Source organism: Alligator mississippiensis, chromosome 2, assembly GCF_030867095.1.
Source record: "Alligator mississippiensis isolate rAllMis1 chromosome 2, rAllMis1, whole genome shotgun sequence".
NCBI classification, from domain to species: domain Eukaryota; kingdom Metazoa; phylum Chordata; order Crocodylia; family Alligatoridae; genus Alligator; species Alligator mississippiensis.
The window spans coordinates 633,289-903,001 of NC_081825.1; the positions used below are offsets into that span (position 1 = coordinate 633,289).

The 269,713-nt window shown below is 59.1% G+C and overlaps 14 protein-coding genes, 3 long non-coding RNA genes and 3 other non-coding genes across 58 annotated transcripts; 10 read left to right on the forward strand and 10 right to left on the reverse strand.

Moving 5' to 3' along the window:
- Positions 1 to 1,213: 1,213 nt before the first annotated feature.
- On the forward strand, positions 1,214 to 6,962 carry LOC102577314 (rho-related BTB domain-containing protein 2). The gene is made up of 10 exons (XM_059721236.1): positions 1,214 to 1,306; positions 1,661 to 1,861; positions 1,940 to 2,043; positions 3,003 to 3,188; positions 3,355 to 4,235; positions 4,331 to 4,449; positions 4,806 to 4,956; positions 5,309 to 5,397; positions 5,538 to 5,643; positions 6,008 to 6,962. The coding sequence occupies exons 2-10, from the start codon at positions 1,670 to 1,672 to the stop codon at positions 6,175 to 6,177; spliced, it is 1,998 nt and encodes a 665-aa protein (XP_059577219.1). The 5' UTR covers positions 1,214 to 1,306; positions 1,661 to 1,669; the 3' UTR covers positions 6,178 to 6,962.
- A 377-nt stretch (positions 6,963 to 7,339) lies between these two features.
- WDR54 (WD repeat domain 54) lies at positions 7,340 to 12,078 on the reverse strand. 3 transcript variants are annotated; one of them, XM_059721272.1, is made up of 10 exons: positions 12,021 to 12,078; positions 11,759 to 11,891; positions 11,524 to 11,586; positions 11,376 to 11,442; positions 11,216 to 11,272; positions 10,930 to 11,057; positions 10,515 to 10,615; positions 10,252 to 10,414; positions 10,005 to 10,079; positions 7,340 to 9,485 (listed from the first exon to the last, which is right to left on the reverse strand). In XM_059721272.1, exons 1-10 carry the CDS (start codon positions 12,038 to 12,040, stop codon positions 9,354 to 9,356), a joined length of 939 nt encoding a protein of 312 aa, XP_059577255.1. In that variant the 5' UTR covers positions 12,041 to 12,078; the 3' UTR covers positions 7,340 to 9,353. The 3 variants fall into 3 exon arrangements, with proteins under 3 accessions (XP_059577255.1, XP_059577253.1, XP_059577254.1); XM_059721270.1 differs by having other exon boundaries at positions 11,666 to 11,891; XM_059721271.1 differs by lacking the exon at positions 11,524 to 11,586 and having other exon boundaries at positions 11,666 to 11,891.
- Positions 12,079 to 12,130: 52 nt separating this feature from the next.
- C2H2orf81 (chromosome 2 C2orf81 homolog) lies at positions 12,131 to 18,015 on the forward strand. Its single transcript, XM_059721263.1, has 3 exons — positions 12,131 to 12,607; positions 16,338 to 16,550; positions 16,905 to 18,015. The coding sequence occupies exons 1-3, from the start codon at positions 12,383 to 12,385 to the stop codon at positions 17,847 to 17,849; spliced, it is 1,383 nt and encodes a 460-aa protein (XP_059577246.1). The 5' UTR covers positions 12,131 to 12,382; the 3' UTR covers positions 17,850 to 18,015.
- A 15,195-nt stretch (positions 18,016 to 33,210) lies between these two features.
- LOC132248259 (uncharacterized) lies at positions 33,211 to 37,131 on the forward strand. The gene is made up of 3 exons (XR_009459450.1): positions 33,211 to 34,329; positions 34,575 to 34,803; positions 37,016 to 37,131. It is a non-coding gene; the product is annotated as an uncharacterized LOC132248259 (long non-coding RNA).
- A 272-nt stretch (positions 37,132 to 37,403) lies between these two features.
- Positions 37,404 to 43,797, forward strand: LOC102571905 (retinol dehydrogenase 11). Of its 2 annotated transcripts, XM_014609489.3 has the most exons (6): positions 37,407 to 37,704; positions 40,520 to 40,759; positions 41,056 to 41,145; positions 41,306 to 41,491; positions 42,774 to 42,880; positions 43,070 to 43,797. In XM_014609489.3, the coding sequence occupies exons 1-6, from the start codon at positions 37,548 to 37,550 to the stop codon at positions 43,343 to 43,345; spliced, it is 1,056 nt and encodes a 351-aa protein (XP_014464975.1). In that variant the 5' UTR covers positions 37,407 to 37,547; the 3' UTR covers positions 43,346 to 43,797. The 2 variants fall into 2 exon arrangements, with proteins under 2 accessions (XP_019339143.1, XP_014464975.1); XM_019483598.2 differs by lacking the exon at positions 41,056 to 41,145 and having other exon boundaries at positions 37,404 to 37,704.
- LOC102571682 (uncharacterized) lies at positions 43,757 to 49,949 on the reverse strand. 7 transcript variants are annotated; one of them, XM_014609487.3, is made up of 5 exons: positions 49,871 to 49,949; positions 49,499 to 49,579; positions 46,787 to 46,944; positions 46,010 to 46,176; positions 43,757 to 45,182 (listed from the first exon to the last, which is right to left on the reverse strand). In XM_014609487.3, exons 1-5 carry the CDS (start codon positions 49,912 to 49,914, stop codon positions 43,869 to 43,871), a joined length of 1,764 nt encoding a protein of 587 aa, XP_014464973.2. In that variant the 5' UTR covers positions 49,915 to 49,949; the 3' UTR covers positions 43,757 to 43,868. The 7 variants fall into 7 exon arrangements, with proteins under 7 accessions (XP_014464973.2, XP_019339137.1, XP_019339135.1 ...); XM_019483592.2 differs by lacking the exon at positions 49,871 to 49,949 and adding an exon at positions 47,078 to 47,267 and having other exon boundaries at positions 49,499 to 49,845; XM_019483590.2 differs by lacking the exon at positions 49,871 to 49,949 and adding an exon at positions 47,078 to 47,271 and having other exon boundaries at positions 49,499 to 49,845.
- A 1-nt stretch (position 49,950) lies between these two features.
- DCTN1 (dynactin subunit 1) lies at positions 49,951 to 151,579 on the forward strand. 12 transcript variants are annotated; one of them, XM_059721166.1, is made up of 31 exons: positions 49,951 to 50,021; positions 78,529 to 78,777; positions 84,779 to 84,857; positions 88,030 to 88,061; positions 94,613 to 94,633; positions 108,486 to 108,503; positions 113,698 to 113,718; positions 118,123 to 118,314; positions 121,703 to 121,900; positions 125,730 to 125,934; positions 127,424 to 127,502; positions 129,232 to 129,391; positions 130,529 to 130,633; positions 130,944 to 131,135; positions 132,547 to 132,663; positions 134,437 to 134,589; positions 134,691 to 134,851; positions 135,315 to 135,483; positions 136,941 to 137,009; positions 137,561 to 137,623; positions 137,777 to 137,926; positions 141,115 to 141,276; positions 141,608 to 141,739; positions 142,248 to 142,376; positions 142,775 to 142,917; positions 144,012 to 144,178; positions 146,649 to 146,782; positions 147,758 to 147,947; positions 148,940 to 149,019; positions 149,418 to 149,507; positions 150,763 to 151,579. In XM_059721166.1, exons 2-31 carry the CDS (start codon positions 78,550 to 78,552, stop codon positions 150,898 to 150,900), a joined length of 3,777 nt encoding a protein of 1,258 aa, XP_059577149.1. In that variant the 5' UTR covers positions 49,951 to 50,021; positions 78,529 to 78,549; the 3' UTR covers positions 150,901 to 151,579. The 12 variants fall into 12 exon arrangements, with proteins under 12 accessions (XP_059577149.1, XP_059577144.1, XP_059577145.1 ...); XM_059721161.1 differs by having other exon boundaries at positions 49,977 to 50,077; XM_059721162.1 differs by lacking the exon at positions 49,951 to 50,021 and adding an exon at positions 50,046 to 50,127.
- Positions 51,275 to 55,135, reverse strand: LOC109282264 (uncharacterized). The gene is made up of 2 exons (XR_002089202.2): positions 54,912 to 55,135; positions 51,275 to 51,469 (listed from the first exon to the last, which is right to left on the reverse strand). It is a non-coding gene; the product is annotated as an uncharacterized LOC109282264 (long non-coding RNA).
- Positions 151,580 to 154,413: 2,834 nt separating the features above from the next.
- Positions 154,414 to 160,484, forward strand: NOP56 (NOP56 ribonucleoprotein). The gene is made up of 12 exons (XM_014609478.3): positions 154,414 to 154,503; positions 154,617 to 154,706; positions 154,791 to 154,905; positions 155,782 to 155,943; positions 156,038 to 156,236; positions 156,522 to 156,709; positions 157,313 to 157,464; positions 157,658 to 157,758; positions 158,468 to 158,616; positions 158,811 to 158,932; positions 159,128 to 159,289; positions 159,895 to 160,484. The coding sequence occupies exons 1-12, from the start codon at positions 154,501 to 154,503 to the stop codon at positions 160,078 to 160,080; spliced, it is 1,629 nt and encodes a 542-aa protein (XP_014464964.3). The 5' UTR covers positions 154,414 to 154,500; the 3' UTR covers positions 160,081 to 160,484.
- LOC132248942 (small nucleolar RNA SNORA51) lies at positions 156,310 to 156,444 on the forward strand. The gene has a single exon (XR_009460413.1). It is a non-coding gene; the product is annotated as a small nucleolar RNA SNORA51 (small nucleolar RNA).
- LOC132248932 (small nucleolar RNA SNORD56) lies at positions 158,662 to 158,732 on the forward strand. Its single transcript, XR_009460403.1, has one exon. It is a non-coding gene; the product is annotated as a small nucleolar RNA SNORD56 (small nucleolar RNA).
- On the forward strand, positions 158,978 to 159,045 carry LOC132248931 (small nucleolar RNA SNORD57). Its single transcript, XR_009460402.1, has one exon. It is a non-coding gene; the product is annotated as a small nucleolar RNA SNORD57 (small nucleolar RNA).
- A 406-nt stretch (positions 160,485 to 160,890) lies between the features above and the next one.
- Positions 160,891 to 167,669, reverse strand: IDH3B (isocitrate dehydrogenase (NAD(+)) 3 non-catalytic subunit beta). 2 transcript variants are annotated; one of them, XM_059721268.1, is made up of 12 exons: positions 167,599 to 167,669; positions 167,449 to 167,508; positions 167,235 to 167,333; positions 167,013 to 167,133; positions 166,872 to 166,932; positions 166,628 to 166,760; positions 165,961 to 166,094; positions 165,606 to 165,708; positions 164,893 to 165,039; positions 164,261 to 164,355; positions 164,069 to 164,129; positions 160,891 to 161,083 (listed from the first exon to the last, which is right to left on the reverse strand). In XM_059721268.1, exons 1-12 carry the CDS (start codon positions 167,632 to 167,634, stop codon positions 161,006 to 161,008), a joined length of 1,128 nt encoding a protein of 375 aa, XP_059577251.1. In that variant the 5' UTR covers positions 167,635 to 167,669; the 3' UTR covers positions 160,891 to 161,005. The 2 variants fall into 2 exon arrangements, with proteins under 2 accessions (XP_059577251.1, XP_059577250.1); XM_059721267.1 differs by lacking the exon at positions 160,891 to 161,083 and adding an exon at positions 162,512 to 163,572.
- Positions 167,670 to 169,144: 1,475 nt separating this feature from the next.
- On the reverse strand, positions 169,145 to 186,314 carry VPS16 (VPS16 core subunit of CORVET and HOPS complexes). Of its 2 annotated transcripts, XM_006272261.4 has the most exons (24): positions 186,204 to 186,314; positions 185,587 to 185,675; positions 185,369 to 185,466; positions 184,480 to 184,608; positions 182,827 to 182,971; positions 181,978 to 182,093; positions 180,664 to 180,786; positions 180,369 to 180,424; positions 180,143 to 180,232; positions 179,615 to 179,709; positions 178,910 to 178,986; positions 176,320 to 176,451; positions 176,112 to 176,239; positions 175,952 to 175,987; positions 175,388 to 175,496; positions 175,161 to 175,295; positions 172,818 to 172,926; positions 172,335 to 172,432; positions 172,089 to 172,196; positions 171,511 to 171,588; positions 171,046 to 171,215; positions 170,657 to 170,753; positions 170,131 to 170,234; positions 169,145 to 169,871 (listed from the first exon to the last, which is right to left on the reverse strand). In XM_006272261.4, the coding sequence occupies exons 1-24, from the start codon at positions 186,251 to 186,253 to the stop codon at positions 169,727 to 169,729; spliced, it is 2,517 nt and encodes an 838-aa protein (XP_006272323.1). In that variant the 5' UTR covers positions 186,254 to 186,314; the 3' UTR covers positions 169,145 to 169,726. The 2 variants fall into 2 exon arrangements, with proteins under 2 accessions (XP_006272323.1, XP_014452463.1); XM_014596977.3 differs by lacking the exons at positions 182,827 to 182,971; positions 184,480 to 184,608; positions 185,369 to 185,466; positions 185,587 to 185,675; positions 186,204 to 186,314 and adding an exon at positions 182,429 to 182,804.
- A 16,761-nt stretch (positions 186,315 to 203,075) lies between these two features.
- PCED1A (PC-esterase domain containing 1A) lies at positions 203,076 to 221,559 on the forward strand. 14 transcript variants are annotated; one of them, XM_059721221.1, is made up of 11 exons: positions 203,076 to 203,155; positions 210,858 to 210,960; positions 211,165 to 211,244; positions 213,013 to 213,245; positions 213,582 to 213,732; positions 213,891 to 214,137; positions 215,249 to 215,332; positions 215,624 to 215,830; positions 219,881 to 219,964; positions 220,227 to 220,418; positions 221,046 to 221,559. In XM_059721221.1, the coding sequence occupies exons 2-11, from the start codon at positions 210,882 to 210,884 to the stop codon at positions 221,198 to 221,200; spliced, it is 1,512 nt and encodes a 503-aa protein (XP_059577204.1). In that variant the 5' UTR covers positions 203,076 to 203,155; positions 210,858 to 210,881; the 3' UTR covers positions 221,201 to 221,559. The 14 variants fall into 14 exon arrangements, with proteins under 14 accessions (XP_059577204.1, XP_059577203.1, XP_059577206.1 ...); XM_059721220.1 differs by having other exon boundaries at positions 203,109 to 203,155; positions 210,645 to 210,960; XM_059721223.1 differs by lacking the exon at positions 203,076 to 203,155 and adding an exon at positions 204,330 to 204,348.
- A 2,137-nt stretch (positions 221,560 to 223,696) lies between these two features.
- On the reverse strand, positions 223,697 to 228,981 carry LOC132243290 (putative N-acetyltransferase 8B). 3 transcript variants are annotated; one of them, XM_014596975.3, is made up of 2 exons: positions 228,891 to 228,981; positions 223,697 to 225,313 (listed from the first exon to the last, which is right to left on the reverse strand). In XM_014596975.3, exon 2 carries the CDS (start codon positions 225,288 to 225,290, stop codon positions 224,619 to 224,621), a length of 672 nt encoding a protein of 223 aa, XP_014452461.2. In that variant the 5' UTR covers positions 225,291 to 225,313; positions 228,891 to 228,981; the 3' UTR covers positions 223,697 to 224,618. The 3 variants fall into 3 exon arrangements, with proteins under 3 accessions (XP_014452461.2, XP_019340261.2, XP_006264266.3); XM_019484716.2 differs by having other exon boundaries at positions 228,854 to 228,944; XM_006264204.4 differs by lacking the exon at positions 228,891 to 228,981 and adding an exon at positions 225,729 to 228,823.
- LOC102572312 (N-acetyltransferase 8) lies at positions 228,894 to 234,879 on the reverse strand. The gene is made up of 3 exons (XM_006264208.4): positions 233,860 to 234,879; positions 231,647 to 231,861; positions 228,894 to 229,654 (listed from the first exon to the last, which is right to left on the reverse strand). Exon 3 carries the CDS (start codon positions 229,629 to 229,631, stop codon positions 228,894 to 228,896), a length of 738 nt encoding a protein of 245 aa, XP_006264270.3. The 5' UTR covers positions 229,632 to 229,654; positions 231,647 to 231,861; positions 233,860 to 234,879.
- A 100-nt stretch (positions 234,880 to 234,979) lies between these two features.
- Positions 234,980 to 237,490, reverse strand: LOC102570938 (probable N-acetyltransferase camello). Its single transcript, XM_059721277.1, has 2 exons — positions 237,391 to 237,490; positions 234,980 to 236,317 (listed from the first exon to the last, which is right to left on the reverse strand). The coding sequence occupies exons 1-2, from the start codon at positions 237,460 to 237,462 to the stop codon at positions 235,646 to 235,648; spliced, it is 744 nt and encodes a 247-aa protein (XP_059577260.1). The 5' UTR covers positions 237,463 to 237,490; the 3' UTR covers positions 234,980 to 235,645.
- Positions 237,491 to 240,322: 2,832 nt separating this feature from the next.
- Positions 240,323 to 249,564, reverse strand: CPXM1 (carboxypeptidase X, M14 family member 1). Of its 2 annotated transcripts, none has more exons than XM_059721206.1 (14): positions 249,192 to 249,564; positions 248,765 to 248,872; positions 247,009 to 247,118; positions 246,741 to 246,880; positions 246,517 to 246,601; positions 244,703 to 244,853; positions 244,397 to 244,482; positions 244,140 to 244,263; positions 243,579 to 243,775; positions 243,156 to 243,335; positions 242,690 to 242,987; positions 241,944 to 242,083; positions 241,226 to 241,328; positions 240,323 to 240,918 (listed from the first exon to the last, which is right to left on the reverse strand). In XM_059721206.1, the coding sequence occupies exons 1-14, from the start codon at positions 249,547 to 249,549 to the stop codon at positions 240,650 to 240,652; spliced, it is 2,349 nt and encodes a 782-aa protein (XP_059577189.1). In that variant the 5' UTR covers positions 249,550 to 249,564; the 3' UTR covers positions 240,323 to 240,649. The 2 variants fall into 2 exon arrangements, with proteins under 2 accessions (XP_059577189.1, XP_019348778.2); XM_019493233.2 differs by having other exon boundaries at positions 248,765 to 248,875.
- A 7,170-nt stretch (positions 249,565 to 256,734) lies between these two features.
- On the reverse strand, positions 256,735 to 257,275 carry LOC132248261 (uncharacterized). The gene is made up of 2 exons (XR_009459452.1): positions 257,086 to 257,275; positions 256,735 to 256,889 (listed from the first exon to the last, which is right to left on the reverse strand). It is a non-coding gene; the product is annotated as an uncharacterized LOC132248261 (long non-coding RNA).
- Between the last annotated feature and the right edge of the window lie 12,438 nt (positions 257,276 to 269,713).

Genomic DNA, 269,713 nt, shown 5'->3' on the forward strand with positions numbered 1-269,713 from the left:
AGCCACAGCTCGTTAGCTGGGAGCTGGGTCCCTGCAGCCTTGGGACCCGTCCTAGGGCCCTGTGGGGACGCGGGGGCCTAGTGCAGGATTGGGACCATCCCAGCGCCTGCAGGGAGGGGGGAGGTCCCGGGAAAGGGCCCCCGGGACGGCTTTGAACCAGGATGAAAGAGGCCCGCTGACGTCAGCTCTGCAGAGCTTCAAAGGGCCGGATGCTGCCGAGACCCCGCGGGGTGGCGGGGCGTTGGGCCCCAGGGAGGCCTGGTCCGTCCCGCTGGAGCCCACCTGTCCGTGCGCATGGGGCCGGTGGGGGCAGCGGGGCACAGAGGGTGCACACGGCTGCGCGGTCACATCCAGCCCTGGGGCAGGATCAGCCTGTGCAAACCCCCGGCACAACCCGCGTGTCCAGTCGCCCCGGCACGGCCCGCCCTGGGCATCGCCCCCACCCCTACCGCCGGGAAAGCAGGGGGCTGCGGCCGCCAACGTCCTGCTGCGGCCGGGGGCGGCGGGTGCTGCAGCCAGCCCAGGCCCAGGCCCAGGCCCAGGCCCAGGCCGTGCCCCCTGCAGAGGGAGGGGAACCCCCCCAGTGCGACCAGTCTGAGCAGGGGGCAATCCCTCCCTGCCCCAGTGCAGCGGGGCTGAGCCCGAGCGCGGGGGCCAGACCCTGCGGCCGGGACCCCGCGGTGGGGCAGCAGGAGCGCTGGCCGGCCCGGCCCGGGCTGCGGCAGCACCGGCGCCTCGGGCCAGGGCGAGCCCCTCCACGCAGGAGTGGGGCAGGGCCCCGGTCCCTCCTGCCCCGCGGAGCCTCGCCCGGGGGGGCGCCTTGTCCCGGCTCGCCCGCACGACGGGCCGCCAGGCGGGGCCGTGCGTCCCGGGCTGCCCCGGGGGGAGGCTGCGGGCGACCCCGGCCGGGCACGGCCCGTAACCCGAGCCGGCCGCCCGCGCGGCACGGGCTGTTCCCGGCTCCGCTTACAGCGCGGGGCCGGGCCGGGCCGGGCCGGGTCCCCGGCAGACCCTCACCCCCCCCCCCCGGCCACGTGCGGCGCCGCCCCCCCCCCCGTGCTCGGCGCTGCCCCCAGGCCGGGGGGCGTGGCGCGGTGACGTGGCGCGGGGCGTGGCCGGCCCATTGTTAGGCGCCGCGGGGCGGGGCCGGGGGCGGGGCCCGGCGGCGGCCGCCGCGGATTGGCGGAGGCCGGGGGGGCCTCGCGGGCCCGGGGGGCGGCGGCCGCAGTGTCCGCGCGGGGCGGGATGGGCCGGGGGCGGCGGCGACCGCCCGGCTGGGCCGCGACCCCCCCCGCGCCGCCCGTAGGTGAGTGCCCGCGCACCCCCACCCCCACCCGCGCGGGGGGCTCCACGGACCCCCCCCGGCTGCACCCCTGTGCCGGGGCACTCCTATGGGGGGGTTGCACGGGCCCCCCCACGCCCCTCCCCGCTGCGGGGCGACCCCCTGCGGGACGGTGGCACGGCCCCCCCGCCCCCCCCGTGCAGGGCGACCCCCTGCGGGAAGGTGGCACCGTCCCCCGCCCCTCCCCCCCGTGCGGGGCGACCCCCTGCGGGACGGTGGCACGGGCCCCAGGCAGCGCCCCCTGGTGGATGCCCCCCCCCCCCCCGTGCCGGTCCCGCGGCGGGTGCGGTAACGGCCCCCCCCGCCCTGCTCCCCCAGCCCGGCCCCATGGATATTGACCTGGACTACGAGCGCCCCAACGTCGAGACCATCAAGTGCGTGGTGGTCGGGGACAACGCCGTGGGCAAGACCCGCCTCATCTGCGCCCGCGCCTGCAACGCCACCCTCACGCAGTACCAGCTGCTGGCCACCCACGTGCCCACCGTCTGGGCCATCGACCAGTACCGCGTGTGCCAGGAGGTGGGCCGGGCCGGGCCGGGCTGGGGGGCGCGGGGCCGGGGGGCGCGGGGCGCAGGGCTGACCGCGCGCTGCCCGCAGGTGCTGGAGCGCTCCCGCGATGTGGTGGACGAGGTCAGCGTCTCCCTGCGCCTCTGGGACACCTTCGGGGACCACCACAAGGACCGGCGCTTCGCCTACGGCCGGTGAGGCCCCGGACGCCCGGCTCCCCCGTGCTGCTCGGCCCGCGCGGCCCTGCCTCCCTGTCCCGGCGCTCGGCTCCCCACTCCCTCCCTGCCTCCCGCGCCCTGTCCTGCTCCTGCAGCCGTCTGGCGCTGGCGCTGCGCCCCCGGAGGTGGGGGCAGGCCGTGCACCCCGGCTGTGCCCAATGCAGCCCCGGGGTGGCCCTGCCGCCCCCTCCCTGCACCTCCCTGCGCAGGCCCAGCTCCCGTCTTGGCCCCAGGCCCGAGGCGGGCAGGCGTCTATCTTGGTCCGGACGGCGTGGGCCGCACTCCAAACACGCCTGCAGCCACGTCTCTGCTGCGCGGCTGAAAACAAGCAGGCCCGGGGGGAGTGGGGGGGTCCGTGCCCAGCTGCAGCCCCCTGCGGGCTCCCCCAGCGCGGCCGGGGGCTGCGGCCGGGGTGGGGGCTGCAGGCGCCGGTAGGCGGGGGGGTTTCCTGTGGCGGACCCGCCTGCGTGGTACTGGGCTCGGCCGGAAGAGCAGCCTCTGGAGGCTGCCTCGGCAGGGGGGAAGCCAGAGAGGGGCTGGCTGATGCCTTGTGCAGCCGCCTGGGGGTCCCACGTGCCCACCCCTCTGGGGTGTGGGGGAGCGCCTCCAGCATCCTGGGGTCCCCCCAGCCTCTGCACCCCGGTGCCTGCCTGCCCCAGCCCTGCCGGCCCAGCGATGGGCGCGAGTGCGAGTCCAGTTCTGCTGTGCCAGGGTCTCGCCCAGCCCAGGAGGGGAAGGGGGAGAGGGCATCCAGGCACTCCCGGTCTAGCCGCACGGGCCAGCAGCACAAGGCCGGAGCCCCGCGGAGCAGCTGCTCTCAGCCTCGGGCAGCTGTGGCCCGGGTCCCCTGCCGAACCGCGGGGCCGAGCCCCGCTGCTGCGGGGGGGCTGGGATGGTCCCACCAGCCTGCCCCCCACTGCCGGCTGTGCCTGCAGGTCGGATGTGGTGGTTCTGTGCTTCTCGCTGGCCAACCCCAACTCCCTGCGGCACGTGAAGACCATGTGGTTCCCCGAGATCAAGCACTTCTGCCCGCGCACGCCCATCGTGCTGGTGGGCTGTCAGCTTGACCTGCGCTACGCCGACCTGGACGCTGTCAACCGTGCCCGGCGCCCGCTGGCCAAGTACGGCCCCGTGGCCACCCCAACCCCTCCCTGCTTTCCCAGGGGTGACGCCTGGGGCGGTGTCCCTGAGGTCACATATGGGGTTTGTCTGGGGGGTCTGGGCAGAGCTCTGCTGCCCAGTGGCACTGTCCCCCGGCCACCCCATGACCGCGCTGCGCCCCTCCAGGCCCATCAAGCCGTCGGACATCCTGCCGCCGGAGCGGGGCCACGAGGTGGCGAAGGAGCTGGGCGTGCCGTACTACGAGACGAGCGTGGTGGCGCAGTTTGGGGTGAAGGATGTATTCGACAACGCCATCCGCGCTGCCCTCATCTCCCGCCGACACCTGCAATTCTGGAAGTCGCACCTGAAGCGCATGCAGCGGCCCCTGCTCCAGGCACCCTTCCTGCCCCCCAAGCCACCGCCGCCCATCATCCGCGTGCCCGAGCCGCCGGCCGACCGCGTCTGGGGCCCTGCTGCCCTTTTCCGCGACCCGCTAGGCGCTGATGTGCTCTTCCAGCTTCCCGGCGGGCACCGCGTCTTCGCTCACCGCGTCTACCTGGCCACCGCCTGCTCCAAGTTCTACGACCTCTTTGCCCTGGAGGTGGGCGCCAAGGAACCGGCTAGCCGCACCAAGAGCCTGGACGGCGCCACGGCCACAGGGACGCCAGCACCTCTCCGTGCCTCCCGGAGCGACAACCCGCTGCGGCCCGACACCCGCGACCTGTCGAGTTGGGGCCGCGGCTTCGTGAGCCTGAGTGTGGAGCCAGTGCGGGACCCGGCCACGGGGCGGGAGAGGCGCATGGCGGTGGTGCGGCTGGACGAGCGGGTGGCTCCGGGGCCGTTCAGTGCTGTGCTCGAGTACCTGTACACGGGGCAGCTGGACCAGGCCCGGCCTGACCTGGGGCAGGTGGGTGCCATTGCGGAGCTGTTGGAGGTCTTCGACCTGCGCATGATGGTGGCCAACGTGCTCAACAAGGAGAGCTTCATGAACCAGGAGATCACCAAGGCCTTCCACGTGCGCCGCGCCAACCGCGTCCATGAGTGCCTGGCCACGGGCGCCCTTGCCGGTACGGCCTGGGGCTAGGAGCCAGGGGCAGCGTTGTGGGGCTGGGCTGGGCTGGGCTGCTCTGACCTCTTTCCTCTGCCACGGCTCTGCCCCCAGACGTGGTCTTCTGCGTGGACGACGGGGAGGTGCCGGCGCACAAGCCCCTGCTCATCGCCGGCTGCGACTGGATGCTGGCCATGTTCCGCGGCGCCTTCCGGGAGAGCGACGCCTCCGAGGTGAGCGCCCGGCGCGGGGGGAGAAGGGAAGGGGTGGAAGGACCCTGGGGAATAGGAGGGGGCAGCCCCCATCCCCGGACACCCGTAGCTCTGGGGCTTCAGGCAGATGCAGTCCCTGGTGTGCCTGTTGTGCTGTTGGCTCCATCGTGCCCTGAAGCCCGTGGGCCTGGCAGACTGCAGGGAGCCTGGGCTGGGTGGGCAGGGGCTGTGGGTTGGGAGTGAGGGATACAGGAGGTAGGGGGCTGCAGCTCGGACGTGGCGGGCTGTGGCAGGGCTGGGGGGGGTCAGAAGGGGCTAGGAGCTGCTGCCCCGGGAGCGACAGGGTCTGGTCCCTGCAGGTCCCCTGTCGCCCCCAGGTCTCCCTGCCCGGCACCAACTGCGCCTGCCTGCGGGCCGTCCTGGAGTTCCTTTACACGGGTGTCTTCACCCCCACGCCCGACCTGGACGCCATGGACCTGCTGGTCCTCACCAACCGCCTGTGCCTGCCCCGGCTCCAGGCGCTGACAGGTAGGGGCCAGGGCCCCCCCTCCCCGCGCGGGTCCCGGCCAGGCCTCCCTTGCTGTCCCCTCAGGGGCTGGGGCCTGACGTCAGTGCCTGATAAGATAGTGGCGGAGGCCGCGTGTCCGGACGCTGCGTCCTGTCCCGTGCCCCGGGCAGGGATCGAAGTGTCCCTGCAGCCTGCGCCAGTTATGTAAGGGGTGGGGGGGGCAGCTTAACCCTTCGTGCTGCCTTCCCCTGGCTGGGAACAGGAATCACCACAGGTCTGGGCTGCACAGGCCCCCCTTCCGCCCTGGGGCAGGGGCCTGGTGCCAGCTGCCCGCCCCCGCGGGAAGCTCACCACCCCTCTCTGCCCCCCCAGAGCAGTATGCGGTGGATGAATTGCTCCGCGCCTACGTGCAGCAGGTGGAGATTGACGAGCAGGTGCTCATTTACCTGGAGATGACTCAGGTACTGTGCATGGGGGAGACCCTCCCTGGGCTCCTGCACGGTGGGACCCGTCACCCTGCCCCAGGGGGCCGGGCAGGGTGGGCCGAGGCCTCGGAGGTCCCTGTGTCCCCAGGCCCTGGCTCAGCGGGTCCCTTCCGCAGTTCCACAATGCGCAGCAGCTGGCGGCCTGGTGCCTGCACTACATCTGCACCAACTACAACAGCGTCTGCCGGCGCTTCCCGCGCGAGATGAAACGCATGTCGCCAGGTACCGGGCACGAGGGGCACAGCCCTGCTCCAAGCTCCATCCCAGGGACCCCCCTCCCAGCCCCAGGGAGCTGCGTGGGACCCCAGGCTGCCTGCTGGGAGCCAGCCCTCCCCCTGGGCTGCCTTGGGTTGGGTGGGTAGGTGGCTCGCAGCCCTGTCTGTGCCTATTTACTTGGTGCTGGGCTGCGACCCGTGGGTCCAGCCAGGGGTTAGGAGGGGGCTCCCAATCATTCCCATGCCCCTGCTCGCCGCTAGGCCATGCCCTGCACCTCCAGCCAGGGGTGGGGAAGGCGCTCCCCGCCCTGCCCATGCCCTGGCTTGGCTCCGGGCAGGGGCTGCGCTGATGCAGCGCCGGTTGCCCACAGAGAACCAGGCACACTTCGAGAGGCACCGCTGGCCGCCGGTCTGGTACCTGAAGGAGGAGGACTTGTACCTCCGCTCCAAGAAGGAGCGGGAGCACGAGGAGCGACTGCAGCGCAAGCAGCACCCACGCCGCAAGTGGTGCTTCTGGCGCCCCTCGCCCCACGTCTCCTGAGCGCCCAGCCCCCCGCCCCACTCCCCTCCCCTCCCCTCCCCTCCCCAGGGCCCGGGGGCCTGAGCCCACCAGCACCCTGTTCCTATCGCCTTCCCTGCCCGGCCCTGCTCCCCCACCTTGGGGGCAGGGGCTGTGCGTTTACACCCGCCACGTTTACAGGCGCTTCCTGCCACCGCTGCGTCCCCGGCCATGCGGTGCCTTCTCCCCCCTCTGCGGGGGGCTGGGGCAGGGTGCTGAGCTAGGAAGAGACCCCCAGCTCAGCCCAGCTTATGGTGCTACCTCTGACCTACCAGTATTGGGGGCTGGGCTGCGAGGGGGTCCCCTGGGCCCTGCTTCCTCGCTGGCTTCGCACTGGGGGCTCTGGGCTGGTGCCGCCTCCTATGAGAAGCAGGGGCCTAGGGGGCGCGGGGGGTGGGGGTCTCAGCGTGCGTGCTGGTTGCCCTTGCAGCTTTCCCCTGTGGGCGTGATGCGGCAGGGGGCAGCCCGGGGCCGCTGCGCCCCTCTCCGTGCCTTCCACACCACCAGCCTCTTTCCCCGCCGGGCGCAGTGTCTCCCCGGGGATCCCTCCAGTTCTGCCTGTGCCTGGGGGCAGCCAGCAGGCCCCCCCAGCCCCTGGTGCAGACGCCAGGAGCGGGGCCTGTACCCGCTCCTGCTAAGGGCTTTTCTTTCCCCCTCGGTCCTGACCACTGTGAGCGGGCGGCCCTGCGCCCTTGGCCCCCGCCCGGTTTCTTACACCCATCAGTATTTGACTGTTTTAACCTTTATTAAAGATCTTTTGTAATGTGCCTGGAGGTCCCCATGTGCTTGTGGGGGCAAGGCCATGCGGGGGGAGTGTAGGAGCTGGGTGTGCCAGTGGGGCAGACCCTGGAGTGTGCAGTTGGGGGGGGACCCCATGAAGGGACTGGTGGTGTAAGGGGCTTGCCCTTGGCCCCATGCAAAGTGTTGGGGTGCAGCAGGTGGGGAAGGGGTCAGAGGTCAGCTCCAGGCCGTCCTGGACCCTCCTGTGCAGACCAGCACTGGACAAAGGGTGGGGGGGGCAGCAAGTGGAGAGAGGAGGGCAAGATGGACCATCCTCCACTTTGGAGCAGACTCCCAGGCAGCCCCAGCAAGGGGATCCCCCCGCCCAGCCCAGCCCAGCCCAGACAAGCTCAGCAGGAGACCGTGGGGTTCAAGCTGATTTATTGGCAGTGTCTCAAGGGCCCTGGCAGAGCAACTACACCGCCTCCCCCCTCCCCCCCCCGGGGAGCCATGCTCTGGCCCCAGGCTGGGCTGCATGTTGGAGAGGGGCTTGGCGCAATGCGGGAGACTTTGGGGACCTCCAGGCAGGAGATGCAGAAAGGCCATGGCCTCCCACTCCCTCAAGACACCCATCCCCACCCTGTTATTCTGCCACTACGGCAGCGCGGCCACCTCTGGGGTGGGCTCTCCAGCTGCCCAGGAAGGCTTCAGGCCTCTGCTAGAGGCTTCTGCAGGGAGCAGTGGCAGGTGATCCTTGCTACAGAGAAAGCTAACGGCATCCTGGGCTGCATGGGCAGGAGCATTGCCAGCAGACGGAGGGAAGTGATGCTTCCCCTCTATTCAGCACTGGGGAGGCCACATGTGGAGTCCTGTGTCCAGCTGTGGCCCCCACTACAGAAAGGATGTGGACACATTGGAGAGTCCAGCGGAGGGCAATGAAAATGATTGTGGGGATGGGGGACAGGACTGGTGAGGAGGAGCTTAGAGAACTGGGCTGATATGGTCTGGAAAAGAAGACCGAGGGGATTGAATAGCAGCCTCCAACTCCCTGCAGGGGGGCTGCAAAGAGGATGGAGCTGGGCTGGTCTCAGTGGGGGCAGATGACAGAAGGAGCAATGGGCTCAAGCTGCAGCAAGCAAAGTTGAGATTGGATATTAGGAAAAACTCTCACTAGGAAGCACTGGAACAAGCTCCCCAGAGAGGTGGTGCAGTCTCTATCGTTGGAGGAATTTAAGACCCAGCTTGACAAAGCCTTGGCTGGGATGATGCAGTTGGGGCTGGTCCTGCTTTGAGCAGGGGGTTGGACTAGATGTGACCTCCTGAGCTCCCTTCAACCCTCATTGTCTAGGATTCGGACCCAGGCAGGGCTCATGCCAGCGTAAGGAGATGCAGCGGTGCTGCAGCAGGTCCCTGAGCCAGGGAGAAGCCCGGCGGCAGGGTCCCCAGGGAGGCTGTGCAGCCAGTCTAAGCATCCTGGGCCAGTGGAAGGGCCTGGACCCTCACGCTTAGCCTCGGCCCCAATCGGCTGCCCGGAGGGAGAAGCCTGAGTGCAGACTGGGCTGGGGCAGGGGGAGCAGGTGCAGAGCCCCCGTTCCCACCACCCTGCCTGGCTGGGGCAGCAATGCTCACCACAGCCAGCCTGGAGAGCTGCGGAGCTGTTGCCCAGGCGGGACTGGCCCGGAGGCAGCCCCATCCGTGCTGCTGGGCCCAGCGGCGCCGAGCAGGCCACAGGTGAGGCTGGCGCAGGGAGCAGGGCTGAGCTGCAGCCAGCTGCCAGGCTCCCCCCCCAACCGCCCCCCCGGCATGCTGCCATGACCTAGAAAGAACAGCAGCGGTTCCTCCCTGGCTTCGCCCAGCTTGGCCACAGGCTTCCCAGCTTCAGTGGAGAGCTTGCGGCCCCTGGGGTCTGGAGGCATCCAGGCAGGGGCTGACCTCACCACCCCCTGCCCCTGACACAGGGTCCTGGAAGGGACGGCTGTGCGTGAGAGGCTGGGGGGCTGTTGGAGCCCTGCTGGGCCCCGGAGCATTGCAGTGGGGCCACAGCCCCCCCAGGCTCTGATCTCTGGGCAAGGCCAGAGCCCCACGGGCGGGGGCTGGAAGCTGCAGCAGCTGTGCCACTCCAGTCACCTGCCCTGGGCAAGAAGGGTGCTGGCTGGGGGGCCGAAACAGGATGAGGCCGAGTCTCATTCAGCCTCGAGCCGCAGGCTGCTGAGCAGAGGGAGCTCCCTCCCCGGAGGGCCCAGCTCCCACGCCAGCGAGTGCCTTCCCCCCGGGGAGGGCACAGCTGCAGCCCCTGCCCCACACAGCTGGCCTGGCCTCCTGCTGCAGGAGCCCGGCGGGGGGCTCCTTCCCCATGAGGGACACACTGCAGCAGCAGAGCTGGGCACTGGGATCAGGCATGGCCGTGGCCCCTGGTCGGACCAAGGCCCCCCGGGCAGCTAGACCTGGGCGTAACGGATGATCTCGCTGAGGTCGTAGCCGGTGACGGCGAAAGAGCTGCCCTCGGGGTCGCAGAAGCGGGCGCCGCAGATCTGGGTGTCGGTCACGCACTCCGAGTGGCAGTGCTCGATCTGCGGGGGGGAAGGAAGATGCTGACTGTCCAGCCAGGGCCGGCCCAGCCCCGCCGGACCCCTCCCACAGGGCCCCCGAGTCCCCTGCGGCAGCATGGCCCCAAGCCCAAGGGCTGGCAAAGGTGGACTGCAGGTGGTCAGGGTGCAGGGTGGTGCTGTGGGGGAGCCTGCCTCCTACCCCCTCATAGTGCCCAGCCCCCGGCCTCGGCTCCTGCACCAGGCTGGGGCACTGCCCAGTGGGAACAAGGGGGACCCCAGAGCCAGGCAGCGGCGGCCAGGCTGGGGCCCTGCTGGGACTGACCCAGACAGAAGGCAGGATGAGAGAAGTGCGGGCTGGGCCAGGCAGCCCCAAGACGCAGGCAAGTCCCCGAGCCTCCAGCGCAGCCTCATGGTGCCATGTGGAGACTTCATGGGGAAACTGAGGCACCGAGGCGGTGCAGAGCCCGAGTGGGACATGTGCGCTCCACACCAGCCCCAGGCTCAGACTGTGGGGCTCGGCTGCCTCCCCCCCTCACTCACCTCCACGTCGCCCGTGTCCGGGTCCAGGCCAAGCTGCCAGACATGGACAAAGGAGTCCTCGGCACCAGAGAGCAGCTGCGGGCAAAGCAGAGAGGGGGCTGGGGGAGATGGGCCCTGCCAGCGCCGAGCCTCAGTGCTCGAGCTAGTGCACAGAGACCTGGGGGCTGGGGGCACAAGCCCTAGCTGGGGCAGGGACAGGAGCGCCCTCAGTGGCCATGCCAGGGGCCACAGCCCGGGGGGGACTCACCTTCCCCGACAGCGGCGCTAGGTCCAGGGCATAGATCCAGCGGGCGTGGGCGTGCACCTGGGCTCGCAGCACCCCTGTGGCCGCCTCGTAGAGCCGGATCTGCCCGTTGCCGTAGCCGGCTGCGATCACCCCCTTCCACAGCTTCACGGAGGAGCAGGTGCAGCTGGGAGAGGGGAGGGTGGGGGGGGCGTTAGCCCCGTCTGCCCACCCCCAGGGCTGCCCCTGCACCATGTCACTGCCCCGTGCCCCCACCCCAGCCTCACCCGAAGGCCGGGATCCTGGTGAGCAGAGCGAACGCCTCCCCGGCCCTCCAGACGCACAGCGTCCCCACGTCGTCCGCGGTCACCAGGTCGGCAGCGCCAGCCTGCAGGGGCACCGCAGCCGTGAGCCCGGCCGCGGTGCCCACCGTGGGGCGGGGGCAGGACAGCAGCCGTTGGCAGGGGCCTGGCTGCGTCCTCTCCCCCGTACTGCTACCTGCCACGGGGGATTCTCCTGCGGCACGGCCTGCTCCGCCGGCCCGGCAGGGTCCCCGTCTGCTCCGGGCTCTGCCGGCCGGAGCTCAGGGCCGCCCCCGTCACCGACCCCAGGCCTCCCCAGACCAGTGCCCGCTCCCGCCTGGGAAGGGGGAGGCCGCCCCCAGCAGCCCCTCCCGGCCCGGGCAGCGCGGGGGCCGCGTACCGGGCTGTCGCTGAGCTCGGCGGCGATGTCGGTGATGGCCTCACAGTGCTCCTCCAGGACCTCGCTCAGCGTGATGTTGGTGCCCTTGCCGGGGACGTCGAACACCAGCACCAGGCCCGACGACGTCCCTGCGACAGCCCACGCCCCGCCCGTGCATGGGGTCGGCCTGCCCCCCCCCCAGCGCGGCCAGGGGCCAGCCGGCTTCACCCCCACCCGGGCCCGCGCTCAGCGCCGGTGCAAGGGGCTGCACCCCCCGCGCAGCGCCGCCGCCCCCTGCCCCACTCACCCACGCACACGAAGCGCCCGCCGGCGGCAGCGATGCCTCGCGCAAACACGGCCTGCGCTGCACGGGGACGGGAGCCGTCACGCCCGGGCCACGCGGACCCGGGGCCGCGCCGGGGCGGGGGGCGCGGCGCGGCACGGCACCGCACGGCACGGCTGCTCACCCGGGGGGGGGTCCACGGCGTCCAGCGCGTGCCAGTAAACCATGATGGAGCCGTCCGACTCGTACATCTGCGGGGCAAGCGCCGGCGGGTGACGTCCCGCGCGGCCCCCGAGCCCCCGCTGCGCCCGCCTCCGCCTCGCCGCCCCTACCTGGATGCCCTTCTGCGAGGTCAGCACGAGCAGGGCGCGGGCCGGCAGCACGCACCAGGCGGCCTGGAGGGGAGAGCGGGGTAGCGAGAGCGGGCGGGCGGGCGGCCCCGGGGGGCGGGCGGGGGCCGGGGGCGGCGCGGACCTGGGTGAGGACGGAGGCGCTGCCGGGCAGGCCGCCCTCCTTGGCCTGCAGCTGGCGGTGCGAGGCGCTGAGGCCGTCGGCGGCGGCGCTCACCAGGTGCACCGTGCCGCCGCGCACCGCCGCGAAGTAGGCGAGCGCCTGGGGGCGGCGCGGCAGCACGCTGAGGTTGTTGTACAGCGCCGAGCAGCTCCCGCGCAGCGCCACCGCCTTCTCCCGACGGTACATCCTGCGGGCGGCGCGGCGCGGCGCGGGTCACGGCGCCATCCCCGTCCTGCCCGCCACGGGGCCCGAAACGGCCCCCGCCCCCCGGCCCCGGCCCCGGCCCCGCGCCCCGCACTCGGCCCCGCTCACGCACCCGCCGTCGGCCGCAGCCATGGAGACGCGCGGGCGGTGACGCGGGGGGGCGGGGCAGCACCGGGCGTGACGTGGGGGGGAGGGGCGAGCGGTTGCCCGGGCGACGGGGACGCGGCCGGGGAGGTGGCAGTGAGCGGGGCGGCGCCCCACGTGGGGGGCGCGTGGGCGGGGCCACGCGGGGTGTCCCGCGGGGATCGCGCGTGGGGGGCCCGTGCGGGGGTGCGTGGGCGTGCTGTGGGTGCGCGTGGGGACCCGTGTAGGTGTCACGTGGGGTGTCCCGTGGGGGACACGCGTGGGGGCCCTCGGGCCGCGCCCGCTCCGTGAGCACCCCCGGCAGCGGGCGCGGGCGCGGGGCGCGGGACCATGGCGTCGCGGGACCGGGTGCCGCCGTCCAAGTCGCGCGCGGAGCGGTCGCGGCCGCCCACGGTGCCGGTGCCGCCGGCCGACGTGGTGCCGGGCCGGCTGGCCGAGGCGGAGTGGCTGGCGCTGGTGGGCGCCGAGGAGGGCGAGGACGCGGCGGGCGATGCGCTGGCGGCGCTGCTGGACCGCGCGCTGGACGCCTGCGACCGCGTCCACCTGGTGCGGCAGGTGAGCCCGGGCGGGGCGGGGCGGGGCGTGTGTGTCTGTGTGTGTGCGCGCAGCATCCAGGTGCAGGCCCCGCGCTCCCTGCCCAGAGCCCGACCCCCGTTGCCGAGCCGGGCGGGATCCCTCCCAGCTCTTGGCTGCCCCGTGTCTGGGGGCCACGATCCCCCCGCGTGGCCCGCTGGGGACAGAGCCTGCAGGGAAATGCCGTGTTGGACCTGGTGCTGGCCGCGGGCGAGGACCTGGCGAGGGGCTGCGGGCGCTCGGCCGCCTGGGCGACAGCGATCGTCCGTCCAGCGCGGGGCGTCCAAGCCCTGCAGCAAGGCAGCAGCCCTGGACTTCAGGAGGGCCGACTTTAAGGAGTTGAGGAGATTGGTACGAGAGGCATCGCGGTCCGGGCGGGGACGGGAGTTGGGAGTCCAAGACAAGCGGTCGTTCCTTAGGGAGACGATCCTCCGAGCACAAGGGGCAACAGGCCCGACGCGAATCAAAAGGGACAAGAGTGCTCAAAAGCCCCCTGGATCACCAAAGGCATTCAGGAACGTCTCAAAGCTAAAAAGGAGGCTGTAGGAGGCCTGTTAGGAAGGCCAAGGTGGAGGCAGAACTGGGACTAGTGACCAGGATCAAAGATAACAAGACGTCCTTTTTTAAATGCATGGGGAGTAAAAAGAAAGCACCGGGTAACGTGGGGCCCTGCAGGACACGCTTGGCAATCTGGTGGTTGCACCAGGTGATAAAGCTGACCTCTTTAATAGATTCTTTGCCTCCGTATTTCTGGGCACGGACCGGGACATCCCCCCACCGGGATCCTGGACGAACTAAGGAGGGGCACAGCCAGGCCCAGGGTCAGTGAGGACCTAGTCAGGGATCTCCTGGAGGGACTGGACGTGTTTAAATCAGCAGGTCCAGACGATCTCCACCCCCGAGTGCTGAGGGAATTGGCAGAGGTCATTGCGGGACCCCTGGCACGGCTTTACAAGCACTCGTGGTGCTCTGGCGAGGTGCCGGAGGACTGGAAAAGGGCCAACGTGGTCCCCATTTTCAAAAAAGGGAGGAAGGGGGACCCAGGAAACTACAGGCCCGTTAGTCTTACCTCGGTCCTGGGGAAGCTCTTTGAGAAAATTATCGAGGAGCACATCTGCGAGGGGCCGGCAGGGGAGATCATGCTTAGGGACAACCAGCACGGCTTCATTAGAGGCCGGTCCTCTCAGACCAACCTGGGGCCTTCTACGACCAGGTCACAAAAGCCTTGGACGCAGGTGTCGCGGTGGACGTAGTCTACTTGGACTTTAGGAAGGCCTTCGACACTGTCTCTCACCCCATCCTCATTAAAAATCTAGGGGACTGTGTAGGCATTGATGCCTACACGGTCAGATGGGTCGCTAACTGGCTGGAGGGCTGCACCCAGAGAGGTGGGGTGGTCTTATTCGACCTGGAGTGATGTGGGCAGTGGGGTCCCCCAGGGCTCGGTCCTCTGGCCCGCACTGTTCAACTTCTTCATCAGCAACTTGGGCGAGGGGGTGAAAAGCACCTTGTTCAAATTCGCGGATGACACTAAGATGTGGGGGGAAGTGGGCATGCTGGAAGGGAGGAATAGGCTGCAATTAGACCTAGACAGGTTACAGGGGTGGGCAGATGAGAACAGGATGGGTTTCAACACTGACAAGTGCAAGGTGCTGCACCTGGAGACGACACCAGCAGCAGACCTACAGGCTGGGGAACTCCCTTCTCATCAGTGCAGAGGCAGGAAAGGATCTTGGAGTCATTATTGATGCCAAAATGAACCTGGGCTGACTGTGGGGACACGGTCAGGAAGGCCAACCGTACCTTGTCATGCATCCACAGATGCATCTCAAGCAGGGCCAAGGAGGTGATCCTCCCCCTCTACGTGGCACTGGTCAGGCCGCAGCTGGAGTACTGCGTCCAGTTCTGGGTGGTGCACTTCAAGAGGGGTGTGGACAGCATGGAGAGGGTCCAGAGGAGGCCACCCGCATGGTCAGGATCAGGGCAGGCCCTATAAGGAGAGGCGACGGGACCTGAACCTGTTCAGCCTCCACAAGAGAAGGCTGGGGGGGGACCTGGGGGCTGCCTATAAACTTACTGGGGGGAACCAGGGGTGAATGGGAGAGGCCTTGTTCCCCTGAGCACCTCCCGGAGTAACAAGGAACAACGGCCATAAGTTGTTAGAGAGCAGGTTCAGACTAGACATCAGGAGGCGCTGCTTCACTGTCAGGGCGGCTAGGATCTGGAACCAACTTCCAAGGGAAGTGGTGCGCCCTCCTACCCTGGGGGTCTTTAAAAGGAGGCTGGATAACTACCTAGCTGGGGTCATATGAACTTAACTTAGTGGGGGTCATATGAGTCCAGTATTCATTCCTGCCCAGGGCAGGAGGTTGGACTCGATGATCTGCTCCGGTCCCTCCGACCCTACATCTACATCTATGACACCCCCCCACCCCGTGTTAGGTGTACACCGCCAGCCTGCCCGGCGCTGTGTACGAGTAGGTGCAAAAGTATCCCTTGAAAGCCCATTTGTGGAGGCCCAGGCGCTCCAGCTTGCAGGCAATGCACAAAGCCTAGGCCCAGGCCGTGCCCCCGCTGCAGAGGAAGGCAAAGCCCCCCAGTCTGGACCAGTCTAAGCAGGGGGGAAATCCCTCCCTGCCCCAATTCAGCGCAGGGCTGAGCCTGAGCGCAGGGGCAAGACCCTCCAGTCAGGACCCTGCGGGGTCGGTGCAGCAGGAGCATTGGCCCAGCCCAGCACCATGCCCAGCCCGGACTGTAGCAGCACCAGCGCTGCTGGGGGAGGCTTAAACCCCCTGACACGTGGAGCAGCAAGTCAGTATTTTCAGATGTGCCCCCACTTCCATGTGCTCAGGGAGGGCTGGGTCTGACAGGAAGGGGCTGCAGGGGGAAGAAGTGGGGGGCAGAGGGCGAGGGTCCACCCAGACCCCAGATTTATTGCCCTGCTGCAGCAGGGACCATTTTAAAGCAAACCTCCAATAAGTCGATTCTGTGCCCGGAGAACGATAACAAACTGATAGGTGTCCTGTATAGACCGGAGCTGTGGGGGGGGTTGTCTTTTATTTGGGGCATCTTATACTCAAGCAAGTACAGTCATTTCATGTAATTTCACCCAGCTCCAAGCAGGATGGGACCCGACGGCCTCCACTGCAGGCCTCTGCCCCTGCCTCAACCCCTGCCCCGAGGGGCGAGGGAAGCAAGCCGCATGTGGCCCAGCGATGCTGCGGCAGATGGGGCAGCCTGGCGCAGCCCCGAGGGCCCGGGCCATCTGGCTGCGAGCACGTGGCCGCGGCGGGGAGCCCAGCAGAGCTGCGCGGGGCTGCGGAGACGCCCGGCCCGTTGCAAGACAGCGCAGCAGGGCAGGGGTCACCTCCGCCTGCTCCCGGCTGGGTGGGCAGGTGCCTCGGGGCTCCTTCCGGGTGCTGCCCCCACCTTGGCCCTTGCCCGCTGACACGTGGGGCATGAGCGGAGCTGCCGGGTCCTGAACCCGATGCCGTGGGGAGCGGCACAGAGCGAGAGCCAAAGTGGGCTGTAACAGCTCCTGCCCTAGCCCTCCGGCGCCTATAGCATAACACCCATGTCTATATGGGCTCCCACACTCGCAGGATCCCCTTCACCCCCTCCTCGCCAGCGCCCTTCTAGCCAATGCTGTCCACCAGCCCCAGTGCCGCCGTGGCCGGGGCTTCAGGCTGAGCGCGCCCACGTGCTCCCGCAGTGCGTCCCATTCACCGTCAGCCAGGCGCGCGAGGCCATGCTGCAGATCGCCGAGTGGCGCTTCCTGGTGCGGGACGAGGGCGAGGCTGGCCTGGCCGAGGACGCCACGTGGCAGGAGGATGAGGAGCCGGCGGCCTGCGTCACCGACTCCTGGGCCCAGGGCTCCGTCCCCATCGTGCGCCGCAGCCTGACCCCACTCCCGGAGCAGAGAAAGGTATGGGGGGTCCTGGCAAGGGAAAGCAGCTTCCCGGTCTCCCCTGCCCCAGGCCGGGCACTGCTTGGGGTCCATCGCAGCAGGGCTGGGCCTGTGGGTGCCTCCTTCCCCGGGCGGGCGGGCGGGAATCCCTGGGACACTTCTGCCCTTCCTGTGCCACCAGCAGTGACCGAGCCCTTGCTCCGTGGCTGCCCAGGCTCGGGGCAGGGGCAGGGGCCTGGGAGCAGCCCCCAGGCGTGAGCCTGGCATGCTCCCAGCCGCTCGCTGTCTGCCAGAGCTGTGCAGCCCCTTGGTGCACTCCCCTCCACCGGCCCCGCTCGCTCGGCGCTGTTCACAGCTTCACGTGCCCCACAGGAGGCTTCAGAAATGCCCCCAGAGGAGACGCTCTTCCCCCCAGCGACGCCATCGCCCGTCGGCTCCCCTGAGCCGTCCCAGTGCCCCCCCTCGCATCAGAGCCCCGAGGAGCGCGAGGCAGAGGTCCTGGCTGCCAAGCCTTCGGAAGAACGGTCTCCCCCGAAGCCCCCGCCACCGCCGCCCAGGGCCAGCCGGGTCCGCAAGCCCCGCCGCGGCCGCCAGCGCTCTGCCGGGCTGCAGGGCATTGAGCGCCCGCTGCAGGAGACGGAGAAGGGGCTGGTGCGCCGGGAGGGGCCCAGCCAGCTCCTGCCCCCGTCCTGCAGCAACCTGCTCAAGATCCAGATGGGGAGGCCGCCGCAAGTGCGGGACCTGCTGTACGACGCGTCGGGGGCCGTGGTGGCCACCCCCAAGGTGGACCTCGCCCGGCTGCCCAAGCGCTGGGTCCGGCCCCAGGTGGAGGTGCTGGACCCGCTGCTGGAGGCCAAGCAGCTGGAGGTGGCCCGCAGCCTCTCCCGCCAGCCGGAGGAGCTCAGCAGCTTGTGGCCCCCCCAGGCCTCCAGGGCTCTGCTGGACAGGGTCGTGCCCAAGGCCCGGGCTCCAGAGAAGCTGGCGCCGCACATGGCAGGTGCGGAGAGGATCCTGGAGCCCGGCAGCCTGGTGCAGTGTGAGCCCAGCATCCTCCTGGACGCCATCAAACTGGCGCCCGGCGTGACCATCCGGGACAGCCGCAGCGTGAAACGTGGGCACCTGCAGAGCCCGTCGCAGGGGCAGGACCTCACCGCTGCCCCTGCCCCCAGAGCGGCCCTGAGGGCGCTGAGGCCCATCTGGCCTGCGATGCCCTTCCCCCCCGTGGCCGTGAAGCAGCTGCTCCCGGACCGCGTGCCCCAGATCCAGCCCTCGATTCTACCGCCATCCATCATGCTGACGGAGTCAGAGGGCTTGTGAGTGGGGCAGGGCCAAGCCCCCCCTCCATTGCATGGCCCAAGCTCTGGCTGCTGGACTGCACGTTGCACGTGGTGTCCTCCTTCGCAAGCCCGTGGAGTCGGGACCCCAGCATGGGGCTCCCTGCCAGACCGAGCCGCAGCAATAAACCTCCTGTGTGCCCATGTGACTTGGCTGCCTGCTTTCCTCGGCCGGTGCCCTGCCCAGCTCCACTCCTAGCAGCGAAAATGGCTGGGGGACTGGAGGGTAGGACTGGTGGGGACAGGCTGAGGGAACTGGGCTGATTTAGTGTGGAGAAGAGACGACCAAGGGGGTTTGAATAGCAGCCTTCACCTCCCTGCAGGGGGGCTGCAAAGAGGACGGAGCTGGGCTGGTTTCAGTGGGGGCAGATGACAGGACAAGGAGCAATGGGCTCAGGCTGCAGCAAGGGAAGTTGAGGTTGGATATCAGCCAGGTCCGACCGCTCACGTAGGGTCCTAGCCGGGATACAGGACCTCCACCTAACCCAGGAGGTGCACAGTCCCACCAGGGGAAATGCCTTGCTGGACTTGGTCCTGGTGCGGGGTCTGCAGGTGCTCGACCACCTGGGCGCTAGCGATCATCACCTGTTGCAATTCACCATCCAGCGCAGGGCGGTGAAAGCAAGCAGCAAGACATTGGTCCTCGACTTCAGGAGGGCCGACTTCCGTGAGCTAAGGAGGTTAGCAGGAGAGGCATTGGGGTCCCGGAGCTTCAGTGAGATGGGAGTCCAAGACGGGTGGCTGTTTCTCAAGGAGATGATCCTCCGAGCTCAGAGGGAGTCTACCATCCCTGCATGTTTCATCCAAATCGGCCAAAAGACAACAAAGTTATAGGTATTTCATTGATTCCCCATTATACTCTATGGCTGAATCTCTGAATCAGCTCCAAATCTTCTGAAGCGATTCGGCCGAATCAAATCTCTGGCATCCGAATCGGCCGAATCCAAATCGAATAGTTCCCTATTTGTACAGGTCTAATGCCTACACAGTCAGATGATGGGTGGCAAATTGGCTCAATGGTCGCACCCAGAGAGCGGTGGTAAATGGGTCCTATTTGACCTGGAGGGACGTGGGCAGTGGGGTCCCCCGGGGCTCGGTCCTGGGGCCTGTACTGTTCAACATCTTTATCAGCGATCTGGATGTGGGTGTGGAAAGCACGCTATCCAAATTCACTGACGGCACCAAGTTGTGGGGCGAGGTGGGGACACTGGAGGGGAGGGACAGGATCCAGCTAGATTTAGGAAGATTACAGAGGTAGGCGTACGAGTCTAGGCCTGTTTTAATTAAAATAGCAATGGGGCGGATGAGAGTGGGATGGAGTTCAGCGCAGACAAGTGCAAGGTGCTGCATCTAGGGAGAAGGAACCAGCATCACACCGACGGGCTGGGAACACCCTTCTTGTCAACACGGCAGCAGAAAGGGAGCTTGGAGTTGTTGTTGACTCCAGGATGGACATGAGCCGCCAATGCGAGGACGCGGTCAGGAAGGCTAACTGCACCTTGACCTCTGCCAGCCTGCAAGGGAAAAGCTGCGGTTTCCCACATTTGTCTTCTTTAAAGGAGAAAGTGTTTTTAAAGTTTGCTGGACAGGAGCTGGGACGTGTACGCAGCTCAGTAGCAGTGAAAACGGTGTGATGGTGAGACGCCCATCTCCCTGAGACCGGTCAGGTCGTGAACAAAGGAGGGACAAGCGTGAGTCTACAACTGGGGCGAAGGCTCAGTCTGAGAGGCAGCAGCAGGGCGGCTGGGTGGATCTGGGCATTGAGACCCGCGGGATGCTTCCAGGCACACGTTCCAGTGCTGCCGGGCGGCTGCCGGCCTGGGTGTGCAGGAGCCTTGGGCCAGCCGCTAGGGGTAAGGAGAGGACTGACAAGCAAGGGGAACCGGACAGGAGCTGCAGGGGGGAGGTCAGCTGGCAGGCCAGGGCCCTGGGACCAAAGCTGCGGGCAGAGCTGAGCTGAACCAACCTTGCCAGGAGCGCTAGGGTCCAGAGCGACCTGGGGAGGCAGGAGAAAGGTTTCTCAACCAAGCAGATGAGATCTAGTGAGGATCAGTGCAAAGTCATGTCCTGGGGGTGGGATAATCCCATGCACCAGCACAGCCTGGGTGCACCCGGCCCGGCTGCAGCGCTGCAGAGGGACCTGGGGGTGCACTGAGTAGCCCACACACTGCACAGGAGCCGGCCGTGAGCTCTGGATGCAAACACCGCCAGCCACCTCCTGGGCTGTACGAACAGGAGAGTCACTGGGCAAGCAAGGGCAGTGGTTCTCCTGCTCTACCCAGCGCTGGAGACTGCGTCCAGGTCTGGGCCCGGCACTACCAGAAGGACATGGGCAGGTTGGAAACAGCCCAGCGCAGAGCAACCCAAACGATCGGGGCCTGGGAGGCAAGAGATGAGCACAGGGTGGAGGGGCTGCGGGGACTGAGTCTGGAGAAGAGAAGACTGAGCGGGGTTTGATCACAGGCTGCAAATCCCTGCAGGGCGATGGCCGAGGCTGGAGACGGGCTCCTCTCTGCCGCCACGGGGGGCAAGACTCGGAGCAACGGCCTCAAGCTGCAGCAGGGGAAACTGAGGCTGGGGGTGAGGGAAAACTTTGTGACTCTGGGGGGCAGGTGTTGGAACAGGCCCTTAGAGACGTGGTGGAGTCTGCAACCCTGGGAGTTTCCAAGAGCAGGTTGCACGGCCCTGGGCCAAGGTCATTGAGTCGGGGCGGGGGGGGGGGGGGGCAGCAACCAGCACAGCCCCGAAGCCTGGGACACCCCACAGCAGAGCACAGGCATCGCTGCACCTAGAGCATCCCCCACCAGTGCCCGTCCAGCCTCTCCTTGAACCTCCAGCGATGGAGTCCCCCCATCATAGAGGGGTGGTGGACAGGTCGTTTTCGACCTGGCGGGAGGTGAGCAGTAGGGTCCTGCAGGGGTTGGTCCTTGGGCCGGTGTTATTTAATGTCTTCATCAGCGATTTGGACGAGGGCATGGAGAGCACCCTGTCCAAGTTCACAGATGACACCAAGTTCTGGGGCAAAGTTAAGACACTGGAGGGCAGGGAGAGGATACAGGCAGACCTGGACAGGTTGGAGCAATGGGCAGAACGAAACAGGATGCAGTTCAACAGGGGGCCAGAAGCAAAGGTCCAAGGCAGCAGACGTAGGCTGAGAGGTGCAGGCAGAGAAAAGGGGCCAAAGCCAGGAAGACCGAAGCCCCAGTGAGGTGTGAGGCTGGAGGAGTGGGGCAGGAGTTGTGCGGTCACCATGGGAGGTCACAGCTGCTCTCAGAGCCAGACACACCATAGTGCCCTGTCCGGCTAGCACCTGCTAGTGCGCCGGGGTTCACAACCGGGCAGGGCTAGCGGCTAAGGGTGGAAGGAGGCAGCCAGGAACATCCGTCTGTAGACTCATAGCCACGGCTGCGGCAGCAAAGCAACGCCAAGCAGGTGCCCGTACCCTTCTTGTGCCACAGCTGGGTGGTGGCTCCCACCCCAGGACCCTCCCGGACCATCCTGGCCTCCCCCCGCCCTCAGGGAGCTGGCCCTGGCAATCTCCAGAAATCCTGCAGATTGGCAGGGCGCCGTTGCCCCAGGATTCCTTTTACCAGAGACCCCCGAGGATTGACACAGCCCCTCGTCCGATTTGCTATCAAGTGAACTTTATTAGTAACCCCTAAGCTCATTACAGGTATTCTTCCTTGCAATATGACCTGGCAAGCGGCTCCTTCAGGCGTTACAGCAGTGACCTTCGGTGGTACCGGTCTCAGGTCCTGTGCTGGGCGCGCGGGATGTTGGTGTCTGGATTCCTCGTTGTTCGAACAAGAATCCCAAGGTTGCTCCTGTCTCACCAGTGTGGCAACACAAACACACACTGTCTCTTTGTCTGTCCACTACTCGTCTAACTTTCGCACCTCAAACTGTCCAGTCCTCAAGTTTCTCACCTCATCGTTTTAGACAAGGTACTCCAATCCTATTCTGGTTTTGGTTTTCTTTCCTTCTAGGGAAACTACTGTACCTGGTTAGCCCACCGTACAATCACAGCACTCACTTTTCCCAGTGTGTTATAAGGCATGTTGTGCAATTTAATTGCTTAGATCCGGGAAGGCCTCAAGTTATGCTAAGAGCCTGAGCATAATCAGCTTGCCCGTTACAGGCGCGTCTCCGGAAGCAGGTAATGTCACCCGTTGTCCTGTGAGACCAGCGAGCAACGTGCGTTTTGCCAGTGGAGCGGGTCAGCGGTGCCAGGAAACACCCGGGGACACGTCCAGCCCAGGTGACCGGCTTTGTTTGGCGACGAGGGAAAATTTCCCAGTAGGTTTTCAACCGTTGTATCACCTGTAACATCTGTGGTTTCACATCAGGATTTTGCTTGTCACCTTCCCAGGTTTTGAACCATCCTTATTATTTGTAATGTCCCAAGCGAGGCAACCAAAAAGACCAGGTGCCTGGGCAGCTGCCAGACCAGGAGAGACTGAAAAGGCCAGGACTCTTCAGCTGGGGAAGGAGAGAGCAAGGCGGAGGGGGGATACGATGGAGGCAGCCGGCCCGGCCCAGCCCGGGGGCTGCAGCCGTGGGGAGGCTGAGGAGGGAATTAAATCCCCGGCAGGCAGAAGCAGAGGGAGAGGAGGAGGAGACGCACCAGAGATGGGAGATTGCTGGGCTACAAGGAGGGCAGGCTTGGCGGGGAAGGCTGAAGCCACGGCAGACCTCTCCCCATGTCCAGGACAATAAGGGTTTTGTTTGCTTGGTTTATTCGGTTTGAAGATGGTACATTTGGCCTGCAGAAGAGAACCACGGCAGGGGATTGAATAGCAGCCTTCAGCTAGCCAAAGGGGGGCTGCAAAGAGGATGGGGCCGGGCTGTTCTCAGTGGGGGCAGATGGCAGGACAAGGAGCAATGGGCTCAAGCTGCAGCAAGGGAAGTTGAGGTTGGATAGTAGGAAAAACTTTCTCCTGAGGAGGGTGGTGAAGCGCTGGAAGAGGCTCCCCAGAGAGGTGGTGGCGTCTCCGTCCTTGGAGGTGTTGAAGACCCGGGTAGACAAAGCCTTGTCTGGGATGACACAGTTGGGGCTGGTCCTGCTTGGAGCAGGAGGTTGGACTAGACGTGACCTCCTGAGGTCCCTTCCTGCCCTCGTTGTCTGTGAGTCTGTGCTGTGACTGGGGCAGACTGAGACACGCTTCAGGCAGCAAACGGCAGCAGGTTTAAAGATCGTGTATTCCTGCGGCCGGCCGTGAGATTTGTGGATTCATAGATTGTCGAGTCGGAAGGGACCCCGAAGGGTCGTCGTGTCCGACCCCCTGCCCCTGGCAGGGAAAGGACCGAGGTCAGATGACCCCAGCCTGGTGTCTATTTAGCCTCCTCTTGAAGACCTCCGAGTTAGGTGACAGCCCCACGCCTCCTGACAGCCCGTTCCACACCCTGGCCACCCTTACTTACTGTGAAACATTTCTTCCTAATGTCTAACCCAAATCTACTCTCTACGAGTTTGCACCCATTGTTCCTGGTTACTCCTAGGAGTGCCCTGGTAAGTAGCGCGTCTCCAACTCTCTGTTGTCCTCCCTCAATAAACTTATAGGTGGCTACAAGGTCTCCCCTCAGCTGTCTCTTGTGAAGGCTGAAGAGATCCAGATCTCTCAACCTTCCCTTGTAGGGTCTTGCACAGAGACCACTACTCATGCGAGTCGCGCTTCTCTGGACCCTTCTCCAGACCCTCCACGTCCCTCCTGAAGTGCGGCGCCCAGACCTGGACACGGTACTCCAACTGCGGCCTGACCAGTGCCGCATAGAGGGGGAGCATCACCTCCCTCGGTCTGTTGGTCGTGCATCTGCTAATGCACGACAAGGTGCGATTGGCTTTGTTGATGGCCTCGTTACACTGCCGGCTCATGTTCCTCTTGGAGTCAGCTATGACACCAAGATCCCTCTCTGCCTCCGAGCTGCTGAGGAGGTCGTCCCACAACGTGTAGGTGTGCTGGGATTCCTCCTCCCCAGGTGGAGTGCCTTGCATTTATCTTTGTTGAATGGCATCCTGTTTCGTTCCGCCCATTGCTCCAACCTGTCCAGGTCAGCCTGTATCCTCTCCCTGCCCTCCACTGTACTAACTTTGTCCCAGAACTTGGTGTCTTCTGTGAACGTGGACAGGGTGCTCTCCACACCCTCATCCAAATCGCTGGTGAAGACATTATAGATTTCATAGATGTCATAGACATTAGGGCTGGAAGGGACCTCGGAAGATCATGGAGTCCAGCCCCCCGCCCAAAGGGCAGGACGTCAGCTGGGGTCATAGGATCCCAGCAAGATAAGCATCCAGTTTCATCTTGAAGGTGTTCAATGAAGGCGCTTGAACCACCTCCGGTGGCAGGCTGTTCCAGACCTTGGGGGCTCGGACAGTAAAGAAATTCTTCCTTATGTCCAGCCTGAAACGATCTTGTAGTAGTTTATGACCATTCGACCTCATCGTCATCCCTTGGGGCGCTCTGGTGAACAAACGTTCCCCCACATACTGGTGGTCACCCCTGATAAACTTGTAGGTGGCCATCAGATCACCCCTGAGCCTGCGCTTTTCCAGGCTAAAAAGCCCCAGGGCTCTCAGCCTGTCATCGTAGGGTCTGCTTCCCTGACCCCTGATCATGCGCGTGGCTCTTCTCTGGACTCTCTCAAGCTTCTCCACATCCTTTTTGAATTGTGGAGCCCAAAACTGGACGCAGTACTCCAGCTGCGGCCTCACTAAGGCCGAGTACAAGGGGAGAATGACGTCCCGGGATTTGCTTGAGAAGCATCTATGGATGCAAGCCAGCGTTTTGGTCGCTTTACTAGCCGCAGCATCGCACTGCAGGCTCATGTTCATCTTGTGGTCAATGATGACCCCCAAGTCTCTTTCTTCCGTAGTGCTAGCCAACGTAGCACTGCCGAGCCTATAAGGATGCTGCAGGTTTTTCCTCCCAAGGTGGAGAACCTTGCATTTATCGGCGTTGAACACCATCAGGTTCTTGTCCTTTGATTTGCTGAGCCTGTCCAGGTCAGCCTGAATCGCCCGCCTGTCCTCAGGTGTGGATGCTTTTCCCCAAAGTTTGGTGTCATCGGCGAACTTGGCCAGTCCGCTTCTGACTCCAGTGTCCACATCATTAATGAAGATGTTGAACAGTATGGGTCCAAGGACAGAGCCCTGGGGGACCCCACTGGTCACAGGACACCACGATGAGTGACTTCCATCGACCACCACCCTCTGGGTCCGACCACGGAGCCAATTTTCCAGCCAGTGGATCGTGGAGGACCCAAGGCGACAATTGGCCAGTTTCTCCAAGAGGCGATCATGGGACACCAGATCGAAGGCTTTTTGGAAGTCAAGATATATGACATCAATCTCTTCTCCCTTGTCCAGGTGATAGGTCACCTGGTCGTAGAAGGAAATGAGAGTGGTCAAGCAAGACCTACCCGCAACAAACCCGTGCTGGCTATCCCTTAAGATGTTGGCGTCAGCCAGTCCATTAAGGATGGCCTCCTTAATAAACTTTTCTAAGATCTTCCCCGGGATAGAAGTCAGGGTGATGGGCCTATAGTTAGCCGGATCCATTTTCCTCCCTTTCTTGAAGATAGGCACCACATTGGCCTTCTTCCAGTCTTCGGGCACGACACCAGAGCGCCAAGAGTTTTCAAAGATCCGCGCTAGAGGCTGGGCTATGATGCTCGCCAGCTCCTCGAGTACCCTGGGGTGAAGATTGTCAGGGCTGGCTGACTTGAAGGTATCCAGCTTCTCAAGATGTTCCTTCACGAAGTCAGCATGAATGAAGGGCAGGGGATCACCCTCACCCGGACTTCCCTGTCCTGCAGTGGCCATGGGCGTCCCATGGGGCTGATGAAAGACCGACGCAAAGTACCTATTTAATAGGTTGGCTTTTTCCTGGGCGTCAGTTGTCAGTTGCCCCATCTGGTTCAGCAGGGGTCCAACGTTGCCCCTGCTTTTCCTCCGGCTCCCCACATATCTGAGAAAGGACTTTTTATTGTCCTTGATGCTCAAAGCTAGCTGGAGTTCAGTTGCAGCCTTGGCTTTCCTGGTCTGCTCCCTACAGGACCGGACCAGTGCAGAATAATCCTCCTTGGAGGTGACTCCCATCCTCCATCCTTTGTAGGCCTTTCTTTTTAGCCTCAGGAGGTCTGCTAGGTCCCTGGAGAGCCAGGGGGGCTGCTGTGCCCTCTTGCTGCCTTTCCTCCGAGATGGAATAGACTTAGTTTGTGCATTGAGGATCACTCCCTTGAGGAGCAACCACTCTTCTTGAACTCCCCTCTCCCCGTGGTCACAGTCCCTTAGGGCCTCACTGACAAGCCTCCTGAGCTTGCCAAAGTCGGCTTTCCTGAAGTCAAGGACTTGCGTGTTGCTGACTGACTTGCCAGCTTTACGGTGGATGGTGAAGGTGATCATCTCGTGGTCACTGTCACCCAGCTTCCCATCGATCACTAGGTCGCCGACTAGGTCATCCCCAGTAGCCAGTACCAGGTCGAGCAGTGCTTTGCCTCTCGTTGGCCCATAGACTTCTTGAGTCAGGTAGAGGTCATCCACGCATGAGAGGAAGCTCTGCGACCGCTCAGATGTTGCTGAGCGATCCTCCCACGAGATGTCTGGGTAATTGAAGTCACCCATGACAACCATGGTCCTGGAGCAAGCTGCCTCAGCCAGTTCCTGGGCAAACTCCTGGTCTAGCTCAGGACTTTGGGTGGGAGGTCTGTAGTAGACTCCCACCATTGTGTCCCCTGTGCCGTGTTCCCCACGGATTTTAACCCAGAGGGTCTCCAGCCGTCCACCCTGGTCACCAATATCGGCTTGCAGGGACGCGTAGCTTTCCTTAACATAGAGAGCTACACCCCCGCCCCGTGTCTCTACACGATCCCTCCTGTACAGGGTATAGCCATCTATCCCCATGGTCCAGTCATGGGTGGAGTCCCACCAGGTCTCCGTGATCCCTATGACATCGTAATTGTTTGCACTGAGCAGGAGGATGAGCTCCTCCTGCTTATTCCCCAAGCTCCTGGCATTAGTGTACAGGCAGGCAAGTGCCCCCCGGGGGGCTCCTTCCTTGCCCACAGGTTTTACCAGGGCTGGGGCTGGGGCGGGCTCCCTTGAGTGCCATGATCCGCTGGCTTTGCAAGGGTTGCTCAGCGGGCCAGCAGTGGTGGTGGTCCCCCCGTCCCCCAACGGGCTTAGTTTAAAGCCCAGTGGAGCAGGTCAGCCAGTGTGGCTGAGAAGAGCCTCCTCCCTAGGGGAGAGAGGTGGAGACCATCTCTTCCCAGCAGCTCGCTGCCTCTCTCGCCAAAGAGCGGGCTGTGGTCATGAAAGCCAAAGCCTTCCCGATGACACCAGCGCCGCAGTCTTTGGTTGCCCATGTGGATCCTCCTCTCCCTCCTTGGCCCATAGCCTGAGACCGGGAGGATCGACGAGAACACCACCTGTGCCCCCAGACCCTTAAGCCCCGCTCCCAAATCCCTGTAGCGCCTCATGCCCCGGCTGGAGCGCTCCGAGCCGTGTCACTGGTGCCCACGTGAATTAGGAGCATGGGATAGTAGTCTGTGGGTTGGAGGAGCGCTGGGATCCTCTCTGCAATGTCCCAGATGCGGGCCCCCGGGAAGCAGCAGACTTGCCGGGCTAAGGGGTCGGGGTGGCAGATTGGCCCCTCCGTCCCCCTCAGGAGGGAGTCTCCCACAACAAATAAATACAATTAAATAACACTGGCCCAAGGACCGACCTCTTGGGGATCTCACTGCCCACCTCCCTCCAGGCTGAGACCGACCCGTCCACCCCCACTCTCTGGTGCGGTCCCTGAGCCAGTTGCCACCCACCGACTGTGCAGGCGTCCACTCCACAGTCCACTAGCTTCCCAATGAGAAGGATGCAGAACTGTGTCAAAGGCCTTCCTAAAGTCCAGGTAGATGACATCGGCCTCCACTCCTGTGTCCAGGCAGTGAGTCACCTGGTCGTAAAAGGCTACAAGGTTTGTCAGGCAGGATCTACCTGCAACGAACCCGTGCTGGTTTCCCCTCAGCATCGTTTCCCCTGCTGGGCCTGCACAAATGCACTCTTTGATGATTTTTTCCCGTGTTTTCCCAGAGATAGAGGTCAACTGACTGGCCTAAAGTTACCTGGCTCCTCCCTTCTTAAAAATGGGCACCACGCTGGCCCTTTTCCAGTCCTCGGGGGCCTGGCCAGAGCACGAGTGCTCAAACAGCCGTGCCAGGAGCTCAGCTACGACCCTGGCCAACTCCTTCAGCACCCGTGGATGGAGGTCGTCCGGGCCGGCTGACTTGTGCCCATCCAGCCCCTCCAAGCGCTCCTGAACCAAGTCAGCACCAGCCATTTGCGGTCTGGTGCCTCCGAGACATCTATCCATGTTCAAATTGGGGGAATTGTCTTGGCCAGTACTGGGGATGCTCGGGTGCTCCGGGAAGGGGCAGGAGCCTGGCTGAAAAGGCCCCAAGCAGCAAGCTGCTGCGCCGCGGGCGGGCTCAGCTCCCAGCCAGACAAATGAACCCGAGGCAGCATTCGACCGTATGGAGGGCTCTGCTGTGGCTTCAGCCTGGCAGCCCGGGCTGGCCCTGCTCGTAGCCCAGAAGTGTCCTCTCTCCTTTGTGTGGGATGCCCACGAGCCGTGCCCTCGTTCGCCTTCCCCAGCAGCAGCCCCTGAACCGGGCGGGAACAGGCCACCCCTTTACAATCTGTGCTGTTGTTGTCCCCTGGATCCTTGCCCTGGACCTTGCACATCACGCTGTGCCCCCTTAGCCCTGGCCCAGCTCTCCCCAGATCCCACGGTGCTGGCTCCGGCTCCGGCTCTGACTCCCACCCTCCGGCGCATTCACACTCCTTCCCTGCGGCTGTGCTTGCAGGGCTTCCGTCACCCTCTCCCCCCAGCCTGGTTTCAAGCATGAGAAGCTGGGCAGGGCTGTGCGGGGCCAGCCCCGTGCTCTGCCTCCTGCAGTGCAAGCGGGAGACGAGTCGGGGCAGAGGTGTGGGGTGTGGGGTATAGCCCCCGGGCTGGACAGGGCTTCTGCGGCTCTGGCATCTGGCCGCACAGCTCGCCATGGGCAGCACAAACAGCAGCAGCATTAATTGCTGCAGCTCCTGGTGTCGGAGGAGCAGGGGCTGTCGGCCTTGCCCCAGTGGGGAGGGGAGGGGGAGCGGGATCCCCTTTGCCAGCCAGGGACTGGAGGCAGCACGCCCAGGACTTCTCCCTCCTGCTCCCAAGCAGGTCTGAAGCCCATAACAGGGAGCTGACACTTTCCTTGGGAAGCAGAGTCCCAGAGCCGCGGGGCTGGCAGGGACCTGCGGGATCACATCCAGTCCCAGCCCCACCTGAGGCAGGATCAGCCCCGTCCAAACCAGCCCAGACAAACACTGTGTTTGACCTTGGAGCCATACAACACAATCACCCTGACACAGCCCCAGGCATCGCCCCCGCCCCTGCCCTCGGGGTACAGGGGGGGCCACAGCCACCAACGTCCTGCTGCTGCTGGTGGGGTCATGGTCTAGGGCCGCAATGATGGCTGTGTCCTACTGTGGGGATGTCCCAGGTGTTATGTCCTAGGTGTTACCCCCTTCTCCCCTTTCTGTGCCATGCTTCAGGGAGTTTTAAGCCTCCCCCAGCGGCACTGGTGCTGCCGCAGCCCAGGCTGGGGATGGGGCTGAGCTGTGCCAGTGCTCCTGCTGCACCGACCCTGCAGGGTCCTGGCTGGTGATGGATAAAATTTCAAATGTTTAGAATTTTAGTGCATATTCAGTGCTTATTGATTATCATTCAATACATTCAATTTAAGTGTGGCTAACGAACATGCTAGAAAGTAACATCAGGCTCTTATGGCCAAGCAGGGGAGCAGCTTGGTAACCACAGTTCTCACATTCCAGAGATAGAGATTTTTTTTGGTGGGGGAGTAGAGAGCGTGAAAGGAGCTTTGAACAGAGAAGCGACCCCATCTCCCACGCATGCCAAAGACCAGAATGCAGCTGTAGGAATTAACCTGCCCTGGTACTTAAAAGTCCCAATTAGGGATGGAAAAATTCCAGCTGTACAACCATATCTTACCAGATGCCTGGTGCATGAAGCATGCGTGGATAGAAACCCCCCGTCAGCAGGACAAGGTACATGGGACTGGACCATCAGTGAATGAGCACCAGCTGGGGACACCATGGATGGACTAAAGGTTTAACACTGGAGAGGAGCAGAAAGAGTCAGCAACTTCCACTGCAGACTGAAGCCAGAGCCCCGCAGATGACGATCATGGGCTGCTCAGACATCCATCTTCCTGTGTGCATCCCTGGGCGCAGCGTATGGTGAGAGCCTTTGCTGGGTGGCTCATTGTCACATGCTGCCCCTGGGCATCAATAAAGGTCCCTGAGTGATCGACGGGATGTGTTGAGATAGGTCATTTTAGGGATGTTGCACAAGGGACGAGCACTCGGCCAAATCCAATCGATCGCAAAGCTTCCTCACATGGTTGGACAAGCTCTACCTGTCTCAAGAAGGTTATGGGTCGACAAGAGGCAAGGCGCTGCTGGACCTGCTGCTGGCCACAGGGGTTGATCTAATCAGTGACCAAAGAATCGAAGGGAAGCTGAGAGACAGTGACCACGAGCTGATCGCCTTCCCTATCCATTGCAAAGATGGCAAGTCAGCCAGCAATGCAGTCGTCCTTGACTTTAGGAAAGCCGACTGTCATAAGCTCAGGAGGCCTGTTCTTGAGGCCCTGAGAGGCCATGATTTCACAGGGAGGGGAGTTAATGAAGAGTGATTGCTCCTTAAGGAAGCGATCCTAGAAGCACAAGGGGAGTCCATCCCAACCTGTAGGAAAGGTGTTAAAAGGGCTGAACACCCCCTTGGCTCCTCAGGCAACTCATGGCACCCGCTTCGCATCGCCAGTGCTGCAAGTCCATTTTAGGCTGGACATAAGGAAAAACTTCTTTGCTGTCCGAGCTCCCAAGGCCTAGAACAGACTCCCCCAGAGGTGGTGCAAGCAGCTATTCTGGATGCTTTGAAGAAGCATTTGGATGCTTATCTTGCTGGGGTCCTTTGACCCTAGCTGACCTACTGCCCCTTGGGCATGTGGTGGGAGAAAACTCCCTGGAGTTCGTTGTCTAGCTGCATAGGAACCAGACAACACGGGTAAAGTTTTACCGCAGTATATTTGCTCGAGCAATGACCATTAAGCCAGCAAAGAGGCAAAATGGCCCCCCCTAAAGGGTGGGGCGATCTTTTATGCTTCTTACAACAAGGCAAGACTACAGGGTTAATAAAAAGCAATACTTGGGCGGTGCTTCACAGATCTTCAGAACAGCATATTTCTATTAAGCTGAACTAGCACTTTCTAAAAGCTAAAAGTTAAGTAACAGTAAAATTATGATATGTTAGCAAAAACTTGCAGTAGTAGATACTTCTTAAGGACACGATCACTGTACCTAGAACAATGGCTTCTTTGTCTTATCTTGTTCCTTGCTGTAGCTGATTTTTACAGCACACAGACACAGATTCACTTGCTACATTTTGCTCAGAAAATGCTTAACACAGTTAAAATGATTACTTGCTAAGTAAGGCTTAGCTATCATTCTGCCTTGTGGTCAGCGGCATTGCTAGGCCACAGGTCATGCCTTGTATTCAGCTGCAAAGCTCATACTTCTTAATAATCCAAATTATTGTTAACCTAACTTTTATTTCAGGGTAATAACAAACATGCTCACCACAGGCAGGGGGCTGGACCCAGTGATCTTGCAAGGTCCCTTCCAGCCCTAATGTCTATGAAATCTATGATTATCAGCTGCTGATTCTTAAAATCGGGCCAGCAGCTGGCGGGTCTTGCCCCACGCTCAGGCTTAGCCCGACACTGCACTGGGGCAGGCAGGGATTTCGCCCCGCTCAGACTGGTCCTCACTGGGGCGGTTTGCCTTCCTCTGCAGCGGGGGTACGGCCTGGGCCGGGGGTCTCTGCAGCATCCATGACCCCCCTGGCAGCAGCAGGATGTTGGTGGTTGTAGCCCCCCTGTTTCCCAGGGCCAGGGGTGGGAGAGATGCCGGGGTGTGTTGGGGCGACTGCGTCGTGTTGCTCAGAGCTTGGACACGGGGCTTGTCTGGGCTGGTTTGGACAGGGCTGATCCTGCCTCAGGCGGGGCTGGACTGGATGTGACGCTGCAGCTCCCTGCCAGCCTGCGGCTCTGGGACTCTGTTGCAAAGCACTCAGCAAGCTGGCAGCAGCAGGCCAGGATGTTTCTAACGCTCTGGATCCCTCTGGGCAATCTCTGGGTTGACCCGTGAGTCACGTGTGCACCCTGAACACGGCTAACATGGCCTGCCATGCACCGGCAGCCTTGCCAGGATCTCCTGGCACCCCAGGGCCATGGCGCCAGGCTGAGAACCGCCACGCTGGCGCTGCGGCCCAGCCTCTACCTCTCACCTGCCCACAGCGCCCAGCAAGGGACAGGGCAGATGCTGCAGCCCCGGTCTCCTTGTGTCCGACCCCCCTCAACCGAAGCCTTGCTAATGGAGCATCATTCCCACCGGATCAAAGAGCAGCTCCTTATCCACCGGTAAGGCCAGGAGCTGCTCTTTGATCCGGCACTCCCCACGAGCTGTTATCAGCTCCAGCGCGCGGCCTTGACCGACGAGCAGGGGAGGGTTTCTGCAGCTGCAAACAGTGCTGCTCTCCCAGGACCTCTTATGATGGGTGGCCTACACGGGTATGGAGACACCCCCAGCCAGCCACTGCCCCAGGCCCCGTGACCCGCTGCCATGAGAGGGGGGACCCCACGAGTCTTCAGGCTTCTTCTGTACCCAGCTCCCACCTGTTCTTGTACATCTGCCCCATGCCCCCTGCCCCATCACCTGTTCACCTGGATAGATATATAGGTGCCCACATGCGCCTTAGCCCCTTCTTCCCCCCAGAGCTGGGATTCCTCCAGGGCAGTTCTGGTCCCCACAGCTCAAAACGGACATCGCAGAATTAGGAAAAAGACAGAGAAGGGCGACCAAAAAGACCATGGGAGACTGAAGGTCAGTTCCCTTACAACTGTCAGCCTGGGTGCAAAAAGGCCTGGAGCCTGCTGGGGGACAGGGAGTGGGCATGGCACTGCAGTGGGTGCTCACAGCCCTGCAGGCAGCAGCTCAAGGACGCCCCAGCCCCAGCCCCAGCCCCAACCCCAGCCCCAGCCCCAGCCACCCTGCTCTTTTCAGCCAGGCTTCCCTGAGAGCTGCTGTTCCCAAGAGGTGTTCAGGGCAGCCCGCCAGGGTCAGGTGGGGCCGCTGGCCCCTGGCAGTCAGGCCAAGTCAGATAACAGGCCACTGGGGGCACTTTAGGTGTCTGCTGGGCTCTGGGATGGCTCGTGGAGTTCAGTTTATGGAACAACAAAGCTTGGTTATTTGGAGAGCAGTCCCCTGCCTGCAGGTCTGCTGTTTCCTCCAGCAACCCTGGGCAAATGGTACAACTTCTACAGAACACTCTTGAAAGTATCCAAGTTCTGCGGGTAGATGTGATCTGTTTTATTAGACCAACAAAATAGTTGGGAAAATTGTTCTTTGCAAGCTTTTGGGTACAAACACCCTTCTTCAGGCATAGGGAGAGTCTGCTGCTGTTTGTGTGCTCTCCAGGGTATAATAGAAACCAATACAAAATGCAAGTCTGTGAAAATGCAAATGTGTGACAGTGAGGATCAAAGGGAGTAGGAAGTGGTAGGTGTGGGCCAGGATGAAAACAGGTTCCCCAGAGTTATCAGATGGCAGGCAGGTTATAATGTGCCATAAATCCAGCATCTATATTTAATCCATGATTTTTTGTATCCAGTAGATTTATGAATTGAAGGTCGTAGGTTTGTCTACAACAAGTGTTTTGTAAATTCCTTCAGAAATGTAATGCATCTCATTGTGTCAGGGTGGCTGAAACACCCTGCCACAGGAAAGCGGAGAAGAATACAAGGAAAAGAAACCCAGAGATGCTGAAGAAAGCGCGTGGAGCCGAAGTGGAAAAGACGTCATGCCCCAACTAATTAAAAAAACAGCTGGGGCCACGGCAGTCCAAAGGCTGCTGCGGCAAGCCCAGCTGCTGGAGGTTGTGCTCGGGACAGGGATAGTGGTGCGGCAGAAGAAGAAGAAAAAAGCCACGCTGAAAAAGAAAAAGAAGAACAGCTGAGTCAAGATGGCAGGGAATCAGATGGGCACAGCTGGGAAGAAAAGTTAATTTAAAGGGATGCTGAGGGAGCATCGGGGGTCAGTTCGGACAGAAGGGGAGCAGGATGATGATAGAAAGGATGTCAAGAGACAACGGGAAAAGGAACCGACCCCGGGGCTTGGAGGAAAGCCCTGGTCCCCAGATTAACCTGGAGAGAGCCAGCGAGGAGATGGAGGAGAGTTCAGGCCCGAGGGGTGGCGAGAACCGCTTCAGGATCCTGAAGGAGGAGAAGGGAGACAAGGATGAGATTACACCTCAAGGAGGGGTAAATCCGTCCCGACGCTGAAGGTAAGGGCAGGACTAGAACTAAGAGGTGGCTGTCTTGGGACCCGCGCGGGGAAGAACGGGCCAACAGCTAACTTAGAAGAGGGCCTTTCGACAAAGGAGCCCGTAAGACTAGGACCAGACCCTCAGTCCAGTAGGCAAGCAACAGCAGGCCCTGGACATCTGCTGTGGTTAGGGCAGGGGGTGGGGATGCTGGAGCCCTGCGAAGATAAGCTGAGCCTTTCACCAATCCTTCTGTCTCCCAAAAGTGTTTGGTCCCTCTCTCGCACTGACATCGAGGCACGGCCGGGGAGTTCTGAAAGACACAACACTACGCTTCCAGCGGAGAGGCAGCCCGGTTCCAGGAGGCACGTCACCGGCCGCTTACACTCATCCGGTGCGCTGAATGGAAGATATGTAGGAGAAACCAAACAACAACTGCGTCCCAGGATGAACGAGCACCGAACAACTATCAAAGACAAAAATACCCACTGCCCGGTGAGTGCCCGCTTCTCACGAGGCAACCACTCGCTCTCCCGGCTCTCAGTTCTAATCCTCAAAGGGAATTCACAACACGCTTTACAGACTTCACTTCATAAATCTACACAAAACCATGGACTAAATACGGGGTCTTCATAAAGTCCTTGTGCACTTTTAAACTTTCATAACTTAGGCTGTGCACAAGGACTTTATGAAGACCCGGTATAGACTTTGGGTTTATGGCACATTATAACCTGCCCTTCTGATAACCCCAAGGAAGCTGTCTGCATGTTCCCAGCTGCACTCCACCACCAGTTCTACATCCCCCCTTTCCGCCTCACACCTATCGTGTCCCATCCCCTCTGAGTCTCGCTGCCACACACGTGCACTTTTACAGACCTGCATTTTGCGTATTGGCTTACATTTCTATTCACCCAGGAGAGCACACAAACATCAGCAGACTCTCCCCCTGCCTGAAGAAGGGCCTTTGTGCCTGAAAGCTTGCAAAAAAACATTTTTTCCAACTATTTAGTTGCTCTAATAAAAGAGATCGCATCTACCCAAAGAACCGTGTCTGCCTGTGTCTTTAGATCAACACGGCTACAACTACCTTAAAGGGATCCACACATCTTCCCCCTTTACATGTAACATATCCCCATGTAATACTAACATTGGCAGTTTAGTTCAACCCATAGTTGAAGCACATTTTAACAGGTTGTTATTAGTCTTTGTGTTGGCTTTTTCCCTCAAAGTGGTCTTCTCAGTGTCTCTGCATTCTTAATCCTTGTTGGATCAGTTCTTGTTTGGTTTCCTTGTTCAGAGTCTCTACTTTTGTGTCCTTTCCCATCTCCTCTGCTGTTTCTTGTTGCTTTGTTGTTATCTCTGTTCCCCTTGGTGAATTTTGTGATGCTGTTTCTTTTCTCCTCTTTACAAGCTACAAGTGTCACCTGTTCCTTCTCAACACCTGTCCTCCCAGTGTGACCGCTTGTTAGGAGCTGGGAGCTACTTGATGGGAAGCTAGTGCTTTTAGTTTCCCCGTTCGTCCGTCTGAAATAAGCACCATGTCTTTGTTGTGCAGTTGTGGTAACTCCCTGAAAACCCTGTCATGGTACCATTTTTGTTTGAGGTTTTCAAATTTTTCAAATGTTTTCATGCTTTGTGTTTCATTCTGATGAGTATCATCCACAAGACTTGGTAACCTGGTGTCACGTTTCCCATTAAATAGCATTTCTGCTGGAGAAAATCCATACTGCATGGGTATTGACCTGTAATGTAAGAATGACCAGTACAAATCAGTGTGTGAATCTGTAGCTTTTTTTGACAAACTTTTCTATTGTCTGGGTTTGGGTTGTAGCTGTGTTGGTCTAAGGACATAGGCAGACAAGGTTCCTTGGGTGAATTTGGTATCTTTTATTAGACCAACCCAAATGGTTGGAGAATAGTTATTAAGCAAGCTTTCAGGTTCAAAAACCCTTCGTCAGGCTAAGGAAGCTTCAGCAGTCGGTGTGCGCTCTTCCTGGATGGGATGAGAAGTGAAGAAGCCGGGGCTGGGCTGGGCTGGGCGGGGGAGTCCGTTGCCAGGCAGATTGTACTGTGTCACAAATCCAATGTCTATGTTCAGTCCATGGTCTCTAGTATCCAGCAGGTTGATGAAATGGAGCTCATAGGCTCGTCTCTGGGAAGCATTGTGTAGGTTTCCCTTGAGGATCAGGACTGAGAGATGGACCAAACATAGACATAGGATTTATGACAAGTTATAACCTGCTGACATCTGACTCCCCCGCCCAGCCCAGCCCCTGGCTTGTTTACTTCTCATCCCATGCAGGAAGAGCACACACCGACTGCTGCAGCTTCCTTAGCCTGATGAAGGGGTTTTGAACCCGAAAGCTTGCTTAATAACTATTCTCCAACCATTTGGGTTGGTCTAATAAAAGATATCAAATTCACCCAAGGAACCTTGTCTTCTCTATTGTCTCACATTCTTTCTGCTGTTTCCTGTGGAAATTGTGCCATTCGAACATTTCGTTTTGTTTGGGTATGCAATATTCCTCAAACTTTTTTATTATTGTCATAGCTTTTCTGTTCTGCTTCTGACAGTTGTAGGCTATTATAAAAAAAAAATAATATTAAAAATTATTAAAAAAAAATAGCAGCCTTGAATGAATCTTCCTTCTCTGTAGCTCCACTGGCTATCCTATATATGCTGAAACTCTGCTTAAATTTCTTCCAGGTTTCTGCTGCATTGCTGGCCAGCTTGGACTCCTCTGCAGTTCTGAAATGCCCCATGTTTTTTGTAAAGATTTTTTGGAAAAAAACTTGTTGGTTGAGTAAAAGATATCATCTCTACTATGAGTCCTGATTGACATTTTTGTGTGTCTTTCTTTGCACCGCGCTCCTGGTACCACGTGTTGTTCTCCAGAGACCAAGGAGTTAAGCTATAGAATGATAAGCTTGTTTATTTGGAGAGCAGACCCTTGCCTGCAAGTCTGCTGTTCCCACCAGTAATCCTGGGGCAAATGTAAAAACTTCTGTCTAACAGTCTTAAAAGCATACACCCAGGACTGTCTAAGCATGGGATGGTGGTGCTGCACGCCCAGCCCTTGGCTCCTCCCCACGTGAGTGTAAACACCCTCCCCTGCATGCTGGGAGCCAGGAGCCAGGCTGCCAGGGGTGCCCCAGCTGTGTAGGGCAGTACAGCTGGGGCTGGAGCCTGGCCTGGGACGGTGCCTGCTGTGACCCCTGTGCCCCAGGCCCCCCCTGCCATGGAGCTGGCCAGCATCTGCAGCCACCCGGGCTGGTGTGTGACCACGCTGGGGCTGGCCCTGCTCCTCTGGGTCAAGAGGAGATGGTCCTGGCAGCCCAGGCACTGCCCCACTGACCTGACTGGCAAGACGGCTATTGTCACTGGGGCCAACACCGGTGAGTCTGGGGGTGGCCGGGGCCACGCTTGCCTGGCGTGGGGTGGGGTGGAGCGTGGTGGGGAGCTCCTGTCCTCTTGCCCTCACTCCCAGGACAGCGTCTGGGAGCTGCTGGCAGGGAGAAGGGCAGAGGGAAAGCCCCGCTCGCTCGCTGCTCCTGCATGCACCGCTGTGCCCTCTGCCCTCTGCCCCTGCAGGCCTGGCAGCCCCCTGCCCCCCGCAGCAGGGGTGACCCCCAGCCTCACGGGCTGGGCCCTGTAAGGGGGTCTCCCCCAGCTGCAGCTGCAATTCCTCAGCTCCTGCCTCTCCTGCTTTCTGCCTGCCTGCTTGAGCTGCCTTCTGCCAGCAAGGGATTTTCTCCTGTCCTGTTCCTGTAGGTGTTGGGGTTTATTTTTCTACTTTCTTAGAGGTGCTGGTGCTGCTGCAGCCGTGGCTGGAGATGGGACTGGGCTGTGCCAATGCTCAGCCTGGGGTCTCTGGAGCACATCAACCCCCCCTGGCAGTGGCAGGACACTGGCATCTTCATCCCCCTGGATGTCCAGGGCTGGGGGCTCTGGGGGTCTTTGTTCTGTGCTGTCCTGCTAGGAATGCAGTTTAATAAAGATCAATGTCATGTGTTACACCTGGGGAGGAACAGTCATCAACACACCTGTAGCCCGGGAGGCACCGCTCTAAGCAGCCCGACTGCAGAAAGGATCTTGGAGTCGTAGTTGACTCCAAAATGAACATGATTCACCAGTGCGATGTGGTAATAAGTAAAGCCAACCGCACCCTCCCTTGCACAAGTAGGTGCAGGGAGGCGATGCTTCCCCTTTCTGCAGCACCGGTCAGGCCACAGCTGGAGTACTGAGTCCAGTTCTGGGCACCGCACTTTGGGAGAGATGTGGATGGCTTGGAGAGGGTCCAGAGGAGGGCCACTTGTCCGGTTAAAGGCCTACAGAAAAAACCCGATGTGGACTGATTGGGAGACCTGAACCTCTTCAGCCTCCACAAGGGCGCCTGTCAGGGTCACTAGAAATAATGGCCACAAAGTGGAAGTGAGCAAATTCAGACTGGACATCAGGATAAAATTCTTTACAGTGATGGTTGCCAAAATGTGGAATAAGCTTCCAAGGGAGGTGGTGCTGCCCGCTTCCTTGGAGGCATTTAAAAGGAGATTGGACAGACACCTGGCTGGGTCATCTGACCCCAGCACTCATTCCTGCCCAGGGCAGGGGGTCGGACTCGATGATCTAATAGGTCCCTTCCGATCCTAACATCTATGAAACTGTGAGTAGGTCAGACCAGGGCTTGCTTGGGATGGTGTGGACCAGGGGCGGGCAATTATTTTGGGCAGAGGGCTGCTTACTGAGTTTTGGCAAGCCGTTGAGGGCCGCATGACAAGCAGCCCAGGACAGATAAATATTAATTTTCTAAATTTTTTAGGGGCCCCACAGGCCAGATAGAACGGCCTGGCGGGCTGCATCCGGCCCCCGGCCGCATTTTGCCCACCGCTGGTGTGGACAGGCAGGGCGAATCCTGCCTCAAGTTGGGGCTGGGCTGGATGTGACTTCCCCAGGGTCCTGCACGCCCACCCCTGCCTGCCGGGACCTTGATCCCAAGCTGCCGCCCGGGCTCACGTCACCCCGGCTCTGCAGCACCTGCTCCCGCTGCCAACAGATGCAGAGCAGCCCCAGGGCTGTACTATGCACCGCTGGGTCCTGTGCCTCTCGGGGAAGAGCCGGCGGGGTGGGGGCAGCAGAGCAGGGCAGCTGCTCCCAAGCCCCGTGCACTCCTCACACTGGGGTGGGGGTGATGGGGACAGGGGCAGGGGCTGGGAAGTGGCGAAGGGGTCAGAGACCTAGGGGTGCCCCAGCCTGCGGCAGCCAGGCCCAGGGGACAAACACCACCGTTGCTCCCCATCCCATCCCATCTGCCCTTTGCCCCACGTTGGTTAATGAGTCACTGACCAAGGCCGTCTCCCCTGCAGACGGATCTGGTCATGCCCATTCCTGGCTCTGCCTGCCAGCGGTTTGCAAGCTGGTGCCAGTGCCGCGGAGAGCATCTGGGCCAGCCCCGACGCAGCCCGGCAATCCCACGGCTGAAACGCTGCCCACGTGCTCACACCACGTGGCAGGGATCTGGCCTCTAGCCTCGCAGCACTGAGCCTCCCGGACTCCTGTGCCACGCTTGGGGTCCTGCATGAGCTCTGGACAGGCCTCTGCCCTGATTCCTCCCCTCTCCATGGTGCCAGCCTGCATCCAGCCCCCCGCCCAGAAGCAGGATCCCCAGACCATGCCCCTCTGCTGGGCTGCTCGGCGCTCATGCTTCCCCTGGGAATGGCAAGCATCCGAGGAAAAGACCACAGCCTTCTGGCCCTGGAAAACACTTGGCAGCTTTTCTGCAATCCTTCCACCACTGGAAAGATAATGGCTCTGGGGATGAGCATATCCCTTGGAGCCAAGGGTGGAGGATGCAGCAGGGCTGGGGGTGGCAGGTGCTGCCCCTGGACACAGAGCTTGTGAGTCCCAGTCCAGATGGTCCTCCCTGTGGCAGGGCTGCCCAAGCCGGGCACTGACCCGACGCCCTTGGCCCAGCTGGCTCGTTGTGCTCTGCCTTGTCTCCGGCTCAGCCCCGCACCCTGCTTCTTCAAGTTCGGGGCTGCACAAGTCTTTCTGGAAACCCCGTCTTCTGCAGCGCCTGCAAGAGTGCACCGGGCTGAGCCCCCTGCTCTGCTACAGGCTGCTGTCCTGGCCCCGGGGACCCCGGGTGGGGGCGGCACAGGGGCAGGGGGCTGGCCAGGTGGGCATGGGGGTGACGCAGCCCCGTGTTTGCAGGCATCGGGAAGTGCGTGGCCCTGGACCTGGCACGCAGAAACGCCCGGACCATCCTGGCCTGCCGCAGCCAGGAGCGAGGGCAGGCAGCTGTGGCGGAGATCCGGAGGGCCACCGGCAACCCGCACGTGCTGCTGCGGCTGGTGGACACCAGCTCCATGGCCTCCGTGCGGCACTTCGCCCAACAGGTCTTGCAGGAGGAGGAGCGGCTGGACATCCTGGTCAACAACGCGGGCTTGACCGGTAGGGGCAAGGAGCTGCTTGGCCTGGAAGAGGCGGCTGGGACCCTGGCACCTGCCAGCCAGAGCAGGTCAAAGCCGAGCCGCTAGGGCAAATGGGCACCTGAGTCCAGGTCCAGGGGCTGCTTGGGATGTCCCCGTGCTGGGCCAGGTCCCATCCCAGGCCCCCAGGCTGCGGGGAACCAGCTTCCCAGCCCCTGGGCACCTGCTCCCAGCACCACGATGGCCCAGAGGGTCCCTTCCCTGTGCCCCCCGTCCCGCTGTTGCCAGCCTAGTCCCATCTGTGCTCTTCTCCTCCAGGCTTGCCCTTCTCCACCACGGCCGAGGGGCTGGAGGTGACCTTTGCTACCAACCACCTGGGCCCCTTCCTGCTCACCAACCTGCTGCTGGGTAAGACTCGGCCAGGGCTGCCCCACTCCGTGCTAGGCTGCTGCATGTACCGTGGCCCCCGGGCCTTGTTTGCAGGGCTCCCCCAGCCGAGACTCCTGCCCCTGGCCCCCGCTGCCAACGCCTGGCTGTGATGTGAGCTCCCTGTGCCCCTGCTGCGCAGATCTGCTGAGGCGGTCGGCTCCTGCCCGCATCGTGAATGTCTCCTCGTTCAAACACAAGACGGGCAAGATTGACCTGCAGGAGCTGACAGGCAAGAAGCCCTCGAATGTCTACCATGTCTACAGCAGCACCAAGCTTATGAACATCCTCTTCACCAACGAGCTGGCCAGGCGGCTGCAAGGCACAGGTCTGTGGGGTCCCAGAGCCCCCTGCCCCTTCTCCCCCTATGTCCTGCAGGCACAGGGCATGATGCCTGCTGCCCCAACCCCCGTAAGGTAGGGGCTGTTCTGGGGGGATGAGGTCCCCAGAGCAGGGGTTCGTTCTGCTCTGCCCAGGGTATCCCCATGCCCCCTTTGACTGGATGGTGGGTGGACTGAGCCCGGAGAAGGAGCTGGGCAAGCAGGTGCGTGGGGCCAACTCAGACTTGTCATTGGCACTCAACAAGGAGAAATGCAAAGTGCTGCACCTAGGGAGGAAAAATGTCCAGCACACCTACAGCCTAGGGAATGACCTGCTGGGTGGCACAGAGGTGGAAAGGGGTCTTGGAGTCCTAGCGGACTCTAAGATGAACATGAGCCGGCAGTGTGACGAAGCCATCAGAAAAGCCAATGGCACTTTATCGTGCATCAGCAGATGCATGACGAATAGGTCCAAGGAGGTGATACTTCCCCTCTATCGGGCGCTGGTCAGACCGCAGTTGGAGTACTGCGTGCAATTCTGGGCGCCACACTTCAAAAAGGATGCGGATAACCTGGAGAGGGTCCAGAGAAGGGCCACTTGTATGGTTAAGGGCCTGCAGACCAAGCCCTACGAGGAGAGACTAGAGAAACTGGACCTTTTCAGCCTCCGCAAGAGAAGGAGGAGAGGCGACCTTGTGGCCGTCTATAAGTTCATCATGGGGGCACAGAAGGGAATTGGTGAGTATTTATTCACCAAGGCGCCCCCGGGGGTTACAAGAAATAATGGCCACAAGCTAGCAGAGAGCAGATTTAGACTGGACATTAGGAAGAACTTCTTCACAGTTCGAGTGGCCAAGGTCTGGAACGGGCTCCCAAGGGAGGTGGTGCTCTCCCCTACCCTGGGGGTCTTCAAGAGGAGGTTAGATGTGCATCTAGCTGGGGTCATCTAGACCCAGCACTCTTTCCTGCCTATGCAGGGGGTCGGACTCGATGATCTACTGAGGTCCCTTCCGACCCTAGCATCTATGAATCTATGAACTGGAGCACGGTGCTAGCTCCTAATCAGCTGGGGGGTCTCCATCCTGGGCAGAGACATCGGCTGCTCAATGCTTCCCTGCGCCTGGGACTAGGGAACTACCCTGCACGGGCCCTAGCCTGGCCCCTGAGCCAGGAACATCAGGACAGTGCCTGCCCAATGCCTGGGACCCCCAGGCCAGGGCGGTGGCTGCAGCCTGTCCCTACCACGGGAACAGACCAACTTTGGTGCCATGCTGTGCTCTGCCTCTGCAGGGGTGACCGTTAATGCCTTGAACCCTGGTGTGGTGCGGACAGAGATCATGCGCCACTTCAGCTGGCCAGTCCGTGCCCTCTTCTCCCTGGCTGGACTCCTCATAAAGGTGAGGGTGGGGGCTGGGGGTGTCTGCCGGACTGTCTGGGGGGCAGTGGCTGTGAGTGCATGTGCAGAGAGGGCGCTGGGCTGCACCCGTGTCTGGGGATGGGTGAGGTTTCGGGTCCTTGAGCCGCCCCCACTGTGGGTAGGACGGCAGGGGCTGCCCAGGCTGCGCTGACCCCAGTGTCCCCCCCAGACCCCGGAGGAGGGCGCCACCAGCACCATCTACTGTGCCGTCTCAGAGGAGGTCTCGGGCGTGACGGGCAAGTACTTCGACAGTGACTGTGCCTTGGTGCTGCCTGTGGCACCTGCCCGTGACCCAGTCCTTGCCCGCAAGCTGTGGGAGGTATCCGAGCAGCTGACTGGCCTTGGAGAGGGCCTGAGCAAAGCCCCCACAGCTCTGGGCCACAGGAGGCGGACCGGGGACGAGCTGGGGCTGGGGGAGGCTGGGGTCCCTGAAGAAGGGAGGTGAGCCCCTGCGCCAGCCCCCCTGGCTCCCGCGGCTGTCCGCCTCCAAAATCCCGCAGCTCGGAGCAGCCCCAAGCCCCTGGCAGGGCAGGCGGTGCCCACACCCCCTCGCTGCTTCCTGTAATGCTTGCAACATGGCAATGGGCTTCTGCACGCTGGCCTGACCCTCTGCACACTGCAGCCCTGTGCCTACACACCCAGCAACTCTGCCAACCTGGGCCCTGGCTCCTTGCTGTCCTTTGGGATGCAGCATCCCTGGCCCCCATCCCAGCCCCAGCCCCTCCGTGCCTGGGAGCAGACAGTGGCTAGGTCTCCTTTCCGGTCCTGGGTGTCTCTGCCCCCACCCCCCAATCATCGCTCAGCTGAACACAGATACTTGGCAGAGATGCTGTCAGGGCCATTGTACAGAAGGGACTCCATTCTCTCTGCTTTATTAAATGTGGCTACCTCACTGGCCCCCATGTCCAGGATGTGATCTGGGGCAGCAGGTGGAGGGGAGCAGTTGCGGTGCTGTCTGGAGTCCCCCATCACTGCCAGGTGATGTCCAGCTGCAGCTGCTGCTCCTGTACCGTGCGGATGAACTGGTCGTAGTCCCGGCGGTGGATGTCCCGGCAGCCGACCAGGTTCAGGGTGCGGAGGGGCCCGTCCGAGGTCAGCAGCAGGCGCACGGTGCTGCTGGACACCTGGCTCTCGGCCAGCGAGAGCTCCTGCAGGTGGCACAGGACTGGGCCGGGCGCCTGCAACACTGCCTGGAACAGGCCGTCCAGGGAAAAGGGCAGGCAGAGGAGCTGTAGGGTCTCCAGGCACTGGGTGCAGCTCAGCACGGCAGCGAGGATGGCCCGCAGGACTGCCATGTGCTGGCCGGGCAGGGGCCCCTGGGTGCTGGACAGAGCCAGGCTGAAGTGCTGCAGCTGGGGGAAGCTGTGGTGGACGAGGTTGGGGGCCCAGTCGTGCAGCTCGGCATCTCCATCTGGCGTCCAGGGAGGCTCAGCAGGGGTGCACAGGTGGGTGCTGAAGGTGTGGAGGCTGGGGCAGCTGTCCAGCAGGGCACTCAGGGACAGCTCATCGTCGTAGGTGAAGCCGTGCAGGGTCAGGGAGCGCAGCCTCGGCCCCAGGCTCCGCACCAGGGGCACCGTCTCAGCCAGCCCCCGCCCTCGGGGCCCCGTGCAATGCAGCACCAGGCAGGAAAGGCGCCCCCATGCCAGGCTGTCCCAGCACGCGCTGGGGCCGTCATTCAGAGCCACGGTCACCTCCTCTGCTTCCGGGCACACGGCACAGAGGGTCGTGAGGAAGGGCTCCTCCACCTCGTCCACCCGCTTGAGGGGCAGCGTGAGCCACGCGTCCCTGCCGCCCGTCTGGCCGCCCTGCCGGTGCTGCGCCAGCTCCTTCAGCGAGGGGAACCCTGGTGGGGCCGTGGCCCTGGGATCCTGGAAGCACTGGGTGTGGATGAGGCACAAGGCCTCCATGACACAGCTGCTGGCCAGCACCTCCAGGCTGGGCAGCGCCAGCAGCAGGAAGGCCAAGGCCCCCACCAAGTCTGGGGCTCGCCCCTGCGGTTCAATGCCACTGGCAAGCAGCACCCGCAAAGCCGGGCAGCACGGGACGTGTGCCGTTGGGTCATAGGCCAGGTGCAGCAGGGCTTCTGGTGTCACCCTGCGGCAGCCCGAGATGTCCAGCTGCCGCAGGCGCCGGCAGCAGGAGCCCACGGCTGACAGCACCCGGATGTCGGCCTGCGTCTCGGCCAGGTCCAGCCCCGTCAGCAGCGGCAGCCCCTCCAGCAGGTCCGTAAGCGCGGCTGCTGAGACCCGGCTGCAGCCGTGCAGGTCCAAAGAGCACAGGTTCTGCACCAGCGACCAGAGGGACAGCGTCAGGTTGGTGGGGCACAGCCAACTCCCTGCCCAGCCCCACTTCTCCCCCAGCTCAGGGCTGGCCTGACCCCTTTGGACCAGACCTGGGGATGGAGGGTGGGACTGGATGGTGCCAGGGGCCTTGGGGCTCAGCCCAGTGCTCTCATGTTGCTACCCAGCCCCTGTCCCGGCAGCTGCCTGCTGGGAGCCTGGGCGCTCTGTGAGCAACCCTGAACCATGACCGGCTCCAGCACGGTGCCCCAACCCTTGCAGCCAGGTCCACACCCACCCTATTGCCTGGAGTGTGGCAAGAGACAGAGGGGAGGGAACTGTCCAGGGTCACAAAGCTGCTTGCTGGCTGAGCTGGGCCTCGAGCCTCGCGCCCTTGCCAGAGCTGGGGGAGAACCCAGGTCCCCAGGCTCCCAATGCCCTCTGCTCTAGCCCCCAGACCCCACTGCCTTCCCAGAACTGGGGGAGAACCCAGGTGTCCAGGCTCCCAATGCCCTCTGCTCTAGCCCCCAGACCCCACTGCCTTCCCAGAACCGGGGGAGAACCCAGGTGTCCAGGCTGCTCACAGCCCTTGCTCTAGCCCCTCAGACCCCACTGCCACCCAGAGCTGGGGGAGAACCCAGGAGTCCGGGTTCCCAGCCTCCACCAACCATGCTGTCCCATGCTCTGGGAAGGAAGTAGCCTTGGCCCCTACTCCCTTCCCAGAGCATGGGACAGAGCCCAGGGGTTGGTTCTGTCCCCCAGAACTGCAAACATCCGGAGCTGCTGTCTCCCCTCCCCCCAGGGCCTGCGCCTGGCAGGGTTGCACCTACATTGCAGCGCGTAGCGACCAGCTGGGCAATGGCATTGCTGACCAGGCTGGGGCAGGCACGCAGGCTGAGCTCCCGCAGGTGCGGCACCAGCAGCAAGTGCAGCGCGGCCCGTGTCAGGCGCCGGCTCTCCCCCAGTTGCTTCAGCAGGTCCTGGACCAGGCAGCCAGCTGCAGGGATGGAGGGAATGGGGGAGTGAGGCAGAGGGCATGGGGTTGCCTGTGGGCAGGCAGAGACCCTGAGCTGCAGCACGTCTCCATCCTTCCACCTGCAGCGCTCCCCCACCCCTATGCTGGGCACATCAGGACTGCCATGTACAGGGCCCGACTCCAGGTCTGTCTTGCTCCTATCACACAGGAGGCTGGAAGGGAGAGCGACCAGGGCTGAGTAGGGTTTTCCCCATTCCTCTCTCCCCTGCAGCTTCCAGCACTGAGGTCCGGGCAGGTCTGATGCAGAGGCCGTGCCCCTCACCTCCTCTTCCACAGCCACTGATGTCCCTTTCCTCCCAGCATGTGTCCAAGCCCTGGTGAATCTGTGCAAGCTCTCAGCTTCCCCCACGTCTGAGCTCTCCCCTGCCATAAGTCCCATCCTTTCACTCCACGCCGGGGGAACCAGAACTTCCTGGTGCTCATTATAAACTGCCAGCCTGCTCCTTGCATGCTCTGATGCCCAGTTCTTGTCTGGCGAGGGACAAGATAATAATAAATCCCGACTCCTTTTGTATGTTGTAAACCCACATCAGGCTGAGAAGGACAGAGCCCAGCGCTGCCTGCCGCTCACCCAGCTCGTTGAAGGGCCCCATGATGTAGCGGAAATGGTACTCGTCCAGATAGTTCTCACTGTAGTCCTTCACCCACACACCCTGCATGTGCTGGGCCACGCTCCCCAGGCACAGGCTGCTCAGCGAGGCGACACCTTTCCTCTTGGGCATTTGGCTCCTGCAATGGAGGCAGAGGAGTGTTACGCAGGCACGGGGAACTTCCCTTCCACTCGCCCACAGCTTTAGACATGAGAACAAATGCTTCTCCCCAGGGGAGCTGGCTGCCGTGATGGCGCAGCGGCAATACTCACCAATGCCAGCTGGGAGACCGAAGGAGGGGGGCACGTCTGCTGGAAACTGCCGAGGGCTCCCAATTTCCCCCCAGCCTCTGTCCCACCCCGACAGACGTTCCCTGACTGAATTCACTCAAATCCGAAGCTCTGGGGACTGGGCAAAGCCCAATCGCTCGCGGGCTGGGAAGGTATCAGTACCTCAGGATTTCTATCTTTGAGAAAGCAAAAGGGAGGTTCTTCTCACCCTTCCTTCCCTGTTGTGAAATGTTGCCAACCCACATCTGTTTCTGCGTCATGCACCCTTGTGCGGCGCTGCTGGGCTCCAGAGGCAGCCCCAGCTGACAGGAAAGCTGCTGGCAGGAGGACGTAGGGTGCAAAATGGGGCAGCCTGGGCACGGCCCTTCCAGGAAGAGCCTGGTGCCGTCTCCTGCTGCCGTTCCCTAAGCCAACGCCCCGGAAGAGGCAAGTCCAGGCTCTGCCCAGCACATGGCCCCAGCGGGATAGGCACTTCCAGGAGATGCCTCGTCACCGCGTCATGCACGCGCTGCATCAGGAGCAGTAGGACATCCCTGCCCCAGCCCAGCCCCGTCTTTGTCTCCCACTGCCTCTTGACCCGTCCACCCCTCTGGCTGGCCGAAACAGCCCAGAGGAGCCAGGGGGCTGGGAGTGGAGAAGCCTGGGGTTGGACTACCCTAGAGAAGCGTCCTGGGCTCATCTGCCTGGGGGCAGTGGCTGGGGAGAACCACGGCTCAGCCAACCTGCGGGGTAGCAATGAGACCTGCCCCCTTCCCTCCCCATCTCTGCCCAGTCCGGTGCCCGTCTCCTATCCTCCTGTGGGGCCAGGGGCTGGGCTGGGCTGGGCTGGGCTGCCTCCCCAGAGTCATCCGTCCTGCTTCTCCCCACAACCTGCTCCAAGCTGTGCTAGTCCTCTGGGGCACGTGGGGGGAGAGAAGGGGGGAATATCTGGGCAATTCCTGCCTCCTCTCTGCAGGGCTGGGCAGGCCAGGACCTGGGGCAGGGACCAGGCTGGAGGGCAGCAGCTGCCACCAGCTGTGCCCGGGCTCCCTGGACTGATGGCACCTGGCAGGCCAGGATTTTGCGTGGGAACAAAAATGGCAATGCACTGGGCAGGACCTCAGGTCTGTCTTGCTCATGGTCCCGCAGTAAGGGAGGCGTATAGGTTTCATGATGGGCAAGAGCCCATGAGCTTTTTTTGGCACATCAAATATGTTTGTGTCCCACGGGCAGAGCTGGAGGGAGAGTGCCTGGGTCTGAGCAGGGTTTTCCCCGTTCCTCTCCCCTGCAGCCTCCAGCACTGAGGTCCAGGCAGAGGCCGTGCCCCTCACTCCCTGCCCCAGAGCCACCGATGCCCCTTTCCTCCACACGTGTCCGAGCCCCGGTGAATCCAGCTGAGCTCTCAGCCCCCACACAGATTCACAGATGTTAGGGTGGGAAGGCAGGCACTTCAGCAGGTCATCAAGTCCGACCCCCTGCCCTGGGCAGGAAGGAGCCCCGAGGCCAGACGACCCCCGCCAGGTGCATGTCTAGTTTCCTCTTGAAGGCCCGCAGAGTAGGGTAGAGACCACCTCCCTCGGAGCCCGCTCCAGATTCTGGCAACCCCGACGGTGAAGAAATTCTCCCCGACGTCCAACTTAAATCTGCTCTCCGTCAGTTTGTGGCCGTCGTTCCTAGTTACTCCGGGGGATGCCCTGGTAAATAGAGCATCCCCTACCCCCTGCCGCCTTCCCCTGATGAACGTGTAGCAGCCACAAGACCCCTCTGCCTTCTCTTGCGGAGGCTGAAGAGATCCAGGTCCCTCAGTCTCTCCTCCTAGGGTCTTGCTCGCAGGCCTCTGACCACACGAGTGGCCTCCTCTGGGCCCTCTCGGGAGTCTCCGCGTCCCTCCCAAAGCGCGGCGCCCAGACCTGGACGCAGCACTCCAGCCGCGGCCTGACCAGCGCCGCGTCGAGGGGGAGCATCGCCTCCCTGGACCTGCTCGTCACGCGCCCGCTAGGAGCTTAGCCTCGTTGATCGTTTCATCACGCTGACGGCTCACGTTCACCTTGGTGTCAGCGACGGCTCCCAGATCCCTTTCCGCTGCCGTGCCGCTGAGGTCAGCCCCAGCCTGGAAGCGTGCGGGTGCGTCTTTTTGCCCAGGTGCAGCGCTTTGTACTCGTCTTCGTTGAACTGCAGCCCACCTCATCCTGCCCATTTTTCCAGCGTGTCCAGATCCGCTCCCTGCCCTCTGCTGTGGTAGCTCGGCCCCTCGTTTGGTCTCGCCTGTGCAAGCGGACGGGGCTCCGCGCCCTCGGCCAAGCCGCTGATGAAGACACCGAACAGCCCCGGGCAAGGAGCGAGCCCCGCGGGACCCCACCGCCCCCTCTGGGCGCGACCCCGACCCCGAGCGCGCGCACCCGCCGCGCCGCGCCGCTGACTTACGAGAGCAGAGCAGAGCAGAGCGGACGCCGCGTCCAAGCGGATGACAGCCACCTCGACCCCTGCGGCCAGGCACTGAGTGACCTGGGCGTAAAGCAGCGAGGTTGGTCCTCCGGCCACGATGCCCTCGCCCGCCCGCCGGGGACCAGCTCCCCAGGGCCGGCGTTGAACCGCGGCGGCGGCTCGCGGGGTGGGGCAGGAAGTCATGAATCCCGGGACTTTCTCTTCCCTGTCCGGCCTGTCTAACCCGGCCCCGCGCTGCCGCAACCCCCTCTGCTGCCCGGCCCCCCGGGGCGGCGCGCACCGGACCCCCAGCTCACACATGCCACCTGGCACCAGCTCAACCCCCTATCTTTTTTGGCCCCCTCAGCTCACCGTCCGGCTGGCTCGCTCTTGGCTTCAGCGGTGCCGCTGCGCATGCGCGGGCCGGTCGCAGGCTCCCGCAGGGCTGCCCCGGGCGGTGCCTGAGTGGAAAGGTCGCCGGCGAGGAGCGGGCGGCGCGCGGGCAGCCGGGGTCCTCCGAGGGGTGAGGCGGTTGGGTGGCGCCGGGCGCTGCAGCCGGGCGGGCGGCGGAGGCGACAGGTAGCGCCGGGCCGGGGGGCAGGGCCCAGCTGGGTCTGCGGTGCGGTGCGGTGCGGTGAGGTGAGGGGATGGGGGGCAGGGCCCAGCCATGTCTAACGGGTTTGGGAGCATGGGGCAGGGCCCAGCCAGCTCTGAGGTGAGGTGAGGTGAGGTGAGGGAGGGGATGGGGGGCAGGGCCCTGCCATGTGTGCGGTGAAGGAGGGAGGTGAGGTGAGGGGATGGGGGGCAGGGCCCAGCCGTGTGTAAGGGGAAGGGGGTGCGTGGCCTGGTCCTTGAGGAGGGGGTCTGGGCCGTTCGTGGGGGGGCAGCGGGGTGGGAGCTGTGCAGGCAGGGTGAGGCGGGGGCTGCAGCAGGCGTGGGGGTGAGGCCCTGTACACCCCCCCAAGCAAGGCTCCTGCTGCCTGAGGTCTCCGGGGACAAGAGCGAGGCCGAGCGGCGGCTGCCGTTGCAGTGCCGCGCTTGTGTCGGGGGCGAGGGACGAGCGCGGGAGCCGGGGCGCTCTGCACCTCGCTGTAGCCGCGTGGTCGGAAGCATCCCTGGGGGCGCGCCCGGGAGCTGCCAGCTGTGAGAGAGGCGCGGCGTGGCGCGGCGCGTGGGTCCCTCTTCGCAAACGGGGAGCCCGAGTGCCGAGGGATGAAGTGCTTCGCCCAGCGGTGCAGAGTACATATTTGCTCTAGGTGGAGTCGCTGGCTCCCCATTCCCCGCACAGATCTTGGCTGCTCCGTGGTTAGGAGCAGTTCTGCTCTCGCGTTTGTCCTGCGCGCTGTCTGTTGTGAATGCAGCCATAATTGCATTAGCAACAGGATCTTTCTTTGCCTTCTTTCTGTCCTGCCTGTCATCCCCGTCCTGCTTGCGATGGTGCCGGTAGCGACTGATTTGCAGAGACCTTTTCCCTCTTTGGAAGGCATCTTGAGAGCGTTCAAGTGCAAGCAGCAGCGGCAGGATTGAAATGTGAACTTAGGGAGTGGAGCGCTAGCCCAAGTGCTACACGGAGAATAATAGCAGTTACTTAATGTAGGAGCAGTTGTCACCCAGCAGAGGAGCTCCTTATACCCAAGAACAATCTTTTCCCCCTGCGTGTTCCCACTGGGAAACTGAGGTGAGAGGGGAGCCCGAAGGCCAGGATCCTGCGAACGCGTCGCTGCAGCAGAATCATTCCTGTGCAGCGAAACTGCCGTAAAACGTTGTGGAAAAACGTAGCGTCTCCTTTTACTTTATTCCTGACATTGCTTATGGAGCTAGAACTTGTGCTGCTTATTGCAGCCTGATTCACCTCTTTCCTCTGGGAGATGGTCGCACTCTTCAGCCCATCTAGGGCACGGCAGCTGGGCTCATTACACTGGCTGTAGTTAAATAGTCTTTTGAGAAACTTGCATGTGGTGATGAAGGAGTCTGCACAGAATGAAAATGACAAAAAACCAAAATCATTACGGCTTGTCCATGGATACCCAGATCGTGCTACAGCAATTTTTGCGGGTCACAGCTCTCTTCATGCTAATAACCCCTAGCATTTGTCTTCATGGTGCTTTAAACAGCAAATAGGGAAAGGTTAAAACATTTGTGCAAAGTGTAAAATGTTCTTCCAAATAGGGATTAGATTAAAAACCCACGTGCGAATATTAGTTGTTTTGGTTCATAGTTTGCAGTTAGGAGTTCAAGCTTGTCTGCCTGACACTTAATGTTTAGTCTTTTGGCACGTGCATAATACATAACACACATCCTCAGCTTCACATCTTTGCCTGGAAAAGTGATTTTTCAGGTGTCGGATGGACTTCAAGCTCATGGAGCATGCTGCACAGGGGCAGGCTTTCCTGAAAAGCATGCAAGTTACAGGGCACGTGTTTAGGTGCTCATTGCCAGGGGTCCTGGTTTTCTCTTTAAAAAATCCCCAATTTTCAGTTTAAAAAAAGTAACCCCCAATCCACATTTTTTCATCGTTAAAACAAAACACCGCTGATATAAATATATGTTAGTGGTGTTTTGCTTTAATCATGGAAAAATGTGGATTGGAGGTTACCTTTTTTTTTAAATGAAAAGTTGGGGATTTTTTTAAATCGGAGAAAACCAGGATCCCTGATCATTACTTTGTGAATGAAAGTATCATCTCTCTGCTGAGAATTCAATGTCGGTTGCATGTCCCAGGCATGCAGCAGCTGGAGCCCTAATTAGGTAGGACTGGCCAATACTCTTGGCTGCCTTCCTGAATTTAGCAGTTCTTTGTGTTGGCTACAAGCATAAAATAGAAGAGTTGGTGCCTAAAAGCTGTGTCTGTAATTTAGGGTTGATATGCAGTCGTTGGATAGATGAGCAATTTGCGGGTGTGCATGTACTGTCTCCTTGTTCCTGTCCTGTTTCCTGCTATATTTAAAGAAAGCAGATTATTTTAAAAAACAAAATATATGTGAACTCTATCTGAGGCACGTTAATAGAATCTGTCATTGTGATGCACCTTTTGTGCTTGTCTCTGTTGCTGTTGCAGTGATGTTGAGCAGCTGCTCTGTGCTTGGTGATACTTTGCATTTTCTTGGATGTTTGGGTCGGAAGGGACCTTAGTAGATTTTCGAGTGCGATCCCCTGCTATGGGCAGGAAAGGGCACTGGGGTCAGATAACCCCAGCCAGGTACACGTCCAACCTTCTTTTAACGACCCGCGTGGTAGGGGAGAGCACCACCTCCCTTGGAGTCCATTCCAGATTTTTGTGTCCTCGTAGTGAGAGAGAGCATGTCGCTGTTGTGTCCCTTTGCTTGCTAGTCCACAGGACGGGGCTTTGGTTTAATGTTTATCTGTGGTGACACCTGTAGTCATGCAGCTGTGGGCTAGCCCTGTTCTGAGCTGCATCCGGGGTGCAGGATGGAGGCAGAGGGACAGCAGGCCAAGTGTCCAACTAGTGCAGTGTAAGGGAGGCTGTGAAACTGAAAGAGAAGCAAGCCTGGTTCTTTGGTAGGACCTTGGAGCTATCCAGAGAGCTGTGCAGTGGGGTCCACCACCAGATTCTGCAATTACAGATCTGGGAGGGAGCCTGCTAGTTTTTTTTTTTCCTGTGTTCAGCTGTGAAGGGCACTGTGCAGGGCTTGGATACTGGCTGGGCCCTTCAGGCCCTGCAAACATTAAATACCACAGAAGGGGATGAAGGCAGCGGTAACTACTACAGAGTGAGTGGCTGCTGCTTCTTCACCTTCAAGGCCTCTGCTGCAATAGAGGGATGCCTCTACTGATTCTAATGCTTTGGGTGGCGGTCCTGACAGCCTTGGGCTCCCTCCTTGCTCCTAGTTTCTACTCCTCACAAGTCCTTTTGAATGCCTTCCCCTCTCTTGAACCAGCCTCCCCTCACAACCTCATCCCAAACCTTTCTACAAGAGAAGCTGAAGAGGAGGGAACATCTCTTAATGTGTTAAATGCTCCATCTGACAGTAAGAAACAGTGAGTCAATCGGCGTGTGATATCAGGGAGAAACCAGCTAGTAGTTGCCCTCCCCAGTTCATCTGCATAACTGTGGTCACGTGGGGGGAGTGGCTCTACAGACTTTAAATCTTGCTATTACAAACTGAATCTTTCTTCCAGCTGCTTTTGGTAGCAAGGCACGTTTTCAGTGGTGCGTGCTGCAGGCTGTGTTGCATCGTTTTGTGGTTGCACTGAGCCACTTGAGGGTGCACGAATGCAGCCTTTACCAGTCTGGCTGCATGGGCATATTCCAGAATGTCGCACAGGCTAGTCGAAGCTGTCCATGGAGGGCGTTCCTTGTTTTGGACAAGCCAGACCTTGGTACGCTTTCCTAGTTCCACCTGATGGATCTGGTGACATCCCTGGGAGAGAGGGATGATCTTGAAAATAGGTCCTGGTTGAGCTGGTTTTTTTGGCTGTGCTGTGAGCTTGCAGTATGGTCTGAGGCAATCACTTCCTCTGTCTGTGCCTGAGCTTCCCCCAACATAAAACAGGAGCAGGAACGCACATCGACTTCACAGGGGCTTTGGGAAGATTTGCTGCTAAATGAACTGCAAAGCACTTAAGATCCTCTGCAGAGAAGGACTGGAGGAAGGCAGGAAGGACGATTTGTTAGCAGCAGAAAGGCCCTTGTTCTCTCGATTTTTGAGGTTTGAGGCAATGGCAGGGGCTTGTGCTTATGCAGCAAGACTCGAAACCCGGTAGGGCCCATGGGGCTGTATTACAGGGGGTTCTGCATGCCCTGCAGGCCAGGAGTTTCTGATCAAGCAGGCTTTTAAGAATCTGTGACAAAATTACTAAGAATGTAAATAAGCTGTAAAATACATCTGGATTGTTATGTAACTGGTATAACATTAACCTCTGGCCACATCTCCCCTGTTCTCCTCTGCCATCTATTTGGGCTGTGGGCTGATTCAGCCGGACAGCGAATGGTAACACACTCTGGGTGATTTCTTGTAGAATTGCGCGTTTTGGTAGAGGCCCCTTTGCAGTGAAGCCGTATGCAGCATTTTGAAGGTAAAGAATACTGCATGTCAGAGACCCAGCGGTGCGCCGAAGGAGATGAGCCGGGGGCGCTGAACAATTCACACATGCACACTTAGACAAAGTAGATAGACAGGGGGTATGAATGGTACATAACAAAGCAAAATCTGTGTTGTGTTAACAATATCATACTAAGGAACATGGAAAAGCTTTGCATCTTCAAGTAACGAAAGAGCAGAACCGGCATAGGTTTCAAGCTGCTCAATCTCAGTATATTTAAAAGCAGTGAAGGTTAAAGGCTATTTACAGGCTAACAGTAGAATTGCCAGTGCCTATGGGAAGGTGTTCAGCTGTGAAGTAATGGCTGGATTGTTTTGATGGAAATGATCTGGAGCTAAAATGGACTAACCTCCTCCTGGTAGCAGACAGATGTAGCTTGGATGCAGCATCCTGTGCTCCTCTGTGTTGCTATGGTTACCTTCCCAATGACAAGCTTCTGATATATTGATTGCAATCTTGATGGCTTGAATCTTAGCTGAAAAGAAAATCATTAAATTGATGGCATAAGAAATAGAAAATAAACAGAAACCAGAATAACCTCCTTCTCGTCCTTGAAGGGTTGCAGTCTGGCTTTGTTGCCACCGCCGCTGTAGCTATTGCTGAAGTTAGGAAATGGTGCAGTTCACAGAGCGCAGACTCGAAGCACTTGCCATCTACGGGGTCCTAGTGCCAATTGGATCCGTTTTTATTTTTAAATGAAGTTGGAAGATCCTGCAGGGAACAGGGTACCAGACCTGGTGGTCCAAAACTCTAGCTGACGGCTGGACCCTGTCCTTTAGTGCTCTGACAGATGACAGAGCAAGGAGCAATGGGTTCACGTTGCAGCAGGGGACATTTAGGTTGGATATTAGGAAAAACTCTCTCTTTCGGAAGGTGGTGAAGCACTGGAATGGGTTCCCCAGAGAGGTGGTAGAGTCTCCATCTTTAGAGGTTTTTAAGGCCTGGCTCAACAAAGCCTTGGCTAAGATGATGTAGTTGGGGCTGGTCCTACATTGAGCTGGGGGTTGGACTAGATGTGACCTCCTGAGATCCCTTCCAGCCCTCCTTGTCTGTGATTCTGTGATATGGAATTAGATAGTTGGAATTAGCTTGTGCTTTAGGTATAGCAGTAAACACACATTTCTGTTACCTTGTTGTGTTAACAATATCATACTAATGAACTAAGTTTATTAACTCTGTAGTCTGCTGACAGTGGCCTCTCAGCACAGCTTTGTGAATAGGTTACTGTGAGGTAAGGTAAGTTGTGGGGGATGGGGGGGGGGGATATACAATGCATTAGCTGCTGTGCAGCAACTGCCCAATGCACTTGTTCCCTAGCTTACCTGGTGGTAACTTGTTCCTACCCAAAGTCCTCTGAGCCTTTCAGCAGCTGTTCTTATCTAGCAGCTGCTCTGCAGGACAAGAAGAAGTAAGATTTGGTTGTTGTTTCAGAGGCTGAGGCTAATTCATTCCTATTTAAAGCTTATGTTGTGGAAGGGGCTGTAGAGGCATAATAAATGACCACTGCTGTGGCTTTTCTGTCCAGGGTAGCCATAAAAATAACAGGTACATCAGCATGGAATGGACTAAGTATGGACTAGGACAACACTGAGCTAGGTGCTGTACAAATGCAGAGGGAAAGACAATCCCAAAGGCTTTTGATCTCAAGATAAATAGAGGGAACAAGGAAGCAGTGGGCTGTTACTGGCCAGCATGGTCATCTCAGCATCAGCATCTGAATTGCTGTCAGGTTTTTGTTTTGTTTTTTATTAGCATCACAGCAAAGGAGCATTTTCAGGAGCTATGTTTCTGGCTTAGTGGATCCTCTTTGTGTGCTGGTCACACATGCTCATGCTGGAAGACAGAAGTAAGGTGCATATTCCTTTCAGTGTGCCAGGAGCCAACACAGCAACATGAGAAGGAGCTGAGAATTATTCTGGCCATTGTATCAGTAACAGGGCTAAGTCTCAGTTGTAAAGTGCCATGTTGCCTTTACTTACCTCTGATTGTTTAAATCAAGGTTTTTTGCTTTTGGACTCAAGTCATTATTAAAAGCTGCCAGTCCCAGCTCTCCACAGCAGGGACTCTGGATGCCAGCAGTTCCCCCACTGCTCTTCTTCCTCCATTTTTTCTTTGTTCCCACTTGCTCATCCCCTCCTGCCATCCCAAGGGCCTTGTCCATATGTTGTCCTTTCCCATTATAACTAGACAAAATCACATGATCACATGGATTGGGAATTCCTCGGTTCAAGGGCTATCTCCGTAAGGGCTTGTGCAGTGCATGGGATGGGTCTGGAGCATATGGGGCTGGTCTGTGAGCCCGATTCAGCCCGTGGACTGGCCCTGCAGCATTCTTCCAGCCTGTGGGACCTGAGGAGTTTGCTCCTGTTTTGTAGCTGGGTTGAAGGAGGTGAGGTGCCCTTCTGAGTCTTACAGATCTGGTTCCCACATGGACCCAGCTTGTGACTAGTGAAAATGTTGGATTCTGCTCCTGTTGTCCATGGATCTGGTTGAGAGCTGCTCTCAGACAGCTCCTGTCTTGCTGCAGGGCTCCTTTTTTTCTTCTTTCTGAGAGGCGATGCAGTGCAGGGCTCAGTGACAGTACTGCTTGGGCCTTGCTCATGTGGCTTCCTGCTTCTCCAGCGTTTTCAGAAGCCATTGCTTGCTGCTCTCTTTCCTCCGAGGGAACAAATGCTGATTCATGTCCTCCCTGCTTAGCAGCCAGGACCTCGTGCTCTTGCGACTGCCTGGTTATGTGTATCAGGAGGTGTTAATGGTTTTGGGAATATTTCAAGCCTGGTCTCTCAAGACACGTGCCTATAAGTGACAAATCCTTTCCAGAAGCACCAGGCACAGATGGCCATGTTCTCCTTCTTGACCTATTTCCAGAGCTGAGGAATTTTTTCTGTGGCAAGCTTTCAGGGGAGGGAAGGAGTCACTTGGCAGTCCTTGCTGCTGCTCACGTTTCTAGCCTTCTTGTGATCGCGTTATCTGAAGAGGCTCTGTTACCAGGGGGTGAACTATATATGGCAGGCTACAGCCTTGGGAAGCATGAAGAGGAGTAGTGCCAGCTCTCCCAGGGCCCAGTGAGTCTGTCTCGCTGGGAGGCATTACAGAATCGTCCCCTACCACTTGGTTTCCTTTTGAGCATCCAGACTGAGCCTGCTGGCCTTCTCTTTGCAGGACGGCATTTTTCAGGTTTTGTATTTGGTTTCTGGTTGCTACATGCGGCTGGGAAGATGTTTTCCTTCTCATGGTGCTACAGGTGTCAGGGTTTTTTTTTGCCTTTCTAAGAAGCTTTTGGTACTGGCTGCAGCCAATGCTGGTGGCTTTGCGTAGGGTTTGCTGGTTCCCCTGCTGCAACTGAAACCAGAGGGCTGCTGGTTAGAGGGTATTGCTCCACAACCCAGGGCCAGCCCAATAACCACATCTGGAGTCGGAAAAGAATTTTACCCCAAGGCCAGATTACCGGGCGGGGTTTTGCCTCCCTTTGTAGCGTGGGGCATAGTCCTTTTCCTTGGATCTCTTGAGCGTATGTAGCGGCCTTGCAGTGGCAGGACACTGACAGTGCCCCTGTCCCCCTGCTTTACCTGTGTCAGGTTACGGTGTTCTTGGTGTCTTGGGACTATGTGCCCTGTAGTTGTGCAGCAGGGTTGTTTGTGGAGTGATAGGAAATGGTTCTACAAGCTCTTGCAGGGGTTGGTTTGGACAGGGATGATCCTGCCTTGAGCAGGGGCTGGTCTAGATGTGACCTTCTTCCAGCCCCACTTCTCTACAACATTATTATTCTCTGTGGGCAGGTGAAGGGGTAAGCTGTAGGGCCTGTGGGTTGAATGTTTAGGCAGAAGCCCCTAAACCCGTGGTTGACAGAGGCAAATGTGCAAGTCTCACCTAGCTTCTTCTCCCCTGTGCTGTCTGATGTTCTGACATGGCTCTCCAGCCACTAACAAGCCAGTTGACCTGACATTAATTCAGTTGTTACTTTTGTCACTAGGACCCTATCATTTGTGGACTGTCTTCTCATACCGCATTTTCTCCTTACATTTATGCCTATTACATATTTGAACATTATGAGCAGTTGCTCTGCCCTTGTTTAGCCGAAGGGCTGCGTCCACATTAGGTTCCTTTAATCATTCCTCATCTTCCCCTGCCAGCTATTTTTGGTGCTTTTCTCTGAACTGGGCCCAAAGGGGTCAAGTGACTTATCTGGACCCCACAGAAAACTCTGTACAGATCCAGGCTTTAGACTCGTGGTCTCCTGGCTTAGTCTTGTGCCTAAAGCTCAAGGCGCTCCTTACTCTAATGCTAAATGAGCTGCTTTGTTAGATCAGCCTGTTGCCTGAGACTTTCCAGCCAGATCGGTGATCTGCTCCAATCAGTCCCTAGATCTTATGCCAGTGCCTGTGTTCCAGGCAGTGCATTACGCTGTGTGGGATCACTAGGGCATTACTAAACTTGCTTCGCAATTGGGGTGGGGGTGCAGGGGGTCCCCCCTTCAAAAATAATGCTGCTGTCTTCTCCAGGTGGGAGACTTCCCGGCCTTTGCTATTTTGGCTGAGCAGGGATCTCTTGCTATCTGTCAGCTGGTGGGACCTGCAGGCCAGAGCATTTCCTATGCATGGAGATCAGAGAAAAGGGCTAGACTTGGGAGGCTGCAGGCTGGGGGATCCCTGCAGGGAAGGCAGTCCTCGAAGGGGAAGCCAGGGAAGAGGAAATGCTTTAAATTTGGGAGTTTCCACCTGTGACCTCAGCTAGGGGGTGTTTCATTTCCCTTGCTGGGAAGCCCCCGTCTCAGTGCCAAGCACTGCAGCAGTGATGCTTTGCCCTTCAGTACCTTCAGGCACAGTGTCCAGGTGCTTGTCGGAGGGCTGGTGGAGAGGAGCTTAGTCCTGAAACAGGTGCAGTGGCAGGACCTGGGACCGGCAGCCAGCCTGGGGACGTGGCAGCCAGGTATCCGCCTCCTCTGCCTTTCTCACAAGATAGTGCATTCTTATAAATCTTCTTTTTGCCTCTCTCTGCTCATATTTCAAACGGAGCTAGCTAATACGTCACTGAGTACCCTAGCAAGTGCCTTGAGGCACCCCTCCCTGGTCAAGGGCCTGGGGGTACGTCAATGTGAAAACTAAGTAATCTCAGGCCTGGTAGAGACCAGGATCTGCTGGTTGCAATGCGTTGTACCTCTGGCCTGTCCTCAAGGAACCTGTTCACTGCCACCTAGTGGCTATGATCAGAGCCTGGTTGTAATAATACCAAGGTTGCAGGTTCAATCCCCGGGTGGGCTTTGTTAGCTCTTAAGGTCCTTTTCAGCCTTATTTTTGTGATATGTAATAGGGCCTGCTGTGTCCCCCTATGCCAGGATAGCTGGGATCGATTAAATCCTTCCTCCCTTCCTTCCTCTCTCTCTATCTCCCCCCCCCCCTTTTACTTACCTATTGCCCATCTGCCTCTGATCCTGGTGTAACTTCCCTCGCTGTACAAAATCAGCGTAAACGACAGACATACATGTGTGTCCAGCCGATGTCTACCATGCTTTTTGGATTCCCTAACTTCCCTGCATCCGGCTGGCAGCGTTGTTTTTTTTTAAAGCAAAGGGAAGCGGGGAGAATCCAAGCTGTAGCATTATGCAGTTGCGCAGGCTTTTAGAAACCCAAGTCTCTCCTAGGAATTGGGTATTATGCTTACTCAACAGTGCATTTTAATCACTTGCGCATTTTCTCCGACTGGTACCTTTGCCATTCAGCCACCTGCAAAATGGAGCTCTGAGCTGTTCTTCAGTCGGTCACCTGCAAAGATGGGGATGCCTTTTAAAATAGAACTGTCCTGTTTTCTCTGCACTAATCTAACTCAGATGTTTATACAGCCATCAAGAAAATGTAACTCATTGGATTTGGGACTCAGCAAGGAAGCTTTTAGCCCACATTGAACTCTTTTGATGAAAAGCTCTCGATACACAAGGAAAGGGGTTAAAATGGGAGCTGATTTGCACACTTACATAGACACATGAGTGCTATAAAGCGGTGGTAGCCAATCAGTCTAGACCTTCTGTGGGCTCTCCTAGAGCCATGGTGCTCAACCTTTTCGGCCTCCAGGCACGCCTCTGTGACTCAGTTCTGAATGTCACAGCACTCCAGTGGAGACACCCTAGCTTAGAGTGGACTTGTCACCTCTTTCCCTTTTTGTCTGGCAGAATGTAGCAGGGATGAAACCAAGAGTGTTTTAAAATAATAAGATATATACATAAATGAGAACAATGCCTTTGATATTCTTATGTCACTTACGAGATGCCCCTATTATAGAATTCTTCTGGGTAGTTTAAAAATCACTTAAAAGGCTAGTTCCCATTACTTTAGGTGGGATTTTTCTATCCTAATCATGACAAATTTAACCTGGTTTGCCCTGTATCATACCCTGTGCTATTTGCATTGGTTCCCATTTGCTTCCTTGGAAGTGCTTTCAGAGTGGTGTTGGACATGCTTCTGTGGTGCCCATGGCCAGCATGAAGATGTATCTGGTTCTGCAGAAGTAGGGCCACCCTCAATTTGATTGGATTGTTACAAGAGCACCCCCTTCTTGCAAAATGAGAAACAAGCCAAGGTGTTTACTTATCCAGTGAAGTCATTGGCCATCGCACTGCTACCTTTGCTTTCTCAGAGCTCGTGAGATCTTTCCCTGTACTCGCTGCACACAGCATTGCAGCTGCACTTGGCTGTGGATGATTTTCCAGTCCAGTTCTGCACCCACCTCCTGGAAACAGAGGCTGCAGGGCAGTTCCACCTGGCCGCAGCAGCAGCACAGCAGCCGAGGGATAAATCCATAGAGCAGTGATTCTCAAGCGACTTCTCTCCAGGCTGCTGCTGGCAAGTGGAACTGTCCTGCACGATTCTGTTTCCAGGAGGTAGATGCAGGCCTGGACCAGGAAAGCATCCCCCAGCACCAGATTTACCCACTGCTGTTGCAGCTGCTTCCCAATCCAGCTGTGCACACATCTCCTGGAAAGAGGGGCGAGAGCACTTTCACTTGGCTCCACTATCCCTGTTTGTTCCCATTTGCTTTGTTGGAAGTCCTTTAAAAGTGGTGTTTCAGTGCAGCTGTTTAGGGCAGCAGGGTTGCCTGTGTCAGCACGTTCTGTTGAACTAGTGCGGTCGGACTGAGAAGAGCCTGCTGGCCCACCTAGTCTGTGTCTGGGCCACGGAGGATGGCCTCTTATGCAGCAGTAGTGTCTGAGCTTGCACACTTCTACCTCCTTTGCACTCCTGTCACCTCTAGGAGCTGAGGGGTGAGAACTAGGCTTGTGCAAGTTGGTTACCTGACTGCATATTTTTGACCAGTCAAAGATTATAGAAATGTTATGGGGAGTACATTTTTTTTTGGAGTTTTCTTGACAGAAATAGGATCTTTATTGTTTCTGATGCATTTAATGGAAACTTTGTGCTTTTTCTGTGTGTTATTTGACTGTATTGTTAATTTACAATTTTTTGACCGATTATTTGACTGGTCAGTTGACCAAATGTTATTTGTCCAGTCAAATACTCAACCCTGGTGAAAACTTAATACCCCCAGCCTCCAGAGCTTGACTAGTAGGAACGTTTAAACAGAGCTGAGCGTCTGAGTGGGTAAAGCAGAGCTTGACTTCATTGTGTTGCAAGTGACAAGTCGGTGGTGGGCAGCAGGAACCTCAGGCTTGGAGACCTTTGGTCAAAGGCTGCAGCATACCTTGGGGGAGTACAGGGGAAGGGCTGAAAGGTGGGGAGCTAATGAAGGAAATGTGCCACACACTGGGGTTCCTCTTTTGCCAAACCCTCCTGTAGGGCAAGCCCCTTCCCCTAGCCCTCACTGCCTGGTCCACAGGCAGCAATTAGTGCTGCCAGCAGCCCTGGGAAGAGAGGCTGCTGATTTTAATTAGGCTTCTATTCAGATCAACCATAGGAAGAACAATTATTGATTGAAAAAATGCCCCGTGATTAACTGTTTGGTCACCTTATCTTCACTTCTTTCCCATGTAGTTTGCAGCATCCCACCATCTGAAGAATTTCATCCTGATGGGTCTGGTTGGGGGGCTGGGGACAATGGATCTAGCATTGTGCTCTGTAAATAGGTAGCTTTGCCAGTAGTACGGTCTCTGCCACTTCATTTTCTTCTCTAAACTCCATTGGGTTGTTCCTGGTTTAAGGGGGAAAACAGACTGGTTGAGGGATGGAGCATGTACCACAAACCTGGGCCGTAATGGCAGCCAGGCCTCTGCCTCTTGGGAAGGAGGAGACAGAAAAAAATCAGCTTAAATCCTATTTTGGAGTAAACTAAGCTGCACTCTGAAGTTTGTCGCAACATTGGGCAGTCCTCGGGTGTGCAAGGAGAAGTCCCGGCAGATCCTGTCCAGCGCCTGGCTCTGCTTTGGGACCAGGCTGCCTTCCACGCCGGGGCTTCTGGCACCGGAGGGGCTCGCTGCTGATGGCTTTCAGCCGTTGCTGGCAGCGCCAGAGTCAGGCAGCTCGCCTTTCCCATTGCAGGCTTCGGTCTGAACTTGTCTAGCATTAGGACCCAGTGAGTTGGCAGAATCGGTGACAAGTCTGGAGCAGCACTAGCGCAGAGTGAGTCTCCATCAGCTGGGCTGGATTTCTGTATATCCTTGTATTAACGAAGCCTCTCTCCGAAAAGGCTTTTCTCCCTTTCTGCGTGACCTGACGGATCGTGGCGTGGGGTGCGTGGGCATGGTGGAATCTACTGGGACGTAACCGCCACGTTCTCCCTGAATTACTGCTAGCCATGAACTGAGACCATCGTTAAAAAAAAAAAAAAAAAAAAATTAAAATAAAGAGGAAAAACAGCAGCAGCATGGCCCAGAGCAAGAGACACACGTACAGCCGGGTAAGTTGGGGGGAGGGAAACTTATTTGCAAACTCCACGGATCCATTATGCTATGCATCACCCCTGCAGTATATCTCGATGCTATCTGTTGCGGTGAAGAATAGATGTATTTTTAATGTGAAATCTAGATGGTGTTTCCTCTGCTGCTCCTCTTTTCGGTATTGTGGCTCTTGGCTCATAACAATATCTTCATGAAAATGTACGGGAGGGGTAGGTAATGTATCTGAATTATATTGTTAGCTGCGCCTTTTCTATTTAAACAAGTCTCTCTCTCTCGGTAATTATCACTGGTAATATAATGAGGTGTCAGCTGAGCCTCCAAAGATGACAGAATCTTTCTAGGGCTTTTCAGCACAAGGATTCCAGGCTGCTTTCCCCCCCTTGCTTTGTGTCTCCCGTCCGATTGTTCTGAGAGATGCTGGAATGGTTTCTCATACTTGGGAGCCCAGGCTTTTACCATATTGCAGTTCTCCGTGGGCTGGGAAGTCGGAAGCAGAACTCAGACTGAGTAATGGCCTTACAAGAGGCCTTTCTCTGGAGTTTCTTTCTTTGTCATTCGGTTGGTTTCCTGGAGCACAGTGACGTTCTGTCCGAGTCGCTTGGCCTTGCAGAAAGGGGGTTGTGCATTTTCAGGCTTCTCTGTTACTTGGTGCTTGCCAAGTTGGCAAAACGCTGGCTAACTCCAGGTTGATGGCAGGCACCGAAGGGCCGCTGTTCCGTCTTCCTTCGGCTTTGCAGACCCTGAGGGGAGAGGCAGTGTTGATGACGCTTTGCCCTACGTTGAGCTCATTTCAAGCCCCCTCTAGCATAAATGAGCGGAAGAAGGTAGTATGCAAGTGCACTAGCTTCCCAGGAAGGGCATCGTTATGGGCACTGCCCACACAGAGGAATGGTTGGCTCATTTCTGGCATGTTATTCAGTGTCTCTGCTCCAAGTGACTTGGTTGCTTTTGTGTTTCATTGCTGCCACCCAGGCCTGGTCAGGTGGCAGAGGTAGCAGGGGTCACTGCGCGTTGCATCTGCCATTCAGGATAGAGCCAACGACTGGGTCAGGGCACGCAGCCGGGAAGTAGTTTGAACAGCTTTGTAAATGGCCAAGGCGTGCGAGTCTGTGCTGGTGCTGCAGAATGCTCCTCCTTGCCTGGGTCCCTGTTACAGCCCACAGCTCTTGGAAACAAAGCCTCTGAGCATGTGAATGTGCATGGTCCTGCTTCCGGGAGACCTGTCTGTCCTTCGGGCAGGGTCACTGCATGTCTAGCCTGTTGTTTGGGGTCAGCTTCAGCGGCGCCTGAAGCAGGGAGGCCTGTGTGCATCCAATGCGAACTAGGTTTTGCTCAGGGTGCATTTTCAGATTAGTGTCAACAAAGCTGAACCTGAGCACCCTTCCGGACAGGCTTGGTTGCGGCCCTCTTCGTGGTTTCTTAGTTCTGTCAGTCAATGCCCCTCGCATGCTAACAAGGTCATTCTCGTGAGTGATCTGTACAAAGTGTTATTGGCAAATTAGAGGCGGTCGAGCTGTTTGCATGAAGCACTGTATTAGCCAACATTTCCTATTAGATTTCAGTTTTTTCCCTCTTTTTAATTTGGGTTTAGCAGTTACAGCTTTAGCATTTGTTCAGCTTGCCAGGTTTGGCGAGCGTTTCTGCCCCTTGTCCTCCTGTCTTCACCCCCTCCCAAATCCCTCAGAGCATATTTCACTGTTTGCTTTTGTGTGTTCTAGCAAAACCGCGTCGGTGCAGCAGTGGTGTGTGCACAGCAGGGCTTCAGCCCAACAACACCTTGCCGCTTCATCTACAAGTCTAACAGCAACAGATCCACGCTGCTGAAGATCCTGTCAGATGAGACAGCAGCCACCCCCATTGTGTCACCGAATGATGAGTCTGTTATTAATCCTTGAGTAATCTCCTCCTTTGAATGAGGATGGCATAGCAGTCTCACATATCCCATATTCAGTAATAATGAGGCTTCATGCAAACAAGGACTAGCATTATTTCCAGGGCTTTCCTTCCTCCACTTGTGTATGGCCACATCTTACATCTGAGGCTAACAGGTTTTTAACATGCAGTCATGAATCTCATCATGGGTGACTCTCAGGGATGTGTAGCTGTGTTCAAGGCTTACCTCCAACTTTTGATCTTGGTCATGAGTGACAGGTTCAAGGTGCAATTAGTCAGATCTGCAGGTAGGAAGCTGGTGTCATGCACTTGCCTAATGATGTGATTGTGGCTTCAGAAGAACACAGTAAATATTCAGAGGGGTGGTGGGCTCTGCTGACACAGCACTGAAGTCATCAGGGCTGGGTGAAACAGAGCAACTCACATGGACAGTTAAGTCAGAAGTTTCTTGAAAACAAACACATTTCCAGTAGCTTTAACTCTGCATGCTTCATGCACTCCCACAACTCTTCCCTCCAGGTTTAAAAGGTGTATAAATCCAGCCTGTGAAAGGCACCAGGTAGGCATTTCTGAAGAGTGAAATCTTCTATGAAGAGAGCAGGTAGGCGGTGAAAGTTATTGCCCCCACTGCCTTGCCCATATGTCTTGTCCCTCACCAAAGTATGCTCTCCAGGCCTCTTCAGCCATTGTTTTTTCTTATGAGGTTGCGTGCATGTCAGTGCACAGCTGAGGGGCGACTCCTAGGGTGGAAGAGCTTTGCTGGCCTGCTGTAAATCATGAGAAGGCTCTCGGGTAACTTGAGGGCTCTGAAACATGGTCAGAAGGGATGCTGGCTTCTCTGAGTAGCAGAGCTTTCCACAGCATAACCCTTTAACAGCCTAATCTCCACGCTCGGCCAGCCACTGCCCCTTAGCAGCAGTTGTGGTCGAGCTGTCTGTAGTGAGGCCTCGGTATGTGTGCGCGCACAAAAGGGAATTCATTCATAAGAAGGCATGGGGTTCTCCAGAACTTAGTGAGGGGATCAGCTCCTCAGTGCAACTGCAGAGCTGGGAGTCTTGTGCAGCTGTGCACAGGGGGTTGGCAGGTGCCCAGGTGTCGCCCCTCCACCACCCTCCCCAAGCAGCCAGCTGGGTAGTGTGGGGAGGGGCAGCAGCCTCCCCGTGGGAGGAAGGGCCTCACTTCTGTCAAGGCCCCCCACACACGTCTCTCTTAAAAGGCCAAGTGCATTTCCAGCCTGGACAGGGAAGAGGGGCTGCCTTGCTCTCCAGGCTTGTCTTAGGAAGCTGGGCCCAGGAAGACATTGCCTCAGCACCCTTCTTTGGATGCCCTAAAATGGGGGCTTTTAGTCCTTGAGATCAGATGCTCAAGCGGATTGCTTCCCAGCTCTCTCAGTGGCCCAGTGGGGAGCACAGAATAGGGCTTAGAGGCAAGGTCAGTAGTTGCCATTAGTTATGGGAGATGCTGCCCTGACTGAGCTGGTTTCCTCTGGAGTTAGACCCCAGGTTGGTACCAGGTTGGTTGGTGCTTTCGTTCTGGGGAGTGAGAAACCACCTGCAGCTTTGGTCAGTGTTAGTCAGCAGGCATGACCTTGGGAGGGGACCCTGTAGCACTGGACAAGAATCAGAAGCGGCTTTAGCCTGTTCCCAATCCAAAGAAACCCCTGGAAATGCCAGCACAGAAGATGGTGTTTGTTGGATTGGCACAGTACAGCTTATTCCACCAACTTCTGGTCAGGAGAGCACAGAGCAGGGCTTTGTCTGAAGCATCTGACTAGGGTCCTGATGGAGACGTATCTCCATGCTTCCATTTTTGTCATCCCACAGAGTTCTGCCATATTGCTTGTAGGTGACAGCTTGCTTCTTCTGCCTTCTGGTCATTGCATTTGATCTGACGAGTCCTCCCAAGTATCTTCCAGGACTGATATTGGCCTTACAGAAAAGGGATGTTTCCTTCTGTCTCCTTTTGGACAACTTTTCTGCTTGAGGCTCTGCACAGAGACCCAAAGCACATGGAGCTGTAGTTTCTGGGATCTCCTGCATTCAGGATAGACACAGAAGTCCCTCTAGCCTGGCTTGATCAGATAGAGGGTCTGGTCTCAGAAGAGAATTAGCAGGAGCTGAAGATGACCACACAGGAAAATGCGGAGAGCTACAAACAACAAATTCAGCTCTTACTGAGAATGCTAGTGAGACCTACCCAGTAATAGTGAAACTGGGTCTTGCATCTCCTGGTCCTCCTCCTGTTCCATGTGTTACCCAGTGGGACCCTAATCTGTGCATCCTTTAGTCCCTCAACTGAGTGCAGCCAGATTCTCTCTTTCTGGAGGGATCCATGAACTAGAGAGCTAAGCAAAGCAACCCTTGAATCAGATGGCACTTTGGGTTCATGGAGGGGATCACCCATTCCTTCTAAAACTAGGCCCTGTGGGCAAGCATGGCATCTGCTAGTTGGGGCACAACAGTTGGCTGTGGGTTGGAGCGCTGCTGTCTCCATGGACAGTGGGTTCCTTCTGCAAGGAAGGACCAGTTCAAACAGATGTTTTAACAGTTCAGACAGGGTGCCCTGTTGCCAAGAAGGCTAACGGCATCCTGAGCTGCATAAGTAGGAATGTTACCAGCAGATCAAGGAAAGTGATTCTTCCCCTCTATTTGACACTGGGGAGGCCACATTGAGTCCTGTGTCCAGCTGTGGGCCCCGCACTACAGAAAGGATGTGGACACACTGGAGGGAGTCCAGTGGAGGGCAGTGAAAATGGTTTGGGGGCTGGGGGGATGGGACTGGTAAGGAGAGACTGAGGGAACTCGGTTGATTTAGTCTGGAGAAGTGAAGATTGAGGGGGATTGAATAGCAGCCTTCACCTCCCTGCAGGGGGGCTGCAAAGAGGATGGAGGTGGGCTGTTCTCAGTGGGGGGCAAGTGACAGAACATGGAGCAGTGGGCTCAAGGTGCAGCAAGGGAAGTTGAGGTTGGATATTAGGAAAAACTTTTTCCCCAGGAGGGTGACGAAGCACTGGAGTGGGTTACCCAGAGCGGTGATGGAGTCTCCATCCTTGGAGGTGTTTAAGATCCGGGCAGACAAAGCCTTGGCTGGGATGATGTAGTTGGGGCTGGTCCTGCTTGGAGCAGTGGGTTGGACTAGAAGTGACTTCCTGAGGTCTCTTCCAACCTTTATTGTGATTTTATGATGCTTTCATAGACCTTAGAAAGTCAAACAGAGCTCATTCTCCTAGGAGACATGGCTAGACAAAGCCTTGGCTGGGATGATATAGCTGGGGATGGTCTAGATGCTCTCCTGAGGTCCCTTCCAACCCTCATTTTCTATATCTTGGTGAAGGAATCCTTGATTGTTGACTTCCATTCCACTCCACAAGCCATTAAGCATGACCTTGAAGACTTGCTCTGCTCTCACAGTGCTACCCCGACCAAACCCAGCAAAGTGTCCTATTTCCTACGTGAAAAAGTAGATCTGATCAAACTTGCCTGATTAAGGAGAGTGGTTGCTATTGGAAGACTTCTCAGATGAAACCAAGAATTATCCTTGCAATGTTGGGAAGTGCCCCTTAAAACCATTGTAGCATTCACATGTAAAGTGAATTCAGGAAGTATTCTTCAGGTCAGAATCCAAGTTAGGTGTGTTACCAATTTCAGGACAGAACAATTAGATTTGTGCTGAGAAGTGGCTTTGGGGCCAATACATAAATTGATCCAAACGTTTCAGAATGATCTTTCATTCTTTATCCACTGGCAGTTTTGGGCAGAAATCTTCTCCATCTCTTCGTGCTGGGGCTGATGGAGATGCAGAGGAGAAATGCATTATGTCTTGGTGTAGGAGGCACAGTCCTATGAAAATCCTATTGTCATGGATCTGCAGACCTTGGCAGAATGCAAAATAAGAGCATCTGTCTTTGCTTCCTGGCAAATGTGTTTCTGGGTTTAAAAAAAAAAAAGAGGTTCACTGGTCCAGTCCAACCCTGGGCACAGACGGATCATTCAAAATCTGAGTCTTTGGCTGTACAGGGAAATCCTCCCTTGCTTTGCAGGAGAATTGTGATTTTCTCCAGATATGTTTGGTGTTGTCTGTAATTAAATGACATGGAATTGAACGAGCCGGGCTGTGGGGGCGCTTTCAGCTGGAGAGAACTTCTCCCTGTTGGCCAGCGAAGCGCTTTCCTACCAGCAATGACTGACAGGTCTGTTCCTGCCCCCAAGCTGCTTGACATGCAGCTGTAATAGCTCTGTCAGCTTCGGGACTCAAAGCCGTGGCATTTTCCGATCAGCGCAGGTGCATTTCTGCTGTGACAGAGGCAGACTTGATGGTCAAGCTTTGCGTGCCGAGACCTGACCAGCAGTTCCAGTTTTTTGTTTCCTGTTGTTTAAACAGCTTTTGGTGGCAGTTCCTTGCCTGTCACTGGGCACACCAGATTTGGGCTATTTCTTGTGAGCCCTCTGAAAGCCTGAGCTGTATATCTCCTGTTTCTTGCATCTGTTTTCTTATCCTCCAAGGGGCTTTAGTTGAGGCTCAGTCTTCTGTGGCAGAAAGCAGACTGGGATGCAGGCATCAGACTGGCCTTGAACTTTACTTTCCCCAGCATCTTTCTTGCCTCGTTTTAGCGATAGGACTGGAGTCTGTAAGTCCCCTCAGAAGCTCTAGTCTGACTTGTAGAGAATTCTGTTTTTCACGAGACTGCTCGGTGGAAACCAAGAAAGATGTTAAGTGACCCTCTGCAAGTGGGTTTCTCAGATGCTTGCAAGTAGGGAAGCTCCTTCTGGGGTATGGATGCAGTGGGTGGGCTTGCAGATTCTGCTTTGTAAAAATGCAGCCACTGCCGTCATATAGGTTTTGCACCGTGTAGTGGTTGTCTCACAGGAGTCCAGAAGCTACAGTCTGACAATAATAGTAGATGAAGTCCCCGTTTCAGTGTCAGGATTAGCATGGGGAGGGGAGCATCTGCATTTGAGTGCAACTCTTCTTCTTCAGCATTGGTAAACTGTGCCAAGACCTGTTCAAAAAAAGGAGCCCTTTGGAACATGCAGAGAGCAGCAGACCCGTTTTGGCCAGGGTCCCATCCCGAACACTTCCATTTCTTGCTGTTACCCAGCTGTATTTGAAAACAGTTAATATTAAAAAAAACTATTTTAAAGCAGCAACTTGCAGTTCCTGTGACATGTGGCTCTCTGGGAGTGCCATCAATTTTTAAACCAGTCTCCAGTCTGCCGCTTTCCTAATTCAAAAGAAATGTTTCTCTGTGAATCGATGTTAAGAAATAATAGTATCTGGAGACGTGACGTTATGCAGACTGGTGCACTGTTTTTGCCTCTGCCCAGTTCGGCTCCCATGTGCCAACTGAAAATGGAGATGCACAGGGAGTTTCACCCTGCTGGTGCTGTGGCCCTCCTGGCCGGTTCTTGCAACACCCCAGTTGAGAACCTCTGCTCTAAAATCTAAACAGGTGGGCAGAGAGAGAGCGTGCCCACCTTATAGCTGGAGGTGTGGCTGCAGCATGCTTGGGAGCGCCCAGGGCAACTTGCATCTCCTTGTGGCAGGGGCAGGCTGCCTGTGGAAGCATCCAAGGTCTCAGCTTATGCAGTCTGTGCTGACACCTGCACCATGGTGTCTTTGCTCATATTCATCCTCGAGCTAGTTAGATGTAGCCTGAGTGCACTGCAGTCGCACCCCTGATTTGCAACAGGGATGTATTTGAATGGTTTGGGGGAGGTGAGTGGGATATAACACTTCTACAGGGAGAGCAACATGGTCCGTCAACCTTGGGCCGGTTCCCTGGTTTTTCCAGTAAGGCTTCTGCTGGGAAGGCATTGGGTAGGCAAGGAAGTGGCACTGAAAGAAAGGAGATGGGACAGGGCTAGAAACAAATTTGCCTTCTAACTGATCAAGTGCGGCCATCGTGGAGTCTGGCATTGAAGACTTCTTAGCAGTGTTACAGTTCTGCACGCATTGTAATTAAGCCTCGCAACCTCCCTGTGAATTATGCAAACGTTGCCCCTTTTTTACTGGAGAGGTGGAAGATCAGCCTCTGCCCTCAGTTGTACTAGCCAGGCCCACTGGGCTACATGCTCTTGAGGATTAATTGACTTTTGGAGGCCCCACAATGTCAGCATTCACGTTTCAGGAGCTGTAGTGGAATGAGTAGGTAGGTAGTTGGACTTGTCTGAAGTCAGGGGGGGTGCGGGGTTTCCTGGTTACAGAATACCTAGGCTTGTTCAGCAAAGCCAGTAAAGTTTACTGTCGTAGCAGTTACAGGTTTGAAGCTTTTGTGAGCTGATCGCTTTGCCCGAGAAGGGAGAGATGGCAGGGAAAAGCTATTACCTCATCCAGTTCTCCTCTCTTAAATCATCTAGTCCATCTTAATTTGCAGGTCTGCAGAAACCATGTAGCATGCAGGTGCTGCACATACCATCATATACCAGCAACCTACTTGGAAAGATAGGGTCTCATGGAAGTGTTCCCAAAATAAAAGGGCAGGGGGAATCTGTCCAGAGTCTGGATCTAGTGCACAGAAAAGGGAGCATCTTCCCTCAGACCTCTTGATGGAGTTGTATTTTAAGACTCCCAAGAAGCTGTTCTTAATAAGGTAGTGCCACATTAAGAGCAGTCTGCAGGTACTTTGCATAGATGAAGACATAGGTAGGGGAGAAATGCTGGAAGAGGAGTTTTAACAGTGCCCATTCTGGAAGCTGGAATGCCCTGGCTCATCTCTCTGCTTCCAGCCTGCCTGTGACGAGCCTGGCCGGGTGTCAGGTACAAGTGATGGGTTACTGCCTCGTCTGTGGTAAGAGCACAGAGAAGGGCTCCGGCTGCCAGTCTGTTTGTTTTCCTTAGCATGGTCAGGAAACTTCCCGAGGCTTTTAATTCTGATCCGGAGACTTGGTTTTCCCAGCTGTTTGGATGTGATGCAGACACACGGGGCCAGAATACAAAGCTATTCACCTATGCAAAGTCTTACAAGTTCCTCGTCGGCATGGTCTGTGATTAATGTCTCGACACACTATTAGCTGATTGGGTAGCTGCAGTCATAGGAGTAATTATTCAGCTTGGGAACAGGCCTTTTCTTTCCTCTGGATGAGCTGCCCTCTCCTCTACTGAAAGGGCTGGAAGGGAGTGTGGCACAAAGGGATGTCTAAGCCTGTTTCAAGTGAAACTGTGCAGTTTCCAGGAAACCTGAGGGTGAGGGTCTAGCCTCTGTGAGTGAGGCACAGAGGTTGCTGCTGGTTTCTAGATGCATTGCAGAGAGCACGCAGCCTACTTTTTTACTCAACCCTCCTTGCATTTGTAAATTGGGCTTGAAAGGATTTTATGTGGCTTAAAGAAAGGAAAAACTATATTCTTGTTCCCAGCAGAGGTTCAGGTGATTAGCCAGCTACTGCAATGTGATCCCACAGGCGACTGGGATTGGGCTTTTAATCAGATTGCCAAACAGACTGGGCTTTCTTGTTTTCATTAATGCCTGCTTTGCTCCAGTGCCCAGTCCTTTGGAGAGCAAAGACCCACTGTTCCCACTACAGTGAGGATGTGAGAGCTCATAGCAACTCCCAGGGATGTTGCAGAATCGCCCCAGTAAAACCCAGCTCAACATCACTGAAATGGTGAAGTAGGAAAAGGTTTTGATTTCTGAGAGGAACTTTCTGGCGCCTCCTTCAACATCATGGCGAATTTGTAGCAGAGGAAACTCCACATCCAGGGCAGGCAGCCTTTTGACACATCTCTCCCAGCACCAGCCTTCACAGCTCACCATTTGCCCTGTTCTGATGCAGCAAACCCACTGCTCCCATAATCTGCCTTGCCCTTACTTCAGTCCTATTTGTCCTCTATTCAGATTGTTTCCCTGGGTTTCAGCTGCTGAGCTCTTCTTGCTCTTGGTTTTTCTTGCCACACCATTCACCCATGTCAGGATTTGGGTGTTGTGTTGGAAAGTGTTGCATCTGAGGGGACCATGAGTTCGAATCCCCCTTTGAGCATCACAGTGAAGGAGTGAAGCGAGAACCTTGCTTTGCCCCTTTTCCCTGGTACAAGTGGAGCCAGGATGCGTGCTCCAGGATTCATAACGTTCCTTTATTTCACTTTTACCTTCCAGGCTCTGCTCTTCTGGCAGGATTGCCAGCCTGCCACTGTATTTAGTGGAACCAGCTGACCTGCATAGCTAACGTCCAGCGACATGAATATAGGTTAGGAGGAGATGTCCTGGCCAGCACGGTGGCCGAAAGGGACCTCGGGGTTATAGTTGATCACAGTGCAATGCTGTAGTCAACAGAGCTCATAGCATACTGGGATGCCTTAGCCGATGCATTGTGAGCAGGGCTAAGGGAGTGATAGTTCCTCTCTACTCGGCGCTGGTGAGAGCCCAGCTGCAGGACTGTCCAGTTCTGGGCGCTGCACTTCAAACAAATCTTGCAAGGGTCTAGAGAAGGGCCACAAGAATGCTGAAGGGCCTGGAGGACAAACCTTATGTGGAAAGACTAAGGGATCTGGGACTGTTCAGCCTGGAGAAGAGAAGACTGAGAGGGACTTGGTGACTGTCCCTGAGTATGTAAGGGGTGAATACTGGGAGCTGGGAGAAAAACTCTTCGCTAGAGCATCCCAGGGGAGGACAAGGAGCAATGGCCATGAACTGTTAGAGGATGGTTTCAGGCTCCTTAATTCCTGTGATTTCTATGTCTGCACTCCTGTTGTTTTTTGTGGATCCTCACATGGGTCGGGGGGAGAGGAGCTTACCACAAACTCCTCAGCTGAACCTCTTGTCAGTGCGCTGCGCTGTCCTTCCAGAAGGATGGTTGTTTTAACTGCAGCTTCCAGTTTGGAAGAACCAGTAGCTTTGCATCATTTCTGCTGCAGATTTCAGCTAAGAAAATCAAAGGCTGCTGAGGGTGCCAGAGGCGTTGCTAACTGGGCCCTCAGGCAGCGTGACTGGCTGAAGTGGGGCTTTGCTTGGGCTGTGAAATCTGCTGTCGTGATCCTGTCGGGATTCAGGGCCATGTTATGATACGTTACATGCCTTGTTAGTGTCCTAGCTGGGGTGGGTCGTGCTGAGCAGTTTTGTGGCTGGAGAAGCCTCCTCCAGCAGGTGCAGGCATAGACCTAAACTGGGATGTGCGGTTTCTGTTGGCGAATGCAGGCTGAAAGGCTAAGTGCTGTGCAGAGTGGACCAGGAGCCCTCGGGTCAGCTGCAAGCCTGCTTCAGGTACAAGCCTTTTGCCCTGCTAGAGGGAAGGTTACGTGGACTCTGCAATATCAAATATGTCTGCAACACCTTGCAGGTTATGGAACTGTTGGGGACGGAGGCATTTCCCATTGTAATCCGTTCCATTGCTTGCCATGGCCATTTCTTATTTAATAAAGAATATTTTTGTGAATAACCCATGTGGGCTAAGGATTAGCTGAAGCAGTGTGTAAGCCATTGCATTATGAATTCTCTGATCAAATTGCTTCTAGATGCCTAAGACTCTGCTCTGTCCTAGACACCGCGTGGAAGCCGGTAAACATGATGGCAGCATTATCAACCAGGCAGGGGGTTTAATAGAGCTGGAATTCTGCTTTCAGTAAGTGACATCTTGCAGAACTGGTGGTCGTAGCTAGAAGGGGGTGGCCACGGCCGCTGGAAGAGGAACTGAACCAGTAGACAAGCAGACAGATGTAAATCGCAGTGGCATTTAAATCCCCAAGCAGGAAACCTTGACTGAAATCATTGGCTTGAATCTTGCTTTTGTCTTGGTGTTATAAGGGTTCATTCTCACTCACTGGCAGAACAAAGGCCATAGTTAGAGATCCGTCGAATCCTGGCAGGGCCTTAGGCTAGCGTGGTGTAGGCATACTGGTTTCTGTCCAGCTGCCTCTGGATTCCCAGCTCAGATGTCCAGGTATCAGTTTGGGGCTGGGTTAACTGGGAGTGAATTAAAGTATGAATCCACAGCAAGGCTCAAAGTCACGTCTCTGGATCTGTAGCAAGATGCCTTCACTCTACCAGCAGGCCCTCATTATAAACCTGTATGGGGCAGTGATTGTACAAGCCAAATGTAACCTTGATGTCAAGGGTGCGTAGCAGAAAGCAGTGCTGGGATGTACTGGTACTGTTGGCTTAAGCAATTACATCACTTTAATGCACTTTTTAATGAAGATTTTTAATTGGTACCATTTTATTAGAAACTGATGAATGATTATTTGCTAAACAATATTTTGCTAGGGATTTATCAGGTATATTTGGATGAATGCTGCAATGTATAAAAGCACTTAAAAATAATTTAGTATTTTAACTGCCTTAAAGATAATGGGTATCAGAGTGTCTCCATTTATTCTGCCTGTGAAATGGAATTCTTTCTTATACTTAGGAAGCATTAGAGGTCATTGGTAAATTGATGGACTGTGATAATTGGGAGCTAAAGATGCAGATTATGCATACGGAGGATGCACTTCTGAAAACCTGCTTGGTATGTGAGCAGGTCAGGTACTAAATTCCCATGGAAGCTTTTGAAAATCCCATTTGGCGCTTATCTGCAACGTTGGGTACCAATGTGCCTTGGGAAACCGGGCTCGGTGTCCTGTTTGGAATGCGTAGATCTTGTCCTTTTCCCGCCTGGCTTTTATTCACAGATTGGAAGGAGAAAGCAGGCTTTTTTGCTTTTACCCCTTGCCCCCCCAGCCCCCAGTCAGCTTCTGTGGCATCTTGGCAGGAGGTGGCCAGTGGTTTCCCTCAGGGTTCAGTTCTTGGCCCCATGCTGTTCAGCATCTTTATCTATGATTTAGGTGAGGATGTGGAAAGCGTGCTGGTCAAGTTTGCAGACAATACCAAGCTATGGGGAAAAGCAGTCACGCTAGGGGATAGGATGTGGATCCAAGTGGACCTGCACGAGCTGGAAAGGTAGGCAGAGCAGAACCAAATGCAGTTCAATAAGGTTAAATGCAGAGTGCTTCATCTGGGGAGAAGTAACCAGTGACATGAATATAGGTTAGGAGGAGATGTCCTGGCCAGCATGATGGCCGAAAGGGACCTCAGGGTTATGGTTGATCACAGGATGAACACGAGCTGCCAGTGCAATGCTGTAGTCAACAGAGCTCATAGCATACTGGGATGCCTTAGCTGATGCATTGCAAGCAGGGCTAAGAAAGTGATAGTTCCTCTTTACTTGGCGCTGGTGAGAGCCCAGCTGTAGCACTGTGTCCAGTTCTGGGTGCTGCACTTAAAAAAAATATGTGGAGAATATTGCAAGGGTCAGAGAAGGGCCACAAGGATGATGAAGAGCCTGGAGGACAAACCTTCTGAGGAAAGATTAAGGGATCGGGGACTGTTCAACCTGAGACTGGGGTGGGACTTGGTGGCCATCTGTAAGTATGTAAGGGGTGAATATTGGGAGCTGGGAGAAAAACTGTTTGCTAGGGTACCCCAGGGGAGGACAAGGAGCAATGGCCCTAAACTGTTAGAGGATGGTTTCAGGCTGGATGTAAGGAAGGACTTCTTTACGGTACGGGTGACCGAGATCTGGAATAGACTTCCCACAGAGGTGGTGCAGTCCCTAACCTTGGAAGTCTTCAAGAGGAGACTGGACAGACACCTTGCTGGGATCATTTGATCTCAGCAGTATTCCTGCCCAGAACAGGGGGTTGGACTTGATCTTTCGAGGTCCCTTCCAGCTCTTCATTTCTATGATTCTGTGATTCTCAGTTTTGAATGTAGAAAATATATTCTAAGACAAGATTCTTTGGGTAAATGTTGCATCTTTTATAAGACCAACTAAATATTTGGAAAAATGTTTTTTGCAAGCTTTTGGGTACAAACACCCTTCTTCAGGCACAGGGAGCATCTGCTTGAAGAAGGGTGTTTGTACCTTGGAACTTGCAGAGAACAATTTTTCCAACTATTTAGTTGGTCTAATAAAAGATATCACATTTACCCAAAGAATCTTGTCTGCATATGTCCTTAGACCAACATGGCTACATCCAACAACCCTAAAGCATGGAAAACAGTCTCTGTGCCTGTTATTTAAACTGAGAGCTAAAAGTAATTTAAGCATGATCTTATCTGCATACAGAAACTGGAAGCACTGACATTTAGACAGTGTAAATACCAGCGCGTGCTCCATTTTAAAGACTGAAAATACAGGCAGTGCTCTACATGACATTGTGACCTTTATCAAGCTGGAGTTGGCCTCAAAAGTTAATGACAGCTCCCTCCTGCTTCTCTAGTTAATTAAAAACAAAAGCATTACTTTGAGGAAGACTCATTTGATGCGGCATTTTTAGGTAAACGATTGTAATAGGTTTTAGTAGCTTTAGGTCCTGGTATATGTTGTCAGAGATTTAAAGTGATTTTGGGAATGCTTGCTTGCTTTTAAATAAAAATGGAGGAATGGCGGTTTTTATACTTCCTCTTTTCAAATGGAGGCATCTGCTAGAAAGGTGCCTTTTTCCCTCCTCTACACCAGAAGTGAATCTCTCACTGTGGTTAATTGTACCTAAATACACAGACCACTTGAAAAGGCAAGTTCAAAAGCTGCAGTGCATTTAGGAGAGTGTTATCTCGAAAGCAGGAGTTCAATGTGGCCTGTATTTGCTGATTGTTCTGTATCCTGATGTAGAGTTCAGGTGAAATGCAATTGGATGGTCTGGCCTACTGATTGCTTCTGGAGTGCATTAATAAATCAGTGGAGATAGATAGGTGCTCTCACTCTCAGCCTAGAGAGATCATTTTTTTCCCCTTAGAAAAGGTGTAGGAAAGCAAAGTGCTGTTGGAGAGGGGTCTTTAGGAGCTCAGCAGCCCTTATGGCAGGAGTCCCTTTTGCTGTTGTCCAGGAATGCTGCAGTTAAAGCCTCTAAAACAGTCACCTTGTACTTGCAGAGATGATAGAAGCTGAACAGTGCCAGGTGTTTGGGGTGACACCCCTAATGCCTGTGGCTTCCTGTCAGTCTCTTCCAAAGCCTCAGTGGACCTTCCAAATATGATATAGTGGGTGTGGGCTGTGTGTGTGAATTTTGCTCCTGAAAGTAGCGAACAATAAGAATAACACTTCTGGGGACTGGCCTGTTCACCTGAGCAACTTCCTACTTCCCACTTGCTTTGGCAGCAAGCCCTCAAATGGAAGATGCTAAAATTGCATCAAGCCCTGTTGTTCCATGCAGTCGCATGGAGAATGGGAGCTCAGCCCCCTAAACCATTTCTCTTGCCATTTTACAGTAGCTTTGTATGTCAACTTGCTGATCCTATTGTCTCCTTCTGTCTCTGTAGGCATCAAGCACTGGAACCAGGATGAGTGTGGAAGCAAGTGGCAAGCCCCTGAAAGTGGGCTCCAGAGTCGAAGTCATTGGAAAGGGGTACCGTGGAACAGTGGCTTATGTTGGGGCCACTTTGTTTGCCACTGGAAAGTGGGTTGGAGTCATCTTGGATGAAGCTAAAGGCAAGAATGATGGCAGCGTGCAGGGCAGGAAGTACTTCACCTGCGAGGAGAATCATGGCATCTTTGTGCGCCAGTCGCAGGTAGGCTGCCTGTGGGCCACGTGGTCTGGTGGGATGTTTGATTGCTAAACTGTCATTTATAGCTGTACACGATGCCCTTGTTAGGAAAGAACCTAAGTTATATGTGGGCAAATGAGTTGCTCCCCTTCTACTTGCAGAAGCCAGCAGGATGTTCCTAGAGAGTGTAGCCATGCCAGGTCTTCTGTCCCCCAGGCCTGTTGAGAGTAGAGGGGTATAGCATTTCAGCACTAAATCAAGGCCCAGGTTAGGTCTGCCCTTTGAGTTGGTCTCTGCTGTGTACATACCTTGGGGTATGGCCACTAGGTCAGTATTCAGCATCGTGCAGAGCTGCCATATTTCTCAGGAGCTGCACTGAGTTCAGTGTGGACCTGGGAATGGCTTTACAGCAGAGCCCCAGTGTGGAGCTGCATTTCTTACCATCGCTTTAGTGTTACTGACCCCAGAACCGCACAAGAAGTCTGGGTGGGACTTGGCAACAACAAAGAGAGGTGATTTTAAGTCGAGTAATGGTTTACGCTTCACATGTGTCGTTAGTGCCTCTAAAGCTGAGTTAGTAGATTCATTCTCTGTGCAGCCGCTGTTCTGACCCAGGGCTCTGTTGTGCTGCACAGAACCAGTCACGTTTAGCTGTTCTTGTGATGAATTCTCCAGATGGGACAGCCACAGCTAGGCCATGCATTGCCATCCTAGCTTCCTGGTGAGGCATGCCCCAGGCAGACCGGCTGGGTTAGAGACAGGATCCATCTGGCTCCTTGCCTCTGAGCATTCCCCAGTGCTACACGAGCTGGAAGTGTACATTCCTTTTAAATCTGCAGCCCTCTGGGGACTAAGAGGCCAAATGGTGAATGAGAACTCACTGTGGTTGTCCTACCCCTTCCTGGTTTGACCCTGGTTTGACGGTAGCTGGAGTAGGTGGGAGACCAGATTCCTGTTGCAGTAGAGCCATTAGCTGGATTCTGCCGAGGGGTGCTGGGACCAGATGCTGTCAGAATGTGACGCGTTTTATGCCATTAAGCCAGGAAGCCCTCACTCAGCTGTCCTGCTAATGCGTGGATAGACACCTGGCTTCTCAGCCTTGTCCCTTGGTCTGCTCAGCTCACTGGGAAAGAAGCTTGTGCTCCTAGGTTACACTTGGAGATTGACTACAGGACCAAGAGGATGGTTCTGCAAAACAGATGGTTGTGGATCTGGTCAGGAAATGGACAGTGTCCCCGTCTTTCTACGTCATGCAGTAGTGCAAAGGCCTTATGTTTGCTGGTATGAGGAGTGCATGTGAGCTCAGACACCCATGCCCCAGCCTGACAAGAACAGGATGGACTTGTGCTCTGCTGAACAAAGGCATGAGGGCAGGATGCAAGTCAGCCTGGGCTGGTGTGGGCAGCCAGCCTTGGTATGTGCATCTTAGTGCTGGTGTGGGGGTTTCTGTATCTTCCACTGGCCTTGCCAGCCCTGTTGATGAGATGGTCCCCATGTGGAATCCCACCCTGCAGCTGTTCATTTCCTGGGCCGGATTACAGAGCCCCTTAATGTCCAGGCCTGGCTTCTGAGAGACTGACTGCTTCTGCTGCAGTTCAGCTAACAGTCTGCCCAGGGATGGCAGAGGCTTCTGGTAGGCCAGTCACCACATCTCAGTGCTTATGTCTCTCTCCTTCCTTGTGGCCTATTTGTTGTGCCTTATTTGTTTGCTTTCTCCTCGCCTTCAATTGAGGTGCCCCAGACTTTTAAAAATGAGTTGCTCTTCAGCCACTGCAGTGCAGCTATTTTGCCTCTGCCTCCCCACCCCCATGGATGTGAGAAAGGTGCAGGTGTGCCTATGCAGTGACTGTATCACCGTGCTACTTGGCTGGAGAGGAACTTGTGTCCCCCCAGATGTGAACCAGTGCTTTCATTTGTGATGCAGATTGCCCTGGTGCCAGCACAAACCTCAGAGTGACTGATCGGTTCTTGAGGAGCAAACCCAGGTTGGCCGTTGAGCCAGTGGAGTGGGACTCTCATGCCTGGAGCCTTCTAAAGCTGCCTGCTCTCTGCACTAAATTCTCCCAGGCTCTTCTACAACACTTGCCTGGGATCAAGCGTTCCCTTCTTTCTAAAAGGTACCATCTGTGAAGTACAGCTCCTGTAACGAGGCATTCCAGTGTGAACTGGGAAGGGAGACAGCAAAGGAGAAGACTGCCTAGAACAAAGCTAGGACATGGAGATGGCACTGGGAGAGCTGGCAGCTGGCAGTTGGGTGGTTAAGATCGTGCAGCCTGAGTATTGGCCTTGCTCCTTCTCTGGATCTTGGCACGAGCTGGAGCTCCTGGAGTCTGGGGGCTGAACTTCCACTCCCCCCCCGTTTTCTCCACCGCATTTTTCCTGATGCTTCTAGGGAGCCCGGTGCTGTTGCCATAGCAATGTTGTCAGCCGGGATGGGAGCTGCCTGCAGGTTAGCGCTCTTCCTTGTCCTTAGAAGAGGAGACGTGGCACATTGTGGTACAGGGAGCATCGTCATGCTGCGTTCGCTGCTCCTCTGCTGCTTCTGCGCACCAGTTAGAGAGAGAGAGAGTGGTCTGGACTGTTTACAGATGCAGGAGAATGGGACCATGGGTTCCAGTTTTCAAACCTGAACCTGCCCCTAACACTTGGACACTGAGTTTTCAAGAAGTAGTTGGAAAAACACTGAAAAGATAAGAAGTAGAAAATGGTGAGCTTCCTCCAAGGGGACTCTGAGCCAAATTGACTTCCCTCTTGGGCTCCAGGCTGGAGGTTGGACTTGTTTCCTCCCTGCACTTCTCATCTAAATCACCCATGGAAAAGCCACTTGCCGTTCTGCTGTGTTTATAAACAGCATGGTGCCCTGGGATGCAAAGGATGCCTCAGGCTGTCTAGTAAAGATTTCCAGGCTGTGTTTTAGGATCACAGAAAGCTGTGCTGGCAGGGACCTCCAGAGGGCATCTAGTGCGAGCTGGGATCCTGGGGTCTCAGCAGTTTTGGTCTAATCCATCTCACCTGCTCTTACAAATTTCCAGGGATGGAGATTCCACAGCCTCCCTGGGCAGTGCTGATGAAAGAGATAGACACCTGCATCCTTTTGAGCAAAATAGCTCTGAGAAAACCAGAAAAAGTGTTTCCTCAGGTCTAAATAACTTCCCTACTCTTCTGTGCCAACCAGTCAGTGCAAATGAGTGCAAACAGTAGTTGCACCCGGAAGACTCAGCTGTAGTCTCTTAATTGCTTCAGGGACTTTTAGCTGGAAGGACAGTTCAGAAGAAGTCTCGATATCATCGCACGTGTATCTTATCTGATCCTTAAGAAAATTTACAGTGCATACTAGGGGCATGGTTGTGTGCTAGCCACTTAGAGATGGGACAAGCCTTCAGGGAGCCTTTGCCCCAGGCTGCTCTGCTGGTTCTCAGCACCTGGACACCGAGACAGCCTCACATTTTATGCATTCTGAGGGAAGTGGAGGTATAAAAATACTGCTGGGGACTTCTGCAGCAATTACTACCCTGTGACTGGGCAGCACGCCGCAGGTCCTGCCTAGAGAGCAGGGGCCCATGTCTGCAAGTGTGTGTTCTTGGGCCCAGTGTGCAGGAAGTCAAGGGTAGCAGGTAGTGTATGTCTTGATGAGTTCTTGGCACAAAGAGTCAAGGGAAGAACTAGTTGCGTTGCTTAGTACCCTGGAGATCAACACCATACAACCAGAGACAATGAGGGTTGGAAGGGACCTCAGGATGCCACATCTAGTCCAACCCCCTGCTCCAAGCAGGACCAGCCCCAACTACATCATCCCAGCCAGGACTTTGTCTAGTTGGGTCTTAAACACCTCCCAGGATGAAGACTCCACCACCTCTCTGGGGAGCCTGTTCCAGTGCTTCACCACCCTCCTCCGAAGAGTTTTTCCTCATCTCTAACCTCAATTTCCCTGGCTGCAGCTCGAGCCCATTGTTCTTTGTTCTGTCATCTGCCTCCACTGAGAACAGTCCAGCTCCATCCTCTTTGCAGCCCCCTGCAGGGAGGTGAAGGCTGCTATTCAATCCCCCTCAGTCTTGTCTTCTCCAAACTAAATCAGCCCAGTTTCCTCAGTCTCTCCTCACCAATCGTGTGCCCCAGCCCCACAACCATTTTCATGCTGCCCCTTTGAACAGTAGCTTACTGGAGGAGAGGGGAAAAGCTGACTGGCACGATGCAAATGAGCACGTAGCCCCTGAAAATCAGCCTTCTTGGGTTTGCCAGGAGCCCAGCCATGAAAAGGGTGCACAGAGGACCGGCGTGGTGTTCCTTTGTTTCTAATCACACCTTCCCTATTCGCTGCTGCTTGCCAGAGCCAGGAATGTCCCTGCAAGCAGGGGTGTGAGCACTGCCTGGTGTCTCCAGTGGTGTATTGGTGGCTCTGCAGCTCTTCCCACCTGAGACTGCTGCTGGCTGGGGCAGTGACTGAGCTGAACACTCTCACCTGGAGCCTGGGGTTTATTATACTGATGACTTCCTGCTCTCCGTTCTGAGCCACAGGCTTAGAAATCCCATCGCTGTCTCTGCAGCTCCTTGTACTTCTCCAAGCTTTAAAAAAAAAATCAGAATAAAGCCCTGTTCTAATTTCTGCCTTTCAGCATTATCAGTTGCCCCAGGCAGTTGGATCCCAAGTGCCCATGCAGCTGTGGGGGTTGCTTCACCCTCCTCTGGGACATAAATGCAGCAGAAGTTCTGTTATAGAATGAGAGTAAGCAGTTTTGGAGGTCGGGTGGAAGGAGAAGTGAAGATGAATGTATTCAGCTAGGAGGAATTCAGGAGGGTGAGCTAGATAGTGATGGTGGAGTTCAGACCCTGTAGTAGTAAGTACCCAGGGACCTTCCAGTGGTCAGTGCCTGGTTGCCTGATCCTGGACTCAGGGGGACCAGTTGCAGCTCTGAGAGCACACCCGGATCCTGATGTCAGCGCTTGCGGTCCTGTGCCCAGATACCTGAGGCCCTCAGCTGAGCTGTACTAGATGGAAGAGCCAAAACAGCGTAATTTTTTTCAGTTTGTTATTGAGGAGCTCAGGTGTGTGATGGGCTGGGAGGTCCCCTGTAGTAAGGCTCTGTTGTGTCCTGTGTTGCTGGGTTCTCAGTGCTGGGTGCTGAGATGCCTATGGTGAATCAGCTCAAAAGCCTCCACACTGCTGACCTTGCCCCAGCGGTCATCAGCAGACAGCAGCATGTTGGAGATGTGCTGTCAGCAGGTTCCAGGGGACGTCTCTCCTCTCCCTGCTGGGAAACTCAGGGCTGAATGTTCCCACTTCTGCCGCAGCGTTGTCATGGTTTCAATGGCTGTAGAGTTTCATTCAGGCTGCCTCTTCCTTCTCATTTAGAAACATGCGTCTGGTACCCAGGCACCTTCCAGAAATAGCAGTCGCTGCTTGCTGCTTGGCAGATGACAGCTGAGCTGCAGTTTCCTTGCAGAGCCCCCTTTCCTGCATCATGTCAGCCAAATCCAGGCCACAGAAGGAATTAAAGATACCAATCCAACCCCTTCTATCCGAGATTTTCCAAGTTCACTGCAATGCCCCAAGCCAGCCCTGGAGTCTCCAGGAGCCTGGTTCCCTGTCGGAGGTGTGACTGTTTGGACATGGCACCTTTGCAGATTATCCAGAAGTAGCTCATCTGGCTGAGAGGAGTAAGGGAGTCTCTTTCATATTCACTTTTGATCAGATCAAATGTGCTTTAAAAAACCCTCTAGCTTCTCCAGTGGCAGATAGTGAAAATGATTCGTGCCCTGGGGTCCTGTGCCTTGAGGTCACCAGCTTGGCTTGCAATACCTAACCAGCTATAAACTGCTTTGGATTTCCTGGGTGGCTGTCCTCACATCCCCTGCAGCTTTCTGTTCAGTTTAAAGCTCTTCCAGGAAGCTGGAGAGGGAGGCATGCCAAGCTCCTGACCTGAGGAAATGAGCTCAAAGCTTGTGCAAAGACCTAAAGCCAGTCGGCTAAAGCCCTGAGCAGCTGCAGGGGATCACTGATAACACAACTTTGTTAAATGTTATTCAGATCCAGGTGTTTGAAGATGGAGCAGACACGACCTCCCCAGAAACACCAGAGTCGTCTTCCCTGAAAGTCCCCAAAAGAGGTATGTCACACGTCAGCCCTGTGAATTCTTGTCACCCAGGCCAATGGGGAACCACATGTCAGACCCCAGCCTCACTTAGGGGTGGGGGAGGCCCTCTGGTCCCAGAGCTCCTTGCTCAGGCAAGTTGGGGGTGGTGCATACAGGCATGTGGGATTCCTGCCTGTTTAACTGTGCACTTCCTACTGTTGGCTGGGCAGGGTCAGGGCCTGTTCCCATCACTCTGTGCCCATGACTGGCTGCCCACACTTCACCCCTCCCCTGGGACCAGTCCTGACTTCTGTTGTGGGCAGCAGTAGGCCAAAGCGTTGCAGGGGCACAGACCTCTGGAGGAAGCTGTGGAACTGCAGTGATCTGTGTCTGCTGAAGGCTGCAGACACGCCCCCATACACACATCTGCCTTAGAGCAGTGGTTCTCAACCCTTTTTGTACCAGGACCCATTTGTAAACATCAGTGGCCAGGCCCAACCCAGGAATCCTGACAGCCTGCAAGAGAAAAGCCAGTTTCTCACATGTTTCTCCTTTAAAGAAGGATCCATTTTTAAAGTTTGCTTATGACCCTTTCATATATTTTTGTGACCCACTTTTGGGTCGCAACCCACAGGTTGAGAACACTGGCTTAGAGAATATCCTCTCTATGAGTGTGGTGTTACCTCCCATGCTGCTCTTGTTGCCCCTCTGGAAGACACCGGTTTCCCCAGCGCCTCCCTTTGTGCTCTGTTGACGGAAGATGACATTGGTGTTAATTGGTGTTGGGTACTTCAGCAAAACTGTGACTGCCCTGAAGAGCTTGGCCTAAATGTGCAGAGCTCGGAGAACAGTGTGTGTGTGGTATTTGCTGGGCACGTGCTGTTCCTGCTGAACTGACCCAGGATCGTGCTTGCTTGTGACCAGTAGCACCTTGGAGGAGTTAAACCCCAACTCCAGATGCTGCAAATACTGCTACAGAGGCAGCATGCCTGGAGGGCCTGGGCTGCAGTGGGCTGTTTCCTTTTGTCTACCCTGTCAGTGGAGGGGAGCTTCGACTTGGTATTCGTGTCGCATGGCGCTCTGCCCTACCCTTGTCACTCAGACTGTTCCCAGCTCCGAGAACTTGCTGTCACTGCAAAAGGTTTTGGTCTGGCGTAACCCCAACACATCTCCTATTCCCAGCTGCCTGTCTAGCAGCTGTCCCTTTTTAAAGCAGTCCCTTTGTCACTTAATCTCTTCTACAAACTAATAAAAACCTTTTTTTGCTTAGTCCATATAACTTGAATTTTTCCAGGCTTCTCTCCCTGCTGAGGCCCAGCTATCCACGCGCAGAGCTTCTCCCTTTCCTGCTGTGTTTCTGATGCAAATGTTCTTAAGCATCTCCAAGGTTTTAGTCTCACGTTTTCCCAGCTTAGTGCAGGCCCCTGGAGCCTCCTCTGTTCCTGACGCTCTCTTTTGAGGCAAGGTGACCAGACCTGAAGAATGGAGCGTCTGGAAGAGAGCATCCAGCTGCTTTGCCCCGCCAGCGCTGCTGTGCTGTCAGGATTTGCTGCTGTATAGAGGCATTTGCTGGACTTCCTGTAGCGCTGCCTGGTGCTGCTGGGTTCTCAGTCCAGTGCCAACAAAATATAGCAGCAGTTCAGGAGGCTCCTTCCAACCTAAATTAGCTGGCGCTGGTTGGCTTGAGTTTCCTCTGCTGCTTGCTGCCCCATTGCCTAGTTGAGAGAGAGCCCATTTGAGTTCTGCTGAGAGAAACTGGTTCTCCTTGACTACAGGAGGAGCTCAGAGGGTGTGTTTGGCCAACCTCCCATGCTGCAAGAGGGTAAAATGAGCTACAGATACTGATGCAGCAAGGAAAGTATAGCATGGAGGGGGCGGGGTGTTATTCCTGCCAGGGTCGGAGGGAAAGAACAGGGGTATGAGTTCAAGAGTGTGTGTCCTGAGCGAGGGAAGAAAGGTGGGACGGGTCAGGGAAACACTGAACCCATGCCGTGCTCTTTGGAGTAATGAAATACGGATGCAGGAAGCATGGCTTGGTGCCAGTGAGTTGCTATAGAAACCTCAGTGCCTGCTGCAGTCTTTGACTCTGTAGTACGTGCTGCAGAGATTTTGGTCTCTAGCAGTTGAGTATGTTCCCCCTTCCCCCCACCTCCCCCCACCAAAATGAATCCAGGTGTACAGTTCACCAGGGAGGCAGCTTGGAGCTTTGATTTATGAGCTGTCTCCAGAGCATCCTTTATCTGGGCAGCTGATGCTGCAATTCAAATGATAAAACCCAAATAGCAGGCTCATCACAATAGGCTGCAAGCCATAGTGTTGTCCCCATTAGATGCCCAGGAGCAGCACAGGGGGTGGAATTTAGCCAAACAGATCATCCCCTGGGTTTGAGGCATGCATCCCACTTGAATCATGGCTCTGCATTTTGATATCACCTTCCTGCAACCACGAGCTACGTGTCTCGGCCTTGAACTGCCATTACCTTTCTGGGGATGTGGAGCAGCTGTTCAGTGGTGCACAGTAACACAACCCAGAGCTCAGGAAAAGTGTGGAAAGCCCCAGTCCAAGGGCAACTGCATAGGTCCTTTAGGTAGAAGTGAATGCGAGTTCTGGCCCTGGCACCTCCCACCTACACTTGAATGCCAACTCCGTGAGCTGCTCTTCTGCGACTCCTTTATAAGAGAGTTGCAGCCTCTTGTAGCAAGCAACACCCTGCAAATCTGGTGATCTGGGTGGGATGGCAGCTTTCTGTGGTGTACTGGGCTACTGTAGACATTGAGCTGGCCTGACCCCAGGCAGATCTGTCCTAGGGGCATTAACCTCTCCCACCCTGCTTGGCCCACTTTTTCATGGTTAAAATAGTCAATGTGCACAGAGGTATTCGGTCATGAACTCTAATGCACGTGTAGACCAAGGACAGGGCGTTTCCTGGAGGGATTGACAGCTACTGGTGGTGAGTGCAGGTGACCACTTAGTTAAGGTGGAACAGAACTTGCCTTCCCCGTCGCATCTTATTCCTACTCCTCCAGAGACATGGGGGGGCATCTTTTAACTAGATCTAGACATTGTTTGATTATCCAGATGAAGCTAAGTATCCCAGAGCCTGCACTGGAATTACAGTGGTCTTTCTGGCCATGTTATGAAGAGTCCCATGCAGTACGTGTGGCACATGGCTCATGGTTCTTCTGTTTCTCTGCTTTATTTCCAGATTCACTGGAAGCTGCCAAGGCCAGCAAACTGGTGAGTGCTTTGGCTGGAGACTCTGCAGACTGTCAATACAAACTCACTCCACTGGTGTGTGTGTGGTGGTATGGAGCGGGGTGGGGGTGCACAATACTGCATTGATCTCTCTCCGTTGATACCTGTTCCCTGTCCAGAGTTTAGCAGAAGCTCCATCTGCAGTCTTACAGGACTTTTATGTGGCCTGGCAGCAGGGTCAGAGTTTTAGCCAACACATTTCAGATCAAATGTGGCAAGAGGGAAAGCAGTGACGGTATTGCCAGCAGTGAAGTCTGCCTTTGTGTAACCTGGGTGTTACAGCTCTGTTGGGGCCAGCTTGGGGCCTTGGAGAAGTCTGTATGCAAGGGCTTTGCCCAAGGGGTAAGTTGGGTGGAAAAAGCTTAGGGAACAAGGCACGATCAGAAGCAGCTTCCTCCATGCTGATTGGGATCAGGCACCTGATTCCCCTAGCCGTGGAGGGTTGTGCTGGGTGTGAGGGAGGTTTGGACTCTGTTACAGGCCTTGAATGTTTGCTTTGTTGCACTGGGGGTCCATCCCTGCTCCATTATGGGACATTTCTGTGTCCTTCAAGAGTTAACCCTTATGTTACGGAGAAGGCAGCCTCACTCCTCCGGTTGTCTGCATTAGCCTTCCTGATGACAAGCTCTGTGCAGACAAGCTTTATGTATACTGAACTCTGTCCAGGATCTCCAGTGATGTGCCTAGGACCAAAGTGGGCACACAACGCTGTGTGCAAGTGCAGTGAGTTCTCTCTGTGCTCACAGGAAGCCAGGCAGATGTCTGTCCATGCTGGTATTATAGTAACCACCTGGGCACCTTGGACAGTCTGACCAGAAACACTGCCTGAGCTTCAAGGACAGCCATGCAATATATAGATCCTGGGAATATCTGTGATCCTCGTTAGGGGGAGTACACAGCTCATTTTGAATGTGCTTTGGAACAAAACAGCTGGTAGTTTGAGGGGGTGGAGGTACATTATTCCATACACACAACCATAGTGGACAGGTACTTTTGCATGGGAAAATAACTGGTAAGATGGGCTTCTCCATCGAACTGAGAACAGCGCAACAGGATCCAGGGGCTGGATATAGAAATGAAACCATTCAGCATTGAAATGGACTGTGATTTAACAACCAGCGAAGGAAATCAAACTCCAAAGCAGCTCACTGGTAAAGCAGGCTGTTTGCCATTTGTCTTCGGGATGTGCTTAGATACCTTTCTAAAGGACCTGTTTGACCCCTGCTTTGGGCTGGAGGGTTTGGTGGTTTTTTCTGGCCCTGGAATCTGAATTTTCCCATTTGTCCTTTTCCTTCTGGGCTTCAGGAGAAAACGATCTGTTGCCGTTAACGTGCACGTGGCACTTGCAGCTTTCCATTTGAGACGATGCCTGGAGATCAGATCTCATGCTTCAGGACTCTCTCTGATCATCTGCTACAGTCAGGAAGGATTTTTTTCCCCTGCTCAAATGACTGCCCAGATGGAATCTCATGTTTTTGCCTTCCCTGTTTGAAGCATCTGAGATTGAGCGCAGTTACAAACGGGAGCAGCCCTGTGCTTGGAGGGCACACAGGGGATCCCCTTTCCTAGACATTTGGCTGGTGTGTCTTGCTTGTGTGCTCTGCCTCAAACTGATTACTAGGTCTGGGGCTGGAAGAACGCTTTCCCCAGACCGTAGCGGCAGGATTTGCTCCCTGCAGCATGGGGCATGGTTTGTCTTCTAGGCTTGTCTCAGTCATCTTCCTGCCAGTGCATTGATGGCCTACTGGGTGTCTTCATAGTTTCACAGTAGCTAGGGTCAGGAGGGACCTGAACAGATCATCTAGCTTAACCCTCTGCCACAGGCAGGAATGAATGCTGGTCTTGTGTTACCCTGGCAGGGATCTCAGCTCTTTAGTCCCCTGAGGATTTAAATGCAATTTTAAATAAAGTTTCTGGGCTTAGTATGACATAGTTCGGTGGAACTGAATGGCCTGATTACATAGGACATCCAGCTAGATGATCCCTTCTGTCTGTGGATCTACTGAATCTTGTCTCTCAGTGGTTTCTTCCACGTTCCTCTGAGGACACTGAGCTAGAAGAGGCAGTGGCCTTTTGTTATAACATACTGCAGATATTCCTTCTGCAGTGGTCTGAATTTACAGCAGAGGTCTTTGTGCATCCACTTGCAGCTGTGCACTGCTGTGGGAAGGTGCTAAACTTTCTCTGGTACCTGGGGTGCTGTGTGCTAAATTTGAGGTGTCTGCAACCTTACATTTGTTCCCTGCTGACATCTTCAGGTTTTGTGGAGAGTCAGGACTCTGCCAGTGAAGGCTGCCTTGATTACACGGCTTTTGCCATGCATGAGCATAGCTGCTCATGTGGTAACATGGAAACAAACGTGGATAATAAAGGCTTTGTGCATGATTTCAACACAAGTGACACCTGACCCTGTGGTGTGTATAGGTTGGAGCTTGGTGACCAGGACCCCTCAAACACCCAACGTATGGAGAACGGGGCTTACTGTGGGAATGCCTTGTTACGTGTTGACTGCTCGGACCTTCCCTCCTCCTCCAAGTGCCAAGTCTGCAAGCAGATACTTGATCATCCGGCTGCAAGCCAGGCTGACATCCAAACCGAGCCAGGGAAAGATGCCAGCATGTGAACAGTGATCACTTGAGAGACCGATGCTGCACCGAGTGCAAGGAGCATGTGCTCTAGTGAGGAGGGCCAGATAGTTCCTGGTGTCTGACTGGCGTTCCCCAGAACCTCCACTTGCTTATATCAGTGGTGCCGCAGTTAGCTGCCGATGGTACCGAGATGTCTTGCTCTCAGCAACAAGAGCGCAGTGTTGGAACTGACCCAAACCAGAACTGGATCAGCCTGGGAACATGTCCAAACACATGAGTCTTGCTTTGACTAACCCCATTCCTCAGCCTGTCCTAGAGGAACCAGTACTTTCTTTTTTGTGATGCTTTTCTTGGAAGGGGCCTGGGCACAGGTACTGTATGAGCTTAAAAAATGATGGGGAAATCAGGACTACCTGCCCCTCTGCATGACACCTACCTTTCACTGGGCCAAGCCAGGTGAGATATCATGCTCTCTGACTCCGATAGCAGATGCTAAGCCATCCAGAGTGGTGGTTGGAGGTGCTCCTGGCTTGTTGTCACCATCTCTGCTCGTGGCCTGCGGGAAACGAGATTATTTATCAGAGGAAAAGCCCATATTTAATAGGATTCAAGTTCTCATTGAAGCCTTCCTTGCATGCCACCCAGAGTGTTGTGACCCCAAGTTAACACCCATCCCAGAACACGCTTTCTGTAGGGCTGTATGGAATTGTCTGGATCCAGGAGATGACCAGTTGCACCTTTAATGCTAAAGGCTGTCCTTAGAAAATATATTGCATGAGTCGAATCAAACTGCTACGGAGCGGCAATCATTCCTGTCTTCAAATCCTGGAAAGGTCATCGTGGCCTCTCAGTAGCTGCAAGCACTGATCCCTTAGAAATGGGGATACCTGTCATTAAGAAGTGGATATATTATTATGTTGTGGGCAATGTGCAGGCCTCTGGTTGGGCGAGCTGATCACGCAGGATAAATGCTACTTCCCTGCTGTTGGTTTCTCTCAGCCTGGAAATCTTGGCTTTTCCTGCTCATAAGGGCATGGCATCACAAGTGCGTGCGGGACTGAGACAAAGTGCTGAGGATGCCCAGATTTGTCTGTTTGCCTTCCTTTTTTAGCATCTCTCCTTCCCCCTTCTGGACCCACTTCCTTCCTTCTGAGGCGGGATCCCCTACCCTTTTTAAGAAAACTTCCAGCAGCGAGCAGGCATCTCGTGAGAAGCAAAACACAGCCCAGAGTTTTATCTGGTCATTCTTATACTGAGCCTAGTAACTTGCTAAAAATTAGTTGCTTGATGCTTCTGGGTAGAAGATGCTCCATGTCCTCTGAGCAGGGCCTGGAAGAGTGAGGAGGAAGGCGCAGGCCTGGAAGGCTGCCAGTTGCCCAGGAGAAGGGGAGTACCTTGCAGACAGTAGTAGGTGTTCATCACAAGGCCAACAATGATGGTGAGGGACTGCACAGTAGTTAGGCTGGGGGGACCCCAAGGGTCACAGGCACAAGGCTCAATAAGCCCATGTAGCATGGGTGTGAAAATGCTGCTGTACCCGATGCCCAGTTCCCTCACCCTTGAAGAGAACCTTTTCCACCCACACCACTGCTCCCCGTTCCAGGCACTGAAGAGTCGCACCCCGGGACTTGAGGCTAAGACTTCCTCTGGCTTTGCTGAAGCAAGTTCGCCTCTTTGCGTGGGCTTCCCCATCTGTGCGCTGGGAGTGGTTTGATTGATGGACAGCTCACAGCTGCCGTTGCCCTGGTCACTGCATGTCGGATTTTCAGAGCACCCTGATGCTTCCCCTTGTCTTGAGAAGAAACTAGCTGCATCTGGAATAACTGCATGCACTGGCTAGTATCACCCTGGAGTAGCCTCCCATCTTTTCCCAGGGCAGAGTCTGGCTTCTGCTGTTGGACTTGGGCGACCCTCATCTCTGAAGCTCAGAGCTGTGGATTTCTGTACTTTTGCCACTAGATGTCAGCAGTGTCCAGGGAAAGGGCCGTGGTACTAGGAGGAGTGTGGCATCCTGGCCCAAAATCCCAGCAGCGGAGCATGACCCTGGATGGGAAAAGCAGCTGCCCTGAAGGTCTTTTTGGGAGTCAGCTCCTTGCTGCCCTTTGAGGAGCTGCTCATTGCTACCTGCACCTCTCTTTAATGATGCCTTCAAACAAGAGAGTTCCCTGCCACACATCTGCGGTGCCCGACATTAAAAGGGCACTGAGGCAACTCAGTAAAATGGTAGACGTTACAAACGGAGCTCACAACCGGGTGTTCCACAACTACAGTGCCCAGCTAGGGCAGCTTTCATCCAAGGCCTCTTCTCCGCGCACTAGTCTCATCGACCATCCTCACGAGTTAGGTACAGGCTGATGCTTTGCAGTAATGAGAACTGGAGGAATCAGGGAAGTGCGCAAGGGACACTGCCCCAAAGGCCAAGCAGCATCTTAATGACAGAGCTGCAAATGAACCCCCAGGGCCCATCTCTGGTGTATTCTTACTGCTTGGTAACACTTCGCTACAGCATTGGGCTAACTCACGAGAAGCAGCACGTGAAACTCGGCAGGCTTCGCGGCCGAAGCACAGAGAAACATAACAAGTGGAGCAGTGGGGTACCTGAGCACAGCGGTGCCTGTAACACAGAGAAGAGCCTTCTTCCCTGACAAAAAGAGGTTGTGTGGTTCTCATACCTGCCTGGGAGGGCGAGTTTCCTGCTAGTTTATTTCCGCTTCAGCTGATCCCTGCAGAAATAGGTTTTGTGCGCTTGGGCGCTGCGTGTCATCTGAGCCAGGGATAAAGTCTGCTAATCTGTGACTGCATCACAGTAAGTCGGCCACTTTGAGAGGGGATTTTCACTGGTTTAAGAGTGACTTAGGCAAGTAATAATAGCGTGTGCAATTTGCTACGGGCTCCAAACGGAGGATATGTAAATGTCGACTTGTCATCGAGATGCAGACACGTGCAGTGGGTTAGAGGGTGAATCCCCATGCTCGTTTCCTGAGAGGCAGTCCCTCCAGGCGTGCGTGATGGTGCCCTTTGTCGGGGGGTAATAGCCAGGCATCTGCATGAGCATAGATTAGCGTCCACCCAAATGCATAAAAATTGCAGCCAGAGGTTTCTGGCGCCTCCGTCTGGCTGTGTCCAGAGTGGAAATCTCAGCAGTGCTGTTGGCTTTGATGGGGATAAATGACTTGCAATAGTACATCCACAGTGATATGGAGAGAATGAGTCCAGTGCCATCTTACTAGGATGTAATTCTCCTTTTTATGGTAAATAACCCCCATGCAGCTGAGGCTAAGCAGTTGTGAGCGGCGTGTTCAAACCTTCACCTCCGTGGAACTAGGATTTGCAGTTTCCAGATTAAATGTTCATTCCTCTTGCCCCTCCTGGTCACCTCGGGCCGGACCTTCCATTTCATTTTACCCGTGGCTACTTTTGCCCTAGGGACCTAGATGTGCTTGTTGGCACAGCATAGAAAGAACTAGCCAAGTGCAGGCGGTGGTTGGCAACCCCTCCCCTGAACAGTGACTGGGCAGGGCTTGCTGAGATGGGGGCACTTGGGTTGGGACCAGCATATGCTCAGAGAGGAGGCCAGGGACATCACACCTCCAAGAGACCCCAGGCTCCTGGGAGCTGATGAATTAGCCAGCTGTTCCCTTCCCAGAGCCAGAGCTGGGTTGTAAGAGCTCCTGAAGGTAAGGGTGCCCCCGACTGGGTCCCAGCACACCGCAGCAGTGCACGCTTCACTACCAGATTTATTAGGGGTTGTCCTCGTGTGCATTCCCTGCTATTGTACGTGTTGTGCTGTAGCGCGGCGATACTTCAAAGGAGCGAGAACAGCCAGGTAAAGTGGTCTAACTCCTAAAATCAGTAACATGGCGACTTACAGATGATTCACTTAATGTCACCATTGTCCATGCCGCGTGAACTCTAACCTCTCACCTTTGTCCCTTCCTCATGCAGCGTGGAGTGAAACCTAAAAAGGTGGTGCTTTTTTTTTTTTTTTTTTTTTTTTTTTTTTGGCAATTAATCTGCACGTTGCAGAATCTCCTGGCCGCATGACCTGCCCTCAAACGCATCCTGGCTCATTGTCACTCATTGCTGCAGTGCTCTCCATCATACCGTCGCATGTTTACCCATTGCATGCGTTCCCCTTCTCCAGCTCCCGGGCTGGGCCAGCTGACCTAAAGGACTGCCTCAGGGCATGCCATTGCTCTAGGGAAAGGGGCTCCGTTTCCAGCTGCCGTACCACCCAGGGGCCTGTGGGTTTTATAAAGCTAGTGCACTCTTTTTCTAAGGAGTTCTGAGAACTTTTTGGCCTTTCCTGGTTGCAGCTCAGTCCTGCTGTCCCCCGTAGCCCAGGCAGGAGTCACTATGTTATCTGTAAGATGTGCCCACTGTGTCTGTTTCTGGTCTGTATTACATGATTGACTATACAGCAATAAGCTTTAGAATCCAAAGACCCAACACAAGCATTGTCACCTCCATACCAAAGCTTTGGCTGGTACTTTAACCTTGGTTTCATGTTCACCTCCCTTCTCTTTCCATCCAGCTACTACAGCAGGTACACATTCTCCTAAGTCTATTTTTAAAGTGCCAGGAAAGACCTGATGTTTCATGCATCGGGGAAGGCATGGTCCCTGCCACCTCGACTTGACTGTCTTGAGGGGAAAACGCAGGGAGACCAAAATGGCTTGGAATAGCCAGGGGGATGGTGCTAGAGGGCATTGCGTGGTTTCTAATGCTGTGGAACAGTTTAGATGTGGGTTAATACTGGAAGATGAACTATAGCCTTAATTATGTGTACTAAGTAACCAGGCAGTAGGAAGAAAACAGGCAGGCTGCTCGTCTTGGAGATGAGTCTGAGTTTTGTGTGAACAATACTTGTGCAGTGACAATTTTCCCCAGTCTCTTTTGTCTGAAACATTGACTTTTCTCTCCAAAGAACCACTTCCCTTGCACCCGTGCCCTACCTTTTTTTTCTGGGTGAAATCTGGTGGGGAAAGGGGAGAAAAATAGTCCTTTTGATACAACTAACAACTAACTACGTATCTGTAGACTTCTGACTGGCCTGTCACCCAAGGAGACTGAAGCTATGCAAGTCTCAGCAGAGCATGCAAGTTTTGACACTGTCTGACTTGGGGGTACTATGGCTTTCCTAAGGAAATGCTGCAGTAAAAATGTGGCTGTCTGGAGACCATGGATGGTCACATGGACACGGTAAAAGAAAATGGAAATGAGTCAGTACCTGCTTGTTCCCGGAGGCACCGGCATCGAAGCTGCCACTTAGTGCTGGCTGCTGCAGACCTTTCACTTGAGGCCTTAAACCCTTCAGCCCTTGAGACGTGGTTCTGTGCAAACAGGTGTAGAACCACGTCTGTCCTCCAGCAGGAAGCGTGCAGGCAGGGAGCAGGTGGGTGCAAGGGAAGTGCGTTCTACCTGGAAGTTCATGCACGGGGGGAGACTGTAGCCGCTGCTCTCAGGAGGGTGGGGAAAGAGCCCTGGGACATCCACCCCCTCGTCCCGACCTCCTTGGTGACCTCTCCAGTCGGAAATCTGCATGAGACTAAGGCTTACTGCTCTGCATGTGCCCTGCCCCTTACTTGGCTGCTCTGCTAGCTCTGATCCCTGCTGTGTGCATGCGACTCTTACTCACCCTCCTCTAGTTTCCTTGGCTCGTATGCTCTATGTGACAAAGGCCTCCTGGCTCCAGGCGTGTTGGCTTCTGATCACTGTGAAGATCTCCACTGAGCCGGGCTGGTGGCAGGTTGTGGTGTGCGCAGGCCGTCCGCTCGGAGCGTTCGTTGTATAATCACTTTCAAAACGGGGGCCTCTCTAAGGCCAGAGATGCTGTGTCCCAGGTGGGATTCCTACCTGGCATTGCGATACCAAGCCTGGCATGGAAACAAGGATCAGACAGGTATGTCCTAGAGTTCTTCCTCCAAGTGCCTGGCCTGTGACAGCCCATTGGTAACATCCTAGCTTCACTTGCACCTACCAGCACTGTTTTTCAGAGCTGAAACCTTTCCCTGTGACCTTGGTGACAGTTCTTGTGGCTGGAAATCCTGGTCCTATGTGGCAAAATACTAAGTGTTCAAATAGAACTAAACACCGTTGGAAGGTAAATCCTCGTTAGTGAGATTAGGTAGCTCTCTGCAGCGCCTGTCTATATATAGACTCTAATCGGCCTAAGCTGTTTCCTACTGCTCTTTTTGGTGGCAGATGGTCACCATCATCTGAGATTGAGTTACTGCCCCCCTACCCTCCGCCCCTTTTCTTTGTCTATCAGCCCTCTTCTGTGCTCTGCCTGCCATCTGGTTCCCTGTCCTTCTGGGAGGAGGATGGACTAGGTAGTCACCTGCTTCCTATTTCTGCCTCTCGACCTCTGTAGTTGGCCACCACGTTAGCATCCACTGGAGGCAGGGGGAATCTTGTGGGCCCCTTCCCAAGCACCTCCTGTCCTTTCTGTTTTCTGGAGGGGCCACAGGACATCCCCAGGAATTTTGCTGACTCTGGTCCAAGGTCCTTTATGGGCCGGAGGCTGGGAGAAAAGGAAAGCCAGAAAGTTCTCAGCGATGGCCCTTGAGCTGTGCCATGAAACAAAGGCTTGTGGAGAGAAGCTGGTCACATTCCTCCCCAGTTCTATTGGCTGTGATTATCAATGCAAATTTATCCCACCCAAGATACCATTGGCAGAGCGTGGGCATCCGTGAGGGGGGTGGGGGCAGTGCACCCCACCTGCTGCATGTGCCCAGCTAAAGAGCTCTGAGCGCTCTTCTGGTCAACCAGCTCAGGACCAGGCTTCTGGCAGGACCCGAGTGCTGAAGCCACTCCTCATCCACGGTGAGCCTGCCTGGTGAGAGGAGCGGCAGGGCCCCGACACAAGGCAGGCACGCTTTTTCAGAGCATGAAGGTGGCCTACTGCTTGTAAGCATATGTCAGCAGATCCACTGCTGCTTCCTGTCTCCTCGGGTCGGTCTGCAGCAAGGGAAGCAAGGCCTTGGTAACGGACCATTTAGGCAGGGGAGAGGTCGCTAGCCTTTACGTCTGCGCAGTGTGGGGTAGGAGCAGATCAATGAAACAGTTGCAGTGGGTTCAGTGGGACTGCAGTAAATCCTTCCCCTTCTGGTTTAATGGTTTGCCTGGCCCTGCCCTAAATTGCTGTCTAAGGGCATGTGGTCGCTGTTTCCCTCAGGTTTTGGAGTAAAGCTGTAATTTGGAGTCCCTGCATTACAGCAGCTTTGCCTAGCCTACCACTTCCTGTGCAGCTGGCAGAGCTGGCCCCTGGTCCTGTGCTGTGCCAGCCCTCCATGGAACAGCTGCAGAGACTGGCGCCTGATGGGCTTACGCAAGTCCAGGCCCCTGGAGCTCTGGGCATCACCTGGCCTCATACATCCCGAGAAGGGGCATGGATTTCACTGTCCTGCACCTGTGGTCAGGGTGCCAGTCACCCCTGGACAGGGTTTTCTTGACTGCATGGTACAGTGGGGCAGGAGCTGCACCATGCCCCACTGAATTACTGGTGTTCAGAGCAGGGAGCTGGCTAACGGGAACCAGCCAGACGCCTCCATCGTGGTGGCCCCGTTGTGCTGCGTGTTGCCAGACGTGAAGCCCTGGGTCTGGGATGTGTGGGTCGGGATAAAGGAGGCCCAGTTTGGCCAAAGGCTTAGCAGACCTGCTGCACCTAGAGATAAGCATTGCCCTTGAAGGGGAGCACGTTCTGCACTGTGCAGTCAGACGACCGTCAGTCCGCACTGCTGGTTGTTCCTGGGCTGCTGTGGCTAGAAGAGTAGGATGAAGTTGAAACCAGGAGTGCTTGTTCCACTGGGTGCTGGAAGTATGAGGCCAGTTTTGGGAGGAAGGTTGGGATTCACCCAGTGCTTCATCCACTTGAAACATAAGCCAAGCAAGGAGAGTGACAACTTTTTATAAGGCACAAAACCAGCACATTCCCACTCTGCCCCAGCCTGTCTGCCACGTAGCACCGTGGTTTATAGCCCATCCACACTCTGATCTCTGCCGAAATTTATCGTTCTCTCTCTCATCTGGCAGGCAGTTACCAGCCTGGCATTCGGGGCTCTGGGACCACTTTATTCAGGGTTTTCTGTTGAACCCAAGCCTGGAAGGTTCCTGACCAGCGAGGCTGCTTTGTCTCGGGCATGCAGCTGCTCCTGTGTCGCCTCTCCCGCGTTGCATCTCTTGTTTCACTACTCACTGGTGTCCACTCCTAAGCTGCCCTTGGGCTTTGTGCACTAGACTGATGTCTCCATTGTTTGAGCAGATGGGCTCTTTCAGCGCAGGGAGGGGGCAGGTTGCCTGCCTGCTGAAGGACGGTTTTATCCCTTGAAGGAGACTGCACAAGCCCTCTCCTAAAGGGGAGGATAAGCCAGATTTCTCAGTAGATTTCCACTCCATGTCTGGGCTGTCTGCTCTCCGAGCCTACTTGCCAGAGGAGGGCAGAGCCAGTCCCAGGCACTTGGGAACTTCTCTCAGTCCTGCCTGGCACCGTGCACCAGTCAGCTGAGATGCACTGGCCAGCAGGCTCTCCTGTCTCTTGAGGACCCTCCGTGAGTTATGGCTGCGACCGCAGGAGAGCGGCTCTTCAGCCTTCGTCTGGATGCAGGCGGCTGTGCCTGTCGAGCTCTTCAAGAGCAGGAGTGGCAACACAAGCCAGCAGACCCTGTACTCAGTGTACGTGGGTGTGGGTGACAACAGAGGCCGTTCAGTGTGTTTCTGGCAGCACCATGTATTGGGTACCTGGAACGAAGGTTTTCCTGTCTTGTGAGCCCTTCCTGGCTTCGTATGGCTGTGAAATCTTACTTGTTTGCAAGCCTGTGTATCTTGCACCTCGTGTGCTTTTTAAGGACCATGAACCATTTCTTAAACAATTCCTGATTATTTTTTTCCTTTTAAAACTGGCGTTTTCTCTTCTGCTGCTTCCTGCCTTTAATCCTGTCAGTGCTGATGCATGTGATGGTGGAAGGTCAGCCCCCCAGGGACACGTGCCCAGCTTTGGACATGCCTGTATATCCGCACTGTGGGTTTCTATCATTTGCACCTGGGGTGGGGAAAAGCTCTGGCTCGTCGTTTCAGCAGCTGGCTCACCCACTCCCAGCATTTTTCCAACTCTTATGCGATTTTTTTGTATTCAGTTAAAAGTTTTGTGGGGGACAGCTTGTGCAGAGATGTCCACGAAGGGGCTTGCAGCAGAGAGCTCAAGGTCTGAGGGAACCTGAGAGTAGATCTACAGAAGTGTTGGGAGGCAGGTGGGTGAGATGACAAGGCAGAGCAGGGTCATCCTTCTTCAGTCCCAACGCACTGGTAGGAAGGGAGATATCTCTGTTGATCATCTTTTGCAGCGTGTACAGGAAGACTGTGCGCTCAGGGCTACCTCACTGAAGTGTGCACTGATAACGTGCATTTAGATTCTGCCACTCCTCCTAAACTGAACTGTCAACGGCACGTTTCCCATATCTACGCCTTAAGAAATTGCCGGCTGTTCTTGCCAGCAGTTCCGCTGTACTGACCGGAGTCCTGAAGTGCTGATGGCTTCCTGGGTTTTAACATCCTGCCCATTAAACCTGAAAATAAATAGATTCCTTTGCTGAGAGCTCTGAGCAGTTGGTGTCTGATTACAAGGAACCTTTACACGACCGTCAGGGGAGAGTCCTGTAGAGAAGGGATTTTTGTAAAGTTGGTATCACCTTACTCAACAGCTCTTCTCTGCATATCCAGTGTCAGGTCTGCTGACTGTGGGGCCAGAGATGAGCCCTGGTTCTTGCCCTGGCTAGCCCTGCAGAGTCAACAAAGCTAAGGAGCATGGAGCTGAATTCCGTTTTTGCTTGCACATCATCGACTGGATTTGTTCGTGGGCTCCCATGACTGGGCCAGTCAGCTGCCCTGATGCCAACCAGACTTGGGGGCTGATGGTTTGTGATCAGAAACAGCAGAGCAAATAGTCAAACCAGAACCGGGAATAGCCAGAGTGCTGGTGTGAGAATCGCTGGGAAGAGCAAATCGAAGCAACCGGCCAGACAGCCTCAAATCCCTGTGTAGGGCTTTCCAGTGGCAGATGCATTGCAACAGCGAAGTGCAGAGCTGAGGCAGACTTGCTGGCCGAAGAATCAATGACCCAGAGTAGAAGTGGAGACAAAGCATGGTGTGTGCGACCAGAGAGGGACAGAGGAGCCTTGAGACACTCTCCTATGACCCCAGCACAGGAGGGGGTGCAAGAGTGAGGCTTTGTGTGCCACAGACAATCAGCCAGAAGGCACAAAGCAATGAAGAAAAGCTCTGTCCCTGGAGGGAGCCAGCGTCATGCTGGGAGAGGCAACGGCAAAGGGGTACAGGGAAAGAAACCAAGTGGGAAAGCTCCATTGTGGGGGTTGTCTTGTCCCCGACATACCGAGAGACCCATCTTCCTGCCCAGGTCAGCAGCAGTTGTCTAGCTTATCCCGCCCTCAGCCTTCTTCCATTGAATTGTGTGTTACAACAGGAAGGCACCCAGTTTACCATTGACCTTAGCCTGTCGCTGTAGTGGAGCAGTTAGGACAAGAGTGTTTAATAGAATCACAGACAATGAGGGCTGGAAGGGACCTGAGGAGGTCACATCTAGTCCAGCCCCTGCGCAAAGCAGGACCAGCCCCAACTGCATCATCCCAGCCAGGCTTTGTCTAGCTGGGTCTTAAATACCTCCAATGATGGAGACTGCACCACCTCTCTGGGGAGCCTGTTCCAGTGCTTCACCTCCCTCCTCAGGAGAAAGGGTTTTTCCTAATATCCAACCTCAACTTTCCTTGCTGCAGCTTGAGCCCATTGCTCCTTGCTGTATCATCTGCCCCCACTGAGAACAGCCCAGCTCCATCCTCTTTAGACCCCCCTGCAGGGAGGTGAAGGCTGCTGTTCAATCCCCCTCAGTCTTCTCTTCTGCAGACTCAATCAGCCCACTTCCCTCAGCCTCTTCTCATAAGTCATGTCCCCCAGCCTCCCAACCATTTTCATTGCCCTTTGCTGGACTGTCTCCAATTGGTCCACACACTTTCTGTACTGGGGGGCCCACAACTGGAAACAGAACTCCAGATGTGGCCTCACATCTGTGTTTTTATGTGGTTTATGCTTGTTAAGCTGTCAGTGTTTAACACAAAGCTGAAGCTGGATTCGCAACCTTCGAGCAGCATTGTGGGGTTTCAGTTGACTCTGGAGAGTAGACCTGCCTCGTAGAGGTGAACTCCAGAGAACTGTGCACCACACGGGTAAAGCAGTGAACAGCTCCCTCCAGACACGCCTGCAGCAGTGACTGGCTCAGGCTGCCATTTGCTCTTGAATGGATGATTGTCAACAATCTGAGATGGAGAGAAACTTTCACGTGGGCTTCTATGGGAGAGAGCGCTTGCATGGCTAAGAGAGCTCGAAGCCTGCTTACGTAATTCCATGCATGTGTTTTCAAGCAGACGTGGCCAGTGGTCTGTGTGGGAAGAGGCATGTTTTGCACCTCCACAGTCTCAGAGGACCAGCAGTCTTCATTCCCCCTTTCTGAAGGACTGGTTAAGCAGGGCTTCTGCTGCTGGGGGAGAAGGACAGATCTCCCTGGCTCTGAAAGGTCTGGCCTTGGCCCCAGCCCTGGCCGCATGGTGGAGCGGAGGCCCCGAGTGTTGGAGGGAGAGGAGAGTCCCAGGTTCTGGACCCTGTCTGCACCTGCCACTCCATTGGCTACCGATGCGCTTTGCTGTCCTCCGTGGTCCTTGGATTGCCCAGCCATTCTCAAATAACGAGCATCCATCTTCCTTCTCTTGTGGCTGTTAGACTGCAGCTCCGGCCTGTGGCTCTGGGAGGGCCTTGCTTCCATGGATAATTCAGCATTCAGGGCTGCAACTGTCTGGGGCCCCCTCTGCTCACTCCAGCCTCAGTTCTTTTTTGCTCGGAGTGTTTGTCCACCCTTAGTGGTTTTGAACATAGGGACGGCTGGATTGAAGTCTTGATGCACTCCATGAGTTCTCAGAGGCACAGGTAACGAGATGCAGGTCAAATGCACCTTTTGCGCAAACTTGCCTTGCTTTTCTGTTGTGCCTTTCAGTAGCTGCAAACAAGAGAGATGCATCTCACCTCTGAGCAGTGGAAAAGCATCTCTTGTACCAGGGCTGGGATTGTGGCTGTGCTCTACAGATTGTGGCTTGTTGGCTTCTGTGGTTCAAGGATGATGGCTGAGGAGGTGGGGCTGGCCCAGTACGTGCGATGCAGCCGTGGAGGGGAAGCTTGCTGCTACAGGGAAGGGGCCCAGAAGCAAGGTGAGCTGTATCCAGGAAAGCTTGAGGGCCTCCCGTTTGGTGCTGAGAACCTGCATAGGAATCGGGTGGAGACATGTCAGGGGAGATAGACCGACTGAAGTCCCCATATTGTTTTGTTGCCTCATCTGCTCTGCAGTGAGGGTGGAAAAAACTTGCTTGTAAACCAGGACATGCTCCTCTGAATTCAGAAGGGCCGTGTCCCAGTCGTCCTCTGGGCTTTGGCAATGGTGACAACGTAAGGAGCTGAAGCCAGTGGCTGTTTCTGTCACGTTGGCCAGTGGATTCCCCAGAAATGGTCTGTTCTCCCTGCTTTTGCACTAAATGTGGTCTTGTGGCTTGACAGGCCTGTCAGCAGCCTGCTGGGAGCTAGGTGGTAGCATCTAAGTGGCACAAACTGCCCTGAACACAGTATGGCAATCTGGGGGCCACGGGCTAAGCATGCTGAGCAGCAGCTCTATCTGAGCACATGCCCCAGGCCCGTGGCTTTGGTAGGACCTGTCCTCATCACACATCGCTGCTAGGGGACGCTGTGCTTGAAGACATCAATGACCTGTAATGCTGGGGGGGTGCAATGGTTTGGAAAGTTAACAGGCAAAGCAGAGCCCCAGAGCATGATCTCATCTGTTGCTTGCTGCCAGGGGCACGTTTGTAACGTTCGGTGTTTAGCCGTAGCCAGTTTTGACTGCAGCCCTTTGGGAGAAGTCAGCAAGCTGCTCCTATGCTCTGGTCTGCTCCCAAGGCCGCATGTTACTTGATCTACCAGTAAGTAAAGCCCCAAGTCCCTGAGGGCACTGCCCAAGCCTTCATCAGCACAGTCCAGGGCTCTGAGCCTGCAGCTGTGCTCCCAGGGAAACGCGACAACCTCCACCGGCAGCTCTTCAGCCGTGAGGGGACAGACACTGGTGGGGGGCATCGTGCACCTGTATCTGTGAGACACGATTCTGCCACATTTCAGATTCTTCAGGACCTTGCTCTGTGCGTTTCCATCGGGGAGAGCAATGGACACAGCGAGGCCTGAACCTGGTCCACAGTGCTGAAGATGAAGGTTCAATTCAGGACCAGCACGGGGTGAGCTCGGCTTTCTCTGCCCTCTGTTGCTCCAGAGGAGGAAGGTTTGAGTTGGCAATTCAGAACTTGCCCTGGTAGCTGTCACCAGGATAGTGTTAGGGGTGAAAGCCTGTCTTGCTGTTAATAGGAGCAGTCTTCATCAGTCTATCCCCAGACGAGCCCAGGCCATGATAGGGGCCAGCGTGCAGGCTGTGCGGCTGATGCCCCTGCCATCACAAATCAGTTTTGCTCTTACTCTGCAACAGCATCCGGAATCTGCTTCTCGTTCTAGGCTATTGATCTGCTTTTGCAAGCAAAGCTCAGCGAAACACGATCGTGCTTTTAAACGACCCCAAGGACTCGAGGCCAGCCAGTTAACGTGATTAAAACAGGGCCGCCTGGAGTCGGTTTCAGCTTTCAGCCACATGTGCTACCTGCTTCCATCGTAAAGAGTCAGCCAAGATGACCCGAGCCTGGAGATGGTGGTTGCTGAAGTTAAGCACTTGGTAGGATTTTCAGAGGGAAAATATTTCAAGTTCTCTCTTTAGTGCTTGTGCATAAGACTGTCTGGCTGTAAAGAGTGTCTAGCAGGGCTGGGCAGCTGGTGGCCTGCAGGCCACGTGCATCTTACAAGGGATTAAGTTGTGGTCTTCGGGCTTCTGCTCAGCCCCAGCTCCCCCATTGCTCTGGCTGCTGAGAGTTGCAAGCTCCTCTCCCTCCTCCAGTTCCCACTTCCTTCCCCTGCTCTAAAGAGCAAGGCAGTGTGGTGCATGGCCCCAGGCGTAGAGGGCGAGTCTGGGAGCATGAGGGGCAGCAATGGGGCATCTACACAACCCACAGGGCCTGCAGCTCCCGCCCACTTGGAAGCTGGACAGCTCTGGGGTGTGGTGTGGTGAGAATATGACTGGCTGGGAGTCATTGCAGCGCGTGAATCCATTGCAACCGCCCCGAATCAGTGCAGGTAGGGGAGGGGGGCCAGGACTTCTAAAGCCATGTTTGTGCCGGGAGGGTGTTGGCACACTCACTCCAAGCTGCTGGCCCTCTCATGGCTCTTCCGTTGTGAAGCTTCTTCCTGAACTTACCAGGCCCCATTGTAAAGGCGGTTCATTCTTGCCCCTTGGCACCCATCAGGAGGCTGCTGCAGCATCCTTGCTACTTCACAGCCTAAGAAACCTCCCTAAATTCCAACCTAGCTTTATTCTAGGATATTTCCCCCCTTCTCCCTTTATTCTTGCATCAATCTATAGCGTCTATAGCTCTTTCCTCACTGGCTTTACGTTCTTCCCCCTCCTTGTCTATTTGTAGAGAGCAGGCAGAACCCCTCTTAGCCTCTGCACTTCTGTAGGCTAAAGAGGCCAGGCTGTTCCTTTCCCCTCTTGTGACAGGCTCTCAGTGCCCAGATCATCTTGTAGCCTTGACTTTTCATAGAATCATGGAAGCACTGGGCTGGAAGGGACCTTAGGTGATATAGCTCATCCCACCTGCCCTGAGGCCTCCAATTTTTTTTGAAGTTATCATAAAGTTACAGACAGCGAGGGTTGGAAGGGACCTCGGGGAGTCGCATCTAGTCCAACCCCCTGCTCCAAGCAGGACCAGCCCCAGCTACATCATCCCAGCCAGGGCTTTGTTGAACCGGTTCTTCAAAACCTCCAAGGATGGAGACTCCACCTCTCTGGGGAGCCTGTTCCAGTGCTTCACCACCCTCCCTGTGAGAGAGTTTTTCCTCATATCCAACCTCAATTTCCCTTGCTGCAGCTTGAACCCATTGCTCCTTGTCCTGTCACTTGCCCCCACTGAGAACAGCCCAGCTCCATCCTCTTTGCAGCCCCCTTTCAGGGAGGTGAAGGCTGCTATTCAATCCCCCTCAGTTTTTTCTTCTGCACACTAAATCAGCCCAGTTTCCCAGGTTAAAGGCATTATAACCTCCCAGCCTGCCACTGTTGGCTGGCGCTGTGTGGCTCACATTGGATATGATGTCTCGCTTCCAGCTAGTACCAGGGGTGTGTTGTGATGCTGGGTGGAACACATGGGTGCTGCGTGGATGGACGTTTTCATATCCGGGAACTCTTTGGAGTGGCATGGGGCTCTCTGAGACCTCATCAGTGTCTGACTGTGTGTTTTAAATGCATGAGTGGCACCTGAGGACAGCCTGCTGGGACAGGGTTTTCATTCTCAGCTGTCTGTCTTTTCCTCCTGTGCCCACCAACTCCTGTCTCCTTCCCTCCCCACCTTTGGTCTCTGGAAAGTTTGACAGTCACAGACTGCCCCATTTCCATGAGACTTGAATACTGCCAGAGGCAGTTTTAGGCAGTGTTAAGTACCTCTTGGGGTGCTCTTCACTTTAAAGCCTCCGGCCATTGCTCAGGCTGGTCCTGCACGCTAGTTCTGGAGCAGGACGCTTGCCTGGGACACGCTGGACACAGGGCACTTTGCACTAAGAAGGTACTGTGCTTTCTGACACTAGGCAAGTGAATGGCTCTGCCCCCAAGCAGCCAGATGCTGGGGATAGGAAGCCCCTGGAGCAACATGGCTCAGTGTCATCTCTGCTGGGGGGTGTCAGAAGGATCTTCCAACGTTTGCACTGAGTCAGGTCTAAGCTTCACAGCCAGAGCTGGCAGAGCTGCCTCTTGCGGTGACTATGCCATGTACAGGGACAGTCTCAGGTCTGAGCAACCCCTGTCATCGGGGCTCGTTGTGAGGCAGGTGCTGGGGGCAGATGGAGGGCCCACTTTCTTGTCAGTCCCTGGGCTTGGAAGAGTGTGTTGGGCTGTTAAAAGTAAAGTGCATCTGTTTCCAGACATAGTGCCAATAAAGGCCTGAGGGTTAAGACGTTCCTTCCTTGCTCCATAAAATATTAGAGTTAAAGCAGTGGCTTATGGTCTTTCTTGTAACAGGGAATTCCTTGCGAGTGCTCTCCCTGCTGTCCCAAATCCATGCCCACCCTCCTGCAGGCCACAGGTACCACCACCTTCCCCTCCGATCTCTGGTATCAGCTCCAGGTCTCTGCTGTCCCTGCCAGTGCTTTCTGCTCTGCTCTATGGACTGCTACCCAGACGCTTGTGCCATTGTGCTGCTGGCCAGATACCAACTTCCTACCTTCACGTGAGCTTGAATAGGGGGTGGAAATGCTGGGGTAGCCCTTTCACCCTCCTGGCATAGAGCCACCCATGCCTTTCATACCATAAGCTCCCCATATGTCTTGCACCAGCTTAGGCCAGGCTGGGTCTCTTGGAAGCTTCCAGCTGGCACTAGAGGTGTTTTTGGGGTGTGCAGTGATCATAGCTTGGTCCTTTCTCTAGACACTTGCAATAAAATCTTCACCTGAGTCTCCTGGGGACCTTGGTGTCCTGACCTGTTCTGCAGGATCAGTGAGGGTTTTGCTCATATGGGAGAGAGCTCCCCACAGATTTTAGACTAGGAATAAGAGAAGCCATAAGGGACCCTGTGGGTTCAATTTGAGGCTGAAGCTTTGACAGCGATTGTCCTCAGAACTGGCTGCTCCCCTGATGCATGGGGGAGCCAGTCGCACTGATCAGTAGGGGTCACCTGGGGTGGGAGGTGCCCTGAGCTGCTGCCAGGGTATTTTGGGCGTGCAGCTATTCACCTGAATAAACTTTAAAAAAACAAAAAAGAGAAGTCTCAGTGTTGGACTTCCCGTGTCCTGTGCTTGGTGAGTGAATCCGGGAGGCTGGCATCAGGGACTTGAATTGAGCGGGGGACTCCAAGCAGTGGAAGGTGAGGGGTGGCTCTGCGCGTGTCTAGGGTCCAGTGAATTTGCACAGCATCAGAAACCTGCCCCTCGGCCTGGCTCACCAGGCCACAGCAGAGCCCTGCGGCTGGCGTGTGGCTGGCAAGACCAGGCTGTATCAGCAGAAGAGGCTGGCAGTGATGCTGCGTGCATGCGTAGATGCTGCGCCAGGCCCATTCCTGCTGGAAGAGGGATGGTGAAGCCTCCTAATTAGCCAGAGAGACAGCTGAGCCTAAAGCGTTGCTAGGTTACAGAGGAGCACCTCTTTACCCCGCGCGTCCCCCCTCCTGCTGGAAAACGGCATCGGCTCAATCCCCGGTGCCGTGCCTGGATCCAAGAGCTGCCGAGGAACTTGGAGAGGGGAGGGCAAAATCCATAAGTGATGATGTAATGAGCCGTCGGGGCGGTGGTGGGAGAGGCCAGCGGAGAAAAGAAGTGCGGCCCGCGGCTCCGGCTGCTGGGAAGGACCCGGCCTCCACCGGCGCAGCAGAGCCGCTCTGATTAGCAGTGTCCATCACAGTCCGGGTTGCAGGAGGAGCGGTTGCTGGATTATCGCAGGCAGTGGATGGCAGATAACAAGGAAAAGCTGCAGCCATTTGCAAGTGCTCGCGGGCAGCCTGCGCTCCAGAGACTCTGTCTACAGAGAGCCGCGGTGTTGTGATTGAATGTGCTAACCGTCTCTTTCTCTGCCTCCCTGTTTTCTTTTCCTGTTTCTCTCTCCCTCCCTTCATCTGTCTTTTCTGCAATGATGAGGCAGGCCCCAACGATGCGGAAGGTACAATCTGCTGCGTCCACGCGAGCGGTTTTCACGGTTTTCGTTCTGCTCGTTTTCTGTTGAGCTTGGAGGCAGCTGAGCTGCGACTTTGAGTTCCCAACTCCGATGCGCGGTGGCTGCGGCGAGGCGAGCCGGGCGGGGGGTGTTCGGCCACGGACGGATGCCGTTTTATTTCTGCCCTTTCCCACTTTGAGTTCTCCTCCGTTTTCCATTTCACCAGGCAGACCGCTTGCGCTGCATGCGGTGCTTCTGCAGCCCGGCTCCGGGCAGCTGGCTCCAGCATCTTCTCAGTGGCTGGAGGATATTGCTGCTTGCTTTATAAAAGTTGCATGTTAATAGCTGTCTTCCCTCCCCTCACCTTGCTGGCTGTTTTGTCTGCTTTTCAAATTGTCAGCGGATTGTGATCTATGCAGATTGCCTCTCAAGCTGCCAGTTTCTGTAGGTTACAGCATAGACCCGGTTCTCATTCTCTGGGTACCGAGCTGTTTATTTTTAGCCTAACCAAGATCACGGAGCTTTAAGGAGCAATGGATGAGGCTTTATACCTTATCTCATAGAAATGAGGAAAAATGCAAAATAAGGCAAAGATACAACTCTAATTGGGAGTACTGCAGCAGCCAGAAGACTTGTAGTCCTAATTCTGTTACATTAAATGCATTTGATTTATGGATAATGGACCCTTATGCTAACCATAGGTAGTGACACACTTTGCTGTGCAGTGATTAATTTTAAAAACTGCTTTTCAGTCCCTTTCCAAATGAAAAGTTTTGCAAATGCTAATTGTTTTTGGCTCTTGGGAGCAGAAAGATAATGGAGTTTTGGCCAGGTCCTCAAACCAACACCCTGCTGGTGTTTTTATCCTATTGAGGCCCAGCCTGCATTTCTTTCAAGGAAGTTTTAAAGCCTGCCGTAATGATCTGGTTTATTTGTGGTTTTGCTTTATTCAGACACTTTTCTGGTCGGCTCTCCTCATATATCCTTTTTCTGTGCATGGCTGCTTTCGAGAGCAAGCTTGTATGTTAAGGCTCTGGGGGTTTTTTTTCTTTTCTTTTCTTTTTTTAATGTATATTGTAAAATTTCTTGTCAGCAGCAGCTGGCAGTAACGTCCGTCTGCTAATGGGAAGTTATGCAGCCGGTCGCACTGTTAATTCCAACAGGTTGAGCATCCTGTGAGAAGGCTTGAGTCTGGGGGAAGGATCCCCCAAGTGTGAACTGAATCGGGCTCTTGCTCTGGAGGGGAGGTGCAGTCTTGAAGCGTGCGTGCGCTGTTAACATGCATGTCTTCAGCAGCTGCCTGTCCTCCTGCCGTGGAAATGCAAGCAGGGCTCTCCCGGTCTGCCAGAAGCTGCCCCTCGAGGTCCACGTGGCAGCCTGCGTGGGGGGGGGAGGGAGGGCAGGAGCAGTCGCTGCATTGGCTGCCAGACAGTTCCCCCTTCTGCTCACCCACATGAGTCTCCAAATTGCCCAAGCAGGGCTGGAGCGATAACTCACGAGAGCTCCCAACCACACCTTCCTGGCATAAAATGGAGCAAGCTGTGGCCACCCTCATCTTGAATCTAAAGATGCATGGCACACCTACGACTCCCAGCATCCAGCACTGCCCTCGTGATCCGAACAGACTGTTCTGCTCAGGCTAGAGTCGAGGTCTGGGGAACCAGTAGGGCCTGGGGCTGAGCCGCCACCCTAAAGAGAAGGGGGCAGGCCCCACTGGCTCGCAGCAGGAGCCGTGCTTTGCTCCTCCAGATGCAGGTCAGAGTCTTGCCCGATTTCTGCATGCTGTGTTTCTGTTTTGGGTCCCAGACACTTTATATTGAACGTGGGGACCTTGTGGAGGCGCAAAAGTTGCATAATAGTATTCAATATTGATTTGCCTGCTTTATGCAGTAGAGTTCAAGACCACAAATATTTATAGCCAGCGATGAAATGAAATATTCATTGCCAGCAGTCTTGAGTGTATTCCGGGATCAGGGACAGACCCTAAATTCTGGCTTGAAGCTCCTGCTCATTGCTCTGGAACAGAGGCTGCCCTCGCAGCAGGCCCATCCTTGCTCCACACTGACCACCGCCTTGCCGAGGCCCCATCGCGTTGCATCACTCCAGCAGGTTGCACAGAAAATCCGTGTTGGGGAAACTCCGTGACACGTTAGCTATATCCTAATGGGATTAAGTGGCTGGAAATGAGGAGTGACCAGCATCCCAGAGCAGCCATCCTCGTGCAGGTTGCCAGCAAGTGCTCCCTTGACCACAGTTGGGCTGTTTTAATTCTAAAGCAGCTGTCTCCCCTGCCTGGTGGAGACAAAGCAGAGGTAACAGCCTGTTAGCAGTTCCTGTGCAGTCCAAGCCCCAGGGGCTGTGGACCCCTACAGAAGCCTGCTGGAGGAGGGTAGCACTTTATTGCATCTTTATAAAGTCACGTCAGGAGAGAGGAGGCACGTTGGAGTAGGAGCCGCAGCCTGAAAGTAGTGCTGCCCAGAGAGCGTGAAGCCTCATCTCCTCCAGGCCTGCCAGAGATCAGCGAACCGTGGGTGTGACCTTCATGTCCGTCCGAGCTGTTCACCCAGTGAATCCTGCAGTTGCTGCAGCGGTTGGGTCCTTACAGAGCATGGTAGTTTGGGACTGAACTGCTCTTCCATGTACCCACTTGGCCCCGCTGACATAGGGATTAGGAAAGCGCCTGCCTCTCGCTGGCATTTTGCTTAACCTGAAGGCAGGTGGATTTAGTAAAAGTCGCCCAGAGGTGGTTCTCAGTTGATTTTGTGTTTGAAGAGTCAATGTGGGTTGGTTCAGGCCCCCAGCCCTCAATGGGTAATGCAGGGAGGTGAATTCAGTAACCCCCACGGAGCGTTTCTCTCTGGGGCTGCTCGTTCCAGCAGCTGGATTGATGTTAGAGCATTTCTTGACTGCAGAGATTTGGTTGCCAGTTTAAAATATCCCAGCCTCTGATTGCTAATCTTTGGCAAGTACCAAAGGCTCATTATATCAGCTCCTTTGTGAGCCAAGAGGTCTATTCAGCTGGCGTTTCCATTGCCGATGCTGGCACTTTTGGTGCTAAACACTTCATCAGAGGACAGCAGGAACCATGTTGGAAGCGACTTTCTCTGACAATAGGGACTTTGTTGTGTTCCTCTTTAACATGCTCTGGTGGGAGCCCAACACTTGGCAGTCTCTGCATGTTAATGTGCTTCCCTCCTTGCCAAGTCCCCGAGGAATGAGGGTTTCTCAGGGTAGGGCTGCTTTGTGGAAACTCTTCCGTGGTCCTTTCCCCCAGGGAAGGTCAGAGAGAAGAGACAACTGCATTTGATTCTCAGAGCATCATTCCCAAGGACTTTGTGTGAAGCTTGTGGAGGGCTCGTAGCCTTACGAGAGTGCTTTGAAAGAGCTTGCGGCCCCCTCCTCAATTGGCACTAAATCATCCCCGGGTCTGAAACTTCTGCTTTTTGCTGGGAAGCCTTTCCTGGCAGTGTTTTGCAAAGTCGAAAAAAGTGCTTTGTAGCCCAGAGTCGTTCAGTTAGGGGTATCAAAAGTATCAGTTCAGTCTTGAGGAACTGTTAGCCTGGAATTTGAGCAAAGAGGGTGCATCCCAAGATGATACCACGCACATCTGCCATTTACAAGGTTTTGCATTTTACAGTGATTTAAGTGATCTGTGCAAGTCTGGCATTTTTAAACAAAAGAAAGGAAAAGCTGGAAACCATGTTTTACCTGGCGTGCAAAAGCTTGGCCTCCTGGTAGAGCTGGAGACCGCTGGTGATGGAGCTGTGATGCTCTTGGTCTTACTTTCTCTCTTCTACAGCCCAGCTAGAGGCCACGCTGCTTTATGGGGCTCTGCTTTGGGCTGGGGCTGGCATGCCCATGGGCTGTACTAATCAGGTGGTCGTCAGTCAGTGCCACGTCTTGTTCCTGAACTGTGAGCCAGGAAGGGAGCACAGGGGCTGCATTTCTGTTCTTCAAGACTTTGTAGCCTGCAGTTTCTCTTTTCAATAGTAAAAATAAGGAAAGCAGAATGTAAAAGGCTTTAAACCTGGAAAGTGCCCCCGTTATGCTGTGCGGGCCACTAGAAATGCGACAGGAGAACAGCAGGTCCGTCTCTAAATAGTTCTCTTCTCTTTGGCTCATTTGCTCCCGTTAGCTGGAGTTACAGACCCAGACAGACAGAATTCACCCCTTCCCACTTCCACTCCGCGCTGGCTGAAGACGAGTGCTGTAGGTTTGCTTCGACCTGGATTATCAGTTACCATTTGAACTGTCAGCATTAAGAGCCTGATGAAGTCTCCCAAGATCTGTGCTGAAGGCATGTTGGTGCAGGGTTGGCTGCCCTACCAGCGTCAGCCTCCTTGACCTTGGTTTAGCTGCATGTCTGAGGCCAGGCTCACAGCTCAGTGGTGCTACCTGGAAGTATGTGGTGCACCATATTTTATTCAGGGGCAGAGAGAAAGTCGCGTCTCTGCTTGGAGAAGGCGTCTGAGCCCCGAATGGAGGGGGAGTGCTAATGCAAACCCTGCTCTCCTAACTGAAGCCAAACAATGTGGCTCCAGCTGGTCTTTGGGCTCCTGCTTATTAACACTTCAGTCACCTCTCCTAAGGAAAGGGGCCGCGTCCAGCCGTTTGTCAGCAGAGGAGCTTGAACCTCAGGTAGTGCAGCAGTCTCTCAGCCGCAGATTTCCCTGGGCAGCCCAAGCTGCCGTTGTAAGATGGTTCCAGAGCCAGACGTCCAGCTGCAGGGATCGCTGGTCTCGGCGTGCAGGATCCCCCCACGATTCAAGCGGGCAGAACTTGCATAGTGATGGCAGCTGTGAGGCTGAGGCATCTCGAGGCCCTGCGTCTCCACGTTGAAGATGAGGGTGGCTGCTGGAGCTCTGTGAGCTATCCTTGGCTGGAGCAGGCAAGCCCCGGGGGGAAGACGGGGCGAGGAGATTTTCTTAGCTGGGGTCTGAGATGAGCCGCTGCAGGGGTCTGTTCCTTCAGGAGATCTGCTGGGAGGTCTCTCACCTGGGCCCTCCCTGGGAACATGGGTTAATGAGCATGTACACCTGATGCTAATTGCAGTGATGTCTTTTGTTTCTCTACCTTGTTTTCTGCTGCATCTGCTGCTGCTGCCACTGCCGCCGCTGCTCCTGTGGTCTGTATCTCTGTTCCTGTCTTTCCCTGTATGAATGTTTCTCCTACTCTGCCTTCTACTCCTGTTGCCCTCCAGACCACCACCCGGCGGCCCAAGGTGAGAACCAGCCCTGTGGTCCGCGGGCATCCATCCCTTCGTGGGAGCTGTTGGAGGGCTAATCCCAGACTCTGTTTCTTGTGGCCCTTTTCCCCACTCCTGAAGTCCAGGCAGGCTCCAGAGACAATGGAGCTTCCCCACACAGTGTCCCTAGACCACAGGCATCTGTCTGTGGGGGCACAAGCGTTAGCGAGAGCTGTGCCTTTTCCCAGAGCTAATGTAATGGGTTTATAAAAGTTCCCAGATAATCCCAGAGCCACTTCGCTGCCCGAGGGCCCTTGCCCTTGGCCGTCCCCTGCCCCCTCCCGGTATCCACACCTCTGTGTTACTAATTGCTTCTCCGTGGTTGCTGCTTGTGATGTTATGGGGCAGGGGCCGTGAGGGTCTGCGTGGTGGGGTGGGAGGTTGGAGCAGTGCATGCTGCAGAGCTGAAGACAATGTCGCCAAGGATTTGGTGAGACCACGGAGCCCTCTCTGTGTAAGGTAACCTGGCGCTGGCGAATCAGCCCTGGAGGTAGAGGAGGGCAGGGCTGGAGGAGGAGGATGCTTAGCTCTAGACCAGCCAAAGTCCCACAATGGCTGCGTGGTGGTTTGTAAAATGAAAACTGGTTGCATGGTGTGTCCTGGGTGCGCGCTCTGCGAAGGCCTCCCAGGCTTATTTTACCGAGTCGAGCGGGTAAGGCCAGGAAGAGCCAGGTTTGGTCATCGTGTCCATAAAGCAACGTTCCCTCAGCCTGGCCCTGTCCTGGACTCTGAACAACCTTCAGCATTGCCCCGTAATTCCTCAGTAATTTAGGCCCTGCAGTGCTACCCTGATTGAGTCTGGGCTGCGCCCTGCTACACTAGATGTGTAGGGGTTCTCTTCTCCGGAGAGCATCTGGTTCAGGACATGGAATAAACCCTTCTTTCCATCCCACGTACAGACATTACTGAGCTGCCATCTACTAAAGAGCCCTTTTCCGTCAGGTTTCCTAGGCAGATGCAGGCTCTGGGGTGCTCAGGAAGGGGACAGCATGGGCTCCCGAGGCCAGGAGGAGCAGCAGGTCTGAGTCGTGCGACCTTTGCTGCTGGCAGGGAGCACAATCCTGCTTTCACCCAGAGAGCTCCAGCGCCAGCTCCCTGCTGCTGCCTGCCGTGATGGGACACCCTGGCCAAGAGGCGTTCCTAGGGATGAGCCGTCTAGGGTGGGAAGTGCATCTCCATCCAGAAGCTTGTCAATAGAGCAGCTCAGAGCTGTGTGGAAGGAGTTTGCAGCTGGGCACCGTGCGAGTTGGCCACTGCATTCTCCGTCCCCTTCAGTTTGTGGTACTGAGGTGGAGCCCCTCGTTGGCCCAGTTTGGGAGGGAGATGAAACCAAGCATCGTTGAATCCCCAGGACACTTTATTCTCCTATTGACCCTGTAGCACCAAATGGGATGCCATCATCAGCAGTCTCCATTTGAGGATGAGCTCTGCCACGGCTCATCGATTACTCTTCAGATACCATGAGAGTCCAATCCTGGAGCCACAGATCCATTTGCAGAAGCTGCAGGTCTTTCTGCTGGGATTCCTCTCCTTTTCCTTCCTCTGCTCTCTGCTCCGAGGGCATGATGCTTTGTCTCCAAATGGGCTGCTGCTTGGTGGAAGTTGTGGTGGCATTGGGGTCAGTCAGCAGCCGGCTCTTTCCAGCTCGTCATGTTGGCGTCTGTTCTCTTGCAGTCTGCCTTCCATGTGTCCTTGTTGCATTTCCTCTGGTGAGATCTCAGGCCATTACTGAGCTGGGACCAACGGGAGGCAGGAGCGAATTAAAGCCCCTGCCTCCTCTGATGTTTCAGAACCAAAGCTGGGGGTCCGCACTTAGGCTCTGGAGGGCTCGGGCCCATTTCCACATGTGTCCATGGCATTTGGTTGGACCACAGATGGCACCCCAGCACCTTTTGGTTGGAAGGACAAAGGCAGCTGGTGTCACATCCAGGCAGATTTGATCTGTCCTCACGTTATGAGGATGAGCCTTCAGGTAGTGCCCCAAGACAGTTTGTTCCATCAGTGGCATCCCATGGCACACCATCTGACCGTGTAGGCATCAATGCCACGGTCACCTAACTTTTTAATGAGGATGGGGTGAGAGACAGTGTCGAAGGCCTTCCTAGAGTCCAAGAGGACTACGTCCACCGCTACCCCTGCATCCAAGGCTTTTGTGACCTGGTCATAGAAAGCCACCAGGTTGGTCTGACAGGACCTGTCTCTAATGAACCCGTGTTGGTTGCCCCTGAGCATCACCTCCCCTGCTTGCCCCTCGCAGATGTGCTCCTGGATATTCTTCTCAGGGCTGAGGTAAGACTAATGGGCCTGTAGTTTCCTGGGTCCTCTTTCCTCCCCTTTTTGAAAATGGGGACTACATTGGCCCTTTTCCAGTCATCAGGCACCTCGCCAGAGCACCACGAGTGCTCGTAAAGCCGTGCCAGATGTCCCGCAATGACCTCTGCTAATTCCCTCAGCACTCTGGGGTGGAGATCGTCAGGACCATCTGATCTGAACACATCTAGTCTCTCCAGAAGTTCCCCAACTAGGTCCTCTCTGCCCCTGGGCCTGGCTGCACCTCCCCTGGGTCCGTCCGGGATCCCAGTGGCGGGGATGTCCCTGTCCCTGCTCAGAAAAATGGAAGCAAATAATCTGTTAAAGCGGTTAGCTTTGTCGTCTGGTGCTACCACCAGATTTCCAAGCGTGTCCTCCAGAGGCCCCACATTATTTGGCACCTTCTTTTTACCCCTATGAATTTAAAAAAGGACTTCTTGTTATCTTTGATCCTGGTCAGTAGTCCCAGTTCCATCTCCGCCTTGGCCTTCCTAACAGCCCCCCTACAATCTCGAGCCAAGGAGGTATAATCCTCCTTGGTGACGGCCCCTCCCTTCCATTGGGTTTACGCCTCCTTTCTGGCTTTGAGGCGTTCATGGATGCTTTTGGTGAGCCATGAGGGCTTTTGAGTGCTCTTGCCCCCTTTGATCTGTGTGGGGATTGTCATGCTTTGGGCTCGGGGGATTGTCTCCTTAAGGAACGACCACTCTTCTTGGACTCCCAACTCCCCTCCCCTCCCCTCCGGGACCTCAGTGCCTTCCCAACTATTCTCCTTACCTCATTGAAGTTGGCCCTTCTGAAGTCCAGGGCTGCTGCCTTGCTGCAGGCCGTGGCAGGGGGTTGGACTTGATGATCTGCTCAGGTCCCTTCCGACCCGACCAACTATGACACCCTGCGCTGGATGGTGAATCCCAGCAGGCGATGATCGCTATCGCCCAGGTGGTCAAGCACCTGCAGTCCCCTCACCAGGTCGTTGCCTGTGGCCAGGACCAGGTCCAACAAGGCATTTCCCCTGGTGGGACTGCACCTCCTGGGTTAGATGGAGGTCCTGTAACACAGCTAGGAACCTATATGAGCGGTCAGACCTGGCTGCCTTTCGCAGCAGATGTCCTGGGAGCTGAGCTGGTTCCTTCTGGCGTGAGCTTCTTCCAAGGGACTAAGGTCCTTTTTGTAATCACAGCATAGCTAATTCTTTCAGTGAAGCATGAGGCAAAAATGACTTGGCCTCTCTCTGCTGGAGGGTGTCGGGGAGTGGCCAGATGTTCTCATGTCCTGGTGTCCTCTGTACCGGGTTTGCACAGCAGCGCAAATGCCCTGGGGTGTGGAGCGGACAGTGTGACCATCCTTGGGCAGCAGGCCTCGCCAGCTAGCAGCAAGGTGCAAGCAGCAGCTTGCTGGCATATAGCATGAGGCTGCCCTGGGCTGGGAGCAGACAGGAGAAATTGCAGCTGGGCTGATTTTGGCTGCGTGGGTTTTGCCCCTATTTGTTTTCGGGGGTGTTTCCCACAGGACTGGATCCCAAATGGAGGGGGTTTGCTGTGTTCTCACACTAGCATCCATGTTTCTCCTATGTGCGTGCTTAGCCTTCGGTGTACAGATCAGGGAGAGCTCAGCAGTACATGGGCATGGACCTGCTGGGTTTTTACAGCGTCTTTCCCCACCATACCCGCACTCTGAGGAAGCAAAACCTTCCTGTCCCATGGCCACAGCAGCCCTGGCAAGGCCCTTCCCAGAAGCACCTCATGCTTGTCATGTGCCGGGCTCATGGTAGCATCCAGTCTCCAGGGCGAGCATGTGCAGTCCATAAGATATAGCACGGCACCAGCTCGTTCCTACTGATGGTGAGGAACTCCTGCAAGTCTTCTAGAAGGACTGGCCACGGGGCTTACTCCCTGGGTTTGACCCGTGCTGGACAGCACTGGTGTTGTATCCCAGTAAGGGATTCTCCTACAGGTCAGCAGAACAAGCACAGTGCAGAGCTGCGGGAAGGCGGGAGCAGACGGTGGCGAGAGTGTGAAATCCCGCACCAGAGGCTCTTCTGACTTTCTCCTTGGCCATGGTGTTTTGCAGCCTACCCGGACCACCAGCTCCGCGGCCTCCAGCGGGACACCGGGGCCCTCAGGCTCGGCCTCAGCTTCCGGGGGCGATATGAGTAGCAGCGAACCCAGCACGCCTGCCCAGACGCCCCTGGTGGCCCCAGTCATCCCGACGCCTTCCCTGACCTCTCCGGTGGCACCACCCCCAATCCCATCCCCGACAAAGGTAAGGCTTTGCAGTACACTGTTCTGGCAAGACTGGGCAAGCTTCATAGTTATGGCAGGTGAGGGGGTGGAGTTGGCTGCGAAGAGGTAAGCTGGCAGGGACGGAGTAAGAACTAGGGGCAGGGGAGGTACTTCATGGAGTCCTAGAGCTCTGGGGTTGAAAGTGACCTGCAGAGGTTGCATCCAATCCAGCCCCTGCCCAAGGCAGGGTCAGCCCCGTCCAAAGCAGCCCAGTTTAACCCCGTGTCCAACCACAATTTTTGTGCTTCAGCATTGAGACCAGCCTCTTGACATTTGGGTGATATGGAGCTGTAGAATAGACCAGTGTCCTGAGTGTTGGGTGGCACGGGGCTTTGGAACTGACCCCGAGGGAGAGATTTTGAAGTGCCACTCGCCTGGTCTTTAAAAAGCCGACTGAACAGCCTGTTAGGGAATATTCAGCAGGAACATCCCTGCCTGGCAGCAGAGGACAGCTGGAGCTTCTCAGGGTCTTTCCATCTCGCTGCTTGGTCTCGCTGGTAATTGTTCTGACACGTCTAGTCTATTTTTGTTCTTTAAAATAGTTTCTCATTACTCCCTTCCTGCACCGCCTTAATTAGCTGAAAGTGGAGCTTGCGTAAGATCTAGGGCACGAGGGCAAAGCGCTGATAGTGCAATAAATGAGAAAAGATTGAACCAGTGGGTGAAATGAGGACCTGGAAGAAGCACCAGCTTGAGGAACGAAAAGGCATTTTAACCTCTCACTTAGGGTCTAAGCAGATGTTGCATTTGAAGCAGGATCAACTATGCCAGGATATGCCTTGGCACTGCTGATCCACTTCACTGGTGTCTGCAAAGCCAGGGCTTTGGGGGCCTGATCCTTTGGGACAGTGGCCATGAATGCCATGCCGTGACTCAGGGCATGGCAGCATGATGTGCATGTCACAGGTATTTCCTGCAGAGGGATTCCCATTGCTAGCAGGATTGGGACCCTGGAGCCCCTGGGAGTGTCTGCCTGAGGCAGCTGGAGAGCATGAACGGCTCTGGGCTGCCCACACTCTCCTGCCACAAGCAAACAAACCTTGGCTGCAAAAACGCAGCGTGAACTTTGACTTGGAATCATGGTGCTCACCAGTTTGGGCATCTGTGGTGCAACAAAGGGCTAAGACATTCATTCACTCGGGTTCATGGCAGCACAAAGGTGCTGTCTGTTTGCAGACATAGTTCTGCCTCACCTCGAAGGGACGCTGCCTGCTTAAACCAGGCAGGTCTGCAAACTGTTCGCTTGCCAGCCTGGCTGGTAACATCTCCAGCTCAGGAGCTGAGCGAGCCGGAGATATCCAGTCAATCTGCGTGGCTGTTTGACAGCTCATAGGGCAGCTTTCTAGAGATGGCGACAGTGCTGAAATCCCGTTGGCAGCAGTGGGGCTCAGATGCCCGCTACATGTCAGAAAAACAATTGAGTTGTAGCATCTTGTTAGTGTCCTTCATAGCACCCATCCATGTCCCTTGTTGTGCGTCTCATGGAGATGCTTATAGGCAGAAGCAGCTGTTAGACCACAGATTTGGGTTGAGTATTGGGGGTGAGGTGCAGAGCTCTACCAGCCTGAGCCAGCTGTCCGCCAGCCCTGTCACAGGGGGTCAGCACCCAGACAGCCTTCCTCCATGGCCTTCTCTGCAGCTCCCGAGCACCTCTGCCTGTGCCTAGTGGGTGGCAGCTTCCCCAGCCTGCTGACCAGTAACTTGACGATCGAGTGTGTGGCAGAACACCCTTGTCAGCTCGGTGCCTGCGGTGCTGGGGGTTGGGTCTGCATCTGTGGCTCCCCCCATAGTGCAGTCCCATGCACGACCATGTGGTGCCTCACTGAGTCATGCTGCTTGAGCGATATCTCCCCTCCCGAGCAGGCAGCTCTCCAGCTGACGTGCAGCTCAGTGCTAGCCCCCGCCTTGCATGCCCCAGGCAGGCTCACTCACTGTTCTTCATTCCCTTTGGAGCACAAGAAGCTTCAGAATAGGTGGACTGGAACCATAGAGAGCTACATTAGCAACCAAATAGCACAGCCCAAGTGCAGCTTCTGGCCACTTCTGTATTAGCAGAGCTGCAGGAGTTGCAGCAGTTCCCCATGAAAGGCCTGAATTGGTTCCCTGGTAGAGCCATCTTGGGGAAGGCATTGCAGTCTAGCTGAGCTGTGGTTCAGAGAGGAGACCACTTCATGGCTCTCAGCTGTGTCCTGCTCCGTCCTGGCCTGGTTGAAGAACTCCGAGTATGCGGGGTTGTTGTCAGCCCTTCCCTTACAGCAGTGTTATCCAGAGACAGCCATTCTCTTGTGAGTCTGAAACTCTTCAGAGGGCTACATGCTGCATGTCCCCAGCCAGGCGCACAGGCCTGTTTGCTGTAACCACTTTTGAGACAGAAGTTTAGACCATTGCATGAAAGCAGTTGGTGAGGGAGAGCAGTGAAAAGAAGGTGGCACAGAGCGAGGTAAACCTCGTGTCATAGAATCATAGAGAGGTGGGGCTGGAAGGGACCTCCAGAAATTGCATCTGATCCAGCCCCTGCTCAAAGCAGGATCAGCCCTGTCCAGACCATAGAGTCGTAGAATCTCAGAAAAGCAGGGCTGGAAGGGACCTGAAGGGTCACATCTAGTCCAAACCCTGCCTGAGGCAGGACCAGCCCTGTCCAAACCAGCCCAGACAAACCCTGTGTCCAATCTCTTAGCAAAACTACACAGTCACCCCTGATGCAAAACAAGACATCAAACCTGAACCTGCCCCAGGGAAAGCAGGGAAATGGCAGTGCCCAGCATCCTGCTGACACAACTCTTGTACCAGTCCCTAGTGCACTGTGCTTGTGGTTTACACGCAAACCTGAAAGCATTTGTTGCTGCCTCAGTTTAAGGTCGCATAGGTTGTGTCATTACGGCTCCAGGTTCAGAAACCCCAAACCTGCTTGTGGAAACCTTTTCTTTCCTTGCATGTGGCTTTACCCTGCCCATGGGGCCGGGGAAGGGATAGCAGAAGGGTTGGATATGGTACGCTGCTGGCTTGATTTTTCAGATGGGTCCAGAGATCCCAGTGAAGTTGATGGGACATGCAGGTGCTCAGCACCTTCTGAAAACCAGGACATATCTCAGCACGTCAAAAATTGTTCCGTGCTCAGTGTGTGTGAAATGCAAATCAGTGCCGAGTCCAAGTGAGACCGACTCTGGAAGTGCAAGAGCGTAGAGAACATGATTGGCCCAGGAGGCCTGTAGTGATGCTGCCACTGAAAAAGGTTTTTCTGCCTTTCAGTGCTTGGGGTGGACTTGAAAAGTTTGTGGCCTTTGTGTTGCATGGAAGGTGGGGGGGGGTGGAGCCATGGCAAGGCCTCTGCCCTGGGAGTAAATGCTTGCTTTTCTCTGGCTCTGAAGGAGGAGGAGAACCTGCGTGGCCAAGTGAGGGACCTGGAGGAGAAGCTTGAGACTCTGAAGATAAAGCGTAATGAAGACAAAGCCAAGCTGAAGGAGCTGGAGAAGTACAAGATCCAGCTGGAGCAAGTGCAGGAATGGAAGAGCAAGATGCAGGAGCAGCAGAATGACCTCCAGAAACGTCTCAAGGAGGCCCGAAAGGTGAGTTCTCCCAGCCCATGCAGCAGCTTCTGTGATGGGGCTCACTCAGGGAGCAGGTGAGTCTTAGGAGGTTTTAATACGTGGTAGAGTGCCCAGATTCTGGTGCAATGCTGCCAGCATGAGATGACCATGCACGAGCCCTTCCTTCTGGAGAGATATGGTCCAAATGTGACATCTGACCTTGATGCAGCCTGACCCCATGTGCCAGCATTGACCAGCAGAGCTGCTCTAGGCTGTAAATGTCGAGTCAGACTAATGGGTGTTGAGTGATGGATGACTTGTACAAGCATGAGATGGTTGGTGTTAAGTCTGTCTGCTCCAGGAGGCTGGGTGCATCCAATGTTTGACATGGAGCCACAGGCAGCCAGGGAGCTAGATCACAGTTAGCACAGACGTGTTTACCTGTGCTGCACTTGCCCCTCTAGTAGACACACATTTCAGTGCATTTCTAGCCTGTAGGACCTGGGAACCTGGTTCTGAAAGCCATGGGAATCCTCTGGAGAGCAGCATCCAGCGGGACCCACTGCCCTTTTCCTTCCCTATTCCATCCTGGAGAGCTCCCGGATGTAAATGAGGGAGGCTGCTGCTTCCTTTGATTCCTTCCAGTTGCTAAAGCAGCAGCAGGCTCCACTCAGTGCAGCACTCTTAGTGCTTTCTCCGTTGCTTAGAGTTCTACCTGCCCCTCTCCTGATGGAGGAGCCTCTTGTTGTCTGAGGTCAGTGCAGCACCAAGATTGCCAGCCCCAGGCATTCAGAAACCATGATCCGAGCACTGAAACCCATGCCTTTAGCTTGTGTGCAGGGATATTTGGTGGGGTTCTCACTTGAATTCTGGCTCTGAAACCATTAGGTTGCGCTTGAGTTACATTTCCAAGTGGAAGTCCTCATGTAATCAACTGCTTCCAGCAGCTGGGGCTTTGTGAACAGCATTCGGTGTCACCAGGCTTGTCACCAGCCCCTGTGACTTCATCCCGCTGGCACAGTTGCTGGCCCTGCCCTGGCTGATGGAAGAGGCCCAGCCCGGTGCCTCTTGTTACTCCCTCTAGAAGCTAAGCACAGATCCAGGGTTGCTGAGTACAGGTCCTGTTCCCTGGGTAAGAAGAACTCCTGATTCAGTGACCCTGCACCGCTAGGCCCCATCCCCATCCTGGTGAATGCCGTCTGGTGCTGCAGGTCCAGCTGCGCCCCTTGGGACGCCGCTGCCTTGCTCGTTCTGTGCCAGACACTGGGGAGCGACCCGACTGGCCCAGTGTGGGGGTCCTGACTGGGGTGCAAAGGGGGAGGCTTGTTACAAACCTCTGCTCAGATCCAAGGTCTGTATTGCAGTGTAGATGTGTGGCACTGCGCTGCCTCCTGGCCATTTTCAGGTACAGACACCACCCTTCTGCCAAGGGACAATTCTCCTCATCTCATGCTCCACCTCTCCAGTCCTTACTCTGCAAATAAGAAGGAAGAGGCAGATCCCTCGCTAGGTCTTCACAGTCTAATAACAGAGCAGCTTAAGTCAGTCCCAAAGCTCTTGGTCCCCTTGATTCCAGGTTACACCTCAGGCGTTTCCTTTAGGCTTCAGCCTGCTTATGCTGCTCAGCAAATATGAAGCTTCCAGGTGTGGGCTTGGGAGGCCAACTGCTGAGAGTCTGGTGTGGCCTGTAGCAGGGCCTGTCCCTGCACGGTCCTCTGTTCCACCTATCTGAGTGGTCCTGAGGTCTTCAGGATCCCCATGCTGAGGAGACGTAGTTCCCCTGAAGCAGAGACAGAGACCAAGTTGCTTTCCCTGCCTGTATCACACCAACAGCAAACACAGCGATCATCAAGTTGGCATGCAGCCTTCATGAGCAAGAGCAGTTCCATCCCAAGCCTGTCTCATCCTGACTGCGGCATTCATGCCCGTTGCTTGGCTGTATTTTGCTTGACCTATTCAGATGCAAGCTCAAAGCCGACTGTGGTATTGCAAGAAGCTGTTCTCAGACTAGGTAAGTCAGTCTGCAGGAATCTCCTCTGAGCTGAGCAAGGGGGCTCTAGACTTTGATGCCTTCAAAAGCATCTGGTAGAAATACGAATCTATTCCACCTGCTTCAGTGCCCCAGCAAGTGGATAATGGCATTTCTCTGGCGCTTCTGACCGTGGGAAGGCTGCTGTGCTGATTTAGCTCACATATGCTTCATGGTTTAAATGCAGCCTTCCTGTAATAGGCCTTCCGGGGTGCTTTAGTTCAGACTTTTCATAGCAGGCATTAATTCTGCTTGCCCTTGATGTTATCTAATGCTTGCCCTGTTCTCTGCAGTTAAGGTCCCAAATCTTTTGGCATTACAGCCATTAGCCAGTGAGCCACGATCACGTCCTGGTGTCAGGAACAAGCTAATGAATCCCATCAGATCTCATTATGCAGAGAACTGCCCTTGTCCAGCATGGTTCAGGGCCCCATGGGGAGTTTTTCAGAGACTCTGGACTTTGATGGCAAACTGCTGTGCCAGCTCCAGCCTGGACCCTGTGATCCTCACTGTTTATTCCCGCCTTTAAAGTATTTCCAGCCCTTGTTGTCACCCTTTTCTCCAAGCTCATAATCCCACTGTTGATATTTCTGGGGTCATGTTCTTCTCCCAGGCAGCCCCTGCTGGGCACCAGCCTATGCGCTCAGGTTTTTCTTCATGGTCTTCCTCACCTATGTGTAGAGCTGTCCTGCTCTGTCCTGTCCTGTCCTGCCTCTGCCTGGAACACCATGCCTGCCGAAGCATCCCAGTTTGCAGTTTTCCCCTCCCAGGAGGTTAGGTCTCTGCCCCACACCTTTGCATTGTCAGCCAGGCAGCCAGAGGCTCGCAGCAGTACAGGGAGCTCCAGTTCCTCTGCTCTGTCTTGCTTTCCCAAGAGATATCTGACTGCATCCACCTTGCTTATTCCTTTGTCCCGCAAGCAGCTCCCTGTGCCTGTCTCTTCTGCGATGAGGGAGTGCTTGCTGACCTGTGCTCTTGCTCATCAGCCCTAGCTCCTCTCTCCTCATCCTGCAAAACAGTCCCTGTTGTTCTTGCCTCTGGGATAAGGGTTTCCTTTTGTTGTTACAGAGCTGTTCTTTTGCTTTTTATTTCTGTATTTGTGGCTAGAACTAGACCTCTTCAGTAACTGAGAAGCTGCTTCCAAGGTGGAATGCATCTTTCCAGCAATTTGAGTATGCTGGGGTGGTTCTTGCAATGGCCCTTTCCCTCCATCATGTGACCCCCCCCTTCCCCCCCCCCCCCCTCACTTCCATCACCTGAGGAGCAGTCAGACTTCATCTGTGCCTGGCTGCTGCCTCCATCGTGGTCTGAGCTGCTCGGATTGTCTTCGTTCTGCACAGACAGCACCTAGCACAAATAACTCTGATCCGTGATGGGCTTGTAGGTGATAGGCTTTCATGGCTGTAACAGGACCCGTGCATGGCTGGCCAGAGGGAGCAGTCAGGCACTCGCTGTGCTACAGGTTAAGCCTTCTCCTGGCTGATGCCTGGCCTTGTTCTTCTTTCCTCATCCACACTCTTATGCGGGGTGGAAGGCACTGCTGGCTGTTCATTCCTCTGTTACCACTAAGAGGAGTCTGGGGGTGTGGGAGGAGTTTGAGGGGCACATGCTGAGGTGAGAACAGGAGACACTCCTGGGTGGAAGACCAGAGTGGGGCAGTTTCAAGTGATGGCAGTAGTTCCTCTCCTAAAAGCCATGCAAGCAGTTGCTAGCCAGAACTCTCCTCCCTTTCGGAGGTGCCTGATGGCTGCAGCTTGTGGATGGTCTCGGCTGTGGTGCAGGTAACATTCCTAACCAGTCAGTGCCAGGCCTCTTCACCCTGCTTCTGCCCACCTGCAGGAAGCCAAAGATGCCTTGGAAGCCAAGGAGCGCTACATGGAGGAGATGGCTGACACGGCAGATGCGATTGAGATGGCGACTCTGGACAAGGAGATGGCAGAGGAGCGGGCTGAGTCCCTGCAGCAGGAGGTGGACTCCCTGAAGGAGAAGGTAGAATATCTCACCATGGACCTGGAGATCCTGAAGCACGAGATTGAGGAGAAAGGTGAGAGCAACTGGTGGGGGTGCCCCCTCCTAGGCAGACCTGTGCTGGAGATGCTGTTGTGATAGACGCAGCATAAAGACCTGGTGCAAGGAGGCTCACCACTCATCTTGTGGGGCTAGGAATTGCTCTGATAGCTTCTTCCACAGCCAGCCAAATGTTTCGGGCCCTCTATGTGCAGTTGGGTTTCCTGACCCCACCAGACAAGTAGGGCCTTTGTAGGCAGGCAGCTCAGGTGGGAGCAATAAGCCAGCATTCAGTGGCACTGCAGGACTTCCTGGATAGGCCAGAACTTGCCATCTCCCTTGCTTCAGGGTCTGCCGGCCAGAGCCTCACCATCATGGTGTAGGTAGCTGGAGGGGAAGGATCATGGGGGGCTTGGGCCTGGGGCACTGCACCCGCCACCATCTCTGGGGCGAGCCATATGCTGGCAGAGCACATGGGGTCTGTGCCTTTTGCTGATTCCACAACAGCCACTTGGCTTGTGACCCCCTGTGCACACAGGGCAGAACCAGAGCATCACAGAGACTTCCTTTCCTTGAGTTTCTTAATGCCCTCTCCTCCTTTCCAAGATAAACTGTAAAGGATTTGCATTGGCAAGGCAATGAGCAACTCTGGAGCCCTGACATCAAGGGGCTGTCTCTGCCAGCAAACTGGGGGCAGGCCATGTGAGGGCCTCCAGCACTGCTTGGCTGAGACGGCCTGAGTCTGCATGAGGAGGAGGGAGCAGAGAGACATGTGGAGATGGGAGCAAGCAGCTCAATAAGTGGGGTCTTCATCAGGGAAGAGGGAACGCGGGGAACTGAACAGGGACCTGTTGTTCCCCAAGTCCCAGGACATTAGAAGCAGGGGGCACTGCTGAAATGAGCAGGTGACAGGTTTAAAACCAACAACAGACGGGAGTTTTCTGTGCAATGACTTCGTTGCCCCAGAAGGGGTGGGGGCAGAGAGCTCAGCAAGGGGCTGAATACAGGCCTGGAGGATGGATCTCTTCGTGGCTGTGGAACAGGATGGGTGGAGACGTTTCCTCTGGTATCTCTCACCCAGTGCTGGTGGGAGCCAGGGGTGCGTATTGAACAGGTGATGGATCATTTGAAAGATCCGGTTCAGTGCTCTTCCTCTATGGTATGCACCCCTGCCACTGTTGGCAATGGGACACTGGGATAGAGGGACCATTGGTCTGACTCAGTCTGGCCCTGCTGCTGCTATGTTCTAAAAGGGACCGACCAAAGGGAGTGGGCCTGTCGGGATGCAGCGCAGGTCGGGCGCTTTAACGTCTCATGCTCTTCAGTAGCCCTGAAAGGCAGGGGCCAGCTGCAGCGGCTCCAGTCAGGGGAGGGTAACAACAGCTGTCCTGGTCCGCCAGCCCCTGCCTCTCGGCTGTCACGTACACAAGTCAAAATCCCCTCTGCTTTGTAAGTGCTGTAGCACGAGGCAACTAGATTTTGCACCCATGCTGAAGTCTCTCCTCCCCACTTTTTCCCTCCCACAGGCTCGGACGGCGCGGCATCCAGCTACCAGGTCAAACAGCTGGAAGAGCAGAATGCAAGGCTCAAGGAAGCTCTTGTGAGGTAAAAGCTGCCCTCCCACAGTGTCCTTCTCCCATGGGGTCCTGCCTCTGCAGGTCCTGCTGCCACTCATCACTGGGACCAGGGCACGTGAGGCCTCTTGCCATGAGGTTTAGACTTGGTCTAAACCTGGGAGCAGACCTCCTGCGGCCTCTTTCCCTTCCCAGTACTGAGGCACCTTTCACTTTGGGAAGCACGGGAGTGGGTGTGGATCTGGAGGCTCCATGCCCCAAGGGCCTGGATAGGTCTGTCCCGATGGCTCTGGACTGGACGTCTGCAGCTGCCTCCTCCCTGGCTCCCCTGCCAGGGGTCTCTGCAAAATGCTTGCTTTTGTGGGCTGGAGGCTGTGCGTGTCTGCAGGAGAGCACTTGGGCAGCCCTTGACCTGGGGCTAGGCCCTGCAAGGCCTCTGCAGGGCTGCTCTGCAGTTGAGTGCTGCTGTTCTGCGTGGCAGTGACACAGTGGGCTGGTGCTGCGTGGTCCCACGGGCAGGATGGTCCCAGCCACAAAGAGCTCATGGTCTGAAGGCCATGGGCAGAGGAAGGCTGGGAGAATGGGGGGCAGCATCACCCCAGTGCAGCCAAAGAAGAGAGCAGAGCCAAACCCTGGGGACTGTGTGCTGCCCCTAGTTTCCCCCTCTCCCCAAGTTGGCTCAGCAAGCAGCCAGCATGCTGAGGTCCGAAGGAGTCATCTCAAGTAAGACGAGTTTCCTGGCCCCTCTGAGAAGGGGAGCAGGTCCTCCAGAGGCTCCACAAAGCAGCCCAAGGAGAAAGCCCTTATCTAGCTTAGGGTGGGGAGGTGCAGCAGCATGTCTAGAGTTCGGAGACCAGCTAGAGGATGTTATTGCTCAGTGCATGGGCTCTCTCAGCCTTTTCCTCCCTGAAGCTTCCTCCCCACCCCCAGCTTCTGTCCCCACATCACAGGACCTTCTGCACTGCCGTGTGCTGCAGGAGTGGAACGGTCTCTGCCCCAGAGAGCTTGCAAAGATGCTGCATTCACTTGGTTGTCTCTGCTGTCCTAGCTCCTGCTTACCGCCCCCAGCTTCACTCCTTTGAGATCACTTTGCTCCCCTGGGCCGTCCAGCCATCCATTACCACTGCCCACCTTCTGTCCTCTCCTGTCTTCCACAGTCAGGGCTCGTTCAGGGGCTGGTACTGTTCCTTGCTTGGGGCCCTGTCCTACCTTGTGCCGCTGGTGGCTGTTCTCCATGGGCACTGCTTCTACCTGCAGCAGAGAACAGCCTCTTGGTGGTGCAGAAGGAAGAGGCCAGTGCTATTGCAGTGCTGTGGGCGAGAGCCCTGTGTTGGGGAAGCTCTAGCTGGTTGCTGACTGCAGGCTTGCTTAGCAGTGCTCTGCCCCAGAGGACCTTTCAGGAGGCCTTCTCTGTGCAGTTCCACTGCTGGGTCTGGACAGATGTTCTCCAGGGGCTGGGTTTTATGCCTCAGGACCTCCCTTGTCTGCTGCTTTTCTGGGAAGAGCTAGACTTGGAGCTGCATCTAAGCATGAGATGTCTCTTGTTGGAGCAAGCTCAATCCAATCTTCTGGTTTGGGAGTCTTCACTATGGGGTGGCGTGGCTTGAGATCAGGGTAGCAGGGCTGTGTCAGCAAGGAGGCGCAGCCCTGTCAGTACTACAAGACTGAGGCAGGATGTGCTGTTGGGGAGAGGAGAGGGCTGCCGTGGCCCCAGTTCCCACACCTCCCTGCCAGTCCTAAGCACACATGCTCTGTTGAAGGATGCGGGACCTGTCTGCCTCGGAGAAGCAGGAGCACGTGAAGCTTCAGAAGCAAATGGAAAAGAAGAACACGGAGCTGGAGGCCTTGCGCCAACAGAAGGAGAAGCTGCAGGAGGAGGTGAAGCAGGCGGAGAAGACCATTGATGAGCTGAAGGAACAGGTGAGTCCCCTGAGGGTCCTGGGAGGCTTCTGGGCCTCCCAGAGCCACTGACCAGCAGATCAGCAACACTGCCTGAGGCCTTGGGGTGAACTGGGCACCGAGAGTAGTGCTCCTGGCTGCTGCAGCCCCCAGCACTGCAGAGACCATCCAGAAGGGGCAAGCAGGGTGTCCCACAGGGCTCTGCCCCTCTCCAGCACTGGTCTCTGCTGCTGTTCCCACTTGCCCACAGCTCTCCAAGGTTGAGGCATGTTGCATCTGATGCTTGAGACTCTTTGGTGCCTCTGGCGTTGTGTGACATTGCAGCCCAGCGCCAGCTGGAAAGGAACGTGCCTGTGGGGCCTGCTGTTAGCCAGACAGGGCCTGTGGGAATGTCTGTACTCACTGCAACACAGTGAGGGCACTCCTGTGCCTCACGGTCTCTCTCTGGGAGTGGAGCTGCTGCTGCAGGTGAAAGCAGGACATGCAGGGCCTAAACAGCAGCACAGCTGGGACTGGCTCTTCTCATGGGCATTATTTGGTGGTATGCTGGGCGGGGGAGAGAGAAAGAAAGACGAGGCCTGTGTTCTGCTGTAGAGTGCAAGCTCCCATCACTGTGGGACAGCCGCCTGGGTGTGTACAGGCCTGGTCCCAACCGCTGTAAGCATCCAAGCCAGGTTCTCCACTGACTTGCTTGGGAGCCTCCGCTCACTCTGTCCCTGATGTGTTTTGCCCCCTCTTTGGCTTGGAAAATCCCACTGAACTGAGCCCCTCCTCTGCCCAAGGCCTTGTGGGCACCTCACCGGAGGATAGACCGAGGGGCTGGACAGGCCAATCTCTGCTGGTGCGGAAGGAGATCTTGAATCATCGCAGAATCCTAGAAAAGTGGGGCTGCCAGGGAGCTACAGAGGACCAGACCAGTCTGAACAGAGGGGAAATCCCTTCCTGCCCCAGTGTAGCGTCGAGCTGAGCCTCCAGCCAGGACCCTGCAGGGTTGGTGCCAGCAGGAGCATTGGCCCAGCCCAGTCCCATCCCCAGCCTGGCCTGCAGCAGCACCCAGCACCTAAGGGAGAGGCTTAAAAACCCCCTGACATGTGGAGCAGAAAGCCAAGGAAGGGGCAGCCAGCACAGCCAGTCAGGTTAACCCTTTTGTGTTTACAGGTGGATGCGGCTCTGGGTGCCGAGGAGATGGTGGAGACTCTGACTGAGAGAAATCTGGACTTGGAGGAGAAGGTCCGGGAGCTCCGCGAGACCGTGGGGGACCTGGTAAGTCGTGCAGCAGCTGGGTTGTCCCCAGGCAGCCTCTGCCCGAGCTGTAGAAGGCTTGTTGCTTTCTCTGCCTGGCTGCTAGACTGACCCGCAGCAGTGACGCCGGTACCATGCAGGTACAGCCCATCTGCAGCAGCAAGTGCTTTCTGAGCTTGGGGGTTTGTCCCAGGCCCCTGTCAGCCATATTCCCTGCAGCTGGTCTCTGTCAGCACATACAGGATGTCCCTTCCACCTCTGGAGCACCAGCCTTCCCTTGCCTGGCAGTCTGTGCTGTATAACCAGCCCTTCTTTTTTCGTGCCACCCCAGGAAGCCATGAATGAGATGAATGATGAGCTGCAGGAGAATGCCCGTGAGACGGAGCTGGAGCTGCGGGAGCAGCTGGACATGGCCACGGCACGGGTCCGCGAGGCTGAGAAGCGCGTGGAGGCTGCACAGGAGACGGTAGCTGACTACCAGCAGACCATCAAGAAGTACCGTGAGCTGACTGCCCACCTGCAGGTACTGCCCCCCACCCCTGCAATGCCTGGGGACCTGCTCCCTGGTGTCCGTGGGGGGGACGGGCAATAGCACAGCTCCCTTCATGGCAGCAGCCCCTTCGGGGAAGAGACAGAGTCACAGAGAAGTGGGGCTGGAAGGGACCTGACGATGTCACATCTAGTCCAGCCCCTGCCTGAAGCAGGGTCAGCCCTGTCCAAATTGTCCTATACAACCCATACTCTGAATTCTGTGTCAGACGACCATCAACTCTAACCCAGCATAGACATCATGCTCTAACCTGCCACAGGTGAAGCAGGGGGACTATAACAGCCAACATCCTGCTTCAATCCTGCTTGCCCCAGGTAGGAACGGGCGCTGGGGTCATATCACCCCAGCCAAATATCTGTCCAGCCTCCTCTTGAAGACCCCCAAGGTAGGAGAGAGCACCACATCCCTTGGGAGCCCGTTCCAGAGCCTGGCAGCCATAACTGTAATGTTGTCATTATACACTCAAGAAACCCCAAGCAGAGGCTGTGTCCCTGCTGCAAAGGAAGGAAAACCTTTCGCCCTGTACCCAGTCTGTACCAATCTCTACCTGTCCCAATCCCTTCCTGCCCCAGTGCAACATCGTTCTGAGCCTGAGCACAGGGGCAAGACCCTTTAGCCAGGACCCTGCGGGGTTGATGCCAGCAGGAGCATTGGCACAGCCCAGTCCCATCCCCAGCTGCAGCCAGCTCCCAGCACCTCTAGGGGAGGCTTCAAACCCCCAACACATGGAGCGGAAAGTTGTGGAGGGCAACAAGCGCAACCCAGAAGCCTGGGAGATCTCCACAGCAGAGTGCAGGCATTGTTGCTCCTCAATCATCCCTACCCAGTGCCCATCCTTCCCTGGTGTCTTTCCTACTGCCTCAGTGACAGGGAACAGAGCTCAGCAGGCAAGAGCTCTGTCAGAGGAGAGGGCACCCTGGCAGGGACCCCCTGCCAGACAAACAAACAAGGTGCCCAGTGCCTCAAGGCTGGGCTTCTGGTGCAGTTAGCCATACAGCCAGCTGTGCTCACAAGGGAAGCCTCTTCCTCGCTCATATTGCTGACCTCTGCCTTGCTCCCCAGCTGCCCATCCGGCTGCTGCCCCCCATGGGCTGAGACTTGGACAGAGGAGCCCAGGCTGCAGTGCAAGACACTTCCCAGCATTTAGGCCCTTTGGAGTCGTGCCGCCCTCCCCTGGCAGCTGAGGCATAGGGCTGCTAGAGCCCTGGGCAGAGGGACCGTATGTGTCAGGTTTACAGGAGGCTTCAGTCATCAGGAGGGAGTTGGTACCACTCAGCCTTGCTGCCCTGGAAGCCTGGTTTCCTTCCTGCTGCGCACCCCTGGCAGTGTGCCCGGGGCCAATCCCTGCATTCGGTGCCTCTGATCACCCCTCTCCTGTCTCCAGGATGTGAACCGAGAGCTCATGAGCCAGCAGGAAGCATCTGCTGAGAAGCAGCAACAGCCTCCTCCAGAGATGTTCGACTTCAAGATCAAATTTGCGGAGACGAAAGCCCATGCCAAGGTAGGGCTGGCGGGAGGGCTGCATCGGGACTGCACTTAGTGGGTGTGCCAGCACGTGCTGCGCCCGGAACCACTTCTCAGATGCAGGCATGGGTGGCACCGTACTATGGCCTGGGGACAGGATGGCCAAGGTTTCTGACCTCGCAGCAACCCAGGTTGGCTGGGCGTCCCTTGGCTGTTGCAGGCCTGGGTCTTTATAGGCTGCTGAGTCTCTTGTGCACAGGCAGCCAGAGCCCTGGAAATCAGCCCAGCAGTTTCATTGGAGAGAGAGTGAGCATCATGCCTGGCTCACCCCTGTTCCCCATGTATGGCAATGGAGCCCTGGGCCTGTGAGCTGCAGGGGTCGTGTGCACTGTAGGGGGTTAAATGTGCTCTTCTGGTCTGAAAAAACCTCCTCCTGTGGTTTCCCCAGAGCAGAGGCACATGGACACATGCAGATGTTATTGGTGCAGATGTTTCCTGAGCTGCTACCAATGCACCTCTTTTGCTGCGCTGCCCTTTGACCTTCTCACAACCCTCCAGCATAGCAGGGCCTGGTCTGGACTGGAGCCCCCCAGGCACTGCTGCAGCATAGGCAGTCAGTAACAGCAAGGAGTCTCCTTCACAGCTGTGGTTGTAGCACTGGGACCAGAAGGGAAGGAGGCTCTGGCTCTGCTTCTGGAGCAGCCGGGGAGCATGCTTGCTCTCTGGTACCTCAGGAGCCTACCCAGTGCTGTGCTGGGTCATAGCAGCAGTCCCAGTAGTCTGTCTCTAAACCCCAGCACTTGCCTGCCTTGTGCACCAGTCCGCAACCCCTCTCCCACTGCCTCTGGAACTTCCTAGCAAGGTTCTGGCTGCACTCCCCCCTGCAATACCTCTTTTATTTTATGTCCTCTCCATATAGAGTCACACAAAGTCCTGGGACCTCCTGGTCAGCCTCCTTTGGGCTGTGGCCAAGCTCACCATGGACCAGGCTGGAAAGGAGGGGCTGGCTGGAGGGAAGCCGGGTGCCTGCAGGGCTGTCTTCCCCTCACCCCTCCAGGCAGGGCTTCACTGGGTGACGTCCACAGGCTCCTTGGAAGGGCAGGGGGCACTGGCTGGGCTTTTCAGCTTGGTGTTCCCCCCTCACATCCCTTGTTAGCAAGCTGTGCCCTGTGCTCCCAGTCCTGGTTTTTCATGTTGTGTCCCAGGTACTCGGGTGTTATGCAGTTAATAGCTGAGGGGGGCTTCTCATTTCCCGGTGGGCCTAGACCTAGGACCTACATAACAGGCCTGGCTCTGACAGGTACAGGAGCAGATGCTTTAGGAAGGAGCGCATGGAGTAGGGGATCTCTAGAGCCATCTGTCCCTGTCGGACCCTCCCTGACCACCACCAGCATTGGTTTAGAGGTGCCTGTGGACAATCCCCAACCGTTCTCTGTAACGCCTATGAATGGCTCTATCATCCCTGAATGCATCTAGTCCAGTAGTGCTGACTCCCCAGCCTGCAGGCTGAATGCAGCCCACGGGCTGTCTCATCCAGTGTGTGCTGTGGAGCTCCCCTTGGGTCTGAAAATTTGGTGTCTGAGGAGCAGCACCAGTGGTAATTGCTGTAGCTTCCAGCGGGCACAAGGCTGGATCTGGCCTGCAGCCTGGCCCTACAATACTCACCCCTTGGATGTTACATGAACTACACACTTTTCCCTCATTAGTCTTCAGCCTGCTTCTTGCTAACATACTTGCGGGAGTGCAGGAGGCATCTGCAGTGCTCCCAGCCCGCTCAGGGACCCCTTTGGCCTTTGTGCATCTCCCACAGGCCATTGAGATGGAGCTGCGCCAGATGGAGGTGCAGCAGGCCAATCGGCACGTATCCCTCCTCACTGCCTTCATGCCAGACAGCTTCCTACGTCATGGGGGTGACCACGACTGCATCCTTGTGCTGCTGCTCATCCCGCGCCTGATCTGCAAGGTATCTGGGGAGGTGTCAGGGAGTGTGGAATGGGCTGTGGCCAGCATGGCGATGGAAGGGGGGCATAGGGAATGGCTCTGACCGGCACTCTCTGGGAACAGGCAGAGTTGATCAGCAAACAGGCACAGGAGAAGTTTGACTTGAACGAGCACTGTGCGGAGCGCACGGGCCTGCGGGGTGCACCGGGCGAACAGCTGAGCTTTGCTGCTGGTCTGATCTACTCCCTCAGCCTCCTGCAGGCCACGCTGCACAAGTATGAGCAGTAAGTATCGCACCATGCTGCTGGCAGCCTCCTGTTTCCCCCCAGCTGAAGCCCCCATCTAAAGGGGGTGCCCACAAATCTCCCCATCTCTGTGCCCTCCAGGGTGATCCCAAGACAGTGGCTGCTCCTCTGACAGGGCTACCCGATCCCCCCTCAGAAACCCAGGGCAACTTAGGTTTTGCAGGTCTCCTCTCCTGAGGTTCCCTCCCCTGCAACCCCAGCTCTGCTGCAAATCTGGGCTCCCCTGACCCCTCCGGGCCTGGGCTTCAAGCAGCCCCTCCGTGGGGCTGCCCTGCTCCAGGAGCCCAGCTATAGGAATGTAGGCTCTGCGCCCAGAGCTGCGTCAGTGAGGCCCTCTGTAAATGCTGCCCGAGGGGCTGGTGCTGACACCTGCACCCAGACCCTGTCTCAGCCCCGTGGCCCGTCACAGCCTTGCTGACCACATGCACTGCCCTGCCGGCAGGGCCCTGACCAAGTGCAGCGTGGAGGTGTACAAGAAGGTGGGGATGCTCTACCCGGAGATGAGCGTGCATGAGCGCTCCCTGGACTTCCTGATTGAGCTGTTGCACAAGGACCAGCTGGATGAGACCGTCAACGTGGAGCCCCTCACCAAAGCGATCAAGTACTACCAGGTGGGACAGGGCTCTGTGGCAGGCGGCCGCTGGCCCCAGGCCTGTCTGTGTGGGTGCTAGGTTGGGTTCAGGGCAGCTCTGAGCTGGGATGTGACCAGTGAAGCCTGCTGGTAGTTTGCTGCAAGGGGGGTGTCATTTCCGGTTAAACCTGTGCTACGGGAGAAGCAGCCAAGTGCCCATCAGTGGCCGTTTCCCTTGAGTGCTCTCTGCCTGCTGAACAGTGAGTTCACAGTGGCTGTGACTGGGTCAAACATGCCCGTGTGTCTCTCTTCCAGTGTCCTCAGTCCAGAAAGACATTTGGAGGAGACAAGGCAAAGGGCGCACCCAGCTGCCTCTTGGCTGGGAGCTCTGGGCCCCATGACCTTGGATGCAGGGTGGGGAGGGGGCTTAAGCTTCTGCAGTCACTGCTGCTTTGCAGGCTCCTCTCAGTGTCAGAGATGGACCCACACAAGGTTCTTTGGGTAAATCTGATACCCTTTATTAGACCAACTAAAATAGTTGGAAAAATTCTTCTTTGCAAGCTTTCCGGTACAAACACCCTTCTTCAGGGAGCATCATGGCTACAACCAACACCCCAGAGACATACCCAGAACTTCCCACCCTCCCCTGGGGCTCTGCAGGGCTCTCAGCCGGGTGGAGATGCCTGTGTCGGTGCAGCAAGCGTTGCCTGACTGGTGCTGCAGGCCCCGCTCCCAGCACGTCTGAGTCAGCAGCAGCTGGTAGCTGCTCTCCTGCTTCAGTCTCTTCCATACAGGGCTCCTATCAGTCCTGATTCTTCCACCCTGCGGCTGTTCCACTTCCAATGCCTGCTCTCAGCAGCTGGGTCTGGCCTGTCTCCTCGCTGGCAGAGAGCATCAGCTTTGTGCTGTCTTGTCCTTTTTCACTCACGGCTCTCCCTTTGGGGCCTTCATGTGGGGGCAGGTTCTGGTCCCTGGCTTCCTGCTGTCCCAGGGCTTCAGTGAGGCCAGATAGCTGGCACTTGGCCGAGCGCCTCTGGATCAGCTTCCCCTGCTGAGAGGCATTACCTGGCTCTTGCTTCACTCCACATAGTTTGTAGATGCTGCTAATTCACACAGTGTTCTCCCCACCCCCGATGCTCAGTCCCAGGGAACTGGGGAGATGACTGAGGGTGGTCTGTGCTCTTGTTATCTGGGATTAAACTCTAGTTGCTCATATTGTCTTTAAAGATGACCAAGATGGGAGCACACTTGTGCTGGGTGTCATTTTAATGTTACAGAGGTGCAGTATTCACCTTCTTCCCGGCTCTCTGCATAGCCTGGGGGCTGAGGATCTGATGGAAGGTGGGGCAGGTCAGCTTGCTAGGGTGGTCTAGGGCACCAGGGACTCCAGCAGTCACTGACTGGCTGCACCCTGCTAGTGATTGCGGGCAGGCGTCTTCTGGGATGTCTGCTGGAGGAGCTGCTTCCTGTGTGCTAACACGTCTGGTCTTCTTCCAGCACTTGTACAGCATCCACCTGGCTGACCAGGCCGAGGACTGCACAATGCAGCTGGCAGATCACATTAAGGTGAAGAACTAGCAGGAAAGCCCGGTCCCAGGGCTGGGGCACTGGGGAGAGTTCATGGATTGGGCCAGCAGACTGAGGAGCTGCTGCTGCTCCTGGAGTGCAGGGAGCTCTGGGACATGTCTTCCTGAGACACAGCCCAGGCCCACTGCCCTTTGTCCCTGTCCCTTCTCCCCCAGGCTTAGCATCTGCTCAGGTCCCTCACTGTTCCCCCTTCAGCGGTGGCAGGTGGAGGGGGCATGGATTTTACCAGCAGGGTAGCGGGAAGAACAGGGAGGTCCTGTTACCCTGCAGATCTCTGGATGAGCTGGAAAAGGCAGTCAGAAGGGTCAAGAGCCAGGCTGCCAAGCCTCCAGAGCACGCCTGTCCTGGGTGCTGCAGCCAGACAAACCCCAGCAAGTGCCCAAGCCCTCCTTCCTCAGAGCAGCCCCAACTCCTGTGAGGCTGGAAGCAGAGAGGCTCTTTGCCCTGAACCCAGGGAGCCCTGGGGTGGCCTAGCGCAGCAGCCCATCCTGCCCAGCCCTGAGCTAAAGCCTTTGCTGTCTCTCCTGCAGTTCACCCAGAGTGCCTTGGACTGTATGAGTGTGGAGGTGGGCCGGCTGCGCTCCTTCCTGCAGGTGAGCTGGCATCCTGTCCCCCTTGTACCGCTCTGAGCCACCCCTGGCTGGCACAAGGCGGATGTGCTCCATAGCAGTCAGAGCTATGAGTTCTTGGGACAACGCTCGGGCTGTCAGACACTCAGTTCTCTTCCCCCAACCTGCTCTCTCTAGGCAGGTCAGGAGGCCTCCGACCTTGCCATCCTCCTCAAGGACCTGGAGACCTCATGCAGTGACATCCGCCAGTTCTGCAAGAAGATCCGTCGCCGTATGCCTGGGACGGACGCCCCCGGCATCCCTACCGCGCTTGGCTTTGGACAGCAGGTGAGGCCATCAACACTGAGCTGGGCAGGGTGCGGGGGGATGCCTGGCATACAGGGGACACCCAGACTGCTGGCCACAGGGCAGAGGTCCTTGCCAGCCTTGACATCAAGTGCAATGTGTTGCAGTCACCCGTGTCTCTGCTGGGGAGGTGCAGCCTCCAGAGAGCAGATGTCCCACCGTGCATTGCTATAAGAACATCAGAGCTGCCATGGGCTGGGTCAGACTCCAGGTCTGTCTTGCCCAGTCTCCTGTGTCCCACAGGGGCAGAGAGTGGAGGCTGGAAGGGAGAGTGATCTGGGTCTGAGCAGGTTTTTCCCCTGTTCTTCTCCCCTGCAGCCTTCAGCATTGAGGGTCAGGCAGGTCTGATGCGGAGGCTGTGCCCCTCACTCCCTGCTCCAGAGCCTCCAGTGCCCCTTTCCTCCAAGCACATGTCCAAGCCCTTGTGAATCTGGCTGAGCTCTCAGCTTCCCCCACATCTGGTGACAATGAGTGCCACCCTTTAATGCCATGCTAGAGGAAACAGAACTTTCTGGTGTTCGTTTTAACAAAAACTGCTCTGCTTGACCTGAGCAGAAGGCAGCCGTCAGGTTGTGGTGGAACACGGTATGCTGGGACCTCGGCCGTGTGTGTCCTGGACAGAAGCAGCTGCAGGTCGTTGGGCAACTTGGAGCTCAGCTGGTGTATGATGGTGGCGCCCATGTACATCCCTTTCCCAGTGCTGTGCTGGACTCCCTTTCCCCTGCCCTCCTTATTCTATTCAGCAGCCTTCAGCCATGTGGCACTTCAGCTGCGATGTGTTGTTAGCAGCACATTTCAGGCAGGAGATGCAGCATCTCCCCATCCTGGTGTGTCCCGGGAGAGCAGGGGCAGAGCAGAGGCCCTGTGGGAGCTGCTGTTCTGGGCTCCACATTTTACAAAGGCCGTGGGGAAGTGAGAGAAGGTCCAGAGGCAACAACAAAGAGGATAAAGGGGTCGGAAGACGAGTCCTAGAGGAGAGGCTGAAGGAGCTCGGCAGGTTCAGCTGGGGGAAAAGGCGCTTGAGAGGGATGTGACAGCAGTCCCTGGAGGGCTGCCAGAGAGATGAGAGAAAGCGCCTGTTCTCTCCTGCTGCAGAGAGGAGGATGCAGACCCATGGCTTGAAGTTGCAGCAAAGGAGGTTTAGATTAGAGATCCAGAAAAACATCTTCACTGTGAGAATAGTGAGGCAGTGGAATAGATGCTTAGGGAAAGTGCAGACTCTCCATCCCTGGAGGTGTTCATGGAGAGGGTGGATGGGCACTGGGCGGGGATGATCTAAGCCTAGTGATACCTATTTTCTAACACAGGGATTTCCCAGGTTTCTGGGCTGTGCTGGTTGCCCGCCCCCTCTTTTCCTGCTGTGTCAGGGTGTTTTTACACCTCCCCCGAGGCACTGAGTATTGGCTGTAGCTAAGGCTGAGGACTTCAACTGTGCTGTGCCGATTCTCCTGCTAGGAGCAAAGCTGGAAGCTCCTGGCTGGAGGGTTTTGCCCTTCCATTTGGGGTCAGACTGACACTGCGCACTGGGGGCAGGAAGGGATTTCCCACCCTATTCAGACTGGTTTGGATTGGGGGGGGGTTGCCTTCCTCTGCAGTGGGGGCATGGCCTTGGCCTGGGGTCTCTGGAGCGTCCATTAACAACATTTCATAGAAGCAGGATGTGGGCTGCTGTGGTCCTCCTGCTTTACCTGCGGCAGGCCAGGGTGCTAGGTCTGCGTGTGTCAGGATTGAGGGCAGTCTGATGAAGAGTTTAGGTTATGGTTGTCTGGACTAGTTTGGACAGGGCTGATCCTGCCTCAGGCAGGGATTGGGCTAGATGTGACCCTGCAGGTCCCTGCTGGCCCCATTTTTCTATGACTGTGATAGGGGAGGTGGTAGCCTGTTCACCTGGTGTCAGGCAGGGCAGCACCCTGGAGACTAACTGGTTCAGAGAGGCTGGAGCTTTCCTAGGCAGCCACCTACTGCTTCAGATGCTATGAAAGGAGTGACAGAAAGAGGGTTTTCTATAGTAGGGAAAGGGAGATGGGGAGGGGACCCAGCTGAGAGAGGAAAAGGGTGGGCTGGATTAGGTTAGCTGAGATGAGGCAGTTGACACCCTGGGGGATCCTGAGTAAGCAGCTAGTCCAGGTAACCAGGAACTCGCGGTCTTCCTTGGGCTTGTGGGCTGATGCAGTTGTGTCTGGGGGTGGTTTCTTGTTCTGCGGTTCTGCATTCAGGTCAGTTAAAATACGTCCATTTTGGGGCAGCTTCTCAATGGTTGGGTTCAGAGCATGGAGGGATAAATGTGACCTTAGAGTTCAGCATGCCTTGTATCTTGTGGGAAGGCATGTGCAGAAGGGGAGCGTGAGAGGAAAGGCAAGGCCGTGGGAGTGGAGTCCGGTGGCCAGAGTGTAAAGTCAGCAGTCAGGAGAGCCCTGGCTTCTGCTTCTGACTCAGCGCCTCCCAGCACCAATGCTGGCCTCTGTCAAACATCTTCACTGTGAGAAGAAATGATAACTCACCAGAGCGCCCCAAGGGATGACAACTAGGTCGAATGGTCATAAACTACTACAAGACCGTTTCAGGCTGGACATAAGGAAGAATTTCTTTACTGTCCGAGCCCCCAAGGTCTGGAACAGCCTGCCACCGGAGGTGGTTCAAGCGCCTTCATTGAACACCTTCAAGATGAAACTGGATGCTTATCTTGCTGGGATCCTATGACCCCAGCTGACTTCCTGCCCTTTGGGCGGGGGGCTGGACTCGATGATCTTCCGAGGTCCCTTCCAGCCCTAATGTCTATGAAATCTATGAAACTTCTCCTGATAACCGAGTTTTCCTTCGCGGGGCCTGGACAGCAGCAAAGTCCCTGCCTGGCAGGCAGACACCAACCCCTGCCGTGCCCAGCTTGCTACAGAGCTGGGAGGAGGAAAGGCAAGGGCCACAGCAGGCCAAGCCAGAGGGGAGGGGGCTCCCTCGTCCTACCGGCCTGAGGCCTTGCTGCCTCGCCAGCTGCGACTCCCGTTAGGCTGCTCTCGGTGATTATTAGCAGAGGGATAAAGCAAGAGGGGAGGCATGTAGCTCGGAGCTGGGGCACCTGGCAGGCCTGGGGAGCAAGAGCTACCATTCTGCTGTGCTGGGGACACCAGGTGAGAGTGGATTCCCTAATGGCTGTGTGCTGCTCTTCTCCCCAGGTGTCGGACACGCTCCTGGACTGCCGCAAGCACCTGACCTGGGTGGTCGCTGTGCTGCAGGAAGTGGCAGCCGCGGGGGCCCAGATGATTGCCCCCCTGACGGAGAACGAAGGGCTGCTGGCTGTGAAGCTGGAAGACCTGGCCTTCAAAGCCAGCGAGCAGGTGGGAGCTTCCCCACACACCCCTACCCCCAGGGACCTGCCACCCCTTCGTTTGGGAGAGGCTGGGTCTCTCTGTGCCCCGGTTGGAAGGCCTTTCACAGTGAGCCGGGCAACACAAGCAGAGATTGGGGATCTGCCAATGACCTGCCTGCCACCTGTTCTCTATCACGTCTCCCCTCCACCTCTTTGGAGGGGTGCGCTCTGTTGTGTTCTGTGCCCCGTGGCCTGCCTGAGGGCAGCAGCCACAGCAGGGCACGTGGCTGCAGTGGTAGCAGTGCCATCGGCACAGGAGCACCTCAGGAAGTAGGGTGACCTTCTCCCCATCCCTGCAGATCTACGGTGCCCAGGGCATCAACCCGTATGAGTGCCTGCGCCAGTCCTGCAGCATCCTCATCGCCACCATGAACAAGATGGCCACCGCCATGCAGGAGGGGGAGTACGACGCCGACCGGCTGCAAATCAAGGTGGGCAGGGCTGGGCCTGTCCCCTCCGCCTGGGCAAGGGCCATGTCACATTGGCACTGGCATGGGGAGGGTCTCCTGGGGTTGGGGCTGGCTGAGGTGAAACTGCAGGCCCTCCTGATATGGGGGAGGAAGGACTGAGGGAGGTGCGGTGTGCATTGTTTCCAGACCTCGGCTTTGCTGAGGGGGGCCAGTGTGCCCTGTGAAGAGGGAAGGGGTGCTCGCAGCAGCAGGGAGATGCTGAGGGTCCAAGCCTGGCCTGGCTGGACTAGGGCTGCGTGAGTGCTCGTAGCTCCTGTCAGCGAGTGGCCCCAGCTGCGTGGCGTCCAGCATGGCAAGGAGTATGGAGGCTCTGACGCCGCCCCCACACTGAGCCGACCTCCCTGAGCTGGGCTGTGGCGGGTTCAGGCAACTGCCTGCAGGGCCCAGGTCTGAGGGGACGTTCCCAGGGAGCCCCCTGCCCCCTACCCCCTGCTCCGCACTGTCTGACCACCCTTGGCTTCCACTGCAGCCTGCTCCCCCCGTCGACCTGCGGGCAGCTGCACTGCGGGCAGAGATCACGGATGCCGAGGGGCTAGGGCTGAAGCTGGAGGACAGGGAGACGGTCATCAAGGAGCTGAAGAAATCACTCAAGATCAAGGTGAGCTCAGCTCTGGCCTGCTGCCAAGTCCCCATCTTGCCTGAGGGCCAGTGCAGAGTCTCCCTCCTGGGCACCCTGCTCCCCCTTCCCGGTGCTCTCCTGGCTCGCTGCCTGTGGGGCTCTGCCTCCTTTCAGTCTTGCTCAGAGGTCAGTGGGGGGCACAAGCTGCCTGGGGGCTCAGCCATGAAGGACCTGCACCGGCCTTCCTTTGAGGCAGCTGTTGCAAGCATGTAACCCGTTCCCAGGTGCTAGTGATGCCACGTGCGGTCATGGGCTGCATGTGGAGCATGAGCAGGAAAGCGGGGGGTGACAAGAGGTTCCCCAGGCATTGCGGTCCCTTCCCCTTGTGCTGTCCCCCCCCGGGCCTGAGTGCACCCCTTCCCTCTCCCCCCCCGCAGGGCGAGGAGCTGAGCGAGGCAAACGTGCGTCTCAGTCTCCTGGAGAAGAAGCTGGACAGCTCGTCCAAGGATGCGGACGAACGGGTGGAGAAGATCCAGACCAAGCTGGATGAGACTCAGACACTGTTGAAGAAGAAGGAGAAGTAAGTGTGGGCAGGGCTGTCCTGCCTGGGTGGGACTAACAGGCTGCACCTGCCGTGGGAGGGCCCTTGACCAGGTCCTCTGCACCCACAGTGGGGATCAGCTCTGGGTCAGCGCGGAGTGTAATATGGGATAACCAGAGGTCCAGGACCTGGTCGTAGAAAAATGGTTGTGGGGCTGGCAGGGACCTGCAGAGGGCACGTCCAGTCCACCCCCTGCCTGAGGCAGGATCAGCCCTGTCCAAACCAGCCCAGACAAACCCATCAGCTAAATTCTACATAAGACAACCCTCAACCCTGACACAGCCCCAGGCATCGACCCCGCCCTGGGAAAGCAGGGGGGCCACGGCTGCCTGCCTCCTGCTGCTGCCGACGTGGGGTGGGGGATTGATGGATGCTCCAGAGACCCCAGGCCGAGGCCATGCCCCCACTGCAGAGGAAGGCAAAACCCCCCAGTCTGGACCAGTCTGAGCAGGGGAGAAATCCCTTCCTGCCCCAGTGCAGCATTGGTCTGAGCCTGAGTGCAGGGGCAAGACCCTCCAGCCGGGACCCTGCGGGGTTGGTGCCAGAGGAGCATTGGCACAGCCCAGCCCCATCCCAGCCTGGGCTGCAGCAGCACCAGCACAGCTGGGGGAGGCCTCAACACTCCCTGAAATGTCACTGGCAGGGAGGGGCTGGGCTGGGCTGGGCCCAGGGCCAGTTCTTAAAGAGGAGCTGCGTCCTTAGTGCTCTCCTAGGGAAGGCGTGGGCAAAAGGTGCTGCCTGCATGCCCCAGGGCTTTGCTTTGCCTGCCTCTTCCTGACGTTAGCTTGCAGCATGTGAACTCCACGTTCTTACCAAGTAAACCCCAAGTTGTGGGGAGAGGAACATGTCTGCCTGACAGAGCTGGGAGAAGTGGGAGGCTGCAGAGGGGCCGGGGGCGGGTGACCCAGCCATGTGCGAGATGGCAGATTGCTGGATGAGCTCCACGTGGCACTGGAGGACCCCTCTGCTGGGTCAGCAGGAGTGCATAATCGGGGCAGGGGGCCCGGCCAGGGCTTCTCTGGAGAAAGACTGGGAACACCTCAAATGGGCCTGTGGCTGTGTCCCCCCTGCAGGGAGTTCGAGGAGACCATGGACGCCCTTCAAGCGGACATTGACCAGCTGGAGGCAGAGAAGCTGGAGCTCAAGCAGCGCCTGAACAACCAGTCCAAGCGCACCATCGAGGGGCTGCGCGGCGCTCCCGCCTCCGGCATTGCCTCCATCGTCTCCGGCATCACGGGAGGTGAGTGCCCTGTCCACCTGCCCCCTGCCCATAGGCGAGCTCCCACGGTGCCTGGACATTGGGGCAGGGGCACAGGGCCAAGGGTGCGGAGCCCTGGAAGAGAGAGCACCCCCGACCCTGCTGGAGAGGAAGCCTGCAGGCCCTGCCCATCAGCTGCAGCCTCTCCCTGCTCTGCACTGGGCTTAGCTGTCTGTCCCGCAGTTGAGCAGGCTCACCCACCTGCTCTCTCTACCCACTGAGCCCAGAGACGAGGCAGGAGAGGGCCCCAGCACCACTCTCAAGCTGTGTCCTCAGCCACAAGGGGCCCCTGGGTATTCCCCACCTCATCTGGGGGCCTGGGGCCTGCTGGGTGGGGCAGGAAGCAATACAGCCTCAGCCTCAGAGCCCTCTGCTCCCCGGGCTGCATTGGGGGCATTGCCTCTGCCCCTGCAGGGAGAGGAGAACCTGCCCCACAGTGCTAAAGTGTGGGGCCGGGTTGTCTGGTGCTTGCTGGAGGGCTGGGCTCCTTCCTTGCTGCTGAAGCAGCATCCCCAGACCCAGAGGCTGCACCAATAAGGCACCAAAGAGGCCATGCATTTCTCCTGGCGTCAGCCCTTGTGGAGCTCAGCAGAGCCATGTGCTGTGGTGGGCAGGGGCTGTCTCACAGGCTCCCTGGGTTCCCTTTGAACGCACCCTTCCTGGCAGGCGAGTGCTGCCTCCCAGCTGCGTATATCTGAAACACCCTGAGCGATTCTCGCTTGGCCTGTGCGCGCAGCCAGCTGGTGCCCGGGAGAACTACGGCGTCTCTGCTGCCCAGAGGTGTTGCGTTTGTGCCGGGAGGGTCCCCAGTCTCTCAGGCAGCATGCGTCCACATGTTCTGCTCACAGCTGCTTGCAGGGGCGGCTGTCCTTGGTGCCAGGCAGTGCCTCTTGCTCACGCTCCCACGTGCTACCCAGGGGTGACAGGGAAGGGAGTTCCCCAAGGCACAGAGCAAGCGGGTGCTGGAGGCATGAGCCTGTGCCTGGCCCAGCTCTGTGCTCTTGATGACGCTGTGGGATCCCTGCCCTCTGGTATCTGTCCCTCCTCAAGCTGTAGCTCACAGTCGTGGCAGCCACATGGTGTGTGGTCCTGGGCGGGGGGAGTGCTGAGAGCAGTGAGGATCAGTTCAGCCCCTCACGGGGACCCCCAGGAGGTTGCCAGCTCATCCTGGGCTCCTATGGTAGCTGCTGCAAGCACTGGCTGCACTCACCCACTCCTGCCCTGGTGCTCAGCTCCTGCGTTGGTGCCTGTCGCAGCGTGCACTGAATCACAGTCACAGACATGGGGCTGGCAGGGACCCCTGCAGGTCGCATCCAGTCCCAGCCCTGCCTGAGGCAGGATCAGCCCTGTCCAAACCAGCCCAGACAAGCCCCATGTCCAGCCTCTGAGCAAAGCTGCTCTGGGTGACACAAGCCAGAGTGACCGTGGCTGTGGCTGGCACGGAGCCGCCAGGGCTGCGAGGTCGAGAGCGGTTGAGCTCTCGGGCAGGGAGTGAATGTGGGTGGGAACGGGCGGTTTTTTCTGGGCTGTTCTTTGGCCTCTCTAGCCAGAGCCGCACCTGAGCCTCTCTCCTCAGCTCTCACTTCTGCTTCTTCTCTCTCTTCTGCTTCCTTCTCCCCTCCTTGCCCGGCAGAGGAACAGCAGAGAGGTACGGTACTGCCCAGCCTGCTGTCGCACATGCCAGCTCTCCACACCCCCGGGACCCCGAAAGGGGCCTGCGTGGAGAGGAGGCAGGTTTCCATGAACATCTGAGCATGGGGCCCTGGGGTGGGTTGTAAGGTCTGTCCAGGGACAGCTGCTGTTTGCCCCAGCACCCCACAGCTCCAGGTGGAAGCTGTGCATGCATTGAGCAGGGAGCGAGGGGCACAGCCTCTGCATCAGACCTGCCTGCACCCTCAATGCTGGAGGCTGCAGGGAGAGACAAACAGGGGAAATCCCTGCTCAGACCCAGTCACTCTCCCTCCAGCCTCCACTCTGCCTCTATGTGGCACAGGAGACTGGGCACGACAGACCTGGGGTTTGAGCCTGTCAATGGTCGTTTCTATGTTCTTATGAAAATCACGGTGGCAGGAGTAGATCTCGCATCCAGGGAGGCATGAGGGCGATGGGGATCGTGCACCCTTGCATGGGGACGGGGGGTCCCTCTGGAGCATCTGATGCAGGGGCAGCTCTGTCCAGCCTCACCTGGGCCGTGATGCTGTGCGGGGTGTGTGGCTCAGTGCCATGCCATTCACACCCGGCTACCTTGCTCACCATCTGCTTGTCCCACTGGACCCACTGGGGCCCCAGTCTGCTGGCGTGGTGGACTGTGCTGGACTCGGTGCAGAGTGCCTGGGGGGGTGGTTCCTGCTGCAGCCTGACACAGGTAGCCTCTCCCCCTCGTCCTGCCACAAGCCAGCTGCAGCCAATCTGCCCGCCCCCTCATGGCACTGCCCTTCTTGCCCGTGTGCAGGTGTTGGTGCTGGCCAAGCCATGGTGGGGGGCTCAGGCCCCATCCAGGTGAAGGACTCGCCCCTCCTTCTGCAGCAGATTGATGCCATGCGCCTCTCCATTAAGTACCTCAAGAACGAGAACAACCTGATCAAGGTGAGGGGCTGGGGGGGCTCTCGTGCGCCTGGCCGGGCCCAGGCTCTGCAACGGAGGCCTGTGCCCCAACCAGCTCTCGCTCCCTCTGGGGAATAGCAGGAGCCTCCTGGGGAAGGCAAATCCAAGCAGGGGCCAGGGCCAGGCTGGCTTGGCTGCATCTGGAGCAAAAAGCACCAGCCACAGGGGTTCCCAAAGCAGGTGGCCAGTAAGGCTGAGAAGGCTCCTGCCTCCCCTCTGAGAGGGGCTTGCACAGCCCCAGCGGCCAGGGCACCCCCTTGCAGCTCCCTGTGTCTCAGAAATAAGACGCAGTGCGTGGGTGTCACACGCCCTGGACAGAGATGCGAGCCTGCCCCTGTAACCGTTAGCGCTGCTGAGCCTCAGACCGGCGATTCTGGAGACCATGGGTCAGCAGGGCAGGGGAGTCCCAGGGCTCCCTTGCCTAGATCGGTGGCTCTCAGCCTTCTTTGACTCGAGGGACCCCTGGATAGACTCGCGCCTGCTTAGGAAACACCAGCTCTATGTTCGCTCTCTCCAAGGGCCGTTTTTCTGCTGCAGAGAACTCGGAGAGCCCAGCTGTGGGTTTCTATCATCTCTGGGCCTAGCTGGTGAATCCTGTCTGTGCTCCTAATAGTGCCACCCTTGTGAGGCAGGTTGTAGCACCCAGGGTGCCTGGTTGAAAATCGCTGACTTGGGAGGAGGCTGTCTTAATCAAGAGCAGGCTCTTGGGGTGTAAGGCAGGGGCTCTCCCTCCCCCTGGGAAGGGGTGGAGAGAGGTCTCTGCAGATGGCCGTCCTGGAGATGGAGCATTTGGTCCTTGCATTTGCCACCTTGTCCTGTGTCATTATCTGACTGATTGGGGAAAGGCCTGGTCCCCTTTTTGCCCTCCGGCAGGGCAGAGTCTGCACCACACAGCCGGGCACTGGGGGCCAGGGGAGGCTGGCCCCACCAGTGATGCCGCTGTCCTTTGCTTCCCAGGGGACGCAGATGAAGACAGAGTTGGCAGGGCTGCCCCCTCTGCACGTGCCCAAGCTCTCTCTGCCCAAAGACCGGCAGGGAGATGAGATGGCCTCTGGCTCCCTGTACCGGAAGACGAACCAGCTGCTGGAAACCCTCTATCAGATGAGCGCCAATGCCAGGGTGGTGGACATCACGCGCAGGAAGTCAGGTAGGTCCACACGGGACCCCACTGCTGCTCCTCCGTGGGGTCCAGGGCTGCAGCCTCCTGTGCTGGGGCTGAATGGGATCAGGGGTCATAGGGAAGGTGCAGAGAAGGGTAGCAAGGACGATGAGCGCTATGGAGGGGCTTCCATGTGAGGAGAAACTACGAGGCCAGGCCTGGTCAGGGTAGAAAAGAGATGCTGGAGGGGGGACATGAGAAGGGAAGAGAGTCACTAGGGACTTATTATCAGCTATCTCTCACCAGGTAAGAACAAGGGGGCACAGCATGGCATGAGCGGGCAGTCGACACCAGGAAGTTCTTTCTTGCACCATGAATTAAAGGGCAAAGCTTGTTGCCCCCAGATGTGGGGGAAGCTGAGGGCTGGGCCAGATTCACCAGGGCTTGGAGCGAAGGGGCATCAGTGGCTCTGGAGCAGGCAGTGAGGGGCACGGCCTCTACATCAGACCTGGCTGGACCTCAGTGCTGGAGGCTGCAGGGGGGAGAGGAACGGGGGAAAGCCCTGCTCAGCCCCAGCCACTCCCATTCTCTGCCGCTGCCGTTCCAGCCTCCGCTCTGCCGCTGCGTGTCGGGGAGACTGTCTGCCCCAGGCCAGGGCAGCTCCGAGGTTCTTATAGGGGTGCGGGGCTGGCTCTGCCCCCCTGTCCCACTCTGTTTGAAGCCCCCCGAGGTTCCTGGGGCACGTCTAGAAGACCCCTCGATGCAGGGGTGGTTCTGGCGGGCAGGGCGTTGAGGGAACGCAGCGGCTTCCCGACCTGGGAAGCAGGCTGATGACAGCTTGCTCATGACTGGAGCCTCCATCCACTTCCAGTGTCGTGATGGAAAGCGTGTCCAGTGTCCCTGCAGCCCCCCATGGGCCAGGCCCTCGCTAGGGGTGACGGGGTGAGTTGTCAGGTTCTTTGGGCCAGCAGGGCTGGAGAATTGCTGGATGAGGCTGAGGCCCTGGTGCAGGCTCCCCCTCACTTCTCTTCCCCCCTCAGCAGCTGGGAACCCAGCGGCACAGCTCCTGGAGCAGACGGCCCGTCTGAAATCCCTGAGCGACACCATCGACAAGCTGAAGGTAACGTGGGCCTGGCCCAGCCCTGTGATCTTCTGGTGTCGGGGCAGCGAGCAGGGACCCCCGCCCCATCCCCAGAGGACTCGCATCCTCTACCACTGACCTGGGGCTTGCCCCACTCCGTCCTCCCAGCCCGACGGGAGACTGTGGATCGTAGCTCTTCCTGGGAACAAACCTTCTTCGGGCCTGTGATGGGAAGGGGAGATGTGCCCAGACACATGGGGCCTGCCCTGGCCCAGGTGTTCAGCCGGGGGCAGCTCCCGGGGCAGGATGGGGCATGGCTTAGGTCTCCCAGCCCCTCCTCGGGGTGCCGTGCCCAGGAGCCAGTCGGGGTGGGGGCTGCTTGCGTGCCAGAGTTGCAGCTCCAGAGGGGTGACGCTGGCCTGCTCTCCCTCCCCCAGGACGAAGTGATGAAGGAGACAGTCCTGCAGCACCCCGGGGCCAGCGTCCCAACCAACTTCGCCACCTTCCCCTCTTCATCCTTCCTGAAGGTAGGAGCCCGCACTCTGGTGGGGGAGGTCACGCTGGCAGGCTGGAGCTCGTAGAGGGAGCACGGCCGCCTCCGCACTGAGGCGGTCTGTGCCAGGGGCTCTGCCAACGCCTGAAGAATGTGTCAGGCAGAGGAGACCGGTCAGGCGAGCGGGGCTGTGAAGTGTTCGCAGAGGCGTTGCAGGGTTTGGAGGATCCACAGCTGCAGGTGCCCAAAAAGCAAGTGCAGTTTTGGGCTGCATTAGGTGCGAAGGAGGGGAGGGACGGTGCTGCTCGCTCGGTCCTGGCGAGGCCCGATCTAGTGTCTAGTTTAAAGACGGGGATGTTCTGGCCTGGCACTTCCAGGAGGATGTGGGCAGGCTGGGAAGAGTCCAGCACAGAGCAACCAAAATGATCAAGGGTCTGGGAGGCAGGACAGATGAGCACAGGGTGGAGGAGCTGGGGGCATTGAGTCTGGAGGAGAGAAGACTGAAGAGGGTTTGATCACAGGCTGCAAATCCCTGAAGCGCGATGGCAAGGAGGCTGGAGATGGGCTTTCCTCTGTGGCCGCAGGGGACAGGACTAGGAGCAATGGCCTCCAGCTGCAGCAGGGGAAGCTGAGGCTGGGGATGAGGAGGAAGGTGCTGGCTCTGATGGAGTCAAGCACTGGAACAAGTCCCTAGAGACACAGTGGTCTCCATCCCTGGCAGTTCGCAAGAGCAGGCTGCACAGCCCCTTGGCTGGGAGGGTTGTTGGGACTGATCCTGCCTGGAGCAGGGGCTGGACCAGTGCCCTGGCAAGGCCCCTTCCAGCCCAGCTCTCCCCTTACCTTGCATTTGTTGCCCGCCTCTGGGCTCAAAGTGCTGAAGGAGCTGGGAGCGGGTGTCTGGGGAGACGCTGAGGCCATGTGCAGCTTGGGGAGAAAGTGGGTAGAAGGGACAAGGCTGCAGCCTTCGAGTATCTGGCGGGCTGCCCTGGAGAGGAGGCAGAGCCACTTTCCCTCACTGCAGAGGGCAGGACTCGTAGAAGGCAGCAAGGCAGGCCAGGAACAGACCTCTGGAGCCACCACCTCGCTGCCCCGGGGCCTTGCTGGGTCTAGCCTGGGGCAGGGGGACCTCCCTCCTGGTGGCTGGATCGGCACAGGTCAGGGGCTGGGCCAGATGCCCCCGCAGTCCTGCCAGCCCTGGGCTGTGTGTGGAGGATGGTGGTCGCTGGGGCTTGGGGCTGGCCTGGAGGAGCACGGCCCGCCCTGAACCTCCGCTCGCTCCTGTCTTGCAGGCCAAGGAGGAGGCGGCAGCCGACACGGTTTACATCGGCAAAGTGTCCTTCCCGTGCATGCCCGGCCACGGCCAGGTGCACCAGCTGGTGCTGACACCGGAGCAGCTGCACGCGCTGCACAGCCGCCTCATCTCCTAGGGACCCAGCCGGGCCGGGACAGACCAAGGCCCATTGCACGTCCCCCGCCCGAGCGGGGCAGCCTCCTGCTGGTGCCGCTAGCCTGTGTGCCCCAGCCCTGGCCGAGCACCGGCCTCCCTGCGCCCGGGCTGGCTACGACTTACCGCGACCGCTGCGGCTCCCGCATTCCCCCCCGGGCCAACGCTGCGGCCGCCTCTTCTCCTGTGGAAGTGGCCGGAGCCGCAGCTTCCCCATGCACAGCCCTCTTGCACTTCCCCCAGCAGCTCCTCCCTGCGTGCACGGGTGTCCAGGGATCCTCCCAGCTCCCAGACCCGTGCACGGGGGATGTGGGGCTGGGCCGAGAGGCACCACGCTCTCGCGTCAGGCTTCGGTGGCACGGAGGGGCTGGGGTGCAGCTTCCTCCCCTGCCTGTTGCGTTGGTGGACGGGGTGTGCACAGCCAGCGGGAGGGGAGGGGAGGGGAGGGGCTCCAGCTCCAAACACTACATTGTCCGTGGGGGAGCTCCCATCCAGACCCTGCCCTGCCAGACAGACAGACGCTGGCTTCATGCTGCCTCCACCCGCCCGGGGGTGGCGGAGCACGGGCCCCTGGGCCTGCCGGCTTGGTGCTGCGGCGCTCCCCTCCTGTAATGGCCCCTTAGCACTAGAGCTCTCAAACCAATAAAGCTTCACCTGTTCAACCCGCCGGGCCTGGCTCCGTCCTTCTGCCTCCCACGTGGGGGCAGCTGCTCTCCAGCCGGTCACGAGGCCACTGCCGGGGCTCGGCCCTTCCAGCGGCCGTGAAAGAGGGGAAACGGGCACGTGCCTTGGTGTGGCGGGAGGGGCAGCCACGTTCGGTCCGAGCCCTCGGGGCTGAGGGGGGCACGGCCCGTGGGGCTGCACAACAGCACCAGCTCCCCCAGGCAGGGGCAGCGCTGCTGGGGGCAGGCTGTTGCCCATGGAGCCCCAGCGCTGGTGAGAGCTTCACTCTCCTCTGGATGGGGCTTGGCGGCTCCCCCCGCCGGGGTCCCAGCAGAGCCAGGGCCTGAGCCCCACGCTTCAAACGAGGGACAATCCGGCGTCCAGGCCCCCAGCCCCGGGGGCCGTGTTGCCCTGAGGTGCCCGGGGCTGGCTTCTGCCCGTTGCCACTCTTGGCGGTCAGGCTGCCCAGGCCTGGGCGCTGTCCGAGGCCGCTGCCTGCCGCCGGCCTCCTGGAGCTCGGGTGCGACGCGAACGGCTCGGCTCGGGGCTCGGTCCGAGATCGTCACCCGCGACAGGAGGCAGCGCGGCTCGGCGTGCACCTACGGCGCTAGGACGGGGAGGCCCCTGAACCCTGCGCTTTTAGCGGGGAAGCCCCCGCCCCGCGCCAGGCCCGGTCTGTCAACAGGTCCCCACAGCCGCAGCTCGGTCCTGGCTCGGGGCAGCTGCGTTCCCTTGCACCCGGCTGGGCTTGGGCTTTTCTAGCTCTTTCCCTGTTGAACTCAAGTAGCCTTGTTAGCCTCATTAGCTTCCCTTAAGCAACCTTCAGCCTTTCCCTCCTCAACTTGTTTCTTACTTTAAATTGGCCTTTTTGCTCCCCAAGTCCTTTGTCAGCGCCCCCCAGCAGAGCCTGTGACCCCCATGGCCTTTGCAGTGCGGAGCCGTGTACCCCGTCTGGCGCAGCCGAACCCTCCCGCAGGACCGAGGGGCTTCCCGGCGAGGCCAGGCCTGCTCGGCTTCCAAAGGAGGCGCGTCGGCGGGAGGCTTTCCGTGCTCAGTCATGACGACAAAGACACAGGGCTTATTACAGAGTCCCGGAGCCGTGGGGCGGGCAGGGGTTGCGGGGTCATAGCTTCCTAGTAGCTCGGGTCAGGAGGGACCTGAACAGGTCATGTAGCCTGACCCCCTGCCACAGGCAGGAATGGATGCTGGTTCACAAGACCCCAGACAGGTGATCGTCCAACCTCCTCCTGAATTTGCCCACGGTAGGGGCGAGGACCACTTCCCTGGGAAGCTGGTTCCAGATTTTGGCCACCCTAACTGTAAAATATTGCCTTCTGATCTCTAACATAAACCTGTTCTCCATCAGCTTATGACCGTTGTTCCTCGTCACCCCAGGTGGTGCTGGGGAGAAAAGGGCTCTGCCTATTTGCTGTTGATCCCCCCTGATGAGCTTGTAGCAGCCACCAGGTCTCCCCTCAGCCTTCTCTTGTGGAGGCTGAACAGGCTCAGGTCCCTCTGTCTCTCCTCGTAGGGCCCGTCCTGCTGCCCCCTGACCATGCGGGTGGCCTCCTCTGGACCCTCTCCATGCTGGCCACATCCCTCCTGAAGTGCGGCGCCCAGAACTGGACGCAGTACTCCACCTGCGGCCTGACCAATGTTGCATAAAGGGGGAGGATCACCTCCTTGGCCCTGCTCGAGATGCACCTTTGGATGCATGACAAGGTCTGGCTGGCTTTGCTGACTGCGGTCTGGCATTGGCGGCTCATGTTCATCTTGGAGTCAATAATGACTCCGAGATCCCTTTCCGCCTCTGTGCTCTCAAGAAGGGAACTCCGCAGCCTGTATGTGTGCTGTGGAGTCCTGCTCCCCAGTGCAGCACCCTGCATTTGTCTGCGCTGAACCCCATCCTATTCTCGTCTGCCCACTTGTGTAGTCTGTCTAAATCTCGTTGCAGCCTCTCTCCCTTCAGGTGTGTCCACCTCGCCCCACACCTTCGCGTCATCAGCAAATCTCACATTTGCTGGGAAGTTGGTTCCAGATTTCCCTCAGGCTGGCACATCCAGGCAGCCCAGCCTGAGGTGGGATTGGCCCCGTCCAGACCAGACAAACCCCGTGTCCGATAAGACAGCCCCTGGCCCTGGCCTGGGGATACGGGGGGGCGTGCTGCCGCTGGGGGGTCATGGACACTACAGGAACCCCAGGCCGTGCCCCCCTGCAGAGGGAGGGGAAACCCCCCAGTCTGCACCAGTCTGAGCAGGGGGCAATCCCTCCCTGCCCCAGTGCAGCGCGGGGCTGAGCCTGAGCGCGGGGGCCAGACCCTCCACCAGGACCCCGCGGGGTCGGTGCAGCAGGAGCAGGGGCACAGCCCAGCCCAGCCGGGGCTGCAGCAGCACCAGCGCCCTGACCCCCCCACGTGGCGCAGAAAGCGGAGGAGGGGGCAGCCAGCACAGCCCCGAGCCTGGGACGCCAGCACGGGCACCGCCGCACCCGGGCCATCGCCCCCCCACCCCCGTGCCCGTCCAGCCCCGCCCGGCCCCCCCGGTGGCGGCACTCCCCCTTCCCGGCCACGTGCGCCCCTGCGCGGCCCCCGGGAGACCCCGCGCTCCGGCGCCAAAAGGCTCCGTCCTGGGGGCGGGCTCAGAATCCCCCCTTCAGCCCCTCCCATTGGTGCCACGCGCGACCGGAACCACTACCTCGCCGCCCTATTGGCCGCGGGCGCGGAAGGGCGGGCTTTCCCACCTTTCGCTCTACCATTGGTTGCTCTCGGGGCTCGCGCTCCCATTGGCCAGCGGAGTGGGAAGGGCAGGTTCCGAGGGCTCCTCCCGTCCTCTCATTGGCTTGCCAACTGGTTTCCGGCTGGGTTGTCTCGGCTTCCGGTCGGCGCCGCGCTCAGTCGTGCGGTGACGGTGGGCGAGGCAGGATGGTATGTGCGGCCTTCCCCCTCTCCCCAACCCCCCAGGGCGCCTGGCCTGGCCGGGGGGGGGTCCCGGTGACCCCCGCGCCCCCTGACCCCTGCCCCACGCCCCCTGCCCGCAGGTGCTGCTGCACGTGCTGTTCGAGCACGCGGCCGGCTACGCGCTCTTCGCGCTCAAGGAGGTGGAGGAGGTCGCGCTGCTGCTGCCCCAGGTACCGGGGGGGCCGGGAGGGGGGACCCCGGGGCGCGGGAGCCGGGGGCCGCATCCTGCCCAGCCCGGTGTGGTCTGCCCCCAGGTGGAGCAGAGCGTGCTCAACGTCGGCAAGTTCCACAGCCTGGTGCGCCTCGCCGCCTTCGCGCCCTTCAAGTCGGCGCAGAGCGCCCTGGACAACGTCAACGCCGTCTCCGAAGGTGGGGCCGGGCGGCTCCTCCGCCGTTACGCCACGTGGGCAGGGCTGGATCCGACCCCCCACGCCAGGATCGGGCCCGGGGCCGGCCCTGCCCCCCTCGGCCCCGGCTGCCCGGGTCGGGATGGGGCCCTCGGAGAGCCGGCGGGTGTCGCCCCCCCCACATTGCGCTCACAGGCTCCTGGGGGGGCCCTCGAGGACCTGGGCTCGAGCACCTCCGCTCTGGAGGCCCGGTTTGAGGTCCTTCCTCGCCTGCTGCGGGAGACGGGGCTGTGCCGGGGGGGGGGCCGCGGGTCCGACCAGCCCGGCCCAGCTGTCGCTCCCGTCTCTCACGGAAACGGAGATGGGGCAGGGGAGCGGAAAGCAGAGCGGTCGGCGGGGGCAGGGGAGCGGAAAGCAGAGCGGTCGGCGGGGGCAGGGGAGCGGAAAGCAGAGCGGTCGGCGGGGGCAGGGGAGCGGAAAGCAGAGCGGTCGGCGGGGGCAGGGGAGCGGAAAGCAGAGCGGTCGGCGGGGGCAGGGGAGCGGAAAGCAGAGCGGTCGGCGGGGGCAGGGGAGCGGAAAGCAGAGCGGTTGGCGGGGGTAGCGCACATCGGCAGCGCTCTGGTTTTGGGGCCAGTCAGCCAAAATAAGTCCCTCCGCGGTTCAAGCCCCGTGACGGCGAGGTGTTGAGGCTGCCTGGCCCGAGTCTCGTGCTCGGGCCTCTGCTGCGTGGGGTCGAGCCAGGGGCTCGGAGCTGGGCGGCCGAGCCTGCCCGCCCCGGGGGTCTCGCTGGGCCCCGTAGCAGCGGCAGCGCCGCTCTAGGCGTTCCCCACAGCGGGGAAGGGAACAAAGCGCAGGCCTGGCCCCGCAGCCCTGACCCAGCCTCTGCCCGTCGGCGCAGGCATCCTCCATGAAGACCTGCGGCTGCTGCTGGAGACGCACATGCCGGCCAAGAAGAAGAAGGCGCTGCTGGGGGTCAGCGATGCCAAGATCGGGGCAGCCATCCAGGAGGAGCTGGGCTACACCTGCCAGACGGGAGGGGTCGTGGCCGAGATCATGCGAGGTGAGGTGGGCGCGGGCGGGCGGGCAGGGGGGTCCCCGCGGGGCAGGAGGCGACGGCTCCACGAGCAGAGCCTGAGCCTCCCCCCGGCCCGCAGGGATCCGGCTGCATTTCCACACCCTGGTGAAGGGGCTCACGGCCCAGTCGGCCTCCAAAGCGCAGCTGGGCCTGGGCCACAGCTACTCCCGGGCCAAGGTCAAGTTCAACGTCAACCGTGTGGACAACATGATCATCCAGTCCATCAGCCTCCTGGACCAGCTGGACAAAGACATCAACACCTTCTCCATGCGCGTCAGGTGGGCGCCGCGCCAGCTGGGGGTGGGGGTGTCTCTGCCACGTGGTCTCCGGAGGCAGGGAAGTGCCTGCCCAGCCCTCCCGATGCTTACCGCAGCCAGCGCGGCTCCTAGCGCTGCCTGTACAGAAGAGGGAGGTACAGCATCCGTCCTTCCTACACCACAGCCAGGGAGGCTGTGACCCGGCTGTATTGTGACCAAGGCGACACTGCCGGCGTGGGGCAGGGCTCTGCTTGCCGGTGCCAGGGTGCCTGCAGCGGGTGTCTGACACCCCCTCCTCCTGCCCAGGGAGTGGTACGGGTATCACTTCCCCGAGCTGATCAAGATCGTGAGCGACAACTACATGTACTGCCGCCTGGCCAAGCGCATCGGCAACCGCAAGGAGCTGGCCGAGGAGAGCCTGCCGGGGCTGGAGGAAATAGTCATGGACAGCGCCAAGGCCCAGGCCATCCTGGACGCTTCCCGCTCTTCCATGGGTGAGCACCGGAGCTGCTGGGGGAGGGGATCCGGCCTCACACCTAGTTAGTGCCTTCTGGATCGGGGCATAAACTTATGTCCGCCCCCAGCCTTGCTGGAGGCAGGATCAGCCCTGTCCAAACTGGCCCAGACAAACCCCATGTCCGATCTTGGAGCCACGTGATAGTCACCCCTGACACAGCCCCAGGCATCGCCCCCGCCTCTGCACCCAGGAAAGCAGGGGGCTGCAGCCACCAACATCCTGCTGCAGGCAGGAGGGGTCATGGGTGCTGCAGAGGAAGGGGAAACCCCCCAGTCCAGACCAGTCTGAGCAGGGGGGCAATCCCTTCCTGCCCCAGTGCAGCACAGGGTTGAGCCTTAGCGCGGGGGCGAGACCTTCCAGCCAGGACCCTGTGGGGTCGGTGCAGCAGGAGCATGGGCACAGCCCAGCCCCAGCTGGGGCTGCAGCAGCACCAGTGCCCCTGGGGGAGGATTAAAGCCCCCCAACACATGTTTAACCAGGGGCTGCTGGGAGATTTCCCCCAACCCCTGTAGGGAGGGGCAGGGGGTGTCCTGGCCCATGGGGGTTGGGCAGCGCACTGACAGCCCCTGCCTCCCCGCAGGTATGGACATCTCCCCCATTGACCTCATCAACATCGAGAGCTTCTCCGGCCGTGTCATCTCGCTGTCCGAGTACCGCAAGGGGCTGCAGGAGTACCTGCGCTCCAAGATGGGCCAGGTGGCCCCCAGCCTCTCGGCCCTCATCGGCGAAGTGGTGAGCAGGGGACGGGGCGAGGAGCGGGACCGGGCGCTGCCAGGCCACAGAGATGATGTTGTAGTGAGAATCTGTCAATCCACTGAGCTCTCTGCTGAGAACCCATCACTGCTGATCTGTGTCCTGGCTCCCGGGGCCTGCTCACATCCCCGCTCCCGGCAACACGTGTGACCTTCCGTCTTCTCCCCCGCAGGTGGGCGCCCGCCTCATCTCGCATGCTGGCAGCCTGACAAACCTGGCCAAGTACCCGGCCTCGACGGTGCAGATCTTGGGGGCAGAGAAGGCCCTGTTCAGGTACCGCCACAGTGGGGTCGTGGTGATGGCCGGCTGCTGGGCCGCTGGGCTTGACGCGCTGGCTGGCTCTGCCTGCTGGTGCGAATGATATGCCAGCCCCAGCCTCTGAGCGACCCCCCCCTGGGTTCCCCCTGTCGCGCTGAGCTCGTGGGACCCTCTCGCTGGGCCCTGGGCGCATGTGGAAGGTTAGATGTGCCTCAGCTTGGGGTGGGGGGAGTGGAGCTGGCAGCACGAGTCTGGGCACTGCCACTGGGCTGTGGCTCGCGTCTGGATGCCTACATCGCTGGAGGGTTCAAGGTGTTTGCCTTCCTCTGCAGCGGGGCACAGCCTCAGCTTGGGCTCTCTGCAGCGTCCGTGACCACCCCCGGTCCTCCTCTGGCAGCAGCAGGACGTTGGCATCTGCAGCCCCCTGCCTTCCCCGGGGCGAGGGCAACACCTGGGGCTGTGTTGTGTTGGACACAGGGTTTGTCTGGCCTGGTTTGCACACAGCTGATCCTGGTTCAGCCGGACTGGGACTGGATGCGACCATGCTGGTCCCTGCCAGCCCCGCCTCTTAAGGATCCCAAGTGGGGCTGGGGTCCCGTTGCCCTGCAGAGACCCTGTCCCACATGGGCAGATGAGTTCCTGCTTCACCCATGTGTTGCACCACCCAGCCCGGCAGTGCCCTGCCTAGAGGCTGCTCCATCACCTCCCTCTTGCCCTGTTGCAGGGCCCTGAAGACGCGCGGGAACACCCCCAAGTACGGGCTCATCTTCCACTCCACCTTCATTGGCCGCGCTGCTGCCCGCAACAAGGGGCGCATTTCCCGCTACTTGGCCAACAAATGCACCATCGCCTCCCGCATCGACTGCTTCTCCGGTACGGGCCAGGGGCTCTGGGGGGCTGGCGCTGGCCCCAGCAGCTCTGCTGTGATGGGAACATTTTTCGTCAACAGCATTTCACGCAGTGAATGGTGACACGCGACTTCTGAGCAGAGCCGGCTGGGGCAGGGTGGGGGCAAGGGACGGCTCTGGGCGGGGGCCTGGCCACGTGCTTACACTGCCTCTCTGCAGAGGTGCCCACCAGCGTCTTCGGTGACAAGCTGCGAGAGCAGGTGGAGGAGCGCCTGGCCTTCTACGAGACGGGCGAGCCGCCGCGCAAGAACCTGGAGGTCATGAAGGAGGCGGTGGCGGAGGTGAGCGGGGTGGGGGGGTTGGGAAGCGGCAGCATGGCTGGGGGTCGGATGTGATGTGAAATCACAGCCTGACCTGCTGGTGGAGGCCAAGACTGATTTAATGAGGCTGATCCGACCCTGGGGCAAGAGGCAGGGGAGCCGGGTGCTCGCTGGCTGCGGGGTAGGAGCCGACAGCACACGTTGCTCTCCCCTCAGGCCACGGAGGTGGTGGCTGAGCTGAAGAAGCGGCAGGAGAAGGAAAAGAAGAAGGCGAAGAAGAGGAAGCAGCGGGAGAAGAGGCAGCTGGAGGCGCTGGCAGCTGCCGCGGCCGAGGAGGAGGAGGAGAACTCGCTGCTGGATATGACAACGGAAACCGAGGTGAGGGGCTGGGGCCGTCGCTTCCGTGGGGTGCACGGTCCTGCTCATCCTGGGGCCGTCGGCTCCGTCCCTCCCTGTGGAGCTGATCCCCGCCTTGCTCTAGGGCAGCGGCTCCCAAACTCAGAGAGTGCACACCACCAATTTAAAACGATACAACCTTAAGTGCCACCAGCAGATTTTTGTCCTAATTGCAATAAATCTGTTGACGCACAGTACTGACTGTGTGTACCACCGGTCGTACCTCTACCACAGAGCAGGAAGACGACCCTAGTGCAGCAATTCCCAGGGGCGCGGGCTCTGGCTTCCAGGGGCAGCACCGGCCCAGGCCTGGCTGGGTCCCTGGCAGCACAGGGAGGGACAGTGCCCACAGGCTTGGGGCATGGGCCAGCACCAGCAGCCCTAGGGCCTGGGCCATGTGGGTGTGCTCAGCTCAGCCCATCCCATGTCGCCCCTGGCTGGGATCTCAGCTCCTGCTTCATCCTTGGTGGATTCTTTCTCCTACCCTGGAGCTGGCTTTCTCAGCTAGGTGCAGGCTTCACCCAGCCTGTCCCTGGCTGCTGTAGACCCCAAGCTACCGCCCCCCGCCCCCCATGCTTCCCCCTCAGGAGCTGAAGACGGAGCTCAAGAAGAAGAAGAGAAAGAGGGAGGCGACGCCAGAGCTCGAGGAGAACGGGCTGGAGGCCGAGGCCTTACCCCGCAAGAAGCACAAGGCGGCCATAGATGAGCCTGTTGCCTCGGACAAGAAGAAAAAGAAGAAGAAGAAGGCAGCTCAGGATGAAGACGAGGACTGAGGGCGGGGGCTGGGGGGGCCCAGGAGGACTGAGGGCCCTGGCAGCTGCCGTGTCTGTCCCGCGTTTCTAGGCAGCCGCCTGCCTGTGAATGTAGCCCGGCCTGGCCCGGGCAGCCTGCATGGAGGCGTGCTCGGCCCTGGCGGCTCAGGTGAGTTGGTGCTGAGGGCGTCTCCTGCAGAGACGGTCGCAGAGTCCGGCTGGGCCCAGCAGGGCCACAGCTCGTGCCACGTGCCACTTGGGTCTTGGACTGGGCTGTCCTGGGGCTTCGCCTGCTCCTGATACTGCTGCACTTGGCACAGCTGCTGCCCACTTGCCCGTCCTGCTCTGGGGCTGCAGCTTGGCTGCATAGCCGCCTGCCTTGTGTGAGACTGATGCGTCCTCAATAAAGGTTGATGCTGTTTCCAGCCTGCACTGTCCCAAGTTTTGCTGCTGCCTGGAGCCTCTGTGCCCAGCAGCTCTGTGGAGAGGGGCAGTTCCCAGAGTCCAGGGCTGGTGCAGCTGCGCAGGGTTGGGCCCCTTGGCCACAGGCTTTATTTGGTGGTCTGCATGTTGGAGGTGCATCATTGCCTGGGTGCTGGGGCATAGGGACAGTTCAGCCCCTGCCCCAGTCACCCACCTGGAATGGAGTCTGCCAGGGGAGGAACTGATGCTGGGCAGGGGCAAAGGGGGTGAAACATGGGGAGGGTAGCATCTCCTAGAGCTTGGGGTGTACCTCCCTTTCATGCTCTGTTACATGGGGTCTGCACCTCAAAGCCTCCCAGCCCTTTCCCCATCAGCTCTCTAGCCCCAAAAATGGGCTGGCAGCCAAGGGAGGTGCCCACCAGGGGCCGGTCGGCTGCTTTATTGTGGGCTGCAGGGAAGGGCCTGGGCTGGGGGACCAGCAAGCAGGGTAGCGAAGCAGTGTGGGGGCGCTGGGCGCAGGTGGCTACTCCTCCAGGGCTGCGATGACGGCACGTGTGAACTCCAGGGACGTGGCGTAGCCACCCATGTCCGCTGTGCGCACCTGTGGAGAGAGGGCAGCAGTGTTAACAGGCCCAGGGTGGTGGCTGGGTGTGGCCTCTGCTCCCTGTGCTCTGGCTGTCTGCTGGGTACCGCACGCCTGATGCACCCATGTGCTGGTGGCGCAGGGAGCTGTCCTCGGGCAAGGGTGGATGTGATTGATGGAGGTCAGGCCAGGCTGGGTGAGGCCCAGGCCCATGACTCGAGTCAGGGGCTCTGAAGGCGCCTAGTGAGCTGAGCCACAGGGCACTAGGCCCTGCCTGCTGCCACAGTCCCTCTCTAACCTACCACCCCACTGCACATCTGCTTCTAAGCTCCCTTCTTCTCCAGCACCATGCTCTATAGCAGGGGCTTGCCCAGCTCCCTGCCCCAAAGGGATGGGAGGGGAAACCGGGGCAAGGGGATCTGCAGCCAGGACAGATAGAAGTCGGGTTGGAAGGGAACTTGTAGATCATCAAGTCCGACCCCCTGTCTGGGCAGGAGAGAAACTGGGCTCAAATGACCCCAGGCAGGTAGACATCAAGCCTCCTCTTAAAGACCCCCAGGGTACGAGCCAGCACCACTTCCCTTGGAAGTTGGTTCCAGATCCTAGCTGCCCTGACAGTGAAATAGTTCCTACAGATATCTAATCTAAACCTGCTCTCTAAGAGTGTGTGGCCATTATTCCTTGTTACCCTGGGGGGCGCTTGGGGGAACAGGGTCTCTCCCGTTAGATGGCCACCAGGTCCCCCCTCAGCCTTCTCTTGTGGAGGCTGAACAGGTTCAGGTCCCGTCGCCTCTCCTCATAGGGCCTGACCTGCTACCCCCAGATCATATGGGTGGCCTCTTCTGGACCCTCTCCATGCTGTCCACATCCCCCCCTGAAGTGCGGCGCCCAGAACTGGACGCAGTGCTCCAGCTGCGGCCTGACCAGCATCGCATAAGGGGGAGGATCACCTCCTTGGACCTGCTTGAGATGCACCTGCGGATGCACGACAAGGTGCCGTTGGCCTTCCTGACCGTGACCTCGCATTGTCGGCCCATGTTCACCTTGGAGTCAGTACTGACTCCAAGATCTGTTTCTGCCTCCATGCTCTCGAAAAGAGAGTTTCCCAGCTTTTAAGTGTGCTGCTGGTTTCTACTGCCCAAGTGCAGCACCCTGCACTTGTCTGTATTGAAACCCATCATATTTTCATTAGCCCACCCCTGTAACCTGTCCAGGTCCTGCTGTAATCTGCCCTTCCCCACTATAGTGCCCACCTCACCCCAAATCTCAGTATCATCAGCAAATTTAAACAGGTTGCTTTTTACCCCGTCATCCAAGTCACTAATAGAGACACTGAACAGTGCAGGCCCAAGGACTGAGCCCTGGGGGACCCCACTATCCACGTCGAAAATGACCCGTCCACCACCACCCTCTGAGTACGACCCTTCAGCCAATTTGCAATCCATCTGACTGTGTAGGCATCTTTATTCATGATCACAGTACAAAGCACTCTCATAAATAGGGGACAGACCTGCCTCTGAGCTGCCTGCTACCAGCCCCTGGGAAGGAGCATAGTGAGCCTGGGCCCCTTGCCCAGCCCAGGTGCAGAGCAGGGTCCAGAGGGGGCCTGAACTGGCTCCTGCCCATACATAGCAGCCTGGTCCCTTTACACGGGCCCAGAAGCACAGGACCTGTCCCTGCTGCAGTTTTGGTGCAGGGACACACGCCTCGTGTCCCGGGGCCTTGAGGAGTGAGGGGGGCTTGGCTGTGCTGTCACAAGTGCCTAGTCCCCAGGGCCAGGTAACAGGGGCCACCGGCACGGGGAATGAAGGCCGGACCCAGCTCTGGAGAGACCAGTCACAGCCCTACTGCTGCTCCGTGCTGTTCTGCAGGGGGGGGGTGCAGGCTGCATGGAGAGCCCTGCCCTGCCCCTGCTGTGCTGAGGCTGGAGTGTGGCTGTGTTGGAGTCTGGGACCTGTGGAAGCTATAGACCCCCCAAGCTGGGACTCTGGCAGCCTGCCCCCACCACCCCCTGGAATGGCTCACTTGCTTTTTGGACCCCACTTAAGCTCCAACTACAACCTGGGCCCCACAGAGCAGGGGGAGTGCTCCGCTATCAGCGGTCCAGCCCAGAGCGATGCAGGGGCTCCACACCCTGCATCCAGGTGAGGCCACAGTCCCCTGGCCTGGGCTCAGCAGGCCTCAGGGTTTTGGAACAGGCACCAGCTGGATGCCAAGGAGGTGGGAGTCGTGGGGTACTGGTGGGGATAAGCCCACCCAGGGGACTGCTTGGAGAACAGGTTAGCCCCGGCAGCCACAGAGCGGGTGACAAACATCAGGGCACCGGGGCAGGGGCCAGGGTGAGAGGTCCACTGGGTCTGGAAGCTAGAGGTGCTGGTGCACACACGCAGTCCCGGGGCTGGGCGCGGCCAGGGGGCCTAGAGCCCGTAGTGGGGGTGCAGGTTGTCAATCACAGACTTGATGAAGTCCGAGGTGGTGGAGTAACCGCCCATGTCCCGGGTCCGGACCTGGAAGGGGAGGGGCAGAGAGGAGAGAATGGGGGCGTGAGTGGGGGTACCGAGGCCAGTGGGCGAGGACAGGAAAGCAGAGGAGAGCACAGGACTGGCAGCAAAGCAGATCCCTGGTGCACTGCCCTGCCAGGAGAGGAGAGGCTGGAGTCGTGCAGCAGACACGAGGCAGAGCCGGGCTGAGGGAACCAGGCGTTCACACAGGCATGGGGATGGGGGCGGTGCCCCTCCAATTTCCCTGTGGCGGGCTGGAACAGGAGCCACCCCAGACGGGCACAACTCCGGCTCTGCGCAGCCAGGCCAAGCGTCCCACTAAAGCAGAGCCTGGTCCAGGGTCCAGCCAGGCAGGTGGACCCTGGCCCGGACACAGCTGCCATGACTGCGGCCCTGAGCAGACCACGCCAGCTGCACCCTGAGGGGACCCAGAAAGTCTCCGAGCACCAGGCGAGGGTGGCAGCAGAGAAGCAGGAAGGAGCCATGGCAGTCTGGCACTCACCTTGCCGACCTTGATCACCTTCTTCACAGCATCCGAGATGATGTTAGCGTGAAACTCCAGGCTGGTGGGGAGGAAACCAGATGCGCTCAAGCTCCCCCACATGGCTGTGCCCCAGCACCGCCCCCCCTCAGCACCCACCCGAACAGGCCTGACACCCCCAGGTTGCCCCCCATGCCCAGATGCAGCCCTTACTTCAGATGGCGCAGCATGTTGGCAGCAGAGAGCAGCATGGCGGTGGGGTTGGCGATGTTCCTGCCCACTGCCTGTGCGAAGGGGTGGCGGGCGCCCTGCAGAGACAGCCCGCATTAGGTGCTGTGCCCAGGCCAGGGGCCACAGCTGCACTAAGCATGAGAGGGGGTCCAGCCCACGTGGATGCAGGATGCGACTCCTATGCCCCCTCAACCCAAAGCAGACCCAGCTCTGCTTGGAAGTCTCTAGGGAAAGAAACTGCCCCCGAGACCCAGATTCTGCCAGGCAACGGTGCCCTGCCCCCCGCAGCCAAGAGCAGCCGTTCTGCTTTTCTGGCAGCCTCTCAAGTATCTGAAATCAGCTGCTTACAACAACCACCCCCAGGTCCAGTCAATTTTGCTCCACACTGGACATGTCTGCCCCACTCTGTCATTTCTCCCCCACCTCTGGCCCCTGCCCATTTCTCCACACCCTTAAAACAGAGAGCCCCTATTCTCCTCAAGCTGATGCCCTGCGAGAACCCTGGATGCTTCTCAGCAATCCTGCCACCTGCCCAGCTGCCTCCCTTCCTGTACTGGTGCATTTGGTCACAGGGGCAGCAGTAGGGAGGGGAGCCCCGGTGCAGCAGCCCTCACCATCTCGAACACGGCATACTCGGCGCTGTAGCTCTCGCCGGGCACCACGCCAGCACCGCCCACCAAGCCGGCCGCCAGGTTGTCAATGATGTTCCCGTACAGGTTGGGCATCACCAGGACATCGAACTGGTAGGGGTTCTGCACTAGCTGCAGGGGAGCAGACCAGCTCAGGCCTTGCACGCATGGCACGCCCATGCCTGTGATCCCCCGGGACAGAACGCACCATCCCCACCCTGCTTGCAAAGTTCGCCATGGGGAAGGGGAGCCAGAGCAGGCCCGGCGATGGAGCCCAGTGCTCCCAGACAGATTAGTGCCTGCGCGGGGAGCTCCGGGCTCAGGCAGCCCCACAGGCAGGGCCAGGCCAGCCCAGGGCACTGACAACCGCCAGACGAGTCCTGGCATGAAGGCAAAGGGGTGGCTTCTGAAGAAGTGCCACAAACAGACCCTGTGACCAAGCGTCCCTGGGCAGATCTGCCACCGAGATCCAGCAGCCTGGAGCCACCGCTCCTCTCCCACCCGCCCACGGGGGCTGCAAGCAGTGGCAGGGCTGGGAGAGACCTGCAAGCCAGGACTGCAGAAAGGCCTGTTCACACGAGCACCTGTGGCTTGGCCATGAGCACCCAGTGTTGCACTGGACCCTAATGTCTGCTTCCTCGTGTCCAGCTTCTGCGCGGGGCTGCACAGGGTTTGCTGGGGGAGGCGGCGGCTCTCACCTGCATGCAGCAGTTGTCAATGATCATGGTGTCGAACTTGATCTTGGTGTAGAGCTTGGACACCTCCTCGCAGCACTGCAGGAAGAGCCCGTCCCCCAGCTTCCTGCAGGAGCGGGCACAGACAGGGCTGGCTCCCACAGGTGCACAAGCCAGAGACCATGCCTGCAGGGCTCGTCCGCAGGGTACTGGGTACCACGGGTGAAGCTGGTCCTGGGTACTAACCCCAGCGGGTCCAAGCACAGGAACTTTTGCCCTCCAGCAGGGAGAGCGAGTGGCACCGTGACGGGCTGCTAGTCAGGCCCCTCTGCAATCAGTGAGAGCCCCTGCGCCCATTCCCCCACCCCGCCCCACTCACATGATGTTGGCCTTGTGCACAGCCGTGACCTTGGTGCGCCCCAGCTTGGTGGCGTAGTCGAAGGCGAACTTGGCGATGCGCTGAGACTTGGCCCGCGTGATGATCTTCAAGCACTCAATGACGCCCTTGGCGCTCTGGGCAGGAAGCGGCAGGGCTGCAGCGCGTAGCACACCTGACAGCCACCCGCCCCCGCCAGGGCAGACCGTCTTGGACCGCTGTCCGAGCTTTGCTCCCCCTGGGGCCTCTCCTTGCCCAGCTGGGGCAGCAGCAGCTCCCAGCAGAGGCAGCCACAAGCCTGGGGCTTCTCTTGCATTCAGCGCTGTGCTGGGGGAGGGGTGGGGGGCTCCCGCCTTCCGTTGTGGGACACGCTAGCCCAAAACCTCCTTGGCCCGGAGATCTCCCGTCTCTCCTAGCGACACCCTGGGACTCGAGACGTGCAAACGCTTCTACCCGACGCGCTCGGATCAGTCAGGGACGCTGCTCCTCAGCACGCTGCCAACCCCGCAGGGCTCCGACCCCAAAGGAGCCTGGGGGGCGATCCCCGTCCCCCACTCGTGGGGCAGGGCATCTTGCCTCGCGTCCCTGCGGTCCCCTATCCGCCTGGGCCCAGCCCCGCGAGGACAAGGTCACGCGTGTGACACACGAAGGACAGTGCCCCTCCGCCCACCTCGTGCTCCAGGGAGCTGTACTCGCCCTCCGTCTGCTCCCGGATGATCACCAGGTCCAGGTTGTTGTGCCGCGTTTTGTACCCGGGCAGGCTCTTCACGTGCACCACGTTGGCGAACAAGTCCAGCTTGCGCCTGGCGGGCGGGCGCGGGTCACTGGCTGGGGCCGGGGGCAGGGCCCCCCCCCCAAACCTCCCCCGCCAGGCCGGGCTCTGCGGCACACGCGGGCGCGGAGCCGCCACCAACCTGAGCCGCATGTCGTAGGACGCCAGGTCTCCCTTGTACTCCATGGGCGTGTGGATCTTCCCTGCGGGGCGGAAGCGGCGGGTGAGCTGGGGCGGCGCAGGAGCGGGCCGGGCGGAGGGGCCGGGAGACGCGGGGCCGTACCTATGATGGCCACCTTGCTCTCCTTCATGGAGTTCACCACCGTGTCCAGCTTCTCCTCCGACGCCGTGTTCTGCACCTCGCTCAGGTGGAGCTCGTCAAACACCACGGGCACGCTGGCGGCCTGGCCGGGAGGGGCGGGCGGGCGGGTGGGGGGGGTCAGGGACCTCGGCCGCCCGCCCCCACACGGCCCCCCCGCCCCGCCCCGCCCCGCCCCCCCCGTACCTTGAACACCTCCTTGACGGCGTGCATGAGCTCCGGGCCGACGCCGTCCCCCGGCAGCATCGTCACCTGGAAGACGCCCTCGGCCCGCGCGCTCTCCGCCTGCGGGGCAGCGGCGCAGCCTCAGCGCGGGCCCGGCGGCCGCGGGGGGGGGGAGGGACCGGACGCGCCCCCTCCCCGCCTGCGCGGGCCGGATGTGACCCCGCGCCCCGCTCACCTTGTGCGGCGGCGCGGCCGAGGCGCGGAGACCGCGGAGCAGCGGGCGGCGCAGCGCGGCCTGCGGGGACACGCGGGCTCAGAGGGGCCCGAGCCCCCGCCCCGCCCCGCCCCTGGCCCCCCCCAGCCCAACCCGACCCGACCCCCTCACCGCCGCTGCCGCCCGCGCACAGCTGAGTGCCGCCATCTTGCGATCCCACTAAGCTATGCGGCCGGCCCGTCGCCGCGGAAATACGTCATGGCCCCGCCCCCGCCTCTCCAGGCCCCTTGCTCCGTCGTCCCGGAAGTACGCCACGGCCCCTCCAGGAGGAGCGGGACCCCGCCCACCTGCAGGCCCCGCCCCCTCCCCTAAAGGGTCGCTGTCTCTCTGGAGCGCGCCTCCAGCAGCCCCGCCCCGCGCGTGTGCCGGTTACAGGGCAGTGTGCAATGTATACAGTGTGCAATGTGGTGTGCAATGTATACAGTGTGCGGGGGTGTAGGTTGTAGCCGTGTTGGTCTAAGGACACAGGCAGACAAGGTTCCTTGGGTGAATTTGATATCTTGTATTAGACCAACCCAAATGGTTGGAGAATAGTTATTGAGCAAGCTTTCGGGTTCAAAAACTCTTCGTCAGGCTAAGGGCGCTGCAGCAGTTGCTGCGTGCTCTTCCTTGTCTAAAGTGTGCAATGTACTGTGCATTGTAGTGTGCGTTGTATAAAGTGTGCAATGTACTGCGTGCTGTGCACACTGAAAGTGCGATGGGAGCGTGTGAGCGAAGCACAGCCCACCCCGCGGAGCACACGAGCAGCCGTGGACGGGGTCCGGCCCTCGGGCCGTGTTGCGCATCTGGGGTGTCCCGCGGCGCGACCGGGCGGGCGGAGCAGGGCTGTCCCCCGGCCCTTGCCCCTGCAGCCTCCAGCCCCGAGGCCCGGGCAGGCCCGATGCCCCGCTCCCCCAGCACGTGTCCGGGCCCTGGTGCATCTGGCGCAGCACTCAGCTCCCACGTCTGGGGGCCACGATCCCCGCGCTGGAGCCACGCCGGGGGACACAACTTCACACTCAGACGAGGGTGGAAGGGAGGCCCGGCAGCCACACCGAGTGCAGCCCCCTGCCCCTGCCCGAGCAGGACCGGCCCCGACTCCACCATCCCAGCCAAGGCTTGGTCTACCCGGGTCTAAACACCTCCTCGTGTTAACGTTTACCTTACGACTGCGGGTCCCCGCCGCGACCCGCGCTGGCAGCAAACAGCGCGTCCCTCGCGCCTCCCCACCACGCGCAGCTCGGCCCTCGGCTCTCCCGGGCACAGGGCCGTGCTGGAGGCCTCGTCCTCGCCCGCCTGCGCCTGTCGCCCACGGGGGCAGTTTTCCTGGCCTTGTCCTTGCCTATAATAAATGACTTTGCTCTTTTATAACCCACTGGGTCCCCACCGCAGGCTGCGACCACTACAGCCGTGCTCTTCCTGTGGCAAGGGGGTAGCAGGGTGCCTCCGGCTGCCCCTGCTTCGCCCCTCTGCCCACCCCAGGGTCTCAAACCCCCCCCCGCCCAGCACTGCGTGGAGCACCCCCCCCAGAGTACCTACTTCCTTCCCCGTGTCTGCCCCCCACCCGGCCCTGCCAGGAGCACCCAGCACCTCCCTTTGCACCGTGCTGCCTGGAAACGCGCAGGACCCACTTCGCTCCGGCCCGGCTTCTCCCCCATGCAGACACTCGAGCCAGATGCAGAGGGGCATCCAGGGTTTTATTTCCCACAGTGAAGACAGGCTGGGTAGCTACGTGCCCAGCCTCCGTGAACCCTCGTGTAGGCGTCCCCAGCCTGGCACTGGGCTCCATGCACCCCCTGCACACAAATGAGCCCCCCGTACACCTCTCCCCCCCAGGGCCAAACCGCAGCCCCCACAGCAATGCCACCCCAGCCTCTTGCAAGGGGAACCCGGGAGGACGTGACTTCCACCCCTGCCCTTGTGCTCAGCCAGCAGCAAGGAGGGCAAGGGCAGCGCGGCTGGTGCAGGAGCCGGCTGGACGGGGGTTTGGGCTGGAGCAATAAATAGCCTGGGGGAGCAGGACAGGCCGCAGGTGCCCATGTCCAGCTCCTGCACCCAACAGCAGCACGGGGAGACCCCCTTGGCATGCGTTCAGCAGCTCCTCCAGACAAAGTTCGCTGCGCAGAGGCTGGCAAGTGGGCTGCAGCCAGGCCGAGAAGCCACAATCCTTGCCCCCATGGTGCCGGCCTGGGACACAATGTCCAGAGCACAGCACCGCGCCTGGCCAGCACCCGGGGTCCAGGGATGGCCGGGGCAGGAGCTATTTCTTGAGGATCTGGGCCCGGGCGCGATTGAGCTTCTCCACGACGGTGGCGTCGATGGCAGGGGAGCACTTGGCCAGCACCAGGCTCATCTCGCTCTCGCTCTTGTGCTCGATGGCGGCGTCAGCGGCTTGGTCCAGGTCTCTGCACCACAGGGCAGGGGTCAGACAGGGCCACCCCCCTCCCCTCCCCTCGGCAACGGGCTCCCCCTCATCCCATCCTGCGTTTGCTCCAGCAGGCCTAGACCCAGGTTCTGAAAGCAGTTGCCCCCGAGCAGACCGCAGCCTTGAGAAGGGGGCGAGGTCTGGGGCCCTGGGACAGCTTTGGGTCTCTGCCCTGCACCCCAAACCCAGAGGCTGCTGCCTCCCCCAGGGAGCAGTGCCCTGCCCCACAGGGGACGTACCCCACCAGGATGAAGGCCTTGACCTTCTGCTCGGGCACGACGCGGGCCGCGTACTTCTTGGCCTCGTGGCGGTTGTGGTACTTCACGCAGATCTCCACGAAGGGCTACGGGGAGCGGGGGGCAGATCAGCTGCGGGGCCGGTTCCCCAGGTACCTCACCCCTCGCCTCCTATCCCAACCCCATTCACCTAACTCCCTGCAACCTCTCCTGGCCCATCCTGTTCCTGCCCCATTTTGCTAATGCCCTCAGGGCAGTAATGTGAACATCCTCTTGCCAGGGCTGGAAAACCTCTCCTGAGGGCCAGGGGCACCAGGGCCCCTGAGGGGGTCTCCCAGCCGGCAGTGGGGCCCCATCAGAAGACGCAGGGACTGCTGCTAAGAGCTGTACAGCCTCCTGCTCCGTGCAGCGGAGACCTGCCGCTCAGCGCCCCAGCCCCCTTCCTAGAGCCGCGCATCCCAGGCGAGCCTGCCTTCAGTCGGTGTCTGTAGGACACATGGGGTGCCCACAGTGGGGAGACATCTCTTACCAGGTACCCGATGGGTGACTTCTTGCTCTTGGAGAACTTCTCCATCTCCTCCCAGTCGCCGCACTCAGCCAAGCTGCTTATCTTCAGCCACCAGAACCTGGGCAGCACGGACAGAGGGGTTTCACCAGGGCTCGGCTGAGCTGGGGTGAAAGCAGCCCCTGACCTGGCTCCCGCCAGTCATACCCCACCTTCCCCCTGCTGTGCCAAGCACCAGGGACCCCCAGCTTCAGATGGCAGTGTCAGGCAACCTCCCCATTGCTGGTGTGCGCCTGGCCTACCAAGGGGTGCAGGGATGAAGAAGCCCTGAGCCAGAGGTGAAGCAGGGCAGTGAATGCATGCATGTGTACACATGCGTGCAAACAGCTGGCACTGCTGCTGTCCCCACTCACCTCTTGTCAGGGATCTTGAACTCCCGATACAGCTGCTCAGCCCGCTTGTGTTTGCCATCCAGGATGAGGTGGGAGATGGTGTCGTGTAGGGAGCAGTCCAGGTAGGGCTTGTCCAAGTCCTCCTGTAGCCGGTGCTGGATCCGCAGCAGCTTGATCTGATCCTCCGTGGCCTGGGCAGTGAGCAGGAATCAGTGGAAGTGGGGCTGGCAGGGGGCTGTGGGGTCACCTCTACTCTAAGCCCTGCCTGAGGCAGGATCAGCCAAGCCCAAACCAGCCCAGACAAACCCCACGTCCAGCACAACACAGCCACCCCGACATAGCTCCAGGCATCGCCCCCACCCGACCCGGGAAAGCGGTGGGGCCGTGGCCGCCAACATCCTGCTGCTGCCAGGGGTGTCATGGACGCTGCAGAGAGCCCAGGCCCTAGCACCTGCCAATGCTGCACGCCATCCCCACCCCACTTACTTTGGCGGCAAACTCATTCTTGGCCTTGTAGTACTCGTCCACTGCGTTTTGCAGTGCTGCCACCCGCCCCTCGATCCGCTGCAATGACACGTGGTCCCAGTCCAGTTCCAGCCTCTCTGCCCCCTCCAGCACCCATGTGGGGAGGGGAGCAGCCGGCGTGTCCCAGGAGCCACCCACGCATATGGTGGGAGCCAGAGATGGAGCCTGAGCTGCCAACCCTTTCCCAACAAGGCAGGTTCAGTCCACCAGGAAGCACAGCTTTGTGTCCACACCTGGGGGTGCTGGGCCCCCCGCCTGGGAGTTGGATTCCCCCTCCCAGCACCCTGGAACAAGGGGCAGAGTAGAAAAATCCAGCCCAGGGAACCAACCAGCACCTCCCGACCCTCCACAGCCACTCTCTCCCTTGCTAGAAGGCCATGGCCCCCATGGCAGGACAGTTCCTGTCCCTGCACCCCTGCTCACAGAGTGTGGAGAGCAGCCACCCACTCCCCCCAGCACAGCACTCCCCTTTGGCACCCTGTTACCCATGGTCCAGCCAGCACCTAGCAACCCCCACCCCCAGCCCCCAGGGCCTTGACCTTCTCGCTGGCGTAGCTGGTGTGGACGTGGAAATTGCCGAGCTCCTGGTGGTTGTCGTCCTGGTTGTACAGGTCCTTGAGCGTCTCCCTCTCCTGATGCTTGCAGAACTGGGACGGGGAAGCAGAAGAGACCCCAGACATTAGCCCATGCACCTGTCAGGGGGACCCCCCTGCCTGCCCTGACACCAGGCCTGGGTACGCCCACACTGCCCCCCATGCCACGACCTGTTGCCCTGCACCCCTCACCTGGCGGTAGAGGCTCAGGGCCACTGGCTGGTTCTGCAGCGTCATGAAGAAGTTGCCACGGTTCAGTTCGTTCTTCAGGTGCAGCACGACTGTGTACACTGGGCCGGGCAGAGGAGCAGTTAGTGGGGATGTGGGGCATAGACCCCCCCCCTCCCCCCCACCCTGCAGCCATTGCAGGGCTGGGGGGCTGCAGCTGGGCACCCGAGGGTGATGGGGGGAGGTTGGGTTGCTGAGTATGGAGAGGGAGGACTGGGGGTGCTGGGCCATGAAGGGGGGCAGGCGTCCGCACTGGAGCCCTCAGCACATCAGCTGGTGCCCCTCAGCCCTGGCTCTGCGAGGGCTGCCTTGGCATGTCCTAGCCCAGTGGGTTTCGGGTGAAAAGAGGGTCTTGAGAGCCCATAAGAGCCAGCCTCATATGGCACCAGAGCACTGAGAGCTGGGGCTGGAGGCCTGGCACTTCCCCCATGCCCCAGGCGGCCTTACCCAGGTCCGTGTCCCCGCTCTCGATGGCTTTGCTCAGCGCCAGCTTGCTCCGCTTCATCTTCAGCAGCAGTGGGACCTGCTCCCCTGACCGGGGCTCATACTCGAGGAGCTGCAAACAAACGCAGGGCCCCTCCCTCAGCATCCTGGCCACGGGGCTGGGCTGTGCCAGGTGCAGACAGTGCAGCCAGAGGGCTCTGGGCAGGGACCCATGCCCAGGGGCCATGGTCAGACTGGGTCGGGGGCTCCCAGCTTTGCCAACCTCACTGTGGCCCAAGCCGTACCCTTCGTAGGCAGTGACTCTATCCCTAGTATGAGTCTAACCTATGGCTACTGCGGGCTTCAGCTGGCATAACTCCGAGCTCCGCATTGCTCAGAGCTTCACAGCCCGAGTTTTGAGTCAAACCAGTCGGCCAGGGGAGGACTCTGGGGCCAGACCTGTCAGCACAAGCATGCCCTTGTTACCTGGCTGCAGGAAGGGGAAGTGTTCGGCCGCCTGCTACCAGCTCTGGCTGCTTCTGAGGGGCCTGGGCTAAGCAGCACCCAGCGCCTCTGGGGGCGGCTTAAAAACCCCCGACACATGGAGCAGAAAGAGTGTTGGGGGGAGGACGGAGGAGACAACCAGCACAGCCCTGAAGCCTGGGAGACTCCCATGGCAGAGCACAGGCATCGCTGCACCTAGATCATCCCCAGCCAGTGCCCGTCCAGCCTCTCCTTGCACCCTCCAGTGATGGAGGGTCCCCCTTTCCCTGGCATCTCTTCCACTGCAGAGAGCCTGGGCCCACCTGGCCAGCCAAGGAAGGGGAGCAACCTGGGGACCCAGCTGAATCAGATCAATTAAACACAGCACAAGGTCTGAAAACAAACACTACAGGAAAAAAATGCCATGAAGTAGGTAATCTAAATATGCCGCATGGGAACTTCAGCTTAAAAGTTTTAGCAGCTGTGAAGGACGTATCCCAATGTAGAGGAGCTCGTTTTTAATGCAGGCAGCTGCGTTGCAGTTCTTAATTAGTTGCTGAAACAAAGCAGGCATGTTCACGCAGACCACGCGCTAAGGGGAAGAGAGAGCAGGATGAGGCCCAGAGCACAGCAGGGCAGGGAGGGAAGGGGATAAGGAGAGGCCTGCCAGAGCTGTCACTTCCCCAGGGACACAAATCCCAGCTTGGTGGCACCTTCCCAGTTCCGAAGAGCTGGGCCCAGTCACTTCCAAAGAGCTCAGTGAAATGAAGACATTGGAACATAATCAGAGACTGTTTAACTAAAATAAACCCAGTACAATAGTGGTGGAGACCACGGGGACATTTTGGAGACAGCAACAGGTTCAAGACAGCCTGTTGCCAGTCTGTGCTGCTCTCCAGAGCCTCCCCTGCCAGTACAGGTGAGAATCTGTATTATACCGTTGTGGGCAGCTAGACCGGCATGGGGACAAGCCTTTCTTTTTGTGCTCTATCCTGGGTGTAAAAAATAAAAGCCTGGGTTTTTAACCTGTCTCTTTCCTCTTTGTCTGCCTTCGGCAGTAGAGATACCCACCGACCAAAAGGACATGGAGGAAAACAGGGACATGTAGCCATACCTTGCTTTAGTGTATAAAAAAGGCAATGGTAGAGTCATAAAGAAGTGTGGCTGGAGGTGACCTACAGAGGCCACATCTAAATCCACCCCCTACCTGAAGCAGAATCAGCCTTGTCCAAAGCAGCCCAGACAAACCCATCATCTAAACTCTACATAAGACAACCCTCAACCCTGCCACAGTTCAGACATCACATCCAACCCTGCCACAGGGAAAGCTGGGGGGAGGGGGGGGCTATGGCAGCCAGTGTCCTGCCTCTAAAGTTGTCAATACAATCATAAAGGGACATGTAACTCTCCCTTTTTTCCATGTCTAAGCTGGCAAGAGAGATCCTAATCCTAGATGGGCTTGTTGGAGTTGGGAAATGCACTGTCACTGTGCAATAGGGGTCGGGTGTTTTATTCTACTGGGTGCCAGCACGGTAGTTCCAGGACTCTGTGATGGACAGACAGACAGACAGCGACAGAACGCTACCCATGGCAGGATGATGTGCAAGAAGCCACAGATGTGCTAACATAGGAGACGAGGTGGGTGAACACCAGGAGGGCAATGGGGGAGGCCCTGCTGCCAAGGAGGTTGGCTCCCGGAGGTCTAGGGAGACCCACCAAGAATGAACAAAAGTAGTAAGAAGGTTTTGGGTACTGGGAAAGACCAGATCAGCCTGTGTGGAGGCGTGGGCTGGTTCTGAGCAGGGTCTAGAGCTGGGAAGCAAGGGCTGCAATGAGAAATGTTGGGGGACAAGAGAGGCAGGGGAGATAGGCTCATGCATGCACCTTGATGGCCAGCTCGGTGCGGCCACACTCGTAGGCACGGCCAGCGATCTCCGAGTACGAGATGCCGGGGGTGTCTCCCAGCTTCTGGTTGATGGCTTGGGCCACCTCCTCGTCTGACTTGTCCTTCTGCTGCACCTGGCGGGGACGGATGGGACGTGGGTGCCCGGCTCCCATAACACAGAGCTCCCAGAGCCACCTGCCCTGAAGCCCGGCTCAGCCCTGCCTACCTTGTAGCAGGCCCAGTGGGCGAGAATCCTGCTGACGCCCTGGATCTCAGAAAGGCGCAGGTACTCACAGATCTTGATGGCCAGAGGATAGAGTCTCCGGAGGACGAGCCTGGCACGTGAGCAGGGAGAAGTCACAGCCTCCTTCGCAGATCCAACCTCCCCAGTGTCTGCCCCGCTACCTGCTCATGCTCCTTCTCTCCCACCAGCAGGGAGGGACATGCGGGGGCCACGTCTTTGAGGGGCCCAGCCATAGGGTCAGAGGGGTCTGCACTACTCAGAGGAGGAGGAGGACAGCTGGCTGGACCAGCCAATGCTGCTGCCATGCTGCAGTCCTCCCCACCAACAACTGCTCCCATCTAGCAGCCATCTGGGTGTTGCCACAGGACGGGGCTGGAGGGTCCCAGCAGGAGCCATCCCTGCCGGCAGCACTGTATCACTGAGGGGAGGGGACACCGCTCTCCAAACAGACCCGGGACAGCTCTGAAGAGCAGGGGGCTCTACCATGCACAGCTGAGCACCACCCGCACCCTGCCAGGGACACGCACACCAGTGCCAGCAAGGTACCTGTCCAGCAGCACTTCGATGGTGAGCTGCTTGTATCTGCAGCACCAGTCAAGGAGCGACCTCGGGGCTCTGCAGGCACTGCGACATCCCTCTTAGGATGCCAACCCCTGCCCTGCCCCCCTCCTGCTTGTCCCCACCCTCCCCAGGCAGTCAAGGATACTGGGCAAAGGTGAGGGGGATGCCGATCTGGTAGTCCCGGATGGCATTGAGCACCCGCAGGTCCTGGCACATGCGCACAAAGCTCTCGGGGGAGAACCGGTCGAGGAAGCACTTGCCGAAGGAGGCTGCCTGCCAGGGGGAGCAGGAAAGGCTCAGCGGATGGGCAGCTCCATGCAGCCTTTGCGCAGGGTCCCCCCCCCCGCACTCACCCTGAGCAGGGACTTTTGGGTCTCGGGCTCATGCTCGTAGCCTGCAGCCTCGATGCACTGCTGTACGGCCTCCGAGAGCTGCTCCTTGTCCTTGATCTCCCGCAGGTACTCGTCTGCCTTCTGGCTTTCTTTCTGCAGAGACAGCTGCGTTCTGAGCCAGCCCGGGGACCCCACACCGCTTTGCAGGTGAGGGCAGGGGCCCCCAGGCTGGTAGGAGGGTGAGCGGGCTGCGGGCAGGGCTAGCATTTACCCAGCGGTCTGAGCTCTGGTGCTGCCTCTGCGCACCCCAGGACTGAGCCACATGCCTACGACCTGCGACCCTGGGGCAGTAGAGTTCAGCCTAAATGCTAAAGCAGCTGCAAGAAGCCACAGATGTGCTAACATAGGAGACAAGGTGGGAGGTTGGGTTGCTGAGTATGGAGAGGGAGGGCTGGGGGTGCTGGGCCATGAAGGGGGGCAGGTGTCTGTACTGGAGCCCTCAGCACATCAGTCGCTGCTCCCCAGCTCTGGCCCTGCGGGGGCTGCCTTGGGATGTCCTAGCCCAGTGGGTTTTGGGTGCAAAGAGGGTCTTGAGAGCCCATAAGAGCCAGCCCCATATGGCACTAGAGCACCAAGAGCTGGGGCTGGTGGCCTGGCACCTCCCCCATGCCCCAGGCGGCCTTACCCAGGTCTGTTTCCCCACTCTCGATAGCTTTGTCCCCACACATTGGGGCTGGGGTGGAGGTGAGCTGGTGCAGTAGTGCTCTGTGGGATATCTGGAGGACTGACCAGCCTCGGTGCCTCCTGGCACGCTCACTGGGTCTGGTGCCATTCTAGCAGGTGAGCCCAGGGGTCCACATGCCTTGCACAATACTATGAAGATGGTTAGCCCACTTGCAAGCCCTATAGATGTTACCTTGGCCCAGGGTCAGGGGAGCTCTGGGGATGGGGGGACGGCTCTATTCAGGTCCCTGGGGCAGTGCCCACCCTGCTTCCAGCCCAAGAGCCAGACCCCTGGCACGAGGCCTTGCAGATGCTTCGGAGCCCAGAACTACCCTCAGCTGCCGGGGCTGGCCTCGTGGGTCAGCACAACTGAGTCCTAGGGGAGTGGGGCTGGCAGGGAGCTGCGGGGTCACATCCAGTCCACGCCTGGCCTGAGGCAGGATCAGCCCCGTCCAAATCAGCCCAGACAAACCCCGTGTCCAACCTCGGAACCACACAACACAGTCACCCCCAACACAGCCCCAGGCATTGCCCCTGCCCCCGGGATACAGGGGGACCATGGCTGCCAACATCCTGCTGCTGCCAGGGAGGTCATGGGTGCTGCAGAGACCCCAGGCCAAGGCCGTGCCCCCGCTGCAGAGGAAGGGGAAACCCCCAGTCTGAACCCATCTGAGCAGGGGGGCAATCCCTTCCTGCCCCAGTGCAGCATTGGGCTGAGCCTGAGCACAGGAGCAAGACCCTCCAGCCAGGACCCTGCGGGGTTGGTGTCAGCAGGAGCACTGGCACAGCCCAGCCCCATCCCTAGCATGGGGTGCAGCCAGCACCAGCGCCTCTGGGGAAGGCTTCAAACCCTGACACACGGAGCAGAAAGCACGGGAAAGCGGGGGGTGGGGGAAAGACACAACAACCAGCCCAGCCCAGAAGCCTGGGACACCCCCACAGCAAAGCACGGGCATCGCTGTGCCTGGATCCCCCCCAGTGCCCGTCCAGCCTCTCCTTCAACCCTCCAGTGATGAAGAGTCCCCCCTTCCCTGGTGTCACTCCCACACCTCCCTGCTCTGACAGTGAAGAAGTGTTTCCTGATCTCCAACCTAAACTTCCTTTGCTACAACTTCCAGCCATTGCTCCGCGACCTCCTCTCTGCAGCAGGAGAGAGCAAGCGCTTTCCCTTGTCTCTCTGGCAGCCCTTCAGGGATTTGCAGAAAGCTGTCATAGCCTTTCTTTAGTTTCTCCACCAGCTGAACCTGCCTGGCTGCTCCAGCCTCTCCTCCAGGACCTGCCTTCCAAGCCCTTGATCATCTGTGTCGCTGCCTCTGGACCCTTTCTCACTTCTCCACGCCCTTTTCAACTGTGGAGCCCAGAACTGCACGCTATTGAACCTCTTAACAAAATCTTCTGGGGCGGCACTTTCAGTCCAATCATCCAGGGGACAGGGGTTAGAGCTGCCCCTGCCAAGGCCCCAGGTGGGCAGAGGAGCCAGCTGCCAACCAGGGGGTCCCACTGTGCTCAGGGGTGTCAAGGAGGAGCTCCCAGTGCCGCCTCCCCCAGCTGCAGATACAAGGAGCAAGCAGGGCCCTGGAGAGAAGTGTGGGGGTGCAGACAGGGGAAGTGGGGGGGTTTGCCTTGTCCCTGCCTGGCTCCATCCTAGAACCACAGAGAAGTAGGGCTGGAAGGGGCCTCCAGAGGTCATCGAGTCTATCTAGGTGTCATGGGACAGCTCTTCCTCCCCTCCATGCTCCAAGCACAGGTGCCCAAGTCTCCCTGCAGCTCTGCAGGTTGCCAGGCCCTGGCGGGGCTGGGGCACGGTGGCCATGTCTCTGTGGGAAGCCCCAATGCAGCTGCCTCCCCAGCGACCCTGCTCCTGCATCCCAGTCACGGCGGCTCCTACCTCGTACTGCTTCTGGGCTTCCAGCAGCAAGGCGCCTGGCGCCATCGAGGCGATCCTGAAGATCTCCTGGCTGGCCTCTGCCAACAGTGAGCAAATGCTTCCCTTAGAGTCCTGAGCTCACGGCCCCTGCCTCCCCCCTGCATGGACCCTTCCCACCCCACTCCACTGCATGCCAACACCCGTGTTGCAGAGAGGGAAACTGAAGCACAAGGAGAGGCCTGGCCTGCTCGGGGTCAGGGCGCAGCTGGGAGAGGCCTGAGTCCCGCTGCACTGATCCCTCTGAGCCCACGGAAGACCCCCCTCACCACAGAAAGGAGGGAGACTGGGCCTGGCTCATGGCAGGGCAGGGCAAGGGCCCTGAAACAGGGAAGTGACAGGGGGCTGGGGTGGCTGTTGCTGGTCCCCGGAGATGCTTCTTCCCTTTGTGCACCCCAACAGCACGGCCAGCTGCATTGGCACCGGAGCGCACAGTGCTGCTGGGCTGAGATGGGAGCCATGGCTAAGCTAGTGCTCCAAACTGGCAGGCCGGAGCTGTGGGGACAAGCCAGGCTGCATGGGGATGAGAGGCCCCCAGAGCTGGGGGTGGGAGTTGGGACCTGGGGCTGGGACTGAGCAGCACTGGCAGAGCAGGGGCAGCCCCGGGCTGGGGCAGCAGGGAGCCCCCACCTCCCTGCAGGACAAAGTGCCCCCCTGTCTCTGGCTCACCCGGGATCTCGTGCAAGAACTCGTGCGAGGTGCGAGAGAAAATCCTCACGCCGTCCAGCTCAGGCACCAGGTAGGAGTCCTCGTCCAGAACAAACCTGCGCCCCGCTAAGGATTCTGGGAAGCAGCAGCCCAGCCTGGCCCCACAAGTGCCTCTGCCTAGGGCAAGCACCAGTCTGCCCGACCCCGTATGCCAGCTGAGGGAGAGCCAGTGCACTCAGCAAGATGCCCTTTGGCTGCAGGCTTCAGCCACCCCCACCCTGGAGAGGCAGCTGGACCCCTCCCTGGCAGGTCTACCCCTGCGCCCTCCCTCACCGCATCAGGGCACAGAGCTGGACCTCAGGCCCGATCCCTGCCAGGCCTTTCCACGAGGTGCCAGAGGGACAGGAAAGTGGGGGAGAGGTTCACTCAACTGCAGGAGCAGCCCCGTGACCAGAGCCATGGCTGGGCTCTGAAGGGACACAGCCTCTGGGAGCGTCTGGCCGCACCGCCCACGTCAACCCCTGCTCGCCCTGTGTACCCACAGGATACTGGATGCACTCTTCGGTGTTCCCAGCCACCATGAGCCGCCGGTCCCAGGCTACCACAACTGCCCGCTGCTTGCTCCGGGGCCGCGCACACCTGTGGGTAGAGGCTGCCCGTTAGCATCCCCCCCAACCTCCATGGGGTCCTGCAGCTTACCAAAGCCGGCCCTGGAGCAGCGCGTCCAGAGAGCTGTGGGTTGGGGGCGACAGGCCATGGTGGGGCAGACACTCACCAAACCATCTCTCTGGGTGGTGCGCGGATGTCACAGCTGAACTCACCCAGCTTCTCCTGGGGAAGCAGGGAGATGACTGATGAGGGGCAGTGGACAAAGTAAAAGGCCCATCAGGATGGTCGCTGGCCCAGACAGGAGCTAGCGGGGCCCATGCTCTGCTCCATCCTGACTGCACCCATCGTCGGCTGTGCTCCCCATGGCTGCCTCCATCCCCAGTTTGCGCTGCCCATCTAGCAAGACCTGTGGAACCCGCTGCAGTTGCCACAACATGACCGCCTCTCATCCCCATGCTCACCTTGAACGTGGCTGTGCCCATCCAGATGTAGCCAGTGTCCGTGTAGAGCGCCACGTAGCGGTAGTTGAAGGACACAGCCATCTGCAGGTAGGCTCCTGCCTGGGGGCTCAGTCCAGGTGGCGTCTGCAGCACAAGGGGAGACAGAGGTCAGGGGGATGGGGGGCAGGTGTCTCTCCAGCCTCAGCACTGGGGCAGGGCAGGAAGCAAGGGCCCAGCAGAAGCAGTCGCCTCTCCCCAAAACCATTGCTGCCCACCCCCTTCCTGGGCCTGGGACCCCTGCAGCAGGAGGTTTCCCTTCCTCCTTAATGAGCCACTGCACTAAAGTGCAGCTGTTCCTGCCTATTACCACCCCTAGCTCTGCAGTGATGAGCCAACCCCCTGAACCCTGAGATCTAACCCACCCCTCCACCCTTGGGAGGCAGCCTCAGCACAGCCACACAGGCCCATCGATCTCCTGGGAGACGGAGCCCACAGCCCCCTTCCTAGGTGGCAGCTGTCCTGATTGCTACATGGGGCTGGGAAGGAATCCCCCCACCTTTCTGTGCCACGTGTCAGGGGGTTTTAAGCCTCCCCCAGAGGTGCTGGTGCTGCTGCAGCCCAGGCTGGGGATGGGGCTGGGCTGTGCCAATGCTCCTGCTGGCACCAATCCCCCAGGGTCCTTGCTGCAGGGTCTTGCCCCTTCACTCAGGCTCAGCCTGACCCTGCACTGGGGCAGGGAGGGATTTCCCCCTGCTCAGACTGGTCCGGACTGGGGGTTTTTGCCTTTCTCTGCATCTGCAGAGGGGGCACGACCTCAGCCTGGAGCCTCTTGAGTGTGTATTAATCCCCCTGGCAGCAGCAGGACATTGGTGGTCATAGCCCCTCTGCTTTCCCGGAGGCAGGGGTGGGAGTGATGCTTGGGGCCATGTCGGCGATGACTGCCATGTTGCTCAGGGTCGGACATGGGGTTTGTCTGGGCTGGTTTGGACGGGGCTGATCCTGCCTCAGGCTGGGCTGGGATTGGATGCGACTCTGCAGGTCCCCGCCAACCCCACTTCTCTGCGATTTCTAGCTGCAGAACTGTTTCTTCCAGAGGATGGGGCTGCCGTGCTCCCGACATCCGAGAAGCTCATCCCAGCACTCCTGCCCCACCTATACACCACCCAGGGAATATGATGGACCGCTACAGGGCATCACTCAGCCCTTGGTCCTCCTGCTGTGGGGCAGCTGGGGCCAGCCGTGCTGATGAGCCAGGGGAACCTGCCCAGCCCAGACCCGGTGAGCTATCCTAGGCCATGCTGGCCAGACAGGGCTCTGGATGCAGCCCCCACTCACCATCGCGTTGCAGGAGGTGTTGTCCAGCAAGTACAGCTCCTGGCCAGTGGCCAGCAGGATGACGGTCACTCTGTCCTGGAACAGCACAGCCCAGCAGGAGGGCGGCTTCTGCAGACCTGTGAGGAAGAAACGCAGCAATCAGGGGAGGGAAGTGGCGGGGAGGTGAGAGCAAGCAGGGGTATCAGTATTAGCTAAGGATCAAGATGTCCCTGGGGCGGTTGCACCTTGAGCATGGTGCTCTGGTCCTGGCAGCTCCAGAAGGAGAGAGAACTAGAGAAAGTGCAGAGAAGGGCACCGAGGAGGAGGCCTATAGAGGAGCTTCTCTAGGAGGAGACTGCAGAGGTCAGATCTGGGCAGCTTAGAGAGTGATATTGAGGAGGGACAGGAAAAGGGTTTACAACATGCTGAATGGGGAAGAGAAAGTCACTAGGGATTTATTACTGTCTCTCACCAGACAGGATCGAGGGGGCACAGCATAGGAGCAGCCGGCAGTTTAAAACCAGCACCAGGCAGGTCTGTTTCCCCAGCGTGGCATGAAAGGGAGAGCTCATGGCCCCCAGATGTGGGAGCTGACAGCTCAGCTGGATTCAGCAGGGCTTGGACATGTGCTGGGAGGAAAGGGGCATCGGTGGCTCTGGGGCAGGGCGTGAGGGGCACGGGCTCTGACATCAGACCTATCTGGACCTCAGTGCTGGAGGCTGCAGGGGAGAGAGGAACAGCGGAAAATCCTGCTCAGCCCGGGTCACTCTCCCTTCCAGCCTCTCTGCTGCTGCGCGACACGAGCCGCGGCCAGATGAGCCCAGGTCCGAGCTAGTCCATGGCAGCTCCAACGTTCTTGGGAGGACATACTGGGCATGTCATGCATCCTGCGCAGCTTCAGGTCATCGATGTTGGTGGCAAGGGAGAAGCGGTGGGCACCAGTGAGGATGGCCACGCCAGTGCCGTACTCGGTGTGGAAGACCCGGGCCTCCAGCACATGGTTCTGCAGCACCTCCTGCCGTGGGGAAGAAAGCAATGCTCAGCTGGGGCCAAGGGGCCAACCCAGAGTAGCAGTGGCACCAGCCATCCCCTCCCAAGCTCCCTTGTAAGCCCCTGACTCCACCGACAGGGATGTGACCAAACCCTGCCCCTGCCCGCTCTGCACTGGGTGACCCAGTCACAGCCCGTGGGGCAGGTTCCTGGCACTGGGCAAGGGGGGTGGCAGGGAAGGACAAGGGCTCCCAGTGCTTGCAAAAGCAGGCACACAGGCAAGAAGGGCTTAGGAGAATACTGCTGAGATGTCACTCCCTGAGTACCTTGCACCCGTGCCCCAAGCAAAGGATGCTGCAGCCCTCAGCCCTCCCAAGTGCCCCCGCTCCATTCAGGATGGACCCAGCCAGGTCCAGCTCCTTCCCTCCCCCCATGCTGCCCAGCTAGGCCCAACTATTCACCAGCTGACCTCCCCCCAGCACGCAACCCCAGTGAGGGGCAGTGTGTAACCATGAAACCCGCCCATGTCCACCCCCAGGAGGCATCACAGAGCAACAGAGCTGGCTAAAGAGCCACTCATGCCTTAACAAAGGCGCTGCCACCTCTGTCCAAGCAGAAACTTTGTAAGGGATGGGGTAGATGAGGTGCAGGGAGCATTTACGCAGACAGGGCTGTCCAAGCGTACCCAAAACTAAACACTTAATTATGCAAATAACCTAGCAACAGCCCTAGCAGAAGCAAGAATCATGGGGAAACTAATGAATATGCAAGTAACAAAAGGCATAAAATAAAGCTTGGGAACAGGGAGGCTGGACTGCTGGAGTACTGCACTGCTCCCAGGGCAGCAAGACCTTGGACCACCTGACCAACAGGGCAGGGAGCGGGGCACGGGGCCGGCACAGGGACAAGTGCATTCCCAGGCATGGGAGCATGGAGAGGAAGCCCCCCCGCACCATGTGTGGAGGGAAACTCCTGCCCCTCGAGCATCTTCTCTCTCTCTCAATAGCCCCCCCGGTTCCCTGATCCCAGGTCTGAAGGCAACAAGTGCACGGTGCAGGCAGGGGCATGCAGCACGCAGCTTTCAGGGAACCAGCGCCCCGCGGTGGGCACCAGCTCAGCCCCGTGCCCATGGGGAGGTCAGCGCGACCCCTCCTCAAGGCCAAAGCGGAAGTGAGGTCACAAGTGACAGCAGAGAAGGGGGGGCCTGGCTCATCCTCCTGCATCATGAGACCACACACCTGTAAACAGACCCCAGGAGTCTGGGCGCCTGCCGCTGCCCCCGCCAGATATAACACTAAGACCAAACTTTCTTGCAGGGCTGGGAAGAGAACCCAGGAGGCCGGGCAGCCAGCCCTGCCTGCCCCCCTATCCAAACCACAGGACCACACGCCCCTGCCACGGGTGGGAGAACCCAGCAGTCCGGCCCCCGGGCCCCCAGCCCACTCTGACCACACGTCTTCCCGAAGCTGGGAAGAGAGGCCAGGATCTCGCTGCAAACCCGGGCACGGTGCCCCCTTCCCGCACCCCACTCACGTTGCCCATGCTGAAGTGGCGCTTGAACTCGCAGAAGAGGTTGTAGATGAGCACGGAGCCGTCCTCCTGAATGCACAGCAGGTCCTCGCTGGCCGTCCAGCCCAGCTGCACCACCTGCCCGCTCTTCCACTGTGGGGAAAAAGAGCCCGGGGGTCGGCGAGGCGTCTCCGCTGGCCGCAGGGCCTCACCCACCCACCCATGCACCAGGCGCAGCCCGTGAGGTCAGCCTCTGCCAGCCCAGCTGCCCGGCCAGGGGGTGCTTCTCCCCTGTTCACCCCCTGCTATCAGGCCTTGCACCCCATTATCCACGCAGGCACCTCCCGCTATCTCCATCCACGGCTGACTCGCGCACCTGCTCTGTCCGCCCAGCTCCAGTCCCTGGACGTCACCCCCACGAGGCTACAGCTGTGCCGACCTCCCACCCCCACCATGGGGCCTGCTGCTCCGCTACCCAGGCCCGGGCTCCCAGCTCTGCCCTGCCTCTCCCCGTGCAGCACCGTCTACCAACTGGCTTTTACTCGGGGGCCCAAGAGAGACCGAGGCCCCAGCGCGGCGGGCACAGCGTCCTCGCTGGAGGACACGAAGGGAGACACAGGCTACAGCGACAGGGGTAACGCCTGCAGCCCCGGTTCTCCTGGCCTTAATGCCAAGCGCTCAAGGCAGCAAACGTGCCCCAGCAGCGCTGTGCTTCCCCCGGCGTCCCGAGCGCCCGATCCGTCCGGCCCTCCAGCTCCGGCACCTGCCGCGGGGGTCAGGGGCTGCCCCCCACGCTCTGCTTGGGACGCAGGGAGCGGGACGCAGCGCCCGGAGCCTCGATGCTCCGTGATCGGCTCGACCCCCGGAGCGGGAGGAGAAGCCCCCCAGGAGCGGAGGTGCTGCCCGCGCTCACCACGATGCTGGCCAGGGGCAGGCCGGCGGCCGAGTAGATCTCCAGCACGGGGCGGGAGCCCGGCGACTTCTCCTTCCGCCAGTTGTTCTTCAGCAGCGCTGCGGGGGACGCGGCCTGCGGTCACGCCAGGGCAGGACCCCCTGGCCCCCGCCCCGGCCCCGCGCCTCCGCTCCGGTGGCCCCCTCCCCGGGAGCACGGGGAGCCCCGGCCCCCCGTACCGATGGGGCCCCCGTACGGCGCGGCGGCCATCAGGCAGTCCCGCAGCTCCTCCGCCAGGTCCCACGCCATGCTGTACAGCTCCGAGCGCCTGCGGGACAGCGCACCCACGTCAGCGCACCCCCGCCCCCGACCCCGGGGGGCAGCAAGGGGGGTGCACCCAGCACATCTGGGGGGGTAAACCCCACCGGGGGCGGCTGCAAGGGGGGTGCACCCAGCACATCTGGGGGGGTAAACCCCACCGGGGGGGCTGCAAGGGGGGTGCACCCAGCACATCTGGGGGGGTAAACCCCACCGGGGGCGGCTGCAAGGGGGGTGCACACAGCACATCTGGGGGGGGTAAACCCCACCGGGGGGGGCTGCAAGGGGGGTGCACACAGCACATCTGGGGGGGCAACACCACCCGTGGGGCTGCAAGGGGGGTGCACACAGCACATCTGGGGGGCCAACCTTCACCCGTGGGGCAGCAAGGGGGCGGGGGGGCTGCACCCAGTGCCCCGGGGGTGGGGGGGGAGGCAAACGCCCGGGCCGTGGGGCTGCAAGGGGCCAAGCCCCCGAGCCGTGCCCCTCCCCCCCAGCAGGGCAGGGTCCGTCCCGGGGGGGGGAGCGGGGGGCGGACCGGTAGAAGGTTTGTTCGCCCAGCGGGTTCCAGTTCCAGGAGCAGGCCATGGCGGCGGCCCCGATCCCGATCCCGATCCCGATCCCGGCCCCGGGGCCCCGCGCTTCCGCCCGCACTCCAGGCGCCGGCGCGGAGCGGGGCTGACGCCGCCGCCATCTTGGCTGAGGGCAGCAGCCCGCGCGCGCCCCCTGCTGGCGCGGCCCACGGGGGCGTCCTGCACATGCACAGCTGCTCGGGAGCCGGCCGTCGCGGGGGCGTCCTGCACAGGACTCAGCACCCAGGGGGGCATCCTGCACAGGACCTAGTTAGCACCCAGGGGGGCGTCCTGCACAGGGACTCAGCACCCAGGGGGGCGTCCTGCATAGGACCTAGCACCCAGGGGGGCATCCTGCACAGGGACTCAGCACCCAGGGGGGCGTCTTGCACAGGACCTAGCTAGCACCCAGGGGGGCATCCTGCACAGGGACTCAGCACCCAGGGGGGCATCCTGCACAGGACCTAGCTAGCACCCAGGGGGGCATCCTGCACAGGGACTCAGCACCCAGGGGGGCGTCCTGCACAGGACTCAGCACCCAGGGGGGCATCCTGCACAGGACCTAGCTAGCACCCAGGGGGGCGTCCTGCACAGGGACTCAGCACCCAGGGGGGGCATCCTGCACAGGACCTAGCTAGCACCCAGGGGGGCGTCCTGCACAGGACCTAGCACCCAGGGGGGCATCCTGCACAGGGACTCAGCACCCAGGGGGGCGTCCTGCACAGGACTCAGCACCCAGGGGGGCATCCTGCACAGGACCTAGCTAGCACCCAGGGGGGCATCCTGCACAGGGACTCAGCACCCAGGGGGGCGTCCTGCACAGGGACTCAGCACCCAGGGGGGCGTCCTGCACAGGGACTCAGCACCCAGGGGGGCGTCCTGCACAGGGACTCAGCACCCAGGGGGGGCATCCTGCACAGGACCTAGCTAGCACCCAGGGGGGCGTCCTGCACAGGACCTAGCACCCAGGGGGGCATCCTGCACAGGGACTCAGCACCCAGGGGGGCGTGTTGCACAGGGACTCAGCACCCAGGGGGGCATCCTGCACAGGACCTAGCTAGCACCCAGGGGGGCATCCTGCACAGGACCTAGCTAGCACCCAGGGGGGCATCCTGCGCAGGGACTCAGAACCCAGGGGGGCGTCCTGCACAGGACCTAGCTAGCACCCAGGGTGGGCATCCTGCACAGGGACTCAGTACCCACGGAGGGCACCAGCCCCTAGGATCCAGCACCCACGGGGAGCATCCTGCATGGGGACCAGCACACACCGGGGAGGGCCCAGCACCCATGGGAGGTGTTCTGCACAGGACCTAGCAACCATGGGGAGCATCCTGCACAGGGACTCAGCACCCACACTTGACACCCGCAGGAGTCCAGCACCCACCAGTGACACCCCCTCGGCTAGAGCCCTGGCACCCAAGGTGTCTCCCCCTCCTCCCCCATGTCACGTCCACCCCAGCAGAGTTGCCCCTGGCGGCCGCGTCCTCACCCCGATGCGGCCAGGCTGCTCCTGCACACAAGGGCAGGATGAGGGCGCTGGCAGCGGGGTGCTAGCAGGGACGGATCGGGGGGTACAGTGCTGCAGTTGCACCCCCCTTTTGATCCCTGCCTCACCCAGGCTTTAAACGCAGCTGCCTGGGAGAGGCAGGGGCGTTTCTATCCAGGCAGCCGAGGGAGTCACTTGACTTCTCCGCCCTTTCCTCTCCCTCATTCCTGCTCGTCTCGCTCCACTCCGCAGGGGTGAGCACCCCTTTTGGATGGTCTCGACGCTCCCCTCTTCAACCTATCCTTTCTCCTGCGTTGCTGCCTGTCCGCCGTGCCGGGGAGCGTCCCTCCTGTGCCACAGCCCTGCAGGCTGCTTCCAGCGCCGGCTAAAAACCTTCGCTCACGTGTGGAAGCCTTAACACAGGTGCACGTGCACTCACGTGTGCAAAACGTGTGTCAGGATGCCCAAGAAGGTGAGATTTTGTTTTACGAGTCTGAAAAAAGAAAAACATTTCATTCTAATCGCTGCAGGAATAATGAAACATCGCCTGATTTTTATGTATTTCTTTACTTTTTTGCTTAGTTCATTGTGGTTTTATACATAATATAAAAGAAGGCTAACGGCATCCTGGGCTGCATAGGGGGGTGCACATGCTTTACTACCCTCCTGATATTAGTTTCTCCTAATATCCAACCTCAACTTCCCTTGCTGCAGCTTGAGCCCATTGCTCCTTGTCCTGTCGTCTGCCCCCACTGAGGACAGTCCAGCTCCATCCTCTTTGCAGCCCCCCTGCAGGGAGGTGACGGCTGCTATTCAATCCGCCTCGGTCTTCTCTTCTCCAGACTCAATCAGCCCATTTCCCTCTGCCTCTCCTCACACGTCATGTGTCCAGCCCCACAATCATTTTCATTGCCAATTCTCCAGTGTGTCCACATCCTTTCTGTAGTGGGGCCCACAACTGGACACAGGACTCCAGATGTGGCCTCCCCAGTGCTGAATAGAGGGGAAGAATCACTTCCTTCCATCTGCTGGCAAATCACAGGACTAATGATCACGGGACTAATAAGACACTATCTTTGCCCTACTTTTTTTGCCTAGTTTGTATTTTTTAAACTCAGTCCGTGATCTAGGAAACGAGGGTGTGTTCCAGGCTTTCAGGCTGGCGGAGGAGGAGACGATTCTTCCCTGCTCAGAGCACAGCAGGGAGCCGGGGCCTCCGGCTTGCAACAGCCCTGGGGCGCATGGATCAGGGCTGGGACAGGTTTGGCTCCCGAGGTTTGTTGGGGTACAAGTCTACTGGGGGTGACAGCTGTGGCCAAGGGTTTGGAGCAGGGCTTGTTGCTGCTCCTCTGGTGCCTTGGCAAGGTAGCAAGCTGGAGGGGAGGGAGGGGCATCTCCTGCAGGGTTCACCACGGCCCTGGCACTCACAGTCCTGGGGCAGAGAGGCCAATGGCCAGACATGCCACCATAGAGGGACTCCCGTGCGGGGTGAGCCCAGCCTGCCCCGGCCCATGCAGCTCGTCTGGGCACTCACAGGGCCTCTCTGCCAGGGCCCTCCCCACGCTCACCCAAGCCCTTCCCTTGCTGGCTGCAGCCAGGGACCTCGGCCCCAGCAGCATAGGCTAACAATGGGCCTGTGTCCTTGGGAGCATGCTGGATCTTGAAAAGGGGAGTGCAGGTGGTGGAGCACATTGCCACGTAGAACACAACACAGACTTTTCTCCGGTTCAAGAGAAACTAGAAGCTTTACTAACATGCTTGAGGGGCTGGCGCAATATTATTCCATTAAAGACCCAAAGCGAGAGCTAACAGGACTATCGGCTCATGCACTGATTTGCTCAGTCATATATGAAGTTTAAAACAAACACAGTAAACAAGGTCAAAAAGAGTCAAACATACCGTGTCGTGAGTCCTGTAGTTGTTAGTTAAATGCACACCTCTCTTTCCGTTTCATAAAGCCAAATCTCATCTTCTTGCCAGTGCCTCCAATGTGTCCCTGGTGGTCATTTCTACACCTGAGTTTAATATGACCACACCTGAATGAGGGCTTTTAGCCAGAGCTCAAACCAGCCTGCAGGGCTGGGAAAGAGAAGAGAGACACGACCAGGCATGGCTGACAGATAGCAACACTGCAGCAGAAAGGATAGCTTGAACAGGGGAACACCCAGGCTGTTAAAAAGGAGAGAGTGTTGTTCACCCCTGTGGAGTATAGAGAGATTAGCAGGAATCAAGGAGATGATACTGAGTGATGAAGTCAAGTCACTCGGTGCTGCCTGAATAGAAATGCCACAGCCACTGCCGGGCAGTTGGACTTGAAGTCTGAGTGAAGCAGGAACCAAAGGGGGTGCGACTGCTCCACTGCCCCCCTGGATCCGCCCTGGCCCATGTCCCGCGGGTCCCTTAGCCCAGGAGCACCCTGCTGCTTCCTCTTGTTCAGTTCTGGCCCCACGACCCCCCTGCTCCCAGATGGGCTGCCTCTGCGGGGCACCCTCGGGGCTGTCCTCTGCAGGGCTTGTCCCCACTGGAATGAATTCACTGCTCTGGAGTCAAACCACATCCAGGCCAGATCGTGGTGTCCAGGTGGGGGAGCCCAGCGGTGTAGCCACAGCTGGAAGCCTGTGCACCTTGCCAGCCAGTTTCCTTCCTTCCCAGCTGTGCTCACAATGGCACAGACCCACTGGCTGCAAGGGGGGGGTCAGGATCTGGCCAGGAGGACCTTTCCCTGGGGCAGCCTCGCAAGGGCTGGCAGGGCGGGAACCTGGCGAAAAGCAACCCCGCTCCTGTTCCCCAACTCCAGCATCTCTCTAAATGGAGCAGGCCTGGCCTCGTTAGTCTCTCCTCTTAGGGAAGCCCCTGCATAGACGCTGCTAATGCCTGGACCCTCGCGCTTGGCTTGAGTTGCATGTGTGGTTTGCACCCAGCGGCAAGAGGAAACATGGAAAAATACTGGAAACAGGCTGACTAAAATGAATGAATATAGCCTGGGCAAAGAGGAGCAGTCAGAGCTAGATCAATACCTGCCGAGGAATGGAAAATTACAGCGAAAACAGAACAAGTCCATGGGTGGCAAACGGAAGCAGGCTTGTTAAGTATGCACTAGGAGGCAGGCTTCGGCTAATTATGTATGAAGAAATTCCGATTCATCAAGCCAAATCTCACCTTCTTCAGCTTCCCCAATATGTCACGGCCAGTCATTTCTACACCTGGCTTTAATATGACCGCACCTGAATGAGGGCTTTTAGCCAGAGCTAAAACCAGCCTGCAGGGCTGGGAAATGAAAGAGGGACATGACCGGGCATAAGGTATATAGGAAGAGGAAAAGGTGCTCGGCCTTGGGAGCCTACCCCCGGAGAGCCGAGATTGCACCCCGCGCAGAACTTCAATGCAGACCCCTGGATAAGACCCCGTGGCCTGGCTACCCAGTGACGTCGTGCTCGTTATCTCTCAGGATTTGCTTTGTCTGAACTATAGAAGTGAATTGTAAGTGCTAATGTTCGATCGGCGTGCTGACAAAAGAAAGGCTATCGTGTCATCGTCTGCACACCCGGTAGAAGACCCATAGTAGAGGAGTTCGTCCTCCCACTCCTCATCCTTCTCTGCACCTTCTCCACTTCTCTCTCCTGTGGCAGGTGCGGGACCGGCGCTGGGCTCCGTGGTCAAGCTGTGGCCGCCCCAGGGATTGATAAAGGGGCATCGTGATCCTTTCCGTTGTGTTCACAGTTCCCTCGTTCATCAGGGAAGACGGCGCTGAGCGCATTTGGCATTGTCCCTAAGGGCTCCGGCACGGGGAAGGCCTGGCCTTGAGGGCTGGAGCCATGGAAACACGATGGAATTTGATAGTGCCGAGCACCGGTTCCCACACGCGGGGCCGCTGGCTGCAGAGGAGGAGGAGGAGGGGGAGGCCAGGCCGTGCTGGCTGCCCCCGAGACCGCGGCGACCCTGAAGAAGGACTGGGCTGTGGGCAGCGGGGCGAGGGGTGTCCAGGGAAGATGCAGGGCAGTGCTGATGCTGCTGCACAAAGCCCTTAGGCTCCTAGAGCCGCGGGGCTCTATCCCCAGCACCCGGTGCCAGCCTGCCCGCCTCCGCAGAGGGGCTGGAAGCCACGTAGCCCCATGCTCATTGCATGCAGCGCCCATGAGCGGGTCACAGCCACACACCTCTCCATGAGCAGGTCCTTTACTGGGACTTCTCCTTTATTGCGACCAGTTGGGACCCTCCGCTCTTACCCGAGGAGAGAGGACCAGGACGTGGCCTCTTGCAATGGGCATTGCCAGCTTCTCCCAGCCGCAGCCCCTGCCTCAGCCTCCCCTTCTGCCTTGCCAAACATTGCAGGCTGGGAATCCACCCAGGGGTCTGATCCCCCACCCCTACCTGCACCCCATCGCCGAGCAGGGGGAAGTATCCGAATTAAATGCTTTGCCCTGGGGCAGTCGATGGCAGTCCAGCACCAGGACCACTGCTAAGTTGTGGGATGGGATTCAGGACTAGTGTGTAAAGGACCGACGCGACAACTCTTTTGATGAATGACAGAAAGGCTTTATCTGCTACAACTATTCACTATTAAATGAGCCTAAAGCAAAGCAAAGTCGGGTATATTTAGCTGTAAATGTGATAGTATCTCACCAGTACAGGCACAGAGGCGGTCTCAGTCCTGTCAGCTTCTCAAGGCGTGGATCCGCTCGCTAGAGGATCAGCTGGGTGCCGGAGCAGTGCTTGTGTTGAGTGATTTCTCACTCCTGAAGCGTGCCCCCTTTGCTGCTTTGTTCCTCTTTGATACCCTGCAGTTCCTCATCTACAGGGCAATCTTGTAGTTGTGTTAATCAAGACAGAACCCCAATTAATAACTGACATCAAATTGTTCATTATTGGTTATCAGAAAGTCCCAATATCGATTGAATTACCCTCCGTAGTAGCAGAAGGTTTGCAGTCTCTACTGAGTTGTGATATATCAGGAATTGATTAACGACAGGGAAAAACACAGAGTTTTTGAGTTGTCCTTGGAAGATCAAGGGAACCATTGAGGCAAAACAAGAGTAAATCAGGAGGAGACACCTATCAAAACCCATACGGAGACTGTCTCCTTCTGCACATAAACACGAGTAAATTGCAAAGAAATATTTACTATAGCAATTAATCAAGGACAGACATGAATCTCACACAGTCACATACTGGGCACGTAGCAGCCTGCTTAAAACCATCACAGGTCTAGTAAGATAAGCTGGAGGTTGGAGGTGATGCCTCGTTATTTCTTTTCAGAAGGTCCAGCCACAAGCTTACACCCTTTGTACTATGCAATTGTCAGCAATATTTTGCAGTTAAACTTCTGTGGGTAGGCCCAGCTCAGCTTCAGCTTCAAAGTCTTCAACAACCATCCCCTGTTTTTAGCTACAGGGGTCACAGAATCAGAAATGAAGGGCTGGAAGGGACCTCGAAAGATCATCGAGTCCAAGGAATACTGCTGAGACCAAATGATCCCAGCAAGGCATCTGTCCAGTCTCCTCTTGAAGACTTCCAAGACTGCACCACCTCCTTGGAAAGTCTCTTTCAGATTCTGGTCATCCTTCCTGTAAAGAAGTCCTTCCTTACATCCAGCCTGAAACCATCCTCTAACAGTTCATGGCCATTGCTCCTTGTCCTCCCCCTAGCAGTTTTTCTCCCAGCTCCCAATATTCACCCCTTACATACTTACAGACAGCCACCAAGTCCCCCACAGTCTCCTCTTCCCCCAGCTGAACAGTCCCAGATCCCTTAGTCTTTCCACATAAGGTTTGTCCTCCAGGCACGTCATCATCCTTGTAGCCCTTCTCTGACCCTTGCGATATTCTCCACGTCTTTTTTAAAGTGCGGCACCGAGAACTGGACAGTCCTGCAGCTGGGGTCTCGCCAGCGCCGAGTAGAGAGGAACTATCACTTCCTCAGCCCTGCTCACAATGCGTCGGCTAATGCATCCCAGTATGCTACGAGCTCTGTTGACTACAGCATTGCACTGGCAGCTCATGTTCATCCTGCGATCAGCCATAACCCCGAGGTCCTTTTCAGCCACCGTGCTGGCCAGGACCTCTCCTCCTAACCTATATTCATGTCGCAGATTACTTCCCCCAGATGAAGCACTCTGCATTTACCCTTATTGAGTTGCATCTGGTTCCACTCGTGCAGGTCCACTTGGATCCACATCCTATCCCCTAGCGTGACCGCTTCTCCCCATAACTTAGTATTGTCTGCAAACTTGACCAGTGTGCTTTCCACATCCTCACCTAAATCGTTGATAAAGATGTTGAACAGCACAGGGCCAAGAACTGAGCCGCGCACCTTCACTCCCTGGAGCTGCAATAAAACCAAGGAAAGTCCTTGGGAAGCTGAGCCGGCTTCACTGTCTCTGCTCGTCTCCAAGCCAGACCCACCGCCCTGCCGGGGCTGACTACAGGGCCCTGCCCGGCTTGTGACGGGGCTGGTGGTCTGAGCGCTTAGTTGGGAGCGCCGCATCTTGTGAGAGGGGACGGCAGAGCCCTGCCGGATGGACACTTTCAGATGCACCGCACTCACGTACCGCTCCTGCCTCCGATCCAGTTAGTCTCAAAGGTGCTACTGTGCCCTGCCTTCTACCAGCCCAGTGTGATAGGGGGTCTGCTCATGAGCTGTTCTCTACCTAGAGCAACAGAGCTGCCATGGACGGGGTCAGACCCCAGGTCCGTTGTGCCCCGTGTCCTGTGTCGCACGCACGGGGGCAGAGAGCGGAGCTGGAGGGAGAGCGACGGGGGCTGAGCTGGTTCCCCCCGTTCCTCTCCCTGCAGCCTCCAGCACTGAGGTCGGGCAGGGCTGACGCAGAGCCCATGCCCCTCGCTCCCTGCCCCACAGCCCCCGATCCCCTTTCCTCCCAGCACGCGTCCAAGCCCCGGTGAATCCGGCTGAGCTCTCAGCTTCCCCACGTCCGGGGGCCACGAATCCCCCCCTTGATGCCCCACTGGGGGACAGAAGTTCCTGGTGTCAGCACAGCAAGCTCCTGGTGTCTCTCCCCGAAGGGGGCAGAGGCTTGTCCGATCCATGGGGAGGGGTTTGCGGATGTGCTGGGGGCAAGGAAGGCCCCCGCCCTGTCTCCTGCCCAGGCCCCAGGACCCATCAGGTCCTGACCGCCCGCTCCTTGGCTCATGTCTTTGAAAGCCGAAGCAGAGCAGATCTCAGGATGCAGCTTCCCAGGCCTGAGCACCTCCTCCACATCGCTCAGACAAAACACTGGTGATAACCGGAGCCTGGAGGCGCCCAGACAGCTCCTGCTCCGGGGCAGTGTGGTCAGTCTGGGGGGGGCCGGGCAGAGGAAGTGTGCAGCCCCCACCCCAGCCCTGCCCTGGGGGAAGCTGCTCTGGTGTAATTAGCTGCAGGGCAGCTGGGGGCTTGGCTGTACTAGCTTCACGGAGGGCTGGGGGGAAAGCAAGCATGGGGAGAAAGTCCCAATATTGATTGAATTCTCCTTAGTAGCAGCATGCATGGGTGGGGGGAGACTAGTACCGGGCTGGGGCAGCTCTGGGTGCATGGGAAAGCACCTGGGCAGGTGCAGACAAGGGGGCTGCCTCCCAGCTGGGTTATTCCAGGGGCCAAGATACTGGCATGGAGGGGGGTGCAGATTGTGCATAGGCCTGTGCAGCGTAAACCTAGATAGCAGGCCCAAGAGCCTGTCCCGAACCCCCCACATCACAACTGCATCTTAGACAATGAAGAGTAATGCTCACTATAACCGAATGCATGAATTGCTATTTGGCCGTAACGCAGGTGTTTTTGCTAGAACGTTTGCTTGGCGGCAGAGGCAGAGACAAAGCAGCGTGGATGGTTGTAAGGAAAAAGCAGCTTTGACAGATCACTGTTCGTGGAGAAGTAAGAAGCCGGTGTTGAGGAGCAGGCCGCGGGGGAAATGAGGAATCCTCCCGTCTGCTGGCCCAAGGGCAGAGATTTGAACTGATCAACAAGACCATCACCTGGGGTAAGGAACTGACAGACAATTGATAGGCTGGGGTCAGACGGTGCAGGGATCAGAGACGAGGAGGGTGGGAAGAGAATGGAGGAGGTCACATCTAGTCCAACCCCTGCTCCGAGCAGGACCAGCCCCAGCTACATCATCCCGGCCAAGGCTTTGTCCACCCGGGTCTTAAACACCTCCAAGGATGGATATTTCACCACCGCTCTGGGGAGCCTGCTCCAGTGCTTCACCACCCTCCTCAGGAGAGAGTTTTTCCTAAGATCCAACCTCAACTTCCCTTGCTGCAGCTTGAGCCCATTGCTCCTTCTGTCACTTGCCCCCACTGAGACCAGCCCAGCTCCATCCTCTTTGCAGCCCCCCAGCAGGGAGGTGAAGGCGGCTATTCAACCCCCCTCGGCCTCCTCTTCTCCAGACTAAATCAACCTATTTCCCTCAGCCTCTCCTCACCAGTCCTGTCCCCCAGCCCCACAATCATTTTCATTCCTAATTCTCCAATGTGTCCACATCCTTTCTGCAGTGGGGGCCCACAGCTGGACACAGGACTCCAGATGTGGCCTCCCCAGTGCTGAATAAAGGGGAAGAATCACTGCCCTGCATCTGCCAGCAACACTCCTACCAATGCAGCCCAGGATGCCGGTCGCCTTCTTGGCACAAGGGCACACTGCTGGCTCCTGTTCAGCTTCTTGTCCCCTGTCCCCCCAGGTCCTTTTCTGCAGAGCTGCTGCTCATCCAGGCGGATACAAAGCTCTGGTTAAGTGACCCCTGGACCCCTTCTAGGACCACTAAAAAATCTAGTTCCAGCCAGTTCCAAAAGTTTCAGTAAAACAAATCAGGACTCGTGGTAGAGGTGATATCTTTTATGAGACCAACTAGATTTTTGCAAAAAAAAAAAGTCTTTAATTGCAAGCTTTTGGGTGCAAACATCCTTCATCAGGCATTGGAGAAAAGTTTGTAAAAGTTCTCCTGGGTAGAAATGAAAGTAAAACAAAGAAATTGAATTACAGCCAATCAGGGATCGTTTAGTAGAACATGACAATCAGCCACCCAGCCGTCAGTAAATGCTGGGCACCGGCTGAAGGACAATTTGGACTTTTTCCAAAGCTCAGCCGAAGACTGAGTGGAAGTCCCCAGGGGAACAGAGACGCCTGGCCAGCAGACCTGTCCTCCCTGGATCCCAGGCTGTGTAAGCATCTTCTTTATTGGTATAAATACATGTTTGCTATAGTGCATCCTAATAAAGCTTCCGAGTTGTGACTGAAATGGTCTCATTGATCAACTGATTTCACTCCTAAGCACAAGTACAACTCTTAGAGGAACAGGAGTTGGAAGCATTCGGGCTGGAAAGGCACAGAAGAGGGGCACACGGACCTGCAAGGGCATTGTGGGGCAGCCCCAGCGACACGACAGGCCTGCCAGGTTTGGGCTTAATGCCCCCATGCTCAACATGCGGCTACTTCTGGGGGGGAATGCTACAGGGTTCAGTGTCGGGGCAGCCGGGAGAAGTTCTCCAGCCTGGACTATCCGGAGGGGCTAGGGGACTTGTCCCCTCTCTGGCCTGAATGTCCTGGCTTTCCCCGGGTAGGGTTGATAGTGAGAGCTGTTGCAAGGAAAATTCAAGTTGACCGAATTCCCAGAAGTCTTTTTGAGATGATTCAGCTAATGACTGACAGCGATTGGCCTAAAGTTTACCCCAGTAATAAATGCCAGGGAACATCAAGAACAATGGAACCATAAATAAAACCATAACGTGGTGACCATTGGGATTAATTAGTGTGGGAACAGGAAAATAATGGGAAAATATTCCAGGTGTGTAAGGCTGTGTTATTGCAAATTTAGGATCTATAAACCAAATACTAAATTGCAAGCTTGGCTAGCATTAGTGATGGTGATGTCACAAAATGGTTAAATAGCAATAAGCAAGCGAGATGTTTGTTCATTTATTGTTCGCCGTTCGTGCCGCCTGCATGGACCGTGCCGAGAGACAAGATCAAGCCCTCGGCACTGGAGCAGCTCACTCCGAGCGGCCGACCGAGGAGACTGCCTCCCGACTACACGGACTGCGACGCGGTGAGATCCACGCTACCGCACTCAGTTCTTGTAACTTCCGGCAGACCCAGTAAAGTTGATTGATTGCTTTGTATTTAGTGAATCCTTCTGTTATTTTTGTAATCAATAAAGCTTCTGACAGATATCGGACAAGTGCTGTGGGTTAATCGCATAATTCTCCATGCCCACAGAAAAGTAGGGCTTGAGTTTCAGCTCAACAGGAGCCTGCGAGGGGGCAGGGCTGTTACCAAAAAACCCAGCACCATTTGGTCCTTTGAGAAACAAGACCACAAGCCGTCTGTGATCTGGAGCCTTTTGCCAGTTTAGACACAAATGAAGGGGACAGCTCCAATCCCCTTAACAATCCCTCTTCTCGTATGCCAAATCACGCCACAATCACAGTTCCCAGTGCTCTTCCATCCCCTTTTCACAGGGGAGGTATCACTACCAGCCGGGTCACCGTTTAGGGTGACTTCTTTATAACCCACGTCAGCAAAAGTTAAAAGAGGATGTGGTTTAGCTGTCCAAAACAGCGAGGCACAGACACCAGCCTGACAGCAAAACGACTGCGGTGAAAGATGACGGGTGGATATTTCCAATGTAACCATGCATGGGATATGCAGAAGAGAAATGCAAGTAAAAATGCAGAAGTAAACTTAAAGTTTGGGAGAGTGATATGCAGGAAATGAAATGATGGTTTGAATCCCGGGGCTGTGATGGATGCCCGGACAGCTGAACTCGCTGCAGCCGTTGGGAGGTGCACATAAAAATCTCTCTATATATCTATATCTATATATCCTAACTTAGGACTTGCTTAAAAGTTGAGGGTTGTACTTGAAGCCTTGCTTAAATATTGGTATTGCTTATGTGTTCAATACATTCGGATTTGAGACTGGAATGGTCTCGCTGATCGCTGTGATCCTGTCACTCCCCTCCCCTTATTTATATTCAGTATAACACCTCCTGATCTATGTAACTTATTTCAATAAGTCTTCTCTGATGAGTGTTATTCAAATGTCTTTGCTTCATTGAGACTTTGGGGGCTGGACGGAGCCAGATTTTCTGTGGCGTGGAAGATGCCGGTTAGGTGAGGTCCGCGTCCTTGTGAAACGTACGGTCCTGGGAGAGGGGACTTCTTATCCCTGTGCCTCGCGCTCTGCAAATGCAATGTGCCCTGCTCCATTTCTCTCACTCGGCTGGTGGCAACTTCTATATGGGGACGCTCAGAAGCAGGCTCTGGGGCCTGCTTTAGCCGCACACCTGCAGCTTAGCACCCGTAAATGTGGCCGAACAGGCTAACAACAACACGTGACAATCGCCGTGTCTTGCAGCTGTTACCTGTCAGCTCTGTGTTCCCGAGGGAGGCCTGGCACCCAGCTTGCTGGACTTGCAAAGGACTTTTTCTATCCTCCCGTAATAGGCATCTCGGGCCGTACATTCCCCAGTCCCACTATGGGAGGCCTATTTAAACTTGATTCAGTAAAACTCGGTTGCTGGGTTGGGGAATGCTGAGGCAAGAGACCGAGTCAGAGGGGGTACGGGCGACACTTGAACAATGGTTCAGGGTTCATCACAGCGTCCAGCCCGTGGGAGCCCTGACCACAAATGCTGTCATACTGTTACTTTTGACTGGTGGAAGTCCTCCCCACAGCGTTTATGAGCACTCCAAGTAATCAATCCCTTTAGGTAAGATCTGGAAGTCACGCTACACCGAGGCTTATTCACAACAGGTAAAACACAAACCCCTGATGCTGCAAGCATGGCTAGGCCATCTGAGAAGAAACAATGAGGTATCCCATCCAGCATATCTTCTACTCATAAGGATTTCAAGCTGGCTCCTAAGTGTCTGGTTGCTCCTTAAAACCTTATGTTTTTCCTGGGTGTGAATCAGTTTCTTGAGACGTTCCAAACCAGATAACCCCCTGTCACTGGAAAAGATACTTATTTACACAATTAAAAGAATGCTTTGAAGAGGCTGGATTAAGGGTGTAAAAAGCTGTAAAGCAGCAAACAGCGTGCTTCAAGAGGGAGAAATCTCTCTGACACCATCCGCTGCTGTTCTCGAGAAGCTGGGAGAAACAGATCCGCTCTTTCCGTCGCCTGTTTCACCTTCAACGATCGATCGTGCTGGGAACTTTACCTGTCCGCAGACGACACGAGCGCCTTGGAGCAGTGAGATCCCAGCTCTCGCTCTCGCTCTTTTTCTGTTTCTCTCTGGGCGTAGCTTTCTGAACCTGAATTGTATCAGTTAAGCTTGAGCTAAGTTTCCTGAAAACTCAATTAAACCAGAGTAATATTGGAATTGTTTTTTTTGTTTTATCATCATAAATTTCATATACTTAGCAATAAATAACTTTATAGTCAACTGGTGGTAACCGGGTGATTTTTTCCTTCTCTACTTCCCCTTCAGCACTTGCTCTGCAGCAACGCTTCTTTTACCTGAGCCAAAGATCCCTGTGAAGCCCAAAAATACTGTGGGGCCCGCTCATCAAGAGGCTACCACTACTAGGACAATTAGGGCAAAAGATCGGGAAGTGCTGAGTTTGAGACACATAATGGATCAGCGTGTACAGGCTGATTGACCCCGTTTGGCTCAGACGTGCCCTGATGAACTGGATGCTGGCCCACGAGGGTGTCAGGTGCACACCCAGCCGGATTCAGAGGTCTTCTGTTCACCTGTGTGCTTGTGTCCGACTGCCGTCCGTTGTAACCTTAATGAACTGATTCCTGGCATGTGAGGGTGTCAGCCTGTCCGTGGTAATCAACCCCGCCGGGTCAGGTGTGTCACGTTAGTGTGTGTTTGCATGTATGTGACTGATCTGGTGGCTGGAGGAGCCCAGCCCCATTGAATTGAGTCCTGCAAGACAGCTCCACTGCGGGTGAGGACTTGCAGAAGGGAGAGATACAGCTCCGTATCGAAACACAAGTAACACAAGCAGCGGTGACAGAATTGCAAAGACCCTAGAAACATACCCCTAATAAATGAGTGCACCCCAAAGTTAGGGGCAAATCTGGTAACACAGCCTACTCGGGCAGCTTGGGAGGGTCTCATCGGACAAAACAGCCGTTGTCGCTTTGAGCTGCAGCCACACATTTTCCCCAAAAGTGGTTCGGGCACACCTGGATCGGCCGTGCCCCGATGCAGCGCTCAGGACCACGTTGCAGTCACAGGGTCCTGGAGCTGGGGGGCGGCTGGGGCTGCAGAGACCCCCAGGTCCAGGCTGTGCCCCCCGCTGCAGAGGAAGGGGAACCCCCCAGTGCGCACCAGTCTGAGCAGGGGGCAATCCCTGCCTGAGCCCGAGCGCGGGGGCGAGGCCCTCCAGCAGCACCCCGCGGGGTCGGTGCAGCAGCCCAGCCCGGCCCGGTGCAGGGGCCGGGGCCGCGGTGCCGGGGCGGGCGGCAGGGGGCGCTGCGCGGTGCTCGGCGCTGCACGTGCCGGAGCTCGCAGGGCCGCGCGGCCGCAGGAGCCCCTCCCGGTAGGTCCCTGCCCCCCCCCCCCGGGCATCCCCCGCCTGCAGGGGGGGCGGTTTGGGGTGCATGGGGGGCTGGCACTGCCATGCAGCTGTGTGGCATGGGGGGTGGGGGGCATCTGGGGTGGGGGGCTGGGGCATTGCAGAGGCGGGGGTGGGTGCAGGAGATGTAGCAGGGTGGGGGCAGCTGCAGGAGTGTCTGCCCCCCTGGCTGGGGGCTGCTCTCTGCCCCGGGGCACCTTGCGGGGCTTTGCTGCCGGTGCATTTGCACGCCCGTGGCCCTGGCAGACGAGCATGGGGGCTGCCAGCAGGGTGGGGGCCATCTGCAGCCCTGCCCCTGGACCGCGTGCTCGCCACCCACGACCCCCAGGCCTGGCGTGCCCCGGTGCCCCCTTGCCCAGCTCTCTCCGAGCTCGCTGGGGGTGGGAGATGGCACAGGGCTAAGGGTGACTAGGGTCCAGCGCTGGCTGGGCGGGAGGTTGGGGGAAGAAGAGAGGAAAGCAGGGGAGGTTTGCACCTTCTAGACTAACCAGAGCACGAGTGTGCATGTGCACGCGTGTGTAGATCGACCGCAGCAGTGTAAGTGTTTGTGCCTGAGAGTTTGCAAAGAACAATTTTTCCAACTGTTTAGTTGCTCTAATAAAACCCCGATGGCCAGTCCCAACCCAATGCCCCACGCTCCCGACCCACTGCCCCCCACCCTCAGGCCTGAGCCCCCCAGTGTGTGGGGCTTGGGGGACCCCAAGCAGCCCCTTGCAGGCTGGGCTCTGCCAGGTTGAGGGGGAAACCATGATTTTCCACGTTTTTCTCCTTTAAAGGAGAATCCATTCTTTAAGTTTGTTTGCAACCCTTTCATATATTCTTGTGACCCACTTTTGGGTCATGACCCACGGGTAGAGAAATGCTGCTCTCGTCCGCCCCCCTGCTCCAAGCAGCCCCAGCCCCAGCTACGTCCTCCCAGCCAAGGTGTCGTCTACCCGGCTCTTAAAACGTCCAAGGATGGAGACTGCACCACCTCTCCGGGACCCTGTTCCAGCGCTTCGCCACCCTCCTCCGGGAGAGTTTTTCCTGATACCCAACCTCAACTTCCCTTCCTGCAACTTGCATTTCCTTTGCTGAACTTGATATATATCATTTCAGCTCACAAAAGCTTGTGCGGGGTGTGGGTAGGTGGGTGGACTGTATATATGCAGGTGTATACAGGGGCATGTGTGTATGCCTGCATATATATATATGTGCATATATATGCATGTATGTATATGTGTACATATGTGTGTATGTGCATATATGTGTGCTAGACACGTACTATGTATATACATCTGCTTTGGTTAGTCTGTAAGGTGCAAAACTCCGCTGCCTTCCCTTGACCTGAGACTCGCAGGAGAAGGAGGACGAGGGGAAGGGGCAGCGCAGAGGTGAGGCAGGGCTTTGACGGCGCGAGGAAGGTCAGGAGAAGTCAGCCAGGGGCAAGAGGCCACTTCCAGTTCCCGGGGTGGTTTCAGGCCGTGGGGGTCTGATACAAAACCAGGCACGCTTCATCTGGGGATAAAACCGAGACCTACTGGGAAGGTCTCCGTGCTTTTTAGCTGCAGCGATAGACAACGGCCAGGTAACAGAGTCAAGCAGTTGGGGTGCACTCCGCACCTCTGCTCCTGAGCAGGTGGACCCGACCGGCGCTTCTTTAGAGCTGAGTTTGAAACCTCGGCGAGATGCCCCCCTGCCCCTGGGCTGGCGTCTGCTACAGGCCCGCTGAGACTTTAGGACCTGGAGAATTTAAGTTTTGTTCCTGTCCAGTCTCGCTCAGTTTGCTGTTTCTTTAGACGACGGCGCGTGGAGTCGGCGTGACCGTTGGGGGAAGCGCCTGCCCTGTGCCGCTCTGCTCAGTCGTTCATCTCCTCGGTCCTTCGTCCTCGCACCTGCTGTCACAGCTTCTTCCCATTGCTGCCGGTGAGTGTCTGGCTGGGGTGAGACGGGCTCCCGGGCCCTCGCTCGGTGCCTGCAGGCGCTGTGAGAGGCAGGGCCGGTGCCTGATGGCCGGTGCCTTTGGCCCAGCCGAGCGAGGGGCGAATGGTTCCTGGAGCAGCGGGCCGGGGCCCAGCGAGGCAAAGTCTCTTCCACGGGCTAGGACTTCCCCCCTGCCCCAGCCGCCTTGGGGGGTCACCGTGTCCTCCATGGAGGACAGCGGGGCTGGAGCCTGCTTTGTAGGCTGGAGTTTCCCCTTCCAAGTTGCACGGAGAAGAGAAGTGTGCACACACGCGTGCATGTAGGAACCCAATGTTCCACCTTGCTTGGGGTGTCCCAGGCTCAGAGACCCCAGGAGCTCCACACCCTGGGCGGGCGAGGGCTGTGCGCTGGGGGGTGCCAGCCAGAGGTTCCTCCCAAAAACCAAAGCAGACCTGGTGCAATGTCCTCCAGCCTGGACTGATGCCCCAGGTCCAGCAGTGCCCCCGGTCCCCCATCGAGCCTCCTGCCACGGCTGCAGGGGGGCTTGCAGCCTCTTGGCCCTTTGCAGGGGGGGGGAAACTGAGGCACAGAAGGGAAAGGCTGTGCCTGAGGGCTGCCCAGCCCAACCCCCCTCTCTCTGGGAGGGAGCTGTGTGGGAGTTGCTGCCTGTGCTGGTGCTGGGCCTGGCGTGCCTGGCTCAGGGATGGTGCATTGCACTCGGGGCCCGGCGTCTCCCCCTGCCCCTGCTCTGCCTTTAAGCGGAGCGGGAACAGGGGCTCGGGGCTTGACTCGGTCTCCCTGGCGTGCAATGCCCAGGAATAGCACAGAGTCCCCTCTGCCCTGCCAGGAACGGCCCCAGTCCTGCCCCCTGCCCATGCAGTGGTGCAGGTCACGCAGGCATCACACCTGGGTCCTGTGCCCGCCCTGGCCAGGCCTGTGGGTGCCCCGGGGTGCTCTGTGCCCTGCACCGCCTTGCGGGTGGGGGAAGGATTTGCTGCCCGGCTCCCGTGTGCAGTGTGTCGGGGGTCACTCCCCCGGCCCGGCTGTCCTTGAGCTGTGGATTCGCTCCAGCCGACTTCATCACCTTCCTCCTCCTCCCCCGTGGTGTCAGGGGCACCAGAGCCTTCCCAGCGCATCAGCCTCCGCGGCCCGGCCCTGACTCCTGGCTGCCTGCCCTCCATCAACCGCCCGCCTGGGTAACCCTTTCAGGGGCTGGGGAGGAACCTGGGAGGGCGGCTGTGAGGGGGTGGAGGAAGGAAGGAAGGAAGCAGAGGCAAGCAGACAGACAGCCCCAGCGCAGAGGGGAAGAGGTGAGAGGACCTAGCGGGGGCCTCCAGCCCGCGATGCTGCCCCCGGGTCAGGCGGCCAGGCGGTGCGCGGTTCCCTGGGCACAGGTGCGGGGTGCCCGTCCTGGCTGGGGCGTGTGGCTCACCTGTGCCTGGGGCAGGCCGGCAGGGCTCTGCTGCTGTGTCGGGGCGGGTGCCATGTCAGCGCCCAGCTGCGCCCATTTCGCAGCTGCTCCCCTTCCCCGGCGGTGCCAGTCACGGCCGGCGGCGAGTGCAGCTGCTTCCCTTCTGCCCCCCTGCAGTCCCGGAGCTGGGCCCGGCAAGCCCCGCTCTGACCTGGGTGCTCCCCGGCTCCCTCCCCTCCTGCAAGAGCTGGCCTGGCTTCGCCTCCAGCTCCCGGGCTCGGGCCTGGGTTGCAGACCTGCTTGGGGGCTAGTTTTGCCGGGATGTGCCCCCAGACCTGCCCTGGGTTTTGTGACGAGCGTCCGGGGTCTGGGCTGGGTGAGAGCTGCTAAGTGCTGGGCAGAGCGGGGGTCCCTTCCCAGCGGCCCTGTGCCCCCTTCTGCCCCCAGCTTGGCTGGTCCCTGCTGCTTCCCCGAGGACTTGGGCTTGTTTGGGGCCTGCGCCAGGCTGGGCCCGGCTCCGGAGGGAGGCAGATGTCGGGGCGACACGTCAGCAGGGACCGGCAGGGCCACTGGCGCTGCCCTTGCATCCCCGCCATGGTTTCAAAGCTCCTTCCTGTTCTTGCGGTAAGTGCAGCTGGGTGAAACTCCACGGGCGGGGGGACGCCGGATGCCCGCTCTGCTCTCAGCGGCTAGGTCCTGCCTGCTGCCTCCATGGAGCCACTTCGTGTCCTATTGCCCCCACCGAGTGGCACCTGCCAGGGGAAGAGCATCTGGGCCTTGGTGCCCCTTTAATTCATGCACTGGGGGCCGCTGTGATTGGTCCTTGCAGGGTCCTTGAGATACAAGCCTGCTTCCCTATTGGCTCCTGGGCTGGTCTTTAAATGCTTATAGCAGCCTGGGGGTCTCAAGGGTCCGGTCAAGCCCCCTCGGACAGGGCAGGGAGTTGCTGCCCTGAGCCGGGATAGCCAGGGTAGCAGCAGCCCCTGGGCGTAGGGGCTGTGGGGGGGTCACTTCTGAGAGAGGGGGCAGTCAGGGGTGCTCTGGTCACTCCCTGCCCCGTCGGTCTGTCTGTTCAGCCCCTGGACTGTGGGAAGCTCAGCAGAGGTTTTGGGGGACTGCGGCTTCTCCTGCCTGGGACCGTGCACCCGGGTCTCTCTGGGCAGACGACGCTCCGGGAGCTGGTCCACGTGGCCACGCTGCCCCATTGCTGTCGATGCCCAAGGCAGGGCCAGGGGGCACGGGAGTCCCGGTCCCTGCTGCTGGGCGGTAGCAGGATGCTGTGGGCCGGCAGCCCTTGGGGGCTCGGGAGCAGGATGAGGACCACGGTTCAGTGCCTCTGAACGCAAGTGCAGGCACGGTGTCACAGCAGCTCCAGTGGTGACGTACAGCAAGGGTGTCCGTGACCAACCTGTGCTGGGCAGGCAGACCAGCCGCCTGATGAAACGTCTCTGAAGGGCTCGTTTATCTGGGTGCAGAACAGCTTTCTGCAGATCCGATTTGTTTTTTTAACCCTCCCCCAGTGGCGCTGGGTGCTGCAGGCCAGGCTGGGGCTGGGGCTGGCCTGGGCCAACTATCCTGCTGCACCGACCCCGCAGGGTCCTGGCTGGAGGGTCTTGCCCCCGCGCTCAGGCTCAGCCTGACACTGCACTGGGGCAAGGAGGGATTTCCCCCTGCTCAGACTGGTGTGGACTGGGGGCTTTCCCCTTCCTCTGCAGCGCCCATGACCCCCCTGGCAGCAGCAGGACGTTGGCGGCCGTGGCCCCCCTGCTTTCCCGAGGGCTGTCGGGGTGACTGTTCTGTTGGACGTGGAGTTTGTCTGGGCTGGTTCGGATGGGGCTGATCCTGCCTCAGGCAGGGCTTGGATTCAGTGGTCACTCTGCAGGTCCCTGCCAGCCCCACGGCTCTGGGATTCCTTTGAAAGCAAATGAATCTTAAAACTTTTGAGTCCTAAAGTCTTCCACCACCTCTAACAGGTGGCCTAGCCCCTTAGGGGAAAGGACTTCTCACCTGAGTTTCCAGTTACGTTTTAAAGGAGCTCCTATCTCAGTTCTCCTGCACATGGACTATGCGGCAAGACCTGTAGTTCAGGGCTGAAGAGCAGAGATTCGACATGAATCTCTCTTGTCATGAACTCTTTCTTCACAGTTCGAGTGGCCAAGGTCTGGAACGGGCTCCCAAGGGAGGTGGTGCTCTCCCCTACCCTGGGGGTCTTCAAGAGGAGGTTAGACGAGTGTCTAGCTGGGGTCATCTAGACCCAGCACTCTTTCCTGCCTATGCAGGGGGTTGGACTCGATCTATTGAGGTCCCTTCCGACCCTAACATCTATGAATCTATGAACCCACGATGTTGACCTCTGTGCGTTGGCTGAACTAGCCTGAAGCTCCCATGGGCGCTGCTCTCCTTTGCACTCACAGGCCTGTTCTTAATCTACCCCTAGGGTAGATCTTGTCTGCGTCGGCCTTGTCTGACCCGGGGACCCATGCATGGGCAGCAGCTCTGCAGAAAAGGACCTGGGGGGACAGGGGACAAGAAGCTGAACAGAAGCCAGCAGTGTGCCCTTGTGCCAGGAAGGTGACTGGCATCCTGGGCTGCACTGGTAGGAGCACTGCCAGCAGGTAAAGGGAAGTGATTCTTCCCCTCTGTTCGGCATTGGGGAGGCCACATCTGGACTCCTGTGTCCAGCTGTGGCCCCCCGCTGCAGAAGGGATGTGGACACATTGGGGAGAGTCCAGCGGAGGGCAACAAAAATGGTTTGAGGACTGGGGGACAGGACGGGTGAGGAGAGGCAAGGGACCTGGGCTGACAGCCTGTAGAAGAGAAGACCGAGGGGGATTGAATAGCAACCTTCACCTCCCTGCAGGGGGGCTGCAAAGAGGATGGAGCTGGACTGGTCTCAGTGGGGGCAGATACAGGACAAGGAGCAATGGGCTCCAGCTGCAGCAAGGGAAGTTGAGGTTGGATATTACGAGAAACTCTCTCATGAGGAGGGTAGTAAAGCACTGGAACAGGTTACCCAGAGCGGTGGTGGCGTCTCCATCCTTGGAGGTGTTGAAGACCCGGGTGGACAAAGCCTTGGCTGGGATGATGTAGCTGGGGCTGGACTAGATGTGACCTCCTGGCCTCCCTTCCAGCCCTCGTCTGTGATTCTGTGGCCACTGAATGTCCCTAAGTGACTTGTAGCAAGACTTTTAACCTAGTTTTTCCCAATCCGTCTGCAGTTTTCTGCCACGTCTCACACCTTGTGAAGCCGTCATTCCCGTTGCCTGTTCTCCCAGCCAAGCCCTGCACACGCTGCACCCTGTTGCTGTTAAGCAGTCTGGGGTCTGCTGCAGTCTATATGCTCCCTTGGACCCCACTGCGGGGATGTGCCCTTTGCCTTGCTTGCCCCAGGGGCTCTTCCTTATGCAGGGCATGGGGAGGGTGGGAGAGCTAGGGTCAAGGAGTGGTGGAGACCAGCCTTTGGCTCTGGTTGAGAAGAGACCTCAGAAGCTTGGGCCCACTGCCTGGGGCAGGATCAGTGACCCCCCTGGGAGGGGTTTGCTTAACCTGCTGTAACCCCCACTCCACTAGGGAGGTCCACAGCCACACAAGTGGCGCTGCCCATGGGTCAGGGAAACCCTGTGTCCACGGGTCTCAGGGCTTGTGTCTTGCCTGGAAGTCATGGTGACGTTCCCCTGTCTTATCCTGGGTCCTGTCCATGCACCACGCGGCCCTGACCCCGCTCGTGCTGCTGGCTCTCAGGCCAAGCATGGACCTGACTGCAGTGGTGTCAAGGGGCTTAGCCCGGCTGAGCTGCTCCTGGTGGGATCGGGCCACACGACCCCGGTACTTGGGTCTATCTCGGTGTGGCCACGTGGCCCTGGCATGTGTGTCTGGCAGGATCCTGTGGATTACTGTGTTACTTGTGCTCACGCCCTTTCGGGCCTGTCCGCAGCTGGGTTGGGCTCCTGGCTGGGCTGCCTCCGAACCTGGCTCCCCCTGCGCCTCGTCTACACTAGGGTTGGCCTAGGGGGCTAGCCAGCAGCCCTTCAGGAAACATCGTGAGCGAAGGTTGGGGCGCTGGAGGGGGCTCGGGACACCTGGGCTCTGTGCATGGCCCTGCCGGGAGTTGGGGCAAGTCTCCTCCTCGCTCACTCGCTTGGTCACGGCCTTAGTTTCCCCCTCTTGAAAGCTGCGTCTCCAGGAGGGCTGGTGAAGGGGGTGGGGGGGATTTGTTTCTGAGCCAGCGGGGGGAAGGGGACCCTGTATCCCCAAGCGAGGGTCCCGGGGTCCTGGCAGACGGAGCTCGCTCCTGTGTGTCTGGAGCCAGAGCGTCGCTCGCACGTGGGGCAGGCGCCAGTGGGCAAAGCTGGACCCCAACCTCTGAGCTCCCGCTGCTGCTGCTGGTTCCCCTCCTCCATCGATGGTTAATGAGATGCGTCAATCTGCGTTCTGATTGGGCGCATGCTAATAAAAGGGTCAGGAATTGCTGATCTCCCCCGTGTCTGGTCTTCCTGCCTTGCATCCTGCTTGTTGGCCCAGGCCCGGCCCTTGGCGCTGGCACGGGGCGCACGTGGAGTCAGCGTGGCTCGTGGCCCTGCTCCCCAGTCTGCGGACCCAGGGCACCCCAGTGCCTGTGACTGGAGGCCTGGAGGGTCCCGTACGGGGTGGGGCAGGGGGCAGATCTGGGCTTGCAGCTTCCGCTGCGTGACAAAGCCCACCCCCTCCGCCAGCCCTGTGCCAGCCCTCCTGGAGGCAGGCTGATTCCTTCTGCTTGCAGAGAGGAGGAAACTGAGGCACGAAGCGGGGAGAGACTTCACCCAGGCTCCCCAGCAGAGACAGGGTTCCCAGGACAGCACTCCATCCCTTAGCTCACGCTGTCCCCTCTGGGAGCCAACCCCCCCAGCGTAGATGGGGCTCTGGGGGTGCCGGGTTCGAGGCAGCCCAGCCCAGACTCGGCCAGCTGCAGGGGGTCCCGGACGTGCCCCGTGGTCTTGGCATGCAGCGCTGCCCGTTGGAGTGCAGCACAGACACCCCCTTGGAGCCAGGCCACCCGCTCCAACACGGGGAACCAGCTCTGGAGCAGGCGCGCTCGGTAGCTGGGTGACCCCTTTTGGAGCCGCCTGGACGTTTCGATGGCATGGAAATGATTTGCGTGGGTGTCTGGCCGGAGTTTTATTGCGCGGTTCATCCGGCAGTGGTGTCACGTTTGTAACGTGTAGCTGGATTTGTACAGCACCTGGCGCAGGCTGGCCCAGGGTCCAGAGCTGAGGGGGCGGCACTGCTGTGACTGCCCCATATACACCTCCAGGCCCTTGTCCTGCTTTTGTTCCACCATAAGCAGCCCCACCTGCCCCTCCCCCAGCCCTGCAGGGTCCGGTCCAAGCCTGGTGTTGTGGGTGCAGGGAGCAGGGCAGGGGCTCCGGGCCCCTCGTGCGCTCACTAGTGCTGCGCCGTGCGCCGTTCTGCACCAGGGCAGGTGGGGGGCAGGCCGGAGTGGGCGGCGGGGGAGGCCGACGGATGCCTGCTGGGGTTTCCTGTGTCTCTGCTCCCTCCCTCCCTCCCTGATAAGGAGCTGCAGGCGTGAGCAGCAGCCTTGGAGCAGAGGTGGCTCCGGAGGGAGCTGGGACCCTGCAGCGGGGGAGCCGGGTTGCGGGTTCGAGGGGCCGGAGCGCATGTTCCCCAACCTGGCGGCACTGCCCGGAGCATCGTGGCAGCCTCCGGTACCGAGGAGCAGGTCGGGGCGGTGGGACCGGGCCCAGCTCCCCTGGGTGGGAGGCAGAGGGTGCAGCGGGGCCAAGTCTGGGCCTGTATGTCTGGCTGTGGGGGAGTGGGACTGGAGGGGAGGGGGTGTCTGGCAGTGGGGTCAGACGTTGGGGCTACCCCCAACCCTAACCTGACTCCTGACCCTGACCCCTGATCCATTTAACCCTACCCCTAACCTGTTTAAGCCTACCCCTAACTCCTAACTTCAACCCCTTGACCCATAACCATAACCCCTCACCTGTAACCTGTTTAACCTGACCCCTGACCCTTAACCCGTTTAAGCATAGCCCCGACCCCTCACCCTAACTCATTTAACTCTTTGTGCCTGTCTTTCAGGGTCTCCCTTGGGCCCATCCCGGGCCAGGGTGGGAGCGGTAATCAGGCTGCAGCGGTCGGGCTGCGTCTCACTGCCCGGCTCCGCGGCCTGTCCCGCACCCTCCCTCGGGGTGGGGGGCTGCTGCCTAGCTTTGTGCCCCCCCCTCCCCCCTAGGCTGCCCATGGCCCTGGGACCTGCCTCTCACGGCCTCTTCCCCTGTCATGCTTGCGTAGAGGCCGGCGTGGGGGCCACTGGCCATGGCCATGGTCACCTTCCTGTCCAAGGAGACCCGGCAGCTGCTGCATAACAAGTTCGTGGTGATTCTGGGCGACTCCAGTGAGTCTGAGCCCCTCCTGGGGGGTGGAGAGGGGTGGGGGGCCAGACCCCACTGGGGGGATGTGGGTGGGGGCTGTCCCAGGCGTTCCCCTGCCCCAGAGATGGGGTGGAACGACTCCCTGCTGCGCCTGGAGACCAGGCCCTGGGTACCAGCCCTGCGGGGAGCAGGCCACCTCAGCTGCATCCACCTCTGCTTGCTTGCAGTCCAGCGGTCGGTGTACAAGGACCTGGTGCTGCTTCTGCAGAAGGACGAGCTGCTCAGCAGCTCTCAGCTCCGAGACAAGGTACTGGTGCCAGTCGGGCTCTCCTTGGACTGGGGCGCCGCGCGCTGGGCTCTCCGGAGATGGCTTGGGCGCGTGGGTGTGTGGCATGTGGGGGAGAGCTCTGCCTAGCTGCGTGCAGCTCCTGGCGCTGCCTTGTGAGGCCCACGGAGAAGTCCAAGGGGGCAGAAGCTGGTGGCAGAAGGGACTGCAGGGAGAGAATGGGTCTTTGGCTTGGGGAGAAGGCAGGGCAGGGCCGTGTGCCCCATGGGGTCCGGCTTGGCTTGGTGCTCTGGCTTCCTCAGAGGATGACACAAAACTGGGGAGAAGTGGACATGCCGGAGGGCAGGGAACAGCTGCAGGCAGACCTGGATAGGTTGAACAAGTGGGCAGAAAACAACAGGATGCAGTTCAACAAGGAGAAATGCAAAGTGCTGCACCTAGGGAGGAGAAATGTCCAGCACACCTACAGCCTAGGGAATGACCTGCTGGGTGGCACAGAAGTGGAAAGGGATCTTGGAGTCCTAGTGGACTCCAAGATGAACATGAGCCGGCAGTGTGACGAAGCCATCAGAAAAGCCAATGGCACTTTATCGTGCATCAGCAGATGCATGTCGAATAGGTCCAGGGAGGTGATACTTCCCCTCTATCGGGCGTTGGTCAGACCGCAGCTGGAGTACTGCGTGCAATTCTGGGCACCGCACTTCAAGAGGGATGCGGATAACCTGGAGAGGGTCCAGAGAAGGGCCACTCGTATGGTCAAGGGCCTGCAGACCAAGCCCTACGAGGAGAGACTAGAGAAACTGGACCTTTTCAGCCTCCGCAAGAGAAGGTTGAGAGGCGACTTTGTGGCTGCCTATAAGTTCATCACGGGGGCACAGAAGGGAATTGGTGAGGATTTATTCACCAAGGCGCCCCCGGGGGTTACAAGAAACAATGGCCACAAGCTAGCAGAGAGCAGATTTAGACTGGACATTAGGAAGACCTTCTTCACAGTTCGAGTGGCCAAGGTCTGGAACGGGCTCCCAAGGGAGGTGGTGCTCTCCCCTACCCTGGGGGTCTTCAAGAGGAGGTTAGACGAGTATCTAGCTGGGGTCATCTAGACCCAGCACTCTTTCCTGCTTATGCAGGGGGTCGGACTCGATGATCTGTTGAGGTCCCTTCCGACCCTAACATCTATGAATCTATGAGTCTGAACCCAGCTCGGGAGTCTGGTCAGGAGCAGAGGATGCCGCTGGAGCAGAGTGGGACGAGTAGGGGCTTGACCATGGGCTGCAGCATGTGGCCTTTGTGCCTCCACCTGGCTCGAGGGAGGGCTCCAGGCCTGGGTGGGGGGAGCTCTCCAAGCCCCAGGGTGGGGGGCAAGGAAGGGGGAGGGGTGAGGATAAGGTGCCTGGCTGCAGCGGCTAGAGGGCATTGCCCCCCTGGACAGCAGAAGGCTGCAGCTGTCGCTGCTCGGGGGGTTGTGTGTGCATGTGTGTGTGCACGTATGTGCGTGCGTATATGAGTGTACATGTGTGTGCTTGTGTATATTTGAGTGCACATGTGCATATGCAGGTGCATGTGTGTCCATGCCTGCACATGTGTGTGTGCATGCATCTGTGTACATACGTGTGCATGTGCACATGTGTGTGAGAATGCGTGCACGTACATGTGTGTATACATGCATGCCCATGGGTCGTGTGTGTGCATGCATGCATCTGTGTGCATGAATGTGCCTGTGTGCATGCGCACACGTACAGACATGTGACTGCATCCCTGTGTCCCCCGGCCTGGCCCGGCCCGGCTGCAGGGAGAGCTGAGCTTCGAGCAGGACTGCCTGGTGGAGGGAGGACAGCTGGACAAGCTGCACAACGGCACGCGGTACCGGGAGGTGCGGCAGTACCGCACCGGCCACCACCTCGTGCGCTTCTACTTCCTCACGCGCATCTACTCCGACTACCTGGAGAGCATCCTGGCTGACTTCCAGGCCGGGCCCCAGCCCGACCTCGTCATCATCAACTCCTGCATCTGGGATGTCAGCAGGTACCACCCACCGCCCCCGCTGCTGGGGGAGCTGCTGGAGACTCTACCTGCAGTACAGGGGGCCGGGACACACATTAGTGGCTCTGGTGCCACCTGGCAGGGGGCAGCGCCAGGCCTCTGTGCATGGCCGTGCTCAAGGGCTGCATGCTCCACTCCGTGGCTTTCCCACTGCCTATCCCAGGGGAGTGGCCCCCAACCCCCCTTGCTGGCCCTTTAAGAGCCTGCGTGCAGCCCTGGCGCCCCGTGGTGGTTGCCCCAGAGGCAGTGCTGGGAAGCTGGGATGCCAGCAGGGCGCTGCAGGAGGCATGACTTTGACCCTTGACCGCTGCCCCCCAGGTACGGCTCCAGCTCCATGAAGCAGTACCGCCTGAACCTGCAGCGCGCCTTCGACCGCCTCGTCAAGGTGCTGCCCCCCAGCTGCCTGCTCGTCTGGAACATGGCCCTGCCGCTCGGGCACCGTGTCTCCGGGGGCTTCCTTGTCCCAGAGGTGGGTGTGGGGCTGCGGGCAGGGCTCCGTCTTCCCACCCTGCTCCGCTCCGGTGCTCAGAGCTGGACATCTGCTGTGCAGCCAGGTGGGGGGCAGATGGTCTCCATGTCCTGCTGCCGGGAGCCCTGATTACCCCCACCCCCCGCCATCTCCCCCAGGTTCAGCACCTGACCCCGAGGCTGCGGGAAGATGTGATCGAGGGCAACTTCTACAGTGCAATGGCGGCGGGCGGGTGCGGCTTCGACGTGCTGGACCTGTACTATCACTTCCGCTTTGCTACGCACCACCGCCAGCGTGACGGCATCCACTGGAACAGCCACGTGCACCGGTGGCTCTCCCACCTGCTGCTCACCCACGTGGCTGACGCCTGGGGCGTCCACGTCCCCGACAAGACGCAGCGGCTGCGTGAGTCTGGCTGCGCGACCGCGTTGGGGCTGGGTCAAGCACTGGAGATCCTGGGGGGTCCCCATCAAGGGCAGCTCCAGCTGCGGCAGACAAGGCTGCGCTTGACCCGCACGGAGCTCCTCCAGCTCTGGGAGGGCTGCAGACAGCTCCTGCCCCTTGCTGCAGAGAGCAGGACACGGAGCAGTGTCTTGGAGTCATAGCCAATAGGTTGGAGATGAGGAAATGCTTTGTCCTGTGGGAGAGATATGAGGGGTGGGGGGACTCTCCATCACTGGAGGTGTCAGGGAGAACCTGGATGGGCACCGGGGGGGATGCTCGAGGCGCAGCGATGCCTGTGCTCTGTTGTGAGGGTGTCCCAGGCTTCGGGGCTGTGCTGGTGGCCCCTGTCTCCCCTTCCTGCTTCAGGTATCAAGGGGTTTTTAATCCTGCCCCAGTGGCGCTGGTGCTGCTGCAGCCTGGGCTGGGGCTGGGGCTGGGCTGTGCCAATGCTCCTGCTGCACCGACCCTGCAGGGTCCTGGTGGGAGGGTCTTGCCCCTGCGCTCAGGCTTGGCCCTGCGCTGCACTGGGGCAGGAAGGGATTTCCCCCTGCTCAGACTGGTCGCACTGGGGGGTTTCCCCTTCCTCTGCAGGGGGCCACAGCCTCGGCCTGGGCTCTGCAGAGTCCATGACCTCCCTGACAGCAACAGGATGCTTCCAGCCCTCTTCTCCCTGGGTACAGGGGCAGGTGTGGGGGCTCTGGGCGTCTGTGAGCAACAGGCCGAGTAGCTGTGTACGGGGCTGTTGTGTAGGTTTAGGAATGCATCAGGCCGGGGCTGCGCAGCCCCTGTGCAGCCGGTGGCCACGTGCTGTGTGGGCTGCGCTGGAGGTAACCGCAGCTCCAGGGTGTCTCTGGGCTCCGCCAGCAAACTGCTGCAGCCACTGGAGCAGAGTGATGCCCTGAGCCTGTTTTCCTCCCTCCCATCTCACTGCCGGCTCCAGGAGCCACAGGGATGATGGGAGCAGGACGGGGGCTTGGGCCCAGTACGGGTGACAGCCACTGGGTGGGGATGGGAGGCAGGACGGGGGCAGGGGCAGCCACGCACTGATGGGTTGGCTTCTCCTTCCCTTCAGGTTCCTTCCAAGACAATCACCTGGCGCCGGATGCCTGGGCCAGCTCCTCCCTGGAGCCCTGGGCAGCTCCCTCCCGTCCCTGGGGTAAGGACCGGGGGCTTATGGAGGGGGGACACAGGCAGGGGGTACCTCCACGGGGCCAGGGCCAGGGAGGGACCCCATTGCCACCCCTGTCCAGGGCCCTCCCCTGTATCTGGATGTTGGCTCTTCACCTGGTGCTGCCTGGAGCTGCCTGGGCCCAGATCCGGCTGCACCCCCCAGGGAAAGCAGGGGGGCTACAAGGGCTTTGCTGTCCCTCTTGGGGGCCAGGACAGGGCTCTAATGCCCAGGGCTTTGGCGCTGACTCCAGCATCCCCCTTCTCATGTCGCATGCAGTGCCAGAGACCCCTCTGCACCCCCCAGGCCTCCGGTGGAAGGATGAAGCCCAGGCTCCCTATGGACCCCCAGCAGGTGCCTACCTACTGCCCCACCCTGCTGCTGAGAGCAGCCCCTTCCACGAGGACACCCCGCTGCTGCCCGGCCCCTCTAGCTCCGGTGCCTTCTGCTCCGGCTACATCAGCTTTGACCACAGAAGTGCCCTGGGTGGGTGCCTGCCCCAGCCTGTGCCCCTGCCCTGTGCATGCGTCTTGCATGCATGCATGCCTGTGAGTGCATGCATGTGCTTATGCATGCCTCTGGATTTATGTCTGTGTGTGCTTGCATGTGTGTGTGCATGTGCTTGCATGTGTACCTGCATGAGCATGCGAGTGTGTGCTGAAGTGTATGTGAGGGTGTGAGTGCACATGTGTCTGTGCATCGTGTGTATATGTGTGTGCGCGGGTGTGCACGTGTACATAGAGTAGTGGGGCTGGCAGGGAGCTGCAGAGGTCACATTGGGTCCAGTCCCCTGCTTGGGGCAGGATCAGCCCTGTCCAAAGCAGCCCAGACAGACCCAGCATCTAAGCTCTACTCAAGAGTGCCGTGAACCCTGACACAGTGTAGACTTCATACCGAAACCTGCCCCAGGTAAATCAGGGGAACCACAGCAGCCAACGTCCTGCTTCTGTGAAAGGTCAGGAAACCCCAGGCCGAGGCCGTGCCCCCTCTGCAGAGGAAGGCAAGACCCCCAGTGTGCACCAGTCTGAGCAGGGGGGAAATCTCTTCCTGCCCCAGTAGGAGGAGAGACTGAAGGAGCTGGGCTGGTTCAGCTGGTGGGAAAGGCACTTAAGAGGGGACATGGCAGCAGCCTGCAAGTCCCTGAAGGGCTGCCAGAGAGATGAGGGAAAGCACCCGGTCCCTCCTGCTGCAGAGGGGAGGATGCAGACTTATGGCTTGAAGTTGCAGCGAAGGAGGTTTAGGTCGGAGATCAGGAAACATTTCATTGTCAGAGCAGAGAGGTCTTCGGAGAGACGCCATGGCAGGGAGGGCTCTCCATCACTGGAGGGCTAATGGAGAGGCTGGATGGGCACTGGGGGGATGATCTAGGTGCAGCGATGCCCGTGATCTGCTGTGGGGATGTCCTAGGCTTCTGGACCAGAATGCAATTTGTCTCCAGCTGTTGCTCCATGTGTCACGGGTTTTTTTTAAAGCCTCCCCCCGAGGCGCTGCCCAGGCTGGGGCTGGGCTGTGCCCACGCTCCTGCTGGCATCAACTCTGCTGGGTCCTGGCTGGAGGGTTTTGCCCCCGCGCTCAGGCTCAGCCCAACGCTCCCCCGTTTTGCATCTGCATGTTTGATTCTTGTGCAGCGCTGTGCATTCATCCACAGTGACCTTTATCCCATTTGCTCCGGCCCTGCTTTCCAGTTTGTTTAGATGCTTCTGAATTGTGCTCACATCCTCTAGTGCATTCACAATCCTGCCCAGTTTTGTGTCAGCTACAGACTGGCTCAGGAAGCTCTATCTCCATGCCAGCATCCATGTAATTAATAGACACGTGGAACAGCACCGGGCCCAGGACAGACCCTGTGGGACCCCACTTGAAACCTGCCATCCTGACGCAGACCCCTTAACGCTCCCCCTTTGCCTGCAGCTATTGGACCAGTTGTCTGCCCACCTTGTACATGCATATGTTTGTGTGTAAACATGCTTGTGTACCTGTTTGTATGTGGTTCCTACTCTGCACTCCTCGCAGCCCCGCCCTGGGGCTCTCCCTGCCCCCCATCCCCCACCACGAGCCCTCTGCCCCCTGCCCAAAGCACTAGGCCTGGGGCAGCCCCCAGGGGGTGCTCCTTGGGTGGGGACTGGCACTGCTCTGGGACCCCCTCCCCAAGGGTGGGCTGGGCCCAGCTGTTGACTGTGGACCCTTGTGGGGGCGGGGAGGCATGGATAAGTGCCCCCCACATGCCCCAGCTCCCTGGGGCCCTGCCCCATTGTGCTGTGAGGAGTTGGGGCTGGCATGGCTGGGAACAGCCAAAAGTGTGTGTGTGTGTACATGAACTGTGAGTACATGTTTGTATGTGCATGAGTGTACACATACCTGAGTGTGCATGTCTGCATGCACAAGTGCGGGCATGTACATGGGATGTGTACCTGCATGAGTGCATGTTCATGTGTGCATGTACGTGCATGAACCCACGTACCTGCATATATGTGTGTGTGTGTGTATGAGTTTGCCTGTGTACACGCATGTGGGTGTGCATGTTGTACCTTGGCTTTAGCAGTAGGTCACACCTGCTGCACAGGTGGCCAGGGCAGCAACAGTGAACGAGACCTCAGACCTCTGTGGTCAGAAGGGATACACGGGGTTATTGAGAGATCAAACACAGCAGAGCTGCAGCACACACGACATGTGAGCTGAGCCGTCGTGCTGGCCCGGTGCTGTCAGGCAACGGGGCTTCTGCACACGTGCCTGGTGCTGGCTTCACTTCCCCATGCCCCAGTTGCTTTTCAGGTCGCCTCCTCTTGGACCCTTTTCCATTCCTTTGCTGCTGTCATCTGCTCAGATGCCACCTTTCCTGCTCTGGCTTGTAGCTAGTCTCGTGCATCCATCACTTGTCCATGTCAGCCTCTGGATTTTTACTGTTTCCTCATGTCTCGTGACTGCCTCTGTTTCCTCTTTCCCCCCTTGCCCACCTCTCCCCCTGTGTAGTCAGCAGCTTGTAGCAGATGCTGGTTATTTGCAGATCCCAAGGGGCACCCAGGGCTGTTTGTCTTTTGCCAGAACAAAAATCTCCCCCGTGTTCAGCCCAGACTTGTCCTAATTCAGTTATGGATACTTCCCCCCTTGCTGCCCAGCTCAGACCTCCACAGGATCCCTATCATGACCTTCACTTATGCCAGTCCAAAGGTCACGTTAGTCTCTGCCTAATGCAGATCAAGCTTCACTGTGGTCTTGTAACTCTATAGTTGTGCTGTAGGAAGGAGGTTCATTACCTCCTCACTATAAAGCAGGTCTGTATAAAATGGGTTATTACATGTTTGTTTTATTCTACAAAGGATTATGATGCCGTCTCCCACAGCATTCTTGCAGGCAAGCTGAGGAAGTCTGGGTTGGATGAATGGACTGTAAGGTGGATAGAAAGCTGGCTGGAGCATCAGGCACAGAGGGTAGTAATCAATGGCTCGATGTGTAGTTGGCAGCTGGTACCAAGTGCAGTGCCTAGGGGTCGGTCCTAGGGCCAGTTTTGTTCAATGTCTTCATCAACGACGTGGAAGATGGGAGGCAGGGCACCCTCTGCAAGTCTGCAGATGACACCAGGCTGGGGGGATCAGTAGATATGCTGGAGGGCAGGGCTAGGATTCAGAGTGACCTCAATAAATGGGAGGAGTGGGTCAAAAGGAATCTCATGAGGTTCAACGAGGACACGTGCGAAGTCCTGCACTTAGGACAGGACAATCCCGTGCACCGGTGCAGGCAGGGGGTGACGGGCTGGGCAGCAGCTCTGGAGAAAAGGGCCTGGGGGGACAAGGGGCAAGAAGCCAAACAGGAGCCAGCAGCGTGCCCTTGTGTCAAGAAGGCGACCGGCATCCTGGGCTGCATTGGTAGGAGCGCTGCCAGCAGATCCAGGGCAGTGATTCTTCCCCTCTATTCAGCACTGGGGAGGCCACATCTGGAGTCCTGTGTCCAGCTGTGGACCCCACTGCAGAAAGGATGTGGACAAGTTGGAGAGAGTCCAGTGGAGGGCAATGGAAATGGTTGTGGAGCTGCGGGACAGGACTGGTGAGGAGAGGCTGGGGGAAGTGGGGTGATTTAGTCTGGAGAAGAGAAGACCGAGGGGGATTGAATGGCAGCCTTCGGCTCCCTGCAGGGGGGCTGCAAAGAGGATGGAGCTGGGCTGTTCTCAGTGGGGGCAGACGACAGGACAAGGAGCAGTGGGCTCAAGCTGCAGCAAGGGAAGTTGAGGCTGGATGTTAGGAAAAACTTTCTCTCTAGCATGGTGCTGAAGCACTGGGACAGGCTCCCCAGAGACGTGTTGGAGTCTCCATCCTTGGACTAGCCGCCCGTCCTGGCTGTAGGGGGTGGCGGGGGGCAGGTTAGGGGTGCTGGGACATGTGAGAGAGGGCACAGGAGCCCAGAGTCCCTATGGTAGGGCTTTTGCTTGGACCCCTGTGCCCTGAGTGCCCACCCTGCTGCTGTGGTGTTGCCCAGGGATGGGGGCCAGGACGGGGGCAGGGGCAGCCACGCACTGATGGGTTGGCTTCTCCTTCCCTTTAGGTTCCTTCCAGGACAATTACCCGGCGCCGGATGCCTGGGCCGGCTCTTCCCAGGAGCCCTGGGCAGCATCCTCCCGCCCTTGGGGTAAGGACTGGGGGCACCTCCACGGGGCCATGGGTGGGGAGGGGCCCCATCGCTGCCCCTGTCCAGCACCCTCCCCTGTATCTGGACATCAGCTCTTGGCCCAGTGCTGCCTGCAGCCGCTTGGGCCCAGATCCTGCCTCACCCCCAGGGAAGGCAGGAGGGTTGCAAGACCTTTTCCATCCCTCTTGGGGGCCGGGACATGGCTCTACTACCCAGGGCTTTGGTGCCGGCTCCAGCATTCCCCTCCTCATGTCCCATGCAGTGCCTGAGACCCCTCGCCCCCCCCCATGCCGCCGGTGGGAGGATGAGGCCCATGCTTCCTATGGGCTCCCAGCAGGCCCCTGCCCGCCTCCCCTGCCTGCTGCCGAGAGCAGCCTCTTCCTCGAGGACACCCCGCTGCTGCCTGGCCTCTCCAACTCCGGCTACATCAGCTTCGACCACAGCGGTGCCCCAGGTAGGTGCCTGCCCCAGCCCGCACCCCCTGCCCTGTGTGTGCATGTATGCATGCATGTGTGTGTACGTGTACGAGTGTGTGCATGTGGGAGTATGTTTGAGTACATGTGAATGCACATGCATGTGCACACGTGCATGCTTGTGTGTTTCTCTCGGCCCCTGATCTCTCTCTCCTCACAGCTCCTCCCATGTGTATGTGCATGAGTGCTCATGTGTACATGTGCAGACAAGGTTCCTTGGGTGAATCTGATATCTTTTATTAGACCAACCCAAATGGTCGGAGAATAGTTATTAAGCAAGCTTTCGGGTTCAAAAACCCTTCGCCAGGGTACATGTGTATGTGCACAAGTGCCAATGTATATGTGTGCATATGTGTGTGCATGTGCACAAGGGCCTGCATGTGTGTATGTGCACAAGTCCCCGTATGTACGTGCATGCAGTTTTGTGTGTATATGCATGTGCGTGTGTTAATTAATGTACATGCATGTGCACATACATGCACATGCATGGGCAGGGCAGCATCCCCGGAGCCTGTTGCACATTCCTGTGCTGTGTGCGTGGCCTGTCACCTGCCCCGTCCCCCCGCCCATGCTGATGTGTTTTCTTCCCTGCCCTCTTCTCGCTTCAGGTGCTGCCTGTGCCACCCCCGGGCTCCTCCGTGTGCCCTACCCTCTGGGCCGCCCAAGCCGTGCCCGCCAGCACATCAGGCGCCGCCAGCCCTTGGCCCGGACGCTCGGGGCCCCCTATAGCCGCCCCCTGCCTTCCCACCCCCACCGCTACTAGGGGTCCCCCCACCCCTCCAGAGTCTCGGGGTCCCAGCTCTGTGTGGGCCAGGCGTGACCCCGTGTGCACACTACAGGGCCATGTGCAATGCTCCATGCGGCATGTGGACACCGAGCTGTTCTCCCCTGCTCTGCCTGCATCCCGCTGGGGCCGGAGGCTGTTGGGTCCCACCTGGGCCCATCTGGGTCGTGCCATGGCCCTGTGCTCTGCTGCTCCACTCAAGCTGGCCATGTCCTCTGGATGTGGCTGGCAGTTGCTCCATTGCCGGGTGCTGGGCTGGAGCCGTTTGGGACCAGGGGCCGTGGCAGCTGATGGGTTTTTAAGGACTGTTTGGATTGGATAATAAAGCTGTGATCTCATGGGGCCGGTGTCTGCTCCTGTGTGCAGCCATTGCCCTTGGGTAAGAACCTACTGCTGCTGCTCGTACCTCAGCGTGGCTCCCCGTGGGGGCTGGGGGCGCAGGACACTTGGGTTTTGCTCCCTGTCTTGTGTCCCTTGCAGTGACAGGCTGGAGCTGGAGGCCCTTCAGTGGTGCAGCCAGTCTGGTGGGGGCCACAGAGCTAGGGAGCAGCCACTTGGGGGGGGGCGGGGAGTCTTTCCTGGGGTGAGAGAAGCATGCACACACCCACACATGCGTGTGCACACACATGCAGTGGAGGTAGCAGGGTTTAAGGCTGCAGGTTTTCCATGCTCTGCCCATCCCATGGCAGCGTGTTGGGCTGGGAGGGGGTCAGAGCCTTTGGGGTCTTGCTGTGTGACTCGGGGAGGGCTCTGGGGTCCTGGCCCAGACTCTCACCAGGGCTGGGCTTTGTACTAGCCCATGGAGGGGAAGGTTGCAGGTCCCTGGTTGGAGTCTGCTGGTGAACTTGACTCTGCCAGGTGCTGCGGAGCGGGAGGCTGGGTGGTCGGAGGGAGGGGAGGGTTTTGAATGGGGTGGTGGAGACAAGGGTGGGTGGTTGGGGCTGCAGGTTATGGGGGGCAGCGGGCTGCGGGTCAGGAGTGAGGGGCACTGCCAGGCTTGGGGGGCACAGGGGTCTTGTGCATGTGAGTGTGTGCACATGTATTTGCACTACCCCCTCCCCTGTGCCCACCTGGGGGCCCTGCGGAGCCTGGCGCAGGAGATGGATCCAGCCCAAGCCAGAAGCACCTGAGCATGGGGAAGCGGCTGGAGAGGGTGGCGCGGGGCCCAGCCGGGCTCCAACATAAACACGCCAGCCTCATGCCAGGCAGGATGGCAAACAGCTGGCATGTGTGCACAGCCCCCCCGCACCTCACATGGGTCAACACGGGCCCAACAAGCTGCCCCTTGTCCCTGCCACGTGGTGGGCCCCGGGGTCTGGCTGGGCTGGGCCAGGCCCCTGCTCCTGGGGGGAGCTGGCCTGGTGGGGCAGGAGGCCCCCGGGCTCCGATTTGCCAAACCAGAGGCTTCCCGTGCAGGGCAGGGGCAGCCCTTGCTGCTGCCTTCCCCTGGGGTGAAGAATCCAGGCTGTGCGCACATGCATGTGCGTGCATGAATGTGCATGTGTGTGCATGCATGCGTGTGCTGGCGTGTCTAGGGAAGCCAGGCTGTTTCTGTCTCCCCTGTGAAGGTCAGTGTTGGGGTGGGAAGGGACAGCACAAAGATGCCTCCCACATCTGCTCCCAGCCAGCCGGCCCTGCTCTGGCGGGCGCTGCGGGTCCCTCGAGTCCCTGAAGAGCGGCCGGAAAGGAGAGAGGGAGAACTGCCTTTCTTGGGCTGCCAAGAGCAGGATGCGGCTCTGGGGCTTGAAGCTGCAGCCAAGTAGGTTTAGGTTGGAAATTGGGAAATGCTTCATCCCTGTCTGAGCAGCGAGGCTGGGAGAGACGCCCGGGAAGGGGGTGCTGTCCATCACTGAGGGTGTCAGGGAGCGGCTGGACGGGCACTGCGGTGGGGGGTGATCCAGGTGCAGTGATGCCTGTGCTCCGCTGTGGGGAGGACCCAGGCTCTGGGCTGTGCTGGTTGTCCCCTTCTCCCCTTTCTGCTCCACGTGCCAGGGGGTTTAGGGTGCTGGTGCTGCAGCCAGGCTGGGGATGGGCTGGGCTGTGCCAATGCTCCTGCTGGCACCGACCCCGCAGGGTCCCGGCTGGAGGGTCTTGCCCCCGCACTCAGGGGCCAGGCAGAGCCACATGGGATGGGTTCCCGAGAAGCTCATTGATAATCATGGCTGTTTGCAAGGTGCCCAGGCCAGGCTGCAGGACGGGGAAGGGGAGGCCCCCGAAGCCTGCACCTGACTGATGGTACATGACCCCAAGCAGCTGTGACGGCCACGCCGGCAGCGTACGACAGGAAGCCCCGGCACACCTCCTCGAACCAGCCACAAGACACACGTCAGCCCACCCTGGCCTGATAAGAGACGCTCTAAGAGGGGACCCGGCATTACCTGCTCCGAGTGCACTATCGTCGCTGCAGCTTCACGTGGCCGCGATGCCAGTGCGAGAGCTGAGCTACTTGCCGCTTTGCTACCATCGATCTCCAGCTTTTTGTTCGTAAAGCAGCTAAGCCGCACCTGTTTATGGATACCATCAGTTTTCAGGGGGAGAGCAGGTTGAGGACAAGCAGAGCCTCATCATGGTGAGGGAAGGCGATAAGTGATCCTTCTTTTTGGATGTCCAAAAACCCCGACAACCCGACACCTTTCACGGCCCCAAGAAGCCAGGTTCGTTCTAGACCCAAAAGGAAATTTAAATGACTCCAAGCCAAGATGAACCATCAGACCATTAGCATCAGGTGCCTGTCATTGTGGAGACAAGCGTATTTGGAAAGAGCCAGTTCAAGCGGACCCACGTCCCCAGCGGAGGAGAGTCATTGCACTGGGAGAAGTGTTTGTTTTCCTGCCTTGAGCTGTGAGCAAGTAAAAGGCCGGGCTGTGGATCTGCTGCTGCCTCTTGCCCGTAGCCAACCCGCGAGGTTACCTGTGATCCAGGTAAAGCTGTGCAGCAAAGCAGGCAAGGACGTCTCTGACGTGCTGAGCACCCGGGAGGGACTGCCGCGGAGCCACGGACCCCTTGCTCGGCTCAGGGACCCCCAGGAAATGCCGGCTCTGAGGAGTCACACTTCTTGACCCCCAAGAAATAAAGCGATTCCTCATGGCAATGAACTGCCAGTCCCAGCGGGGCAGGGGGTTGTGACCCTCTGGATTTTGACTGGTTTCTTGCGATTCGCGTGCAGACGTGACGGGCCTGTATCATGCATCCCCTTGAAAGGATCTCTTGGCACCTGGGTGAGAAGCAATGCTCTAGGACTGCCGGGTTGGGATAACATCGACTCCTGCTGGTGGGGGGACGGGACCCTGGGCGAGGGGGGCTCCCTGGCTGGCATTCAGGAGACTGAAGGTCAAACTCGGGGGAGCTGGATGGGGTCGGTGGAGACCTTGCAGCCCCCGTGGCTCTGCAGGAGGTGTCAGGGTGCCGCGGGGATGTCGAGGTGGTAGTGGAGGATGTAGAACTGGAGCAGGCGGGCAAGGAGCGAGGGGCACTCGGTCGCCACCAGCCGAAAGCCCAGGCGCTCGTACAGCTGCTGTGCTGCGCGCTGCACCACGGAGGTCTCCAGCACGACCGCCCGGTACCCGTGCTCCTGGGCGAACTGCAGCACAGTCCTGGACAGTGCCCGGGCGATGCCCCTGCCCCGGTATGCTTGCCGCACCGACAGGCGCTTCAGCTCCAGCACGGTGCCCCTCTCCGTCGGGTCCTGTGGCTGGACGGCGGCCACCAGCCCCACCACGGCCCCGCTGGCCTCGGCCACCCACAGGCAAGTGTTGGTGGCCCCCAGGTAGGTGCTGCGGATGTCCCGCAGGTCGGTGCGCAGAGCCAGCTGCACGTAGTCGGTGCCTATGGACTTCATCGACCTCCAGGCCACGACCAGGATGACCGCGATGGGCAGCAGGGCGAGGAGGATGGACCCGGAGGCTGCGAGTCCCACGAGGAACAGCCCCAGGAGGAAGAGGTGGGTTTTCAGGGACTTCAGCAGCTCGGACCACATGGCTGGGGCAACCTCATGGATCCCATCAGCAAAGATGGTGCGCACGGCTTCATAGTCCCCGTCCTCGTAGGGCCGGATGCGGTACTGGGCCATTACGATCTCACGTCCTCGTGGGCCTGGAAAACAAGCGCTGGGTTAGGAAGCACAGGGCACTGATAAGGGAAGCTAAAGGCCATCAAGGAAAAGCCCATGCCTGGAAAGGGGGACGAAAAGGTGCTTTTGTAAGGAGCAAAGGAGCCACTAGCAGCAATACATCCGTCACCAGATGGAGATAGTAAAACTGGTGCTAAGGAGACAGATCAAGTAGCAAAGCGATAAGGCAAGCTATAGACCACCAAGCCGACCCCACAGCTGGAAAGGTGGAAGGCAAGGAGCTATGTTGCACCCATCGGGGTTTGGGGATAATTAACTCAGTCATAGGGTCACAGACAACGAGGGCGGGAAGGGAGCTCAGGAGGCCACATCTAGTCCAACCCCTGCTCCAAGCAGGACCAACCCCAGCTACATCCTCCCAGCCAGGACTTTGTCTACCTGGGTCTTAAACACCTTCAAGGGCAGCGTCCTTCAGCTACCTCCTTCCTCTTTCTGCTCTCTTCTGCCTCAGTCTCCTCCAGCTCCCTTCCCTAGGAGCCTTTCACCTCCTGCGGCCGACCAGGTATCTGCAGCCGCTGGCCCAGGCCTTCCGGCAGCCCTGCGGTCCGGCTTGTCCGGCTGTGGTCCCCGCAAGCCTGCACACTCCTCCGCCTGGCGTGTGCAGCCTGCTGCCAGCCTTCGCCAGCCAGCCCGCTACAGGCACAAAGTGCTTCCAGTCGTTCCTGGCTGCAGAAGGTAAAATACTGATGCAGAAATACCAAGAAGCTGGTGCTGCAGGAGAGGCGACGTGACACGTTCACCATTTCTGTTCCTTGCTCAGGGAGAAGCAGGGCGGCGAGGCGCTATCCAGGCCCCAGGGACGGGGGGGCAGCAGGCACTCGGGGAAATGCTCTCAACTCAGGCATCCTTCATGGCTTGTGCCCAGAGCAGCTAGTGGAGCAGAGAGCCGGGTGCTGGTGGGAGCCTTGCCACATCAGGGACAGCAGCTGCGTGCCCTGGGGACCCCCGGATGGGCTGGGTATCCCCAGGTCACAGCCGGCCCAGCCCTTGCTCCAGGCATGTCTGAACTAGCTGGGACAGGTTCCTGTTCGACCTGTTCCTGCAGCTGCGCAGCAGCCCGGCAACACGTGACCAGGCCCATTGCGCACAGAGATTTGAGGTTCAACAAGGACAAGTGCAAAGTCCTGCACTGAGGAGGAGCAATCCCCTGCACCGGGGCAGGCGGGGGGTGACGGGCTGGGCAGCAGCTCTGCAGAAAAGGACCTGGGGGGACAGGGGGCAAGAAGCTGGACAGGAGCCAGCAGTGTGCCCTTGTGCCAAGAAGGCTACTGGCATCCTGGGCTACACTGGTAGGAGCGCTGCCAGCAGATCAAGGGCAGTGATTCTTCCCTCTATTCAGCATTGGGGAGGCCACATCTGGAGTCCGGTGTCCAGCTGTGGGCCCCCCACTACAGAAAGGATGTGGACACATTGGGGAAAGTCCAGCGGAGGGCAATGAAAATGGTTGGGGGCTGGTGAGGAGAGGCGGAGGGAACTGGGCTGATTGAGTCTGCAGAAGAGAAGACGGAGGGGGATTGAATAGCAGCCTTCACCTCCCTGCAGGGGGGCTGCAAAAAGGATGGAGCTGGACTGGTCTCAGTGGGGGCAGATGGCAGGACAAGGAGCAATGGACTCAAGCTGCAGCAAGGGAAGTTGAGGTTGGACATTAGGAAAAACCTCTCTCCTGAGGAGGGTGGTGAAGCACTGGACCAGGCTCCCCAGAGCGGTGGGGAAGCCTCCATCCTTGGAAGTGTTTAAGACCCGGCTAGACAAAGTCTTGGCTGTAGTTGGCTGTTATCATAGAGCCGTGATGCTGGCAGGGAGCCCCCGGGGCCACATCCAGACCAGGCCCCGCGTGAGGCAGGATCAACCCTGCCCAGACCAGCCCAAACAAACCCCGTGTCCAACCTCTGAGCCACACAAGGCAGTCACTGCCATGATTTCTTTTGTTGCCCTTGCCATGGGCCCTGCCACACATGGTGCTTGGCCGGGGGTCTTTAGCTTCCCTTATCCTCGTCCTACACTTCAGGCCTGCTGCTTCCATTACTGTCCCCGTGCACTTCATCCTTTCCAAATGCTGCCGTCATTCCCCTCCTTAGCCTTGTGGGGCTTCTAGCCTCAAATCTGCTATCCCGAGAAAAGCACCCCGGCTTTTCCACACCTGGGACCAAACATTGCTTAAAAGCCGAGGTCCCAGCTTTCATTCCCAGGTGCACAGAGGGGGCAGGGACAGGGGCCGTGCGGCTCTGCAGCCTCCTGCATTCCCAGGCCACCCTGGCACAGCTGGTGAGGATGCAAGGCTACCTGCTCCAGCCACGGTGCTCTCATGGCACATGCTAAGATCGTCGGATATTTGGCACGAAACCACCCCAGAGCCCAGTGCAAGGTGCCTGGGTAGAGAGCAGGGCCCTGCCCTAGCCACGGTGGGGGCGGTGGCAGGGAACAAGTGGCTTCTCCTGAATGTTTCCCCAGTACCTTTGCTCAAGGTCATCCTTCACATTGAGGGGAGCATCCCACGGCTTCCCTGCACCCAGAGGCTGGCCTTGCCGGGAGCTCTGGACAGCAGGGCGGGGGTCCCTGTCCCTATAAATGCCAGCTCCCCCCAGCTCCCCATCTCAGAGGTGCTTCGTTCCAGGTCCATCCCACCACCCACGGGCCTCAGAGCAGCCCTATCCCACTTGCCCCTTGCCCCCTGTCGGCCTGGCTGGGACCTGGAGGCTGCATGGCCATGTCCCACCCCAGGGGTCCCTATGAACCCCACTCACCTGGCAGGGGTGTGAGGATGGGAGCTGCCTCCCCGGGAGACTCCGGGCTGGGGAAGCAGAGCCCTGGGCAGGGGAGCAGGGCTGAGTCCTGGACTCTGCCCCTCGTCCCTGGGCGGCCGGCAGCTGCCTGGTGCCGCCCTAGCCCTTCCCTGGCAGCAGCAAGGCAACGGGGCCCCCAAACCACAGCAGCAATGGTGGGATGGGTGAGCGACACGGATCCTGGGCACAGACACGGCTCACCATGTGCTGTCCACACTGCTCAGCACCTGTTTCAGCCAGTCCTGAGCATGGGGTGTGAGTTGCGATGTAGCCCCACACTGGGCTGGGAGCTGTGTGTGCGACTGGGCTGTGCCAATGCTCCCGCCAGCACCAACCCCGCAGGGTCCTGGCTGGAGGGCTCAGCCCTGCGCTGCACTGGGGCAGGCAGGGATTTCCCCCCTGCTCAGACTGGTGCACACTGGGGGGCTTTGCCTTCCTCTGCAGGGGGGCACGGCCGGGGCCTGGGCTCTCTGCAGCACCCGCGACCCCCCTGGCAGCAGCAGGACATTGGCAGCTGCGGCCCCCTGCCTTCCCAAGGGCAGGGGTGGGGGCGATGCCTGGGGCTGCATCGGGGCGACTGTGTCGTGTTGCTCAGGGGTTGGAGCAATGGGGCTCCCTGTGCCGGGAGGGCTGGGGTGGGCAGTGCTGGGTGGGGGGACCCGGTGCCGGCAGGGTCGTGTGCAGGACGGAGCTCAGTCCCAGCTGGAGCTGGGTACTTACATGACGTGCTCGGGCACACCCAGCGTGGCTGCGGTACCTGTTAATTTCCTAGGGGGTCACCCCGATGGCAGGGAGACCCGCTGCAGGCCTTGACTGGGGGCCGTGGTGTTGGCACCGCGGGGATGTCGTAGTGGTAGTGGATGATGTAGAGGTGGAGCAGGCGGGTGAGCAGCGAGGGGCTCTTGGTTGCCACGCGCTGAAAGCCCAGGTGCTCGTACAGCTGCTGTGCCGCGCGCTGCACCACGGAGGTGGAGAGGACGACTGCCCGGTACCCGCGCTCCTGGGCGAACTGCAGCACAGTCCTGGAAAGGGCCCGGGCGATGCCCTGGCCCCGGGATGCTTGCCGCACCGACATGCGCTTCAGCTCCAGCGCGGTGCCCCTCTCCGCCGGGTCCTGTGGCTGGACGGCGGCCACCAGCCCCACCACGGCCCCGCCGGCCTCGGCCACCCACAGGCAGCTATCGGCAGCCCCCAGGTAGGTGCCGCGGATGTCCCGCAGGTCAGTGCGCAGAGCCAGCTGCACGTAGTCGGTGCTGAAAGACCGGACGTAAACCCAGGCCACGGCCAGGACAATTGCGACGGGCAGCAAGGCGAGGAGGATGGACCCGGAGGCCACAAGCACGAGGAAGAAAAGGCTCGGGAGGAGCAGGGCGGTCCATGGGGATGTCAGCAGGTGCATGAACGCGGCAGAGCTCTGCTCCATGATGCCTTCGGCAAAGATATCACGCACGGCTTTATAGTCCCCATCCTTGTACGGCCGGATGCGGTACTGGGCCATTACAGCCTCACGTCCCTTTGGGCCTGAAAGACGAGCGCAGGGTTAGGAAGCGCAGGGCGCTGGTAAAGGAAGCTAAAGGCCATCAAGGAAAAGCCCACGGGAGCTGCTTGGGGAGCGGCGGGGCTCCCAGCAGCCCTAGACGGAGGCAGTAAAGCTGCGAACACCGACAGAGACGAGGCAGGAGCGTTCGATGCACCTGCTCCATCACCAGGAAGAAAGAAGCTGATGCAGCTCTTTCCATCCAGGGGGATGGAGGGAGACGGTTCAACAACACTGATTAGGGCTGGACGTGCTGCCATTAGCTCTCCCTGATAGCGAGAGCCCGGTGGCAGTGGTCTGAGACCTGCGTCCCCCCGGGCTTAATTTTTAACAGTGCTGGACTGGGTAGGGACCCCAGAGCTGCTGTCGTGAGCCCATGTGCCCGGGGCAGTACAGGCTGCCTGGAGCTGTGGTGGTGGAGGCGACTGCCAGGGGCACGTGGCCCAACTCGCTGCACGGGGAGGATCCTAGCCCTGCCGGGCTGGGGGAGCACAGCTAGTCCAGGCCCCGCTCCCGGGGGAACCCGCCTGGTGTGGCCCAGCTCAGACCGCGTCTAACCTGGTCTAACACCTCGGGGACAGCCAGGGCAGGATGCACGGTCCCTGTCCCAGCCCGATGCCATCCGGTCTCTGCCAGGAGCCACTGGAGATGGAGACTCGAGTCTCCAGACGTGACCCCATCCTTCCCAGCCCCTCTGGGCACCCGGTGCCTGCAGCTCCCGACTCCACAGCCCCCGCGGCAGGGCTCCAACCCAGAGCAACACGGCACAGCAGCTGCTGCAGGCCGGAGATAACACCTTCAAATGACATTTGGCTGTTTATCTTGCTGGGATCCTATGCTCCCTGCTGACTTCCTGCCCCTGGGGCGGGGGGCTGGACTCTGCTCTTCTGAGGTCTCTTCCAGCCCTAATGTCTATGCAAAAAAATCTAAGAAAAACCCAGGTCACAGCATCTCCTACACTGTACACTGGGCTTGGGCAGCTGCAGCAATTGCCCCCCGCAAAAACCCCCAGCACAAACAGTCAGTTGCCTGGACGAGCGCGTGTGGGAGCTGGTGCCTTATGGCATGATAAGCCTGCTGGTTCCAACACCTCTACTGGTGCAGGCGGCCAAAATATCCAGGCAGAAGACTGTCCCCCCCCCCGAGCAATACTGAGAGCCAGAAAAGGAGGAAACCTTTGAAAGACACAGGGTTTCTATGTGGCCAGAAACACCTGCACTGACCTGGGTCCTGGTCAGCAAAGGGAACAGGGGAAGCTCTGATTTTCCATGATTAAAAATCCAAAAGCAAATGCCAAAGTATATAGGTATTTAGAAAGTATTTCATTATAATGATTGAGGCATTGGTAGGCTTCCTGATTGCTTGAAAAATATAAATATAACAGTAAAACGTTGTGTTCCACTGATACCTCCATATATAGTGGTGTTTCATTTTAATCATGGACGAACATGGATTTGGGGTTTTTTAATCAGAAAATTTGCAAAAGAAGTTGTGACTTTTAAACCAGGATCCCTGCTGGTTAGAGATCGGGTTTTTCCTGGCACTGCGACCGCTGCGGTACAAGCATGGCTGTGGAGTGAGGCAGATGTGGCCCTAGAAATGACCATGCAGATGTGCAGGGGAAGCCCCGGCGGTGGGGTGAAGGCTGTCCGTGCCGTAGGCCAGCGAGCAGCCGACCCAGAGAAAGGCAGAACTGTCCATTGGCAAGGAGCGTGCTAAGGGGGAGAGGGCAAAGGGGCCGGCGGGCACCTGGTGGGGAAGGCAACGTGGCCCTGGCACTGTGCTGCGTTTGGAAAGCTCTGGTTTACCTGGAGCAAGAGGAAACCTTTGGCCCGGTACCACGGATCCCACACCTCAGACCTCCAGGCCCCGCAGCGGTGAGCGTCCCAGCACTTTTATACGGCAATGGCAAAATCCAGTGATGTTGAGACCGGGGAAGCGCAAGGAGCAGAAGTGAGTCTCGGTGCAAAACCTACCCTGGCGACCAAGGAAATCAGCCTCAGGCAATGAGCCCCGTGCTGCATACAGATGCACAGCTGCCACACACTCAAGTCGGTCAGATCCCACGGCGAGGACTTGTGTCTGTTAGGCCTCGGAGGGAAAGGTTCTCCCCAAAAACAACTGGGACGGATAATTTTTTTGTTGGAGAAGTGAAACCCTCAGAAAGACTCGCAGGGTGTTACAAAAAGAGCTGCGGAAATGATGAAAAAGGAAATTAAGTGGTAACGACTGACACCAGAACAAAGCGCTAGTAATCTCACCCCTGCAGATGGGCGTATTGTTGTAACACTGACACTCACGTGTGCTGCGTGTGACAGAGCGTGCGCCTTCGGTTGTTGTGCATTGGGTGGGTTTTACTGTATTTACCTTTTTCTTTGCCCCTGTTCTCCTCTGGCCTGTTGCTTTAAGGAGGAAGCCTGTGGTCTGGCCATGGGGCAGGATGGCCCCTGTTGTTCTGGCCTGTGCTCTGCTTTGTATCTGCTGTGATACGTTAAATCCTCTGGCCTGGTGCAAGTGCTGGAGAGACCAACCAGGGGCCGTGCTCTTCTTGACCTGCTGCTCACAAACAGGAAAGTTGGTGGGGAATGCAGCTGTGGACGGCAACTTGGGCAGCACTGACCACGAGATGATTGAGTTCAGGATCCCGAGGACAGGAAGGATGGAGAGCAGCAGAGTAAGGACCCTGGACTTCAGAAAAGCAGACTTTGACTCGCTCAGGAAACTCATGGACAGGGTCCCTTGGGAGGCCAGACCGAGGGGGAGAGGAGTCCAGGATCTGGCTGGACATCAAAGAAACCTTACTGAGAGTGCAGGAACAAACCACAATGATGCGCAGAAAGGCTAGCAAGTATGGCAGAAGACCAGCGAGGCTTAGCAGGGAACGCTTCAGTAAACTAAATCACAAAAAGGAAGCTTATAAGTGGAAACTTGGACAAATAACCAGGGAGGAGTACAAGACCGTGGCTCGGACACGCAGGGATGAAGTCAGGCAGGCCAAAGTGCAGTTGGAGTTGCAGCTGGAAAGGGATGTGAAGGGGAACAAGAAGAGTTTCTACAAGTATGTGGGCAGCAAGAGGAGGATCAGGGAGAGTGGGGGTCCTTTCCTGGGGAAGCAACTTAGTGACAGAGGATGTGGAAAAGGTTGAAGTGCTCAATGCTTTTTTTGCCTCAAGTCTTCACAGGCAACATCAGCTCCCAGACTGTTGCACCAGGCAGCGCAGTTTGGGGAGGAGGGGAGCAGCCCCCAGTGGCGAAAGAGCAGGCTAGGGGCTACTCGGAAAAGCTGGCCGTGTACAAGTCACGGATTCACAAAAGTTTACGGCTGGAAGAGACTTCGCGAGATCACCAGGTCCAGCCCCCCTGCTCTGGGCAGGAAGGACTGCGGGGGTCAAATAATCCAGCACGGTTACTGCGTCCAGTCTCCTCTTGAAGGTCCCCAGGGTAGGTGCCTGCACCACCCCTGCTGGGAGTCATAGCAATCCTACAGACATGGGGCTGGCAGGGACCTGCGGGGTCACATCCAGCCCACCCCGCCTGCAGCAGGATCAGCCCTGTCCAAACCAGCCCAGACAAACCGTGTCCAACCTCTGAGCAAAACTACAGTCACCCTGATACAGCCCCAGGCATCACGCCCGGCCCTGCCCCCGGGATGCAGGGGGGCCACGGCCGCCAACATCCTGCTGCTGCCAGGGGGTCGTGGACGCTGCAGAGAGCCCAGGTCGAGCCGTGCCCCGGCTGCAGAGCAAGGGGAAACCCAGTCTAGACCAGTCTGAGCAGGGGGCAAATCCCTTCCTGGCCCCAGTGCAGGGCTGAGGCCAGGGCAACCTGGGCACCCACAGCCTCACCTGGGCACAGGCACCAGCCAGAGGTTATCAGCACCCTGCCCTGCCTGGCACTCACGTCCGTCGGCGCGTGGGAGTGGGGAGGGGTGGGGGGCAGCCCTGGGCTCCCTGCAGGGACTGGGCCGTCTCAGGGAGAGAAAAGCCCCCGTGCAGTCCAGAGCTCCCGGGAACTGCCCAGGCCTGGGTCCAACCCTGGGCCCAAAGCTCCCCAGTGCCAAAGCAGCGCAGCCCTCGCTCGCGGCATATCCCCGCTGCTCTCCCACGCAAGCCCCAGCTGGGCCTGGAGCAGCAGCTTGGCAGCACCGAGGACCCAGGCTCAGCCCCAGCCCCAGCCGAGCCCAGCTCACCTGTAGGCCAGGCTGCCCGTCCAGCTCCTGGCACAAGCCGGAGCCCTTCGCTGACAGCCAAGAGCGCGAGGCCTCGAGTCACTCACTCCCTGCAGCGGCTCCCCCGTTCTCGGCGCCAGGCCAGCACGCAGGGCTGGGCCCACGCAGCTTAAAGGGGAAACTACACCGGTGCGGGCTGCAGCCAGCACTCGCGGTGGGGGCTCCGGGGCAGCGCTGGTCTGTGTCCCAGGCCTGGCATGCAGCCCGTGCTCCCCGACCCCCCTCTCCTGGCTTCCACACTGCACCCTGAGCCAGCTGCTGGCATGGATGCTTGTGCCTCGCAGGACCTGGACAAGGCAGTCCCAGGACCCTTCTAGCAGGGCTGAGACAGCACCCACCAGTACCCTGGCAGTGTTGCGGCGCTGTCTAGCCCTTGGCAGCTCGGGTCTGCCCCTGCTGGGCTCTGGCCTAGCACCTTTTCCCTCGTGCACTTGTACAGCACCTGGCGCACCAGGGCAGCTCAAACCCCTCAACTTCATGGGGGAGTTGGGGGTGGCGGGGGGCTTCTTGCCATGGGAACTGAGCAACCAGGATCCACAGACCCCTGCGCCCAGACCCCAGAGCAGCCAGGAAGGCCGGGGCCTGTCATGGAGCTTGGGGACACGCACAGCCCGTCAGCAGCACAGCTAGGCGCTGCGGACCCGGAGCAGGGGCACAGCAGGGCATGGAGGCCGGCTAGGCCTTGGGTCTGAGCCCAGCACCCCTCTCCCTGGCAGTCCCTGAGCCTGGTTGGGAGCTGGGGCTCTGCCTGAAGAGGCAGGAGCTGGGCGTGCAGCAAGAGGCTGGAGGTGACTATCTTTCTACGTGGGCATCTAGGAAGCCCCCAGCCTCATCTGCATGGCACAAGGAGACTCAGGCATGCCAGAGCAATGGGGCTGCCCATTGCACTCCCACCACAAAGGCAGTGCTCGGGGCCCGGGGGCTTGTGCCCACCCCATGAGGGCCCAAGCACAGCTGGGCATTCCCAGCTCCGGGGGAGAACAGGCCTCTAACAGGTCACAAGGCGAGAAATGGGCCCTTCCTGCCCAGGCACGGGCACCCAGGTCAGCACGAGAGGGGCACAGATGCGGTAGACAGGCTGTGACCAAGGCAGCATCTCTTTATTTGTTGCAGCCCCCAGTGCCCATCCCTCAGCACGGCTGGGGAACAACCCTTGGGAGACCAGAGCTGGGCAGGCCCAGATGCACCCAACTGGCACCCACGTCTGGGGACCTAGGTCTGCTTACCCGTATGCATGGGGGATAGGGGGGACAAGCTCTAGCTGTGGCCTGGAGGAGCTGACGTGGCCCACCTAGTCCCACGGACAAAGCAAGGACCTTCCCTGAGCGTCTGCAGGAGGGGGACCCCTCCCATGCCCACCCTGGAGACCATGTCCCCCAAGTGCCAGCCTCCGCCACCCTGGGGAACTGCCCTGCACACACTGTCCAGAGGGGCTGGGGCAACCTACCCCCCACCCCACCCCTGAGCTGTCCCTGCTGTCTGGGTCTGACCCTGAGGGGTCCTGCTGTCCCTGAGCAAACCGACACGGGCGCTTTCGTCCGCTGGCATCACCCTGAGAAGACCCCGAGCCGTGGCAGCATCTATGGGGCCACGGGGCAGTGTCACGCCCAGCCCCACCGGGGGCCACAGCTCCGGCCACGTCAGGCCCGCCATGCACTCAGAGTCCTGCTCATCATGCACAAGAGCCGGGCGCTACGTGAGACAGTCCTGCCCGCCCGCAGCGCGGTGCCGGGGCCAGGACCCGCGCTCAGTCAGCAGCGGGCAGGTCGTAGCGGTAGGTGGTGATAACGCAGCCAGCCAGGCGCCCGTACAGGGTGGGCAGCAGGTAGCGGCGGTCGGGCTGGAAGCCAAGGTGCTCGTAGAGCCTGCGGGCCTCGTGCTGCACCATGAGGGTGTTGAGCACCACGGCGCGGCAGCCCCGGTGCTGTGCAAAGCCCAGCACAGCGCGGCCCAGCGCCGTGGCCACGCCGCGGCCCCGGAAGTCCCGGCGCACCGCCATGCGCCTCAGCATCAGTGTCCCGTTACCGGCGTCGGCCGGCCGTGCTGCCACGGTGCCCACCACGCCCTCGGCTGCCTCCGCCACCCAGAAGCAGGAGCTGGCGGGCTCCACGTAGCTGGCGTGGATGTCCCGCAGGTCGTCCCCCAGGCAGCGCTCGATGTAGAGGCCCCAGGCGTAGCTCAGCAGCTGCCGGCCCAGCGCCAGCAGCAGGGTGACGGCCAGCACGGGCAGCAGCACTGAGCGGGAGCTGGCGAGCAGGAGAGTGAAGGTGCAGGCGAGGACCAGCAGGACCCAGGGCTGGTGCAGCACGTGCATGCACAGGCCAGGTGCGTGCTCGCTCATGGCAGCTGCGAACAGCTCGCGTGCAGCCTCATAGTCCTCGTCGCGGTACTCCCGGATGCGGTACTCTGCCATGGCATGCTGCGGGGACAGGGACGGACAGGCGTCAGCGCCTGGGAGGCCAGGGCAAGCCGCAAGGCTGAACCCAACGTCACGGAGCTGAGAGCCCGGGGGGTGTCGCCACTCTCCCTGTGCCTCAGTTTCCCCATGTGGAACAGAGGCCAGGGCAGGGGGAGCTTCCATCCCTGGAGGGGGCAAGGAGAGGCTGGACGGGCGCCGGGGGGGACGATCCAGGCGCAGCGCTGCCCGTGCTCTGCTGTGGAGGTGCCAGGCGTCTGGGCTGCGCTGGTTCCCCCTTCTCCCCTTTCAGTGCCATGTGTCGGGGGTTTGAAGCCTCCCCCCGAGGCGCTGGGTGCTGCAGGCCAGGCCAGGGCTGGGCTGCGCCAATGCTCCTGCCGCACCCACCCCGCAGGGTCCCGGTGGAGGGTCTTGCCCCTGCCCCCACGCTGCACTGGGGCAGAAAGGGATTTCCCCCCCTGCTCAGACTGGTCCAGACTGGGGGGTTTCCCCTTCCCCTGCAGCGGGGTCACGGCCTGGGCCTGGGCTCTCTGCAGTGTCCACGGCCCCCGGCAGCAGGACATTAGTGGCCGCGGCCCCCCTGCATCCCGGGGCGGGGGCGATGCTGGGCTGCGTCGTGCGGCTCCGAGGTCGGACACGGGGTTTGTCTGGGCTGCTCTGCGCAGGGCTGACCCTGCCTCGGGCTGGTGCGAGCCCCAGCTCCCTGCCCGCCCCCCCGCGCCGCCCCGCCCGGTTTCCACACGCGCGCAGCGCTTGTGCTCCCCGGGGCAGGAGCCAGCCTGTCGGGGCTAAGCCCTGCGGCCTGGGGCGCCGCGCCAGACACGGCCCCGACGGCCGGCGGCCCCAGCAGCGGACACGCGGGTGACGGGGGTGGCCGACGGGGGGACCCGGGGGCCCGACCCTCCCGGCCCGCTGGGGCAGGAGCAGGAGCCCCGGGGGACGGGACGCGGCAGCGCAGCGGGAGGGGGCTGCCCGGCTGCGGCCCCGGGCACGGGCCCGCGGGCTCCCCCCCTGCACCCCCACACCCGCGGGGCTCCCGCTGCGCCCCCGCTCCGCTCCGCCCCGCCCCCACTCACCACCCCGCACCGCACGTGGCCTCCCCTGGGCCCAGCCACTTCCGGGCACCGCCCCTCCCGCCGTGACGTCATCTGCGGCGCCCCTCATTGGCCCCGCGGCGCCTCCCTGGACACGCCCACCTGCCCGCGCCAGCCAATCGGCAGCACGCGAGGGAGAGCTTGCGGGGGGCGCGGGGCCGAGGCTCGCCCTTCAGTGGGCGGGGCCTGGGAACGGTGGGGGGGGGGTGTCTTGATGAGGGGCGGGGCCTAATCCTGCAGGGCGAGACCTAACGCGGAGAGGCGGGGCCTCCTCCTGTCACATGGCTTCCGGGGGGGCGAGGTGGAGCCCTGTGGTGTCAATCAACCAAGGAGGCGGGGCTTGCCCCGCCTGCCTCAGTCTCCCCATCTGCAGCCTGGGCACAAGGGCTGTGGCAGCACTGCCGTGCGGTCCCTTTCTCTCTCCCTGCCCGCGCGCTCCTCTTTCCTCTTTTTTTGTGTGCTTTTTTTGCGGGTGCTGTCCCGCTCGCTGCCCGGGTGGCTTCGCGCAGCTCCCTCGTGCTGGGAACAACGTCCCCTCCAAGGCACGGCGACCCGGGAGCGCGCCGCTTCGGTCTGCTCCATTCGGCACGTTGCACAAATGATTTTCACGACATTATTTGGGAGAAAAGAGTCCTGAAATAGTAAACTATATATCAGTATAGCCCTCAGTGCCGGCGCAGGAGCCCGTGGCAGGCTCTGCCCTGGGGCAGAAGCTACAGGGCATGTTTCTGCTTGCGTCTGTGCAGGGCATGGGGCAAAGGGGTCGTTGCGGGGTCTTGTGCCCGGGCTGCTGCCTCCCAGCCCACCCAGACCCTCCCCGCAAGGGGCAAACCCGGGCGGCCGCGCTCAGGGCAGGGACAAAGGCCAGGGCTCCGGCTGGGGGGTCCAAGCTTCCCTGTGACCCTAGCCCTGCAGGCCTCGCTGGGTCATGGGTCGTACATGCTGCTCGCACAGAAGTCGAGCTAAAGCACTGGCCAGGTTCGGCCGACCAGCCAACCTGGCTGACGCCTGCACCCCCTGCAAACACAACCGGCTCGTTGGCCAGGAGATGGGAGGGCGAGCGATGGTGCGAGGTGGGATCGTCCGGCCGCAGGATGATAAGGCTGAAACGGGAAGGCCCGGGTCAGGATGTGAAACAAGCCCGCGGCACGGGACGTGCGAGACGTCCAGGATACGGGGGGAACGCAACACCTCATTTGTCTTGATCCCTGTATAAACGGAGAACTGGAAAGCAGCGGGATTTCGTCGTGGCCTGGGCAGCCTGTGTGGTGTTGCACCGACGACCTTGTCACACCTGAGCTCCTGGTATGATGCGCGTGTTCAGCCCAGACGTGTCAGGCCATGCTTGTAGACTTTGCCACCAAACCGAGCCTTTACCTCGGTGGTCGTCTTGAGTCCGGTGCCAGCACCGCAGCTCCCGAGACTTCAGCGCTGACAAGACGTGGATGACACCGGACGAGAACACAGCAACGACACCGACAGCCCAGTGCATCACGGGAATCGCAGAGGAATCGGGCTGGCAGACACCCGCAGTCACATCTCCGCCACCTCGAGCGCATGGCATGTGCCTCGGGATGTGCATGTGAAGTCTGTGCACACGCCTGGGCCCCACAGCTCCCCTGCCCGCCCCACGTCACCACGCGGTCCCCTGCTGCACCATCCCAGAGCACCCAGGCCCATGGGGGTCCGAGCCCCCCAACCCCCCGGGCCCACTCGCTCTTGGATCTGCAGCCAAGGCAAGGACCCCAGCACAGGCTTCATCTGGGTGCCCTGGCGTGAAAGGGAGGTAAGTCAGTGTGGAGCAATGGGGCGGGGAACGTGCCTGTGCCTGCGTCAGCACGTGTGTGGCTGCGTGTTGGGGGGTTCAGGGGCTGCCTTCTTTTCCAAGGGGGTCTCCAGGGTGCAGCTTAAAGCCGACTGGAAGGGACGAGGCTCCCACCGCACCCCCCCAACCCCCATGGCCAATCAGGGCCACCCACCCAGGGGCCCCCCAAGCCAGCTCTAGGATCAGGCTCTCGAGGAGGACATTGGGTCTGCCCGGGGGACGCACCTGGGGCAGGGAAAGGAGCCTTTGGCTACAGGGACATGCACAGAGACGTGCCGGACGCGGTGCTGGTGCAGCCTGCTTGGCTGGGGGTGGAGGGGCAGGAACCGGGGCTGGCACCACAGCTCTGTGCAGGGCCCCTCTGTGCCTCCATCCTGGGGAGCCCCAGCCCCGGTGCTGCCGGGGGAGGATGGCGGGCAGCCCTGGGCAGCTCAGGGTGAGGGGCTGGGGGAAGGACACGGGCTGTGCTGGAGCTGGGCAGGGCGGGGGGAGCTCCCAGCCATGGTAGGCATCACCCAACCCCACTGCAAGGTGAAGCTGACCCTGTGGGGGGGCAGCCAGGGGGTCCCTGCTGCACCCCCCACTCTCAGACCCTTGTGGGGTGCTCCCCATGCCTCCTGACCCCCAACCCATAGCCAGGCCACCCCAGGACCAACCAGAGCCCCTCCGGTGGTCTTCCCTACCCCACCTTCAGCACCGCTCCTCGGGTCCTTAACCCCCTTGGCTATTGTTAACAAGAAAGGGCCATGCCAGCCCTGTGAGGCAGAGGGGTCCTGGGCAGGGTCAGGGGCAGGGGGAGCTGGCACAGGGGCCAGTCCCCCAAGGGACGCCGTACAGGGGCCCCAGGTGGGTGGCTTGCGTGATGGAAGAAAAAGGTGCTTAAGAGGGGCCGTGGCAGCAGTCTGCAGATCCCTGGTCCGAGGTCGCGCACGGGGTTTGTCTGGACAAGGCTCACCCTGCCTTGGGCAGGGCGTCGGGCTGGATGTGACCCCGCAGCTCCCTGCCAGCCCCCCGGCTCTGGGACTGCAGGACGGGCACATGCAGCGCCGGGTGCCCAGGGGAACAGGAGCGAGGCCAGGCCACGCGCCGCAAGGTGCCAGCCAAGGTTTATTGGTGTATTGCCCCTCGGGCGCCCTCGTCTCGCGAGGGCACAGATGCCAGCATCAGCGCGTGCTACTGCGAAGGTCCTCACGGCGAGGCCCAGCCCCTGGGCTCCAGTGCCCGGCTGGCACAGCCTCGAGCCCGGGTGGTCAGCGTCCCGCTGGGAACGGCAGCTGCCCCCTGCTACCTCTGCCTGGGGCCGGCAGGGCACGGGGCAGGGGGACGCCGGGAGCCGGGTGGCACCGCGAGGAGGAAGAAGCCGCTAGACTAGAAGCCACCAGGAGCCCCCGGCGCCCGGCCCGGTCCGGCCGGGTCTCAGTCCTTCCGCGCCTGGCGCTGCTCGCGCAGTTTGCGGAGCCGCAGCTGGCGCAGCCGCAGCTGCAAGTCCTTGGGGATCTTGCCGCCCTTGGCCAGGATCTCACGCAGCCGCTGCTTGGGCGTCTTGGTGAGGTGGAAGTTGCACAGCGTGGGCCGGTCCTCGTAGGTGACACGGCACGACCGGGTGGCCGCGTGGTAGCCCTCGGCCGTGGCGGTCACCTCGTACTCCCCCGGGTTCAGCAGGCGCCAGTAGTCCCCGTCGAAGGCTGCGGGGGAGACCGGGGGGTCAGGGAGAATGGGGGGCTCCCAGGGGGCAGAGGCCCCCCTCCCAGGCTGGAGCAGGCTGGTCCCTGCCCCCTTCTCGGGCACATGTCGCAGCCACCCCGTGCCCCTGTCCCAGCTGCTCAGACCCGACCTGGGGCTGCTTCTCTCCCTGCAGGTCCCCGGTCACCTCGTGTCTGCCCTGTGGCCTCGGGGCTGTGGCAGCACCGGCCACGGGGGCTGAGCCCGGCCCGGCTCTGGCTGCCCCTGTCCCAGGCACCACGAAACATGGGCCCCAGGTTCTTGCCGCACCTGTTCGGATGTCGTGGTTGACACCATCCACGGAAATGATGGCGTCGGCAATGCCATCCTCTGTGTCCTTGTCTCGGACGACCCCCTTAATGCCCCGGTGCACCTGTGGAAGCCCCATGTGAGAGGACCTGTTAGGGGGAGGGTCGCTGCTTTGGGCTCAGGGGGCAATGCACCCCACAGCCCTGCACGACATCGCACACACCCTGTGCCACATGCTATGCACACAGACTCGGCAGCTGGCACATGCAAGGCACCCCATGTGGGCAGCAGATGCATGGTGGGCACATGCACCACGTGACACGCCACACGGACAGCAAGCATGCAGCCCACGCATGCCCAGTGCATGCAGCAGGGTTGTAGCCAACAGGCAGCAGCACATGCACGCAATACATATACACACATGCCAGCCACGCACACGTGTGCACATGCATGCCCCCAGGTCGTGTGTCTGAAGCTGGGTATGAGACCCCAGAAGTGAGGGGGAGGCTGAGCGGGGTCAGAGAGCAGCCTGGGGACCTGGAGAGGCTGGGGACAGCCCCGGCTGCAGCCACGGGCCCCTGCATCCTGTCATGCCCGCGCTACGCAGCAGGGGTGCTCGGAGCCGGGGCACCGGGACTCCTGGGTTCCCCGCCCTAGGGGCATCCTCCAGGCCTCCCACTTCGTGGAGAGCATTAACCCCCCTGCTTCTGGGTGCCCCCAGCCCCTGCCCGGGTCTCACCTGCTCCATGTAGAGCAGCAGCGACTCCTTGTTGTTGTCCCACTCGGCCGGCAGCTCCGACGCGTGCGGGAACTTGTCGCACGACAGCTCCACCGTGATCTCGAAGCAGTTGGTGTGCAGGTAGCTGAAGTCATTCATGCCTGGGGGGAAGGGGCCGGTCAGGGCTGTGGTTGGGGCTGACGAGGGCATGGGGGCCAGGCCCCGGCCCTGGCCCCAGGGCTGCTATAACAGGTCCGGTGGGACTCAGACATCCCAGAGCTGTGGGTCTGGTGGGGTCACATCCAGTCCAAGCTCTGCCTGAGGCTGGATCAACGCTGTCCAACCAGCCCAGACAAACCCTGTGTCCGACCCCTCAGCCCCTGACACAGCCCCAGGCATCACCCCAGCCCCCAGGTTGCAGGGGGCTGCGGCCACCAACATCCTGCTGCTGCCGGGGGGGTCATGGACGCTGCAGAGACCCCAGGCCCAGGCCGTGCCCCACTGCAGAGGAAGGCAAACCCCCCAGTGCAACCAGTCTGAGCAGCGGGGAAATTCCTTCCTGCCCCAGTGCAGCGTGGGGCTGTGCTGGAGCGCGGGGGCAAGACCCTCCACCAGGACCCTGCAGCAGGCAGCAGACCCCAGAGATGCCATAGCAAGTCCTGCCCGAGCACACCGGGGCAGGGACACAGCTCTTCCCCGTCCCCTCCTATCTGCCCCAGCCCAGCCCCGGCATCTCCCCACCCCACGCGCGTGGCCGCGGTACGTACTGCCGGGCACGGTGTGCCAGTTGGCGCCGTTGATGATGTTGCCGGCGCGGGCGAAGTCGTCGTAGTGGCAGATGCGGCGCTCGTCCTGCGCCATGACCAGGTTGGAGCTGGCGTAGACGGTGGCCAGCCAGCGAAAGACAGGGTCGTCGGCCGTGGGCGTCAGCTCCTGCGCCTTCCAGTAGGTTCGGGTCATGTCGAAGGGGTAGGTCACCACCAGCTCGCCGCCATGCAGGTTGGCGCTGAGCACGAAGGCGTAGCGCTGCATCCACTCGATCACCGCCCGCGTCTCCGGTGCCACCTGCGTGGCATGGGCCGGGCATTGGCACAAACGGCCTGGGGCGGGCAGCCGTGGGACCCGGCTCTCCCTGCTGGGTCCCGCTGGGCTCCGAACTGCCCCAGGCACATAAGCCCCACCATAAGCTCCGTGCAAGGCTGGAGGGCACGGCCCTGGGTGCGGGGGGCTCACCGTGGCGTTGGGGAGGGTGTAGTACTCAGGGATAGGGATGTAGTGGTTGGGGAACTTGTGCGGCACCAGCTCGTTGTCCTCGGCGTCCCACAGTGCCGTGTTGAGGTCGGCGAAGTTGTGGTTGAGGTCGATACCCTCGTAGGTCCAGCGGCCCATGGCCCAGCCCGCCAGCTCCGAGCCCTGCGCCAGCAATGGCATCACAGCCCAGCCCACGGCACCGTCCCTGGCTCTGCCCGTGTCCCCAGCCCACGACACCTCCCTGGGGTTGACGTGGCACCGAGCCCCTCACCGCCCAGCCACGATCCCAGAACAGCCCCCGTGGCGTAAACCACATCTGGAAGGTGCCACAGAGCTGGTGGTACTGGCCACGGCACGGGGGCTGAGAGCCGTGGCGCCGTGCCGGGGCCCCGTGCTTTGCCCTACCAGCTTGTAGGCGGTCTCGTAGCCGTCAGGGTTCATGGAGGGCAGCAGGTGGATGCGGGTCTCAGTCACCAGGCGCACGACACGGGGGTTGCCCAGCGAGAACTCGCGGCACAGGTACTCCATGAGGTTGAGCAGCAGCTCGCGGCCCAGCGCCTCGTTCCCGTGCATGCCGGCCACGTAGCGAAACTCCGGCTCCCCTGCGCGGCACCACCACCAGCTGCTGCAGCCCGCCGCACCCCAGGCCGGAGCACTGGGACCCGGTGTTGCGAGGCCAGGTCGGGGAGCCCACTGCCCTGGGGCCCCTGCTCCATCCCACCCTGCCCTGCTCCCCAGGCCAGAGTGCTGGGACCCGGTGCCACGAGGCCATCACTGGCCACCACGTCAGTCTTGCTGGAAACAGGGTCCTGGGTGGGACAGGGGTCTTGGGGGAGCCCATGATAGACCCCCCCCCGATTCAGCTTCTCCAGACCAGACCCCGAGACACAGCCAACACGTAGGGTCCATGCACTGGGTGTCTCTGACCCCACTGCCCGGCTCGGGGGGCACCCATCGGGCACTCACCCACTTCGTGCTGCCCGGGGTTGTCCGAGATCTCCATGACGCACAGCTTCAGGCCCAGGTAGCTCTTCCCGATGCTGTAGATCCGGGTGATGTTGGGGCAGGCATCGTGCACCTTCTTCATCAGCTGCGGAGGGTGACGGGCAGCGCTAGAGCCCCCTGGGATGCCAGGGCTCCTTTCCCTCCACCCTCCTGCCACGCGGGGGCCGGGGGAGCCCCCACTGCCCCCAGCTTCCCCTGCACCCCGGCGGGGCACGCACCTTCCTCATCTCCTTGTAGTTGTGGTGCCGGAAGTCCAGCGGGTCGGTGGGCACTGGGGGGCTCTCCCAGTAGATGTTATTGGGGTCTGCGGGGGCAGATGGTCAGGGCTGGGCTGGGGGCACATCAGGGCCGGCTGTGGGCTCCAGCACCGGGGGGGTAGGGCAACGCGAGCCCCCTGCGCAGAGCCCGAGGTGCTGTGGATGCCGGAGCCGTGGCTGTTGCCCGCAGGACACGGGAGCTGAGGCCCCGGGGTCGGTCCCTGGAGGGTGCCAGGGCCTCTGTGGGGACGGGTCTGGGGGTCACACCTGGCAGGGGGCAGCCCAGGATCTCGGCGCGCAGGCAGATGGTGCCATTGGGGAACCAGCTCTGGGGGTTGATGCGCACGTAGCGCGCCGCCGTGGGGCAGGGCAGCGTGTTCAGCACCGGCATCTCCGGGTCCTTGTTGGCTGCGAACACCTGGGCTCGAGGGAAAAGGGGGCTTGGGAGCCACAGGCCTTTCCACTGGGGGCCATCCCCCACCCCCCGGGCTATGCGCTTCTCGCACTCAGAGCCCCCAGGGCCACGGAGGCACCCGGCCTCCTGGGACCCATGCTCCCCTGACACACGCCACGTCACGTGGGGCAGCGTGTGCCTGGGACCCAAAGGGTTACACCCGCTCGGCCTCCCCCTCCGGCCCTGGCTCCGGCACAGCTCTAATGAGAACCAGGCCAGGAGCCGGGTGCGAGGCGGGGCTGGCGGGGGGGCCTGGATCACGGCCTGGTATTGGGGCCAGGGGAGCTCCTGGGGGATGGGGTGGGATGGGAGCACGGCCTGGCCTCCCCCCATGGGGCCTGGCCCCCTTCCCCCTTCCCCCTTCCAGCTGGTGCTGAGTTTGCTTCCAAAAAGATTAGGCAGGGAGGTGGAGAGGGGGCAGGGCAGAGCCAAGAGCTGGGCACACGCCTGTGCAGATGCACATGCACATGCACATGTGTATACTCTGAGTGCATGCACACCACATGCCCCTGCACAGGTAGGGGCTTTAAGAGCCCATGGGCAATGCATGCAAACATGCTGTACACACACTCAGAGCATACCACGGCCCCCTGCGGCAGGTCTCCCTGCCTTCAGGGTGTCCCTGGCCCTGGTGTTGTGCCTGCACGGGCACTGCACACACATGCATGCACCCTTTTGCACATGCACACACACATGCACACACACACGTGCACATACACAGTGTGCACCCTACTGCATGTGTGCACACAGTCTGCACGAGTGCATGCCTGCACACACATTCAAGGCACCCTCCACTTTGGCACATGCGTGCACACGCAGAGCACACCCACCCATATGCATGCACATGCACACACTTGCAGAACAGATGTGTGCATGCACAAGCACCGCATATGCATGAAGAATGAGCACTGGGCAATGTGCATCCATTTGCACACTGTATGTACATATGTGCAACTGCAGGCACAAACACGCCTGCAATGAACTGCACACCAACATGGACATGCATGGGCCAGCTCTCCTTGTCCCCTGAGCTGCGTGCACTTGTGTCACACTGCTGGGGGCTGCAAGGTTTCACACACACACGTGTCCATGAGGCCACCTCCACCCTGCCCAGCATGTGCATGCCTCTACACACACTCCCGGCCAGGAGCCTGCAAGCACAGCCCATGTCACACACATGCATGCACTGCCTCTGTGCACGTTACACATGCACACCCCAGGCAGGCACATGCTCACATACATGTGCAACCCCCTCTTCATTGCATGCAGACACAAGTGTGCAAGCACACGAACATGCACATGCGTGTGCTTCTGCTGCATGTGGCGTGGAGGAAGCCATGTGAGATGCTGAGCTGGCCTCTGGCTCCCCTCCCTGGCTCGGTGGCCCCGGGAAGGGGGAGGGGGCGAGGACAAGTGGTCTTTGTCAGGCCCCGGGTCCAGCTGATGCCAAAAGCAACAGGGGGGGACTGGAGGGGGAGCACACGACCCATTAACCCTGCGGAGACCAGCCTGGGAGCCCGGCAAAGCCTTGAGCACTGTCTCAGCTCCGAGCGAGCCGCTGTCCCAGCCCCACTCCTTTGTGCCTCAGTTTCCCCGTCCAGCCCTGGCCCCCAGTGCCCCCACTCACCACCTCCTCGGTGCCATTACGGCACGGCTTCCACGTGTGCGTGTCGTTGCTGAACTGGACCTTGTAGGAGGTCACCCAGTCGTACCTAAGGGGGGTTATGGGGGGGCTCTCCAGTACTGGGACTGGTTATGACCCTGGTCCCCCTTCCACAGGCCGCCCCGTGGGAGCTGCTACAGCCGGGTGAGAGCCCGGAGCCCCCAGTGCCAACCCTGGTGCCCACTTACGTCCAGATGGAGTTGAGGCCCTGGGTGATGACGCCGGTGAAGAGGGTGAGCCGCCGTGCGTCCACCTCCAGCCACTGGCTCGTGTCCTTCTGCCCCGCGCACCAGCCCCCGTCGTAGAAGTCCCCGTCGTAGAGCCCCGACTGCACGGCACAGAGGCACGTCAGAGCCATGGGCTCCCCGCACACCTCCGGGACCCGGCACCCGGCCAGATGCATGGCAGGAGGCAGCCCCAGGCCCCCTGTCCTGGTCCCTGCACCTGCACCCGCACCTGGATGTTGAGGCGTCCGCGATGGGCTGCCAGGCCATAGCGCTTGTCGCTGGAGGCGCGCAGCTGGGAGTCCAGCACCCGCAGCGACTCCAGCCCCAGCGGTGGGCACCCTGCGGGGGAGAGATGGCATCAGCCCCTGCTCCCTGCAGGATGCCGGACCCGACTGGGGGGCGACACCCTCCTTCCTGCCCTGAGTCCTGCAGCTCTCAGCCCCACGACCTGTCCCTGTGAACTTGGCCCCAGAGATGCCCCATGGATGATGTTTCTCAGCCCCCAAAGTAGCTCCGATGGGACTGGCTGCAGCGGCTTGAGCTGGAGCTAGGCTCTAGGGCTCCCAGTTCTCCATCCCGGCGCTCATTCCCTGCAGGATACTTGCTGGCCTGGGCTCTCATGATGGAGCCACATCCCCCCAAGCCGCAGCCCCAGGGCCGGAGTGGGGGCAGCACCACAGCCAAGTGCAAAGATGCCCGGGGGAAAGGATGAGTGTTGGCCGTGGACTCTCCGGGGGCTCGTGTCCCGTGCGGCTGAGGGGGCGTCTGGCTAGAGCCCAGGGCAGGGCAAGCACGCACCTATCTGCACAACAAGCCCACGGCTCTAATGCCCGCACCCATCTTCCTCCCCGCCCGGGAGGGAGCAACTCGGAGCGGGCTCTGGGTGGCATCTAGCCAGACCCCTGTGCCCCAGGGCGAGGGCAACGCGTGCCAGGATCCAGAGCGCGTGGTGCAGACACGAGGCACCTGGGACCTGCCGCAGGGGCCGCGGAAACCACAGCCCAGCCACGTCCTGCGGGCAGTGATGCCAGGAGCCTTCCCCTGGCTCAGTGCCCGCTAGCGCTGCCTCCTGCACCCCACAAAACCTCCCGGCCCAGCCTGCACCACGGTCGGGGGCTCTGCTGCCCTGCACCCCCACCCCTGTCCCTGCAGCCCCCGCACTGGGTGGGGGCAAGCTCCCCCCGCCAGCCCCGCGGCCCCGGCCGACATTCCAGCGGTGCTGGAGCAGGGCAGGAAACGCAGCAACCTCGAAAGCCCCAGAAAAAATAACAGTGCAGCTGTCCAAAAGCAGCCCGCGGAGCTGGGGGGGAGGGGGGGGGGGGGCTGGCACCGCCGGGGTCTTTGTGGGGAGGCAGCAGAGGCAGCGTACAGCTGGGGCGTGTGCACGGGGCTGTGTGCAAGGCCCGCATGCAGGGAGGTATGGGGGGAAGCATCATGGCTTGGGTATGTGTGGGGCGTGTGCACACATCAGGGCACAGGGGCATGGCGTGTACCTTGGGGGCCATGTGGATGTGAAGTCTGTGCATATGCCACGGGCTGTGGGGGTGTGGGCACATGACTATGCACATGGGGCCATGTGCACATGCCAGTGCTGTGCCCAGGCATGGGGGGTGACTGTGGGCACATGTGCTGGTCTGTGCCGGGTGGCGGGCAGGGTATGTTGGTGCAGGGAGGTATCTATCCATGCACGTGGGTGCAAGGATATGTGTGAGTGAGTATGCGTGTGTGTGGATATAGAAATAAATGCATGTATGTAGGTGTGCTTGTATGGATGCATATGCACAGGCATGTATACAGAGCTAGATATAGGTGTGCATTGGGGCATGTATGTATACTTATGGACGTGCATATACATACACGCCTGTATGTGAGCGTTGCACACAGGCACGTGGGTGTGCGCTGGTAGGCGTGTATGTGCAAGTGGCCATGCGTGGGCCAATGCCCGTGTACACGGGCATATACCCTGTGTGAGCTGAGGTACGTACGTGGCTCCTGCTTGGAGGCATCCTCCTTGGCCCCAGCCTTGGGCTTCTTCTTCAGGACCTTCTTCTTGACGACTTTCACCCGCACGACCTTCCTCGCGCCATCCCCGGCTGCTGGAGGCAGAGCGGGCGCCCGTCACCCGTGCCTGGGCAGGGGCCTGGCCCGGAGCAGCGGTGCTGGGCTGGGGATGGGGACCCTGGTCTCCCCTGAGCTGCCGAGGCCCCGGCCCGCACACACCCTGCGAGACCCCCTGGCACACGACTGCAGACCCCGCCGGCATCGGTCAGCCCGACCTCCCGCACTGGAGACTCCCCACCCACCGGGGTGTCAATACAGGGGCTGGGACAGCTGTAGGGGCAGACCCCCCCCCGCGCCCCGAGCCCCGGGCGGCTGGCTCAGCACCTGGGGCCGGCCCGGCCCGGCTCGTACCTGTGTCCTGCGGCCGGGGGCTGGCGGAGCCGGGAAGCGCCGTGGCGGGGCCGGGCGCGGCGGTGCTCGGCGCTGCGCTCGGGGCCGCCTGCGCTGCGGGGGTCTCGGGGGCGCGGCGCGGGGGCGCGGCGGCGGCCAGGGCCAGCACCAGCACCAGCACCAGGGCCGGCCGCACCATGGCCGGGGCCGGGGCCGGGGTCGGGGGCGCTGGAGCTGGAGCCGGGGGCGCTGTTGTCCGGAGCCGGGCTGGGGAGCGCTGGAGGCGGCTGGAGCCGGCGTCGGAGCCGCAGCATCCCCCGCCCCCGCCCCCGCTCCCGCCCCGCCGGTCCCTCCCGCATTCCTGAGCCGGGGGCCGCATCCGGCGCGGGGCGCGGGGCGGGGGAGCCCGGGGCCGGGGCGGCTGGGGGACGCGGCCGAGGCGGCGGGGGCGGCGGTGGCAGAGCAGAGGCGGCGGCCGGGGCGAGGGGGCTCACCCCGGGCTCCAGCCTCTGCGCCCGGGTCTGCCGCCCCCGGGGGCTCGCAGGGCACCAGCGAGGGAGCGCCCTGGGTCGCAGCTGGAGCTGCAGCTGGGCTCTGGCTGGCGGCCGGGGCAGCTGGCCAGTCCTGGCCCCGAGGCTTCCCTGCCCACGAGCCGCCCGCCGCGGCCCAGGAAAAGCCGCAGCTCCCAGGACACGGGAGGCCAGAGGCTGGGCACCGGCACTGGCTGTGAGACCGGAGCCGGGGGGCTGCACCGCACGCGCTGGCGCTGGACCCAGAGCAGCTTGGTCCCCAGCCCCGGTGCCTGCCGGCACCCCAGCCCCAGCCCAGAGGACCGGCACAGGCTGTGCCCGGTGCCCCCGTGCCAAGGGTCTCCTGGAGGCCGCGGCTGCAGCCAGCACTCGCCGCGCAGCCCAGCACCTGCCGGCCACATGGTCCCAGCCTTGGGCCCTGGGGCGGATGGGGGCAGGCTGGGTGAGGAGATGGGGAAAGGGGCACTGCCCAGTGCCAGGCTGTGTGTCCTGTGCCCCGTAGGGCTGGCAAGGAGGGAGATTCTCCACCCCACTGCTAGTGGCTCCGGCTGAACCCTGCTGGCGCCAGGACCCAGCCCCAGCCCCAGTGCCCAGGCTCGCTGTGCCCGCGCAGTGCCCGGCTCTGGCCTGTGCCTGAGCCCAAAGCCGGGGCCCAGAGGACGGGCTGGGCTGGACACAGAGCCGGGGGAGCCGTGACAGTAGGCCCTTCCCCCCACGAGCTCCCACGCTGGCAGCCGGGAGCCCCGGCCCCACGTTCCCAGCCGACCACGGCTCTGAGTCATGGCCCGCAGCTGCCAAGAGCCGAGGGAGCCGGTGGGCCACGGGGCTGGGGGATGTGGGCATCTGGCTGCAGCCTGGTCCCCCATCACCACTCTGAGCAGCCCTGAGCCCCCTGCCAGGGCCGGGACCAGAGACTCTCCCGTTGCAGTACAGGGGCCATGACACAGCTGGCAGAAGGTCCCACTGCAGGATGGGCCGGTGGCTCTGGCCTGAGCAGCTCAGGGGTGGCCTGGGGGGTGGGGTGGAGGGGGCAGATGGACCCCCCGGTGCTGGAGCTGGGGCAGGCCGGGGCAGAGGGGGCCCTGGGGCGGGTGCGGTGCAGCTGCTTGTTCCCCTGAGTCAGCAGGTCCTGGCTCTTCCCGGGGCCTGGAGCAGAGTCAAGCGCCAGCCACAGCCGGAGCCCGGGGCGGCCCAGCCCGCCTGCAGGAGCTCTGCAGCTGGATCTTAAAGGAGCAGCAGGGCTGGCAATGGGGCATGGAGAGAGCTCCCAGCGCCAGCAGGATCAGCCCCCCCTCCCTCTGTAGCCCCCAGCCCTGGTGCTTGAGCAGGAGGAGACTCGCCTTCAGCTTTGAGCAGTATGGGGCCTCTGACACATGACCGGCTGGCTCACCCCTCACTCCCGACCTATGGCCCCCTGCCCCCCAGCCCTGCTGTGCCCCTCACTCCTGATCTGCAGCCCCCTGCCCCGCTTCAGTGCTGGTGGTGCCCCTCACTCCTGATCTGCAGGCCCCTGCCCCGCTTCAGTGCTGGTGGTGCCCCTCACTCCTGATCTGCAGCCCCCTGCCCCGCTTCAGTGCTGGTGGTGCCCCTCACTCCTGATCTGCAGCCCCCTGCCCCGCTTCAGCGCTGGTGGTGCCCCTCACTCCCAACCCCCAGCCCTGTCGCAGCCCCCTATGAGTCCAGCCGCGGGTGCCCCCCACCAGCTGTCCCCCTGGCACCAGGGGATGAGCCCACCCTGAGGGAGGGTTCCCCTGCCCTGGAGCTGGGGGAATGTGGGAGGCACATGTGGGGCCTGAGGAGCTGCACCGGTGCAGGTTGCTTTGCTTCCCCAGGGGGACAGACTCTTCCAGCCCTTGCTGGGCCTTCCCTGGGGGCAGTTCCCAGCCCAATGCCCCCAGCAGCAGCTGCCCTGGTCAGGCTGCAAGCTTTGCCCCCCGCCCTGTGCATGCGGGCAGGGGGCACTGTCACAGCCTCGGCTCCCCGTGCTGCCTGGCAGGGCTCCTGGCACGGGTGGGTGGAGCGGGGCAGAGGACCCAGGTGTCCTGGTGCCTGGCCTGTGGGGGTCCAGCCAGAAGGCTACGTGGCTTCCACCTCCATGTGAATGAGTGGGCGGGGCCTGTTGTGACATCAGAGGCAGCCCGGGACTCCCAGCAGACCCTGGTGGCCTGGGTGTGGGGGATGGGCTGCTGTCTTGGGGGGGCTGGGTCAGCTCAGAGCGGGGTCGGTGTCAGGGGTCAAGGACCAGGGGCCTGACCCAACGTCATCTGTGCCCATGCCAGGACCTGGGGATGCCAGCTGGGGAGGGAGCTTGGGGCCGGGGCGCTGGTGAGAGCCCCCCCAACGGGCAGCTGCCCCCAGGCGCAGGGCAGGTGCTGGACGCGCTGATGCTGCTGGCTGCACTGCTGGGCCTGGCCCACGCGGCTGCCCGCCTCTCCTGCCTCTTCCTCCTGCTGCCCCTTGCCTTCGCCTGCTCCCACCTGGCTGGCAGGTAGGGGCGGGCACAGGGCAGGCGGCTGGGGCCCTGCAGCCATGGCTCTGGCGCCAGCTCCCTGGCTCGTGCATATCAGCCATTGGCTATTGGCCTGCTGCCTCAGTGCCCAGCAGATGCCCATCACGGCGGGGCAGGTGCATGCCCCCCGCCCCTCTCCCTGAGCCACACTCGGGGCAAGTTCCCACCTGACTGGCTGGCAACACACTGTCCTGGGCGGTGGGAGGGAGGGAGGGAGAGAGGGGAGCACCTCCTGGGTGCAGCTGGCGGCAGGACTCCTGGGTTTGCACCCCCGTGTGTGGCCTATAGAAGCTCCCGGGGCCCCCGAGCCGCACCCGTGTGTGCCCGCGTGCTCCCGCATGCCCTTGTTCCCTGCAGGGGATGCCCGGCAACGCGGCGGCAGCTGGAGCGCGGGGCAGGAGAGTGGCCCCAGGGCCGGGCACCACGGCTGCTAGGTGTGGTCCCCGACGTGCTGCTGCCCCTGGCGGGTGCCTATGCCCTGGCGCGCCTGGGGGGCTCCGTCCTCCTCGTCCTGCCCCTGCTCTGTTTCCTGGTGGCCCCCCGGGGCTGAGCAGCCGGGGCAACAACAGAGACTGCTACGAGCATGGCCTGGCGCTTGGCTTCCTCCCACGTGGCGTCAGTGGCCTGGAGGTACGGGGGGGTCGCAGCCTCCCCTCCGGCTCCTGGTGTGTCTCCAACTCCCCCCAGCTCCTGCCTTCCCCAGAGCCCAGACCCCATCTCCATTTAGCTGGGTCTGCTACCCAGGCCCTGGCAAGGCCCCAGGGACCCCTCCACTCACCCCGGACATCGTGGGCAAATTTGGGACTGCTGCCCCTGGAGCCCAGACGTACCTTGTGACAGCACAGGTGAATGCATGTGGAAATACCACCATGCATGCACAAGTGAATGCACATGCAAACGTTGTCATGCATGCACACGTGAGGGCACATGCAACAACCATAACACTTGCCCATGTCAATGCACACACAAATGCTGTCATGCATGCACATGTGAGGGCCCGTGCAAATGCCCTGCTGCACAGCACAGGCAGGGGGGAGAGCTGGCATCACCTCCCCCTTGGCTCAGCGGTGTGGTGGCCATGTTGACTGAGGGCAGTCTGGCTCCAGCCCCCCTCAAAGTAATGGCAGATGGTGGCCCCTGGCAAGAAGGGGGCAAAGTCCTGCAGCCTGGATGGGTGTTGTGGGGTGCTGGGTCCCTGCTTAATGGGGGACCGAGCCCATGACCCAGCACAGCATAGAGGCATGGGTGGGGGCTGCAGACCCCTACTGCAGTGTCCTCCCCCTGGGCAGCTCTGACACTGGGATGGGCCTGGTACCACCGCCTCCATCACAATGGGTCAGAGCTTAGGGGGGCTCAGGTCTGAGGCTTCCCTGGGGGGACTGTTGCTGGAGAAGGGGTGGCTGGGGGGGTCCAGAGCCTGGCAGCTCCCACCAGCACCATCCAGGTAGATGTGTCCCCATCCTGCATGTGTCCTCACACCCCCGTGTGACCCGTTCCCCCACCCTGCTCCCTCTTTCTCCCCACACCCTCCTGGGCTGCCCCGGAGGCCCTGCCCAGGTTGGAGGGCACAGGTCGGGGGAGAGGGGCACAGGGTCCGTCCCCATCCCACACCATCTCTATCTCCTGCAGGGTGAGCGCCTGGCCATGCCCGCGGCCCGTGCCCAGCTCCGGACGCCGGACCCCGGCACCGCTCTCCCCTGGCTGGTGCTGGCCACGCTCTTCCTGGCGCTGTGTCAGGGCCTGTCCTGCACGTGGCTCTGGGATGCCCCGCTGCAGCCGCCTGCCGCGGCCCTGCTCTTCGGCCCCCTGGCATCTGAGCTGGCCGAGGCTCTGTCCACCTTCACCCGCCTGCTGCCAGCCTTGCTGGCCGCCTCCGCCTGCCTGCTGGCCTCCACCCTGCTCCGCGCCGGCCCCCGCTGCCTCGAGACCCTGCTGTTCGCGGGCCTCTGCCCACTCCTGTGACCCAACATGACCCGTGGCAGCGACGTGGCGGCTCTGTGGCTTCCTTGGCTGCAGGAGGGGGTCCTGCTCGTCGGGTCCCTCCCATGCTGGGTGGTGCTGGGTGTTGTGCCTGGAGCCTGTCCCCTGCATCGCCGCTTCTCCAAGTGGGCTGGGATCCGGGAGCCAGGGGGTCAGGGATCGGGGACGAGGGCATGGAAGGGGCTGCCCATAGATATCTCCTCATTATCTGCGGGGCAGGTGAGGGCAGCATGTCCTTTACACTGGACCAGTGGTGCTGAGGCCAGAAGCAGGATTGGGCCCTGGGCTGGCTCAGTCTCAGCCAAGCTCCATCTTCCCCCTCCCTGCGCTCAGGGCTGGGGATGCCGGGCGATGGCCGGCCGGCCGGGCAGGCGCTGGAACCCCTGGGTTCGGCTCCTGCCAACGTACCCCACGAATACCCCATCCTGTCACAGCCCGGCGGACACGGGCCCTCGCTGCACGGACAAGCCCGCCGTGGACAGACAGACGGATGGGCAGGGCGCAGCACTGTCTGTGCCTTCTCCGCAGCTACTGAGTCTGTGCCAGGGCTGCCAAGGGAGGGCAAAGTTTCTCCCTGGCCCCCCAAGGCCAGGGCAGGTCGGATCCAGCTGTGCCAGACACCCCTTGGCTCTAGGGCCCAGACCATCCGGGGCCTCCTAGTCCAACACCAGCCCCTGGAGCTGCACCTGGAAAGCAGCCCCCCCAGCAAAAGCAAAGCCCTGGTCTGGAGCATGCACCGGAGATGGGTACCAGCCCCTGTAGCAGTGCCCACGGGTGGCAACCGTATCTGGATTGGGTCCGAGCAGGGTCTCCAGCAGTGGCCGGGGTGGATGCTATAGCGGGAGAGCACTGAACTGGGTCTCTCAAGTGACCCCCCCGGCATCCCACATAATGGGGGGAGACATGCCAGAGGAAACGTCTCCGCCCGTTCTGCTCCACAGCCGCGAGCAGATGCATCCTGCAGCCATGTGCCCCTTGCTGCCCCTGGCTCTGCTCTCTGCCCCCACCCCGCCTGGGCCAATGCAGTCGCTGCGCCTTGCATAGAAAAGTCCCGTCTCTTGTTGGTTTAAAACCTGTCTCCTGCTCATTTCAGCGGTGCCCCCGGTTCTGGTGTCCTGGGACCTGGGGAACAACAGGCCCCTGTTCCCTGGTCCACACCCGCCAGGACTGTGTAGACATCTGTCCTATCCCCCCTCGGTCTTCTCCTTCCCCCGCTGAACGGTCCTGGCCTTTTCAGTCTCTCCTGGTTTGGCAGCTGCCCCAGGCCCCTGGTCCGTCGGGGGCTGCTCGGGACCACTGCTAACTCTACCACAGATCAGTGGTCCTCAACCGGGACAGGTCTCTGGGCAGCACCCGTGGGCAATGCACCAGCACGGCCTGGCTGTGGGGGACAGGGCAGGGCGTGGACTCTGACTGCAGAACAGGACACGTGCGTGCCCTCGGCATGAGAGCGATGTGAGCGCATCAGCATGGACCCCATGCTCAGCATGCACAAACCCCCTACTGCAGCCCCCACAGGACCCCAGGGCTGCATGATGCACTCTTGGGTCATAGAGGATGTCCCGGGGTTGCCAGGAGACGCCACCCTTACATGGCCACGCGGCTGTGACCCAGGTGGGGGTCCCCGGCCCCTGCCTGCACCCATCCCACACAGGGCAAGAGCAGCCCGAGGCGGCACCGCGGGGCAGGCGCTGGGCACGATGGCGAGACGCTGCCAGCCGCGGGCCAGCCGGACGCGCCGCAGGAGGAGCCGGGGCCCCCGCAGGAGGCGGGCGAGGAGGAGACACGCGCGGGGCCATCGGGGCAGCCGCTGGGGTGAGGGGTGCCGGGGCAGGGCCAGGGGGCTCGGGGCGGGAGCAGGGTGCAGGCCCCACATGTGACCGGGCAGGACAGACAGAGGGTCCAACCCAGCACACGGCAGCTCTGACCCTTGTGCTGTCCTGCTCCCTGCAGCCGTCATGGCAAACACGGTGTACTACTACCACCGACGGAGATGAAGCTGCCTGGCCTCCGTGCCCCCCATGGGCACCACGACCCTCGGACCAGGATGGAGGAGCCGCCACGGCCCAGACCCCCCGCCTGGCGCCCAGTCAGGCCACCCCGCATTAAACTCAGCGCTGCAGCCCCGTCTCCCACTGGCTCGCTCCGTGCCATGTCCGGTGCCCTGCCTCCTCCATCACCACGGGGTTACTGCGCCCCCCGCGACCCATCACCCCTCACTGCCTGGGGGCGGTGTGTGCAATGGGCGCAACCCCCAGGGACCGTGTCCCACGGCACCGGGAGGGAGAGGCTGCTGCCCCAGGCTGGGGGGGCACATGGGGGTAGAGCACCCAGAAGTGGGTTCCCTTCGTACCCCAATGTCCAGGCTTGCCCCAGCCAGCACGGGAGCTGCTCTCCCGATCTGTGAGCCCAGGCTGCCCCCACCTCGGCCCAGCTGGGCCCCGTCCCCACACGGAGATAGGTGGGACCAGGCACCAGCTGGGCCCTGTTTTCCCCTTGGACCCTGCAGAGATGCAGCCCTGGCGGGGCAAGGACGGTCGCAGCCGACTGTGCGGAGCTGGTTTATTGCCAGGGCAGCTCCCGGGCAGGTCTCAGCTGGGGGGTCTTCGCTGGAGGGTCTCGAGGGTGCGGTGTCAGCGCTGGGGTCTCGGTGGTGGGTTCAGAAGATCACGCTGCGCCGGTAGTGGGAGCAGCGCCGGGCTGGGGGAGAGCGGGGCGGTGAGTGCAGGGCAACCGGGTGTCCCGTGTGCCCACGACATATCCCATGGGCCACCCCCCCCGCAGGACACCCCCTGCCCTGGCACATGCACACCAGGACATACCCCCTGACCCGGCACACACAGCCCCTTCCCCCCCGCCCCATGATGCACCAGGCTGCACCCAAGCTGGCACTCACCTGCCTGTGGGCGCCGCCGCCTCTGCCCCCGCCGGCGCCGCCCCATCCGGCCACACCGTGCTCCACGCTGTGCCCGCTGGCGCCGGTAGCGGCGCAGGTAGTGGATGTAGCGCACCATGATGCTGCCGGCACTGCCATGGCAGGTGTGAAGGGCGGGGCTGCCTGGGCCCCACCCCCTCGCACATCATAATGGCCTACCCGTATATGGGGGGCCCTGCCCGATGCACCAGGCCCCGGCACCACGGGCTGCAGCAGCTGGGGGGCAGCGGAGGCCTCTCCAGGCCTGGCTCCGCACAGGGCCCCCCCAGTGCACCTGGTGGCCCAGGGCCGTGCAGCCGGGTCCGGGGAGCCGCCAGGGTGCGATTGCACCACGTCTCCGGGGTCCCGGACCCGCTGGGCCCTGTGCATAGCCCACAGCTGCCTCCTCTCCCCAGCCTCAGTTTCCCCCACTGCAGCTGGAGGCTGGAGGCCGTTGTTCCTTGTCCTGCCCCCTGCGGCCCAGAGCAAAGCCCGTCTCCAGCCTCTGCCATCGCCCTGCAGGGGATCATCACATCCCCCCTCAGGGAAAAACCCTGGAGCCGTGGGGCTGGAGAAGCGGGGCAGGAAGCGGGTTTCTCTCGTACCCCAGCGGTCACCCCTGCCCCAGCCCAGAGCTCACGTCCCGTCCAGCCTCCCGCCTGGGGCAGGATCAGCTCCGTCCAAACCAGCCCAGACAAACCAAACCCGTCATCTAAACTCTTCGTGAAACTACCGTCAACTGTGACACAGCCCCAGGCATCGCCCCCACCCCGGGAAAGCAGGGGGCTGCAGCCGTCAACATCCTGCTGCTACCAGGGGGGTCATGGACACTGCAGAGAATTGCCCCCATCCCCTCCCCGTCTCTGGCATCTCTCGCACGACCCCCCTGCTCTGCCAGGGATGGAGCATGTCCTGATCTCCCATCTATCAGGCCCTGCAGAGGCTCCTGTACGGTGCCAGTAGCCAGATGACCTGGTACCTGCCAGCCCCCGCCACTGCCGTCCCCCGGGGACATGGAGCCCCCTCCCCAGCTGAGGCTGTCAGACGGACCCCAGTGAGCCGGGGCGGTTGCTCCGGGCCCGGGGCCTCATCTCCGGGTCAAGGTGACCCCAGGGCAATGCAAGGGCGGACGCTGGTGTCCGATCCTGGTTCTTCGTGGGCACATGGCAGTGCTGGGCAGGAAGCAGCCAGGGGCACCTGGCACCCCAGCAGCCCGGTTGCTCAGACCCAGTGCTGCTGGGCACGGGCACCCCAGCACGGATGCACACAGCAGGGCCGGTCGGGGTGAGCTGTATTGTGGCTCAGGCCGGGTTGGGCAGGCCGAGGAGCCGGGTCAGGGTCTCCCCCAGCCACTGCAGGCAGCAGAGGAGGAGCAGGGCGGAGAGCAGGAGCTGCGCCAGGAGCAGGAGCGCGGGCAGCAGACGGGACAGCAGGATGTGGGCAGCGGCCGCCAGGAGGGCAGCACACAGCACGGCCAGGTAGCTGCCCACGGCGCCCAGTCCCAGCGCCAGCGCCAGGCTCAGCAGCATGCGGGCACCCTCCAGCAGGTCGCCCAGGGCCCCGCCTGCGGGGTGCGGGCCCCGGATCGCGCGGTGGCAGCGCCGCGGTGCCGGCGGCTTCGTGGGAGACATGGCGCTGGCCCTGTGGAGGAAGGAAGGTGCAGGTGGATGGGCTGCTCCGGCGGGCTCCAGGCACCGAGGCAGGGACGATGGCGTGTCCCCGCCGCACCCCTGGCTGCTGTGCTCTCTCCGCCCTGGTCAGACCTTCGCCGCCTGCCCACTGAGCTGGGAGGCACGTGGCAGCCACACGTGTCCCCGAACAGCACTGCAGTGCTCTCACACACATGCATACATGTAAATATGCATTGCACGTGCACATATGCACATGCGTGCACACATAGGCACACACATGTGCACCAACCTACATGCATTCATGCAGTCACACACAGCTGCACATGCACACACACGTTCGCATCTATATGGGCAGGCACACACATGTGCATGTGTGCACATGTGTACTGGCATACATGCACTCACACATGCTGAGTCATGCACAGACATGCATACCCATACATGTACACTTGCACACCCATGTACGCACATATGCACAGACATGCTCACACATGCATGCACAGGCAGACACATGCGCGCACACTGCTAAAGGCCATGCACTCTCCGCCCTTACTTTCATGGCACCCGTGAGCGGGTCTGGCAGTGCCTGACCTCCGAGGGTGCCGCCAAGCTGCAACCCACCCCCCGCCAAGCTGCCCCAGACTTGCCCCTCAGCACCCCCGCTAGCTCCAGCAGGCTGGAGAGGAGGGGGCTGGGGCCATCGGGGCGCTGCTGTAGCCCATGCCCTGGGAGGCAGCTGCCGGCCAGAGCTTCTCCATCCCTGCTCCCCAGCCAGGCCGTGTGCCCCCCAGGCAGCCTCACTGGGCTGGCACTGCTGCCACAGGGTGCCGGTGGTGCTGGGGACCCGCTGGGGCAGGAGCACCCCAGTGCCCAGCTGGGACCCACTTGCTGCAGCCCAGCTCCCTGGGCCTGGCCCCCCCAGCCCCTGCAGAAGGCCCCAACCCCCCAGCCAGGATTCCCGGTGGGTCCGGGGGTGGGGGGGGTGGGAGGGCAGAACTTGCCTCTGCTCTAGTGCGATGCCCCCAGGCTACGGTGTCACACGCGCATTGGCCCCGCACTGGTGACCCTTGCGCGGCTTCTGCCCCGGCCGTGCGGGGGGGGCACGGGGCAGGGGCACTTGGCAGCACTGCCTTGTGGGCGGCTCTGATGTCACAAACCGGTGGCCTGGGTCATTCCCATGCTAGTAACGCCCCCCCGCTGCACCCACGGTGGTGCGGTGCTGGGGGCAGCGGAGGGGAGATGGGGTCAAGGGCAGATGTGGGCAGTGCTGGGAGTGGGTCCAGCCCTGGCATGTCCACCCCGCATCCTGGAGACTGCAGAGGCTGCAGCTCCTACCCCAGTGGTTAAATGCACCCCAGGTGCTCGCGTCGTCTCTCCCAGCGGGGCCGGTGGGGACCTCTGCTTTGTTCTGTGGCTGCGGAGCACGGGCCCCAGCACCCACCAGCTCCCAGCTGCACCGCCCTGGTCCTGGCCTGCTGCCCATACGGCCTCTCCGCCAGCCCTCCAGAGCCGGAGACTCCCCTGGCCCGGGCATCTCTCCCATGGCCACCCTGCTCGGACAGGGAAGACGTGTCCTGGTCCCCAACGAAACCTGCTTCAATGCAACTTCAAGCCACGTGTCCTGCCCTCCGCACAAGGGGAGTCATCCTGGCTGCCCAGGACGCAGGGGGTGCCAGGGGGGCTGCTTGTCCCCGGGCTGCAGAGCTGAGCGTTGGCATCTGGGCTTTCCCAGGCATCTGGGCTTTGCCGGTGGTACCTGGGGCCAAGGGGTCCTTCCCCCTCCTGTTGCTGCACGGCCGTGGCCCCCCTGTTTTCTGGGGAGGCAGGGGTGGGAGTGATGCCCAGGGCTGTGTCGGGGTCGATGGTAGTTTCATGAAGAGTTTAGATGGTGGGTTTGGTTTGTCTGGGCTGGTTTGGACAGGGCGGATCCTGGACAGGATATGAGCTCTGGACTGGGGCAGGGGTGACTGCTGGGGAGCGAGGGCAAACCCACTTCCAGCCCCGCTTCTCCAGCCCCTGCAGGGCGATGGCAGAGGCAGGAGATAGGCTTCGCTCTGTGGCCATGGGGGGCAGGACGAAGAACAGTGGCCTCCAGCTGCAACAGGGGAAACTGAGGCTGGGGCGATGGGGCAGCTGTGGGCTGTGCTTGGGCCAGCAGGGCCTGGGCCCTGGAGACGTGGTGCAGTCACACCGGGCAGCTCCCCAGAGCCGGCTGCGCAGCCCTCAGCTGCGGGGTGCACCAGGGGCCCTGCGTGGAGCTGGCCCTGGCGAGCCGTTCCCTGGCGTGGTCCCCGCTGTCCCCCCGGCTGCTGCGGCCTGTGGTGCCAGAGCCCAGGTGTGCAGGGCGGAGCCCCCCATATATGGGCAGGCCACTGTGATGCGTGTGGTGGGTGGGGCCTGGGTGGCCCTGCCCTTCACACCTGCAGTGGCCTGGCAGAGGCAGTGCTGGCAACACCATGGTGCGCTACATCCACTACCTGCGCCGCTACCAGCGCCAGCGCACACGGCGCGGAGCACGGTGCGGCCGGACGAGGCGGCACCGCCGGGGGCAGGGAAGGCGACGGCGCCCACGGGCAGGTGGGTCCCAGCTTGGCCGCAGCCTGGTGCATGTTGGGGGGAAGGGGCTGCATATGCTGGGGGGTGCCCTGGGATGCATGTGTCGGGGGGTGTCCTGGGGTGCACGTGTAGGGGGGGTGTCCTGGGAGGTGTGTGGCCCATGGGACATGTCGTGGGTGCATGGGGCACCAGGTTGCCCTGCACTCACTGCCCCGCTCTCCCCCAGCCCGGCGCCGCTCCCACTACCGGCGCAGCGTGATCTTCTGAACCCGCCACCAAGACCCCAGCGCTGATGCCGTGCCGTCGAGACCCCCCAGCGAAGACCCCCCAGCTGAGACCTCCCAGCAGAGACCAGCCCGGGAGCCGCCCGGACAATAAACCAGCTCCGCACAGTCGGCTGTGACCGTTCCTGCACCAGCCGGGGCTGCATCTCCAGAGGGTCCGGGGAGGGGGGGAACTGTCCCCCCGGCAGAGGCCGCAGTGCCCGGCGCAAGGCCCAGGCTGGGAGGAGCGGGGAGTCGTGGGGCCTGGGTGGGGACAGGCAGGATGGACCCACACGTCTCCCCTTGCCCCGTGGCTCTGAGCCCTGGCGTGGAGGGTACTGATAGGGCTGGGCAGGGGAGGGTCCGCCAGGCGTCCCGTGGAGCCCAGCGGGGGCCTGGTCCCCACTTGTCTCCATGCTGGGATGGGGTGGCCTGGGGGTCTGCAGCTTGGGCTCATGGCTTGGGCTGGGGGGCCTTGGGGCCCCTTGTGGCCTCTCCTGGGTGACTCCCACGCTAACCGGGGCAGGACGGGCTGTGGGGGTACGGGGGAGTCCCCACTTCCGTTCCCTACAGCCTGGGGCAGCAGCCTCCCCCTCCCAGTGCTGTGGGGCAGGGACCTTGGGCCTTGTGCCCATTGCACACACTGTCTGCAGGCAGTGAGGGGCGATGGGTCGTGGGGGGCGCAGTAACCCCGAGGCAACGGGGGAGGCAGGGCACCGGACACGGCGTGGAGCAAGCAGGCAGGAGACGAGGCTGCAGCGGTGGGTTTAATGCGGGCGGTCTGGTTAGGTGCTGGGCTGCGGCAGCTCCTCCGTCCTGGTCCGGGGGTCGCGGTGCTCGTGGGGGGCGCGGAGGCCGGGCAGCTTCATCTCCGCCGGCGGTAGTAGTACACCATGTTTGCCACGACGGCTGCGGGGAGCGGGGCAGCACGAGGGTCAGAGCTGCCATGTGCTGGGTCGGACCCTTGGTCCGTCCTGCCCTGTCACACGTGGGGCCTGCACCCCGCTCCCGCCCCGAGCCCCCTGGCCCTGCCCCGGCACCCCTCACCCCAGCGGCTGCCCCGACAGCCCTGCGCACGTCTCCTCCTCGCCCGCCTCCTGCGGGGGCCCCGGCTCCTCCTGCGGCGCGTCCGGCTGGCCCGCGGCTGGCAGCGTCTCGCCATCGTGCCCAACGCCTGCCCCGCGGTGCCGCCTCGGGCTGCCCCTGCCCTGTGTGGGATGGGTGCAGCAGGGGCCGGGGACCCCCACCCGGGTCACAGCCGCGTGGCCGTGTAAGGGCGGCGTCGCCTGGCAACCCCGGGACATCCCTGGGGTCTCTATGAGCATCACACAGCCCTGGGATCCCATGGGGCTGGAGTAGGGGGTTTGTGCACACTGAGCATGGGGTCACCTCTATCTCCGGCTCCACCGGTGGCTTGACCCTTTCCCTGGGGGTTTTCTCCCCTTTCGCTGTTCTCGGCAGCCGTGATCCCTCACCTTCCCCCAGGTCCCATTGTGCGTCCTGGCTCAGTGCTGGGATCCTGGCGCTGTCCTGATCCATCCCAGGATGAGGGGCACCACTGAAATGAGCAGGCAACAAGTTTAAAGCCAACGAGAGATGGGACTTTTCTATGCAAGGCGCAGCGACTGCATTGGCCCAGGCAGGGTGGGGGCAGAGAGCAGAGCCAGGGGCAGCAAGGGGCACATGGCTGCAGGATGCATCTGCTCGGGCTGTGGAGCAGAACGGGTGGAGACATTTCCTCCAGCATGTCTCACCCCATAATGTGGGGTGCCAGGGAGGGTGCTGAATAGGGAATGGGTCACTTGAGAGGTCTGGTTCAGCGCTCTCCCTCTATAGCATCCCCCCCTGCTGCAGTCAGAGACAGGACATGGAGCTAGCAGGACCATTAGTCAGACCCAGTCTGGCCTGGCGGCTGCTCTTATGTGACACAAAACCCTTCTCGTTAACCTCTGCCCCCTCCCAAGCTCCCTTCTTCCTCCCTTCTGAGGGTTGCTGTGAACCATTTCTGGGCACTAAGGGTTAATGATAACATTTCTTCTGATCCTTCCCACCCCGAAAGATGCCCCAGGTGTTGCAGTGCCTGGCAGGTCCCGGAAGCGGAGCAGTGTCTGGGCTGTGGCGGGTGCAAAGCAAATCGCTCTCTGACAGAATGGGCAAGAATGTGCTCCCGGAGGGCACGTTCCTGGGCAAGCCCGGCCTCCGCCCGGCTGCCTGCAGGGACTTCTGCGCGCATACGGGACAAGCTGAGAGCTGCTGGCTGCAGCGAGACATTTGAGGTGTGGGGCAGGTGCCCAATGCCTCGTGCAACCAGCTGAGACTCCTCCAGCTGTGCCCATAAGACTTCAGAGCCCCTGTTTAAGCTGTAGGTAACTCCATCTGGTCTGCAGGTGATTTCTTGTCCTGCGATTCCCCATTCAAATCGGTGCTTAAACGTTCGCTACCTGGGAACAGCCGCCCGCAGGTCAGCAACGGGGCATCTGGGGGACATTACCGTGTCCGCCCCAGGCCTGCGTGGCTTTGTGCAGCTGATGTCAGAGCGGTGACCATTTGCTCCGTCACGGAGAGATCACGCGGTCTGCCCTGCGCAGATGGCAGAGACGTGCTGTGAGCAGGTGATGGACACATGCTAGGAGGAAAGGGGCATCGGTGGCTTTGGGGCAGGGAGCGAGGGGCACGGGCTTGGCATCAGCCCTGCCTGGACTTCAGTGCTGGAGGCTGCTGGGGAGAGGAACAGGGAAAACCTTGCTTGGCCTCGGTCACTCTCCCCTCGACTGTGTGACCCAGGAGCCTGGGAGAGACCAAGCTAGGGTCTGACCGTGTACATGGATTTGAAAAAATTATCAAGGCTCACATTTGTGAGAGCCCGGCAGGACAAATTATGCTGAGGGGAAACCAGCACGGGTTCGTGGCAGGCAGATCGTGCCTGACCAACCTAGTCTCTTTCTATGACCAGGTTATGAAACGCCTGGACACAGGAGGAGGGGTGGATGTCGTATACTTAGACTTCAGGAAGGCCTTCGATACGGTATCCCACCCCATACTGGTGAACAAGTTAAGAGGCTGTGATGTGGATGACTGCACAGTCCGGTGGGTGGCAAATTGGCTAGAGGGTCGCACCCAGAGAGTCGTGGTGGATGGGTCGGTTTCGACCTGGAAGGGTGTGGGCAGTGGGGTCCCACAGGGCTCGGTCCTTGGACCGATACTCTTTAATGTCTTCATCAGCGACTTGGACGAGGGAGTGAAGTGTACTCTGTCCAAGTTTGCAGATGACACAAAGCTATGGGGAGAAGTGGACATGCCGGAGGGCAGGGAACAGCTGCAGGCAGACCTGGACAGGTTGGACAAGTGGGCAGAAAACAACAGAATGCAGTTCAACAAGGAGAAATGCAAAGTGCTGCACCTAGGGAGGAAAAATGTCCAGCACACCTACAGCCTAGGGAATGACCTGCTGGGTGGTACAGAGGTGGAAAGGGATCTTGGAGTCCTAGTGGACTCCAAGATGAACATGAGTTGTCGGTGTGACGAAGCCATCAGAAAAGCCAATGGCACTTTATTGTGCATCAGCAGATGCATGACGAATAGGTCCAGGGAGGTGATACTTCCCCTCTATCGGGCGCTGGTCAGACCGCAGTTGGAGTACTGAGTGCAGTTCTGGGCGCCACACTTCAAGAAGGATGCAGATAACCTGGAGAGGGTCCAGAGAAGGGCCCCTCGTATGGTCAAGGGCCTGCAGACCAAGCCCTACGAGGAGAGACTAGAGAAACTGGACCTTTTCAGCCTCCGCAAGAGAAGGTTGAGAGGCGAACTTGTGGCTGCCTATAAGTTCATCGCAGGGGCACAGAAGGGAATTGGTGAGTATTTATTCACCAAGGCGCCCCCAGGGGTTACTAGAAACAATGGCCACAAGCTAGTAGAGAGCAGATTTAGATTGGACATTAGGAAGAACTTCTTCACAGTTCGAGTGGCCAAGGTCTGGAACGGGCTCCCAAGGGAGGTGGTGCTCTCCCCTACCCTGGGGGTCTTCAAGAGGAGGTTGGATATGCATCTAGCTGGGGTCATCTAGACCCAACACTCTTTCCTGCCTATGCAGGGGGTCGGACTCGATGATCTGTTGAGGTCCCTTCCTACCCGAACATCTATGAATCTATGAATCTATGAAAGGGGCATCGGTGGCTTTGGGGCAGGGCGTGAGGGGCATGGGCTCGGCATCAGCCCTGCCTGGACCTTAGTGCTGGAGGCTGCTGGGGGGAGGAACAGGGAAAACCTTGCTCGGACTCAGTCACTCTCCCCTCGACTGTGTGACCCAGGAGCCTGGGAGAGACCAAGCTAGGGTCTGACCGTGTACATGGCAGCTCTGATGTCGTTATGGCGGGTGTGACAGGTGAATGACCCCCAGACGCTATCATCCGTGTTGTTTGGTCCGGCGACATTGTGGTCTGTATGGATATAGGGGCAGAGAAAGCAACTGGGTGTCCGTTGTCCAGACCAAGGAGCCAGGAGGCAGGACCCAGGGGATGAGGAACCAGGAGCTGCAGCCCAGGGCTAAAGACGAAGGCACCTGGGCTCTACCCACCAAGACCCGGTTGCTGCATCTAAGCCGGCAGCCATAGGCAGGTTAAGGCACTGGTCCTGGGCCCAAGGGCCTCGGCAAATGGGCTCCCCCTAGGAGCGAGAGGCAGGCAGCGGGGCATACATACGTGCATGTGGGTGTGCATGGCCGCAGGCATGCGGGTGGCCAGGAGCCTGGCAGAGAGCAACTCCGTGCCCAGTGCTGGTAAGTCTGCGGAGGGGAAGGAGGGGAGTAAGGGGGGCAAATTGAAGGCCTCACAGTGAGGGAGGGAGGGGGCTGGGGCAGGGACAGGGGCTGGGACACATAGGGGATGCCCGCGCAGGGCCCCCCGGGCAAACACAGCAGAGCAAAGAGACCCGAGCAAAATACTAGTCCAAGCATCTGGGCAAATAATTTGAAAAGCTCCATGTCTGAAGCCAGGCTTCTAAGTGAATCGGGTCCTTAGCACACTTGAAAATCTTCAGGCCACTTCTCTAGATACCCAAAATCTTTAAAGCCTAAATGTAGGGCTCTGTGTTTAAATAACATACAGATGTACATGTTTTAAAAAGGGGAGAGTCTCCAAAAGGCTACCGACAAATAGGCGAATCGAAGAAGAATCAAACCGGCCAGGAGGCATGCTCTAGTTCGGTACATAGCAAATGCATTCAGGCCGCTCAAACCACCACTATAAGCTATCTTTTATTAGACCAACTAAAATAGTTGGAAAAGTTCTTCTTTGCAAGCTCTCGGGTACAAACACCCTTGTTCAGGCAGAGGGAGCGTCTGCAGGTGCGTTGTGCTGTCTTGGACGGCTTATCCCAGAAGCCAATATGCAAGAATGCCAGTCAGTGAAAATGCAAATTGTGGCAGACGATGGGTGAGAAGCAGGTAGGGCGGGAGGGGCGGGGGGATGCTGACGCCTAGCTGGAGTCTTTGGGTAGAGGCAATATATTTTATTAGACCAACTAAATAGTTGCAAAAAAGTTGTTATTTGCAAGCTTTCGGACACACGTGTCCTTCCTCAGGCAAAATAAATAAATAAATAAATAAAAATGGTGAGAGATATGAAAGATGGTCAGAAATCCCTTAGGTATGAAAAAAGGCAGTCTTTAGAAAGCTGTTCTGCAGGAATGCAGATTTAGGAGGGCTGCAGGGAACAAAAGTAGGTGCCAGCCAGGTTGGGGGAGGGCCATAACATCAATGTTAAAAATGAGTCCTGGCTGCTGAAATAGACTTTTTGAAATGTACCTGTAGCTGGTAAATTGTAGAGAGGTACCTGGGGTATCCGATGTTAGGCAGGCTATAATGTGCCATAAATCCGATCCTCAAAGGAGTTTACAAAACACCTTTCGGCGATGAGCCTACGAACTTCACTTCATCAGCTGCCTGGGTACAAAAACCAGGCAGTGGGGCTGCAAGAGATTAAAACATTTAAGTAATCTTCACCAATTGGCAGATAACTGCTGTCAATGTGTTCAAAAAAAGAAGAAGTTCCCATTGTATCAGTGTCCCTGAGCTTAAAACTGGTGGTGGCAGCCACTGAACTGAAGCTCATTGAACGAACTTTAGTTCAAGCTCTCCCAGCACCATATTGAAGTGCCGGGATGCTGATACATGTGACGCAGGAGGCTGCTGGAGCGCACCAAAAAAAAAAAAAAAGGTTTATTTATGTCAGCAGTTTAAAATGCCTTGCATTATTAGTGTTACTATTATCAGATTGGCATCGGCCGATATGTTTAGTTAATAATCGTTTATCGGTATTAGCCAAGAAATGTGATGGTAGCATTAAGAAACAGGTGTGATGGGGATACAAAAGAGGGAGATTTACAGTATATGAAGTTTAGCACGTGTTTAATGTTTCAGGAATGATAAAAAAAATTGAGATGTATTGTGTAGGCCTACTGCCTTATTTTAATTGCAAGAATCACTAACGGTATTCTTACTTGAGGCTATTGGTATTTTTCTTGTAGTAGTTTACCATAGTGTAAGTACAATGTAAAATGTGAATTTAAAAGAAATAGTCAAGTCAGAGTCTACACGACCACTAAACAACAACATCATTCCTTTCGTGTTATTATACATTTATGGCGATCCCATGCAGCTGAGTCATTTTTCCTAAGGCAGTTGTTTTATTCAGGTTTGTGTGTTGCAAAATTGAGTAGCCGATTTTGACATCACATAGATTTCATAGATTACATAGATTTGTGCTTTATTTATTAATGCACCGTGTAAACATTTAACGGGTGTATTTATTAATGCTTTTTAATACATTCATGTTTATAATGGGGTGTGGGGGGCCTCCAATTTTCTGTTTGCCCAGGGCCCCAATAAATCTTAATCTGCCTCTGTTGGCAGCCCATCCATGCGGGCAGCTGGCGTCGTTAGGTCACCAAGCCCGTTAGGGTGAGCAGGGCCAGCTGGGGATGAATTAGGCTGCTTGCCCCAGATCCAGCCCCCACCTCTCGCTGGGGAGCTGTAACTGCCCCCAGTCTCTCCATGAGACCGGGCTGAGAATGACGGAGGGCTGGCACCTGGGCTCCTGGCTCCTTGAAACCCGTTTGAGACTGGATTTGAGCACATGGCCGGCCCTGAATGCACCTGGCTGGGACAACCGAGGGAGCCTTCAGACCCTACTCAGCTGTGAGAGCTTCCCCGATGGCGCAGGCACGTCTCTAAGCCCTGAGTTTGGAGGGGCTGAGCCCTCACAGCAGGAACGTTTGTCGAACCCTGGGACTGGCAGGGACCTCCGGGGCACATGGTCCAGGCTTGCTCCAGTGCTCCGACGCCAGGCCAGACAGACACCGTCTGGCCTCTCCCATAGCTAACCGCGGCCCTATTATTCATGATGTGCTAGACCCCGTGGCATCTCCCTGCTGGCACAGAGGCTGCCGTGCTATTTTCATCGCAGCCGCTTAACAATTCAGCTGATAATTATTTCTAAATCTTGATGATCTTTGGCAATTTCTGATTTCCAATTACACCCACATTGTCTGCAGCAAGTGGAAGAGGAAACATTCTTTCCCTTCCATAAATTAGAATACATTTCCTGCTTTCCTCTTCTGGTGCCATATTCCAGGGCGCATTAAGCTGATTATCAAAGGTCTGTGGATAGTCCCTCTTGTCATTAGAGACAATTCGTGCTCTATTACACGCTCAGCACAAAGCAGGGATTAGCGTGATGCTTGTACATCGCCCAGCCTGGTCCCAGCCCGGGCAAGAGGTGTGAAATGCTCCTTAAGAAGGCTGTGAAATGGCTCTTCAGTGGACGCATCTACACGAGACACTTAACTGCGCATTAGCATAACTTATTGTGAAGTAAGCACGTGCGTCTACACGTGCACATGCTTACTTCACAGTAAATTTCCCTAATATCAAGTACATTTGCTGCAAATGCAAGTAGCAAATTTACTCATCATTAGTAACGGCGCCGTAGCTTGTGCAGATGACCGACCAGGAACAAATCTGCTCCCTATCAGCTGTCCTCCAGGGGTGGGAGCTTGCCTCCTACCCCGGCAGCAGGGAGCTCCAAGCCCCACACTCCAAGATCATGACTTCAGAGTGGGGCTGGGAGTTTGTTCTCAGCCCCAGCTCTGCCATTGCAGAGCAGG

Bases quoted from the DNA above. Each gene is read 5' to 3' on its own strand.
- LOC102577314 (XM_059721236.1), top strand. From the start codon at position 1,670: ATGGATATTGACCTGGACTACGAGCGCCCCAACGTCGAGACCATCAAG. The intron at 4,236-4,330 runs GTACGGCCTGGG...CTCTGCCCCCAG, and splicing joins GGCCACGGGCGCCCTTGCCG to ACGTGGTCTTCTGCGTGGAC. The intron at 5,644-6,007 runs GTACCGGGCACG...GGTTGCCCACAG, and splicing joins GATGAAACGCATGTCGCCAG to AGAACCAGGCACACTTCGAG.
- WDR54 (XM_059721270.1), bottom strand. From the start codon at position 12,040: ATGGCTGCGGCCGACGGCGG. The intron at 11,892-12,020 runs GTGCGTGAGCGG...CGCCGCCCGCAG, and splicing joins ATGGCTGCGGCCGACGGCGG to GATGTACCGTCGGGAGAAGG. The intron at 11,273-11,375 runs GTGAGCAGCCGT...GTCCCCGTGCAG, and splicing joins CGCCGTGGACCCCCCCCCGG to CGCAGGCCGTGTTTGCGCGA.
- C2H2orf81 (XM_059721263.1), top strand. From the start codon at position 12,383: ATGGCGTCGCGGGACCGGGTGCCGCCGTCCAAGTCGCGCGCGGAGCGG. The intron at 12,608-16,337 runs GTGAGCCCGGGC...GTGCTCCCGCAG, and splicing joins GCGTCCACCTGGTGCGGCAG to TGCGTCCCATTCACCGTCAG. The intron at 16,551-16,904 runs GTATGGGGGGTC...CGTGCCCCACAG, and splicing joins CACTCCCGGAGCAGAGAAAG to GAGGCTTCAGAAATGCCCCC.
- LOC102571905 (XM_014609489.3), top strand. From the start codon at position 37,548: ATGGAGCTGGCCAGCATCTGCAGCCACCCGGGCTGGTGTGTGACCACG. The intron at 40,760-41,055 runs GTAGGGGCAAGG...CTTCTCCTCCAG, and splicing joins CAACAACGCGGGCTTGACCG to GCTTGCCCTTCTCCACCACG. The intron at 41,492-42,773 runs GTCTGTGGGGTC...CTGCCTCTGCAG, and splicing joins CAGGCGGCTGCAAGGCACAG to GGGTGACCGTTAATGCCTTG.
- LOC102571682 (XM_059721241.1), bottom strand. From the start codon at position 46,594: ATGGGACTTATGGCAGGGGAGAGCTCAGACGTGGGGGAAGCTGAGAGC. The intron at 45,183-46,009 runs GTAGGTGCAACC...TCGCTGGTGCAG, and splicing joins TGGTCGCTACGCGCTGCAAT to AACCTGTGCTCTTTGGACCT.
- DCTN1 (XM_019483580.2), top strand. From the start codon at position 63,374: ATGGCCCAGAGCAAGAGACACACGTACAGCCGG. The intron at 78,778-84,778 runs GTAGGCTGCCTG...AATGTTATTCAG, and splicing joins TCTTTGTGCGCCAGTCGCAG to ATCCAGGTGTTTGAAGATGG. The intron at 142,918-144,011 runs GTAAGTGTGGGC...TCCCCCCTGCAG, and splicing joins CTGTTGAAGAAGAAGGAGAA to GGAGTTCGAGGAGACCATGG.
- NOP56 (XM_014609478.3), top strand. The intron at 154,707-154,790 runs GTACCGGGGGGG...GTCTGCCCCCAG, and splicing joins TCGCGCTGCTGCTGCCCCAG to GTGGAGCAGAGCGTGCTCAA. The intron at 154,906-155,781 runs GTGGGGCCGGGC...CCGTCGGCGCAG, and splicing joins CGTCAACGCCGTCTCCGAAG to GCATCCTCCATGAAGACCTG.
- IDH3B (XM_059721267.1), bottom strand. From the start codon at position 167,634: ATGGCGGCACTCAGCTGTGCGCGGGCGGCAGCGGCG. The intron at 166,933-167,012 runs GTACGGCCCCGC...TCCGCCCCGCAG, and splicing joins GAGCAAGGTGGCCATCATAG to GGAAGATCCACACGCCCATG. The intron at 166,095-166,627 runs GTGGGCGGAGGG...CTTCCTGCCCAG, and splicing joins ACAGCTCCCTGGAGCACGAG to AGCGCCAAGGGCGTCATTGA.
- VPS16 (XM_006272261.4), bottom strand. From the start codon at position 186,253: ATGGCCTGCTCCTGGAACTGGAACCCGCTGGGCGAACAAACCTTCTAC. The intron at 178,987-179,614 runs GTGAGCCAGAGA...CACTGTTGGCAG, and splicing joins GTTCTTGCACGAGATCCCGG to AGGCCAGCCAGGAGATCTTC. The intron at 175,296-175,387 runs GTAGGCAGGGCT...CGTCCCCGCCAG, and splicing joins CCCACTGGGCCTGCTACAAG to GTGCAGCAGAAGGACAAGTC.
- PCED1A (XM_059721215.1), top strand. From the start codon at position 204,496: ATGCTGCCCCCGGGTCAGGCGGCCAGGCGGTGCGCGGTTCCCTGGGCA. The intron at 213,246-213,581 runs GTACCACCCACC...GCTGCCCCCCAG, and splicing joins TGCATCTGGGATGTCAGCAG to GTACGGCTCCAGCTCCATGA. The intron at 220,419-221,045 runs GTAGGTGCCTGC...TTCTCGCTTCAG, and splicing joins CGACCACAGCGGTGCCCCAG to GTGCTGCCTGTGCCACCCCC.
- LOC132243290 (XM_014596975.3), bottom strand. From the start codon at position 225,290: ATGGCCCAGTACCGCATCCGGCCCTACGAGGACGGGGACTATGAAGCC.
- LOC102572312 (XM_006264208.4), bottom strand. From the start codon at position 229,631: ATGGCCCAGTACCGCATCCGGCCGTACAAGGATGGGGACTATAAAGCC.
- LOC102570938 (XM_059721277.1), bottom strand. From the start codon at position 237,462: ATGACGTCACGGCGGGAGGGGCGGTGCCCGGAAGTGGCTGGGCCCAGG. The intron at 236,318-237,390 runs GTGAGTGGGGGC...CTGTCCCCGCAG, and splicing joins GCCACGTGCGGTGCGGGGTG to CATGCCATGGCAGAGTACCG.
- CPXM1 (XM_019493233.2), bottom strand. From the start codon at position 249,549: ATGCGGCCCCCGGCTCAGGAATGCGGGAGGGACCGGCGGGGCGGGAGC. The intron at 247,119-248,764 runs GTACGTACCTCA...TCTCCCCCGCAG, and splicing joins TGCCTCCAAGCAGGAGCCAC to GGTGCCCACCGCTGGGGCTG. The intron at 242,084-242,689 runs GTACGTACCGCG...CCTTCCCCCCAG, and splicing joins CTGGCACACCGTGCCCGGCA to GCATGAATGACTTCAGCTAC.